Source organism: Heterocephalus glaber, unplaced genomic scaffold, assembly GCF_053883595.1.
Source record: "Heterocephalus glaber isolate CG9 unplaced genomic scaffold, H.glaber_assembly_v1.0 deba00001662, whole genome shotgun sequence".
Classification (NCBI taxonomy): domain Eukaryota; kingdom Metazoa; phylum Chordata; class Mammalia; order Rodentia; family Bathyergidae; genus Heterocephalus; species Heterocephalus glaber.
This window is the reverse complement of record NW_028258403.1, coordinates 17,073,288-17,361,645: the sequence shown is the minus strand read 5'-3', so window position 1 is coordinate 17,361,645 and position 288,358 is coordinate 17,073,288. Positions and strand designations below refer to the sequence as shown.

The window sequence follows — 288,358 nt, the reverse complement described above, 5'->3', positions numbered from 1 at the left end:
GGCCTTCCCTAGCAGGAAACCTCTAGGCTCCCTAGTTCTGCCAATAGGGAGAACAGAACTCCTACAACTGGAAGAAGCCAAGGTTAATGCTGGGACCAGCAGAAGTCAATCTGCTTGGGCACAGAACAGGGCTCTAGGCGTGGCTGGGTGGATAGAAGCAGGTGCACAGGAATGTGGCACCCTAGTGCCACAGAAAGTCAGAGCAGGCTCCCAGGGCAGAAAGTTTGAGTCACCTAACGGCTTCACCAAGACCATGGTGACTACATATCTGTTTCTAGAAGTTACCGTTGATTTGTACTTAGCCTTCCACACACTTCGGATACACGGGATCAGAACCGCTAGCCCATGTCTTCAGATGCAGTTCCATGAAAGAGACAAAGCTTCAGCCCACCTTCCCTGGGGAGCCTTCTGCCCTGCTTGCCAATGAGTTATGGGACCCCCCATTAGGACTCAAAGAGTCTCTGCAAGAGCATCTTAATTCATGTATTTATAGCTTGATGTAACTTGATTATCTACTTTTCATTTGTTTCCTTAGCCTCCCTCATTTTCCATTTCTTCCTTTCAATGCCTGTGTTTTATTTGCTTTCTTGTCTAATTCCACCCATGTAGCTGTAGTCTCACAGCCTCACTTTGTAGGCAATTTGGTATCATTTTCCTAATGTCAGAACTAAAAGGAAAAGCAGATAAAGTGAATAGCTAAGCTATAAATAATGAAAGCCAGCAAGGTCCATATGGAAGGCCAGTTGGGGAATAAGAAAATCAAAGAATGGCCAAGGTCAGCCTATCAGAGGGCCAGCAAGAAAAATGATAGAAGCAAAGAGAAGCCTCAGTCTGGAGAAATTCAATTAATGTCGGTGTATGAGGAGGAAGGAGGGCAGCCCTCGCGTAAGGCATACACCTAGGATGGACAAGCAGGGAGTGTTATGAAGAGGAAGCAGATACGTGTCTACAGTGTGTATGTAGTAGTCCCTTTCGGAGCTGAAGGGCAAACCCTGCCTTCCCTCTGCCAGACCTTAAGAATAGGGACTATTTTGCCAGAGCAAATTAAACCGCTGTGGAGCTGAGGGTTTTGGGGGCTGAAGTTCATCTCCCCTGATCCACCCTGCTCCTTCAGCTTGGACCCTGGGAACTTATAATTTCAAGGGGGCCTGGAGGTCAAGGACACAGTCACAGGAAGAAAAAAAAATAGTACCTGGAAACTTTCCTAGAAACAGACAAAATTTCTTTCGGACACATGTCCCTGCAGTCGGGAGAAAGGCGTTTAGGGAAAGCTTTCTAGTTTTCCGGACCCTGGCCGTGGGACAGCGCCCCCTTTAGACCCTGCGAGCACTGCCTGGAAGCAGGCGTCACTGTAGGGCTCCCCAGCTGCTTGGGAACACAGTGGGGTGACTCCGCTGCGACTAGGAACAGACCCCAGGCCCGGCCCTCACTTTAGAGCTCTAAGTAACTTTCCGGTGTGGAAAGCGGGTCCCTAGAGGGCGAACCTCTAACCGGGACCGGGCTGGGCCGTATGTGTTTCTGCAGGTGCCCCCCTGCCCCGACCTTGTCTGCAGCCTCGGAGCCCCGCTACTGCGGAGCAGGAGGAGGCCGGGGCTCGCGGGGTTGCTGGGGGCTCCGCGCTCCGTAGAGGAAGGAGGCCCCCCTCATCCCGGAGCCTGGCGTCCCGAGCCTGTCCTTTTTAAGGGCTCGCACACGCTGTAATGTATTTTAGCTGCATCACCACCCTTGTACTCCAGCATGACACTGCCTGCCTCGGGTTGGTGCCGCCGCAGAGCTCGTTTGCGAAGCTTCCCGGGCTGCGAGGCCGAGGCTCGGTCTGCACTTGGCCAGGGCAGGCGCGGGAGGTCGCGGAGGGGCCGCGGTTCGGCCCGTTCCTGGCTAGGAGCGGCGACGCCCCACTCGGCCGTCGGCGCCCTGCGCTCGGCCCCAGCGGCGGCGAGGGAGTCCCGAGTCCCGTCCGGCGGCGGCTTTGCAGCCCGGGCTCTGCCCTCGGACAATGAGGCGCCCGGCACTGAGCGCCCTGCGCGCTCCCTTCCCTTCGTAATTCTCTGATAATTTAGGAGGCAAAGATTTCCATCTTGGGGGCGGGGGTTGTTTTATCTCGCCTAAATTCAAAAACGGAGTCTTCACAAGTCTTCATGGGTGTGTTTATTATTTTTTATTCTAGCATTCAAATGAATGCGAAACCACGGATCGAATCCCGTCACTCACTTGGGGTTAGCTTCTCCCGATATTTCACACGGAAAACAAAACTGGGTCCCTCTTATTTGTACTTGTCCTTAACCTTTGCAGCAACTGCTGTAGATGCGGCTCTGTCCCTTCTCTAATAGATTTTACCAGGGGCTGGTGACAGAGAACTGATTTCTTTTCTATTAGGGTTTAGCACATCTTTGTTGAAGGTCTGTAGAATGACCAGGGATTAGATTTGCATCTCTTAGACGCCGTGTGTGGTCTTTGTGCGAAGCTTGTAACTGTTAGAAATGACTTGTTAGGAAGCGTGTGGGCTCTCATCGCTCTCCTTTTGACAGAATGATTGTGAAATTCAGATTGGCCCTGTAGGATTTAGCCCGAGATTCCACCTGAACCCTAAGCAATTAGACCCTAATCTCACTGCAATCATATTTGAGTTAGGATTTGTTGCACTTTGTTTACTTCAATTAAAAGCAGTGGAATAATTTTTTCAGCTTTTAAAATGAAATCTCCAGGCATAAAACCTCAGGACTTCTTAGAAACGGTTTTGGTAGTGATGGGGATTTCTTTTCTTGTGTGGTTTCCTGCTAGTCCTCAGGCCCATCCCCCTCCCCCATTCAAATAACTCTTCTTTCTTCCCCTGTTGCTCGCTAATGCCCCGTCATCTTCGCAGGGGTTGAATTCGGGTAGCCAGAGACGAACTGCGTGGAGATGACTCTCAGCTGCCAGGGGTGCCCCCAGTCCCGGAGCTCCCCCCAAGTCGCCAACAGGGCGGCTGCGTCCGGCACGCGGACGAGCTAGTCCACTCCGGCGCGCCCCAGGCAGATCCCTGCGTGGGCTCGGGGCCGCGGGCATCTGTCCGGCTCTGTCTTCCTGCACCCGAGTGGCTGCCTGTAAGGCACCTGGCGCCAGTCCCGCTGCACAGCGATTGCACAGGTGAAGTGGTCAGCCTGACCTTCTCAAGCGCCCCAGGAGGCCCCCGCCGGCCTAGCAGAGCTGCCCCCAGAGTTCCCCAGTGGCCTCGACTTGGACTTAGCTTTGTGTCAGAGGCCCTGCCTCGCAATGCGGGCACCCAGAGGTGGAGGGAGAGAGTGCTGAGCTCCGCGGAGTCTTCCTCTGCACCAGTGCAGACCTGGCGGGCGTCTGGGCTCCGGGGTCTTGGAGTCGCCGCCGATCCTCCAGGGCTGGAGCCCCTCCACCAGGCTCAGAGGCCCAAAGCCCAGGCCTCTAGGTCCTGCCTCCTGTCAGACTGAGAAGGGCCAGTTACCCACGTCTTTAGGGTCTTGGCCATTTAACCCCATGCAGTTCCCGAGGGTCGCCTGCATTTACCGTCAAGTTAAATCACCTTGGTATTTCTTGATTGGTGCAAGTTTACTGCCTCCGTTAATGTGGCGTGACTTGGCCACCTTTATTTACCTTGCTCAGGGCATCTCTTCGTCCGGAGACAATGACTGAGTTAGGGTTTTTTCCATTTTGATTCATGGCCATTTCTTTGCTCCCACTGAGTTGCATTCGGTTCCCTAAATCAAGACTTCGTCACTCTCAGTTATGCTGAAGGGCCTGCCAACGTAGAATGTAAACAAGAGGAAATTTCTGACACGGAGGACTTCGCTGTCATTTATTTTGGGGGAGATAAGAGGGAAATACTACCTTTTAAACTAACCGATAAACTTTTAAAGAGTACTCTCATCATGGTCACTTGTTCCAAGAGGATGTTTTTTAATTTTTTCTTTGTATTTGATTCCATTTGAAGTGAGAAAGCCAGCCTGCACCCAAGTTCTGTTTGTGTTTGTAACTAAAAAGATTTTAAGAGGGAATATTTTGCTGATGCTAAGTACTATATAAATGAGGAACAACACTAATATAGTAAAGCTCTCGTCCAATATTGTCTGAGGCAAAGTCTACGTAAAATAGGCCAACCTCGTTGGATAATTCTTATCCCTAGTTATTATTAACAATAACTTTTAAAGATTCAAAGAAATGAAAGTTTCTGTCTTGTGTTTGGATGGGGGAGGTGGAATACAGTTCGTGGGGAAGGGAGGGAGGGGAGCAAGGCTGTGGTAATAATCTCTTTGAGATCTACCAGGAGAAACCTTGATCTACTGATTGAGGATCTCTGCTTTCAACTGATTCTGTGTGTGGTTTAGTGCGGTTTTTCATTTGTGAATAGGAACTGTATCAAAACCCTAGTGTGACCATGACAATTGGGTAATCACACACAAGGCATCTTTGCTAATGGAGAGATTCTGTAAATATGTTTCTAGTGAATACACAGATAGCAGTCACAGAGGAAGGGTCAGGTGCCACAAATCATAGATTACTCTGCCAAGGGTTGCCAGCCATCTGAGGCTTGGAAGGACATTAACTGCCTTTGCATTCTCAGAATACTCTCCTCAGTTCGTGATTTCACTTACTTGACCCTACTTCTGTTATTAAAAAGCTGGCAGGCACAATCAAGGGCAAGCAGGTTGGCTACCTACCCTTCTGGCAGCTCTCCAGTGTTCCCATTTAGCTGCCAGGAGACCAGGAGAGAAGTGAATCACTCTTGTAATCCTGGGTAGCATCTAGAAGGTACCAGGAAAACTTAAGTGGTGGAGGGCAGGTCCACCAATCAGCCCTGTTTCTACACCTTCCACCTTTCCTGTGGACTAAGTCACTGGGAATTCACTCCTGGAAGGATAAGGACAGAAATGATCAGAAGTGACTTAGGTACAGGAGTTCCTTGGTAAGCCAGTTGAGTGCCTTACTTGACTGTGTCTGTTCTGAAAACAATATAGATGGTAGCAGAATTCTCATTACTAATAGGGAACAAAAATCAGGACGTGTCCCTCATGGTATAGTGGTAGGGAAAAATGAAACTTGGAAGAGTATCACTTCTTGTGAGTGAACTCCTGGCTTTTAGTATTTGCTTTCATAGAGAAATTGTTTCCAAATCCATTATATTTAGCCACTCAGCTTTCAGAGAGATGTGAATTTGAGGTTATATAAAGATATTTCTTCCTACATCAGATTGAAACAGGTAGGCATTTGCCATACATAGACATTACAAAAACAAAATATATCTCTCTCAAATATGAGTGTTCTGATCTTAAGGCTGAAAATCTAGATGTAACATAAAAGAATCCTAAGGGTGAAGCAACACTTCCTGGGATCCCTTTGTTGGGAGGATAGGTCATTTTCTCTTATTTGTATGTTGGAAGTGGTTTGGGCATCTAAAGTGAGCTGTCACCACTGAAGGTGAAGCCATAACTTTTACTACTAGGTTCTGTGAAAAAGTACACACACTTCATCAGTGAAGTTTCTCCAGTGACTTGCTTGAGTGAGAGGACTTACAGCACTTTTTGAACAGAAAAGTACAATTCACCAAAGTGTGAGTATTCAGGAAGGCTAGTAAAATGTATTTTTGAAGTCTATAATATCTTCAAATGTTCTAAGGAGTCTCTAGATGTGAGACATAAAAAAACTAATTTAATTTTTTCCCAAAATTATATTATCACATTAGTGTATTCTTAAAGAATGGAGATAGACATTAGTCATCTACATTACCAAAGAAGAAAAATATTTTAAAACCAGATGACAGATTTATAATTTAAATAATACTGAATGGTGAACAATCTTCCAAGTTCATCTAGGCAGAAATGAGAGAGAATGTCTGTAAAAGTGAATAAAAAAGACCTTATTGTACAAATATGCCTACTCCCCCATCTCATTAGTTTATAATGCAAATCATTACTTGTTCTTGCTCCTGTCATTTTAATGTAATGGAGTCATTTCATACTCTTAAAAAAACCAAAGCCCATGTCTTTTCATAAGTTTACAAAGAACTTTCAAATGGCCTCAACCAAGTTGAAGACATTGATGTATTTTTTTCTTGCTTGTTAAATTAGAAGTTGTCAGGAAGGTTTCTTCTTTCAAGAGAACAGTCAGCAAGCGGACAAAAGGAAATTCCAAGTCAATATGATTTGATAGGTGGCCACATTTCATATTCTTAAATTTAGATCTGTAAATAACCATATTCTTTCTCTCTTTTTTCTCCTCCGTATATCTGCTGTTAGTACCTCATATAATGCCTGGCACATAATATGTGCTCAATAAATATTTTCTGATTCATTTTGTGAAACATTTTCATTATTTCCCTATGATCTTTTCTGATATGCAAAATGTGAAGTAAAGAAGTATTATTGGTATTTTTCTTCTTTTTATGTCAACAAAAAATTTTAAAATTCTAGATATATTTGATTCAAAAAAGAAATGTCCTCATTCCTTGCTAATTAGCAAGAAAAGAGTTTCTTTCATTTCCTTGTCTATTCAAATTAAAACTGTGAGGTGACATTGTAATGTTTAAAGCAAACAAAATCCCAGATCCAATATAAAATTATTTTAAAGAATCAATAACTTGGAAAAGCCTTCGAGTTGATCTCATATTACATTCTAGATTTAAACCTTCTATAGGATACCTACCATTCAAGATCTTTATCATCCTACATGGTGACCATTTTCTGAAGTGATGAGGACTCTAAATTAAGATCTAAATCCATTACTCTTTAAGGGAAGAGGTGAGGACTGACCAGTATGGCCTCATCAAGCAGAAAAGGATTTAAAAGTGAATGTTAATTGTTAATGACAATTCTACATAGGGCTGCTCTGTGGAGGGTGGTCCAATGACCAAAGGGAATCCATTACACAGGCAAAAGTCTACTATTACTGTGCTCTTAACTCCTATTCTTAGTGAGGCTTTCTCACATTTAAGTAGGGTCTGTGCCCAGGGCACAATGGAGCCATTGGTATAAAGTCAAGGTGGGGATTCATATTAGAAGTGACCTCAGGCTTGGGATAGCTTGTGCCTTCTATTAGTCTAGACAGCTACTAGAACATTTCTTCACCCATCTGGGAGCCTGGCACAAGATTATTTACATGTCAAGGGAAGAATATACTAGCAAATTTGCATTGTTGAATGTGGATCCTTTTATCAATGAATACAAGGGTATCATTTCAAGTAGAAAATGTGTGAGCTGATGAACCTAGACACCCTGGTTTCAGTTGAGCAGGGTTCTGAGAAGACATTTGCATCTGGGAAGTTTTTGCTCAGCAAGATGAGGAAGATGGGAAGGAATCACATGGCAGTAGAACCTAATACAAGCTAAACTTTAACTCTAGATTTCATTTGTTTAAAATGGAAAATTCTCCTTTAAAGCACTTATTTGGTATGAAGATACTGATGGCATTTTCTGTTTACATCCAAATATATATTTCCAGTCTACATGGATTGCACCTTCACTGATATGTTTATTTAAATGAAGATAGGACTTTGTATTTCACTGCCAACTTTGCTATCAAAGTCAATTCACTATCATGAGAAAATGATTTAAAAAGTTGTTGGTGGAATTAAAAAAAACATGTTGTTGGAGGGGGTGAAGGGAGCACAGGGAATGGGGAAAAAGTAAGAACCAAGATACATCATGTACAGGTACAAGTACCCAATGATAAATGTAAATGTATTGTATACCTAAGATGTACCAATAAAAGAATTTAAACAACAAAAAAAACAGGTTGTCACAGATATTCTGTTGTCAATGTAAAAATCCAGCTTAGACATTATTGAGAAGAGCTAGAGGATATCATTCCAAGACTCAAAGATTTTTTTTTAAGGTAGATCAACTTTTATTTGTTTTATTTTATTTTATTTTGGGTAGCAGGGATCAAACTTGGGTCCTTGCACTTGCGAGGCAGGCAGCGGAACCACTGAGCTAAATCCAGGGCCATAAAGATTTTTTTTTTGTACCGGGGATCGAACTTGGGACCTTTCACTTGCAAGGTAGGCGCCAGAACCACTGAGCTAAATCCCCGGCCCCAAGATTTTTTTGCTAAGAAAAACTATGTTCTATTTATTGATTCATTTATTCAGTCAGCAAACATTCACTAAATGCTTGCCCCAGACAAAGTACTAAGCATGAAGAGAAAGATGGGTCACTGACCTTAAGGGCAATATATGAGGGAAGAGAAGCATATAGATGGACAATTCCACCTCACTTCAGCACAATGCATGGAGTGATGTGAAGTCTATGCAAGAGACAGGGAAATCCCAAAGGAAGAAATTTGGCAGGAGGAGAAAAGGTGATGCTTGATCTCACTCATGAAGGAGGAGCAGGCTTCCATCAGGCATTCCAGGTAGGGGAAGCATCAGGAACAAGGGCCCAGAGGCAATGGTAAGCTTATCATGTTGGAATCAGGCCTAGTTTGCATTGCTAGAGCACCTGTGGAGAGTGTTAGAAGTAAAACTGCAGGGGCAAAAAACTTCAAACATAATCAGACCTGCATTTTAGAAAAGTGATGCTGTCAGCAAAGTGGAGAAAGGATTGCAAGTGGGAGCAAACTAGTCACAGTGAGTCAATATAGTGGTTGTTTTCACCTACCTGCTTGGGGTACGAGTGTTTAAAAAGAAATACTCTGAGGTTACAAATCCTCAGAGCCTGCCAAGGATGAAGGCATAAAGATATTTCCCAGAGAAGTATCTTTTTAAGGAAAATGACTGTTCACACTGTGTAAAGATGGCTGATTAATTTGACATATTCTGCACATACCTTCGACACACTACACATTATTTTACTTCATTGTATGATTGGCGCACACCTTTCTGTTACTGTGTTGATAGATTGTAGAGCTGCAGAAGAGTGCTGCCAGGAGCCAAGGGTCTTGCCCATAGTTTGGCTTTACGTCTTAGTCTTTGAAAGACTTTGAGAAAGTCAGTTTGTCTCTTTGAGCCCCAGTTTCCTCCATAGTAAAATGAGGGGCACAGTATAAGTGATTTGTAATTCCACTTTATTTTTATCTTTCTGTGATTTTCAACTTTGCATTTAATAATGTCTCCTAATGTTTATTTTTACTCTATCTTAATGGTTTTACACAATTTTAAAAAGAACTGAAATATCTGGAAGATAACCCTTAAATGTGTTTTATAGGGTAAAATTCTGCTTTGATTGACCCATACTTACTACATTTAGCTTTATTTGTAGCAAAGGTATGAATGTTGGTGGTCATTTTGAAACCACGGACTTTCTGCTCACACAAGTCACATTTTATCCTCATCTGAACAAAAAGAGGGCTATATAATTACTATCAAAGTCTGCTAGACTAAACGGGTGATTTAGCCCTAATTTTGGGGTTATAGATTTTCTTGTCCAAAATTATTTCTATTTCTCAGACCAAATAATTGCATTATCTCAGAAGGCTAGTGTGTGGATAAAACTGTGGCCCTTAAAATTATAGAAAGTGTGCTGCTTCTAATAATAGCTTCTTTATTTTTAAATTGTGTATTTCTTTGGAAACTTCCTGTTATTTAATTCTTTTTCCCCCACTCTAAAGGCCTGTTTACATTAGTAATATATCTTCTAGAGCTCTGGGAGTTTATAGGGTTTGTACCTACAACATAACACAGCTCTGCTACTGTGCTTCAGAGACATGCAGGGGTCCCAGGGCAAATCAAAATGTTTTTAAATGTATGACATGTGTCAAGTTAATGAAAATTCATGACTCTTCTCTGTCAGGACTTCTTGAGTTTAAATCATCACAGAAGGTGAGTGCAAAGAATCTTATTTAATGGTTTTAAATATGGAGTCCTTCCCATCCCTTGTGCTTTATCCCATGTTTTGGAGTTCTGTTCAATTTAGCATTCTGATTATAAATATAAAAATAAGTAAAAATTAGTAGCACGCTCTAGATTGCTTTTCAGAATTTCCTGCTTAAACCATTATCCAGACATATAACTTTAAAAAAGAAATGGAAATGTGGTTAGAAAATGTGGTTATGTATTATAAAACATGCAAAATACATGTAAGGGATCACAGAAATGCTGTTAATTTAATTGACTATACTTGATGGTTTAGAAATATTTTCAAATTTATCTTTTAAAATTGAAAAGAAAATATTGCAGGAAAATTTCAGGAAAAATTTAAAAAGCCAAAATGCTATTGAGATCAACTGTTTTTAAGTAAAAATCCATTCAAAGCCAAATAAAAGGCATTGTGTAGTGTGTGCTGGCTAAAACCAAGAACACAAGAGCATTGTAGTTAATTAGAGCAAATCAACAGGATGCTCTGCAATATTTCTCACATCAGTGCAACATCTGATCTTCATAATACAAACTTCCCACAGTCTTCATGCAATATAAGGGCTGGAAAGAAATATTTGAATCGTTAAAATAGATGGTGCATTTTAAATGCTCTCTTTTAATTATTTTAAGTCATTGTTATGAAAATAAGATCTTGAAAATCTCCAAATGTCATTCTATTTGTGATTTGGGATCATCTGAGTTATAATTTTTGTTTTAGTTTTATACGTATTTGAACATAGGGAAAAATATTGATTTTAAAAATAAAATTAAGAACATACAAATGAGTTATATACTTGAGGTATGAGTATTATACTTTTCGTGGGCTATGGAACCCAGGAATATTATGAATGATTAATTAATATACTACAATGACATGCTACATTATAGATATTCTCATATATTAGCACAATACTATATACTAAGTGAACTACAGCAACACTCACATAATATATGTCTTAAAAGAATATGCAGTGCTTAACACTTCTGTTTTTACAATTCATTCAATGCCTGATTCTAGTCAGAAAAGTTTATCTCTGGTTTTATTATATTCAAGAATTATTCTACATTGTTCTAAAGTTGCTTTTGTCATAGTTTCATGAAGTTCAAAGTCTGTTCAATGTAAGCAACACTTTTTTCCTTTCCTGGGTCTTACTTTTTTTAAAAAATGGGTTCCTTGTTACCTTGTCCTCTCTCACATTAAAGGTAGAGCTCCCTCTGGGCCACGAAGATGCCTCAAAATATTTGCAGGCTGGTTAGTTATTGGTTTGTTTAACTTGAATCAGAAATACTTACATTTTGACAGTACTTAATTGTCAAGTTTTGCTCCCTCATAAAATCAAATTTGTGGATGACTAGCAGATATTCTCCTGCAGAAAAAATTGGCACTAATAATGAGAGAGCTGTCTTCCAAATGAGCTGATGATCCAGTCTCCAGTATTTATAAAGTACAACTCGTCAACAGGAAGAATTTGTTCTCCAGACTCTGCCATCATCTGTTGGTGAAAGGAAATATGCTTTAGAAGAAAACAAAAAATAGTCTGGTTTTGACTGTTTTCCTTTTGGTCATTTATTTTGATCTGCTCTGTATTTTTTCTCCTCCCACGTCACACAAGACTTTTTGTTTTTTTATTCCTACACCCTTTAAAAAAATCTTATTGCTAAATATTTTCTTTCTTGATATTCATGTTTCTGTAGAAAGAAAAATTAGTTTCAAGGAACTATCTCATCTGTGGAACTAAACTTTTTCTTTGGCCTGTTCTTCACATAGATTTGAACTAATTTATTGCAGATAGTATCTTTTAGCTATGTTCTCTCTAGAAAATTTACATTTCTTACTGCTTTACCAAGACAAACAGCTTTGATGACAAAAACTTTATTTAGAACATTCTTTTTTTTTTCAAATCCAAAAAAGGTATGCTAGGATGTAGAGTATTTTCTTCTAAAGATCCTACTAATGACACTATCATACTTGTGTTTAAAATTTTAATATCAGATATATTTGCATGTCAGGACTGCAGCATTAGCTATATATGTTAATTGCTCTCATGAAAAGCAGTTTCAAGAAATAGTACCCTGAAATTGGCTCTGTTGCATGCAGTTTAATTTATAGAAATTGAAATAATAATGGTCTAAAATGTATGTTACAATGACTCTGCTTTTCTCTAAAATCAGTGTTTCTTAAAGCAAACAATTTAATTAGAAAAGTCATTTGATAGAAATAATTAGTACAGGCAAAATAGAACTAACATTCTTCTGCCAGATAATGATTCAGCGTCTACTCTAATTCCAGTGGTACTTCATTAGATGCAGTTCTCATTCATCTTAAAGTCTTAAGGAAAAAAAAAACCCCACATTGGCTATTTTTAGAAGTTATTTTTAAAGATATAGACAAATGTGGGGAGGAATGGAATAAAACTCTATCAGATTTACTTGTTATTCAGTTCCTTAAAAATTTTTCTTAGGGGATAGGAATGTCATATGTTTAGTTGCAGGACAAAGGCACCTTTTAAAATGAAGAGCTTAAAGAAAATCCATAAAGAAGTTTGCTTAACAAAAGTTAGGCTAAGCTCTTGGTTGTAAAAAAAAATTTAGATTACAGCATTTGGACAGAAACTAAAATTTCATTAACTTTAGAACTAATGGAAAACTAGTCTTTAATAAGCAGCATTTAAAAAACAAAAGTAATTATAAGCAACTTCTGGATTCACTTTGCGTAACATGTGTGGGGCATGTTGTTTTACTGTTTTTCTTGTATTTTCTTAACTTGGGAGATAAAGAAAATTATGTAAGTTTAGAATTTTTCAGGCAGTAGTCTTAAGCTGGATGGTATGTAATTAAACAAAAGATTATAATAAAAAATTAACCAATTTAGCAATTATACATTGTTATTACTACTATTACTATTTGGCATGGTAAATGACCAAACTATACATTTTGGTTATGAAGACAATTCAGGTTCTTAGCTATATCATTAAATGTTCTTTTAATGGTTTAGTGATTAATTAAGAACTCCTTGAATGTGATTCTTTAATATTCAGTTTTGCATCTTGAGACTTATAGGCATTTAAATTTTATAGATCAAATGCTTTTGGCTGAATAGTGTGTTAAAGTAAAAAAATAGATTATAAGTTGTTTGTGTTAATTTCAGAGTTTTTACATTTAATGCTACTTTTCAATAGCTAGAAATAAAGTTGCTAAATTCAATGCAAGACTTGTTAAATTTCTAAGATTGCAAACATTTTGCTAAAATGTTTTATTTGGCATTGAAAACAATTTCATAGATACTAATAAATCTTTACTTTCTTGAGTATTTTCTTTCCTATACAATTTTTAAGTTCTTTAAAAATATAGCTATGTTGTTTATTTTTAAAGAAATGAGTAAATACACTTAGAATTTAAGTTCCCTGTAATGAAAGAGAGTTTAAAATCTTCAGCAAGACAATGAACTATTTACTTGGCTTTGATTTATCTATCCAGTGCATAAAGTGATTTGACAGAACTAACTAGTGAAAACTAACCAAAACTAAAAATCAACTGAGAGAATAGCCAAGAAGGAAAAAGGAAGAGATTCAGGAAATGATATTTTCCCATCAGTGGATAGGCATGCATATATTAAAGGCATAAAAGGCAGCAGGGGGGGAAACAAAAGCTGTAAGCTAAGGATCCTGCTAGTCTGAATTAACTAAATGGGGAAAAAAATGAAATCATTCTGCTTAAACTTGTTCACTAATAAAAGGAGAATCCCTTTTGTTAAATATGCTTAGTGTGATTATCAAGCAAAATTTTTTTTCTCCCAGACATCTATGAATAAAACATGCATTTGAGCATTAGGTAAACAAACAATAAATGGATGAGTTTAGTTGCAACATAATAACATTTTATTTAGAAAACATATATAATCATATTTGTATTGGCAATCCAAATTTAATGACTTCTTTCAGCAAAATCAAAGTGCCTCACAAATAACATCTAATGCATTAAGGATTGCTTATTCTTTGCCCATTTTTTTCCTGTTTTCTCAAAGAAACAGATTTTAAAGGTCTACTGAGCCATACATAAACTAGATGAAGTGTGATTTTTTTCAGAAAATGCATTTCTTTTAAATCATCTTAGTTTTTTGGTTACACATGATAAAACAAAAAATGAACTGAAGAAATGCATTTCTGCAACTGTGAGGGGAGAAATGTGTCCAGCTTAACTAGCTTGGGCTGATTTAAACAAGACTCTGTGAACAGCTGAACCACAGTCTTTGCCTTATTAGCCATTTCATTAACTCAACATCTTCTGTAAAATATGAATGAGAAGAAACCATTTACGATAAGGAAAGCAAACAACAGAATGAATTTCCTCTGTTGGTGTTTTATAAGACTGTTAAACAGAAAATGGAGGGAAGAACTCTCTTTAGACGATATCACTTAATTAAGTAAAGCATCCTAATCAGAGTCCCCTCCAATTGTAATGACTGTAGGGAGTCAAGTACATTTCTGTCTATATTAGAGTATCTAACTGCAATGATTTATTGATATTTATTTTAGGAGTGCAACACAAAAGCAATAAAACAGTAGAAGCAGGGAGAGAGAGAACATGCCATTGCCTACAGCAGGTATAGCCAGAACACTTCAACGAAATTCCTGCTTTTCTTATGGGAGGTTCTGCTTTCTAAAATTAGAGCACACCTTTAAAGGAGAATGTTCCTTTCCCGCATTTGATTTTTCCCAGTGTTCGCTGTGACGTTTCTTTGTCCATTGGGTGAATCATTGATTCACTTTCTTCACTGCCAGAATCACTGCAAATGAGTGGATGAGCACCTGCTGTTTTCTGCAGTGACATTACTGGATTGCATTCTACACTGATTTTAGTTTTAAAATACAGTTTCTGTGTATGGGAGAGAGATTTGAGGAAGGAGAGTAAATATACTGTTTAGGCAGACAGACATTGGCTGCTCTCCAAGCTGTACACAGCATAAACCTGTTTATCTGCACAAATCTCAAAAACATGTGAATAATCAGGCGAGCAACAGGATAAGTGATTCGCATTAGGGAGCCTAACCAATATTCTGATGAGAGGGTACTCTGATGCTAAGACATTGGCACAACTAGACTTGCATTGTGGAACTGGCACATAATAAAGTTGATCAGTGACTTGAAGGAGAAAACAGTTTGTAGTAAAATATATTTGAAGAGATATCTCCATCCTGTAGACTTCAGTATATTAATGTGTAAGTTATCTGGAGAGTAGAATTTTAAAAATGTACTTTCATCAACACCATTCAAATAATTGGGGTCAAAGTACATTTGGACTTCAAAGTAGTTGTCAAAATAATTTATTTTTAAGAATGAAAATCTAAATATTAGGATCAGTGTTTTAAAACCCCAAATCACACCAACGTATACATTTGAAATTAAATTACCAAACATGTTTACAATCTATTTATTTTGAAGAAGGAACTTTTCTTAGAAAGCTATATTCATTTTTATGTTTGTGAAAGATGAACATTGGGGTAATAAGTAAACTGGGGAAACCAGGGTCTCATTATTGCTATATTACAGCTTTATTTTTCACTTAATTTCTGTTGTTTCCCCTTTATTTGCTGATCTTTTAATTCCCCCTTTGCCTTACTTGAGGGATTACTGTGCATTAGCGTTGAGCTATAAAGTAGAAACTCTCAAAGCTTTCTGGGCTAACCTCAAAAGTATGCGTTGGTCCTGAAAATTTTGTAAGATTATTTATAAATTTCAGGTTTGGCTCACTTCCATAAACTAGACCAGTTATAATTACAGTAAGATAAATTATCTACTTGCTTGATATGTCTATCAATTGGCTTAGACAATGGACCTGTCACCTTACTATCCCCCCCCCAAATATAGGCTTCTTTACATTTGCAAACACAGAGTACTCTCCCACAGAGGATAGGAAAAATGCAATAAGGCAATTAAATAAATGTGTACATTCCACAGCTTTTTTTTCCTGCATTGCAGAAAGACAAATTGCTAACACTTTTGGACATCAGAAAATTTTGCTAAATCAGTCACCAAAGACATCATCATCTTAGCAACAGGCAGTCTTGGAAAAGGTAGGTGACCTGGAAATTGATGTTCTAAATGATATTCTGCTGCATTTGAGCTTCTTGATTAAAGCCTTGCCACAAGAGAATGTACCTTGAGGCTATCGCCAACTGTACCTGCCAAGTGTTTCTCTTGCCTTGACATATTCTCATCTTCTTGCTTCTTGTCTCAGGTTCTCATTCTTCAAGATCAGGCACAGAGACTGACTGAATGGCTCCAATTATCAGAATGTGAAAATCTAAATCAGAATCTGCCACTTTGTGTAAGTCTGTACCAAGCAGTCTCTTCTTTAGCAACAGGACACTTGCATGACATGAGATCATCTTTTCTTCTTCACTTCTCCCTGACCTTGTAAAATATGATAAGACTTTTTTTTTTTTTTTTTGGTACCAGGGGTCGAACTCGGGTCCTTGCACTTGTGAGGCAAGCGGTGGAACCACTGAGCTAAATCCCTGGCCCAAGACTTTTTTTTTCATGATTTCTAAGTCCATAGCATAGGAGATCTAGCAGGAAACACAACATAAAACTAAAAAGTATTCCTTAAAAGATGTGTTCAGGAAAGTGACAAATGGAAGTTTGTGGGACTCAAAGGTGATAGTAAAATTATTAACAATATCGTCAACAGTCTGAGAGCTCAACACATTGATTTTGTAATCACCGAAAATTTTACTGAGTTTTCTGCATGAATTCGATTTTGAATATATGCCTCAAAGCTGAAATCGGTTTGGTGAGCCTCAAAAAAGGTCAGCCATAGCTGTTTATTGAGTCATAAAGAACACACTTTTAAGAGTTTTAAAGTGATGGTTATTCTGAGTTAAAAATGATCACCGAATTCTATATAACCTATTTAGCACAGAAACAGAAGAAATAGTAGTCTGGTAGGAGCTCCAGTGGCGCAATTGGTTAGTGCGCGGTACTTATACAGAAATAATAGCCTGGTTACAAGTGAACTTGTAGTTATAAAAGCAACACAAGAAAGCACATAGAGTTTTTAAAAAGTCTTTTCCCTTTCCCTTGTCCTTTCAATCCTGTCTACAATAGTGACCATTACTAGTAGCTCTTTTTTTTTTTTTTTTTTTTTGGTACGGGGGTCAAACTCGGGTCCTTGCGCTTTCGAGGCAGGCGGCGGAACCACTGAGCTAAATCCCCGGCCCCCTAGTAGTCATATTTTTAACAGATTTTTTTATTCATATAAAAGCATATCTGCTTTTAAATCACAAATAAAATTATATAATATGTTTACTATTTTAAGCTTGCTTTTATTCAGTCTGTGTTGGCTCTTTCTACCTGCTCTATACATGGGTTTGTTTCATTCTCCCAGCAGCTTCAAGGAGTATTGCATAATGGATGTTATGGATAAAGCCATTACCACGCTGATGAATATTTAAGTTATTTTTATTTAATCTTTGCTTTTCAAAATAATGTTTCAGCAAACATGCATACCTTTATGTACTTTTATAAGTGCAGTTGAAGAATTAATTCCTTGAAGTGGAATTTCTACATAAAAACACATTTACAGTTTTGAGATAATATTGCTACATTATTGATAGAACCAAAGATGTACCAATTTACTTTTCCATAATAATTTTGGGAGGCAAGGATTTTGACAAGGGCTACCATGAGTTCTGTGTGTGACCCATCGACTTACCATTCATCTCTCCACACTTGGCTGAACATAGTCCAGTGGCAGCTGCCACTGTTAGTGGTGGCACGGAGGAGGGAGAGAATACTCCTGTGCCTACCTGCCAGGGTAGATCCGTGCTGGAGGCCACGCTGGGATGGGGAGGGAAATAGCTGGGGAAGTATGGCTGTCACCAACTTAAGACCAGGTCTGAGTTTCCTCTAGGCCCTTTGCTAGTGGCTCTCCTAAAGGGTGTGAAGGCTGCAGAGTAAAACCAGGAGCCTTTCACACAGGCTCTTGTTACAAAGAAGAAGCTTGTTACCTAGAACCATTCACTCTCCCCTCCTTCCTCCCTCTCTCTCTCTCTCTCTCTCTCACACACACACACACACACACACACACACACACACACACACACAATCTCTATCTCTGCATTGATTTGGCTCTGAAAATACAGAGACTTTTTTTTTAACCTATCTTTTCCTGGGTTCTTGGGAAGCGCTATTCTCAGAAACCACAGCTGATCTTCATGGGTAGGAGTTCTCTCGAAGCTTCCTCTCCATTCTGCCATCTCACCTCTCTATTGGGATTAACCAGGAAATTTATCTGACATTGACCCAGTCCCTGGCTTTGAAGAGACAGCCTCATCCTTGAAACCTCTACTCTTCATTCAATACTTTTAGTTTTATGAGTCCCCTTTTCATCCTGAAATAGAAACTTGGGAATGTCTCAATCTACACCTACATCTCAGCCTTTAAATTAAGAGGTTTCTTTAACATTCTCAAGGTTATAGTTACACTAGGAAGTTTAGTTTGTATTCAGCATTAAAATGCTAGGCCCCATAGTAGGGCTATAAAAGCAAAGATAAATGAAACACATTTTGTACCTTCCAAAAGCTCATAAAATAGTGAGAAAACAGTGAGATAACACTAACCATCTACAGGCCACTCTTTGATATGTGTTAAATCAGAGATATTTAATCAAAATTCTGTGAAATCCCAGTTCTAGAAATTTACCCTACAGATACATCTGTGCATATACAAAAGGATTTATAGGCAAGTTCACCACAGCCTTGTATGTGATGATGAGGATTAAGAAAGGATGCTCTATGTCATTTAATAAGTGTTCTCTGTGTACTAACATGAGTGATCTCCAGGATATATTTTATAAGAAAACCACAAGCTACAGAATGTGCATAGTATATATTGTCTTTTGTGTAACAAATCTAGGAACTAAGAATATATATTAATCTTTATTTGTATATACAGTCATGTGCAGAATAATGATGATTCAGTCAATGAGGGATCACATAGACAATGGTGGTGTCAAAGATTACAATGGAGTTGAAAAATTCCTAATGCCCAGTGACATCATGGCCATTGCAACATTGGAGCATCAACACACTGCTCACACATTTAAGGTTATGCTTTGTCAACAACCCCACTGTGCTGCTAGTCCAATGATAGCACAGGACATGCAGCTATACAAAAAGTGCAGTAATTGATAATGATGATAAATGACTGTTACTGGCTCATGTATTTACTCTACTATATTTTTGTAGTTATTCCAGAGTGTACTATTATGTTTAAAAAAAGAGCTTACTGTAAGACACTGTGCCATGTGGCACCAGCAGCTGCATATGCCTCCTCTAGGCAGCTCTTGATTGCATCAAGGGGTCATGTCGAGTCATTAGCCTATGTGCCATCTAAGTCTGTGTAAGCATCCTTTATGTTCCCACACTGACAAAATCGCCTAATGACACATTTCTCAGAATGTGTCCTTGTTGTTAAGTGATGTACCTAAAGACACTGGAAGACAGTGAAAGAGACCAATGCAAGCACTAACCTGTAGGGGGCATCAGGGATTGGGGGAATGAATAAAAAAAAAGGGGTAAAATACAATTTTACTTTTTGAGTCATGTGAATGATTATTTAAAAACTTACCACATAATTTTAAATTTCTGGGCGATTTTTTGCTTTTGTTTTTTGCAATACTGGGAGTTGAATCCTGGGCTTCCCACATGGTAGGCAAGCACTCTACCACTGAACTACATCCCATCCCTTTTTATTTTATTTTGAGACAGGATCTCATAAGTTGCACAGGGTGACCTCAAATTTGTGATCTTCCTCCCTCAGCCTCCCAAGTAGCTGGGATTATAGGTGTGTCTGGTTTAAATTTTAAAGTAAACTTCTTCCTCCCCAAACTTTGCATTTTCTGAGGTGTTCAGAAGTGCTTCACTACATTTACTTAGGATAAAGAAAATCACCTAGGGCTAGACAAGGGTGCTCTGAACAGGAAAAGGAAACCTCTGTGACCACTAGATTTTGGTACCACATGCATAGACCACTGTCTCATGGAAATGGTTTTGACCAGGACTTAGGTGGAGCACTACAAAGTTCTCAGAAATGGAAATTCTTGTAAAAAGGACGTATGTAAGGCATGGGAACAAGCCAGGCATGGTAGTGCACACCTGTAATCTCAGCATTCAGGGAGGCTGAAACGGGAAGTTCACAAGTTCCAGCCAGGGCAATTTAGTGAGATCCTGTCTCAAAATACAAAAAAGACTGGGAATGTAACTCAGCACAAACCCTGGTACTTAAAAATAAGACATGAGAATGATTTTAGGAGTATATTTTATTCTTTAAACTTCCTATTGGCAAGGTTGTTCAGAGTGACCACCTCAGATTTTCCATGGTGACTTGGTAGTAAATCCATGATTTGTCCACACCATGAGTTGACCTGCTGAAGTCATGAAGATGAACAATGCAAAATTTTACTTTATGCTTTAAATAAAGATCTTTTGCTGAGTTATAAATAATAGAAATTAGCTGCCTTGTTGTAAAAAATGCTACTTTTCTTTAACAAGGATGTGCTCCATAAATTCTGCAGAACATCATATTAAGGTCACTTGGGGAAAGGTATTGGATAGAATTAGATCTTGAGAATTCTCTGGTCACTTCCATGAACTGAAATTAGGACATTTTGCAAGAAGGTAGTAGAGGATTAATAAGTTATGAGGAAAAGGTTGATATTTCATGATTATAAATGACAGTGTTAGGAGGTTGTTGAAGAGTGATAATCATCACACAAGTCACACAAGGACAGAAAAGGCTGCTGATGGATGAAGGGTGCTTTACTCCCCTGGATACCTCTGCAGGGATCTCCTCACTGCTAGTATGACTGCGCTGCCTTTCAGCTCCTCTTAGTCATTTATGTCCATGAGGCTCTGGCTGGGAGATAAGCCCTGCTTACTCTGGAAGCTGGGAGCATGGAGGTAGGTGAAGATGAAGGTAAGTGGCACCAAGTTTTTTTAAAACCACTCCCTCTACCAGCACCCACCAATGTCATTTAAATCCCTCAGCTGGTCTCAAATCAGTCCTGTGGAAAGGGCCTGAGAAAAACCTGATTTTGAAATGAAACTTTCAAATGTAACAAAGTGACCGTGCAACTTATCTAGCCTTTATTCAGTGTCAGTTTCTTTTTGGAAGTACATGTGAATCATTATTTTATTTTTATGAGATTACCACCCAAATGTGAACCTGTTAAGTGAGTTTTTGCCAGCAATCAGGGCCATTTGTTACATAACATCAGCAAAAGGGACTCAGGTGAGAAACAACTCTGATTATAGGTATTTAGCCCAAATGTACATCAGTTGTAACTCCTTAAGTGTATTTCTTTTAGTAGCTAATTGAAATACTTTATCAGTGAAAAGTCTTGACACAACAGTTATACCCACACGCATATGAGAACACAGGGAAATTAAATAAGACTTATAATATACACCTTAACAAAATGATGGCTTAATTTGTACTCCCTTTGTAATTTTAACTAAATATTGTGGTGAGTAGTTCTCACTTTAAATACTAAGTATATGGGCATTTATTACACACAATATGAAAATACTTCAGGAGGTTTGTGATTAACACCATGGTATTCAGGCATAGTTTATAGAGACTTTTAATCAAAGACAAAGGCCCAAGCAATGATGAAATACATGAAAAAGATGCATGTATACAACTTAATTCAGACTTGCTTATATTAGCTCAGTGCTAGTTTTGGGCTTGTCATCATGTTCCCAAACAAGTATCCTCTGAACCTGGCTCAGGGCTTCCCTGGAGATTAGCCTCCAGGGCAGATGGCAGCCAGATAAAATACAGGGTGCCAAGTTAAATCTAATTTCAGATAAACAATACTTTTTTTTAGTATAAAAATGTACCAAATATTGCATGCTTCATACTGTACTACAAAATAGTTGTTCATTAGCAATTCAAATATCAAGTATCTTATTTGTTTATTTATTTTATTGCAGTGCTGTGTGTGAATTGAAGCCAGGGCCCTCATGCTGAGCTACATCTCCAGCCCTTATTTTTTAATTTTTAGATAAGGTCTCACTGATAGGCTAAGTTGCCCATGCTAGGCTTGTTCTTTTTTTTTTTTTTTGTACCAGGGATGAACTTGGGACCTTGAACTTGCGAGGCAGGCAGCAGCGGAACCACTGAGCTAAATCCCTGCTAGGCTTGAACTTGAACTAGACTACCTCACCATCTCAGAGTGCTGGGATTACAGGTGTGTGCCACCACACCCACTTGTACTTTTAAATTTTCTAAATCTAACAGCCCTGCCCCAGGGGTACTGAAAAATACCCACATACCTCCTTTTCCTGCCCTCTGTGACTGAACTTGGGATCTTTTAACCATGCAGATATTTGCCCCCTGCTTATGTGCTTACTGTCTGAAACACAATACCTTATAGGTTTAAAACCCCAGAATGCAGAATTTGAATCCAGCTCGGTGTTCTGAGTTTTTTATTAGATACTTCCTGCTTTGAGTTGGATGCACTTTGTTTCCCAAGAACTCATGTTGGAGGCCTGTTCCTCAGTGTGGTAGAGTAGAGGGGGTCGGATCTTGAAGGAGTGGGACCCAGCGGGAGGTCATTAGGTCATTGAAGGCACCACCATTGGATGGGATTAAGGTAATTCTCACGGACCCTGAGTTCTAGAGAGAGCAAGTTGTTATAAGAGCAAGCCCAGCCTCAAACCCCTAAATTGCTCTCTGGCTTCTTGTGTCAGGATATGATCTCTTCTTCCCAAAAGTGCTCCCACTGTTGTAGAGCCATCCACCATGAGCTGAGCAGATACCAGTGTTAAGCCCTTGAACCTTCACAACTGTGAGCTAAATAAGCTTCTTTTCTTTATAAAGTTACCAGTCTTGGGTATTTTGTTATAGTAACAGAAATGGAGTAACATCCAGGCTTGCCCTCTGTTACTTAGGCTTGTTTTCTCCCAACTGAGGATGTTGTTCATATTTTCAAAGAATTTTTAAACATTTAGTGATCAGAAAGAGACATTGGCTTCCATGTCACTAATTGTAATACAGAGGAAATCCTAAGATCTATATTCTCCCTGTCTCTGTCTCCTTGAACTTGAATGCCAATTTTGATTTTTCGAAAGGATGTTCTTAAGGTTCAGTGACCAACTTTAAAAAGGCATACAACTGGGAAATGAGATTGGAGAGTGCCCTAGCTGAGTTTGCACCCCCAGCTTGATCTGTTGAAGCTTTGGGAAACTCAATAGTTTAGTTTCAAATTAAACCTGGATTTTCTAAGTCAAGCCAAAAGTCACTACTTCCAAAGCCCAGCAACAAAAGAAACAGAACAGCACTTATGTTGGAAGAGACAATAAACAATGCAGAGTTGGCAGATTTGAGATTGAGCCCTGGCTCTATATCTGAACTGGCAGCAAGATCCTAGGCAAATTGTTTAGTCTTCATGACCCTCAGTTTTCTTCTCAACAAAATGGCATAGTAAGGCAACTATGAAGAAAGATACTACATTTAGAAATAATTTGTAAACTTTAAGTCCAGTTCAGACATTTGTAGTGATGGTGATAATGATGATCACAGCCAAGACATAAACATTACAAGAAATCACTTATTAAAGATATATTTTAACCTAGACTTTAAAATCCTTCCTACCTACTTGGTTCATATGAACTATATACATGAGAATACTGTTATTATATGGGTTGAGAAAAGAAAGGCACTGAAAACAAACCTAATTCTGTATGTATGTATTTGTTTTTTTTAAAAGACCCTAGCCTGCTAAAAGATCTTGTGTTTAAAAATGAAATGTTTGGAGTAGAATATTTTATTTATTTAGGATGGCATTGAAAAACGGACAGCAGAGAGGGACATTGAGAAACATTTCATTTGAAAGCCTTTTATTTTTGAATCAATATTCACTCAACATCCAGCCTGTAGAATATTAGCAAAGTCTTCTCAATACATTTATCATTATCATTATTATTATTATTAACATAACAGTTTGGAGCTTTCATGCATAGAAAGGCTTTGATGAGATCTTTTGTGTATCCCTTTGCTCACTAATAAAACAGAGGGAGAGCAAAGAAAGAGGTTGGGCCAGATTTCCTCTGGTTCCTTTTTAGTACTTGTGTCCTATGCTAATGGAGAAGGGCACAGGTAGCTCCTGGGCCAGCTCTGATGAAAGCTTGCAGAAGGGCTGCTGGGTGCCAACTCTGACTGAAAAGTATCCATGTCCAATTATACTTTGTTTATTTTTGTAGTGCTGAGGATTGAACCCAGGGCTTCAAACATGGTAGGGAAACACTCTACACTAAGTTATATTTCCAGCCCTCTTTCTTTTTTTTGAGACAGGGTCTTATTAATTTTCCCAGGCTGGGCTCAAGCTTGGTGATCCTCAGCCTCCTGAGTACCTGGGATCATAGGCATATGCCACTGAGGTGTGCTAATTTTACTTCAATTTTTCACTATACAAGGTGGTGATTGAAAAATATTATGAATATTTAAAAATTTATTTTGGTGAAAGACACATTGCTATTACTCCCTCTTAAAATACTTCCCCTTGGGCTGGGGATTTAGCTCAGTGGTTTTGCCGCCTGCTGTGCAAGCGCAAGGACCCGAGTTCGATCACTGGTACCCCCCTTGCCCGAAAAAAACTTCCCCTTGTTTTGAACATTCTTGCCATCATTCTTGCCTTTTTTTTGGTCTTTTTATTAGTACATATTTGCAGTTCAAGCAGTTTACTATCATCTTGGGAAGTGGTTGCACATTACAGTTTGTTTCTTTTTTTAAAAATCCCTTTCCCCCCCCCCCCGGTTCTCCTACCCTCTTTTTCATACTTGTTAATATTATTTGTCTTAGCTCATGTTATGATATACAGTATTTACATTAATTGAGGTTATTAGGTTATTGTAATGGCATATCTTTATTCATCTCATTTCCCTTTCCCTTCCTCTTCACCCCTCACCCTTGTTCCCTTGGACCACTTCCCTATTGCAAGAGATCTGTCCCCTTTCTGTCCCATCCTTTATCATTTTTTCTTTGTTTGTACTCTGGCACACTCAAATGAGAGATACCATATGGTATTTAGGCTTGTATGTCTAGTTTATTTCACTCAACATTATATTTTCCAGGGGGCTGGGGATTTAGCTCAGTGGTTCCACCGCCTGCCTTGCAAGCACAAGGTCCTGAGTTCAATCCCTGGTACAAAAAAAAAATTATATTTTCCAGGTGCATTCATATTCCTAAAAATGCCTCAATTATGTCATTCTTTATAGCTGAGTAGTATTCTATTATATATAAATACCACATTTTCTTTATCCAGTTGTCTGTTGATGGGTATACAAGCTGCTTCCAGAGTTTAGCTATTACAAATTTTGCTGCTATTAACATTGGTATAAATATGTGTCACTGTAGCATGATGACTTAGCTCTTTGGGGAAGATACTTCTGGGGGATAGCTGGGTTGTATGGTATTTCTAATTTCAGTTCTTTGAGAAATCTCCATAGTGATTTCTATAATGGCTGTACTAGTTTGGATTCCCACTAACAATCCAGGAGGGTTCCTCTTTCACTACAACCGTGCCAGCATTTGTTATTGTTTGATTTCCTAATGATTGCCATTCTTTCCAGAGTACAAGGGAATCTTTGTATTGTTTTAATTTGCTTTTCTCTAATGGCCAGAGGTGGTAAACATTTTTTTCATATATTTGTTGACCATTTGTATTTCTTCTTCCATGAAGTATTGTTCATTTCTATTGCCCATTTCTTAACTGGGTCTTTCATTTTAAGGGGTTTAATTTTTTTTGAGTTCTTTGACTAGTCTAGATATTAGTTCTCTGTCTGAGGAGTAGCTGGCAAAATTTTTTGCCCATTTTGTAGGTTGTCTCTTCACTCTACTGATTGATCTTTTTGCTGTACAGAAGCTTTTCAGTCTAATATAACACCATTTGTTGATTCTTTTTTATTTTTATTTTTAAAATTAATTTTATTGGTATATTTTAGGTATACAATATAATGACATTCATCATTGGAAATTTGCTCCTTTACATAATCTATCTTGGTTCTTATTTTTTCCCCCCATTCCCCTGCCCTCCCTTCAACCCCTCCATCACTCCCTATTTTACAAAGACTTTGTTTCCATTTTTCATTTTCTCATGTTAATTCCATTCCCTTCTTTCCTTTCCCCTACCCCTCCCACTTCCCCTTCCCCTTTGCCCCTTTTCTTCCTTTTCACATTATCTATTATACCTTTTAGCCCTTATTTACACTTTCAGTTTCAGGTTTTGTTGTTGTTGTTGTTGTTTTGGTATGGGGGATCGAACTTGGGTCCTTGTGCTTGCGCAGCAGGCGACGAAACCACTGAGCTAAATCCCTGGCCCTACTTTCAGTTTCTTACACTAGAGAAACTAATCGGTATTTACACATGTGTCCTATTTATTTCACTTAAGAGTATGGCCTCAATGTCCTTGCTGCTATTTCTTGTGTGATTGAAATTCTATTTAGAAAATCATTTAAAGGGGGCTGAGCATTTAGCTCAGTGGTGCCACTCCTGCCTTGCAAGTGCAAGGTTCTGAGTTTGATCCCTGGTACTCCAAAAAAAAAAAAAAAAAAAAAAAAATCATTTGCTACACTTACATCTTCCACTGTTTTACTTTATTTTATCTTCCAGTAGGTTTAATGTTTCTGTTTTAATGTTTATATCTTTGATCCATTTTTAAAAATTAATTTTATAGTACATTTTAGATATACATAATAACATTCATCATATGGAATTTGTACCTATACAGGATATATCTTGATTCTTCTTTTTTTCCCCTTTCCCTTCCTCTTCTCCCTTCAACTCCTCTTCCCCTCCTTATTTACAAAAGCTTTGTTTCCATTTTTCTTCTATTCTCTTTTTTCCTTTTCCCTTCCTTCCTTTCCTTACCTTGTTCCCTATCTCCCCTTCCCATTTGAATATTTTCTTCCTATTTCACAATATCTATTATACATTTTAGTCCTTATTTACACTTTTAGTTTCTCACACCAGAGAAACCATGCAATATTTGAACATATGTGTCTGATGTATTGCACTTACTAGTATGGTCTCAGAGTATATCTATTATCCTAGAAATGTCTCAAGTTTATCCTTCTTTATGGCTGAGCAGTACTCTACTGTATAAAAAAACTACATCTTTTTTATCCATTCATTGGTTGATGGGCATTTGGGCTGTTTCCAAGTTTTAGCTATTACAAACTGTGTTGCTATGAATATGGGTGTGCATACATTGCTGTGATATGACACTTTTAATTCATTTGGGAAGATACAAAGAAGAGGAATATCTGGGTCAAATCAAACCTCTAGTTTAATTCTTTGAGGAATTTCCACTCTAATTTCCACAGTGGTTCTACCAGTCTACATTCACACCAACAGTGGATAAAGATTCCTTTTTCCCACAGCCCCTCCAGTATTTGTTACTGGTTGATTTCTTGATGATAGCCATGTTCAGGAGTGAGATGGAATCTTAGTGTTGTTTTAATTTGCATCTCTCAAATGACCAATGATGTTGAATATTTTTTCATATATTTATCTGAGAAGTGTCTATTTCAGATGCCCATTTTTGGATTGGGTCTTTAAATTTGAGGGGTTTGATTTTTTTGAGTACTTTATATATTCTAGATACTAATCCTTTGAGGAACAGTTGGCAAAAAATTTTCCCCACTCTGTGAGGTGTCTCTTCACTCTGTTGGTGGTTACATCTACTATGCAAAAGCTTTTTTTTTTTTTCTTTTTTTGGTACTGGGGATTGAACTCGGGACCTTGCACTTGCAAGGCAGGCAGTGGAACCACTGAGCTAAATCCCCAGCCCACGCAAAAGCTTTTTAATAAAAATGAGATCACAGTTGTTGATTCTTTGTGATATTTCTCATGTGCCTGGGGTTTTGTTCATAAAGACTTTGCCTACAAGAGTTCTACCTATTCTGTCTTCAGCAAATTTAGTGTTTCTGTATTAATATTTAGATCTTTGATCCATTTTGATTTCAGTTTAATGCATGGTGAGAGATACGGATCTAGTATTAGTCTTTCGACTAGTGGAAAGCCAGTTTTTCCAGAACCATATATTAGAGTCTATCTTTCTTCCAGTGAAGGTGTTTGGCCCCTTTTTCAAAGATAAGGTAGCTGAGAGTTTGGAGTTGTCTCTGTATCTTCTAGTCTGTTCCATTGATCCTCCAGTCTGTTATTTTTGCAAGTACCATGCTGTTTTTATCACTGTAGCTTCATAGTATAATTTCAAGTCAAGTATGTGATGCCCTCTGCTTTGCTTTTGTTGCTCAGAATTGCTTTTGCTATTCTAGGTCTCTTCTGGTTCCAAATGAATTTTAGGATTGTTTTCTCTTATTCTGTGAGGTATGCTGTTGGTATTTTGATCAGGATTGCATTAAAACAAACAAAATTGTAAAATAATTTTGAGAATGTGGCAATTTTCACTATACTCATTCATCATACCCAAGAACAAGGGATGTATTTCCATTTTCTGATATCCTCTTTGATCTTCTTTTTCAGAGCACTGTACCATTCAATGTAAAAGTCTTTTACTTCCTTCATCAGATTGATTTCTAAGTACTTCATTTTTGGGGATGCTATTGTGAAAGGTATGGTTTCTCTAGTTTCTCTCTCAGTGAGTTTGTTTGTGTTGAATGCTATTGATTTTTGAGTGTTGAATTTGTATCCAGCTACACTACTGAATTTGGTTAGTAAATCTAGAAGTCTTTTGGTGAAGTTTTTGGAGTCTTCTATGTAGAGTATCATGTCATCTGCAAATAATAATTTAATTTCTTCCTTTCCTTTTATTTCTTTCTCTTGTCTAACATAGCTCCGGATAATGTTTCCAGAACTATATTGGATAAGAGTGGTAACAGTGGACATCCATGTTTTATTCCTGATTTTAGAGTGAAAGCTTTCACTTTTTGACCATTTAATATGATGTTGGCTGTTGGTTTGTCATGGATGGCTTTTATCAGATTGAAATAAAGACCATCTATTTCAATTTTCTGTAGGGTTTTCTTTTTTATCATGAATGGGTGTTGAACTTTTTTCTTTCCTTTTGAGTTAAATGTGTTTCTTGTATGCAACCTATTGTCAGATCTTGTTTCTTGATGCATTCTGCCAGTCTTTTCCTTTTGATTGGTGAATTGAGAATTTACACTGATGGTTATAATTGATATTTATTGACTTATCCTAATCATGTTGTTTTCCTGTTGTTGGTTCCCTTTCTTCCTCCTTTGTTTAATTATTTGCCTTGTCTGGTGGGTTCATTTTGTTGGGGTTCATGGAGTTGTAATCTTTATTATCTCTTTCTAGAATGTCCTTCAGAATATTTTGGAGTACTGGTTTGGTGGTCATGAATTTCTCCAGGTGTTCTTTGTCATGGAAGTATCTTACTTCTCCATCAATTTTGAAAGATAGTTTTACAGGGTACATCAATCTGTGTTGGAGGGGGGTTTTTTGGGTACTAGGGATCTAACTTGGGTCCTTGGGCTTGTGAGGCAGGCGGCAGAACCACTGAGCTAAATCCCTGGAGGTTTCCAGGGCTTTCCTTGACTTAAGGATTTGTGTTGAGAAGTCTGCTATAATTCCGATGGGCTTTCCTTTATAAGTGATTTGTTTCTTTTCTCTAACAGCTTTTTTTTTTTTTTTTGGTACCAGGGATCGAACTCAGGTCCTTGTGCTTGCAAGTCAGGGGGTGGAACCACTGAGCTAAATCCCTGGCCCTCTAACAGCTTTTAATATTCTGTTTTTATGTTGAATTTCTGGAATCCTGACTATTATATATGCCTTGGGGTAGATTGTTTTTTTGACCCTGGCTAATTGGAGATCTATATACCTCACTTATCTATATGTCAAATTCTTCCATGCTTGGAATGTTTTCTGTCATTACTTCTGTGAACAGTTTTTTATGTTGTTTGTGCTATCTCCTGCTTTTTCATTGACTCCAATTAATCTTATGTTTTCCTTCTTTGCATCATTTAGCAGCTGTTGGATTGATTTTTTTGTGGTCCCTTGTTATTTTTAAGAAATCTTTCTTTTCATGATTTCTATCTGCCATTCTGTATTCTAGATCTGATATTCTGTCCTCACACTGGTTCATTCTGCCATAATTTCAAAAGAATTTTTAATCTCTTAGATATCTGATTGAATCTGTTTCAGGGATTCCATTTCTTTCCTATGTAGGGTATTCATGGTTTCCATCATTTTACTAAGCTCTTCTATTTTTTAATCTGTATCTTCTCTAGATTCACTAATCATGCCCTTCATTATGGCCATTATCTCTGAAGTTATCCAAGAAATTATTTCTGATTTGATTTTTTCTAGAGCCTCACTCATCTGCTTTCTTATTTCCACTGTTACCACTTCAGAGAGTCCAGTTGAGTGGCTTTCAAATTGTTCTACCTCATTGCCCCCGTGTTTGCCTTTGGTGAGCTGGAAGTCTGGGGTTGTATCTTGCTTCCATATCTTCTCATTTCTATTTTGTTTTTTTGTTTTTTGGTACCGGGACCTTGCACTTGCAAGACAGGTCACTCATTTCTATTTGTGTTTTTAGTTTAATTCTTGTGTTGATGCTTGTAAATTGTTGTGGTAGGTATCTTTATAGCTAGTATCAAGAACCCTTAGGAAATGACTACTTATCAGAGATGCCTTCCAGGTATAGTTGGGTTTTGAGTTTTGAGTCTGTTGCAAGTTCCTACCTCTTCAATTTATTGGGCATGAGAAATTGATTTCTATTTGGCCCAACCTCTGGTTTTTTGGCACTGGTCTATAATATTGTTTATGACCCTCAGGCAATCTCAGTTTTGGCATACAAGGAAGAACAACTGATTAGAACAATTATGTCACCTTGACTAAAGTTGCACAATTGGAAATAACAATAACATCAAATACACCCTAGAAAATGACAAACTGTGGTGACTATTAATTTGCCATCTTTAACCTATGAACAAGATTTGATTTGTAGCTTTATAACCAAAATTTTTTTTATAACCAAATTTAAAACAAATCAGAAAATTGTGTACAGTAAATATCCCCTTATTATGGCAATTTTACCCTCAGGAGAGAAAATTTAAAAGGGAAAACATGGAGAAATAAAACAAGAGAAAGGGATTAGAAGTAAGGCTTGAGGGAAAAATGGAGAGTAGGGAAAAAATGGAGAAATAAAACAAGAGAAAGGGATTAGAAGTAAGGCTTGAGGACAAACTTGGGAACTGGTAAAGAAGACAGGAGGAAAAGAAAGAAGGAAGAAACAGAAATAAGAACCAAACAAATAAAAAATCTAGATACAATGTTCTCGCTCATAGAAACAAGAATAATGAAATAGAAAAAAATAGAAAATTTAAAAATTAAACAAATTTAAATACATAAAATAGCAAAGAAAAGAAGAGAAGCAGAGAAAAAAATGTCTACTTCAGGGTGTGTCTCTGCTATCACAGGTAGACAGAGGCAGCAGACAGAGTCCAGATCCATGTTGATTGATTCCAGCAAGCCAGCAGTAGAATTATGATGGTGGATTATCCCAGCAAACCTGGCCCTTCAGTTCCACTGAATTTCAGGCTTCTTCTGATCGTGAGACTGTGAGGCTTGGACCTGAGATTTTTCAGCCCACAACACTCCAAATGTCTCCTGCCAATTTGAACTTGGCTCACTGCTGGTTTGAACTTGGCTCCCTGACCTCCTGCTGGCTTGAACTCAGTTATGCTTCATCCTGACACTTTGAGCCACTAGATGGAGCCAACCTGGAGCTGCTCTGAGTTCTGATTTCTGTTGGCCCCTTTCCAAAATTCCTACAGGCCAATCACCTCTCCTGGAAGGTGTCTGAACCTGAATAACTCACTAGCCACTGCAGTCCACAGCATCCACTGCTCTGTTCTACTGGTGTGTGTCTCCATGGAGGCCTCTGGGTCACTAGTAGTCATCATACCTCTGCAGGTTTGAGCTACCACTTTCATGCCATGAGCCAGGGCTCAGGGAGAAAGCATCACTTGCCACCTCTCTCCTCCATGTTTTGGTCCCTCTCTTTGCTCTCCTGATCAGCTCTAATTTTCACTTCAGATCCTTGCTTGGTCTTGGAGACACGCTTCCCTCCTCTTTTTCTTCCTCAAATTGCTATATTCCAGCAACTGGATTCCAAATATCAGAGAGGCTGTTCCTCTGCTGCTCGCCATTCCATCACTTCCTGAAAGTCTCTTTGATCCATTTTGATTTTAATTTAGTATATGGTGAGAGATAAGGGTCCAGTTTCATTCTTCTACAAACAAATAACCAGTTTTCCCAATACCACTTGTTGAATAAGCTACTTTTCTTCCAAATGTGCTTTTGGACCATTTATCAACGATGAAATAGTTGAATTTGTCTAAGGAGGATTCTATATCCTCAAGTTTGTTCCATTGACCCATGCCTTTTTTGTTGCTGTTCCAGTACCCCACCATTTTATTGCTATTGCTTTGTAGTATACCTTGAAGTCAGGTATTGCTATGGCATCTCCTTTGCTCGTATTGCCCAAAACTACTTTTGCTATTCTGGGTCTCTTCTGGTTCCATATGAATTTTATGATTGTTTTCTCTAGAACTGTAAAGTATAGTGCTGCTATTTTGATTGGGATTGCACTGAATCTGTATAACGGTTTTAGAAGTATGCCCATTTTGACAATATTGGTTCTGCCTATCCAGGAGCAAGGAACATCTTTCCATTTTCCATAGTACTCTTCAATCTCCTTCATTAGAATACTGTATATTTTTTTTGTAGATGTCTTTTCTTTTCTTGGGTAGGTAAATTCCTATTTATTTCATTTTTATTGAAGCAACTGTGAATGGTGTTTTCATAATTTCCTTCTCATCCCATTCATTGTCAGTGTACACTAGTGCTAATGAATTTTGTGTGTTGATCTTTTGTCCTGCTACTTTGGTGAAGTTGGTTATTAATTCTAAGAATTTTTGGTAGAGTTCTTTGGGTCTTCTATGTAGAGTATCATGTCATCTGCAAATAATGATAATTTGAGTTCTTCCTTTCCTATATGTATCCTTTTTATTTCTTTCTCTTGCCTAATTGCTCCAGCTAATGTTTCAAGTACTATGTTGAGTAGAAGAGGTGATAGTGGACATCCTTGTCTTTTTCCTAATTTTAAGGTGAATGCTTCTAGTTGTTCTCCATTTAGTATAATGCTGGCTATTGGTTTCTGATACATAGCCTTTATCATACTCAGGTATGGTCTTTCTATACCTGTTTTCTTTGGGGTTTTTAATCATGAAGGGGTGTTGGATTTTATTGAAAGCCTTTTCTGCATCTATTGATATAATCATGTAGGTTTTTTTTTACCTTGCTCTTGTTTAAGCGATGTATTATATTTATTGACTTACATATGTTGAACCACCCTTCATCTCTGAGATGAAACTTACTTGATCATGATGTGTCATCTTTTCTTTTTTTCTTTTGTACCAGGGATCAAACTCAGGACCTTGCACTTGCCAGGCAGGCACTGTGCCACTGAGCTACGTCCCTGGCCTATGTCATCTTCTTAATAATGTACTGCATTCTACTTGCCAAAATTTTGTTGAGGATTTTTACTTCTATGTTCATTAAAGAGACTGACCCAGACAGGCTGAATCACCCCGCTGCAGACAGGCAGCCACCTGATTCCACACTACAAAGACGCAGAGGACACCAGACCACCAGACCAAGGTACTGAGTCCCACTGTTCCCGGCCCAGAGGTAGGGGCTTCTGAGCCATCGTCCCACTGCTCCTGGCCCAGAGGAAGGGGCTTCCGGGCCACCATCCCTCCCACCACTCCCGGCCCAGAGGGAGGGGCTTCTGAGCCACCATCCCACTGCTCCTGGTCCAGAGGAAGGGATTTCCTGGCCACCATCCCTCCGGCTGCTTCCAGCCCACAGGAAAGGGCTTTTGGGTCACCATCTCTACCACTGCTCGCAGCCCCTGGCCCACCTCACCCAGCTCAGAGGAGGTAATCCGTGCAGGCGCTAACAGCCCCCCACCCCAGTTGAAATGAGAAAACACGTAAATAAGTCTCAAAACCAGACTTCCAGGTCACCTACAGCAACCCCAAAAGGAAATGAGATGGAACACTCTGATACTCAACCACCTAGACCCACTGAACTGGCAGAAAAAGGGGATCTGGAAAAAATGAAATCAGAAATAATTTCTCAGATAACAGGAGAAATTGTGCCCCTAGTGCAAGACATGATTAATAAATCTAGAGACTAGCTCAGGAAAATGATGGGATCTCAACATAAGAAACAAATGGAATCCATAAAACAGATGCAAATAGATTTCCAGGAGATGAAAAACTCCATTGAAAGTCTACACAGCAGAATGAGCCAATGTGAGGACAGAATTTCAGATATAGAAGATAAGATTGCAATTAGTGACCAGGAAAAGAAAAATTGCTTCAAAATTATAAGGGAACCTGAGAAATCAATCCAGCAGCTGCTAGATGATGCAAAGAAGAATAACATAAGACTGATTGGGCTCAATGAAGAAACAGGAGAGAGTGGAGATGACATAAAAAAATCTCTTCACAGAAATAATGGCAGAAAACTTCCCAAGCAGGGGAAAAGAGCTTGACATATGGATAAGTGAGGCATATAGGACTTCAAATAGCCTTGATCAAAAAAAACCTACACATAGGCACATAATTGTTAAGATTCCAGAAACACAACAGAAGAACAAAGTTCTCCAAGCAGTCAGAGAAAAGAAACAAATCACATACAAAGGAAAGCCCATCAGAATCACAGCAGACTTCTCAACACAAACCATCAAGGCAAGAAGAGCTTGGACTGATATATTCCAAGCCCTAAAAGAAAACAGCCTCCAACCCAGATTGATGTACCCTGCAAAACTATCTTTCAAAATGGATGGAGAAATAAGATACTTTCATGACAAAGAGCACCTTAGGAACTTCGTGAATACCAAACCAGCACTCCAAACAATTTTACACAATATCCTAGGAACAGACATTGAGGATCACAACCCCAGGAAGCAAAGCAGAATGAACCCATCTGGCATGACAAGAAATTAAATGTAAAGGGGGAGAATGCAACAAAAAGAAAAAGTCATGGCAATGACAAGTCAATACGTTTCAGTTATAACCATCAAGGTTAATGGTCTCAATTCACCAATCAAAAGAAATAGACTGGCAGAATGTGTCAAGAAGCAAAATCCAACAATATGCTGCATATAAGAAACACACTTCATTCAAAAGGAAACTCATAGACTGAAAGTTAAAGGGTGAAAAACAATACTCCATGGGACAGGAACCCGAAAAAAAGCAGGAGTAGCTCTCCTCTTTGCAGATCAAGTAGATTTCAAACCAACGCTGATTAAGAGAGATGAAGAAGGACACTACATCCTTGTAAAGGGAACAATCCAAGAGGAAGAGATGACAATCATAAATATCTATGCACCAAACACTAGTGCACCCAACTATATAAAACAAATAATAACGGACATGAAAAGTCATATATGCATTAATACAATTGTAGTGGGGGACCTCAACACCTCACTGTCACAAATAGATAGATCAACTAGACAAAAAATAAGTAATGAAATACTAGAACTCAATCTCACTCTTGAACAAATAAATTTAACAGATGTTTACAGAGTCTTCCACCCCACAAAATCAGAATACACATTCTTCTCAGCTGCACATGGGTCATTCTCAAAAATAGACCACATACTCACACATAGAACATGTTGAAGTAAGTGCAAAGGAATTGAAGTTATCCCCTGTATATTATCAGACCATAGTGCAATGAAATTGGAGATCCATAGCAAAAGAAACTCAAAAAATTTCATAAACATGTGGAAATTGAACAACACACTTCTGAATAACCCATGGGTCACACAGGAAATTAAAGAAGAAATCAGACAGTTCCTTCAATTAAATGACAATGACAATACAACATATCAGAATCTATGGGACACAATGAAAGCAGTCTTATGAGGGAAATTCAAAACAGTGAATACTCATATTAGGAAAACAGAATAAGACCAATTAACCAACCTGATGCTGAACCTCAAGCTTCTAGAAAAAGAAGAGCAGGACAACCCCAAAGCTCATACAAGGGAGGAAATTATAAAGATCAGAGGAGAAATCAATGCAATGGAGACGAACAGAATGATACAAAAAAATCAATGAAGCCAAGAGTTGGTTCTTCGAAAAAATCAACAAAATTGACAAACCTTTAGCCAACCTTGTCAGAAAAAGGAAAGAAAAGGCCTAAATCCATGCAATTAGGAAGGAAAAAGGTGAAATTACAACAGACCCAGCCGAAATCCAGATGATCATCAATACCTACTTCCAGAACCTATATGCCAATAAGATGGACAACACAGAAGAAATGGACAGATTCCTAGATACATATGAATTACCAAAGTTGAACGAAGAAGACCTAAAAATTCTGAACAACTCAATATCAACCAATGAAATTGAAAATGTAATTAAAAACTTATCAACTAAGAAAAGCCTGGGCCCTGATGGCTTCACTGCTGAATTCTACAAGACATTTAGAGAGGAACTGCTGCCACTACTGTTTAAACTCTTCAGTGAAATTGAAAGGGAAGCAATCCTCCCAAATTCATTCCTGGAAGCAAGCATCACCTTGATCCCCAAAGCAGAGAAAGACCCAACTGAAAAAGAGAACTATAGGCCAATCTCACTAATGAACATAGATGCAAAAATCCTTAATAAGATACTGGCAAACAGAATGCAGAAGATTATCAAGAAGATCATACACCCTGATCAAGTGGGATTCATCCCAGGGATGCAGGGATGGTTCAATATACAAAAATCAATTAATGTAATACACTATATCAATAGAGCCAAGGACAAAAACCATATGATTATCTCCATAGGTGCAGAAAAAGCATTTGACATAATCTAACATGCATTTATGATAAAAACCCTATAAAAAATTGGAATAGATGGTCTCTACCTCAAACTGATAGAAGCCATCTATGAAAGACCAACAGCCAATATCATACTACATGCTCAAAAACTGAAATCCTTCCCACTAAAATCAGGAACAAGACAAGGATGTCCACTATCACCACTCTTGTTCAATATAGTTCTGGAAACATTAGCCATGGCAATTAGACAAGAGAAAGGAATAAAAGGAATAAAGATAGGTAATGAAGAAGTCAAATTGTCATTATTTGCAGATGACATGATACTCTATATGGAAGACCCCAAGAACTCGACCAAAAGTCTTCTAGACTTAATAACCAAATTCAGTCAAGTAGCTGGTTACAAAGTCAACACACAAAAATCAATAGCTTTCCTCTACACCAATGACACACTCACTGAGAGAGAAATAGGGCAAATAATTCCTTTCACAATAGCATCCAAAAAACTGAAATACCTAGGAATCAACCTAACGAAAGGAATCAAAGACTTCTTCTCTGAAAACTATGGCACTGTGAAAAGAGAGATTGAAGATGATATCAGAAAATGGACAGACATCCCCTGCTCCTGGGTAGGAAGGATTAATATAGTGAAAATGGCCATACTTCCAAAACTGCTATATAGATTTAATGCAATTCCAATTGAGATCCCAGCAGCATACTTCATAGACCTTGAGAAAACAATCCAAAAATTCATTTGGAACAAGAAGAGACCCAGAATAGCAAAAGCAATTCTAGGTAACAGAGACATGGCAGGGGGTCTCACAATCCCCAACCTGCAACTCTACTACAAAGCTACTGTGATAAAAACAGCATGGTACTGGCAAAGAAACAGATTTGAGGACCACTGGAACAGATTAGAAGATGCAGAAACAACGCCAGACACACTCAGCCATCTCATCTTCGATAAAGGAGCCAAACACCCTCACTGGAGGAAAGATAGCCTCTTTAATAAATGGTGCTGGAAAAATTGGGCTTCAACTTGCCAAAGGTTAAAACTAGACCTATATCTCTCACCATGCACTAAACTAAAATCAAAATGGATTAAAGATCTAAATATTAAAATAGAAACTCTGAACCAGTTGGAACAGAGGTTAGGTAGAACCCTTGAAGACATCAGTGTAGGAAAAGATTTTATAAACAAAACCTCAGTTTCCCATGAACTAGCACAAACAATCAACAAATGGGATCTCTTCTTATTAAAAAGCTTCTGCACAGCAAGAGAAACCACCAGCAGTGTGAAGAGACAACCCACAATGTGGGAAAAAATCTTCACCTGCTCTTCCTCAGACAAAGGTCTACTATCTCGAATCTATAAAGAACTTAAAAAGATCAGACCTCCCAAATTTAAAGACCCAATCCAAAAATGGGCATCTGAAATGAACAGACATTTCTCAGACAAAGAAGTAGAAATAGCAAATAAATACATGAAAAAGTGTTCAACATCACTGGTCATTCGAGAGATGCAAATGAAAACAACGCTGAGATTCAACTTCACTCCAGAAAGAATGGCTGCTATCATGAAATCAACCAATAACCAATGCTGGCGGGGCTGTGGGGAAAGAGGAACCCTGCTGAACTGCTGGTGGGAGTGTAGACTGGTGCAACCACTGTGGAAATCAGTATGGAGATACCTCAAAGAACTAGGACTGAAAGTCCCATTTGACCCCACTATTCCACTGCTGGGGATCTTCCCCAAAGAATTGAAAGAATCATGCCACAGTGATATATGTGCACCCATGTTCATAGAAGTGCAGTTTGTAATAGCTAAAACTTGGAAACAGCCCAAATGCCCATCAACTGGAGACTGGATAAAGAAAATGTGGTTTTTTTATAAAATGAAGTACTACTGAGCCATAAAGAATGAGAAATTAGAGACATTTATAGCTAAGTGGATGCACATTGAGGCGATACTCTTAAGTGAAATAAATAGGACACACGTGTAAATACCGAATAGTTTCCCTGGTGTGAGAAACTGAAAGTGTAAATAAGGACTAAATGTATAATAGATAATGTGAAATAGGAAGAAAAGGGGCAAAGGGGAAGGAAGTGGGAGGACTAGGGGAAAGGATAGAAGGGAGTGGGATTAATATGAGAAAATGGAAAAATAGGAACAAAATCTTTGTAAATAGGGAAGGGTGGAGGGGTTGAAGGGAGGGCTGGGCAAGGGTGAAAAATAAGAACCAAGGGAGACTATGAAAAGGTGCAAATTTCCAATGATGAATGTCATTATATTGTATACCTAAAATGTACCATTGATTAGAATGAATGATCAATAATGTAAAATAGGAAGAAAAGGTCCAAAGGGGTAGGGGTAGTGGGAGGGGCAGGGGAAAGGAAAGAAGGGAAAGGAAAAATGATGAGAAATGGAAAAAATGGAAATAAAGTCTTTGTAAATAGGGAAGGGTGGAGGGCGTGAAGGGAGGGCTAGGAATGGGGAAAAAATAAGAACCAAGATGCATTATGTAAAGGTACAATTCCCAATGAGAAATGTAATTGTGTTGTATACCTACAATGTACCAATAAAAGAATTTAATACAAAAAAAAAAAAAGAGAGAGACTGACCCATGGTTCTCTTTTTTAGTTGAGTCTTTATCCGGTTTGGGGATCAGGGTCATACTAGCTTCCATAAAGGAATTTGGGAGCACTTTATCCCTTTCAATTTCTTTGAAGAGCTTAAGGAGTATTGGTGGTATAACATCTTTAAGTGTTTTGTAGAACTCAGCAGTGAATGCATCAGGTCCTGGGCTTTTTTCAGTTGGTAGATTCTTTATTACTGAGTCAATTTTTTTGGTTGTTAGTGGGTTGTTAAGCATATTTATGTCTTCTTGGGTTGGTTTTGGTAGTTTGTATGTGTCTAGGAATCTGCCCATTTCTTCAAAATTTGCTAATTTTTTGGAATATAATTTTTTGAGGTAGTTACTATCTTCTGGATTTCAACATTGTTGTGATTTCACCTTTTTCATTTCTAATTGCACTGATACAAGTCTTTTGTCTCTTTGTCTTGAAGAGTCTTGCTAAGGGCTTACCTATTTTATTTGTTTGTTTGAGGAGCCAGTTCTTTGATTCATTGATTTTTTAAAAAAGGTTTTTTAGTCTCAATTTCATTGATTTCTGCTCTCATCTTTACAATTTCCCTCCTGAATTTTGGTTTGGGGCTGGTTTGTTCTTGTTTCTCAAATATCTTAAGATTTTTCAGAAGATTATTTATTTGTGTTTGCTCTGTTTTCCTAATTTGAGCATTGATAGGGTGATGAATTTTCCTGAGAACTGCTTTCATGGTGTCCCAGAGGTTTCAGTGCGTTGTACTGTTATTGTCATTAACTTCCAGAAATTTCTTCTTTGATTGTTTAGAAGTATGTTGTTAATTTTCCAGGAGATTTTGCCTTTCCCAAAATTTCTTCTGTTGTTGATTTCTATTTTCATTGCACAGTGGTCTAATAGTATGCATGGGGTGATTTCAATTCTTTTATATTTACCTAAGCAGGCCTTGTGGACTAGTATGTGATTAATTTTGGAAAAACTACCATGTGCTGATAAAAAGAATGTATACTCTGTTGTGGAGGGATGTATATACCCATTTAGTCCATATGTTTAAGGGTGTGGTTCACCTCTGAAAATTTTTATTGGTTTTTTGTTTATTTGATCTGTTGCTTTGTGAAAGTAGGGTGTTAAAATCCCCTGCTATGATTATGTTAGTGTTTATTTAATCTTTTAATTTTAGCAATTTGTTTTATGAAGATAGGTGCTCCAGTATTCAGTGCATATATGTTTATCAATGTTATCTCTTCGTGTTGGATTGTTCCTTTAACTAGTGTGTAGTGACCTTCTTTGTTTCCTTCTACTCAGTTTTAATTTGAATTTTACCATGTCCAATATTAGAATTGCTACCCCTGCTTGTTTGCAGGGTTCTGGTGTATGAAATGTTTTCTATCCTTTAATATTTAGGCTATGAATATCTTTTGGGATTAGATGAGTTTCTTTAATGCAGTAGATTGTTCGATTCTGTTTTTTGATCTGGTCTGCAAGTCTGTGTCTTTTGATTGGATAGTTGAGGCTATTAACACTGAGAGATATTACTGAGATGTGTTGGTTATCTATTGTCATTGCCTTCTTTTTTAGTTGGTGTATTGTTTGTTTTTCTTTTCCTGATGTTTTTTGTTGCTGTTTATCCATTGACCTCACTAGTTTCCTCTGTGTTTTTAGTTGTGTCCAATTCACTGCTTCTGTCAAGAATATTCTTGAGTATTTTCACTACAGCTAGTTTAGCATTCATATATCTTCTGAGCTGGTCTTTTTCATGGAGATACCTTATTTCTCTGTCTATTTTGGGTATGTTAATCTGGGTTGGAAGTTATTTGCTCTTAGGGCTTGAAATCCTTCATTCCAAGCTCTTCTGGCCTTGATGGTTTGTGCTGAGAAGTCTGCTGTGATTCTAATTAGTTTATCTTTTCTTTTTTTTTTTCGGTACCAGAGATTGAACTCAGGACCTTGCGCTTGCGAGGCAGGTGGCAGAACCACTGAGCTAAATCCCTGGCCCCTTGGTTTATTTTTATACATGAATTTTTTTTTTCTGCCTGCCTTTAAAATTTTATTTTTTGCTGGATATCTGTGGATTTAATGAAAATATGCCTTGGAGAATTTCTCCTTTCATCACAATTACTTAGTGTTCTATAAGCATCACTTATTTGTATTTTAAACTCTTATATTTGGGAAATTGTCTTCCATAATTTCTATGAGTATGTTAGTGAATCCATCTGAGCTATCTTCTAGATTTTCTCTAACTCTGAGTAACCTTAGGTTGGTCTCCTTGTTGTCATCTAGTAGCTGCTGGATAGTCCTCTCTCTCTCTCTCTCTCTCTCTCTCTCTCTCTCTCTCTCTTTTCTGGTACTGAGGCTCGAACTCAGGACCTTGTGATTGTGAGGCAGGTGTGGTGCCACTGAGCTAAATCCCCTGCCCTTGGATACTCTTCTCTTGTTCTCTTATTATCTTTTTGGTTACTTTGAGCTCTTCATTATAATTCACTATTTTGCCCTCAATATCAGACACTGTCTTCACATTGGTCATTTCTGGGCTGTATGAATTCTATACTGTTTTTTATTTCAGATATTTCTGTTTGACATCTTTTTGAGGATTCCGTATCCTTGTTGAATCTGTCGTTCAAATTTTGCACTGTTTTGGTTAGCTCGTCCAATTTTGTCACCTATTTTCCTGAAATTCACCGTGAGAATATTGAGTGTAATTTCTGTAAACTTTTGGTTCATTTCCTCTTTGAGTTCATCTATTTTTTTCATCCCTTCTAAGAGCTTTTCATGGATTTCTGCTACCTGGTTTGTTTTCTTTTCCCTTTGTGACCCATTGCTCTGCCTCGGGGAAGTTGGGGCAGTTCAGAGATCTTCTGTTTCATTCTCTCACTTGTATCTGTGTTTATATACATATATATGGTTATTGCAGGTTGGGGGCTAGAGAAGTTAGGAGAGTTTGTGGCTTATATAGAGATGTTTTAGTAGAATGTTGCCTCCTATGAAATAATTTTCAGCTTTGTATGTCCTGTGATAGTATTTACTCCTTCTGTTATTTACTTTAAGTGATTTTTGACTCTGTCCCTATATTTTGCTGAAAGAATTCCTTCTATTTATAACAGTATCTACAGATTCAATCTTACAACACTTGTATGTGATAGTCCTTGCAGTTTCTCTTCCCCACTTTGTCTATTCTCTGTGCACACTATGACTGTTATTTGTGGTTGCTCTGCAGTGAGGTAGGTGAGATGGGGTGAGGAGAATGGGGGTGTTTGGATGAATAGTGTTAGGCACTAAGGAAGAGGATTGAAAGGGAGACTAGTGGTAGATTAGAAGAAAAGATTGATGTGGAGTCTGATTTTACTGGAGTACTTTTAGTTGAGTTGAAGTTTTAGTATTGAGAGTTTTCAGAGGATGGTTTGCCGGGCCAAGGGCAAAATGTAGGAGAAAGGGAGTTCACTTTGTGATTGAGGAAAGCTATGCAGTTATCAGAATTTTCTTATGGGGAGAACAACTAGCTAGTCAGAATATGAAAGACAAAGGCTTAGAATGGGGAGGATCAAAGAATTTTACTAGTGAAGAAGACAGGAGTGATTGTGAGAGGCCTAAGTATAGTGAATTTAAAAACCTGGGAGAAGCAGTTTACTTGGGAAAAGAATAAAGATATATGTTAATAGTATTGTCTCAGGGGTTTGAGGGGAAGAAACTAGATAAAGAGCTGAGACGACAGAGAGAACCTAGACACCTGTTAAATCAGAGTCAATGAAAGAACAAATGTATGTGTAACCACCTAATATACACAAGAATCCATAAAAGAAAATAACATAACTCTATGTTACTAAATAACTCAAGAAACATACAAAAACTTGAACCAATAAGATATTCACTGGTAACACAGATAAGATATTCCAATGAGACATTGCATATGTGATTCCCAAGTAGTGTCTTTGCCAGAGAGTCTGAGTGCTCCCATACCATAAGACCGTTTTGGGTCTGCAGTGAGAACATGGTGCCAATGCGAGCTTCCAGCCCTGTGTAACTGAGGCTGAAACTGGCATTGACTGCAAGAACTGGGTCTGTGATCACCAGTCCCTGCCTCTTAACGTGACTTCTCCAAATCTGCTCTCCAACTGCTGGCTGTCTCCCATGATTGTCCTTCCCTCATCCAATCAGGGAAGTTGGCAGTGTGAAGCAGCCAAAGGGCTGTTCTGGGACTCATGTTCAAACACATTCCAGCCAGCTCATGCTCCGTGGGGTACCACAGTCACTCACCAATTGTTGCCTCTCAGGAAGCAGTGTCTGGCGTTCTCCTGGTTCTGATGCAGTTCTCCATGAGCAGAGAAGTTATTAGTTTCACTTTGCCTTCTGGCTCAAGGTTTCTCCTCTGCGGCATGGGCCACCTCTTCTGTATCACTTAATTCTATTTTCTTCTCCTCTCTCAGTTCCCTCATGGTCCCCGTGTGCCCTCCCCTCACTTCAGTTCCTCTTCAAGCCACTGTCTCCAGACTCCAGACACTCGGTCCTCCAGAAGCCAAGCTGCTGGTGCTCACTGCTCTGCCATCTGATCTCTCCTTGCCATTTTTGGAAGCAGTTCTGAAAGTCCTCTTTCATGAGTATCTGTATTGTTGTGGTTGTGATGTTCTGAATTGATTAAAAACTTTAGCTGTCATGGTCATTTTGACTTTGGGAAAGAGCCAGAAGTCCCATAGTGCCAGATCTGGTGAATGACAACACATTGCTATGTTTTTACAAGCAAGCCTGCCTTTCCATTGGATGACTCTTGTCAGCAGTACTCATCATATCTTTGATCACACCTCATAAAGAAACGAAAGAAGACTTCCAGAACTGCTTCAGTAAGTGGCAAGAATGATGGGATAAGAAGTGAGGGGGAGTATTTGGAGGGAGATTAATGGATTAATGGTAATGTGTCTTTTACTCTAATAATTTTTTTTTTTTTTTTTTTGGTACCGGGGATCAAACTTGGGACCTCGTGCTTGTGAGGCGGGCGGCAGCACCACTGAGCTAAATCCCCGGCCCTACTCTAATAATTTTAAAAATTTAAACATTCATTGTATGTTTTGATCACACCTCATAAAACTAATATTGCTTTGGCAACATCTGATGAAGACAGCGAGTGGAAAGAGGCATTCTCCCCCACTCTCAAAAAGCCCTGAGCAGTGTTGGGTGTCTGTGCTCCAGGCTTTCAGTGGCTGTGCCCAGCTGAGAGGCAGATGCCTGGTGCCTGTGCAGCAGTTCCCAAGAGCCACAGGTCTGGTGGAGTCCTGAAGTGCAGGAGAACCTGGCAGTGTCCCAGTTTATAACAGATATGGTTATATTTGCAGGACACAACTGTATTCAACAGAGCCAAGAAGCATAAAAATGGCATCTTTCATGATTATAACCAAGTACTTGTGACATATAACTTTCGGGAAGTGTGTGTATGTGTGTGTGTGTGTGTGTGTGTGTGTGTGTGTGTGGAGGGCAAACTCTAGAGAGGGACTTCATTTCAGATATCTCACCTCCCTCCCTCTTTTCTAAAACTATTCTTAAAACTTGTTACTAAAGTGATAAAAATATGGTCCTTTCTAATCTATTTGACTGAATGACTCCTGACCAACTTTTCTCTTATTTCCCATAATACTTGTATTAGACTTAGGCATCTCTACCTCCCACCCCAGAGTTTCTGGGCTACTAATAATTTTTATTTTGTAAAGACATTAGGAGGATTAAACAATGTAATACTAGTTAAGAGCTTAGAACAATGTTGAGCACACAACAAGCTCTCTCCTGTATTTCTATATTAACTCTAATATGATTTATGTTAAATTCACCTCTCAAATGGGCCTCATTTGCTGCTTCATGTGCCATGAGAGAGATTTAGGCTTCAGTTGTGACTCACCATTTATTAGCTGCACGTCCTTGGACAAATTACTTAACTTCTTGGTAATTTGAGTTAATCACACAAATATGGAGCACACTATGTGCCAGGCATTGTGACAGGTGCTGCAGGCCCAGGGATGAGCAGCTAAAATGTGGCCCTGCCTGTAAAACACTTAACATCTGGGAGGTGAGGGACGGGCAACTAAATAAGTGACTGAAGAACAGAGCTGTAAGGATATGAGATGCTCACTTGTCCAACTTGAGTTGGGCCAATTGTTAATACATTAATCAAGAGTCAGTAAAGTGGGGAATAATAAAACATTGTCTATATGCCTTCAATGGTCGGTTTCAATTTAAAGCACATTAGGGGTTACCAGGAAACAGGGAAAAGGAATGAGGAATGATTACACAGGAGTGAACATCTTCTGGGGTGAAGAAATTTGAAACTGGAGAGAGCTGATAGTTGTGTAATATTGTAAGTGTACTGAATAACATTGGATTGCATTCCTTCAAATGGTTAATTGTGTGTTATGTGAGTTTTACCTCAGTAAAAAGTATAAATATGCATTATTTTGCCAGTCTTTTGATGTAGGGCTAAAGACTTTTTCTTTAGGTTTATATCTAATAGTTGAAGTCCCAGGTTATCTTCCTGGTACCAAATCTATAATATATATTTTACTTCTCATTTTCTTTAAATGAACCAAGAATTTATTACCTGCAAATCTCAGTACAGAATCGGCTAAGGTTTTTAAAGATTTTTCCATGTACAGCTATATACCTATAATACAAGAGATATTTTTAGCATTTCCCATTTATGTTTTTTTACATTACTGAAATACAGAACATGGGACAAGAGTATGTTTGGTGGGAAGATGAATTCAGCTTGAAACACGTGCAGGGTTTTTGTTGTTGTTGTTTTTTGGTTTTTTTGGTACCGGGGATCGAACTTGGGACCTTGCACTTGCGAGGCAGGCAGCAGACTACTGAGCTAAATCCCCGGCCCTACATACAATTTGATTTTAAAGAAGCAATGGGATGGTCTTTAAGTGGCTAGACATGTAACTCTAAAACTCAGTCTTAGCGGCTAAAGAGCTCTGTCCTCAGGAGGACTGGTGGCAGCAGTTTTAGGACAGAGCTCAGTGGGAGGCAGGGGTTGAAGAGAGTATGGCAGGAAATACTCCTGTGCGGGGACTCAGAGAACTGGGAGGAAAGGGGGCACAGACTGGGGAATGTGGTAGCTGGAAAGAGAGGAAGGGCTAAAGAACATTTAATGTTGCTGAGAAGCATCAATAGAAAGCTCAAATTTGCAAATGCACACAAGAGAAGTATTAAGTCCGATGTTAGATGGACACCCACACTTGTTATGGGCTGCTGGTGTGATGGGCACATGAGTAAGGTCACACATGGCACCAAACACCAGGCATGAACGTGGCCTCCTTCCATTCACCAGGCACTGTCCATCCTCTACTTTGTCTCATTTTGCTCTTACCTACCAGCTGAGATGAGTGCGTTTGGTGTGTACTTTCTTGGCTAAATGCCTGTAGTTTTAAACGTTATCTATGTAACTCCAGATGAGTATTTAGGTCTAGAAACTAGGAGAGATTGGCTCATCTCCTCTTCTGAAATAACTCCACAATGCCACTGGGTCCCATTTCACAAATCCTTACTTTCTTCTTCAGGCATATCCAGCTATGCAGCACCAGTGACAGGCTCCCAAATACACCTGAGTCATCTCATGTGCTCACGCATCTTCGTCAAATATCTTTCTTAGCTTTCGTTTCCTTCACTAAGCCAAGATGGCAAATTGCTGCTCATAGTAGAGGCTTTCTTTCCATAGGCTTGTTCCAATAATTATCTATAATTCTTAAAAACAATTATTAATGGGGTCAGATACTATGCCCAATGCTTGCACACAGCAGTGCATTCACAAAACAATAATTTCCTTTAGTTTCATTAACATCCGGTTTCTTCATTGCTCTTCTCTAAGTCATTTCTCTGCCAGCATTTAAGATACCCTCTACCATCTGCATTTGGCATTTTATTGTATTTCTTTTTCCTCCTCCTCCTCCTCCTCCTCTTCTTCCTTTTTTTTTTTTTTTGCTTAAATTCTTTTATTGGTACATTTTAGGTATACCATACATTTACATTTATCATTGGGTGCTTGTACCTGTACATGATGTATCTTGGTTCTTATTTTTTCCCCATAACCTGTGCGCCCTCCACCACCTTCACCCCCTTCACCCTTCGCTATTTACATAGACTTTGTTTCCATTTTTTTCTATTCTCATAATTTTTCCTTTCCCTTCTTTCCTTTTCCCTTCCCCTCCCACTTTCCCTACCCCTTTGGACCTTTTCTTCCTATTTCTTACTATTTATTTCTATGCTCTAGAAAAATATATTTGAAAATATACTATGGGTTCTTTTTTCAATTGCTATTTTAATGTAAGCAGTTTCATTAAAGTTATTGACTGTGATTTTTGATAAATGCTAGGAGTCCATCTCTCAGAGGTTTTCAAGTCTCACTTGGCCATTTTCCCACAGTTAGACACGTAGGTGCTCATCAGTTTACACATAAGTCTTTGTTCACATGTCTGATTGTTTTCTGTCCCTAGGCTTTCAGAAGCAGAATTGCAGAGGAAAACATTTTAAAAGGAACAAGAAAGCCACTTCACATTAAGAATTGAAAGTGATATTATTTTTTTCCCAACAGGGTACTAACTTTTTAAGTCCTGTTGATATGACAAAAAAGAATGGGTTTATGAGTCTCATTCTGGTTTTATATTTTGTGAGTAGTATTGTCTCCTTCATCTTAAAAGTTAACCCTCTAATTGTTTACAGTGTTTGTTATGCACTGCTCAAAGAGAACTACATAGATTTCATCTCTGCAGTCTAAAAGTTCACAGTCCAAGGAAGACACAATGATGCGGGCACGCATGCTGAAGATTCACCAAGTGCAGACAAGAATTATTAAAATTACTTCAATTGTGAAGAACAAATGTGTTTGCTGCTTGTTCTCCATGAGGATCTCTGTTGTAATCTATTTCCTCCCCTGTTCCAGAGCATAATAACCAGTAACAGCTCTCAGAAAGACACTGTTACCATCAGTTGCTTGCCTCTCTAACTTCCTTTCCCATTTCCCTCTTGACTCACCTTTGCCATATCATCTTGCTACTCTTTCCCAGCACTGCTGCAGGTTCCAGACTAATCCTGCCCATAATCAGCAAGGGTGATGGGTGACACTGGTTTGAAGAGCTTACTGGATCTCTTGTAGCTGATCAGCCTGGAGATGTGTTTGGAAACTACAGGCCCTGCCCATGGCTATGTCAGAGCCCAGGACACCATCTGCTGTCTGTCTGTCATTGCCATCTTCAGATACTGCACCCCTCTGGCTGGGTCTCCTCCTGTCACCCCATGCTGCAGCTGTCTCGTGAGTGCCTGCTCTCCTTGGCTCTGAAAAACAGCCCAACTAGAGTCCAGTAACAAACTCACCCTTGTGTGCTTCATTCCCGATAAAGATAAAGGTAACATTAATGACAACAAACACCGAGTTTACTATTATTCATGTAATTGTTGGCCTTTACTTTTTAAGCCACGACACAAGACATGCTCAGTTTACTTCTTGAAGAGATTTGATGGCTCATGTAGACAAACAAATTGGGCTATGTTATCATCTGCATAAAAACGAATATCCAGTCTATTCCACACAACCTACAGGAGAGGGCAGAATCTCCTCCTGTGGAGTATCCCACCCATTTGTCTAGTTTTTTTGTTCTCCCCAAGTTTGTTCTTAGACTGTTTTACTATGGAACAATAGCCACTGGAAAAGTAGAAGTAAATTTGAAAGATTCTAAATAGCTTTTTCTCCCATATGTTAGCTTCATAGCTTAATATGAACGTATGATCTGGAAAGAAGTTTTTTGATTATTTTCAGACTGCAGTCATTCATTCTACCTCTTACTGCAGACTACCTGAGAGTTAATTATCATCAAATATCCATCTGCCCTGGGCAAATTACAAGTTATGCCAGGTGTTTGGTGAATAATACTAATGCAATGTATTTCACTCTTTCATTTTAAGGTAATCAGCTAGTAAAATAAAAATTATGGATTGGTACTTACATTTTTTGTTTCTAAGGCTGCTGTACTATTTATATTAGATTTAAACTTTAAAAAATTATTTTCCCACTCATCTTTCCTGTGTGTGAATCACATAATAATTTTCTTTGCCCATTTATCCATTGGGGTTATATACATATTTCACTACATTTTCATAGGCTTAGTGATAACTCTATTTTCCACTTACAGTGATTTTTTTCATTTTTATTGTTAGTTATTTTTAACTGCTTAGAACTTAAAAGTTTGCTTAACTATTTTGAATTTATCCTATGGCTCCAACTGTAGGAAAATCACCACTTTAAAGTGGGATTAAAAAGCCTATTCATCCTTTAGCATTCCATTCCCCACCACCCCTGAGAACTTACTCTGTTACTCTCTGAATGCCAAAGCCCAGAGCCCATAGCTCTTCAACGCATTATTTTTACAGTGATTTCTGTGTTTGCGCTGCACAGCGTAAGACTGGTTTGCTAGCAGACTCACCCTAGAGAGCCCTTGTTGCCTTGAAGTAAATGGTCCTGTTGTGGAAGCCTACATCATGAAGACTCTCCAGCTGGCTTCAGCCAGTATCCAGGAGAAGCCTGGGTCTTCATCCTTACAGCCACAGGAAATGGATTTTGCTGAGAACTTGAGTGAGCTTGGAGAGATTCCTTCCCCAGTCAAACCTCCAGGTAAAAACACAGGGCACGTAAAAAACACCTTGACTGCAGCCTTGTGATACAGAGGACACATCTAAGATGTGCCCTGACCTACAGGAAGTGTGAGACAATAAGTGATTGTTGTTTAAGCCTCTAAGTATGTGGTAATTTGTTCTGCAGAAATGAAAAACAAATATACTGTCCTATACTAGATTTTGCACACACATTGTAATTGTGTTTGCAGTAACTCCTTTAACCTGATACTATCTCCGTCTTACAGATAAAGAAACTGAGGCTCAGGAATTGATCTCCAGAACATTCTGCTTTTTACCACTGCCCTATCATAACGTGTTTTATTTTAATGAATTTCATTATTTTATCGTTTCAAGTGGTTTAAAATAAATCTCTTATAGCAAATACACACAAGGGTCATTATTTTCATAAATTCAACATTATGAAGAACTTTCCTATAACAGTTTCTCATAATTTTTATACTATATTTTTTACTATATATCTCTTAGAAATAATATTGGACACATACATAGAATATTTCTCTTTTGTGTTAAAAGTGATAGATGTGAACTGTTCAGAAGGGAGTATAATCACGAAAGCCATGGGCCCCACATGCTTGGGAAGTTATCTGGAATTAAAACCTTCAGGTAAATACTAAAATGTGCAGGCACTTGGATTCTGTCTTTAACTTTAGTCCTGTAAGACTAAAAGATTTTATCAATGTTTTAACTCCCTTACTTCTGATTAGGCACGGAGAAGAACTACAAAGCAAAGAGATTTAGAAACATTTTCTTCATTTTTACAAGAAAAACGTCCTATTTGGTACAGTGTTCTGAGAGGCTGAGATGGGATTGTGACCCCACTGTCTTCTAATGAGAGTGTTTTCTATTCTGCATTTATCAAATGTTAATTATTCATACTGAATGATTGAGGATTTTGGAGTCAGAGACTCACCTGCAATATTTGGAATACCAGTGGAGGTCTACATCAACACAGAATTTATACAGCAGCTGGTGCTAGTCAAAGCTAATGATGGAATTTCAGTTTAATAAAAAGACCCCCAACTGAGCACACCATCTTGAAAAAAGTACACTTATCAAACAGCTTTCAATCAGTTCAAGAGAGACACCTTAATTGGGAAGAGGAAGAATTGCAGAGCAGCTTTTCATCATGCCAATTTCAGATCAATAACTGCATGTCTGCTCTTTGGTAGACATAGCTTTTGCTTTATATTAAGTAACTACATCTACGTACTCTCCATTTGGAGGAGATCTTTGTTTCATATGATGGTGTGTAATGATATCCTCTTTTATTCACTTCTGTGTCTTCACATCAAACATGAAATTTGAGATGTAATTATAAAGGTCAATATTATCTGTATTCTTTAATTGAATTATCTGTTTCTTTTAACTGGAGAATAGTGCTTGTGCAATTTTTACATGTTCAAAAATCATTTTGTTGAAATAAAACTATATGAGAAAAATTAAATTATGGTCATTTCACTAAGAGAAGAATTCTGAACAATGATAAGATGATTTATATTAGATTATTTTGGGAGAAGGCTTTACAGAATAATCTGCTAACAAGAAATGAAGAGATTTACTTTTGGTAGAAAGGATTTGGAATACAAAAGCAGAATACGACACAATTTCCAAGTCCCTGTTTCTCTGTCTGTTGGAAGGAGATCATCATTCAACCCCTTCACAGACTGCTACTGGTCTCAGTGCTTGAGGGGGGCAGGGGGGCACAATAAGCTGGGTGGGCAGGGGCATAGTGGAGCCAGGGCTCAGCACAGAGAGGTTAAGGTGAAGCCTAACAGGGAGGGCTCTCTAGTTCCTTTTCTCACTTATGCAGGGCAAATCTTATTTCTTCCTTCTTTCCTTCATTCTTCCTTTCATTTGTTCATTCCTTCCTTCCATCTACATCTGTGTCTAGTTATATAGATATAAACTTAGGCATGGAAATATTGAGCTTCTATATAAGATTTATCTTGAAAATAAGTAGACTAGACAATTCCAAGTCCTTTTCCCTCCATATTTCAATTACTGTTTGAACTTCAAGATCCGAGTGAAAATAGGAAGATAGTGGCATATACATCAAATATCTACCTTGTATACACTATAGTTCTGCTGAGAGGCAAAGCTATAGATGAAATGACATTTAGCAGACCTCTTTGGATATACGGGACTGTGATTAATAGGTCTAATTTCTTTTCACCATAACTCTAGAACACAGCTGCCCTCATTCAGGCACTTAATCTACTAGATATATTTGGGCAAAGAGATAGAACTATAGCCTAATTTAAAAAATCAAAACCTTCATTCATTTAGAGAATCATATACTGTTAAAGAATCTGGATGTGCCCAGTCCCCATGCTAGATGTTAGGTCTACAGTATATTGCCTCTGTCCACACAGAGATTATAATTTTGTGGAAGAGTTAGATAATTAGAAAAATAACTGTACACATCAGCTTACAGTTACAGGTCTTGTCCTACTAAGCAAAAAGAACATGTTCTCTGAGATCATGTGTTAGAGGATATACATGTGCACATGGGGCCCCTCAAGTGGAAGTGACTTGCCTGGAGTCATTGGGCATGCACGGTGGGACTGGCCATAGACTCAGTCAAATGTTTTCTCAATCTTAGCAGCTGGGCTGGAGAAGTCTAGGTCATAGTAAGGACTAAGTGATGAGGATCTAAAATCTACAAAGCTCCTCTTCTTGATTACAATGTGGTTAACTAAAGGATGAAATGGTTTTTCAGGTAACAAAGTGCATGATTAAAGAAAAGCAGTTCCTCAGTCGCTACAGGAAGATTACTCATTGTTGAAAACTTTCTGGTTGCAACCAAGTTCAGTAACTTCTTTGGGTCTGGTTTGGTGTGAAAGAGGCCCAAATGTACATTAATTTTAATTACAAATCTTTTCACAGATTTGCCAGTCCTACCAATTAGGGAGAAAATCCCAGGTTAAACCATCATTAATAGAATTATTACTTAACAGCAATTATAATGAAGCCATTCTCCTATTTGAATGCTCAGCCAATGAGGAGAGCTCCAATACGTGTGGAGAACAGGAAGTTTGAAGTTATTTTCTCCAACAAGAGCCTGAAGAGTAGGAATAGAGTGAGTCTGGTTGATGGCAGATCTGTATACTTTGGAGTTCCAACAGACATGCAACCAAATTCGTATCTTCTCACAAACACTGAGAAGCTTTGCCTCATGGATGCCATCCTCTGGGAAGCACCTGCCAGCAGGTGGTGAAAGTTTAAGTCCTCTCTGGTGTTTGATGGGATTAAGTGATGGGCCTCTTTCAATCTAAAGCCTAAATCATAGTCAAGAGGTATAGTTTTGAATGTGCCCTTTGTTTTATATGCTCAAGTTTGCATTTTCATTATAGTTAGAGATTACTTATACATATACTCTCTTTGTACATCTTTGCATTGATGAATAGATGGATTTACAGCACACATGCTGGTTTTTTGTGTGACTATTTTTTCTTTTAAGCCTCCTCCCATCCCATCTCCTTTCCTTCTCCCTCCACCCCATCCTAATGCATGCTATCAAATTGGCATGTATCGCTCTCTCTCTCTCTCTCTCTCTCTCTCTCTCTCTCTCTCTATATATATATATATATATATATATATATATTCTATCCATGGTGGGTAGTCCTAGACATAGGGCTTCTGAGCCATATTCATGAAAAACAGAATCATATTATATAACCTTTCTCCCCGATTTTCCTCATCACTAGGAAATACCTCAGGAAAATCCCTTCAATTGGAATGAAATAGTTCTTCATTTGCTGCTTTTTCTATGGTGTGGATATACCATGATTCGCTATGTTTTCAGTTTTCTGATATATTGGGCAATGCTGTGACTAACCTTAGACATGTGTCCTTGTGTGTACTGGGTGTTTATTTTTATAAGTACATTTCTTAAAATATGAATTTTAAGTCAAAGAGATATGAATATTTAATTTTAATAACTGTTTTAGGTAGTCTTCCAAAACACATTCAATTCTCATTTCCACCAGCAATAGTGATGGCACCATTTTTCCCTGGATCCATACCAAAATGAACAATATTACTCTTTTATTCTTGCCAGACTGAAGGGCTTAAACTTCATTCTTACTGTAGTTTCCATTTTCCTAACTACTAGTGAATTAAAAAATTTTTTGTAAATTTATAGGCCATTTTGTTTTGTTCCTCAGCAAGTTGATTATTTTCCCTTTCAGTTGTATGTTGGAAGAATTTATAAATTAATTCTGTATTTTAATTTTGTATTAAAATAGTTTTTGTAAAATCTCTCATTTTTGTTATTATTTGAAATACATATATTGTAACGTAGCTAAATATACAGTGGTACCTCGGTTCATGAGTGCTTTTGTTTGTGAAAAGTTTGGAAAAATTTTGTTTTTGTTGGCAAACACTGCATCGGGTGATGAACACAACTGTGGCTATCTTTCCTGCATGAACATTAACATGTCTATCTTTTCCAGAATCATGGAATGAATTAAGTTTATGAACAGAAGTACTACTGTCCATCATTTTTTTCTACACCAGGGATTCAACGCAGGGGTGCTTTATCACTGAGCTACATTCTGAGCTCATTTTTATTTATGGAGACAGGGTCTCACTAAGTTGCCTAGGTGGGCCTGGAAGTTGTGATCCTTTTACCTCAGTCTCCTAAAGTACTGGGATATAGACATGTGCCACTGTAGCTGGCGCATCTTTTCTTTTAGTTTCTAGATTTACTGTCTCAATTATAGAGATTTCCCCATATGTTCCCATTCTTGAAGAATGTCTTTGTTTTCTTCTTTTTTGGTCCAGAGGATTGAACCCAGGGCGTTATATGTGCTAAGCACATGCTCTGCCACTGAGCTATACCTTCAGCCCAATTATTTTATTTTTATGATTTTTGTTTGTTTGTTTGTTTTGGTACCAGGGATCAAACTCAGGACTTTGCGCTTGCACAGCAGGCAGTGAAACCACTGAGCTAAATCCTCGTGCCCCCCCCAGCCATACTTTTATAAGTTTTTAATCCTCCTGAATTTATTTTTGTATTATTTTTGGATGTTTGTCTCATTTTTGCATTTTGTAATTTAACTTGATTTTTCTATACTATTTAAAAACAATTGATACTTCCCACTGAATTTGATTATCATCTATTCAATTCTCATTTATATCCGGACCTATTTCTGGGTTTTACATCCTGATCCATTGATTTTTCTATTCCTTTGCCAATACCCGATTTCCTTTTAGAATTCTTATGGTGTCTTCTGATATATGATAAAACATGTTCTTAATCCTTATTTCCCCCTTCTATATAAAAGTTAATTTCAAGCATTTCTTTAAGTAAACTCTGAGGTCAACAAGTGTAAACAGAAGTTACATGTATCTCTCCTGGACAGGAGTCTTAGAACCCAGTATGTGATCTGCCTTATTCTCTTCTCCTACTGTGGCGATGGCAGAAGCACTTAGTGAACACTTCTTTTGGCTTAGATTTATAAGTGACAATGATGGGCAAAGCCACCCTGGGTACCCATGTTAGACTCACAGAACAAGTGAGAAATAAACTTGGGTTGTCTGAGTCACAGAGGCTGTGGGGTGATTGTAACAGCAGTATCACCTGATGTGTTCCCTCTGGTAACACTGTTGCAGCTTAAGTTACCTAATACATAGAAACACACATCACAAGTCAGGAACCAAGTTATAGACTAATATGTACTAGTCAAGACATCAAGCTAGTTAGTGAATCACAATAGTGAAGAGACAGGTGGTACCTTCTGGTCATATGGTTTAATTTCAGATGGTTAAGAAAATACAGGATCTGAAAGAAATATCTCCCTTGTTTCCTTACCATTGTCCCATTCAGTAGTTGAAAATTAGTGTTCATGCCTGTAAAAATGCAAACTATTTCACATTGATGAGAATCCATTAATATAAAGAAGAAAAAGCACATTTGAAGAAGGTGATTTTTATCAAAGTTTGTAAACTGGTACCCCATGGATCAAACTTGAAAAATAGATGTGTTTTATTTTAATCACAGTGTTTAAAAAATCAGAGGATCAAAAAAAAATTTTTTTTAATCAGAGAGTCACACACACACACACACACACACACACATTTCTGCCTTCTCTTTAAAAAGCTAGAAGTTCTTAGAACTTCCAAAGCTTCTCTGGAACCAAGAAACTGCATAAGCCAGTTCACCACCCATCCATCCCCAACCCTTGGGATTTACAACCTGTCTACTGACCCCTTTCCATTTCCTACTGCTCCACACCTGCATAGGAACATATGACTCCTGGGTATTTATAGTGAAGGGAAGGAAAATTTGATTATTTCTTCAGCAGTAGGGTGATCTCTGTGTACAAAAAAAAAGATAAAACAGTATAATGGAGGGAAAACTGAGATGCTGATACCAACACTGATGTAGAAAGAGACATTTCTCTCCCGCAGAAAAGGATAAAAATAGATCTTTGATACCTAAGGTGCAATTTTCATCATCAAATCAGTTATAGACCACACAGACTAATTAATTCTCACAGCCCTCTCATAGGATGAGAATTCCAGAAATGCCATTAGTTAGAAAAATGAATTTAAGGAAACATTTGCAAAATCTCTTGTTATCTAGGAAGAATCTTAATACAACAAGCTTCTGAACTGTCATTAAAATCTGCAAATGGAATCTCTCCCATCTTGTTCATTTAGGAAAGGGGATTATAACAGAACAAAAATTGGATAGAAAGGTCTAGAATCTAGATTGCTCAGTGTATAATTCCTATGCAATTGCTTGAGCATTATCTAAAACCCTTCACATTCATATCCCTTGAAATCCCTCTTACGTTAATCACATTCATCATTTTGGCTCCATTTTCATTAAAAGAGAAAACATCTTCACACCACTACCACCTTAGGGTCTGTTAATTGACCCAGATTTCAAGGCACAATCTCCCATTACAAATATGCCTCTTGTTACACATTCAACCAGGGAAACAAAAACAGCCTTTATAGTTTAGTGTGACCTTACTCCAGATTTCCATGGTACTTGATCACTATTTCATTAAAGTTCTCATTTAATTCAAGGCTTGGGAACCATGAGTGAGTATCAGATTCTGCTCCAAAGTGAAAAGGATATCTTCAGAATTATCTGGCACTGATAGGTTGTAGAGTGGGGCATCCCAGGGTCTGCAGTGAGCTGCTGTTGTTTTGTTTGTGTGTTTCTTTCTTTTTTGTTGTTGTTGCTGATGGCTCCAAGATCATGAAGAGCTGGCTGAGAAAGAAGGAAATGAGAGACCTCTTCAGATCAGAAATAGGGACTTTCCACCTGAATTTTTTAATCCCCTTAGTGACATTGTCATGGATAAATTACTAAAATAACTTATTCTTTTTCAAATATAACAAAGATCATTTTCATAGATCTGTTGTTTAACATCAAATGGAATAAATACAGTAGATAAATGAGTTTCCTTTTATTTTCATTCTAGTTATAGGGAAGGCATTATTTTTGGATTCTGGGTTAGTTTCTTTTAAAAAATACACTGGAAACCCTCTATAGATGAAAGGAATGTGTATAGTATGCAAATTCAAAGTGTGCTGTCCTCATTTACCCAGTGGAATTCAAAATAAGCCCCAACTTGTGAACATATTAAAGCAGATTGAAATGGATATTAGTGGGATTTGTAAGAAGCACTCCAGTCAGTCAAACACGCTATGCACGAGAACTTTGATAATGTTGTTTTACTAATAATTACCTGCCGGCTGTCACCTCAAAGTGGGATTTCATGCAGGTTCCAGTATTTAAATATTGCATTCAGAGCCAAGTCTGCAAAGACACTTCTACCAATCTGGCCAGGTTCATTTTATTCCACAATTATCTGTGTCTTTCTGTGTGAGAAGCAATGCAGTTAACTCCCCTTTAATTGTGTTTGAACTGTGTGTGCAAGAGAACATCCAATACCATGAGCAGGTTCTGCTACTCCCTCTTCCCTGTCAGATGCCAGCAGACACAGGAATTACTAGAAAGCACCAGTGTGGATATTCATCTGACCTCACAAACTAGTTGCTGGGAAAAGCAAACACCCACACTTACCTCACCTCACAGCAGTTTAAGGAAGGACCACCTTATGTGGTCCTCCCGGGTTGCCAGTGCCTGCTGTTCTTCCAGCCCTGCCAAGAACTTCCTTTTCTCTGCCACCGCCCCCCACTCACCTACTTTTTTTCTCATACTGAACTCCTAATTAAATTTAACAGTTTCAAGAGTTTAAACTGCATACCTTTTTAATTGTGTCCTACTTTGTATTGGCTGATGCACAAGTCTGAAAATGGATATTACAGCTTTTTATGATATAATATCACTCTAATTGGTCCTTCATGGGCAGTGGCTGAATTCTTTTCAATTAAGCTCTAACGTACAGTAACTGTTTCTCTCTGCAAATGCTGGAAAGCCATTCACAAGAGATGACTGGTACTGCACAATTCCGAAGTACCTTAATGTGTCAAAAATGTTTTGTGAAGAAAGCTACACTGTAAATGCAATCACCTACATTGGTGTTCCCATTGTTAACTGGGAGTGAAAGTATTGCTAATTGTCCTGCGTTTTAGCTGGGTTTTTAAAGCATTATGTAGTAAGTACACCGGAGGGTCAATTTGTGAAGTGAAATACTTAGCATGCAAAGCGTAATACAAGATGCTGTGTAATACTTGACCTCTCAGCATAATAAATGTAGCAGTGAAACGCTGTGCATTCAGTATTCACTGAATAGAGCCTTCGTGGTGGAACAAAACCAGAAAATGTTCTCTTCATTCCTTTTTTTTTTCCACTAAGCGAAAATTATTCTTTATAATGGCTATTGCAGCAATTAGCTGGCATTTGGTAGAATAAATGTGCAGAAATAGCAATTTCTTATTTTAAATGAGATTTTGTATGGAGCCTGCAAATTACTTGAGGTATATGAATAATTGTGCCTTAGCTTTATGCTACAGAATAGGGTGTGGGTGGGTATAAAGATTTCCTATTTGCAGTTAAATGTTTAGACATTTTATTATTTTAATTTCACTCACAGTCTGCCTGGACTGACCCTGCCTTCCCATTGATCATTTCATGTACGCCTGGAAGCAAGTGTGCAGATGGCGGGAGACTCCCAATTAGTGCACCATGTTTTTTTATGAATGTGACATGTAAGTGCAATCAGGTCCCCTGTGGAGGCAATGGCAGTGTGTAGAGCCTGGGATCCTAAATCGATACAATTTAATCATCTGTGTGAATGCTTATCAATATTCTCTGCGATCAAATGCAATGGGGAACTTCATTAAATTTTATCCAAAGTTTTTTACCTTATTGAAATGCATTCTTCCAGGCATTCATGATTCATCTAATTAGCCATAAGTAGGGTATTTTTTCTATCTCTCTCTCTTTCTCAAAGTGATTCAGTTAATTATGTCCATATATTCGTAATTATAAGGTGGGTGAGTTGGATAAAACTGAAATTATGAAATCTGCAGAGATATTCTGTGAGGTTTAGAATGTGGAATATAAAAAAGGAATGAGTAAAAAAGTCAAAGTGGAGAAATATTTTCATTCCTCTCACCCAGCTCACCTCAACTGCTTTCTCACAGGGGTTTTGATATTTATTTATTCAATGATTTGTAAACCAACAACTTCCAAAACTTTATTTGAGACAAATACATGGTGAATGAGCTAAAAAAGCAAACACTACAAATACTAAGAATATTTGATTAATACCTTCACATATTATTTTTAAATTTTAAAATATTTCAAGATAATATATAGTCAATTAAAAGTTAACTATTCAAACAACTAAAAAGAAAAGGTTCTTTCACTCACTGACCACTAGTAACAAGTTCTTCTACCAGATGTACCCACTTTAGCTAGTTCCTTTTTCTTTTTCCACCTTTTAAGTCCTTTCTTCTTATTCTAGTCCTCTGCAAATTTTACTCACATACATCCTATATAATATCCAAAGCTGCAAGAGATTAGAAAGTTTTTCCTTATGCAACTTTTCCAGCCCAAGAATAAATGAATATATATCCCCACCCCCACCCTGGTACTGGGGATTGTACTCAGAACCTTGTGCTTACCAGGCAGGTAGGGCACCGCTGAGCTACATCCCCAGTCCTCAAGAATATATTTTTATCTTTAAATTTATGCTTTTTGAATTATTTTTTCACACAATTAAAGAGTAGTCAGCTCTAGTTTTCATTTTACCTAAGATCTATGCACATACTACTTCTTTGTTTGTAGTGTTATGAGACAGAGACTGGCTATGTAGTCCAGATTGGCCTTGAATTCAAAATGATGCTACTGCTTCAGCCTCCCAAGTACTGTACTGAGATTACAGGTGTGCACCACCATGCCCTGCTCACTTTACAACTTTCTACTGAAACTAGTTTTCTTTCTATCATTGAATGATGCCCAAAATTCTGCCAAATGCTATGACAGCACCAATTATCAGATGATACAGCTCGCCTATTACATCCAACCTACGTTACCATAAAATCGGGACTATTCCCAATTAGTTACTGTTAATCTAATTTCAATAAAGTGATGTTCTCACATAACAATCCTCATCACTCTAAAAACAATGATTGTCAGCCATAGCCCTTCACTACAAGCCCCTGGGTCGGTGCAGGGTTCCTGCATTACTATTTTTCCCTGAGGAAAAAGAGATCCTCCTCAAGGTCTCCAACAAATTGCAGAGCCACTAACTAGCCAGAAAGGACCTCACATGATCTGTGTCCCACTTTAATTCCTCATGATTGTTTTCCAGTGGGGCAAGTAATAAAGCATAATCATGGTCCAATATTTGAAATGGTTTAGCGTAGACCCAGATAGCTGACCTTAAGAATAAACATTAAGCTTTTAAATTACATATATGAAATGAAAGAATGCAAGTTATAACATTTTTCTAATTGTTCTTTTTTAAAATATTTCTTTTGAAGCTTTTGGAAGGAGAAGAATGTGGTGAATGAAGGGCAAAATTTCCTTCACATTTGTAGGACACACATAGTTTCTATATAAGTAGCTGCACAAATGAAGATATTGGTATGTTAAAACACACAGAAATGTCTGTGTTTTCATTTTGTTACTAAGCATAATGCCCCAGGCAGGGCATTATGGGGCATTGTAATTATCTAAAAAATCGCCTCATCCCTGAGAAGCAAAGAAGTAGCATTAAGGATGGTTCATAAAAGAAAAGAGGACATGGGGTCAGAAGTGTGATGGAGCACTTGCCTAGCATGGGAGAGGCTCTGGGTTCTATCCACAGTGCCACCAAAAAGAAAAAAGACACAAATAATGAAAATCTGTTGTGTGCTAAACTGTTCATCTCAGTATCATCGGAAGTTCTATATCATTGCCATAGTATTCTCCAATATTCTCAACTGAAATATTTACCAGGGTATAACCTTCTTCTTTCAAACACTGAGCATAAATCCTAGATAGAGGATGTGTCCAGTGTTGTGTGTGCATTTCAGAAGAAAACCTTTCTTCTTCTGTCCCAAGGAAACTCCAGGTGAAGGCTTCACTGTGGTTCACCCACACAAGCTGCCTTAGCCCTCTCCAGTGCCCTTGCTGCCTGCGCTGTGTTTACAGGATAGGCCTCCTTTCTGGGAGTCTCCTCCACACTTCCACTTGGTGTGCCCCATTTCTTCACCTCTTTCAAGACCTACATCCCTCTCCATGAAGTTTCCCTGCTGTCCTAGTTGGAAGGCATCCCTCCCTCTTCTAAACCCCACGAGTGATTTACTTTGTAAAGTTGGTATTAGAGATTGAACCCAAGGCCCTTGCACTGAGCTACATCCCTATCCCTTTTTATATTTTTAATTTTGAGACAGGATCTCATTAAGTCATTAAGTTGGTCAGGCTGGGCTTGAGTTTGCAATCATCCTGCCTCCGCCCCCCGGAATACTGAAATTACAGGTATGGGTCACTACGCCTGGCTCCCACTTCTTGTAATTGTGTATATTTTACCATCCCTGCTTGACTGTAGGTTTCCTGTGAGAGGGATCTATGTCTGAGCAAATTCCAATGCCTTATATATTGTGAGCATATAATAAATACTTTTTGAACAAATATTTTATCCATTTATTGAATGAGTAAATTGGTAAAAGTTATTTGTGAAAAAACCTTTTCTCTAGTGATTATTACATACAGTGAGGCGTTCCACACAGCCATGAAATACAAACATTTGAGGAATGCCTCTACTTCAAAGAACACAGAGTTTTAAAAATTTTTCCCCAGTGTTAGCGATTTAACCCAGGGCCTCATACACGTGAAGCAAGCGAGCCATATCCCCACTCCCAGTGTTGACCTTTTCTGATGTTTTCACTTTCCAGATAGTAGGCAATTTCCAGCACTGTGGATTTGTCCAGATCAAAGATGAACTAGCTGGCACCTCAGCTGGGATCTTTTGTTCCCACCAGGGCTACTGTGCTACACAATTAAAAATATAAATCAGTAACAAAACCATCTTTCAACACACAGTCCGTGGTTGGGCTTTTGTGACCTTGAACAAGCTGTGTGATCTTACTGAGCCTTGTTTTTCCCATCTGTAAATTGAGGACAATGATGCCTGTCTCACGTGGTTGTTTTAAGGGTGAGAGATGAAAGTGCCTACATGCGTAGGAAAATGTTGCTATCGCAAGCAGGGCTGACAAGACATATTTCTAACATGCTTATTAAAAAAGACGCCCCTTTCCCGTCTGTCAGGAGAGGACCCTAATAAATAGGCAAATCTATAAAGAGAATGGTGTACCCTTAGAAAGTGATAGCCTTTCATCCTCCACAACTGTGCAGGATGGCTCAGGATCTCGGTGGTAATTACTATGAAAGTAGAACCTTCTTATCTTCAGCTGTCTGAGAAGGTTCTGGCACTATTCCTGTGGCCTAAGTTCTGAGGAATTAGCCTACTTTTGTCAACTCATATCTCATTGTATTCTAATGATCTGAAAACACTTCTGGCTTTATTACTAGCCTTTGTACAGCAGGAGAGTAGAGACCAAGATCCAATCTCTCTGTATCCCCATGCTTATTGAGAGTATGGCATATAGTAAGTGCTCAATAAAAGCTGGCTTAGTAAATGAAGAGTTAAGTATTCATCTTCACCACACTTTAGCTACTTGTTTCTTCTCAACACACCCAAGAAGTAGCAAATTGACATGTAGTGTTGGGGGAAAAAAACACACCCACATAAAGTGAGAGCTCATTCACATATAATCGTGAAATCAATTACTGTTTTAACCTCAGATTATTGAAAGATGGCATGATTGATGAAACTCAATCTTCTCTTTCCCAGGGTAGACATCAGTGTGATTGAAGAATTATTTTTAAACAGTGCTTGTCAAACAACTACAGGTTGCTACCAAGGACTGTGAATCTCTAAGATAAAAAAGGAAATTCTGCATGGTGTCCCAAATGGTGGATGCTTGCTATCTCCTTGTCCTAGAGAGACAATGATAATTATCTCTCTTTTGGCTTTCTGGCCACTTCCTTGGAGTGAGATTCCTGAAAAGAGATCAGAGCAGGACTTTGGCACAAGAATGAAGGTTGTGGAGGTATGTAGAGCCAAAACACCAAATGGTCTCCTCATTTGGACCAGTTTTCCAAGCTTTAAACTTGCTTCTGAACAGCTTTCTATATTTGATTTTTCCTTTCCTCAACATATTTTTTTACTTTTTTTTATTAGTACATGATTGAAGGACATAATGATTACATTCCTCACAGGGAGTTGGTACATTACATAGTACATTTAATTCTTTTTATTTTCCCTTCCTCTACCCTCCTATTAAAAATTTCCTTCATATATCAAAGAATCACCATATAAATTTGAACATCTGGAGGATTCATTCCTTCTGTTTATACTCTCTTGAACATGCATCTTGACATTGTTTCAAGTTTGAAAGCTTCAAGGTGCACAGAAAGTCCCCAGTGCTTCTGTCGTCCCTCTTTCCCTGAGGAAGGGCCAGGTTCCAGCAGTACCCTCCTCCTATGGTGTCCGATATAGTGTGACATCACAGGGTTTCTCACTGAATCTTCATGTCTTGTTGAAGGCACATAAGCCTTAACCCTACCCAGCCTCTTCCAAGGATGCTTACTTGCCATTCTGATCATCTGGCAGAAAAAGTGAATTTGTTATTAAAAAATAGTAAAAGCTAACTAATATTTTTTGAGGGTTTTGTGGCAGGGACTGGCCTGAGGACTTTGGGCTTCTTTGGGCTTCACAACAGTCTCACAAAGGAGAGATGATTATTATCCCTGTGTGACCTGGTGAGGAAGCTGAGCTCATAGCTTGGACAGCTTTCCCAAGTTACAGTACAATTCTAAGAACAGAATCAGAGTTCTCACTCCTTACTCTTCCTTCTCCCCAGCTCCGTAGTTCCCTTACCCTTTCTCCTCAGTAAACTTTCTACAAAATAATTCAACCTGGGATGGAGGGGATATATTTGCACCTTTATGGAAATCTCTTATGGGGAGAAATCGGGCTCAATGGGGCTGTGGGGTGACCAGGAAAACATACTATTTTCAACCAAAAATAACTGCAATTTCATCTTTACTTAATTCTGTGAAGTGTGTGGGAGGGGCAGTTTGAGAAGAAAAGAAAGCTGAGGTGAGGAGGGAGGTGATGGTTCAGTGTCCTACAAGCAGGGGTGGCATGAGGATGTCTCTTTTTGCCTGAAGGAGGACACACTCACACAGATGAGCAAGAAACGGGCTTTCAGCTGAGAAGTGCACCCAGGTGTGAACAAATGAGATGGCGCCTGAACCCCCCTGGGACCTGCAGCTCTAGATCTGTGAGGCCCAGGAAACCCCAAGACTTGGCATCTCTAAAGTGAGTTCAAGCTAACCCACAGAGTCTGGTATGTGGCTCCTGGAGTGGATTTCTCCGTGGCGGTAATAGGACATAAGGAAGGGAGGAGACAGCAATATCCCTAGTCCCAACACAAAATTCCCAGCGTGAAGGAGAGAGTAAGACTAAACAACTCACTCAAAGAAACAGGTCAGATCCTACCTGGTAAAACCTGCCATACTATTCCTTTCAAGTTTTATTTGCTTAGTATTTATACTAGTGGTTCTCAACATTTAGGGTGCAAAATAACCTGAGGAGGTTATTAAAATGCATGTACCTAGATTCTGTACTCTACAATCACATTGTTGTGGGTTTAGGGTGGGTTCCTAGATTCCATATTTTACATAGCACTCAAAAAAGATTCTCATGTCCCTCATCAGAGAATTCAAGTCTATGAAAATAACCCTAGGCTGAAGCAAATGCATGAAGACCTGATATTCTGTGGGATTATTTAGGGTAAAGCCTAGTAATATTATTCTTTAGGAATGCTCATTTTCGGACAGTTGGTGACAGTTGGCAATGGCAATGCCTGTGGCTATGTACTCTGTTTACATGTATGTGTAAGAAAACTGTGAGGCAGGACTGCTGGTGAATGAGATGGCAGTGCAGTGTGTCCCCTAATGATCTTAGCTGGGCAGACCTTCCTGGATACCCTCTACTTACCTCTCAACTTGAAGGATGACTGTCTTGGACAAAATGCACCGAGTGGCCTCAGTCTCTAACAACGAATCATTCATTAATTCTACAGTTATAGAGGATGCCTTAGGTACGCACTGTGTTTTCGGCTTTGCTCATGCTTCTCTCTTCTTGGGAGGCCCCTCTGCCCTGCATTGCTTAGTTAACTGTGCTCTCCCAGACCTGGGATCCCTAATGAGGCCTGCTCACCTCGGGTATCCCCTCCTGGAATCATGGCGCTCACAGATGTGAGTCCTGGATTACTGCCTGTCACCCCATGTGTAAGCTCCTTAGCAGCAGGAGTTTTGTGGTTTTGATATGGCTTTTTTGTTTGGTTGGTTGGTTTTTAGCCCTAAAGATCTTAAAACTAATTTTCTGAAATTGCACATTTGCCACATTTAACAAGTTTTCTAGAGAGGATTATTTTTCTGTTTATACAGTAAGTTGTACTGGATAAAATATTTTAACAGGTTTTGGTGGTTTCTGGGAAGTTCAGCTGATTCGTTTATTTTGTCTTCATAATGCCAGTTTAACAATGTTTGGTTGTTAAAAGCTAAGGGTCATAGGATGGTTTTACATTTTAGAGTCTATATTAACAATTCAGGAAAGGGTATCTAAAAGTCAGTAACCAAGTAACCCTAACGAAGGATGTGGCTTGGTGATAAAGAACTTGCCTAGCACATGCAAGGTCCTGGGTTCCAGCCCCAGTACCACAAAAACAAACAAATCTTTACTTAAGATTAGTATTCCAATTCTGACATTTATTCCCTTAAGTATGAAATTGCTAAAGAAGGATTCAGGGCAACTAAATCAACATGAATTGCAGAGATATTTGGATATTAATTACTAGTCATATAAAATGACAGTTGATGTGCCATTGGAGGTATCAGTGAAGGAATGCAAAAATGCTTAAAGATGAAAGAAATTCTTTCTTTTTTTTTTGGTACCAGGGATCAAACTCAGGACCTTGCGCTTACGAGGCAAGTGCAGGAACCACTGGGCTAAATCCCCGGCCCATGATGAAAGAAATTCTAAATGATATTCAGAAAGATGGGGAAAAACTCTAAGTCAATTGGAAGAATCTCATCTTATGTATAATGTTGAAATTTAAAATTTTAATTGCTAGGGCCAGGGATTTAGCTCAGTGGTTCTGCCACCTGCCTCACAAACACAAGGTCCTGAGTTTGATCCCTGGTATCAAAAAAAAAAGAAATTTTTAATTGCTAGAGACAAAAATTATGTCCACCATGCCACTGAGTAATTATAAGAAGAATATAATTGGGAAAAATTAGACAATGACTGAAGTTAGAAGTAGTTGAATATAAAATGGCCAAATTTTCCAACAAGGAGAAATCGTGGTAGCTTTCCCTAGCTGTAGTGCATCAAAAGATCTGAAATGAAAGGGGAAACATTCAAAGATGCAGAAAAGAAATGACAAGAATCAGAGGGACTGGCATGATGAAGTGAATAATACAACTTCAATTTTGATTTTTATATTACCATAACTCTAAACTTGCAAAAAAAAAGAAAAGGATTTAAAAGGTTGATCAAAAATCTTAAAAATGCTAAAAGTCAGGCAGACTAGGAAATAAACTAGGAGATAGTAAAGCAACAACATCACAAGCTAACTTGGCCAAGAGTCCTCACAGAAATTAAAATTTTAATTAAAGTTAGTAAAAACAATCCTATAAGTGCTAAGTAGCTGACAAAGTTGTAAATGACTTTAAAAAGAAATCTGTGTAAGGCTAAATATTTTTATGAAAAACAATTAATTTTGGACAAAAATGAAATAATTTATGAATATAAAATTTATTCAGCTTCTAGAAGCAGAGAAGAAAATGATGGTTATCAGAGACTCGAGGCAGTAGAGGGAGAAATGGGGAAAGAATAGATGTTGATCAAAGGGTAGAAAGTTTCAACTGGAAGAGGGAATAAGTGTTAGTGATCAATTGCATAGCATGGTGATTTAATAAATTATGCATTGTATATTTCAAGATTGATTAAAGATTAGATTTTAAGAGTTCCTACCACAAAAAGTAAGTATGTGAGGTGATGGATGTGTTATTTATTCTAAAACATAAAATATATCAAAACATTACATTGTACCACAAATATATATAAATATTATTTGTCAATTAACAATAAAAGAAAATTTATTCATAAGAAGAGGAAACAATGCTTTAAAGCATTAACTTTTCCTCAAAATGCTGCTATAAATAACAAAAGAAAACTGGTCAACCAAAGAAAATCCCATAGAAATAATTATAAGTTTATAAGAAGTTAGAAGAACCATATTTTTGTAAGTCATAGCATTTGATAAATTTGACAGATCTGTGATTCAGTAAATTGATTATTTGATGAATTGATTTTATGACATTGACATATAGCCAACCGGATAATTTCTTTTATTTGGAAAGACCACTAAATTCACCATTATATGTCCAAAGTCTACTGCAGTGCCTGGTGCAGTAGGTACTCAGGAAATGGATGGATGGATGGATAAATTGTTCTGGCTGAGGGCATTACAAGAAGAAACAAGACTGCCAGACTTCATGGCTTCGTGGAGCCCATATTCTAGTGTAGGTGAGTTATATAGCCCAACTATTTTCTGTTCCTAATTATATAACCATAATGCAACTTCTCATTCTTGTACTCATTCTTGTACTCATTCTTAGATTCATGGGAACAGGTGAACTTTACTGTTACACCATATTTGGGAGCCATTTAGGTGAAAATCTTACTTCATTCTACAGAGAGATAAAAACACTTTTTCAAGTAGGCCAGAGTGAGGCCATACTACACAGGGTTGTTTGACAGTCACATTTCTAATAAAATGCTTGAAACTCTGAAGATAAATTCTAGTGTATGTGACATTCCCATTGCACTCTGTGTTGAAGTGATTGTCAAACAGACTTGAGAGAAAGAAGCAAGCAGAGCAGAAGGAAGAGCCTGGCAGCCCACTCGACCCCGTGAATCAGGAAGGAAGTGCTCAGGCAAAGATCACCCCAGGAAGCCACAGCAGGCTGAAGGCCTTTTTCTTTTCTTTTTTTCTTCTGCCTCTTCAATTCACCTCCTTGTGGATGATCAGAAATAAAAGGAAATGAGGTGGAGGTGAGTCCATCTAAGCCAAAGTGGACAGAAGGCAGGCAGGGTATGGGAGGTGAGAGCTGGCACCTTGGGCACGGCTCACGTTCTCATGAGCTCTGTGGAACCCTTACAGTAAGCACAAGAGGCTTTTCCTGTGCAGTGAGTTGGAATTAAACATGTTAATTTGAGGTCTCTTTCAAGTATTTTGTTTAACTCTACTGGCCTTTAATTCCTTTATATTGCATCATTTAATGTAATGTTATTTATATATGAAGCATGTTATGCTTATTAACCAATGTGCAAAAATCTAAAGTACAGATTTTCTGTAATGGGCTAATTACAGGACTTTAAAGCCACCTACTGAGTTTTGCTGAGCTTCACAACAGGTTCACTGAACTGGATAAATTTATTCAAACGTGTGGAAATGAACCCCATTCTATGTGCAATGGTACTGGGAAAACACACAAATTATACCTCAATACCAGTTTAATGGGTCAAACAGTGAACCTGAATACTGAACTTATCTACATCTTGAAATAGCCTGGAAGCCTGTGGCAAGAAGGCAAAATGCCCTTTCCGAGGGAGTTTCTCCTTGTTTGTAAACAGTGGCAATAAAACAATAAGCCCGGCAATTAGGAGTGAATTCTTCAAGCTCAGGAAACAGAGGTGGTTGCCTTTGGGTGACCTTTGAAAATACACAACTTTCATAACCAGATCCAAGAGTGGAAGGGAGTGACAAACGCTCTGCAAACACGAGTTTCAAGCACAGCCTTTCATCTTCCTCGTGGAGAACAAGAGCGTATTTTCTTGTGTCATGGTTTGGGAGGAATTCAGCACAGAGCGTTCAGTTAGAAATATAAACAAGGTATAAATATGGGTGGAATTAAACATTCGCTTCAGACCAGTTTTTTCCCCCCAAGTACCATCAAAATAATGGTGATCTTTCAATCACACTAGAATTATTTCTTCATTAATTCATTCTCAGATTTTTTTTTAATTTGAGAGTTCCAGAGGACTTTAGAGTTGAGCTCCATAGCACTGCATATAGAGCTATTATTCCATTATAAAAATATAAACGGGAGGGGAAGAAAATGGAGGCAGAGGGAGGTATAAGAACTAGGTCAGCAACAGAAAAAACAAAAACAAAATCCTATTTCCTATGTTGCATGTTTTCCAGGGAGATAACATTCATCACACACACACACACACACACACACACACACACACACACACACTCATATTCATATGCTTGAGATGAAGATAGACATTGCTTTTATTCTTTGATAGGCTCCTGTGGCAGTGATCTATTAATTTGGTCATGAAACAGGAAAGAATATAATTTCCAAGCCTGCAAGAATTCTAGTCTTACACTCAGGGCACCTTACTTGCAATGTAGAGTGTGCCTCCGGGGTGGGGGGCTGACAGTTGGGTGTTGAGAACCTAATTCATGCTTCTCTCCTCAGGGAGACAGAAGCAGAGCAGGCTGTTCTGGAAGCAGAGCAGGCTGGGTTTTTGGTGCACTCCCTGCCAGCACCACGTATACCAATAAAAAGAGAGTTGTGCAGGAAATGAGGTTATGACGCAGGCCAGCTTACCAAGACTCTCGGACCAAGAAATAAGAATTTAAATATGAAATACTAAAATTTAACACATGACTGAAACAAAATAAATGGTCTACCATTGAAAGCATTTGAGGTAATTAATCAATGCTGTGTTTGTACATATCATTAAATATATTATACTCCGTTTAGATTTGATTTCTATGCTCCTTTTATAAAGAGTTAAAAGAAAATACATTTGAATTCACGCTGATACTGAAAACATGCTCCTAGCTTCTAGTTTTTTGGATTTCAAATCATTTCCATTAACAAACAGCTATTTGCCCTCTAATAAAATATGTCATTATGCTTTATTCACATTGCACAAAAGAATCACTGAAAAATCGCCCCAATGATGGCCAATAATTACACATTTTGCTCCTGTGCTAGCGATGAAGAAATCTGTTCATTGGAGAAAGCAGGTGCTGGGGCATCAAGCTAATAGTCAATGTGTGCCGTGGTAATTAGCCGCTGCGATTGCTAAAATTAACAATTAGCTAACATGCAATTCTCTTTTTTGCGGGCTGCAGTTTACTTTGTATAATCCTTGCATGTTCTTAGTAATTACTCTGACAGCTTATTATTTTTATTTTTTCTGGTTTGAACACAGCTTTAACATTTGCATTGGGCGACCCAAATGTTCAACAGGCAGAAGTGAAACAACTGCTTGACTAGGCATATTTCAGAGGCGCACATTTGGTTGTTTTCTGAACTTTTCATTGTTGGGGAGGGGAGTGGTCAGGGTGAGATCTAAGATTCTTTGACAGCTATTGTCTTTGCCCTGGAGCCTTCCCCTCAGGGCAGCTCGTACAGGCATCCTGAAGCTTTTAGAAGGCAAACTGCCAGGTCAGCGGCAATTTAGACTCTAGGGAACAACTCCAGGGATGAAGTGCCACAGTCAAGCTGGTCAAAACATCTTCTTTTCATTCATCTTCCCTGGAGTGTGTCTTTGGTTAATGCATTCACTGGCCCCGCACAAGGCCCCTCCACCCCACTTACTCAGGGAGAAAATGTAGCATCCTTTATGGATTGTTCTTGTCAGGGCTATAGGCTGAGATAATATTGCTATAGTATTTTAGTGAAGGGAATAAGGCCTCAGCTTATACATGAAAGAAATAAAGAAATTAAAAAGCAAGGGAGTAATTTGTATCCAGAAAACCCACAGAAGAAAAAAACGTTAATGAAAGCTCTCAAAGCATTCAAGGAAGATAAACGGCCACAACAAATTTAGCCAACTGCGACTCTAAATTGTATTAGTTTCCTATAGCAGCCAACAAATTAGCACAGATTTCATGTCATAAACAATGCAAATTTATTATCTTAGCGTTCTGGGGGTCAGAAGTCCAAAATGGTTTTCCCAGGGCTAAAATCAAGATGTCCCCAGGGCTGCATTCCTTCCTGGAGGCTGTAGGGGAGAAGCTAGCTCTTTGCCTTTTCTACCCTCTGGAGGCCACCCACACTCCTTCGCTTGTGGCCCCTCTTCTGAAGCCAGCAATGTTGCACGCCCCCTGCCCCATGTTCCTGTAGTCAGGTTTCCTCTGACCAAGCTGGGAAACACTCTTCAATCCTAAGGGCCTGTGTGTTTACACTGAAGGCACCTGAACAACCCAGGTGCAACATCCTTCATTGAATCCTATCTACAATGTCTCTTTGACCATGTAAAATAACATATTCATAGGCTACAGGGATTAGGACATGGACATTTTTGGAAAGCAATTATTCTATCACACAAACCAGAAAAAAATATACATATGGTAATCCTGAGCTTCTCTACAGTTGTGAATCATTGCACATTTGATGTCAGAGAATTAGATGACTTGGGAGTGGTGAGAGTGGAGTTAGGGCTGGGACGGTAGTTTCCATGTTTCCATAGACAAGAATTCTTATGGCCCTTCTATGCCAGGTCCCTTCACTAATGCTTGGAGCCACAGCTGACCATGCTTTGTCATGTGCCTCCCAGGCTCCTGAGTCTGGAGAATCTTTCACCCTCTTGATGAGAATGTCACCTTTCAGAGTGTGGGCATGGCCTGGCTAAGGGCTAGCCTGTGAACTGTGCTGCACAGCAGTGTGGGCTGCAGTATGCTCTCTGACTGTGCGAATGAGTAGCCACTGTCCACAAGAACTCAGAACAACTTGATGAAACACAGCCTGCTGCAGCTCTGACTTCTAAAAAGCAATGATAGAGAGGCAAAGGACTGGATGTCTGGGGAATGCTGTGACCCTGTCTATGTCTCAGTGTGAGCTGACTTCCAGTAAGGCCAAGGTAGATATTAGGATAAGCCTGGAGAATTTGGGCCTCAGGACCAGCTGCAGGCTGCAGAGGCTGAGCAGGGCCTGGCTTAGAAGGAGGCCAGGGAAGTGAACTATGACAGAGGTTGGGACCAGGCTCATAGTGATAGAACATAGCAACATGCTCTATTTGCTTAAGTGGGAGGAAACTGGAATGAGCAGAGGCTGCCCAGAAGAGTCAAGTAGGCAGGAGCCAAACATCCTGAGAGCTGGGTACTGCTGAGTGTAAATAAGGTGAAACCACGCGGTCTCAGATGTTCCTTGCCAAACGGCAAGAAGGAAGGGGGTTTGTGGTATGTCAGGTTTTAAGAAATAGAAATGTGTTAGATTCCTGCTTTATAAAATAAACCATCAAATAAAGTGTTGATATGGTGAGTTCCTGTTATACATTTAAAATAAAATTCTATCCACCAAAAATGTTTTGTCCAGCCAGGTATACTGGTACATGCCTGTAATCCCAGCACTCTGGAAGGCTGAAGTAGGAGGATAGCAATTTTGAGCCCACCCTGGGCAACTTAGTGACTTAGCAAAACCCTGTCTCAAAATGAAAAATAAAAGAGACTGGAGATGCTGCTCAGTGCGAAGACCCTAGGTTAAATACCCAGTACTCCTCCCACAACAGTACCACCCACCCCCAAAACACAACTGCTCTGTAAAGTAAGCCAGCCACATAACCTAAGGTTCCTGAAAAACAGTGGACTGAGAACTTTTGGGAAGAATGGTGCTACATCTTAAAAATACTTTGCTAAAATCTCAAGGTGTGTGCTTCAACTCAAGAGGCTGGCTAAGATGTTGGTACTCAAGCTGGGCAACATGCCGAAGGGAAACTCTATTCTGATATAAAGATGTCTTGCCAGAGGGTTTTGATTGTCTCACATAACAACTATGGCGTACACTGAGGAACTACTTTGGCTTAGAGCATACATGTAGCCATTTTTATTCTGCAGACCCAGCAGTGTCTTCACTGGGGACATCTCACCAGTACTCTAGGTTATTGTTTTGATTGACAGATGGAGACACCAAGGCACACTAGATTATAGGATACTTTAGGTTCCCAGAGGCAGGCCTGGTACAGTTGGGAATAGAACCTAAAATTCCAAAATTGTACTCTGAAAGTGGTCTCTCTGGGTTACATGGTCACAATATGCGGGTGCAGGGAGGGAAAATGTTGGTAGAAGTATGGGCATAAAAAGTAGGGGAGTGAGAGCTGAGATAGAGGGGCTGGCATAATTTGGGAAACAGTTTTCTATGTGTGCTCCTTGTGTAGTAAGAAGCAACACCACCTCAGGTCTTGGGCATCATAGATTCTTAAAAACCAGGCTCTGTGAGATGAAAATGATTAAACCATCCACTAAATGCCATCTCGTGGTCAGGAGTGGCTGAGGGGAGAGAAATTGCCAAAAGTTATTATACAGTTGTATGTCATTAATATATCAAATTGTTATTTATCAATATTAATTAAAAATTTTATAGAGGGGTCTATTCAGAAGGGATGGGGGAAGGAAACAGAAGAATTAGGACACTATACTTATTCTAGTTAGTTTTTGTTTTAAAAAAAAAAGAACAATAAAAAGAGTCAAATTTATCAATGTTTAACTTGCCTTAATTACTAAAGTTTCCAAGGTTAAAAATTTTGTACATGGCCAAGAGTAATTTGTTGGGCAATGCCCTGCCCCAGAACCACTCCCACCTCTGGCCCATCTCCAAGCTGCTCTACCATTATCCCTCAGCCTCATTCTGTCACCCCCATGTGAGAAGCTGGTTTACCCTAGAATGCATGGTGTGGTACTGGACAGGTCACTCGTGGGAAAGATGGCAGTAAATGCATTGCGATCCATTTCAGATCAGTAGTATCCAGTCCAGGGTAAAATGTCAAATCAAGAGAATAAGAATATGGGTGTGTGTGTGTGCATTTTCAGAGCCCTCCAAAATGCTTGCTCTCTTGTTTCTTGTTCATTTGGTGTTAATCTCAGTTTTTATTGCAGCTCAGTTTCCTCTGCTTTCATCTAGCACCTAGATTGGTAAGGCTGCATTTGTTCCTTGGATTAAACCAGAATGACAGATCAAAGTTTGTCCATGTATTCCACTTTTCCAAGACACGCTGCTGTTTTTCTCCATTCCTCCCAAATATTGCTGTCAGAATAAGATATCCAGCACTGTGCCATACCGTTAGGAAGGTCCTCTGAATCTTTTCCCCCAATAACAAATATTTTTGATGTTCTTCTTAGATGAACATTTATTTCTAAAAAGTGGAAGTGAATAAGTGTGTTTGAAGAGAAGAGAGGGCTGCAGAAGCATGGAGATGCTAGTGCTGAGAGCCAGAGCACCACTGCTACTCTGAGCCACGTAGCTCACTTCATTTTTGGCTTCTTCAACACCCCCTTCTGGAAAGCCTGTAACCAAAAGAAATTTGTGAGAAACCAAATGCAATAATTACAGTATAAACTAATTCTTTAAATGTTTGAACATATCGGATCATTGCTCAAAAGAGTATATAAAAATAACCTCTATTTTCAAAACTCGTAAGATATTTTTATTCTAATAATTATCACACTCTGTTTGCATCTTGAGGTCATGTGGGTGAAAGGCAGGGTTAGTGAGGTCACTGGGTTCTTCTCCGCCTCATGGTTTGTCAGTCTGTGCCTGGTGAGCCTTTTCTAGTATAGAGACTACCCAGGTAGCGTAAAGAGTCCTGGGTTTGAATGAGGACACTTTCACTTTGCAAGGAGCCGTACTGGAAGAGGCACTATGGTGAAATTTGGCTGGTGTGGAAACAGGAAATACTATGATGGTAGTAGCTCAGGAATAGAACTTGACATTAGAAATTTAATCATAGATGAACTAATTCTATATGCTTTCTTTCCAAGTGTTGATCACAGGATATTTTAATCATTTGTCATATGGCTCAGCGAAAAGCTCCGAGTCCTGCCAGACAACAAAATGCTACTGGTTTTACATCTCTCTTTTAAAGCTTTAGGAAGTCAGTGTGTTTTATTGAGACTTCTAAACATAGAAATCTAATTTTAAATCTTTCCATTAAATGTCTTCATACTAGTGTTTTGAAAGATTAAATGAGTGGTACTGTTCATAGGACACAAGGTTATAATCTGAATTTATGAACTATAAAGGAAGTACCAGTATGCTGACTAACTAATGAGCTTTTTAATGATGAGAAATAGATAAAGCTTTAAAAGGCAGAATGCTTATCAAGGACCTCAGACAATAGCAAAGTAGAGCAATTTAGAAGTACTTACCAGTGCTACTGCTGTGACAGCAAGAAGTGAACTATTTTCTTTCATTTTAAAGCACTGTTTTTCATACATGGGAGTAATTTCTATATTTTCTTAACTAAAATTAAATGCCCTAGTATAATCCTCTTTTCAATGGAGTTCAAAATATAAATAGCCTATTGATACCCCTTGTGATAAAGCAAGAGAAAATGCCTCTTCAGCAATGTGGGGGGCTATCTGAATATCAATATGGGGTGATGGGATCCAGGGCTCTGATGAGGCCTGATGGCTGGGACTTCACCAGGAAGCTTTCCTGGGATGGGCCTTCCACACAGGTGTGCTACTTGTGAGAGGCTGGCTGGGCTGATGCAGCAGCAGCATCTCAGGTGTGCCACAGAGCACCCTAAGTTTGCTTATGGTTGCCTTTGCTCCTGTGCTCTGGGGCACAGATAGCAATAACAACAACAACAACAATAACAACAACAACAAAAACACTTTCCTTTGCTCTAAGGGACCTTCATCTTGCCTGCTACAATGTGGTGCTCTGGACATCTCTGCAGGGGGACAAGCAGTGTGGAAGACACAAGCTACTTCAGGGTACGTAGGCTTGTAGCCGCTATTGAGATCTGAGCTGCCCCCCTGCATTTTAAGAATCCAAGACTGAATTCACCTCCAAGACCAAGCCACCTGAGAAGCTGGGATATACAGACATGGTGTGGCTTGCATTTGTTGTTCTTCTTCTTAATGAAGAACTAGAGTGAACCTGTCTTTTCCTAGCCAGGAAGTAAGTTTTCCAGCTGGTGAATTTAATTGCTCTATCTTGGATAATGGAAAGGTGTCCAGAGAGTGTGACAGCCATAGTTTTTGATACACATAGCTCAGACCTACTGGACCTGACAGTTTCAATCCTCTAGGATTAACAGAAGAAGAAGCAACAGAAGTGGCAGGGAGAGTAGACGCTGGGGCATCAATTGCTGCAGAGAGGAAGGTGTGGTGGCAAACATGTTTGCTCTGGGTTTAAATCCCAGCCCTGCAACTTTCCACTGGGCAACTTCAGGCAAATTGTTTAATCTCCCTGAGCCTTGATTCCTTTATCTCTTGTGAGGATCAAGCAGAAGCCCAAGCAAGCGCATAGCTTCATCTATCTCAAAAGAAGCAAGCAGAGAGGCTAAGAGAGAAGTCAGTGAGTATGGTCCTACCAGACACAGACTGCGATGGCTGCTCAGTTCGGACCTTTGTGTGCTTCTTTCCAGCTCTCCTCCTTCCTGCCTTTGACTACTTCCTTCCTCCTCATCGTCTCTTAACTCCCTCTTATCTCATAGCTCCCTTTCAATCTTCAAGTCCTCCCCACTCTTAAAACAAATTACCTTTGTTTTAACATGCACAGTTTTGATTTTTTTTTAATTTTTTTGTATATCCTTTTATTGGTACATTTTAGGTGTATAATATAGTGACATTCATCATTGGAGATATGCACCTTTACATACTTTTTGGTTCTTATTTTTCCCCATTCCCCTGCCCTCCCTTCAACCCCTTCATTCCTCCCTATTTACAAAGACTTTGTTTCCAGTTTTTCATTTTCTCATATTAATCCCATTCCCTTCTTTCCTTTCCCCTACTCCTCCCACTTCCCCCCCCCCTTTGCCCCTTTTCTTCCTAGTTCACATTATCTATTATACTTTTTAGTCCTTATTTACACTTTCAGTTTCTCACACTAGAGAAACTATTCAGTATTTACACATGTGTGTCCTGTTTATTTCACTTAAGAGTATCTCCTCAATGTGCATCCATTTAGCTATAAATGTCTCTAATTTCTCATTTTTGATGGCTGAGTACTACTCCATTTTATTAAAAAAACACATTTTCTTTATCCAGTGTCCAGTTGATGGGCATTTGGGCTGCTTCCAAGTTTTAGCTGTTACAAATTGTGCTGCTATGAACATGGGTGCACATATGCACAGTTTTTACTTGCTATTTCTGAGTTTAGTTCAAACTACTTGACCAGTAAAAAAAGTTCTCTCATGTTACTTAATTATAATTTAATTGTAATTTATACTTGGATTTGCTTTATAGGCTTTCCAGATAAAATACAGAGCAACTAGTTAAATCTAGATTTTAATGTTTTTTTGTTTTGTTTTTATTTTTTTATTAATTATATTGGTACATTTAAGGTATAAAGTATGACATTCATCATTGGAAATTTTCACCTTTACATAATCTCTCTTGGTTCTTATTTTTCCCCATTCCCCTGCCCTCCCTTCAACCCCTCCATCCCTCCCTATCTACAAAGACTTTGTTTCCATTTTTTCTTTTTCTCATATTAATTCCATTCCCTTCTTTCATTTCCCCTACCCCTCCCATTTCCCCTTCCCCTTTACACCTTTTCTTCCTATTTCACATTATAGATTTTAATGTTTAATACAAGTATTGCCATGCAACTTTTGTGTTCTGATTTTCTAAATCTGGCAACTCTAGTTAACTAAATATGAACTAAATTCTCTTTACTTTGTCATTTTCACATTTTTATCAGTCCCCAGAAAAATTTTATTTATTCAATTGTATGTCTTCTTATAAATTTGTGTGATTCTAGTAATCAGACTCCTATATGCAAAGAAGCATAATTTATTGCTTGTTCCATTTTGCTTTTGCCATGGTCTCCTTTCTCCATGTGTCATGGTATATGGCCTTGACTTATATTTTCAGGAGTCTTCTAGAAGAGGAGACAGTCTTGAAAAGGTTTATAGGATTTCCATACTCTGAAATCGTGGATAATTATGTACAGTGAAGCCAGATCCAGAACACCACCAACTGGGCACTTTCCATGCTCATTTCTCCTCTCTTTCTCTTTCCTAGGGCTATGATGACAGGCTGTTGGTCAACTGATGAATTATTGGAAGTCTATTACTGCAGGAACCAGGGGCCTATTGTTTTATGGATACAATTCAGGGGACCCATGTATTTGGATGCAGAAAATCATCATTTTATTTTCATAACCTCCTTCATTTATGGATGCAGGAATCAAAAACATTTGTTATCAATACTTATGACTATGCTACTCAGAGAAATCAGAGATTTTTAAAATTACATATTAAAGTTATATATATCCAAAATTTAGTTGCTTGTTATTAATCAAAAATTTTAGGAGCTGCTACACCCATCCATAGATTATTTAAGCAGTAAATTAACAATAGTAAAGAACTTGCTAAATATAAATTTGTTTTTATAACTTTATTTTAATATCAGGTTTTTTTGTAATATTGCTTATTTTATTTTCTGCACTTAATAATATTATTCTGAGGGCTCATAATGAGCTTAATGGTAGAGCAATGTATTTAGCATGCAAGAGACCTGGGTTCAATCCGCAGCACACACCCCTCACACACACACACAAACACACACACACACAAAGTTAAGAACTTGCACCAAAAACAACTTGAGTTCATGTATACATAATTTACTTTCCCAAACCAACTATTTCCAGAACAAAATGGGCATAAACTATCTTCCTTTCCTAAGTGGATACTTAAAACTGCAGGCTGTACTGTTATGATTTCTATGTTGTCTTTAATATTCCTCTTAACTTAAGTTTTACCTGCTTAGAAATTTTTTGAGGGGGAGTGGATTTCTAGAGGAGAAGTACAGAGGCTTTGGAAAGACCCACAGGAGTAAAATTGATAAAAGAAAAAGGACTAAAACCAGTCCAAGTTTACTTTCACTGCTAGCTCTGTTTTCCAACCCCTGGCAATCAGTGTCACTATAAAATCCAACATAACACAAAAGCCACTCTAAAGACTAGTATTAAATGTGTAAATAATTTGGGTAATATAGCAAAGTTGTGGGGCTTTTGAAGCAACCACTGAGTACTTGCTACTTTGGAACTTAGCAGGAAAAAGCTCCCTTCTACAGCCCTTTAGGTGAGGTTGGGAGCTCAGGAAAAGATAACCCCAGTTTAGGAAGGAGGTAACTGATGCAGAGAAAGAGAATCTTTTACTGCCCACACCTCTTTGTTATGTGTGAGCTTCCAAGGCCCCGGGGAAGGTCGTGGGGAGGCTAGGGGCCTAGAGATGGGGGGTTTCCGTGCTGGAAAATGGGTCACTTGCTGGGTGGGAAGTGGGGGTGCCTGATCTTGGCTTGGGAAGGTGTGTGTGGGGGGGTGCTTGAATGAATGCCTAAGGGTTGGACCAGCAGAATAAAAGCCACGAAGGGACCGGTCTCATTAAAGAATCCATTTCCCATTTTCAGCAGTTTGCTACATTAACAAGCTGAGCTGTGAAAGGATTAGATCCGCTAAGTGAGTGCCTGTTCTGTGCACCATTGCAAAACACATTTCAGAAAGCAGTGGATTCGCCTTAAATGAGTATCTGCTGGAGGGGCAAAGCCCTAGGAAAACAAAGGGGCACGCCAGGGTAAGCTAATAATTCCTGCTGTGCTTTGAGGGCAATGAAATGACTGCAGCCCTGAGAACTTTTTCTCCCTCCCCTGCAGTTGGTATAAACATAAGAGCCATTTTGATGATCATATCGACACCTCAGCAACAAGTGCTTCCCAGGTGCCAACAAAATGTCACTTCCCAAAGGGTTAAATGAACCAAAAGGCCTCCACCTCAAATATTCTTTTTCTGCACACATTTAGTATGCATACCTATTAAACAAAACAATGGGCATAGATTCATATCCTGTCTACAAATAATCAAATGATACAAGAACAAATCTACCACCAGCTGCTTCATCCCAGGCTTTGCTTTGACTGGGAGGGAAAGCCAAGTTTCGAGCTGGGTCTAGCCTGACTCAGGCCTTAACTTGCGAGTCCTGCTATTCTAACCCTTTCTCTTGATCTGCTTTTCAGCCTGTCTCAGAGAACACAGCTCAGAGCAGCAGGGAAGTTGCTTAGCAAAGGGCCACCCACTTGCCTATTATTCCTTCCTCGCCTGTGACATGACACAAGAACAAAGTAGACATTAACCGCTACATTAAACCCAGAAAGAAAGTAATCAGTAACCTGTTATTCCCTTAATAAAGGGAAACACATGCAGTGTGAAATCCAGAAGACTAATCAATAGCCACAGACAATGCAATGTGCCAAACAAATTGCAAATCAATTAGAATCCTTGTTTTCTTTGAAATGGTTCACTATATCTAAAGCAATTACTCCTTCATTAGACCTAATTTAACAGCATGACTGCCCTGGCTACAACTGGCAGCGTCTGGCTATCAAATGGAAGAATGGCAGCTTATTTCTGTCTGTCTGTGAGTCTAGGACCAATCAAAAAAAATTGAATTCCTTTATATGAGAGAAACTTTTAATGAATGGGTGGATATTTGTTTTAATCAAAATATCAATACAGGAGTGAGGGTTTCCTGTCTCCCTAGTCAGGAAATTAAAAGAAAAAAGAACTAAAGATTTACTGAATAAAAATCAGTAATTAAATTTTTTTTTTCTTTCTATGCTTCAAATAGATAAAAATGGCATTTAAATATGTAAAGTCCCTTCGGCTCTTCAAAACACACTTCGTGGGAATAGTTTTAGGACTTTTAAAAAGAGAATCTTCCTGGCTTTTATAAGAACTTGGAATATTTATTTGATCAACGAAAGAATGTACTAATTCACTTTATTATTAAAGCTATTTAAAGATCATTTGATTGAAGTATGATTTATGCAGTGTTAAATTCACCCATTTTAAATGGACATTTGGTGAATTTTGGCAAATCACCCCCAGTAAGGTCCCGGGTCCCCCATGAAGCCCCCTCACAGTCTGCCCAGCCCCTGGCCCCACACAGCTAGAGATCTGCTCTGTCAGCCCACTTTACTTTTAAGAACACTTTCCTGTGGAAGTGTAGGACTGGAAACATAATTGAAATAAGGTTTTGGCGTCAGATTGGGGAAAATGGGTTTGTCCTTGTTTGAGGAGGCAAACAAAGAACTGAAGGAAACTTTTTGAAAGTAGATAATGCTTCAAGAGGTTAAACCATTTCCAGAAGCTGGAGTAAATATTCCTAAATGAACTGAGAAAAAAATGTTAATAGCACAACTTGTTTTATATCACTAAATCTCATTGTGTGTTACTCTTTGAGGATCTTCACAGCTCCAAGGGTTTCTTGAAATTTAATTTTTTGAGTTATTTTTTTGACTATAAAAGCAACACATTTTGATTATATGAAACACCAATATAATAGAATTATAAAGTATAGTAAGAAAGTTCTTTACAGTTCCACTCCTGCAGTAATATTCAAAAGTACTAAAAGATACATGTGTAAGGATATTCTTTATAACATTTTAGTAATAGCAAAAAAAAAAAAAGAAATGGGAGCGCTAGGAGTTTGAGCCTTAAATTAAACCACATATGTGCTTGCTTCCCTTCCGTCTTTGCTTCCCTCCTAACCACTTTTTCTCCCCTTCCCCTCCCCCTAATCCTCCCTCTTCACCTCACATCAAATAGCTTTTCATTCTCTGTATCCTTTGCCTTTCTTCTTTTTTTCTTTAGAGCTCAGTGCAGAAAAATTCTTGCACTGAGGGTACCCATATCTTTTGCAGGCCAATCAACCCATTTCCCATATCCTCCTTCTCAAAAGAAAATATTACTCCAAAGCTCTTCAAATAAATTTTCACCACCTCACACTACACCCCATCCTGTTCTCTTTAACCTTTCACTGTTCACACTGTCACTCCATCGAATTATTTTCTTGTTTCCATTAGTCTGACTAACACTCATGTTTTGCTCTGCTCAGTCAGTGAACATTCCTTGAGGGCCTGCTTCCCCCTCATGGGCTGGTTCTGGGAGTTGATTTTTAGCTATAATGAGCAGCATTTGTGATGATGGGGGGGGCGAGGAAGGCGGGAAGTTTAAGCACTTTTTGAAGATGATTTGGTTTGCAGCTTAGATTAAGCAGAAGCTGAGATGAAGGTAAGAAGGAAAGAATGCAGCCCTCCTTTCCACTCTTAGTTGAGAGAGTAGAACGTAGCTTTGTCATGGAAGCTGCTATTCTAGGACTTGGTCAAAAAACAGAAAGGCCTTGGGAAGAGTCTATAACTATCTAAAGACTTTAATAGCTAGATAACATTCTTTCTTAGCCTATTGCTGTGTATGCTCTTCAGATTTCTATGAGTAGGCATTTGTTTAAAGACCTGATAGTCCCATCTGTTCTGTTCACCTCCTCCCATTGCTTTGTCACATCTACAAGATAATTATCAGCTAACTGCTAGGGGAACTTGTAGGCCAGACGTGGAGAAGCTCACAACATGATAGTTAAGAAGAGATAAGGGTTGATCTCCTGTGGACAACATGTTGATCACCAGATAGTTAAAGACTGAATAAAACAATGTGAGCTCTTCGAAGAAGAGGCATGGCAAATTCCAAACTCTTTGAGGCAAGGGGACAAGGATCTTTGGTTTGCAAGATAAATAAAGAAAGATAAATATATCGACTTTATAAAGTTTCCACTGGGGAGTCTTGACAAAGAACCTCTTCACTCAAAATTTTCTATCCTGCTATATTCACTAGTCAGGTCACCACTGGCAAATTTAGAATTGTAAGTAGTCACTTCAACGTTTTGTGTGGAGCTGTGTCCTACCAAAAGGAGCTGTCTGATGGCTCTGGTTCATATACTTCCCATCCCTCTTTACATGATGTGGAGATCTGATTCTTGCTAATGCACAGATAAAAGCCATAACAAAATGGTGACAGAACAAATGAAGCCTGTTCTTCAAAGTAAGCACTGCCCTTTTGTTTGTTCTACTATAGAAAAATGTGAATAGGCGGGTCTTTTGCAAACTTTCAGGGTACCAACTTTCATATCCTACCCCCACCCCCGGGAATAATCATTTTGGTTGTTGGATTTTTTTTTTCTCTTTCATCTTTTATTGACTATTAGTATGAGTATTTTATCCACCATGGGTGAATACTTAACTAATACAGTTCTTCATACAAATGCAAACTTCCTATTTACCAGCCTCTGGTGACTCCGCTTCTTGCACCAGAGTGGTATCATTCAGTTTCAGTTGCTAAGCATTTTCAAGAACCTCTCTGTTCTTGTCATAAATTATCTTTAAGTGAAAAAAGCTCAAAGGAGGTCTGCAGCAAACTGTATCAAATAATGAATTTCTAAGCGGTGGAAGAAAACACTTATCTTACTTATGCTCTTCTCCCATCGATTGTTCTGTGACCCTTCTTTGGGATACAGATGAGCATAACCCTGAAAAATGTTTGTGTTGTCTTTCTTTAACTGGCAGCCTGCAGGCTGCATGATCTAATAAATATTGGCAGGGCCAAATGAAATAATATAGAAGAGCTTCTCTTCTTTAAAGTCCACAGACCAAGAGACTCTTGTCACTTGTTAATATCTCCATCAAACACTGAAGTGTTAACATATGTGATACGACCACGCAATCAAGTAAGGACCGATTTGTTGACTAATTAAACCAACACAACAAGCTCTTTAGCACCTACAAGTGACAAGTTTAGAGCAGGCAAGTGGAAACTCTCAATTGAGCCCCCTTTTATGAGACTATCATGCCAAATTCAATTCTGACTGAGTAGTATTTGAATGTACTTGACTTCCACCATGTGCTGACATGCTTACAATAATTCATCATGGGTGACAATAGCCCAATATTAGAGATTTATGATATATACAAAACAGTTACAAATGAAATGTAGTCCTTACATGGGTCTGCTTTCCTTACCCACTGCCTATTGATATTATAATTAATGGTCAATTACTTAGGGAAAAGAAAATGGAAAATAGTCATTACTGGTTTCAGTCATCATTGGATTTTTTTTTTTTTTTTTGGCAAATTCTGGGGGTAAATGAAACCATTTTCACAGTGTTTGGCAATTGCTTCAAAATAATAAATGGACAGGGGCCGGGGATTTAGCTCAGTGGTTCCGCTGCCTGCCTCGAAAACACAAGGACCCAAGTTCGATCCCTGTACCCCCCCAAAAAAAAAAAATTAATAAATGGACAGAGAAGCCTGGTGCTCATGACTCATTTTAGTAATGAGAATGAGTTTACGATGTTTTAAAGGAAATTGAGTATAAATTAAGTTGACTGATTCATGGGAAAGCATTCTGAGATGTATCTTTGTGTGAGTAGATAACATACAAATGTCACATCTGTGTGCACACAGCTAACTTCTCCCACAGACTAAACTAATGTTTTAGATTCAGTTTCCCTGTTCATAAAATGAAACAGCTCCCAGGGTTCATGATTAACAACTTCCTAATACTCAAACTTTGAAGGTTTCTGATCTGTTATTTCCATATCCAGGTTAATGGAAAGGGAAGTAGAACCCTTTCTGTTGTTTTTGTTGTGAGAGAAAGTACAGCCTGTCCTTTAAGCCCAGAGTGAGGCCTTTAGAATCTATCTGCTGCCCCGGGGCTCCTGGCTTTCCAGACCATCCTTGCTGTCCAAGACGAATCCTTTAAGACACACCAGGTCTTCAGAGAGGTTGCTGCAGGACAGGAAGGTGTGAAGGTGCTCCAGAGGCATGAGTTGGCACCGAGTCGAGGTCTTTAAGGTAATCTGCCATTTGGAAAATTCCTCTAGTAATTAAAACCTGTCTTTCCAAAGATTATTTTCCCACCTCAATAAATTTCACTGCGTTCTGGGCAGGGCTCACTCAGTCCTAAGTTTTCTCTATCCAGGCTGGGCTGGCTTTGAGCCATCTGGGGCTTTCACCTCTCCACACCTGCCCCCACTCTAGGTCATTTTGTAAATGATATTTACTGCTTGTTTAGATTTCTTCTTCTGATTTTTTTTCTTTCTTTTTTTTTTTCTGGTAATGGGGATCGAACTTGTGTCCTTGCACTTGTGAGGCAGGCGAGGGAACCACTGAGCTAAATCCCCGGCATTTATTTATTTAGAGTTCACATAATATTTTTTCAGAAATTAAGAAATGAAAGGTTCTGAGTTTGATCCCTGGTACCAAAAAAAAAAATTAAGAAATACTATTGTTTTTAAAAAAAGAAATATTATGGTTTAGAGCTATTTTAACTTTATATAAAAATAAGTGGAAAGTACAGAGTTTCCATTTCCTCATTGGTATTTTTGATTTACTTATTCTGTTATAAAGAGTCTGGTCAAGTCATGTGACTTGATCTTTTTATTCATTCAAACTGAATTGAATTGAATTGGTACATTTTAGGTATGCAATACAGTTACATTCATCATTGTGATCTTGTACCTTTACATGATGTATCTTGGTCCTTATTTTTTCCCCATTCCTCTGACTTGATTTTTAAAATGTAATAATATTCTATCACATTTAAGTACAACCCTTTAAACAATCTCCTATAGTCCAGATTGATTATCTTCACATTCTTTATGTTCATTATTATTTCAACAATACTGCAATCAACATATTTGTAAATTAATATTTGCCCAGATCCCTGATTAGTTCCTAGAATAAAGTCTTACAAGGGGAACTGTTAGGTCAAAAGACACGTGCATTTTTATGTTTTTTAATACAGTACATATTGCTGAGTTGGTTTAGATCTATGTTAAAAGAAATACAAGTAGTTACAGAAGCCTCAAAAAGCCAGGAAGATTTATATTAGATTTATATTAGACCTAAGATCACTCTGAGGAAGATACTTGCTCAAGGGACTGGAAAGCCTTATCCTGAGCAGGGAGACAATGCAGATGGGGTGAGCTGCTGGTGGTGTGCAGACACAAGCCTGGCAATGCCAGGAAATAGTCTTTGATTCCCAGATCTCAGTCTGGGGCTTTAGCCCAGGAGGATGCAGACAAATGGCAACCACTCTGTCCTACAGAGGAAGATGTGGGGCAGGGCTTCCCCACACATGTCACCTGCAAGCAAGGAGACTCATTTGACCCTTAAAAAGGCAAGGAGATACAGAAATACCTTGTTAATGCCAGTGTTTCCCAAACTAGGGTATGTGTACCGCTGGTTTTTGAGTGCACATGCACAAAAAAATATTTATTTTAATGGTTAGAACTTTGTTTTATTTTGTAGCAGAAAAATTAATGATTGACATAGCACATTATTTCTTAGGATAAGCCTGACTCAAAAACAATTTCAAAAGTGACTTGGTTTAAAGTGGTTTTTTTTACAGAAAATCATAATGTAAATAATGAACAACCGATGTGCAGATATGGCAATAACGTGGTATGCAAAAAGCATGTTTGAGAAATGTTGCTCTACACAATATATGTATTTCTAAGAAATACAAAACATTGTCAAGGTAAATTGCCTTAAAACTTTTGAAACAGGCAACTAATTTTAAAATCTCTGTGATGGACCTTCTCACTGAATCTTCACAATAGTATAGTCACTCTTTATAGAAAATTTCATGTTTTGGCTTCAAGTTGTTTCAAGAGAAGGCCATATGCATTCCAGTTTGGAACCCTATATAGAGTTGATGAGGAGTTCTTTCATATTGTAAGTGTGAAAGGCACATTATAATTCCTTTTGTAAAGTATGTACTTCATATTTGTAAAAAGTTCGTGCAGTTCACAGAACTTTTGGTTTATGGGCTAGTGAAGTATTTCAAAGATAATTTTAGTATGTTCAAAAGTATGGCAATTGTCTTTATAAAGAAAGAAATAAAAAAGTTTAGCACAATGAAAGAGTGGAGTACTAGGTTTTTTGTATGTACAGACACGCACATTTTCACTTTTGTTTTTAGATGCAAATTACTGGAAGGAGGGATCTTGTTCATGCTTGAGAAACTCAGAGCTAAGATTTTTTCAAAAATCCATTAATTTTAGTTTCCTTCAAGGTCCAGAGGATTTTTTTCAGACTGCTGTTGAGATCAGATGGTCTCTAAAGAAATCAATCCAATTTCAATAGAAGAGCTATGCTGTGTTGGGATTTTTCATATAATCCAGTTGCTAAATGATACCACGGCTACTTTGATTTAAAAGAAGAAACACAGGCACCATTTTTCTCAAACCTCTCCATTCTCACTAGATCAGCTAACCAAAAAAATCTTTCCCTAAAGAGAAAGAATGCATTTTTCATGATCAAGGAATAGCAACATTAATAAAATAATACCTGTACTGGCATAGAATGCTATTTATTTGCTGTTATCAAGCATAGAGCTAATGCCTTAAGTGCAAGCCATGAGAGAAAGGTTGAAGCTTAGGAAACTCATTTCTGAGTTGTTCCTGAATTGTCACTCAACTCCTGAGACCTACAGGTGCTCTTCAGCCTCTTCACACAGAGGGACCCATAACTATACTCTCTAAATTTGTCAGAGAGCAAGAGAATATGGTCATGAATAAAGAGTACCATCATTAAATCTGAAAATGTGTTTCTATTGCAAAGGGAAGGGGAAGTTAATTCTTATTATTATACTCCCTTCTAAATAATAGGAGGTTTTGGGTTTTTTTTTTTTTTTTTTTTTTTGGTACCAGGGATCTAACTCAGGACCTTGCACTTGTGAGGCAGGCGGTGGAACCACTGATTTAAATCCCCAGCCCAAAGGTTTTAATGGTTTGATCTACAGATACAATGAAATCTCTTTTATTGATGTGTTGCTGCACTGGTTTATAAAGATACAAAATTAAGGGCCAGGGATTTAGCTCAGTGGTTCTGACGTCTGCCTTGCAAGCATAAGGTCCTGAGTTTGATCACCGGTACCAAAAACAAACAAACAAACAAAGAGATACAAAATTAAAAAGAAGGGATTCTACTTCTAGGGTTGTTCGATTACAATTTACATCAACGATTTTTTGCCTTCTGTCCATCGTTCCCTCCCTACTACAATGGACTTAATCAGTCTTGTGAGAAAGTACTTTCCAGAAGGCTCTTGTAGTTGTGATTTATAATTTTGTCTAGATCAGGTTTTACAGATCAGATTGCTTGGAACCTCAGTCCTTGATAATGTTAAAAGTGTTCCCTGAAAAAGTGTTCATTGTGATACCCGAGATGACCAAGGCACTGCTCAGAACCATCAGACACATAGTTGAAGAACTCACCCGGGATGGACTCAGGCTGCCTTTTGCTTAAACCTATGTTGCCTTGTGAATCAAAGTTACAATGTCTGATATAAAAAGTAACTGTACTATATCTTCTTTAATTCATGTTAAGTAGTAAACATTATACAAGCAGCACATTCTCATTATACAAAAATAATGTAAAATATAGACACACATTTAACATAAAGTCTCTTATGTCATCACCTTGAAATAACTATTGTTAAAATTTTTGTCTGTTCTCTAGTTTTTTTCCTGAGCATCTATGTGCATAATCTCTCTCTCCCTTGCTCTCTTCTCTTTCTCTGTCTCTCATACACACACTTTAAAAACTGTTATATCATGTCTGTAGTTTTGCTGTTCAAAATTATTTTCTTAATGAACATTTACATTAGTTTATTTGATATATAGCATTGCAGTTATACATATTCCATAATACATCAATTAATCTTTTATGACCTTTGAAAAATAATTCCATCGGGTAATGACTCTAAGAAATACTGTAAAAAATTTAAATTAAAAGCAGGAAAACCATTTTCTCCTTCTTTTCTATCCTAAGATACTCAAAACAATACAGGAAAGAAAATCAGATAGGGAAGGGTGGAGGGGGTAAAGGATGCACAGGTAATGGGGAAAAAAATAAGAGCCAAGATGCATCATGTACAGGTACAAGCACCCAATGATAAATGTAAACATATTGTATAGCTAAAATGCACCAATAAAAGAATTTAAGAAAAAAAAAAGAAAATCAGGAATATTAAACAATGCTATTTATAATTCATTCCCTATCCAGATCGAAAAAGAATTATAGAAAGTCTTTATTTTTCATTATGACTTTTCAGCCAAAAGTAACCCAAGTTTAAAGTTTTCTTCATGAAAGGGCATATACTAGTGTCATTTAATCTTTTTCCACTAAGGACCTCTTTACAGAGAGTCCCTCACTAACTTACACACTGCTTATGGACATCTGTTTTGAAAGCTTCTAGGTACCAAAATAAATAGCATTTAGTAAGCATTGGCACAATTTTCACTTCAATACAGAGCTAAGTCTTCATCAATAATTAATAGTTATCGAGGCTGCACAAGGATATTATAAGCAGTGAAGTGAATGCTTATGAAAGGCTGTGTAGTGACAGCCTGGCCTGTAGTATCCCAATCCCATCCCAGAAATGCCTGTATGGCAACAACAGTTAAGCCACATTCCTTTTCAATATGATCTTACTAGTTTCACTAAGGAAAAGGCCATGTGTAACTCTAACCCAAAGCAAAAGACTTTAATGTTTTAAACTTTCTGGAATAGTAAATACAGGCCACAGACTGAAACTTGTCCCCACTTCCTGTCCTCTTTTGCTTCCTCTGTAGAATCTTAGGTCCCAGGAACCCACTGACTATGCAAAACCACTTCTTGGCATCCTAGATCTGCAAACTGACTGGCTCTCTACTACCATTTGAGCTCATTTCTTCACTCTTTTCCTTCAATGTACTTTCTGTGCCAGCCAAATCAAGCTGCCTGGAATGCCTGCATCTACACCTACCCAAAGCCATTGACATGTATCCCTACTTGCATCTTTTTTTTTTTTTTTTTTTTGTACTGGGGATCGAACTCAGGACTTTCTGCTTGCAAGGCAGGCGGCGGAACCACTGAGCTAAATCCCTGGCCCCCCTACTTGCATCCTTTTATTCATGGGTTTCATTAATCCAGAATGCTTCATTCCCCATCTGCATTCTGCAACTGTATCCCAATTCCACTAGTTTTTAAAAACCCTCCACCATTCCCATAAGTTTAAGGTAAGTAACCATCAAGGGTAAGTATTTTAAGTGTTGTATATTTAGATAACCAAATAATAGTACTTAGTACCTACCATTATGCGGCTCACAAGTGCTTTGGCATAGAAAGAATTAGCACTAGGTGCTAATGCCAAATATTTTTGGATAAAGATAACATTTTCTTCTAACTTTTATAGAAGCACCTTTTCTATACTTCTCTTTTCTATTGTATCATCAAAATGTATCTGAACATTGTGTATCTCTAATATATTGTGAACTCTAGTATGTATGTTTTTGATTCATCTTTGGGGCACTAGAGAAACTTGAGATTTTTATGGGCTGGGTAAGTATTTGATATATTGTGATATTATTAATTATTATATCTCTGAAAAACCCTTCAAGGTGTCACATATACTGGTGTGTTTAGGTAATGGGGTGGTGGTAATGACTGGCATCAAGAAGTGCTGAGTTGATAATCTTGGTGTTGCGAGAAATATGAAATATGAAATATTACATCTCCCATCCTGTTAACTATAGATACGCCGAGTTCTTGTTCTCTAGAAATTGGAGAATAAGTCCTAGGAACAGCGGAGGTTAAGAGTAGGAAGATATTTATTGATAGGAAAGCTCCTGAGGGGCAGGAGGGGGCCCAAGTGGGTAGCCCAAGGACCCTACTTTACAGAGGAGTTTTATAGGGTGAAAACCACGTGGGTACAACGTGGGCCACAGCTATGAACATCCAATAAGGTTACAAGTATAGTCACTTCGGTAATGGTGGTCCACTTGGGAAGCGAGTCACATAGCAAGTGTGGATGGAAAAACAAGGATTCTCCTAGGGGGTGGTGGGTCCAGAGGTCTCTGGTCACCTCCAGGGTGGTCGATGCCTATCTATACTTCACTAAGCCCAGTTCGTTGAAGAAGTATGTGGGTCTGGTCATCTTGTCTCCATCTTGAGGCCTGGTTTTCAGCTGATGTACAGCTGTGGTGTGTTTCACATTTGTCCTGGCCCTCTCGAGGACTTAGCCCTATCTGACTGCCTATAATACTTCTACCTAGCTCATCTATTATATTGATTCTGGGTAGTCCTGGTGCTGGGTAACCAGAGGAAAATCTATTCACCACTTTATTCCTCAAATTTAGGGTGCTTATACAGATACAATCGAGATAACACATCAATGTCCCAGCTTACTTCAGCCTCCACCTGAGATTATTTCCTATTTCCTGAATGAATTCCTCTTCCTGAATTCTTTGTATTTGTGGTACTGATATCCACTGAAGCTCTCTTCTTCAGTCCCTCCTCCATTGATCATTTGGCCCTATTAATTTTGCACCCTAAATATTTTTTGGATCTTTCCCTTCTTTCCTGTTCCCTATATTACCCCCCCACACACACACACACATACATACACACTTATTAGGGCCAGTGCAGCAGCCCTATTCACTTTTCTATTTCATATCTATGGTCACTGTCCCCTGATTCAACCATCACAACGATCTTTCCCAAGTACAAATCTTGCTATTTTATTGCTTTCCTTTCAACCTTCAGTGTTTCCTTATCACCTCCAGAATAAAAGCCAAGGTCTTCCCAAGGCATAGAAGAAAGTAATTCATAATGAACTTCCTGCTCTTGCTACTAGTTGTCTCAAACTTTGTGGTTCAGCTGAATTTAGCTATCAATTCCTAACCCCATCAGGTTATTTTTTTGCCACTGGGCTTTTGATTGAATTGTCTCCATTGTTTGGAATGTCCTCTTCCTTGGCCAATTTCCTTTCATCCTTTCTCAGTCTAGACACTGAAATTCTTGGAAAACTTCCTCAACAGGCTTCACAAGGTGTCCTTCATATTTCTACCACTGCTGTAATAATTTTCAGATGGTATCATCATCTATCTAACCCTGTCTTTAATAAAATATGAACTCTCTAGATGAGTGTATTAGTCAACTTCCCTGTCACTGAGACACAATACATGACAGCAACAATTTAAAGAAAGAGAGTTTTAGTTTGGGCTTATGGTTTCAGGGTATTCAGTTTATGGTCAGCTGGCACTAAGGCAAAAACATCAAAGCAGAAGGGCATGGTAGAGCAAAGCAGCACAGTTCATAGTGGGGAGAAGCAGAGCAAAGGAAGAGTGCCAAAGAGGAAGGGGTGAAAGTTCAGATAGAGAACCCAACGTCACAATTCCTGACCCACCAGACACACTCAGAAGTGTGCTTTCATCTCCTGGGTGGCTCCCAAGCTAATCAAATCAACACAAGACTTACTGTCACAATGAGGTACTGCTTTATTAACTTCCATATCCACAGTACCACAGTTCCACCAAGACTCTGGCACAGAATAAGCATTCAAAAACTACAGACCACATTACCAAATCGTTACCATAGGGTTTGTTTTCTGTAATACAATGCTTTACTTGTTTCTCCTTTCCAAAATAAGGTTAGTTCTGAAATACATCAACAAAAAGACTTTAAATTTAAATACATATATATATATATATACACACATATATAAATATATATATATATATATATATAATTTTTGAAAGCTTCTGAGACTTACCTGGAATGTATAATAGCTGCATATTCCCTTCAGTAAAACACGAGTCACAAGCTCTACTGTGTTTATGGAACTATAATGAAAAAACAAAAACAAATTATATTTGCCTAGATCGTTATACTTTTCAAAGTTACTTTACTGAACACTCACAACAATCTTAGAAAAGGACACAGCTTACTTGACCTTGCAACTTGTGCAGCTAACAGACATCTCAATATAATGTGTGTGAAACGAAGTTCCTGCTCTTCTCTCCCAAACCTGCTCCTTCTTTATCTTCACCACTGAAATGAACAATAATTTTATTCTTTGTGTTTGCACTACAAGCCTTAGATTCATTCTCAACTTTGTCTTTCACAGTCCTTATCAGTTAATTCTATTAATTCTATGGGCAGATATACATCCACAGTCAAACCACTTCTTATCATCTCTACCTAGGTCAAGCCACCATCTTCTTTCCTTTTCCCCATCCCAGTGATAGTCTCTTAACTTATCCCCTTCTGCTCTTGACCCAGTCAGTCTATTCAGACAGCAGTGTGAGTGATCCTTTTCTAGTATGAAGGTAAAATTATGTTGTTCCTTTGCTCAACCTCCACCTCACCCGTCCTCACCATCCCTGCCCATGGGTTCCTCCTTTGGCTCAAAGTAAGCGGCCTTAAACCCCTCCACAAGGCCCAGCTCCCCTTTAGAGTAGGAATTCATCCCTCCTACTCTCCACTTTGCTCTTCCCACCAGCCACACTAGAGTCCTTCCTTTGCTTCCTGCAATTCCTCCTGTTTCCACTTCAGGATGTTCGTGCTTATTTCCTCAGCTTGGAATGTTCTTCCAGATACAAGCATGGCTCAGGTCTTTACACAAATTTTATCTTTTGAACAAGCCCCTCTCTAGCCATTCTACCTATGGTACATTGAAAAAAAGTGGCCATGATATTTTGCAGTTCTTCTCATGCACAGAAGGAGTCTTTTTCTCTTCTCACGGAATTGGACAGAGAATGTGATGGAAGCGACGATTGTGGGTTTCAGAGCCTAGGGCTCATGAGATTTTGTAGCCTCTACCTTACTCTTTTGGGATGTTCCTTGGCAGCGTAAAGAAGCCTGCAACAGATGGTGAAGGATGGGTGAGAGCCCACATCAAGGGAGAGGCCTGGCAGACTGTCTGCATCAAGACCTCAAACATGTCTATCTGAGGGGCTCCAGGCAAGATCAACAAAAGAGCCTCCTGATGATCTCAGTCCTAATTATTGACCCACAGAATTGTGAAAAATAGCTGATGCTTTTTGTTTTATGCCACTACATTTAAGGAGGCTTGTTATATAGTATCAGATAATAGAAGCACTGAACATTTCAACCCTTCCCAGATACTCCTTTAATTATTTATATCCAACTAATTAGAAAATAAGCTCTATAAGGACAGGACTTTTTTTCCTATTTTGTTCACTTTATTGCCTCCAGTACCTATTATAGAGCTAGTCAATAGGTGCTCAATAAATATTTGTTAAACTGGTGAATGAATTACTGTAGAATTGGGAGGGCTTTGCAGACCAACCAGTATTGTCCCCCTCCTTTTTTAAAAAAGAAAACAGATACCTAGTAAGGTTGTGCAGCAATGTCAGAACTGGAGAACAGAACTTCTTGTTTCTTGTAAAAGAGAAAGGTCAATTTTCCACATTTATACAATTTTGCATATTGAGGTCTTTTGTATATGAAATACTTTTAGTATTTCAAGTGACAGAAATCCAGCTTGATCTACCTTAATTTTTAAAAAGGGCCATAAAGAATCTGTTCATGAAGCCAGAAGGTCTAGAGGTCCAGGGACTCAAATGATGCTGTTGAAGCTCTGTCACTCTTGGATAGATTCTATCCATTGTCAGATGAATAACCCCAGAGAACAAAGCTGATAACAGTGTCAGGCAATACCCGGGGGCCTGTCCAGTGCCCATTCCTGAACCAATCACTGTAGCCAAAAGCATGGATACCCTCTTACTGGCCAGGCTTGGTTTATTCCTTTGGATGGAGCTAGGGAACTGTACCAACTTTATCTTCTTCATATTGAATGGACTTCCTTGGGAAAGGATGTTCTGTAAGAAGACAGTAGAGGTAAGGAGTACAAGACACTAAAACTCCATACGTCTGCTCACATTCTATTAGCTACATTATGCAACTGTCTGTAGTTAAAACCTCTCTGATAAGAGAAAATAAATAGATATCATTGATTTTCCCCTATGAAGAAGGACTAGCAACAAAGCAGGAGACATTTCACTTTGAATGGAAAAGCAGACGGAAGTGATTGCCAAGCTTGCTGAGATTCTCTTGCTTAGCTCCGACCAGTACTCTATATGGCAGATTCAGAATTTAAAGATGGGGTGAGGGGTGGGAAGGAGTCTACTTGGTTAAGAATCCACATCAAACAAGTATCTGCAGCAATATCCACACCTGGAATAAAGTTGAAGTTATTTCACAGAAGCCTGCCTTGAGGAGAGACACTGGGGAGGGGGTAAAGGGGAAGGCACTGGATTTTATCAGAAAAAATCACCATGTTTAACAAAGATTTTGAGAACAAGCTGAAATGAGAATCTACACTGTCCATTACAGGGCAGCACTGAGGTGAGAGAACAGAATCAATATGCCTCAGCAATACTTAAGAGATGTTTTTCATCTGGAAAATGATCTTAGGACCACTTTTGCTATTTTGAAATCCAGCCCAAGCACTTGTGAAAAGATGACCTTTTATATATTACATTTTGCAGAGAACTATATATAGTTGGATACAATATCTTGATCTAACAGGGGAAAATGAAATAGAAAGAAAAATGGTATTTCTGGGTTTTCAACCAAAAAAGTAGTGCATGGTAGGAGAGAATGGAGGGTGTAAACTTGGCCCAGTAGAGCATGCTGGCTGAAATGTCATTATCTGAAGGATTCTAGACATCTGCATTATTTTGCATGAGCTACCATCAGCAAGTGACTTAGGCAGAGTGTGGAAATATTGTTTTTGCATTTCTTAAAACCATCTTGTTCTGATCCTTGGCTTCCCACGCTTTGACGGGGAGGGGTGCTCAGAAGAAAAGGTTACTGATTCCCGAAAGGTTATAAGTCTTTTTTTTCCTTTTAAAGAACAACATTTCAGCTTGATATTATTTTAGTATTTACCACTATGTATTGTCTTAGACCTCATCTTGGCAAAGGGCTCCTAAACAACTGCCACTTTTAGCATTGCTGCCAAAAGGCGCCCTTTCACAATAAAGCATGCTGTGCTTTGGCAGGAAATCAATAAAGTGAAAATCTGTTCTCATCATCCATACATTTACCATCACAATCAACAATCAAAGGCGAGACCTGGGTTCTTTATCCACAGGCTCCAGCCTCCCAATTTTCTGCTATGAAAGGCAGCATAAATTAGAACCCTTGGTTCCTGTTAGCCGGGCTTAATGGGTATGATTTATGAACCATTAAATGAGGTTATGTAAATTGATCCTTAGCAGAATGCTAGCGCCCAGGTGACAGGTGCAGCATGCTCGTCCATAAGGGTTCTGCACAAATCAGATTTCAGTGACATTCAGTTTGTGGAAAGAGAAATATGTTGTCAACAAGGAAGTGATTTAAATAGTGCCCTGGGTTTGTCAGCAATTATGCCTTTCTTCTTAATTGCTTCAAACTATATAAATTCTAATAGGAAATAAATTAGTAATTTACCAGTTAATGACAAGGGGTATAAAAGAGAAGGGCTTAAATATTTTAAAAGCCATATTACCAGTGAGGCCATACACTGGGGTGATTTCACTGATGCTGTTAAAGTTGAAGAGATACTTTAAAACAGGAGTATAAACTTTGACACACAACTAAAATTACATGCATTGCAGCTGAAAACAGGATTCAATAGGAAATGCCCTTGCAGAATTGCTTTGTGTGTTCCACAGAAATGGAGATGACCCTGGGGTTTCTATTTTTCATCATTAACATTTTAAGTTTAAAACAATGGTCTTTTTAACCAGGTGGGAAAAAAAACTTACTTTATACTTAAAAACTTATTGTAAGCCTGGCCTCTGATCAATCAAGTAAGAACCATGTAACTGTAACTGTGTTATGAGAATGAAGGTGAGCAATGTAGCTGATGTTTCAAAGCTGTTAGTTTTGCCTGCCTTGCTTAGACAATAGAGAACAATAATCACATACTTCTTGCTATCATCTTGGTTGTAATATGAGCAGGTTTTGTGGGTGATAATAAACCCCTCATTTTAAACTTCCAAAGTAAAGGCTCAATTTAAAAAAAAAATCACGAGGGAGCATATACAAATTAATTTCATCAGCTTTGAAAATGGAAAATAGAAAACCTCAAACTTGTTCCTCCTTTGGGGCTCACTGGCCTAATCAAGAATGTGATGGCCTTCTGAGAAAGGCTTCTCCTGGGAAAGTCCGTTCAATATCACCCTGGCTTTTGTCTGAAGCTATTATTGTGCCTGTTTCCATGAGGCTGACCCCAGTAAGAGGACACACACAGATGTGGTAGTGATGTTCCCTGGTCCCTGGCTGAGCCTATTAGAGGCCCCCACGGGAGGCCCCCACCACTCTTTTTACCAGTCATTTCTACTTCACAAGTGCAGTTGTTTATGACCAGGGGAGATGATTTGACCCACTGTGGTGCTCCAGGAAAGAGTGAAAAGAGTGACGACAGAGCAGGGGTCAGATGTTTAAAGAGACTTGTGACTATGGTCCACTCGGAGAGGCTCTCCCCAGCAAAGGAAAACACTAAAACATCATTTGTGAACTTAGAGAAGGGGCCTGAGAGGTCACAAGTGAAGAATTATGTAACCATTGGGATCTACTAATGATTTTAGTGCTAGTAGGTAAAGATAATTCAGAAGTAAAGAAGTGTTATGAAAAGGAGTTTTGTGACTACTCTAGGAAAGAATACCCAGAAATCCATATGCAGCCATAAAGATTCACCAGCTATTTCAAATTTGAGCATCACCATTCAGTGTGCGGCTGGGATAAGTCAATTTACCTTAGGTTCTGAATAACAGCCCTATTTCATGTGATTCTGTTGTGACTATTAAAGATGTAATACATAAAGGTACTGACATACAGCAAGCACTCAATTTTTTGGTAGTCTGAGACACACATTTATACAGACAATATTTAAGATATTGAAATACATACATATATATATATACGTTTGTATTTCAGAGAGAAAGAGAATTTCAGTTTTCTCTGAATTAAAAATAAAATTGAGATTTAAAAATACCTAGTACCTACTGCATGGAGTTATTCTCAAGATTAAATGAGTTACCACGTGAAGTGTCAGGAATAGAACCCCCTTTGTATAAAAATACAATAACAGGTCTATCTGCATGTTCCTCTCACCCAAATCAAACAAGCACCACCCTGATCTCCCCCTAACTTTGCCCCTTCTATTATAGGCAGGTAAATTAGATAGATATTAATATACAGTCAGCGAGGGACCAGGTCTTCAAGGAAGTCAGCTCTAAATACAAACATACATACATACATACATACATACATCAGAATTGTGGCTGGAGGCACATCTGAAGAAGGCCTCAAAATAAAGATACAATGGCCAGGCCTACATGCCTCCCTAAGGGATAAACGACTTGAGATTATATTGTAACTAGGACTATCTGGTTCAGTAAGTCCAGATAGGTATCAGTAACCCAGGTGGGTGACCAGAGCATCTGGACCCATCCCTTCCCCAAAATGCCTTTGTTCTTTCCATGTTCCCCTGCAACGTGACTCATTTCCCTATTGGATCAATATTAGCTAAGCAGCTAGACTTGTAATGCTATAGGTTGATTGCAGTTTGATCCACGTCGTAACCACATTGTGACTTTGCTGTATAAATTACTCCTGACAAAGTGTCTTGGGGACAACCCTCTTGGGACCCCTCCTGGATATCCAGGAGCTGTTCTCTCCTTCATTCCAATAAAACTCTCCTAACTTCTTCCTTTTCTTCAAGACTTCATTCCTCGATGTTGTGTGACTTCATTCCACAAACTTAGTACATTTGACATCTAACAGGTCAGGAGTTATATTTCTCCTTTATCACTTCCTTGTCTCCTCTCTGTACCTTTTCAGGAAAGGTATGTTGATAAAGAGCATAATTCTGAGCCACATCTTCAGGATTTACATTTCAACTTCTCTACTTGTTAGCTCTGCAACCTTAGGCAATTTACTTCATCAGTCTGTGCTTCAGAGTTAGGGGATTTAAAAATAAATACCTAGTACCTACTGCATGGAGTTGTTCTGAAGATTAAATGGGTTAACACTTGAAGTGTCAAGAATAGAACCTAGTGCAGAGTAAGCACCATGTCCCATACTGTCATTATGACAGTGCTTCTGTCTCTTTTTTCTCCACATTCAAATATTCACTTATGTCCCTGGAAGAGGGCACTAACATATGCAGAGCCCCAAAACACATGCCATGTACTGCTCACACATCAAGACTGAGAATGAGAATACTATACCCACTCAATAAATGAAGTGGAGGCTCTTTGAGATTAAATACTTCATCCAAATTACAAAGTCTTCGTTATACAAGAGGAATACATTCCAGATATTGGCTAGTGCCTTTAGTTAACAATATGGTATTGTGTACATTAAACAATGTTAGGACTGATCTCATTTTAAGTGTTCTTAACAAACATATACAAGCCACACACACACACACACATGTGCACATGCACACACGAACACAAAGACAATTTTGGAGGTGACGGATAAGTGTATACCTTGGTTGTGGTGAAGGTACCATGGATATATGCATATATCAAATATATATGGCCAATTTTTGTCTATCAATTATATCTCAATAAAAATTTTAAAAGACAGAAAAAATTGCTATCAAATAAAAACAAGTAAATCCATAAATAACTTCAGAATACAGGACAAATAAATACAAAGCCAGCATTCAGACCCAGGTTTGACTGAACCCCAAGCCCATGGCACCCTGCTGCCTCCCAAGTCCATGGGGAAAAATGGACAGGAATTCCTCTTGTAGGACCTCACATTCATATGCTGGAAAGAGTGCTTGGTTTGACTTCTGCACCCTTTGAATTTTAATTATTTCATCTATAAAAACAGGTACTAGACTAGAGCTTTCCAAACCATGTTCTCCCAAGCCCTTGGGTTTCTTCAAGATTGCTCAGGAGCCACTGCAGAGGAAAAACCCTGCAAGCAGAACCTGAATCCTGGTAAGATGTCCACCCCATCTGAATAAAGTGAGCACTGGGCCCTTGGAGATGTTTGACAACAGCAAGATCCTTTTCAGCGCTAACATTTTGAGAATCTATATCAAATTATAAAATGACATGACATGGCCCAGTTATTATACTGTAATAATTTTCCATTCAAAAAATATTTCTTGGCTTCCATTACATGCAAGACACTAAGTTGGGCACTGTCTAACCACCACCACCACCACCACCACCACCCCACCCCACCCCGCCCCCGGCAAACATTGTCTTGTAAGAACTCCTTGCTCTTCCCTGAGTACCCTCTCAAGATGCATTTCTTTCAGGAATTGTGTTTTCAATTCACTTAAAAGCCAGAATGTGAAATGTTCCCCTAAAGCTCTTAACCTTTGTACTGCAGGCCCCTATTTTCCCAAAGAATATTTTTATCTCTCTATGTCTTATCTGTGTACTTTATCTTGTGAACACAGCTCTATGTCCCAAAGAGCTTAATGCATTGGAAATTTTTCAATAAAGAATATTAAAGTGAATACCCACTGCACCATTGGTGGTAGGCTCCAAGCTTTTCTAGTATTTTCTCTGTATGCAGTGAGGCACCAGTCATCCTCTCTCCTCCCCCAGCTAACTAGCCCAAGAAGTTTATTCTAGGAGACTGGCATCACTTGCTAATTGAATTAGCCTCCCTAATTGTGTTTTGATTCAATGGAGATTACCTCTGGGAATTCAGCAGCTCCTCTGTGACTTTGTTCCTACCCCACTAGAGACTATTCCCCTCCCCCTCTTCTTATTTCTTGGAAGAGGGATCAACAAGGAATGTGGATTCCAGAGAATACTGCTGGGTGGAGGATGGAATGTAAATGAAGGGCTGTCTTTAAAATAAAGAGAATGAGGAAAAGAGCTTCCAGTTATCCTATTGGGCTGAGAGTAAGAACTCATCTGTGCTTTGGAAAATGGTTTTTAAGAGTGGCATGATATTTGGGGAAAGTACTTTACTGCAATAATGCTCAGGATTAAGAAACTGTGGGGGGCTAGTTTTATTGTGGGTTAAAGAATTTAGAGGTTCTGCAATCATGATATTCCCAGAATATTAGCGAGCACTTTTTAATAGTAAGGAAAAAATGGGTAGGCTTGCCTGGCTATCTCAGGAATGTATATGTTTATGGATGCATGTGCACTTTTGAGAGCATGCCATCTTCACCATCTGTCTTAGTTACTTTTTTCGTTGCTGAGACAAAATACCCAACACCCAAAGTCAAAGGAAGAAAGGTTTATTTAGTCTATCATTTGCAGAGGTTTCAGTTCATAGTTGGCTGACTCCAAGGCAGGGTGGCATGGCAGAGGGGCATCGCAGAGGAGAAATAGTCCAGGGCAAGCAGGCAGGCAAGAGCACATTAGTCCTCTTTCTGTCCTTTATATTTTATGCAGGCTACCTGTCCTAGAGCAAGTGTAGCATTCATACCCTGAATCCTAGTCAGAATTATGCCAAACCATTCAGTGTGTGATTTAGTAATCACACACCCTTAGTCCTAACACCACACTCTCTAGATGCAGCCACCTCTGAAAAGTGCCCCCCCCATGACTGCATGAGGCTTTGAGGGGACATCTAGACATAAGCCATAACATCATCTAAACCATCAGCTCACAACTCGAATTGTGTGCCTGAGTCATCTGGGAGACCTAAAAAGATGACACAAACAGAGACAAAATTAGGTTCCACCTTTGGAGATTCAGATTTTTGGTAAAGTCTCATATTCCCTATCTTTGAAAAGCTCCCCAGGAAAATAGGATGCCCAACCTAAGCAAAGGATCACTAGGGCAAGGAATAACAGGGAGTGGAGGCCCTCATTATAACATCACTGGCTCCACTTGCGGTTTTGTGCCCTGCTGAGTGTCAATCAGCCACATGCCACAGTGTAGTGACAAGAGGACAGACCGGTTGATTGCACATATGGAATATAGTCATCACTTTCTTGGGTCTGTAAACTCACTGTTTGGGGCTTATTTCTAAAATAATGCTACTTTTGCCCAAAATACAACTAACTCCGGCAGAAGTAGAACTATCTTAATTCATTGACCTTTTTGTGAAGTCATTTTACCTTCTCTGGATAAATGTCTTGCTTTTGCAGGGTTACAGAGTACTAGCAGTCATGCTTAGCAAACTAAGGCCCTGTAAAAACATTTTATTTGATGTAATAGATGACAATGAGTAGTCACAATTCCAGTTTCTTTAAACTGGCTACAACTTCTTGAGTCAAGAGATAACAGACTGCATCATTTTTTTAAACTTGAAAACTTGATGCCTACTGCAATAGACTAGGAAGTTTACTCGTGAGGTTTTGTCTCAAATCATTAAACACTTAAAGGTCAGGCAAATAGACAATAGTGCTTTTAAGTTACAGAGATGCCTCCTGAACTTGTCTCTACCTCCAACCCTCATATACATATAGTCTTTTTTCTCTTCAACCTATTGGACACAGTTATTGGAATAGACTTCTTTAAAATCCTTTGCACGATATCATTTCTCTCTCAAGAACTTCTACGGGCTTCCTAGTATCAGTCATTTCAAACCTAATCTCATCTAGCCAGACCAGCTTTCTAACCCCAAGTTTGCCATTTTTATTCCTCCTCAGTGTAGACTTCTCCCTTACCCCAACCAGGACAGCAATATTCATAATTAAGACTGGACCATGCCTACCTTGCTTAGACTTTGATCCCCTTCCCACTTTTGCCTTGAAATTGAGTGGCTGAGGCCTGCAGAGATGGAGCTGTAGTTCCAGAGCCCATCCAAAAAACAGTAGCTCTGTCCCACAGCAAGATGGGCCCCCACCCTGGGCTTCCCTCTCTTTGACCTTGGAAATGTCCATCTTGCCCTTAGTAAATCTCCTACTTTGATCTGAGTCCTCCATGACTCAAAAGTCAAACCTTCAAGGAAATCTTGCTATGATTAGTTTCATTTCCCATTGAAAGTATGGACAAGCCTGTCTACATTGTCTTTATTAACTCATGTGGCTCCAGATTGCCATCTGTGCCAGATTTCACATGGCCAACTGGACTGTGACTTCCACAGGGCAAATATTTTGTGTTATGCTACTTTTGTATCCTTCTAAATTTTGTTTTTGTTTTTGTTTTTTAAAGGCCAAAATAGCTGATGCTTTATGAGGGAAGTAGCCTGCAGCCCAGATTGGGATGAAGAGCAGCCAGCTTTTAGATGCGCCTGGGGGCTGTGAGACTGTAAGGACCCTCAACTCTGCTCTGAAGTGAAGCAGAGTCAGACAGGGCACAGCAGCACACCTCTAGCTCCGTGCCTCCACCTGCCTCACTTCTGAGGAAGCTCCCACCCACTGGCTTCCTTCACCTACTCGTTCGCAGCCCCTTGTTACTTAGCCAAATTTGCTTATAATAGTTGAAAGGAGAAAGAAAAGGAGATTGCTTTTTGTTTGCCATAGGGACATGCAATAAAGTGGGCCACAGACCTGCATCCAAGCTCATTTGACTTGACACATTGAGTTTGAAGCTGAAGGATTCAAGCCTCTCTGCTTCAGCAAGGGTTTGGCAATGGCTTTTGCTTTATTAGACTTCCTGATAAATCCTAGCTCCAAATCATTCTGGTGGGCTTGGGTAACCAGGATAACCAGGGTAGCCAGGTCACATCAGTTAATTTTTCATCTTAAGCCATTTCAGATCAAGTCAAATGGGTAAATTGGGAGGCTGTGGATTTTTAAGAAATTTATCAATGGCTTTCAACAGTTTGCAGAAATCTTTGATCTGAACATGTCTCAACCTTGACATCCTCCCTCTACCACTCTCCACTAATGTTTCTTCTCATTGTTTTTGTAAATGTACAGGCTGACCACTACTAATACACAAAGTAAGGATAGAGGGCAGAACTTGGCTTTTAAAAATGCCCATATTCTGAGCCAGTTAGACAAAGTTTCTCTAGACTAAGAATTAAATCCTGCATATGAAGTTCCCAGAACCTTTTAAGGCCCCCTTAGCTCACCGAACCAAACCATGCACTCCAAGGCAGCTACCCTTATACCTAAACGCTTCTGACACAGGCAGGGAAGGAAAACATCTTTCTTTCCTCTTTGCTTGTACTTAAGAGAACTGCTTTTATCATTTCCCCTTGTTTTGTTTTCATATTTCTATTTAAAACTATTCACATCAGTCAGGGTTCTGAATACACTTTTAATACTCTTAAGCAATCTTCCATTGCTTCCAGAGGCACCAGGTTCCATGCTCATGACGATTCCACATCCCTGATTCGTGTGTAACCTGACTGGTGGTCTTTAACCCAACAGACCATGCTGAACATAGCTCAGGACATGAGAAGTAGAGTTCAATAATTATCACTTTTCATTTCAAATATTCTTCCTCTTTCAGTGTAATTGGTGAGAAGGTGCCAATGTACTCCTTATAAAGGAAGAATCTCACTGTAATAGAATAGAGGCATCTGGAAAATGCAAGGACAAAAAAGTCAGAACAAATCATTTAAATTCTTGTAAGCAGGAGGAAATGGTTTTGGTCAAGAGAACAAAAGTCTTTGAACAAGAAGAAAAAAAATCTTTTCAACCTAGTTGCTTTCTAGGAAATTGCCATTAGGGTGTCTTTAAACCTAATCATAAGTTTGAGCTTTTGCTTGTTGGGAAATATAGCACTGATACAACTCCAAAAGTGTTTGTTCTGCAGGGGGCTGATGCCTTCCTGTTAGGAATTGTGAGCTTTACAATTAAGATTTTGTATGGAGAATCAAACTATTTGACTAACAGAGTCACATTTCTTTTACCCTTAACAAGAATGGCATCTAAGTGATCAAGTATGCCATCTGAATATTATCAAAGTTAAATTCATTAAGTATATTTATTAAATATGGAAGAATTTAAAAGATTTTACTTTAAATGAATCAAATGCTGATAATAGATTCAGCTAGTGTCATTTTGAGTTAGTGACAAACACAATTAGGGAAAGGATTCTGATAAATTCTAGAAGACTTTTTATAATTTGTGTTTTGTTAAAGGGTGTCCATTGTGTGGAAATAATAAATCTCTCTAACACACATAAAAACTAATTTTCCAAAACATGGTGATACGTCACTCCCAGTTGCATCTTATTTTTCTACCTGTTTTTAGCACCTTACCTCTACTATTTTATATTATTTTTTAATCTTGTTGCATATACACATATATATCATCTCAAATTCTTTCTTATAAAAGATAAGGTGCACATAAAATAAATAGGATTCCCACTATTGGTTACTTTGGAACCAGTGTAAGAAGCTTGACACTTCAGTTTGAAAATCTCCTTTGAAAGCATCTCTGGAACTTAACATTAATGTGGTTTCCTACCTGAGTGGAGGGAAGTAAGCTTCTCAAATCAGATAAATAACCCGAGACAGCTGCAACATACTTTTGTTTCTTCTGTATATAGAGAGAACAAAGTGTCAGGCATGAGGTATTTATTGACTAATAAGTCATTAAGTGGCATTTGCATCACTTCATGGCATTTCTGCTCACAACCATTAACACTGCTAGTACTTTAATGTTTCTCCCAAGCAGTCTGAAGCCATGTAAGTTAAAATAAAAAGATGCAGGCATATGGATATATTGTCATATTTTTGAGAATAATTTGTTTTTATGATGGGTTGGTTATATACAAATTTTACTGAAAGGAAATTAATATAAAGCATTATTTCACTGTGGTAGGATTTTAAACATCTTAAATCCATCTTCCCAGCTTTTGGATTCTATATATGGAATGTTGTTAACAAAGGTGAAGCCAAGGGCTAGGGGTGTAGCTTAGTGGTGTAGTGAATCCTTGGCATGCTTGAGGCCCTGGATTCAATCCCCAGCACTATCGCCCAAATGTGAATGTCAGGCTTCTTTTCTCCTGTACTTATCTTGGGAATGTGATCTAAGAAAGTGGATTTACTTCTCTTCCTTCTGTTTCTTGTGACCTCCAAACAGACTTTGCTAATGTTACAGTACTCTAGCCAAACCATTACTCTGTCATGGGGTCTAGGTAAGGAAGCTGTTCTTCTGGTACAACTTTAACCACTTATGATTAAGAGACTGTCGAGTTGCTGTTCTGAATGTGGAAGTGTCAAGGTACAGCGTACTTCGTCTGTTACAGAGCCATTTGAGATAGCAGGCCAAAGTATTGTTGGTACACATGTGGACCACACCAGGAGTAGCCATAATAAGGCACCATGAATTTCCTTTCTAGAAATCTGAAGTGAATGCATAACTGGAATTAGATACACAGTAGCTCAGGGTCTGTGTGAATGATATGAGAGTCCCTAGACACATGGTTTTAAGGCTTTTTCCGAAGTGATGCTTGAGTCTTTAACATGAGGGAGGATCAATCAAGCAAAAGCGAGGAAAAGGGTGTTCGAGTCAGCAGGAAGAAGAGAGAAGTCTTGGACAAGAAAGTGTGGTACATTCAAGGAATGAAAAGAAAGCCTATGCGAAATGAAGAGAGTAAGAACAGGTAAGGCTGAGGGAGTGAGTGAGAGCTTGAGTGTGAGGGTTCTTCTAAATTAAATTAAAATATTTGAACATTTAAGGGGAAATCACGAAGCTCTTTAAGTGATTTAATCACATTTATACTGTACAAAAAGCATTCATCCTCCTAGATAGGGTATCTGATTCCTTTTCTTTTTTTGCTTTTGTTGTGCTGGGGATTGAACCCCAAGCCTCACACATGCTAGGCAAGCACTCTACCACTGAGCGACACACCCAGCCCCTTTATTCTCATCTCCATATATTTGTTATATGTGCTGAGGGGAGGGAGTATGCTAAACCTACCCACAGACATGGAGAATGACTCAACTATATTGATATGCTCTTAGATTAGCAAAAATGCCCCTTTCCCCCTGGGTCCTTTGCATGTTCTTAGAGGGCTCTTTCTCTTCTCTTGGCTGACTCATTCTTTTCCTTCCAGTCTCAGTTTTAAAGTCCCATCCTCAGAGAGGTCCTCTCTGATCACCTCATGATTAAAACATGTCTTGTCCACCTGTATTTTCTTATATAGCATTTATTACAATTTGAAAATTGAGGACTTCTTGATGAGTCTTTTAAATATCTTTCTTCCAATTGTGTAAAAAAAAAAAAAAAAAAAAGCTCTGTGGTACTGGAAGCCCATACATTCCCTGATGTGGGTACAGCACCTTCATGAGAGACTGAGCACAGGGAGCCATCCGGATGGTGCCAGCGTTCACGGAGGGATGCTGGTGGCCTGGGCTAGGATAACAAGAGTGAACTACTTCTAGAGATAAGATAAGATAGGCAAAACAAGTCTCAATCACTGATTGGGTGGTGGGAGAGAGGCCAAGTCCCCAAGTTTTAGGGACTCTCAGAGTTCTAAATGTCCAAAGGGATTTGAAAAAAAATACTAATAGTTTCTAATGAAAATCATATAACGGTCTTAGAAAAATTGTTCCACAGCCATATAAGGGTTTTAAAGGTATTGTTAATAGTTAAACAGTGTTTAGTAGAAAAAACAAAAACTCCACTGACTCATATCTGCAAGCAAGTGATGAATAGTTTTTAGAAGTATAGCAATCCCTTAAGTGATTGATATTACTAAAAGAATTCCTCAGTTTCCAAATAGTGTAAAAGGTAGTTTAAATAATACAAAATAGAATTGAGTAGCCCTTATATAATAGATATGCAGTAACTGTCACTAATAAGTTTACAAAGCATTTCCTAAATATATTACATATTTTGATTTTTGTGTCCTCTTTGTTCAGTGGATTTGATTAAATTTTAAAACTGTAGGAACTGGAGCCTGCACCAAGCACACTGGTGGGGTGCTGGAGAGAGAGGTACCAAGTCACTGGAAGCCCCGCCCCATCCAGCCCACACCAGCACATCGGCAGGGACCAGCCAGAAGGTGAGGACCCCTCGCCACTGGCCACGCCCACGGCAGCAATCCACTTAGGAAAACACCCCACCCCCACCCCCACCACCCCCTGCTCCTCTGGCCTCTTGACTGTACCGCTACTTGGTTCCACACTACAGAGACACAGGGGACACCAGATCACCTTACTGGGTAAGTTGGAGAGATCATCACCTCCCATCGGAACCTGGACTGTCTTCAGGGGAAGGGCAGCTGGAACCTGCAGTTCAACCTTACAGAGTTCAACCCTGCAGGAGGACAGGGAGCTCAACTTGGGACTTACAGCCAGAAATCTGCCTGAATCTCACGGGTCTGCAACTGGCTTGCTGAGACTCACTGACTTTTATCTGCACACTGCTGGCCACGTTGTCTATTGTGACAGGAGAGACATACCCTGAAGGAGGCCCTTCATTTTCATTTTTATTTTTTACTTCCAAAATTATTATTATTGGGGGTTTTTTGCTCTTATTTTAAATTTTTTTCCTACTCTTTTCAAATTTTTCTTTTCTCTTCTTTTTTTCTTTCTTTTCTCTTTCCTTTCTCTCTCACACACTCACTCTCTTGCTGTCCCACAATTGTTCTTCATCTCCCTTTTTGTTCCTGTTCTGGCCCTAATTTGGATTTCTTCTTTTATTTTTCTTTTATTCTCTTTTTCATTCTCTCAGCTGGGTCCTCTGGCCCCACTGCTAACCTTCCCCTATCCACCTACCTATCTGTCCTTCCCTCCCCAACTCCTTCTAACTCCCCATCCTGAAGGGAAAAGTTGCTATATTGAAGAGTTTATTCACTATAAACATATGTTGGGTAGGTCCTCGATTTTGATTTAAGTCACACAGTTAAAGGTGATAGATTAATAACTTTCACAAATTGTCATTTTTTAAGATGTACTTGATGCTATAGTGTTGCTGATTGTATCACTTGGGCTAAGGTGTTGTGATTGATCTAGTCAGTGGTCCTTGTTGATATAATGAAAATGAGTTAGTCTCAGAGTCATTAAAGTCTCAAAACTTAAAGACCACCTATATCTGGAAGACACCTCTGAGAAGCAATCATTCCATAAGGGTTCTAAATAGCAGCAAAGATACTTACAATAAGTAATTTTGAAGTATCAACCCAGGAATTAAACCAAAGACAGTACCAAAAACAAAACTGAGAAGACATTTAAGCAAGGCACAAATTCAGACTTCCACCCCACCAAGGGTAAATTCTGGGGGAAATGAGGTGGAAAAGTCTGATAATCAACCACCTGAACACCCTGAACTGATAGCACAGGAAGTAATAAAACAGATGAATGAGGCTCTAGAAAAAGTCAAAGCAGAAAGAATCTCCCAGATAACTACAGAGATGGTAAGCAGCATGAAAGACATGATTAGAGACTCTAGAACAGAAACAGATAAAAAAAAAAAAAAAAAGATAAACACAGAAACATGCTAGAAGCCATGAATGCCCAGCATAAGAAAGAAATGGAAACCATGATCGCACAACATAAGAAAGAAATGGAATCCATGAAACAGATTCAAGCAGATATTCAGGAGATTAAAAACTCAACTGAAAGTATGCACAGCAGATTAAGGGAATCTGAAGATAGAATATCAAATATAGAAGACAGGATTGCAATTAAGGTCCATGAAAACAGAGATTTCTTAAAAATAGTAAAGGACCATGAGAAATCAATCCAGCAGCTGCTAGATGATGCAAAGAAGAATAACATAAGGGCAGAGGAGGCTTCTGGGCCACCATACCACTGCTCCCAATACAGAGGAGACTTCTGGACCACCGTACCACCACTCCCAGTGCAGAGGAGGTGAGCTGCATGGGTACCAGCAGCACACACACACACACACACACACACACACACCTGTAGAAATGACAAGACACATAAACAAGTCACAAAACCAGACTTCCAGATCACCTACAGCAACCCCAAAGGGAAAAGAGATGGAACACTCTGATCCCCAACCACCTGGACTCCCTGAAATGGCAACAAAAGAGAATCTCGAAAAAATGAAATCAGAAATAATTTCTCAAATATTAGCAGAGATTGTGCTCACAGTGAAAGACATAATTAATAAATCTAGGGAGGAGCTCAGGAACATGATGGAATCCCAACATAGGAAACAAACGGAGTCCATAAAACACATGCAAACAGATTTCCAGGAGACTAAAAACTCCACTGAAAGTCTACACAGCAGAATGACCCAATGTGAGGACAGAATTTCAGATATAGAAGATAAGATTGCAATTAGTGACCAGGAAAAGAAAAATTGCTTTAAAATTGTAAGGGACCACAAGAAAACAATCCAGCAGCTGCTAGACGATGCAAAGAAGAATAACATAAGACTGATTGGAGTCAATGAAGAAAAAGGAGAGAGTGCAGATGACATCAGAAAACTGTTCACAGAAGTGATGGCAGAAAACTTCTCAAGGAGGGGAAAAGAACTTGACGTACAGATAAGTGAGATATATAGGACTCCAACTAGACTTGATAAAAAAAATCTACACAAAGGCATATAATTGTTGAGATTCCACAAACACAACAGAAGAACAAAGTTCTACAAGCAGTTAGAGAAAAGAAACAAATCACATATAAAGGAAAGACCATAAGAATCACAGCAGACTTCTCAACATAAACCCTCAAGGCAAGAAGAACTTGGAGTGATGTATTGCAAGTCCTAAAGGAAAACAGCCTCCAACCCAGATTGATGTACCCTGCAAAACTATCTTTCAAAATTGATGGAGAAATAAGATACTTTCATGACAAAGAGCACCTTAGAAACTTCATGAATACCAAAACAGCACTCCAAAAAGTTTTAGACAATATCCTAGGAAAAGACAATGAGGATCAAAATCCCAGGAAGCACAGCAGCAAGAATCCATCAGGTACAAAAAGAAATTAAATGCAAAGGGGGAGAATTCAACAAAAATAAAAAGTCATGACAATGATAAGTCAATATGTATCAGTTATAGCCATCAATGTTAATGGTCTCAATTCACCAATCAATAGAAATGGACTGGCAGAATGGGTCAAGAAGCAAGATCCAACAATATGCTGCATTCAAGAAACACAACTCAAAAAGAACCTCATAGACTGAAAGTTAAAGGGTGGAAAACAATATTCCATGTGACAGGAACCTGAAAAAAAGCAGGAGTCACTGTCCTCTTTGCAGATCAAGTGGATTTCAAACCAACGCTGATTAAGAGAGACAAAGAAGGACACTACATCCTTGTAAAGACAACAACAGGAAGAGATGATGATCATAAATATCTATGCACCAAATGCTAAGGCACCCAACTATATAAAACAATTACTAATGGACATGAAAAGTCATATATGCACTAATACAATAGTAGTGGGGGACCTTAATACCCCACTGTCACAAATAGATCAGCTAGACAAAAAATAAGTAATGAAATACTAGAATTCAATCAAACTCTTGAACAAATGAACTTAACAGATGTTTACAGAGTGTTCTACCCCAAAATATCAGAATACACATTCTTTTAAGCTGCACATGGCTCATTCTCCAAAATAGACCACATACTCACTCATAGAACATGTTTAAGTAAGTACAAAGGAACTGAAGTTATCCCCTGTATATTATCAGACCATAGTGTGATGAAATTGGAGATCAATAACAAAAGGAAATGCAAAAATTTCATAAACACATGGAAATTAAAGACCAAACTTCTGAATAACCAATGGGTCACAAAGGAAATTAAAGAAGAAATCAGACAGTTCCTTCAATTAAATGACAATGACAATACAAAATATAGGAATCTATGGGACACAATGAAAGTGGTCTTATGAGGGAAATTCATAGCAGTGAATACTCACATTAGGAAAACAGAGCGAGCCCAATTAAACAACCTGATCCTGAACCTTAAGCTTCTAGAAAAAGAAGAGCAGGATAACCCCAAAGCTCATACAAGGGAGGAAATTATAAAGATCAGGGCAGAAATCAGTGCAGTGGAGAGTAAGAAATGATAAAAAACATCAATGAAGCCAAGAGTTGGTTTTTTGAAAGAATAAACAAAGTTGACAAACCCTTAGCCAACCTTATCAGAAAAAGGAAAGAAAAGGCTCAAATCCATGCAATTAGGAATGAAAAGGGTGAAATTACAACAGACCCAGCAGAAATACAGAGGATCATCAATACCTAATTCAAGAACCTATACACCAATAAGATGGAAAACACAGAAGAAATGGACAGATTCCTAGACAAGTATGAATTACCAAAGTTGAATGAAGAAGACCTAAAAATTCTAAACAACCTTATATCAATCAATGAAATTGAAAACATAATTAAAAACTTACCAACTAAGAAAAGCCCAGGTCCTGAAGCCTTCACTGCTGAATTCTATAAGACACTTAGAGAGGAAATACTGCCACCACTGCTTAAATTGTTCAATGAGATTGAAAGGGAAGCAATACTCCTGAATTCATTCCTGGAAGCAAGCATTACCTTGATCACCAAAGCAGAGAAAGAGCCAACCAAAAAAGAGAACTATAGGCCAATCTCACTAATGAACAGAGATGCAAAAATCCTTAATCAGATACTGGCAAATAGAGTGCAGAAGATCATCAAGAAGATCATACATGCTGACCAAGTGGGATTCATCCCAGGGATGCAGGGATGGTTCAACATACACAAATTAATAAATTTAATACACTATATCAATAGAGCCAAGGACAAAAACCATATGATTATCTCAATAGATGCAGAAAAAGCATTTGACAAAATCTAACATGCATTTATGATAAAAACCCTACAAAAAATTGGAATAGATGGTCTCTACCTCAAACGGATAAAAGCCATCTATGAAAAACCAACAGCCAATATCATACTAAATCGTCAAAAACTGAAATCCTTCCCACTAAAATCAGGAACAAGACAAGGATGTCCACTATCACCACTCCTGTTCAATATAGTTTTGGAAACATTAGCCACAGCAATTAGACAAGAGAAAGAAGTAAAAGAAATAAAGATAGGAAATGAAGAAGTCAAATTGCCATTATTTGCAGATGACATGATACTCTATGAAGAAGACCCCAAGGACTCCACCAAAAGTCTTCTAGACTTAGTAACAAAATTTAGTAGAGTAGCTGTACACAAAGTGAACACACAAAAATCAATACCTTTCCTTTACACAAACAATAGCCTCACTGAGACAGAAATAGGGCAAACAATTCTTTTCACAATAGCATCCAAAAAACTGAAATACCTAGGAATCAACCTAACAAAATAAATCAAAGACTTCTTCTCTGAAAACTATAGCACTCTGAAAAGAGAGATTGAAGATGATATCAGAAAATGGAAAGACATCCCCTGCTCCTGGGTAGGAAGGATCAACATAGTGAAAATGGCCATACTTCCAAAACTGCTATATAGATTCAATGCAATCCCAGTTGAAATCCCAGTAGCATACTTCATGGACCTTGAGAAAACAATCCAAAAATTCATTTGGAAGAAGAAGAGACCCAGAATAGCAAAAGCAATTCTAGGTAACAGAGACAGGGCAGGGGGTATCACAATCCCCAACTTGAAACTATATTACAAAGCTACTGTGATAAAAACAGCATGGTACTGACAAAGAAACAGACCTGAGGACCAGTGGAACACATTAGAAGATGCAGAAACAACTCCAGACACACTCAGACACCTCATCTTCGACAAAGGAGCCAAACACCCTTGCTGAAGGAAAGACAGCCTCTTTAATAAATGATGCTAGAGAAATTGGGTTTCAACTTGGCAAAGATTAAAACTAGATCTATATCTCTCGCCATGCACTAAACTAAAATCAAAATGGATTAAAGATCTAAATATTAAAATAGAAACACTGAACCGGCTGGAACAGAGGTTAGGTAGAACTCTTGAAGACATTGGTGTAGGAAAAGATTTTATGAACAAAACTTCATTTGGCTGTAACTAGCACAAACAATCAACAAGTGGGATCTCTTCTTATTAAAAGGCTTCTGCACAGCAAGAGAAACCACCAGCAGTGTGAAGAGACAACCCACAATGTGGGAAAAAATTCGCACCAGTGGCCCCTCAGACAAATGTCTACTATCTAGGATCTATAAAGAACTTAAAAAAATCAGACCTCCCAAATTTAAAGACCCAATCCAAAAATAGGCATCTGAAATGAACAGACATTTCTCACACAATGAAGTAGAAATGGGAAATAAACATAGGAAAAAATGTTCAACATCACTGGTCATTTGAGAGATTCAAATGAAAACAATGCTGAGATTCCACCTCATCCCAGAAAGAATGGCTGCTATCATGAAATCAACCAATAACAAATGCTGGCGGGGCTGTGGGGAAAGAGGAACCCTGCTCCACTGCTGGTGGGAGTGTAGACTGGTGCAACCACTGTGGAAATCAGGATGGAGATACCTCAAAGAACTAGGCCTGGAAGTCCCATTTGACCCAGCTATTCCCCTGCTGAGGATCTTCCCCAAAGAATTAAAAGAATTATACCACAGTGATATATGTGCACCCATGTTCATAACAATACAGTTTGTAATAGCTAAAACTTGGAAACAGCCCAAATCCCCATCAACTGGAGACTGGATAAAGAAAATGTGGTTCTTTTATAAAATAGAGTACTACTCAGCCATCAAAAATGAGAAATTGGAGACATTTATTGCTAAATGTTTGCATATTGAGGCGATACTCTTAAGTAAAATAAATAGGGCACACATGTAAATACTGAATAGTTTCTGTAGTGTGAGAAACTGAAAGTGTAAATAAGGACTAAAATGTATAATAGGTAATGTGAAATAGGAAGAAAAGGGGCAAAGGGGAAGGAGAAGTGGGAGGGGTAGGGGAAAGTAAAGAAGGGAATGGAATTAATATGAGAAAATGGAAAAATAGGAACAAAATCTTTGTAAATAGGGAGGAATGGAGGGGTTGAAGGGAGGGCGGGGGGGGGGAAATAAGAACCAAGGGAGATTATATAAAGGTGCAAATTTCTAATGATGAATGTCATATCGTATATTTAAAATGTACCAATAAAATAAAGTGTTCTTAAAAATGAGAAACTAGAGTCATTTATAGCTAAATGGATGCATATTGAGGCCATACTCTTAAGTGAAATAAATAGGACACACATGTGTAAATACCAAATAGTTTCTCTAGTGTTAGAAACTGAAAGTGTAAATAAGGGTTAAAATGATTAAAATGAATAATTGTTAATTTGAAATAGGAAGAAAAGGTGCAAAGGGGTAGGGGTGGTGGAAGAGGAAGAGGAAAGGAAAGAAGGGAATGGAAAAATTATGAGAAAAGAAAAAAATGGAAACAAAGTCTATGTAAATAGGGAAGGGTGGAGGGGTGAAGGGCACACAGGTAATGGAGAAAAAAATAAGAACCAAGATACATCATCTACTGGTACAAGTACCCAATGATAAATATAAATTTTTTGTATACCTAAAATATACCAACAAAAGAATTTAAGAAAAAAAAAACTGTAGGAACCGGCAAAGTGGCTTATCTAATGTCATACAGTGAATCACTGAGCAAGACTTCAGGCAGGAAAGATATTAAACCCTTGCTATAGATTGGATCTGGAATCCCGCCCCCCCCCCCCCGCGACAGCCCATGTATTCATTATGGGCTTGGTCCCAACTTGGTGCACTTAGGATGTGTGAGAACTCTGAGAGTTCAAGTAAAGGGAAGTGTGTCATTGAAGGAGATAGTAGGACCCCAGCTGCCCATTTCATCTTCTTTTTCATATCCTGGCCGTGAGGTGAGTAGTTTTGCTCCACCACATGCTCCCTGACATGATGTACTGCCTCACCATACACCCAAAAGCAACATGGCAGTCCATCACAGCTGGAACTTCCAAAACTGTGAGCCCAAATAAACCTTTTCTCTGTATCTAATCTCAGGTACTTGTTATGGAAAGCTGACGAAGACAAAGCTCCACTATATAGATAAGAAAAAGTACTCAAAAACTTGTGCTTAAAGCTACGGGGATTGTAATCAGAGGGGGTAGAGCTAGGAAATAACTTTCTTCTTCAGTCTGTTCTTCTGTGGGTCATTATAATTTAAGAAAAAAGCTGTATATTTGGTCTTGGGAGTCTCTTCAGAGGCAGATCAGAAATGAGTACTGCACCCATGGGTGTTATTCTGCTGTTTAATTCTCCCGGTACCCTGCTTTCTCTCTATTCTTCTCCTTGCAGTACTCAGGACTGCTATCGATATTACTGGGGACTGGTGGGAAAATAGTGGAGAGGAGTCCAGACCACGTGCTATCTGTGTGACTACTGGCCTCTCCACCTCTCATGGCCCATGTAGAGTCTGAATCAGTATCTTTTCCTCCACTCCTTGACCCTTCAACACTAACAATTCTTAATAGCTCATTCCATTAGTGTTTCTTACCAAAATGAGAGAATCTGCTGGGCCTAGTTTTTCTTTGAAAGCTGAGGACACATCATAGATCATTGGTTTATAGTTGGGCTACTCTTGCTATAGGCTCCACTCCTTGTATATCAATTGTGAGCTGGTCTTAGCATCTTCAAAGATCATTTTTCATTTCCTGGTTGTCATGGTGATGAGAGACCATTAGTGGCATTTTGTGGGTGGGATTAGAAATGAGGATATTCCTGCACAGAACAAAATTCTGCCCCCATTGCCCATAAGGCCTTCATTGGGAAACCCTGAGATAGACTGTGAATGTCTTTCAATATCATTCCAAAGAATTTGGATTTTAGTCCCAAGAGAGGTAGAAAGTGAGAATGAGGAGTCTAGAATAGCTCCCAGATTTTGGTGTGGGGAGTTAGCTAGGAGATGGATCCAATCATTGAGGTTGAGATCATGGAGAGAGGGGAACAGAGGTAAAAAATGGCTAGAAAGATAATGAGTTCACACTGCACACATCAACATATAGGTGAAGTTGCTTGGCACTCCATGTCTCCAGAGATGGGTTGGAGGTGAGATGTTCATTTGGACATTAGCACATCAGGGGTAGGTGAAATATTAGGTATACATGAGACCATTCAGGGGTGAGTCTGAATTTTGGATTACCCAAAGTCAATTTTTAACCTCAGGCAGGCATTTCTGCTTCCTACTCAGTGCATTCACAGGAAATATCAATTAAAATTAATTTCAACATTAGTAAAACATCATTAGCAAGATAAATTTGCTGCCAAAAATATAATGAACTCCAAAATGAAAGTAAAATGTTTTAGCTGATTTATCTGACATTTTTATATGCTGCTTTATCTTTGTTGATTCTATAAGGCGTAGTAAGACCGAAAAGTATTTTAGAGATTTCGTGAAGATTATTAACAAAAAAGAGAAATAAAAGTTGCAGATTTCTCTTCTTTCATAAGGGCTTTCTCCAATTTCATTCAGATTATTTAAACTGTGTGTGTCTCTAGTTCCTCATTTGGGTGATTGTTTTCTGACATACTACAGGGGAAAGCCTTCCAATGATTAGTAATAGGAATATCCAGGACATAAACTTCATTTCTCCTTCCCTTTATCATGGAAATTATATTTTCATATGCTTGCCCAGATAGGAGGGGCAATTCATAGTATGATTTTTTATTATCTAGTGATTTAAATCTTCAGTTTTAGTGGAGAAAACCAAGCAGCTTGAATTAATGACACATTAACCTACAAAGAATAGTCATTGGTTAAGATAATCAATTGTTACTTTCAATAACAATAGCATATACCATATTTCAATAACAGTAACAATAGTATTTCTGACCACATCCAGAGGGGCTAGTATGCACTATTTTAGTCCATCTGGTGTTGCTATAACAGAATGTTTAACACTGGGTATGTATAAAGAAAAGAGGTTTATTTGGCTCACAATAGTGAGGTCTAGGAGCGTGGTATCAGCACCAGCTTCTGGTGAGGGCCTCATGGTGGATATTATCACACGTCAGGAGTACATGCAAGAGTGGTAGGAGCATGGGCAGAAGAGAGAAAGCAAGAGACTGGGGAGGGACCAGGCACACTCTTTCAAAATAACCCACTCTTGCAGGAAATAATCCAGTCCCACAAGAGTTGACCTACTCCTGAAAGACAGGATTAATCCATTCATGAGGGTGGAGCTCCTATGACCTAATCTCCTTCTACCTCATTCATCTCTTAGCATCTATCACCTCAATACCACCATACTAGGTGCCAAGCTTCTAGTACATGAATCTTTGGGGGACCAACCATCTCTATACAATTCCTTGAAATGTAAACAGGTATTATTTGATAAGGGATAGTTTCTTTACTGAAGGACTTCTTAAAACATTTAGTATGTGTTAATGTAAATATAAAAATTCCAAAACAGAAGATTCTAAGGATGTGATATTTCTCAAATGTTCTTGACCACAAAACTCTGCTTTAGATCGTAATATATGGCATACTCATATGTCTTAGGATGAACCTTGTTCTAGATATTCTAAATTTTATATTTGGAACAAGCCATGTGTTCAGAATTCTAAGGAGTTGGTTACATTACTTTGGTCTCCTTGACATAGAATTACTTTATGGTAAATATTTTTATTATTAGTTTTGTCAAAAAATTTGTGTATACAGGTGATTTCTGATGCACAATTTTATTAAAGTCAGAGATGATTACATCTCCTAGAAACACAAATCTTTGAGGCTAGAATGGAAGATGATATTTCACTTTATAATTTACCTTTATCAAATTATCTGATTACACATCAATTCCTTTATGAGTATTACTTTGACATTACATAATAAGTCATTAAAAAAAAAAGACTCTCAAGCCAAAAGCCTGATATTTTCCAATCTTTAATTCAATCATTGTCTTTTCTTAGATTTTAAAATTTATTTTATTTCTATTTTTTTGTGGTGCTCGAGGTTGAACCCAGGGGTTCATGCACGCTAGGCAAGTGCTCTACCACTGAGCTATACCCTCAAGCCCCAACTTTTCTTAGAATTTGAAGGTATGAAAACAAAAATTTCAAGCAACAGTGCTCAAACACACATTTGTAGTGGATGCAACAGTCAACCTTATGCCTCATATTTTCCAGGTGGACATCATCAAAAATAAGTTCTATAGCATTTACTATTGTATCTAGTTATAAGGGTAGCTTGGTAGATATTGTGTCCCATCCAGTAACTCTTTGTGAGGATCCACAGAGACATTGAAGTCAATAATATGATGATAGCTGTGCTTCATCTGAGCACTTATTTTTCTTAATTCCTACAGACATAAATTTTGTCATTGGTTTTTTTCTTTGCTTTGACTGGTAGGCATTTCAGAATAAAAACTGCAGTCCATCTCTAACAATACTACATGATGATATGGTATAAAGTTTGTACAAATTTTATCTTAGCTTATGTATGATTTCTTTCCCATCCTTTTCACTTACTTGATTTTCAAATTTTAAAATCCCGTTGATTTACTTTTTCAATGAATATTTATTTAGCACCTTCTAGGGGACAAGCATTGGGGTACATGTTGGAAATATGATGATAAAAAAAGATATAAAGTATCATTGTTCTCTGAATCTTATACTCTAGAGGTGGATATGGTCTAGTAAGTATACAATATACTATATTCAGTGTGATAAGGAACTTGATGGAAAAGTACAAGAGGGAAATTTACCCCTTGCCTAGAGATTGAGGGATTTTGTTAAAGGTACTATGTGCAACCATCAGAAATAATCTTCAAGCACACTGGTTTACCGACTATTTTGATCTCCTCTTTTATCCCATGAGCAAGAACCTTGGTGCCCATCCTCTGCCCTAAACTGCATGCAGCATAGCATCCCAGTGTTGCATTGCTATGTTGGTTTCTTCTGCTTTGGTGCTTGGGCCAATGCCTGCTCTCATTTCCTGATAGGAAATTACACAAAGATGAATGGCTAAATATTTCTGGCCTTGGATATTCTGTATTTCCACCAGCTCCCTGTCTGGGGGCTCCTCTATATCCAATAAGCCAGGTAACTTGGTAAGAAGGTAGAAAATGGGAGAACATGTGGACATACCTTCATGTAGGGGGAAAGAGGACGAACAGCCAAAAAGGATCTAGAAGAGGAGCTGTCATAGTACACGAAGCCCATGGTGGGTGGGGGCCATTGAAGCCTTGAGCAGAGAGAAGTTTTACAGACATCTGATGTTACAGAGAAGTCAGGAAGATTAAAGATTGTTAGGCAGCCACCGGATTTGTGATGTGATAGGTAATGATAACCTCTGAAGAGCAATTTTAGTTGGGTGAGGATGACGCAGAGTTAAGGTTTATACAGTTGAATGGGATTGTGGATAGTAAGGCAGTAAGAACAGCAAGTATGGACTAGCTTCTTGACAATTTGGGGAGTAGAAGGACAGCATTAGTTAGGGTGGTACCTGAAGGGAATGGCAGGGTCAGGGGAAGGTTGGTGCTATTTTTAATGACCAAATGCCTTTACCTACATGCATCTCTCATCACAAAAGACTGATTAAATGTAGCTATGCCATGGTTGCTGGGCACTGGGATAATGCATACAGTCAACATTCTGAAATGCTTCTTAAAAGAGCACTTGAATCATAACCTAAATTTTTAGGAGGGGCAGGATTTCTTATCCACCATATCTTGATCAAACTTCAGATAGCCTTAACCTAATATTTGAAAAGTGAATAGTTTAAACTCATTTGTTGAGTTATTCCTTTGCAGTGGGGTAATAGCCAAACAGTGACAACCAAACAGAATTTTGCAAACAAGAATACCTCTGCTGGCAGCAGCAGTTCAGGGTGGCAGTTGCTGTGGATGAAAGTCATGGGCTTCACTCTTGGAGTGGAGGGAAAGCTCAAAGGGTGAAGACAGTTCCCAAAGTCTTCTTAAACTGCAAATAGAGGAAATAGGACAGTACTTTAAGTAACAGAGCAATAGGGCAAAGAACTTCCTGGTGACTTTTGAACACACACACATACACACAAACACACACCCTTGTACTATTGGTCTACCTCCTTGTGTGCCTGCCGAGGCTCAAGCTTGCTTATACACTGAGGTCATTCTGCTCTCAGTGAGAAAGCAGATAAGCAGTCCTAATAACTTCCCCAAATTCTTTCCTTGGCTACTTCCAGGAATCCACTGTCCACATGGTCTGTAATCCCCGCTGCCCTCTCCTCTACTTCTCCACTGCTGAGACCAGGCTTTGTTTCATCCCCACTGTAGATGTGATCCCACCAGAGCTTGTTTCCTTCACTGCTCATCTACCTTGTCAACCTTACACTACCTATCTCTCCAAGAAACAGTATTAACTCATTAGGCCAGGGAAAATCTGGTGCTAATGCCACCTAACTTTAGTGAGTGCATACTATGTTCCAGGTACTGTTCTAACTGCTTAATGTGAGTTTTTATCATCTCAACAACTCTTTGAGGCAATGGGTTTACAGAGGAGGAAATAGGACAAACAAGTGAATTGTATAAGACCACATGTCCAGGAATTTTCAGAGCAAAGAGTCTGGCTGCAGAACCTACGGTTTTAGTGTTACATTATACTGCTTCATGTATAAATGTAGGTGTAATAGACGAGGGGCACAGATAATTCATCTATACCACTGGGAATCAGAAGTCCAGGTAGATGCTGGGTATTAGAGGACTCAGAGCCCAGGTCTAGAAACTGGGCAATAGGTCCAAGGGCTTAGAAGACATAAGTAAGCTTCCTTGCATTTAAACCAACATGGGGCTTCCTTTGGGAAAGCTCATCCGTAGGATAGCAGGACAGGGCAAGAGAATGAGTAAGCACCTGGCAGGGTAAGAAAGGAGAGAGACTAAAGTTTTACCTGCCCAATCCAATGACCTTTATTAGGTTTTATTTTTATATCCTTTTTTGTTTGTTTGTTTGTTTGTTTTGTAGAACTGGGGACCAAACTCAGGACCTTGCACTTGCCAGGCTGGTGTGGCACCACTGAGCTAAATCCCCAGCCTCAGTTTTGTTTGTTTTGTTTTGTTTAACCCACGTTAGAAGCTCTGTCATGGCTTGAATTATGTGCCCCGACAAAGATGTTAAATTCTAGCTCCCAGTGCGTGTGAATGTAACCTTATCTGTAATAGGGTCTTTGCATATGATCAAGTTCAAATGAAGTAACTGAAGTGGGCCTAATCCAATATGACTATGTCATTATAAAAAAGAGAATTTGGACATAGAGATAGGTACACACAGGGAGAAGGCCATGTGAAGAGTTAGGCAGAAATTGAGATCATTTATGTAGAGGACAACGACAAAAATTGCCAGCAAACTACCAGAAGCTAGGAGAGAGGTAAGGAATAATTTCTCTCACACAGCTTTCAGAAGAACTAACGCTAAGGAACCTTGATTTTGGACCTTTAGCCACCCTACTCCCCAGAACTGTGAAACAATACGTTTCTTGTTTTTAGCCACCCCATTAGTGGTTCTTGTGACAGCAGCCACGGCAAACTATTGCAAGTTTAAGATCTCAACTCCATGCCAGTCAGGTATGGCTGAAAGATCCTAGAATGTAGTTCATACCCACAAGTCATAAAGCTCTTGCAGAGATTCCTTTTTCTTTTGGTAGAAATCCTGAAACAAGCAAGAAGGGAAAGGAGAGAAAGAGAATTTGTAAAGCCCATCAGAAGATAGATGGGCATTAAGGCAATATTTGTGGGCTTAATATGAACTCCACTGGTATTGCTCTAGCCACCAGCTGGTAGGTGTGCAAAAACTTACCCCGACAACTCAAATACGCAACAATCTCATTTTTAAAAGTAAATAAATTTTTACAAATCAGCATGGATCAGCATCCCGAGTTGCAGAGCAGGTGGGCTAGCTGGAGTAGATTTCTTGTCATTCTGCAGGAGATGCTTGGTCCCATGGCCACCTCTACCTCCCAAACTGGGTTTTGCAAGACATGTGGAGAACTGGGAATTTAGCATTTATAGAAAAGCCCTATAAAATAAAATAAATGTATTCTTAAGGTTGGTGTCTTAAAGGTCTCTATAGCACTTGCAAGGTTATACTTTAAAGAGGGGTGCAAAGAGGCACAATTCTGTAGCCCCAGCTACTTGGGAGGCTGAGGTGGGAAAGTCATTTGACTCCCAAAATGTAAGACCAGCCTGGTCAACACAGTGAGACCCTGCCTCAAAAATAAATAAAACTAACTAACTAACTAAATAAATAAATAAATAAAACTAAAAAAGATGGGCTCTTTTTCATACAAGGCACTTGCATGCTAACCTTTCTAGTTTTCTTTTCTACTATTTTAGGGCATTGGAGTATGTAGAGCCAGACCTGTAGGGTTAAGCATAGCAGAATATAGTAACAGTGGTATGGTAGTTTCTTGTCGGAAGAATGTACCCAAGTCATCAGTTGTGACTATCTGCCACTATGTAGGACTTTGAACAAAATGAGACACTAAAGTCTATAAATATATTGGTATCTATTAGGAGTTTCAGAAGTCTCATCAGGTGCTATTGTCATAACAATCCACTAAGGTCTCCAAGAATCCTGAGCACAGGAAGGTGAATGCCAGAAATGCTGAAACTCCAAGCCTATGTGATCACATGTCAACAATCTTCATTAAAGTCAAGGTTAAGCCATGAGTTGTGCCTAAGGATCAAAACAAGTTGGGGTTTACAACGTCTCAAATCTTGTTTTCTCTAGAATATAAGAAATAATCCCAAACTGGTCATGGTGCTACACAGCTATAATCCCAGTACTCTATGAGGCTGAGGCAGGAGGATTGCAAGTTCCAATCCAGCTTTAGCAAATTTATAAGACCTTTCTCTCAGAAAGAGATGGAGAGAGAGAGAGCAAGAGAGAGAGAAGGCATGGAGGAAAGAAAGGAAGGAAGAAGCGAGATATAGTTCAGTATATGAAACCCTGTGTTCAATCCAGAAAGAAAGCCAAAACTACTTTAGTCAAAAGTATTGAGGCATTCCTTTTCTTTTATCCAATAAAAAATTTTCAGTAACATACACATAATATTATTAAACAGACCATAGAGTGGGCCTCAAGTTACAACCAGCCTGGCATATGAACAACTTGGGTTTTGACCAGAATTTTAGTTTTAACTTATGACCAAAGTCTTGAGTTATGTCCTGGATTCTGGCCACTTGTGCTTCCAGACGATCTCAGATACAGATTTAACCCTTAAAGAGTTCTGGAAAGAACATTACAACATCCTTTCCTGTGTGGGGTTAATTGAGAAATCCTAGGCCAATGTCTCTCTAAGGACACTGAGATCTGCCTGTGTACAGGACAGAGACTTTGAAGGCTGTGTAGAGGAGTCTGAGCCTTCAATTGATCAACTTCAGTTACAACCAGCCCTTGGAAATGAATTGAGATGGTAAGACAAGGGTCCATTGTATTTCTTCTAGTTGAAAGAAGACTGCTGAGAACTAGGAAGCCTATATCATTGTCCTGAATGTAGGGCCTTGGGCAATTCAACCTCTTTTTCTTTAGTTGTAAAAGATTGATGACCCAGTAAACTTAAAGGTAATTTCTGATTCTGTAAGTTCATAATTTTGTTTTTAATCCCAAAATATTTATATGATTGAAAATGTGCTTCCCCCCCCCAGCATGTTCTCAAGCTATCGTTTGATAAACAAACAAACAAAGTAAAAATAAAATCAATGTTGTCATGGTGGAAATTCATTTCACTTTTTTCAATTATCACTTTGTGACCCAATTTTAACATCTTACAATAAATTTTCTACTTAACTATCACATGGTTTCTCTTACATGAGAAATTCAAAATATAAAGAACAAAATAAAAGATAGATGATAAGAAGTAGGAAGATAGATCTTTCCCATAGAGGAAAGGGATCAAAAGATGGAGGCGGGGGGAAGAGAAAGGGAAGGGATACAAAGGAATTGAGAGGTGTTGTGTACATGTATCAATTCCCCACAAGGAATGTAATCATTATGTACTGCAAACAGGTACTAACAAAAAATAAAAGCTTTGAGGGCTGGGGATTTAGCTCAGTGGTTCTGCCACCTGCCTCGCAAGCATGAGATCCTGGGTTCGATCCCCTGGTACCCAAAAAACAAAAAACAAAAAACTGAAAAAAATCTGCTTATTAATATTAAATAAATGTTTTAATAATAGTAATGCAATATTGTTCAATACCCTTGATAATTGAATAAACATCAGCTAGGCAGTTATTTTTAGATGTAAATTGGGAATAAGGTGAGAAGTGAGGGCATAATTACTCAGGTTGGGGCCAGTCCTTTTTTTCAATTGTTTTAACTGCAGCTCCTATGGTGTTTTTGCAACATTCCTCCCCAGAACCTTTGTGTAATTTTCTTGGGTATTTTCAAAATGGGTGCCTTGCTATATTCCCAAAGAGAAAATGTTTCACCAAAGGTCAAATCCTTCATTTTTTCTCTAGGAAGTCCATGGCAGCATCTTCTTTATTGTTATTGTTAATATTAAATATTAAAAGGTATAATAGTAAATATTTTCAGAGGTGGAAGCTATAGAACTTCTGCCTTTTTATAAAGATGAGTCCTGGGTAGGAAAATGGATGCACCTTGAGACCATCATGTTAAGTGAAATCAATCAGACTCACAAGCTTAAATATCATGTGGTTTCTCTTATATAAAAAAATCCAGATTACAAATAAAGAGCAAAATAAAAATAGATAATAAGAAATAGATAGATCCTTCTCAAATGGGAAGGTGATCAAGGGATGGATGGAGGGGGAGGGACAGGAGGGGAAGGGGATGAAAAAAGGAATTAAGATGGGTTGAGTAGATGTGCCAACTCCACACAAGGAATGTAAACATTATATGCTGCAGACATGTGCTACTAAAAAGAAGATGGACACATAATACGGCTGTGATTACCTGCCAATTGTGTGGCACAGGCAGGGCTTTCCACGAACGGACCTTGTGCTGATGAGCTCTTAAAAGGTTGTATGATTGGCCCTTGGCCCTTGAACGTGGCAAACGTTTGCCATGGAAAGCAGCCTTGAAAACCCCACAATCATAACAAAAGGAGAATTTTCCTCCTCTTATAGGGTCAAACATATGCTGCATACTCCCTTGTCAGCTCTGACCACAGGCAAGTTCCTTTCACATAGTGCAGAATACATAATGCCTGTAATTATCAGCCACAGGTAGTGGCCACCTGCTCATGAAATACATAAAAATGGAAAAAATATGAAAGAATCTGTAGGAAGAATACTCCTTTTGAATTGGCCCTGAGAGGCCCTGTCTCTGAGAGTTTTAGAATAGATAGATGGGACTTTTAATCAACCTCCTTTCACTTTCTGAACTGACAATTTCAGAGTCAGAAGTAATCATACACAGACAGTTATGGTTTCATGAACTTTCCAAATGTATTCATCCAGGGCATGGCGCTGTTGAATTTCTCTGGGCTAGCTGTATGCTGCTTTAAGAACTGGGATGCCTTTGATACCCATTTTGGTGTTTGGTGCAGTAGGTGCTGTTGTGAACTATCCAGATTTCCTTTGAGGACCAAGGAACTTACCCAACTGTCAGGAGTGTAGCCCTCTAAAGATCTCTAGGTGAGCTCCTCTCCAGGAATTTTGTTCATCCTACATGAGCTCCTTACATAAGCTCATACCCCACTTCCTGCAGTGGCCCCCGTTTTAGAGCCTCTCAGGGAATCAACTGAAATCTCTCTTGTGACTGAATTATGATTCAGTTTCTCCTTTTATCAAATCCTGCCTCCTTTACTACCTTATTATTACTGACAGCATTTCCCCAATAAACTATCAGCATGCAACCTAATATAGATGCAGAAGAATTATTTTATATCTAAAGTCTTCTTTTTAAAAAAAAAACATTAAAATTCAGATTGTGATCAGATTTCAATGACTGTCTCAGATCTAGTTTCCTAGAGTGAGAGAATCCAGCTATCTATCCATTGCTAGGTTCCCATGTGATTCTAGTCTACAATGACTTGGGACTCACAAAATTCATTAGACTTTGTCTAAAACTCTTAGGATTAGGGAAAGCTGAAAGTCAACTCCCTATTCCCATTGCTCTTGTTGTTCTTAGTCACTTCCATATATTTATTTATTTATTTATTTATTTATTTTTGGTATGGGGGATCGAACTAACTCAGGACCTTGTGCTTGCCAGGCAGGCACTGTTCCACTGAACTACATCTCCAGCCCCCCATATTTCTAAAATAAGACTTGAAATGCTATCTTCCAAACAACTCCTATTGATGTTGGTCAAGTTATATATATAATTTCAGTTAAATTAAAGCAATAAATTCAAGAGATCTGATATATAACATGGTAACTACAGTTAATAATAATGTATTATATTCTTGAAAATTTCCAAGAATAGATTTGTGAGGCACTGTATATGCTAATTTTGCTTGATCTAGTCATTCCAGAATTTGTATATATTTCAACACATGTTGTATATGATAACTATATGCAACTTCTGTCAATTAAATACATTTTTAGAAAAGATAAAAAAGGCTAAAGTTTCCTTTTGTTTTTCCGGTTTTATATAAATTGTACTTATGATATGCAAATAAGAGAAATAGGGATTTTTCCCCTTTGCCCTAAGCTTAGCAAAAAAATAGTATCTGGAGGAAATTCCATCTGCCCCAAGAGTTCAGAAGTGGGCTGTGAATCGTCCTGTACCAGGATGCCAGGGAGATGGATCTACTTGGAGTTGTATTCAATCCATTGCAATCTCAGGTTGGGAGTCAACCCATGGCCATCTTAAGATAAAGAAAACTAAGGACAGAGATTTATTCTATACACGGATAAAGTCAAGTGTTTTCAAACATAATAAATTAAAACTAGTAAAATTCTCAATTTCCTGAGAACTGATCTTAACTTCCTTAAGTCACTTGTGTCAAGAGCTATGTGGAACTGGGATTGAACAGGGTTATCCATTCTCCAAGACTAGGGTTAGGAATGAATGAGGGCATAGTTGCGTAGTTGACTGCCTTCTATTTTATGTGATTAAGTACAGACTGAGTTGATATCAACTTGACTATGCCCCAAAAGGTTCTATTGTGTTTTTTATGGGATGCAACAAATCACACTGAAATGGCTTCTTGTTCCTCTTAGTGTTGAAGCCATTCCATATGGCAATCTTCCCCTATTATTACCAAACATTTATTGAGTTCTAGCTGTATGAAAGAGAAAACTCCTGACCCCTGCATCTGTACAGTGTAAGAAATGAGACTCATATAGATGTATCAGTACTTTCTCACACCAGTGGATTGCTTTAGGACCATTGCTCAAATTGCCCATAATGCTGGGTATTGGATTAGCAGATATATGTGAAATACTCACTGACCTGGACATTCTGGAACAAGTTCTTTATCTTTGTGTTCCTTCTCAAAACTATTTATTTAGGGCTGGGCATATAGTTCAGTGGAAGATCACTTGCCTAGCATGTGTAATGCCCCAGGTTTAATCTTCAGGGCTGCAGAAAGTATTTACTTATGCATTGTTTTTATTATTATTTACATGCTATCTGTAGCAAAATGTTCTCTATCCGTATCAGGAAAGTTATTTAGGATTTTTTCCATTTTTTGTTTTTAATTTTTATTAGTATATGTTTACAGTACAGTACCTAATGATTACATTCATTGCAGGGAATTGGTAAACAAACAAAGCTTAGCTCAATTCTTTTTTATTCCCCTTACCTCCACCCTCCCCTTATATTTTTGCACCATCAGATTCATTTATCTTTTAAGTCCTTATAAAGTTACTTTCATATATACAGATTAACAATCATGCTAATAGGCAAAAAAACATATAAAACACATAAGACAATTATACTGAATCAAGACACACTTTTAGATACACTGTCTATGCTGGATTATAATAGCTATGTGTCTGTGTGTGTTTTTAAGGCGGGAAACCCCTTGCCTATTTTTTAAATTGGCAATATATTCGTAAAATTTAAAGATGAAAAATTATGAAGTGTAATCTCCCTCCTGCCCAATTCTCCTCTTCCCAGTAAAAATCATTGTCTCACCCCAAAACTACCAAAACCTGGTCATTTTTCTACCCTTTTCACATATTTGGTAACATGTTGCATTCATTTCTGATTTTCCCTTTTTTGCCCAATTTTTAATATATCTTAAGAGATCTTTTCTTAGTTTAAGTTTTAATAAAAATCATTCTTAAGAATTATTACAAGAACTGAGAAACCTCTAAGAACTGCTGAGAACTTTCCAAGATGGTACAATAAAGGAAAACTAATTGGTTTCTTATGGTTGGAGCAGATATGAATGGAGCTAGAAAACTTTGTTCATGGGGATTCGGTAACTGGTAGACATACTGAAGATAAGGAAAAAGGATGAGAGCAACTCAGTTAAAGCTAAGTGTTTAACAAAAGGAGCAGAGTTGAGAGCTGGCAGTGGCTAAGGCGAAAGCCACACCCTGGTGTGAGACCCAGAATGAGTTAAGAGTGAGATAGTTGATGAGGAGATCAGTGGTCACAGGCAAAGAAAAGATTATGGTCTCTCAGTATGCAGGAGCCTTAGATCAACAAAGACAGCAAAGTGGAAGGGAACCTTCATATACCAGTAAAAATGATGTAATTCTGCATTTATATTCAGAAGAGAAGGATCAAAGCACACACAGACTTTGAATTTTCCCACCCTAAGTTTTTTTAAAAGTCTATGAAATGGGAATAATAACCATCAATAGATTGCTCTAGAATTTAAATGAAGTAATATATAAAAAGTGCTAGGTACAGTGCCTAAGATAAAGTAGTAGATCAATGCATTTGGATTATAATTATTAAGTTAATAAGAAAGAAGATTTCCTGGAGGCCAGAAAGGGGGACACCAGCTCTAAGGTGAGACAAGTCTGCCTTGCCTGGAATGGTGAACTAGGGCCTTGGGTGAGGAAGCTGTCTTCCCCAGGACTTGGGGCCACGAAGCACCAAGAAACAATGGAGGTGAGCTCTGCCCAAGGACCAGGCAGGAAGGACCTTACTTGACACATGAGATGGAAGTCACTAGCAAGAATGACAGGTTCCCTCCTTGGACTGGAGTCACTCTTAGAGGGTGACTTTAAAAATGGCATGTCTGGAAGAGGGATGCTTGTCTTATACTAGATTGCTGAAAGCTATTTGGAAAGTCTCATAACTGCAAATTCTGCTGTTCATCTGCTACTTCTAAACTCTTGTGTCTACTGTATGCTCTGATAGTTGTAGGCATGCGAGTTTGAAGAAAGAGACTGAGAAAGGGTTAATTACTATGTACTAAGTAGTAGAGGGAGGAAGCATGTGAGGTTAATGCACAATGGGGGAAAAGGAACTCAGGGAACAAATGTCTGCTCAGGCCTTACAGTAGTTCATTGTCCTCTAATTCCCTATCATGTTGTACATATACATTTATCCCTAAGTTAGGCTACTTCCCGAATCTGGTTTTTTAAGTGAATTTGCATTGGGTAGGAGGTTAAGAGGAAGAAATGCTCTAAAGGCTATTCCTTCAAGCAAAATATAAAATGAGTGAAGCAGGGATCCAGTGATATCAGGGACATGCTGTATGTTGTCTAGAAACTCTTAGTCCAATGAGGAAGATGGAAGAAAAACTGTGATAAGAGATGTTCTGGAGACATGGAAAAAGTGCTATGAGAACACATAAGATTCCAGGGAACACCTAAAACAAAAGAGAAACACCATGTTGATAAGCATATTATGATCAAACATTTCATTGAAAAACATTAGTATATATTACCTTGTGAGTTGATCATGTAAGATGCAAAAATTAAGATACAACCATCCTGAGAAGTAGAAGTATTTGAACATTGTTCTTATGGCTTCCTGATTTTGTCTTGTCTTTTTTCTCTTCTTTTCTTCCCATCTCATCTCATGGTAAATGTATAGGTATTTTGTTTCCAGAGGAGTCTGCCCTCAGTGAGTAACCCTGAAAATTACTAAAGAACTAGTGGATTTTCAAAAGGAGGCGAAATGGAAAGAAATAATTAATTATTAAGCAAATAATAAGCAAAGAAGACTTACTTGTTTTAATCATTTTAATCCTTATTTACACTTTCATTTTCTCACACTAGAGAAACTATTTGGTATTTATATGTGTGTCCTGTTTATTTCACTTAAGAGTATGGCCTCAATATGCATTGAAATAGGAAGAAAAGTTCCAGAGGGGTAGGGGAGGTGGGAGGGGGAGGGGAAAGGAAAGAAGGGAAAGGAAAAATCGTGAGAAAAGAAAAAAATGGAAATGAAGTCTATGTAAATATGGAAGGCTGGAGGGGATGAAGGGCACACAAGTAATGGGGAAAAATAAGAACCAAGATGCATCATGAACAGGGACAAGCACCCAATGATAAATGTAAACATATTGTATACCTAAAATGTACCAATAAAAGAATTTAAGCAAAAAAACAAAAAAAGACTTAGATAACAGGTTAGCTCTATCCAAATACAGAGTAGCATGTAGACAAATTGGCTTCATAACGAACTGCTTCTTTACTATACATTTTAATAGAATTATATAAACCCAGAGCAGAATTTCAGAATAAAGAAATGTATGTTTTGGGGTGTAGTACTTTTATATACAGCATTGTTATTCAGTATGAACAAAGGGATGAAGTATTTAATGAGACATTTTATAATAAGCAGTATAATTTATATAGTTCATGTGAATGTCTTCGATATGTAAGTTCAAGATGATATAAATTTATTTGAGCATTTTGAAAATGAATCAAAACAAAAACTTCTGAAGTTTTCTTTATAGACAGTTGGAAAACCAGGAAACCAGTAGCATTATATTATATATTGACAGGCATACAGTATGGTAGAAACAACCAGATAATCCTACCTTCCAATTTTGGCTTTGCCATTTGCTACCTGTGTAACCTTGGAAAGCCTTATTTTTGTGCCTCAATTTCTTCATCTCTAAAATGGGAATGATGTCAAAATTTTCAGAATTTCCAGGAGTAATGAGATAATGCAAATGTCTAGCACTATGACTGGTAAATCATAGCTGCTCAGTAAATCTCTTTCCTCTCCATTTATTTTCACCAAAAGTACTTTTTTTTTGGTACCGGGGATCGAACTTGGGTCCTTGTGCTTGTGAGGCAGGCGGCAGAACCACTGAGCTAAATCTCCAGCCCCACCAAAAGTACTTTTAACTTATTTTAAGTGTTAAAGCTTTGCCCCATTGATTCTGTTAACAATTCAACTTCTAGAAATTCATTTTCTAGAAATACTCAAACCAATGTACCAATGAGTAGGTAGAAGGATATTAATCTTAACATTATTCATAAGACTAAAAAATTATAGAAACAATTGAGCAAGGATTCTAAAGATGCTATGTCTTTATGAACACAGAAAGATAGTCTATCTGAAGGAGCTATTCTAAGGAAGTTGTAAGACACTATGGATAATATATAAACACATACATTTTTAAAGCCCTGAAAGGATATACCCTGTACTGCTAACAGTGTTTTGGGAGGTGATAACTGTACAGATTTAAAATTGTATATTTGTATAACAATGAATTGTTTACAATAGGTACACATTCTATTTTTGCATTTAGAAAACAAGAGAAAAAGAAAGGAAAGACTATGCTTAAATTCTGAACAAAGTACCAAGAAAAGAGAATTATAAAATATATTAACTGATATTCAGAAGTACTTGTTCTACATTGTAGGCTAAAACTCATGTGGAGAATGTATGTTTCCTAGTATATAAGGAAAGAAGCCAGGACTCTTAGTTTATAAATGCTGTACATAAAGTTACAACTACTACACATACTCCAGTTTTGCACTGTGTAACTCTACAAACAGTTCATAAATACTGTATACATACCATAGTTACACCTCCCAGGCAAAGTCCTGTCAGTGCTGTGTGATTAGAGATCCTTGGGGAGGACTTCCTGCCTATAGCTCTCTTACTAGCTTATTGAGACACCTGAAATTCCATCATTAAGGAGTTTAATTTTTTCAGGTTAAGGGACTATTCAATATTTAAATACTGCATTGAAGGCTGCTCTTCTGTGTTCCCAGAACATGATGAATACACTGTCAGAGGGGTTTATATGAATTTCATTGTTTTCTATTTTCATAGGACTCAGCTCCTCCTAAGAGGAATTATGTCTTGGCGCCCTGTTCTCTGGTGCATTTCTCAGGCCCAGAACACAGAAGGCTGTTAGTATAAGTTTGTCAATTAAATGAACACTTCTAGGAGAAACATCACTTAAAGACTGGACCTACTGTTTCTACTCTGATTACTGAGAAGTTGAATTGAGGAAATATATATGGACGCATTTTTTAAAACTATGAACCCTTCTAAAAACTCATCTTATTATCATTGGGCTGCAAAGTTGTTTTTTTTTTTTCATATAATTTCCAAGGAGTAAGTTTTGATGGGTGGAGGTGTGCTGTTCTGGATCTTCTCTACCTAATAATGGCAAAAATTTCAGACTGTCCTTTAGCTGCTTGCATTCTAAATGCAATGAAGTCCAACTTCTTGCAGGAAGAAAGACTGCTATGAAAAGAAACTAAAGGAGAATTGTTTCACTTCTATAAAAAATGCTAGGCATGAGTGAATGAGCAAGAATTATATGGGAAGAAGGTATGGGAAAATACATTAAACATGTCCTGAAAGCCATCTCTCCCACAGTCTTTGGTCAGTGACACTTCTTTATATCAGATGAAGTTCTTTGGCACAGGGCTTTTGTCCTTGTGAAAGGCATGGCTTCACTCTCTAGGTTGCAAAGAAAATGTTTTAAAACTGAAATTTTTGAAATTAGTTTCCCAGGACACCATTTTGGTTCTGATGCTAATTTGTGTACCTGACTTGTTTTCATTGAAAATGGTGCCTGTTGTTCTAGGGAATGAGAAGCATGACAGCCTGCTTTGGGTTACTGCCCACCAAGAGGGTGCCAGGCTGGGAGCGCCAAGTTAACTCTCAGTTCCACCCTCTGCTCAGTGCCAGTTGGCACCAGGCTTCTCGATTGAGGTCACCCAAGTTTGGGACTGGGAGATGGAGAATCACTTTCTTTTTTTAGTTCTGAGCCCAGCAGAGCAGAGGTTGGGCCCAGCAAACACTCATTGCTGTCTGAGTTAGATGGAGCCAGCAGACAAGTCTGAGCAAGACAAACAGCTCACATCTTGGAATGGTTCTAAATTTCCTGCTTAAGAAAGTTCTTTTTTATCTCCTCCCTCAAATGGAATGATGTCCTTAGAGGGTGTGGATACCTGGAGCTCGCCCCTACCAAGGCATCTACACATGAACATATTTACATTTCTGTGGCTTTTTCTGTGGGTGAGTAAAACTTCAGTGATGATGGTATTGGAAGGTGTGGCTTTGCACACCTAAGAATGTAGCCTTCCTACTTACTGCCTTTAATCTTCCCTAGAGAGGTAGCTTATTTGTGGATCTCTGCTCCAAAGGCCTGGCTGAGCAGTTGGCTTGTTAGCTGTTGACAGTCCTGTTGCTTTCTGTTGCCCATTCACAGCTCACACACAGGATGCTCATGGTCAAACCAGCACTGACCTTTCTGTGCAGTCCAAAAAGGAGACCAAGGCTTACACAGTCTTGATAAAATATCATTAAAGTGCCATGTAATGACTATGTATGAACCATGATCTAGACTCTTGCCTCCTTCATAGGAAAAAGTTCTCACATCCTCTCTAGTCTAGAACACACTGCCCAGTATGGTACCACTACCCACATGTGACTACTGAGCACTGGAGATGTGCCATATAACTCTTCAGTTTAAAACACATAATGGAAAATAGACGATTAGATAAAGAAAACATGGTATCTATATACAATGGAATACCACTTGGCTATAAAGAATGACAAATTTGACACATCTATAGGAAAATGGATGCTCCTGGGAAATATAATCTTGAGTGAAATAAACCAGACACACAAGCTTAAATATCATATAGTATCTCTCATTTGAGTGAGGCAAAGTACAAATAAAGAAAATGATAAAAGATGGATAGAAAGGGACAATGGCATGGATCTCTTGCAATAGGGAAGTGGTCCAAGGGAAGAAGGATGAGGGATGAGGAGGAGGCGAAGGGGAAATAAGAAGAATAAAAATATGCCATATATAGGAACCTAGTAACCACAATTAATCTGAACATTATAGGCCATAACATGAGGTAAGACAAATAATATCAACAAGAATGAAAAATGTGATAGGGGAACTAGAGGAGGAGGGAAGGGGAAGACGATTTAAAAAAAAAAAAGAAACATTCTGTAATTATGTATATGTAACCAACCATTCCCCAAGAGGATTGTAAACTCTATGAACAGCAAAAAATGTACAAATAAGAAAAAAATAAAATACATGATGGCATTCTAAAGACTTCATGAAAAAATAATGTAAAATTTAATTATCAATACTTATTTGTGAGGATTACATATTGAACTGATAATATTTTTGATAGATTGGGTTATAGATACAATGAAGATGAATTTCACTTGTTCCTTTTTACTATTTTTAACATGGCTATTAGAAAATTGAAAATTGTGCACAGTGGCTCACATTATACTTTGATTGGATAGTGCTGGTCTCAAGTGGGCATCATATGCTCATTTATTCCCTCAGCTGATGCCTAATGAGTGCTCAATGTGGTGGAATAAATACCACCCCACCTGTGCTGAGACAGCTCCCAATCTATAGTTCCAGAGCAGTTCCCTGAGTACTGCTGAGAATTCTGAATGCTGGCAGAGAATAGCACACAGAGTACCAGGGTGAGCGTTGAGGGAGAACCGAGGAAAGAAAGATAGTGGTAGAGGGCGGTGAGGGTGTGCTTCCAGGAGGTGAGTTTTAGGACACATGGAGGTTTTAGCAGTAAGAAGAAAAAGGGACACAGATGTGGAGCTATGCCTACCTGCCCACGTTTCAGCAAAACACAAGTCATTCAGCTGGCTACAGTTCTTAGTTCAAATGGGGGAACTAGTGGTGGAAATGAAGCTGAGAAGACAGGCCAAGTTTCCAGAATCTGAGAGGACTTTTATGCCATGGGAAGGAGTTTGCACTTAGACTGGATCATGGGCTGTCTAACGGAAATGTGTAGAAGAATTAGTTGGGGATTTTTTAAATATCATACATCCAGAGACTTTGATGCTGGTGAGATAAACGTAAAATCAGCAGTTTAATCAGAGTCCTAGCTGCAGATTCCACTTCAGAGAACAATGCTACAGGCAAGGAATGTTTAGTTAAGGCATGGTATGATCATGCTCACATTTAAAGAAGATACAGTATTCTGGAAATATGGGGAGATGAGTTCAATGTGGTCTCTTGAGATTACTTGAGGATGTCAGCTATTTCACTTTGGTTACCAAAGTGAAAGGGCTGTCTTAGTTTGTCTTAATCTATATTATAGCCTGAGTGGTTAAACAAGAGCAATTTATCACAGTTCTGACAGCTGAGAAGCCCAAGATCAAGGTGACAGGTAATTTGCTCACTCACTGGGACTTCCCTGACTTTCAGAGGGTCCTTTCTTACTGTTTCTTCACATGGAGGGAGGAGATCATATTGCTCATCCTTCTGCTTATAAGGGCGCTAATCCATTCTTATGGGCTTCACCCTCATTACCTGATTACTTCCAAATTCCAAATACCATGACTTCTAAGGTTAGGACTTTGACATGTGAATTTAGGGAGGAGAGGAGGACATAGCCTTCAGTCAACAGCAGGGTTTGAGGGAGGGTAATGGAATTTCAAAGGGAAAGAAGGGGTAAATATCAAGGATGTTTAGTAAAAATTGTCTGCCCTTGTTGACCGACTTGATCTTTGTTCTTGAACTCTTTCTTCTTGCTCCTATATCACACCTAGGTCCTGGCTGTGTTGTTCATCTTTCCCCAAACACTGTAGAGCACAAAAGTCTTCATGAGATAAAGAGCCACAACATCATTTAGCTTTTCAAAGCATGTTTTCTTCCTATCAAAGACATTTAGTATTTTAACTGGAAAATTGAATCCTCAGTAACTCTACCATGAATTGTAGTTTTGTATTTTATGGTTTTTGTTCCCTGCAAAAAAAAAAAATAAATAATTACATTCCAAGCCAAAAAAGCATGCCTTGCTTGAGGGAAATTGTCAAAATAAATGTGGGGTGGAAGTGATTATTCTTTTTGTGACATGTGGTATGTTGAAACCAAACCTTTGTGTTTGTTATTTGCCTCAGTGGTGTATCTTGAGCCCAGGTGATGTGGGACCTAATATATGTATGTTGATAAATAAAACACACGTTTGGGTTCTGTTGCACAAAACTGTGTTAGTATGCATGTTATTGTGTAACTTTTATTTATTTCTCCAAAGTGTCTTGTTATATTTGTCTCACAATTTGTAAATAAGAGAGTACCTTTAATGCAGAAGTATTAGCTCGCTCCTTGCCTCTGGATTGTCAGCACACCAAATTGACAGGGCGATCACCTATGCACCTTTGGCAGACAAACTGATCATTTTAAACTAAGTGTGGACAAACGCTTTGCCAAATTAGAGATTTATAGGTCTGGATAGCAATATTGTGTAGAGAAAAGCTACCTAAAACTCCTTTAGCTGTCATGCTGGGAGATCATGATTATTTATCCACAATTTGATCTTATGAAGGTGTTGTCAAATTTAGGATGTATTTTCAGTAAAGACAAAAATATTTAATGTTTTTAACTTAGACTTAATTTGATATATTTACTTAATTTGACATAATTATATATATTTACATGTTCCTATAGCAGTAACTTACCGCGTTTTTTTCCTCTGAAAACTTTCAAAATCACAATTATGCTACACTCTTTTTTTATGTATCCTGAGACATTTGATAATATTTTAAATTGATTATAGAACATAATGTCAGATAAGGAGGCATTTTTCACTGTTAACTTTAAGCCCTGTGTTTTCCACTTGCTGCTTTATACAATCTATGTGACATTTGATTATTTAATACTAGATGTTATTTGCATAAATCTAAGTCACATAGCTCCCCCGCTGAATATAAAATTGAGGTTAAAGATAAAGATTTATTTTTATATTTGTACACTGGTTGGCTTCATAGTGATGGTTTTTGTGAGATTTTATTGTATATGTGTATAAGAAATTTCATATGTATATATTAAGTAGGCCTCTGAGAATTGAATAATTGTTTTATGATTTTGATTTATATGCTTTACATTTTCATAGTTTGGGCCATATTTGTTTATACTGTTTATTTCTCTTCAAACCATTAGTAATTATATCACATAGTGTAATTTTTATGGCAATGACAAATATTTTGTGCTTTGTCAATTCAATAAAACATGTTTCTTTTGGCTTTTTGCTCTTTCAAAAAAAGAAAAAAAAGCCTTTGTGAGATCTCCCAAAGCAAAGTTGATAAAGAGTTTAGTTCCTAAGAGAATCCTTCCTATTACAAAAGTAATATTAGGGATCTTAAGTAAACCTTGCTTTCTGACATTTTCTCTGAATTCCCTTTTATCTTCCTGATCTTAGCTGTCTAAAACAGAGAGAGCCAAACTAGAGGCATCCTCACCTTTTTGGAGCCTCTTGTCTGCCCTGACTCTTCACCATACAAACATCATTTCCTGACAGCTCACAGATTAAGACATGACATTTTTAAGAAAAAATACAAGATGCCATATCTCAGATCTAAATCAAGATAAAGGTGTTTCAAACTGTGACCTCCTATATAATCCTGGACAGTCCTCTCAGTAGTTTCAGATCAATTTATCTCTTCCCTCTAAACTTCTACCTAATACATATGCACACATACACATGTATGTAAATGTGTACACAAACACACTTTTCTCTTTTTTCATACAAAGTCTAGTTTTGCTATATTCCTGAGAGGGTTGTCTTCATCCTCAATTTCTAAGATCCTTCTTTTCTAAGCAATGGGCTAAAACTAAGGAGGAGAGCTGGAATTTTGAGGCTTACAGTTGTTTGGGGAGTTACACTACATGTAACTGCTGCAAATGACACAATGATAAATGCATCTGGGTCTTTCTCCTACAATCTCTTGGTCCTTTCTCAGGCCCAGGCACCCAGTTTAGTTATAAAAGAGTATTCTTGCAATTTGGCTCCTTTTCTTCATCTTCAGCTGCTGCCATTGCTGTCGTTTTCTCTTGAGTTCCTTTGTCCTTAAACATGGCTGTGGTTGCACACTGGGTTTCTCTATCCTTTCCAAGTGCATGCTGTTGCTAGTGTTCAGGTCGGAGTATTTATGCTTTCACAGTTAAGGATTTATATCTGATAGCTATTTGAGGAAAACGAAAAGGGAATTACTTTTCCAAGGTACTGCTCTCTATCCTTCCTCCTCAGATGAATAGCTTTCTACCAATCACTTTTTAAATTAAGAATTTATAAATTATTTCAATGGAAAAAGATGAATTCAATATTTATTCTTAGACCCCTAATAAACAGGAAAGAAAAGAAAATGTTAATAAAAATGGTAAAGAGAATTTATCAGAAAGAAAACACAGACATCAAACTTAACTGTAAAAAGCATTAGCATGTTAGGGCCAGGGATGTAGCTCAGCAGCACAGCACCTGCCTGGCAAGTGGTCCTGAGTTTTATCCCCAGTACCAGAAAAAAAAAAAAAAAAATCATTAACATGTTAAAGTGAGGATGAAAACAAGGCTTTCACTTCTGAAGAGAAGGTTCTAGGCAATGCATAAGAAACATGTTTGGAAATGGAAAGACAACAATATATTTAGTATAAAAGAACGGTCTAAAAGAAATTAAATAATATTCAGTAAGAGAAACAAAGGATAAAAACAAAATTAACATTTTTTGAAATGTTAGCTAAAAAATACAAGAAAAAAACTCATGCACAGTAGCAACAAAAAAGTCCATCATCTGTATTGAAAAACAGTATAAAACTTTACTAAGTTACAAAAAAGAAAAATTGAGTAAGTATAAAGAAGTACCAAATTTCTAGATGGAAAAACTCTATATTGTAAAGAAATTAGAAACTCTGAACTAGTCCATAAATCCAATGCAATTCTAATGAAAACACAAGTCATAATTTTTTAAAGATTATGAAATTTATTAATTGATTTAAAAGTTGTTGTTGTTGTTTATGATTATTATGGTGGTAGTGATATAGGGGAAAGAGATGTAACTCCCAAATCTACTAGATATCCAAAACCTGAGTTCGTGTTCTCTGAAATTGAAGAATGAATTCTAGGAACAATGGAGGTTAAGAGTAGGAAAAAATTATTGGGAGAAAGAAAGCTTCTGTCTAAGCGAGACAGAAGGGGGACGGGAAAGTGGGTTGTTGCCCGCTCACCCCACTTTTCAAAGGTGTTTTATACAGCAAGGCCATGTGGTGAGGTAGGTACGTGGGACAAAACTATAAGATCCAATGGAAATTTACAAGGTGGGCATGAGGTGGGACAAAACCATGACCAACCAATAAGATTACAAGTACAGTCACCCAGGTAATACTGATTAAATGGGGGTCAAACGGGGCAGCAAGTCAGGTAGCAAGCATGCAAGGATTTTCAGTAAAGGTGGGCCAGGAATATTTCCTGGAAAGGCTGGGTTAAGACCTTGCCCCACCCCCAGGTGATTGATACCTATTTAGAATATCAACTACTGTTATTCACTCTACATGGGTGTGGTAGTTTCTCTTCTTTTACAATTTTGGCTTCAGTGCATGTATCTTCAGTGTCCTCCATGTTGGCTCCCCCTGGGCTGGCCCTAACTGCCTACAAGATATCTAATTAACTTACCTATCTGCAATGGTAGTAGGTACTTTGTGGGGGTTTGGTTTTGTTTTGGTTTTTTGGTTTGTTTTTGAGGCAAAGTCTTGCTATGTTGCCCAAGCTGGCTTCAAGCTCCTGGGCTCAAGTGATCCTCTTGGCAAACTACCATCCCCAGCCCAGTGTTAAGTTTTAACTAGAAGGATAAATGGCTGATAACAGTCAAGAGATTCCAAAGAAGAGCAATACTTACATTGAGAGAGGGAAATAATTTCATAATTTCAAAAGAGCAGATACCAATAATAAAATAGATAGGTGGACCTTTAGAGCTCAGGGGGAAGTTCAAAATTAGCTTCATATGTATACTGGAAATTGCAGTATGCTAAAAAGTTATTGGAAAAGAAATGATGGTCCATTCAATTAAAAGTATTAGACAACTGGGCTGGGGATTTAGCTCAGTGGTTTCACCGCCTGCTGTGCAAGTGCAAGGACCCAAGTTCGATCCCCGGTACCAAAAACAAAACAAAACAAAAAGTATTAGACAACTGTCATTTTTTAAAATGATGAACTACTTTAATTCACATTGCACCCAAAATGAATTTCAAATGAATTAAAGCTTTAAATATTAAAGTTTAAAGCTGCACATATTTGACTAGATTTCCTCTCTCTCTCCTCTCTCTCTCTCTCCTCTCTCTCTCTCTCTCTCTCTAGGTAATGGAGGCTGTGTTTTACTGCCCACACATTCCTCCTTTAGGACCAGGCACTGTTCCTCCAGCTTCCTGAGGTATTAACTAATGGCTCACAGCTGCATTTCTTTTTGTGCCATGCCCTCAGCTCAAATGGCTCTCAGCTGGGGGCAATTATGCCCCCAGGAGACATCTGGGAATATCTGAAGACATTTTGATTGTCACAAGGACTATAATGCCACTGGGGAATTTAGTAGGTACAGGTCACTGATAATGCCAAATATCCTAGAATGAACAGGGCAGCCTCCCCTCCCCTAACAAGGAATTATGTGGTTCAAAATGTCAATGATATTATGGAGTAATTCTAATTTAGTGAAAGGAAGCTGGCTTGCCCAATTTAAACCCCCTTCCCAGAGTTAGTCCACATCTAGTACAATTATACAAAAGCCTGCCCTCCTTGCCTCAAATGGGGATAACTGAGAAGGGCCATCCCAGCACCAGCACTTCTTAAGGGATTGGTAAAGTCTCCATTGCAACTACTTTGCCATTCAACTTTTCCTTTTGCCCAATCTTACTGCTCTCACTTTCTCACAGGTGTTGTTTCAGTAAAACTCGCAATACATATGATGCAAGCAATTCTATCTCAGAGTCTGTTTCCTGGAAAACAGACCTAAGACAGTGGGCACCAGGAACAGTCCTACATAGACACTTGTAAAATAGGATTCTGAGGTTGGCTTATGTACTGTCCAACTGGCAATTAAAATGCCATAACTAGTGGTAAGTAAAGAACTGATAGACCCTGATATCATTCCAATTTATAGGGAATAAACTGGATGAGATGCCTGTGGAAGAGAAAGGTACTGACTGGGTGAAATTTCAGGTGTTTACTTATAAAGACTACAGAATTGATAGGCTATTGTTGGCTTATTATCAGTATATTTAAGAAAGACAATGAAAGCCAGAGGAATAATTAACCATCAAATAAAGACAAAGTGTGAAAGCCAGAGGGCCTCCTTGGCCATGGATGGTTTCTCATTTTGTACACCTGAATAGTAGATGTCTTAGTTACTTTGCTCATTGCTGAAACAAAATACCTGACACCTACAAGTAAAAGGAGAAAAGCTTTATTTCAGCTCACAGTTTGTAGAGGTTTCAGTCCAAAGTTGGCTGGCTCCAAGACAGGGAGGCATGGTGGAGGGCAACACAGAGGAGAAACAGTCCATAAGCAGGCAGAAGGCAGCAAGCAGAGCAATGATGCCGGCCTTCTCTCTCTCCGTTTATTTTCCATCCAGGATATAAACCTATTGATTGAGGCCACCACATCAAGGATGAGGCTTCTATTATCCACAGCCAGCACTATGCTAAACCCATTTAGTTACCATACACCCTTAATCCCAGTATCACACATGCTAGATCCAGCCACTTCCAAAAAGCCCCAACTATAAGCACATGAGGCTTTGGGGGGACATCTAGATACAAGGGATAACAATAGAAAATACTGAGGATCAGGATGAAGACTCAGTTTCATGGGTGGAAGAGTCCCAGAGAAGACTGACTGCTCAACCTCAACAAGACTCCTATACTGAGATCAGGGCCTTGATTGAGAAGTAGCATATTGGGATCTGGGAACACCTACATAATTTTTCTCAAGAACGTTGAAGATACAGATCAGTCTGAATTGACTAGGCCTAGAAAAGGAGACCACTCCTTTTTCTACTATTTGCTAGTGTCTCTCACCCCTCACTGAAGATTATGTGGCCTCACAAGTCCTGCTAAGGATCTACCCCACCTTCCCTCCTGGCCATGGGGCCAATAACTAGGATAAAGTCACAGCATAAACCAACCAGGTCAGTGCTAGGCCTATAAGAGAGGAAACAGAGTATATCCTAAAAGTCTTTGGGACCTAGCGAAAATGTTTTGTCAGAAACTAGGATAGTTTTATGGGTTGGATCATGAAGAATCTGGATAAAGTGGGAAGGAATGAAAGGTGGATAAAGGAGAGTTTTTCAGTATAGGAGCACTGACCTGGGACACAGGATTTATTTCCTAGGAAAGGCCTCAGAAGACAGTGCTAGCATGCTGCAGGATGGCTGGCAGAAGCAAAAAGCCACACTAAATGAGAAGTCCATGACAGATGGTAGAGAAGAGATTTAAAAAGCACAGGGAAAAAGGCATATCAGCAAAGATATACTACATAAGACCAAAATAAGTATCAAATGACAATGTGTTCCAGGAGGACCTGCAGGGCATTTGATTTATCAAAGTGACAAGAAATGTGGTAGGTAGGGGCCAGTAGTGTAGCTGAGAAGCTCAGTGATGGCTGTCTTCAGTAGGCCATGACTCATGATGGGAATGAGGCTGATAATATCCTGAAAATGTGGAAGGTAATGTTATGATTTATAACAAGATGACCTCCCCAAAGCCTCCTGCACTCATAAGTGGGGTTTTGAGGGGAGTGATACTCATCAGTGGATTAGTGCACTGATGAGTTAAGAGCTAAATTGATGATGGGAGGTGAAGACTGGGGTGTGGCCTGGAAGGGTATACCCACCCTCGCCTTTGACTCTGTCTCTCTCTCTCTCTCTCTCTCTCTTTGCTTCCCACCACCAAGCCATAATCTGTTTCTCTTCTGTGATGCCCTCTGCCATGCCATCCTGCCTTAGAGCCAGCCAACTATTGACCAAAACCTCTACAAAGTGTGAGCCAAAATAAACCTTTCCTCCCTTAGATTGTGGGTGTTGGGAATTGTGCCTCTATAATGAGAAATTGACTCAGACAGCTTGGCTGTAGCACCTAACTGTCAAAAGCAAGATAAACCCAGTTCTTGTAATGGGTAGTTACATTGGTGTTATAGCCAGAATGGGCTAACATTCAGACAGCTATAGAGACAGTTAACAGAACATAGTGTTCCCAGGGGTCAGGATAGATTAGCAGCTACAAAGGTATTATTTAATTTATACTAAGAAAAAAATCAAGAAGCTGAGGGAAGCCATAGCAATACAAAACCATGATGCCCTGCCTAGTTTCTGGATGCGAGCCAGTTCTCAGTTCTGAGTCTGTTTGTTAAATGAGAGCCTTTGATCCTGTAATATCATAGCTTGTTTATAGTGATTCCGCCAATCTTTCTCCAAAGGGACCTATGACCGCACAAATATACTAAAGTAACTGTAGAGTGGATAATGAAAATATGCAAAGATTTTGATGACAGTTGTATAGAGGGTTTGAGCTGACACTCAGACCTGGAGACCTGCAGTGTTACATGGTCCTCTTGTTCATTGGAAATATGCTGGGGCCAGATAAGCAATAAAGTCCTGACCAGCTCACTTTGGGAACACTGAGACTGAGACCCAGCCAGTGCTCGTTTTTCCAGTCTCTGAATGTTTATTTGTAGTGAACATATTTGGTAGACAGAAGAATCCTTACTTTGGTTCATTTTTCTGTGAAGTAAGAGCTATCATAATTGTGAAGACCAAGAGGGACCTTTTGAACTGTTTCCTCATCCTCCAAGTTACTAATCAACAGCATTATCCTATCTTGAGGAAAATGAAAAAGATTAGTGTCATCCTTAAAGTCATGAAAGATGACTTGTACTCTCCTTATACAAGAGATTCTTGTACTCTACTGCCCCATTTTTGACAACAAAAGGACGTATGGAGTAAGTATGGCGTGAGAAGTGAATGGTGATCAGGGATTTATACCCCTCAGAGATGTGAATCTAGATTATGCCTTCCACTAGCTACCTAGATCAAAAGAAATGCTAGCCAAAGGTGAAGGGATTTAAAATGGGTAATAAAGGAATAAGACATTGAGTATCAAGTTTGATCACAGAGACCGCTTGCTGCATGAGGAACAGTCATTTATTTCTACTTAGCTTTCCTCTTCTTTTTTCCTTTGCAGTACTAGGGATTGAACCCAGGGCCTTTGCTCTAAACTATATCCCCAGGCATCCTTTTTAATTTTTAATTTTTGAGACAAGGTATCACTAACTTGTTAACTGGAGTTACAGGCCCATGGCACCATGCCTGGCTTTACCTTCCTCTTTTAAGTGTACCCAAGAAGCAACACCAACCAGAGTCCTGGAGAAACTGTTTCTACATGGAGTGAATTTACTATAAGCAAGTACACCCATGAAACACACAGGCTGATCAGTGGTGGACGCTATGGCAGCACACCACTCAGATACTTCCCTTCAGGACCAAGACACTCATTCCTTCCAGCTCCTGGAAATATTACCTGCTGAAGGCTCAATACTAGAAATCTCCCCAGGCCAAAGAGAAATGTCTCTCACCCAATTTTATGATTCCTCCTTGGGGCAGTCTGCATCCAGTGACCACTAAAGGAAGGGATACAAAATCCAGGCCCTCTTACCTCAATTTGGGACAACTCTGAAAGGCCATCCTTTTAGCCCAGAGCTCACCATTGGAAGCCAAGATTTCCACTGCAACTGCATCATAGTTCAACTCTCTCTGCCGAGTCTTGTTTCTTTCACTCCCCAATATACCTCCTGCATGCAATCTCTGATCCAGGGTCTGTTGCCAGATAAACTGACTTTATGTAGTATGCAATGATAATTTAATAGGGTGTGTGCTTTCTAATAGAATCAGACCTGCTAAACTGCATATTCCAAGAAGGCAGTGTCTTATTTTGTATTTCTTTATTCATGCCTTATATCACCTACCTTATCATATTGCATTTAATAGGTACTACATAGATAATTGATAGTGAGCTAGCCAACTCTGCATTTGGTTCTCAATGGGATGCTCACTGTCCCTGATATTTCTTGACATTGCCATTCTCTTCAAATAACTCTAAAAGCTTCAGCTTCACAGAAGCTTTAGAAGTCAAATATAAAGCATTGCTAACATGTAGGAAAGAAGAGCATACTTCTTTTCTTCCCTTCTGCCTGGTAACCACTAAGAAGAAGGCTATAAATATATAGGAAGTCATAATAAATAAACAAATAAATAAACAGTAAATCTCCTAACTAAAAAGATAATCTTGAACTGTGGATTAGCATATATGTTATCTGGAACAGGAGGACTGAAAGACACAGAAAGACAATATATGCATTTTATGATCTTTCTTGCTTCCTTCATTAAGCTATTGACATTACTGAGATTCTCTCAGATTTATCAGACATATCCCTCCAAACTTATTTTGATTCACCACTGAAACTGACATAAGTCCCCTCCTGGGCATGGTACGGCTTTGAGAGTTGGTACTGAACAAGTTAAGCGAGAGTCAATGTAGCTACAATGAGAACCCAATGGAGACAATGCAGTCGATGAAAATATGTGCTCTTTCCTATTTGTGCAACTAGACCTGGCTCCAGGCTCATGTCCAGACTGATATTGATATTAACCCTGTCAGGCATCAGCAGTTGGCTCCACTACCACCCTCACCAAGTCTACAGATATGTGAGAGGTGATCTCCACAGGCTTTTAACAGGCTCTCAGGTCACAAACAGTACTCTGCTAGGAAAAACTCACTTATGTATCTCACCACTGATCAAATTCAAGTACTTCATATTTACAGTTTAAAAGCCCAAAATGGGTTCGTTTATCATAGCCCAGCATCATGACACTGATGCATGTGCTTGTACCGAGTGGCTATGAGCTCCATGCTCTTTGATTTAAGTGCAGGAAGCTTTTATTTTTGAATTTCTACCTACTCATGGCAATACATCAAACAATCAGTTTTAATATCTTTAGGGTTAAGTGCACTCATGTAATTTAGAATTAAATGATTTTTATTAAGCACTTTTACAGACTATCTACATGCTATACAACTCTACTGATTAAGGATCATGGTGACTGGTAAAATAGCAGCCCCATGAATTAGAGAAACATTAGTGAAATGCATTTTCTGAATATATCACAGAATGCATTCAGTACTAAGTAACTCAAATGTCACACGAGTTCAAATGAAAATCCACATTCTTCCCATCCCAAAAAGGCAAATACACGGAATCCTGTGAGCTATATTAGATTCTACTAGTGACATATCCTTGACTTGTGGTCAGTCTGCTGCTTCTGGTCTATATTCTCTCCAACTCTATTGTCACCTTAGCCCCATCCAGAACTCAACTTCTAAACGCAAGGGATTATTTCTCTTTGAGGTTGTAGGAAGTAGGGCTAGGAATGGGGAAGTAGTCAACCTACCCAGTCCGGTTCCCCTTGTAAGAATTTGCAGTATAGCTACTTACCAGCAGAGGGCAGCATAAATCTGTTGCCTTGCACATGCTCAGAGAGGCTTTGTGCTTTTCTGTTTAAAAGCAGACTGGAGAGTGGGGTTGTATCTGGAAAGTGCCACTGGAATGCCACGTGATTGTGCAGGATGCTGAACCAGATCATGTCTCAATTCCAAGGCTACCTAATTACAACTGGCGAAGCCTTCTCTTTTCAGTTAAGCGTGTTGCAGAAGCCTAGACTTCCTCAGAGCTTTATTTTTGCCCAAGAGGTCTTGTTTTGTTTTGGGAGGGGGATGATGTTTGGTTTTTGGCTTTCCGCTCCAATCCCACTCCCCCAAAAGGGTAAACAGCCTGAATACTTGGAATTATTCAATTCATGGCTGCATGAACTGGCAAACCTTTCTCTTCACTCCATCAAGAAGATATCTAGACTCAAAAAGATCTTTTGGAGCCACCGTAGGTCAACTAGCAACCTCCTTCAACTAGCTCAAGTGGTTGCTTTAGTAGAAGCTGCCAGTCCTCAGTTGTAAGAGGTAGATACTTCTCAACATAATGATGGTGGGGTTGATGGTAATAGTCCCTAAAGATCAAGGCCTAAAGCAGGCCAACAGACATGTTCTTTCCTTTGTTTAATTAGGTGAATGCCTGGTATTACAGATTGCACAACACCTATCTCACCACCAAGGAGATTCTACTGTCATTAAATATGTTTTTCAGGAAATGGAAGCTGTTCTCTGAAAGCTACAGTCAACCTGAAATCCTGAAATGCTGCTTGAGTTTGCAGATATAAGAAGCCAGAGGAAGAAGCTGCCTATTAACGGGAGAGGTAAGGTTGTTTCCAAAGAGAACAGTGGGTCATCTAAGAGGGGAACCTGAAGAAAGGTTGGTGGGGGCTGAGATGGGGATACCAGAGGGAGGAGAGCGAGCTGAGTTCAGGAAGCACCCCTGGCAGAAGTGGACAGGCTGGAGGGCCAGGGAGGCATAGCCTTTGGACTCCTCATTCTGGAAGACTCTGTCCCTTGCTTAGTACAAAGGAACATCTAAATTCAACATTTTGTATCTTTTTGCCACACCATTTAGAGATCTGCCTGATAATTTTATTTTTGGCTGGGTATGGCGGCACAGGCCTGTAATCCCAGCTCTCTGGGAGACTGAGGCAGGAGGATCACAAGTTCAAGCTCAAGCTCAAGCTCAAGAAACCTGGCAAATTAGCGAGACCTGTCCAAAAAATAGAAAGAAAAAAAAGAAAAGAAAAGAAAAGAGCTGGGGATGTAGCTCATTGCAAAGTCCCTGGGATCAATTCCCAGTATGGGGGAGGGGGTGGAATGTATTTTCCTATGATATAGTCACATTGGGTTTCTTAGAGTGGCAGAAGAGATTCTCTCTCGAGAACTTTCAGGGCAAGACGCAGGTGGAGACTGGCTCTTTTCTGTGGGTTTCCTTTAGATAATCGGAAGCTTAGACACCAATGACTCAAAATAGTCATAGGCATGAGAGGTGCCAAGACCAATCTTACAAAATTCTGTGCTGCTCCCTGCTTGCTGCTTATTTGGGGTCAGTTTTCTGAAGAAAAAAAATCTGATATTTTGACTTTCTTTCCAACCCAACTGCTTCCTCCCGAAGGTTTGCCTTGTTTCAGGTAGGTGCCATTCCTTTGTACTTCCACACCCTGTGCTCACTCTTGCCATTGAATTTATCAACAGTATTGACATTTTCTTTCTAGACTGTGAGCTTCACGAAGGCAGAGGGACAGTTAACTTTCCCGTGGTCCTAGTCCTAGTTCCTGTCAGAATGCCTGTACAGAACAGATGATTGAGAAATGTAAGTTGGATAAATGTGTGAATAGATGTACTTGCCTTATATTTGATCCTTCAGTTTTTATCTCCAAGAAAACTAAAACTTAAGCAATTACATACACTTTTTAAGATTACATAACTGGTATATAATTCAGGAGGAGGTAGTGTGTGAATTGAGCCTAGAAGGAAAAGAATGTCAAAAGCAAAAGATGGAAAAGAAAACTTTCAATTGGAAACAAGCATGTGAATACAAACATAGAACCAGCAAAGCATACAGCATATTTAGGATCTGGCTGTTGTTCACTTTCATGTTTCAAAAAGGACTGTGCACTGGTATAGTGGAAGACAGTCTGAAATAGAGGTTAAAATAATAGTGATAAGTAACATTCATTGAGCATTTAATAATACCAACAGGATTCTAAACACTTAAGTGTAAAAAACCAAAGCCATTTATAAGTGGCTAATACAATCCCATGATTTAATAAAAGGACCAGAAGCATATATAATGGAAAATTAGACTCCCTGTCATGCTTCTTTCTCTACCTCATTTCCCTTTTCTTGAGGGAACCACTACTGTATTTTTTGTAAATCCTTCTAGAGATACATATTCTCTGTGCATGCAACCATGTGTGTATATATTTTTAAACAAATGGCCATATACTAATGTACTGATATATTTCTTGATTTTTTTTCATTTTCAGTATATTAGAGATTTGCTTATACAGTGTGTTGATATTATGGGACAGTCTCATTTTTAAAAACTGCTTCTTAGTATTCCATGATATGAATGTGCTACAATCTATTTAAGTAATTCCTTTCTAGTAAATAGACATTTCAGATAATATTGCAAATCTTTTTCTATGAAAATCAGCTATATTAAATATCCTCTGTAAGTATATGTGAAGGTTAATTCCTAGAAGTGGAATTAATGAGCTAAAAGGAATATATTTTTTATCTTTTTACACTTTTTGTGAATTTGTTCCCCATTGAAGTTATACTACTTTCTTCTCTTACCCACCATATATTATCAAACATTCTGATCTTTGCCAATTTGATCAGTAAAAACTAGACTTTCACTGTTGTTTTAATCTTTATTTCTCCAGTTACTAATAAAATGAACATTGCTTGATGTATAAATACAATGGAGGTTTAGTTCATAAACACATAAATACAAATTCATAATCAATACATCTATTCAAATTAATTAAAATAAGTAAAATTTAAAATATATATTTTATAAAAATAAATTAAGAATTACTTAATATAGTTTTCTTTTTATAAATTGTGTTCATTTCCTATTTTTAAAATGTTTCTTTGTTGATGTTTTCTAATTGATTTATTATGGCTTCTTTATATATTAGGAAATGAGCCTCTTAAGTGTTATGTAACTTAAAATTTTTTTCTTGATTTGTCATTATTCTTCTGATATTATCTAAAGCATTTTAATGTTTTTTAGTTTTCAGAAAATTTCAAACATATAAAAACAGAATCAATTACTGTGTCTAAATACCTAACATTATGAATATTTACACAACTTAGTTTATTAGTACCCATCCCTACACCACTTTTCTCTCTCTACCCTGATGGATTATTTATAAAATAAATATACCACTTTATGGCATTTTTCTATGATCACAATAGTCCTGCAGTGATTTCAGTTTTTGTGTAATCAGATTTATTAGTCTTTCATTTTATGGATGCTGGTATGTAGATAACCCTATAAATATATATAAATACAACATAGTTTTAAGTTGAGTAATATTGTAAGAGGAAAGCTGAGCCACAGGGAAGTTAGGATACCTTGCCTAAGGTGGCACAGCTTAAAGGACCAGGGCATAGGACCAAACCTGGCTACTTAATGCAGGGCTCCCACTCCTGACAATCAACCACGCCTCTGCCCAGTGAGATTTTAATAGCCAAGCTGAGCAAGATCAAGACCTCACATTGGCACTCATGTTCATTCATGGCTGCTGAACAGTGAAATCATGCATAAGCAGCCTGTTCCACAGAGGTTGCTTTTATGAACCTTTGAAGGCAGTGCACTTTGGAGAGGAGCAGGTCAGTCACAGATCTCCTTGTGAATCTCACGAAAGCTGCTGGACTCGGTCCACAGGAAGTATGCTTATTTACACTCAGACACACACTGACGTGCACATGAATGTGCACATGCACACAATCACACACCAGCTTCAAGAATAGCCTCCAGGGACTTATCTTCATTCTGTCATCTCCATGTTACACCAGTAAACATGCTCCGGTTACTGTGAACCGGAATTGGATGCTTACCATGTTTGTTGCCATTCAGTTCCTTAGAGAACAGTGCAGTTTGATTATATTTGTATGTGTAGGCAGGTGAAGATGACCTATTAATCAATACATGTAAAGGCTAAGAGGTAAGCTATATTATTCAGGTTCTATAACAAAGTTTATGCTAATTTAGCCTGACCTGTAACATGTGAGGTTAATATGATTTAGATTACATATATCATTTTTAGAAATTAAGGTTTTTTGTTGTTGGTTTCTTCTGACATTTCTGAACTACAATATGGAATGCAATACTTCTCCAACAAAGAAAGTAATTCTCACTAGTGAGGGTAATTAATGGTTATTTGATCATATTACAGCATAGAAATGATGTTTTTGCCACACAATAGGTTTCCTAATTGGTGATCCAAGGATGACCATGTTCATTTTCTGCCCACAGAGGTTCCCCACTGTGCATGGCATTATCTCTTAATACTGTGATAGCAGCAAATGATGGTCATAGCCAGTAAGAAAATTAATTTACAGTGCTTCAACAATCATTATAAAAGACCTACTAATGCTAATTTAGGTGTAGGACAAGTCATCTAATTAGTTAATTAAATAGGACCTTGCTGCTAGTCTCCTACAATGGCACACACTGTGTTGTAGGTGTTTGGTGGAGATGAGCGATGCTCAGGGAAAGTAAATGAATACATATGGACCCCCACAAAAGCATTCGATGTTTAAAGTTTTAAAAGCACAGCAAAAGCAATTGCTCTACTTGAAATCAGAGCCAAACAGCCAATTTTAAATACTTACTATTTTGTTCCTACCTTATGAAAAAAAGATTTTGCTCGTCTATTTGCTGGTTTTACAACTCTTCAAAATGTCTTTAATTCCTGTTTGATTTCTGAAGTCCAAAATGCTCTCACAAACTTACTACTCCTTGGTTTTTCTTAAAAGAAAGTAATAAAACCATTGCCATCTGGTTGAAAACTACCAATATTTCCATCTATTTAACTTGTTAGTTCCAGTACTTATATCTAACTTAGAAAATTTGCATGTACATGTAGGCCATAAAAAAATGGTAGTTGCTTTTTTAAATTAGTTTGTCTAGCTAGTGGTCCCAAATAACTGGGGATTCAGAGACCTAGTTATATCTTGCCTTTCAGCTTTTGTTATTTCACACTAATAGGTTTTTATATTTTTAGTCTGTCTTCGTGTGAGAAGTACCCTGTCACTTCAGTGAGTTGAGCTACTTCTCCCTAGGCCCTGCCAGATGTCCTGATTCTTTTTTGAAAAGTGGTGGGAACAGGGTGTGGGAGAGGACTTGGACAACTGGAATATCACATATTTCTTATTTAAATGTAGAATAATTATTTAGAAAGAACAACTTTTCCAATAGGGTGAAATATTCTTATTCTAACTGCCAGCTTGGAATAACTAATTTAAAATGTTTTGTGTTATAAAGTAGGGAATGATTTCTTTTCTTAAAAAAAAAAAAGGTATTGAACACGATTACAATAAAAGCTACCTGATGATTAAATGAAAGTTCAGCATTTTCTTACAGAGTTTACAAAATCACAATAGATTTTCTCTCTGTCAATTCAAATATTCATAGGTCATCTATTCTGGCCTTCTGCCACAGTGCACCTATAATTCCTTATTTTAAAATACTAATTAACTTTTAAATAAAAGTCCTTTACCTCTGGATACAGCACTGCCTATATGAGAGAAATAACATGACTGAGGTGAAGAATGGTGTTTCTTGGAATAGGTATTGTTTGCCAAGCTGTATCCAAGAGCACTACAGAAAGTAGAAAAAGACATTATAGAAGAGTGAGCAGACATTTTTACAAGGTCATTTCATTCAGGCTGGAAAGTGGCCAGCACAATGTCATTATTTACAACAGGATCTGGGAACACTTGAGGAAATTACAGACCATTTAGTTTTGATTCCATTGCAGGGGGCAAAGTCTTAGGAAGTATTTTAGGAGATTAAATGGGGAACACTGAAAAAAGCACAGCTTGATTAAGGATAGCCAATGCAGTCTCTGGAATGAAAAAGTCATGCTTCGATCATTTTTTGACTTCTTCAAGGAAGTAAATGCCAAGAAAAGCAAATGAATACCTCAAAATTCTCTATTCTAAATTTCCAGAAGATGTTTGTTAAAGTTTTGCTTGACAAATTAGCACACATGAAGAAGTGGTTCTTAAAAATTGAAGAAATGCAGAGGACAAAGACTAACTATACATCAACTTGTTTTTAAAAAGAGAAAGAATCAGGGAAATACATCTTAGGGCCAGACGAATTTTAGCAAGACAAAGACAGTACAGTAGTTGAGTCAATTCCATTGTAATTTCCACCAGCATCAACACTATATTTTTGTGCATTTATGATATAGCTGGACAAAATTTTTCTATGCAGGAATGGAAAAAATGTATATCCCTGACTTTCAAGAACATATAATCTAATAAAAATAACACTGATTCAGATACATCTAAGTAGACGAAGAACTAAACAAACTTAGAACAAAAACTTAATAAGGTTGACTCTTAGACTGCTAGTGGTGAGGAAAACATGAAAACATGTGGGTTTTTAAAATTCAGGACTGGTAATCGTAGAACTTCTCATTGGACATAAAATATGTGGTGGAGGGGCAAACCCTAAATGCATCAGAGGAATATCAGGCCAGGGCATTTTCAGGGCATGGAAAGGATCTACCTGAGAGGTCATCCAGGTTTCCAGCCTAAGTGGTATAAGGGAGATGATCCTACGAGGGTTATTTGTACCCCTGAATAGCGAGTTAACCGAAAATGAATGAGGAATACAACAAAAAATGAGTGGATGATAGGGTACTGTGGATTACAAGGCCTCTAACTTTCCTATTGTAAAATACTACAGTCTCCTATGGAATTTTCCCAGAATGTTTTCTAGTTAGACAAGAAAGATTTCCTAGTAGAGTAACCAGGGGAAGCACAACATCCTCTAGATACCTTCACACATCAATCAATTCAACAAACATTTTTGAGCACCCTACTATGTGTCAGGCACTAGGACTGTGATCTATGTGGAATACAAAGATAAATACAACAGTGTCTATCTTAAATAAACTTATCTTCTAATAAATGAGATAAACGTACACAGATGACTCTAATACAAGCTCTAAATATCATGAAAGAGTATAACTAAGTATTCAGAGAATTAAGATTACTTATAGACTCTGAAAATTCCTTAGGGAAGAAATGACATTCGAGATAAGACTGGAAAGATGTGCAGGATTTGGCAAAGAGAGCTTACAAAATTCTCATTTTGAAACTATGTTCTTATCTGTAAAATAAGAATAATAATAGTTCTCACTGGCTACTCCACAGTAATGTTCACAAGGTCAATCCAGCTTCATGGATTGTTTAACAATGGTAATAGTTATTTCTCAAGAGATGTATATAATTGATAATACCTATTATTAATTCATTTTTAAAGTATTTCTAGTGTCATATTTCAAAGGACTTCAGAATGATAAAGCTTAAATTTTCTTATACAAAACCCCACAAAAGTATACCATAAATACAAATGTACTGTGTAGCTGTGTATGAATGCCTGGTTATTGGCACACTAGTTGCTGTGTTGAGGTGAACCAGGTAGGTTGTTTTCTGAGAACAAGGTGAAGAGCATACCATCATCCTCTTCACTTATTCAGGTGAAATGCCTCTCATATCTGTCTTGACTTTTCTGGTATTACTCCCCTAGTTTGGCCCATATCACTTCACCTCTAGAGTACTGCACATTTCTTACAACTGATCTCTTGATGTTTAAGTGATCTCTCTGCTGTTCTTTTATACAAACCATCATCTGACTAATTTTCCTAAAGCAGTATTCTGTTCATGCTTCTGGCTATAATCAGAAATAGTAAGTGAGAGGACACAACACAAGAGACCAGAGGCTCCTCTTATATAGCAGAATTTAACCTGAAGAATATTTAAATCTCCAGCGGCCCCCTGGGGAGTTAATTCTTTGGATCATAACTCGCTGACAGTATCCTAAATAAATCTCTCAGAGGCTAATTCTGACTCTTTTCCATTTAAAAAGTATAACCAGTACAGCCTATATCAAGATAATCCAATCCTAAATTTACCAGTTTGGATATCTCAAGTGCATTAGATTTTATGATAAGTGCCTGATGATACTATTGAAAGATGATAGGTAAAATATATAAATTTGTGAATAAGTTAACCAAGGTTTAAGTAAAATTGACAAAATTTCAAGCAGCACTGTTTTTTTCTTGTGACTCTTAATTTGGGTTTAGTTGTTGTCTTGTAGTAATACAAAGGACAAATTTTAGAATCAGACAGACCAGTTAACAAGCTATGATTTTGAAACACTGCATAGATCAGTTATTGCTGCAAAAATGCTGTATAACAAATGGCTCCAAAATTTCAATGACTTAGAATAAGCATATATCTCTCATACACCAAGTCTTTGGGTAGAATGTGATAGGGCTTAGCTAGGAATAGAGTCAACTGCCTTCAGGCTATGAATTAGGTATAGGCTACTCCATGTTTCTCTTTTTTCTTCAGAATAGTGGCTATTCTAGTAATTTTTTTAAATGGCAAACAGTAGAAGCACATGAAAAAAGCCAATTCACATGAGTGCACAAAATTCTTTGTTCACATCACTTCTGCTCATGTACCTTTGGGCAAAGTAAGGTGCATGACCAATCTTAGCATCAACAGGATGAAGAAAACATTCTGCCTCCTCTTGCAGGAAGCACTGAAAAGTCACATGACAGAGGAAGACAGTGAAGAATTGAAAATGATAATCCAATCCACTTGATTTATAAGGTGGAGAGAGTGATACTGCATATACTTGAGCATGTGTTCCAAAGTGGCTAAAACAGCTGTAGCACATAGTAACTGATCACCAAATGTTAAGTCCTTCTATATTATCTGCCTTCCCTAATCTGAGGAGAGAAACACAGGGAACCAATGCTTAATTACCTGTGTCTACATGACACCAAAATATTTCTTTAATTAATTAGAAAAATGGCCAATCATGTAAGAAAAAAAACCACTTTCACTATTTTTTTTCATTTTTGAATACCTTAAGTATTAAGGTATTTTACCGTATTTACCATTACTATCATATTTTCCCCCTACATAAAAGAAAATATCCATTAAAATCAGGAAAAGAGCATTGATATACTGCTGCCATCTAATTCTCAGGCCCCATTCAAGTTTCCCAAGCTGTCCCAAGGACACAGTTCAGTACCCTACAATTCATTTGTTTGTCATTATTTTATTTTAATCTAGAACAGTTTATCAGTCTTCCATTGACTTTCATAACTATATTGCTCTTCTATACTGCATAATAATAAATTGCCACATACTTAACAGCTTAAAACAATACACATTTATTATCTCAAAGTTTCTGTGGGTCAAGAGTCCAGGCATAGCTTAACTAAGTGTTAGGCTTCAGGGTCTCACCAGGCTGGAATCTATGTGTCAGCCAGTACTGCAGTCTCATCAGAGCCTTGACTGGGGAAAGACCCACTCCTGAAGTCCCTCAGGTTGTTGGCAGACTTCATTTCCTTGCTGGGTTAGGACTAAGGCTTTAGCTTTTTTCTGGAAGCTACCCTTAGCTCCTAGGACTTAGCTCACAGTTCTTTGTGGTTTAAGCTTCTATAGCAAGGCCAATTGCTTCACAACAGCTTCTTCAAAGACAGAAAAAATCATCGGTCTAGAATTTCTGATCAGATAAAGTCCATATATATGTGATATTTTAAACATATTACATGACTCTACCAATCTGTTAAACTCTACTAATTGCTGGCTGATTGCTCTATTATTTCACCCATACGCTGGGGCAAATTCTCCTCAAATGAATACAAATTGTGCCTCCTTTGAATAAATAGTTTCTAACATCAGAGTTTGATATTTGTTCTGAGCCTAAACAGGCTTCTTCTAGCTGTCTTATTCCCCTTTTTGTGGAACTAGCCATTCTACAGTTTTGCTGCATCTTCATTAGATTCACAAATTTCCTCCCAGTTGCCTTTGCTTTTCTACTCTTCTTGAAATCACTTTTTTTTTTACTTTTATTAAGACATGTTTTCAGTACATTATGACTATATTCACTGTATGGGATTGATACATGTATATAACACATTTCGGTTTCCTTCTTTCTCTCTCCTCCCTTCACCCCTATTATTATTCCAGCATCAGATTCACTAATTTATCTTTTAAAACCTTACAATTATAAAGTTAACTATCATATACACAGATTGAAAACCTAATAGGCCAAAGAACATATAAAACATGTAAGACAATTGTACTAAGTCACTAAACCAAGGTATACTTTTACATACATTGTCTTCACTGAATTACAATACCTTTTTTTCCTTTCTCTTTTTTCCTATTATCTTTTATTTTGTAATACATATTTTAAATTATTTTTTCATATAAGAGAAACCGTGCAATATTTAATCTTGCATGTCTGAGTTACTTTACTTAATATTATGGTTTCAAGGTGTATCCATTTTCCTACAAATGACTCAAGTTTATCCTTTTTCATTGCAGAGTAGTATATCTTTGTATTTGTTGATGGACATATAGGCTATTAAAAATCACTTTTAAGCTTAAACTTTTCCATATTCTCTGGCAAATGAGGTCAGTTCCTTTGGGAAGAGATTAGGAACTATGTAGTTTATGACCTGACTCTCCTCTCTTAAATTCTGAAAGCAGAGTTGTTATTTTCTCATGATAGATTATTTCCATCCATTTTGAATGGATGTATTTTTTTAAAAAATTCTGGCCAATTGCACTAAAGAATGGGTCAGGAAAACTCTTCGGACCATCACGTCAGAAGTTGGTCTCATTAAAGTTTTAACTTCTTAACTAGCTGGATTGTTCTGAGCAGGGATGGCCCATAGTCCGTACACATTTCAGAATTTCTGCCTGTCAGAGTTCTTTTGCTTGTAAATAATTGCACCTCTTTCTAAGGTCTTTCACTACTTGTTCTTGCCTGGCACTCCCTTTCCCCATGCATTTGCATGGCTTACTCTCTCTCTCTCTCTCCCTTCACATAATTGTTCAAGAATCATCTTTTTAGCAAGGCTTTTTGTTACCACTCTTTTTTTTTTTTTTTTTTTTGGTACTGGGGATTGAACTCGGGTCCTTGTGCTTGCGAGGCAGGCGGCGGAACGACTGAGCTAAATCCCTGGCCTCTGTTACCACTCTTAACAATGAACTCTCCCTTTTCAAACTGGTATCCTTATCCTCATTTTGTTTATTTTGTCTCCCTCTACAACACTCATTAGCCCATGGTACTATTTTACTTATTTGATTATTGGTCAGAGACTTTAAAAAAAAAATTTCTGTTCACTACTAAAGCTTTTAATAACTTAAAGGGTGGGCACATATTAGCACTAAAATTCATTTTGATAATATTCTTGGCTTTTAACATATATTCACGCATTTAAAACTAATATAAGATCATTAACAGTAAAAATGAATAAAAATAATAATTAATAACAATGTTCCTACTCTCCAAACATGGAAACTGAGATAAGAAAGAAGTCAAATACATCCAGCCCATGGTAGAGGCAGAATTTGAACCCACGCGACTTGACTATTATATTAAAACTTCCATTCATTGTCTTTCTTCTCATCTTTAGAAACTTGTTTCTTTTCAGAGCACTAACTCAATTCCAATTAATATGTTAAAGTACACTGATTAATACCAGTTAGGGTTATTAAGATTCTAGAATATTCACATTTTAACAGTGCAGTCTTAAAACTCAAATGCTTTCAAATATCAGGCATGTGAGATTTCTTTTAGGGTCATATTTCAGATTTTTCTGAAAAAAAAAAAAAAGGAATTTGAGTGATGCATCTCAAATAAGCAGTGGCCTATGTACTCTGCTTATAGGTATCCAGCAGTATGCACTGAAGTAAATGAGGGGTAATAGCTGTGAAATGTACAATTAGTGCACACATTTAGTTTCTAGGAATTATGTTAACACAGCTGGATGTTGCATCAACTAATCTCAATGCAAATAATCAATAAACCCAATAATATAGTGAAATGCACATCTTTCAATCTAAATTGCAACAAATTAAAATTGACATTCTCATAGAGAAGTAATAATAGAATTTGTTGTATTAGTATCCTACTTAATTTAAATTAAAATTCTAAGATTATACCAGGAATTGAATGATAAATATTATCAACGGATATATTTAGATGGTGGAATTAGAAATGATTTAAACACTTATCTGTATTCTTATATACTTTAAATAAATGTATGCCTTTTAGAATCAGAAAATAAAAGTGGTAGCCCAGCTCAGATTCTAACCCTTAAGTCCTTCCGTGACCAGCTGTGGACAGTGAACAAGGTACTCAGTCTGTGTCTTGTTCTCCTCATCTATAAAATGGAGAGAATTAAAGGGAGTAAAGCATTCAGCTTTTAGAACAATCCCCTGATGTGTAAGCATTTGCTGTCATGATAGAGGAGCTATTTTATTCACTCTTTTACATTACTTACTACCATTCCTTGCATATAGAAAACACCAGTGAATGATTATAGGATGAATAATGAGATAGATTAATCTGAGAGTAAGATTAAAGTGAGATTTACATAATCACTGAAACAAAAATTAGAATATTTCTTAAGACTGGCATATGTGAACTCTATCAGTGTTTCTTTTTGGCTTTCAACTAAGAGCTCTGGGAAGAGGAATCCATTTCTCCTTTTTCACTGCAGAGATTTTGCTGAGGATAGACAAATAAGAAACTTAGAATATTTATTAGCCAAAACCTCTGTATGAATATAAGAAACTGGCCTTTGGGATAACTAGAATCAGATGGGTCTGTCTGTCTGCTCAGCTGTTTCTTGCATGCACTCTCTTCCTTGGTCTTGCTCCTCACACTACCTCTTGTTCTAGTTCTCTCTTGTATGTTGCCCATGTTCTTTTCCACTGGTGGGAGTGGAGTGAGAGGTTAGGGACAGAACACATGGCTGCCAGAAGCCCTTAAATTCACATCCTCAGATATTCCCAGAAAGAGAGAAGGGAAATTTAAATTCTACCCAACATATTCCACCATTTTCATTTCAAGATTTTCATGGGCCCTGCTTGGGTATTTTGCCCATCCTTGGAACAAACATATGAAAGGGAGAAGGATCACATAAGACATATATTATGGGGCTTACTATTATTTGCTTTTCTGTTGGGACTGGCTAACCTATTTTAGTGAATTTCATCCCCTTTTTCCCCCTAACAGTTGATGTTGTTCCCAGGAAATATACCTCAGCATATGCTTACAGTTACTTTTTCTGTGACCACCCTTGGGTATTAAAACTGCACTAATGTCTAGTGTGTATGAGGGGGTGCCTCAAAAGCAGGAAGACAGGCAGCCCAGACAAGCTGCTGCAGAAATGACAAGTGTCAGGCTACCCTCTCAGTTTGTGTCTACTGTATAAAATAACTGAAGAGATTTAGGGAAAGAAGTTATATTAAACTATGCAATGTGTAACTAGGGTAGAACATAGATGCTTAACTAGAAGTATTCCAAAGTAGGACTATCTCAGCTCTTTGGGAAGGTTAGATACAAGATTAATATGATCAGATAACCTCTCCCACTTCAAGTTTAATGATTATAGTTATAATACTCTACTTGGAAAGGAGTTAAAGCCCAACAATCTCTCCAACATCACTTACCATACCTAATTTTCTATTAAACCAAAATATTTCTGTTTTGCAATCAATGAAAAACATAGAAATTAATGCCTTTTGTCCCCCTCTTGTTCTGAAGAGTCTTCTTGCATTAGCTTGGGGGAAATGAAGAAGGTTTGGATTAATTATTGTATGAAGCATGGTAAGAATTGATGTACTGAAGGATTTCTAAGTCACAGCAAAGGCCAATTGAAATTGGATGGCTTAAATTTGAAACAATCCAAGATTAATGGCTTTTTCATTCTTTAAATTCATGTATTAAAGGTACAGTTAAATAATATATACATAATACTTAAATGTACACCAGAACTCTTTAAATATTTAATATTTAAATATATACCAGAACTCTTTCCACATAAGGGTCTAAATAACAGTCCCACTACTGTGAATATTCATACAGTCCTGCCAGGCAATGCATATTTGGAATTCAGTATATAGATCCTGTTTATGCTGAAAATCTCATGGCTACAGAAGCCACCTATTTACTAATCAGTTCATAACAGATCAATTTTCTAGTTAAACTGAAAGGTCTTGTCTATTCACAATTTAGTTTTATAAACTAAACTCTTGACTTTAAAGTCTATCAAAACCCAAAATCTCACATCTAAATGGAAAGAATAAAGATTTTTTTCTTCTTCATGAAAAATGTCTTAAAAATCCGTAGCTTTAATAAAGTTACACATGTCCTTTGATGTAGCATTTTCTTACCAGGTATAAGCAAATGATTGTGGAGTTAGGGAAATATTTACCACATACATATGCATTACAGTTAGACTTACAGAAGCAAAAAGTTGAAAATGAGCTACATGCATAATAGTACAGAATTATAAAATGTGGCATAAATAAACTATAGTGTATCCATACATTATAGTACTACATAATCACTGAAAATGATGTTGAGGAAGAATACTTTTTTAGAAGTAAAGATATTCTTAACATAAGTTCTCCTTCAAAAAATAAAAATTTAAAAAATAGTATATAATTCTTATACTTAAAATGTACATATATATTTTATATGCAGTAATGGATAAAGAATAAACATGATATATCTGAACTTAGGTAGTAGAAATATGGATTCTTTTCTTTTTGTATTTTTTATGTTCCTCAACTTTTTCATAAAAAACAAATATTTATGTAAGAAAAAGAAATAAAAATTATTCACAGTTGTGGATTTAGGTATTTGAAACAGATATCACTGAGAGAGTACTATAAGGAAAAATTGCTATTTGTCAATTACCTGAGCTCCTTTGTGGTGATCTCTATGTGACTTTTTTCAATATTTTATAATTTAATCTTGAGTTTATCAAAATCTGTGAATATATCCTATCTAAAAAAATCTTCAAAAAGGCTAGCAGGGATAATTCTTTTGTGACTAGATAGTCAGCACTTTGGGGACAGGCACTGTGCCCTTTTGTCATCTTAGATTTCACTTCTGGGCTTAACAGTGCTTTGTGCCTACCAGTGCTGTCACTGAATCAATGCTGAATGAATGTTAAAGTCCTCCATGTCAGCGCTAATTGCTGACAGCACCCTGTAGGGTCTGTTATGAGATATATATAAATTGTAATCTGCCAAAATAAGAATTCAAAGCTGTTTGGGGGGATCAAAAGGACACTGCCTTTGCATTGCTAACTATGAACTAGATTTTAAAAAGAAAAAAACACAACCAAACAAATGAAAATCCATAGTTGATCCAAGAGTGGAATGTGTATAAAAAATTCCTTTGTCGTATCTTAGTTGGAATTTTGTAACATGATTTTTAATAGTTCTTCCCTTTTTCCCATCTGCTATGATCCAATGGGACTACAATAGATTGCATAAGCAGTCACTGTCCTGGAAGAATGGAGTAGTGCAGGACAATCATGATTTTAAAGTGACATCCTTTATGTCTAGCCCATTGTTCAGTAGTGTTTCAACTCCTGAAATATTTTCTAAGTTAAATTTATTTTTTAATGAGACAGGAGTCCTTATGTTTAGGCATACTTTTGCACTGGCTATCATTTCAGTAACTTGAATAACCCACACAAGTTCAAGGAAAGCCCAGTGAATATAGCAAGTCCTTATCCAAGTCCAGGGTATTTTGTTCACCTAGTTTACTGCTTTACCATCTGCCCTTCACTTCTGGAGGACTTTCAATAAAGCAGGAGCCAAAGTAAATGCAGATACCCCACTGCTATCTATTTAACTTTCATTAAGTGAGTTGGTGCAGTGCTCAGGCGCCTTCTTAAAACCAGCCCATCATCTAAGAGTATTTACATAAGACTCTTTGCATTATATTCCAACCTCTGCAACACTAGTATTAACTACTGACATCTGCCAAGTCTGACTGGTAAGTGCTTTACAGTATCAATTCATCCCAAGCAAAAAGCATTTCTGAGTGCTGCAGTGCTCTTGTTAATGCCAATAAGAAGTATCAAGGCTCATATGACACCTAGCAGAAATTAGTACCCACATTCAAAGAAAAGTCTTTGTTATTTCCCAGAGTATTATGTGGACTTTATTGAGATGACTGCATCTGACACCTGCTGTAATATAAAATGCAGCTATAATTAGCCAACTGATGCTCACTGCAGTTTAGGTCGAATCCCTTCTGTGGGAATTATGCTTTAAAATATTCAGAACTCCAAGTGGCTCTCATTACATTTAATTTTAACTTAGAATTAGGTGGTCTAGAAAAAAAATTTAGGATTGTAATAGCCCCCTGCTGAATGCCACACAGCAACGTGAAAACCCATAGGGTTTTTTTCCCCCTCTAAAAAAAAATGAGAACAGCAGACTACACTACAGCCTTCAATTGAAGTCTGGCTTTGCTTAATTGTACTTTTTGCACTCATCAGTCTCTCCTCTTCAGAGCAAGCTACAAAAATTGCCTGAATAGCCAAAGAAAAGTTTCCCACAGTCACTGGCCACAGAAAAACACTATTGTCCTTCCTCACAGTTTGATGGACAACATTTCTATAAATGGGTAGCCAGGCTGTCAATGGTACCCTTGCTGAAAAGGCAAAAGAAGAGAACAGATTCTGCCAATATCTGACAAAGCATGTTAACACATAATCAGGCATTCACTAGTCAGGCAGCTGCCCCTGGGACCTTCATCACACAGGTGCCTTTAAGCCATTTCCTATTCACAGATAAAGGAAAGAAGCAGGAGATACCTGGGAAAGGAGCAGTCTATTATGGCTTGCCAAATGTCCATCTTCTGGGCTGTGTAGAAAAGTGGAAAAAGGAAACTGTAATTTCAACTAAGAAAATCATAAAACAGCAAAACACAAAACCTGTAAATTTAGCTGTGGGTCTTTTTTCTTTCCCTTTTCTGTTTTTCCCCCAGGGAGTGAATTTGTTGTTTGTATGGTATAGCTTCAGTTCTAAATAATAACAAAGGTCATATTTTCCTCAGTGTCTTAACAAATGGATTTGCCCAAAAGCCCATTCATACTAAAGCTGAAATTAGCTAGTCCTGAGGCACAAAGAGATTATTTTCTCACTTTATGAAATTTTTTCTACACATATGTGTGCACATGTGTGCATGCATGCACCCTCCATTTCAAAATCAGTGATTGGTAAAACCAAAGTCGTGATGGAGTAGTAAAGCAGAAACCATGGACCATCTTTTGAGAAGCTATCAAAAAATACTTGAGGGAAATTATTATCACTTTTCATTTTTTAATTGGTGTTCAGACTAAACATTTTTTCCACTGTGGACACTTACCTAGTCAGGGAAGTGTAAGACCTTAATAATCCATTAAGTTAATCACCCCATTCCCTTATATATCAATACTGACACACACACACACACGGTATTAAAATGTGTCGTAGTTTATGCCTGTTCTTAGGACATTTTCTATTTAAAATTTAATTTTAATTAAATTTAAATTTAATTTGGGGTTAAGTAAACATTTCTATTTTTGTTTCTTCGTTTTCATTTCACTTATTACCATACTGTCAGATCTACATTCAAGGTGTACAGCTGATATGGGGAAAGAACCAAAAATGCAATTTTGCGAAGTGATAAAATCCTCAAGGACCTTAGATTGGCTAAACTATGGTCCTGGGAGTACAAGTTAAAGATAAACACACTCAAAATCATAACCTTTAATCTAAAGGACAAGCTACTATTAAAATTACTGGTGAACAACAAAATCAACAGTAACTTTAACCAGTGTCATGAGTTAGAATACTGCTTTTCACCCATCTTTGTAAAATACATAATACTTATTCTGTACAGCATACTCATCTGTAAAACAAGAGTGTAATCCTCATCATAAACAATTTTGGGAAGTAGTCTTTGTTGAAACTTTCTGCTCTCAGGGAACATCTGGTACGTGGAATAAAACCAATAAAGGATCATAAACACTTTAGAAATAGAACACTGTATTCTCTAACTTGAACTTTATTTGCTTCTTTACTTTTCCTTTTAGTTGTTTCTTCAATAAAATAAAAATAAAATTATGAGGGTGATCTTAGTAAATAAATAGGTAATAAAGTAGGATTTAATAATTTTATAATGCTTATAAATAGAAAAATAAGAACCTTTTTCTTAAACTTGATTAGTATTTAGTAATTGCCTATACATAATCATTGCTGTCACTGCTTCTATGCCTGTTATATGCTGGGTACTTCAAAAATGTTTATCATTTAGTCCTCGTAATAACTCTCTGAAGCAGACACAATTATTATCAAATTTTACAGATAGGAAATAGAGATTCTTGAATATAGAGTGATTTAACCTCTGTTTTTCTATTTAGTTGCAGAACTTGAATCTGAACCCGACTCTTTGTCTCCTTTTAAAGACCATCCTTTTGTTATAAAACTACAGTAGAGTTCATGTTTATTTAATCAACAATGCAAACTAAATTTTATTTATTCGTGATTTGAAAGCATGCTGATTGGGTAGCATGTGTACATCTTATATTTTATGATGCATGTATATATTTTTTATCATTATAAGTTAAACCAAACTCTTGTTTCCAGGTAGAATGAGCAAACATTTTCATGTAGTTGAAATGGTTTTGTTTTTAACTATTTTTTGGAAAGTTTATATCAGTGACCAAATTTATACTGAAAAATTTCACTCAAAGACTACTATAACCACAAAGGTGTGGTCTATCTACCCAACCAGATTGAACTTTCTTGAAATCTAAAGGAACTCTATCTTCAGCTTTCTTAAAGATTTTTGTGTGTGTGATAAAACGTGACCTTTTGGAAATTTCTTCTATTGGCATATCCTATAAAACGTATACAATTTAAAGCATTCTTTTATTCAGGATTTGGTTGAATCTAGTTTTTTATTGTTGCCCACCACATCTAATACTTTCTAAAAATTAAACTTTTTCTTTCCTTGTTCAGGTTCATAAAAAGAGTTGATCTGAACTGATGTGCCACTTCGACTATGTTCTCACCTTTTGCCCCAACTGAGCAAATCTCATCTGGGCTTCTTCCTTACCCATTCTCATTTCTGGGCTCTTAGTTGCTGTGTTTATTACTAGAAATAGCCTCTTTCCTTCTTTTTATCAATGTAAGCCTAATATTTTATGTCCATCTAATATCTTCTCCAATAAAATCTGAAAAATATTTCCCCACTGCATTCAATACTGATCTTTCACTTAATTTCATCTGTCACTATTTATTCATTGTGTGGTCTATTACCATCTACCTGATTGGTGTAATGGCTGGCTTCATATTATAATTGTTTCATGGAGGCTAGACCTATGTTTTTCACCAAATTATAGACTTTTTGGGTGGGAGGCAAAAGAAAGACCATACCCATAAACAAATGGATGAATAGTAAAAGAGTTGATATGATCCTCCATTTAATGATCTCTCACTTTTAGCCCTTGAAGAAAGTTATTACCCATTGATATTCTTCTAGTTATACAACTAGAATGGAAAGAAATCACCACCATTCAATTGTATGAATGAAGAACAAGTTAGAGGAGTTGTCAATCTTTTCTAGGAGGCTGTGGAAATGATCAGTGTACTAAATATTTCTGGCCTTTCTCCTACATACATGAGATTACCCTTCTGACCCCATTTGAAGTTAGCATGGCCATGCAATTTGAATTAGACAATAATGTAATCAAAAATGACAATCACTCCTAAGGAAAAGCTTTAATAGTTTGGGTGCTATCTGTCATTCTGCAATAACTGCAGAAGAATGTAGGTAGAGAGAGCGCTCTTCTCAGTTAGGGTCCTTAAATGAGGAAAATGTAAAGCAAGTCTTCAACTAACTCATGATGGACATAGGATAAAGAATCAGTCTTGTCTTGTTTTAAGTTACTAAGTTTTATTACTGTAGCAAATTCTATCCTCCCTGACATAGTAACTTACTAATGTTAAGATGGGATTCAGTGTGTCAAGATGCGAGAGAACTGAAAACAGAAATGACTGGCTAAATTGAAGCATTTTAAAATATGATCTAGAAATAGATTAGGCATTTTGTTTCTTAGACTGGTGCATAAAGACTCAGGTTTGATAGATCCTTCAAACATCTTGCTGAGTTGTTCACAAATTCATTTTTTCCTCCTTTTGGCATTCATTGTTCCTTCAAACTTTACATAATTATTATTATTATATACATATTTTTAAGACAGGGTGTCACTGTGTAGCCAGTCTTGATATCACTGCCCCAGCCTCCTGAGTGCTACAGATGCAAGTGTGCACCACCACGGCTGTCTACACATTAATTTAAATTTTTATACTGATCATAGACTCCACTAAAATCTTCACCACCCAAAAGTCTATTGATGTATTTCCATAACTTCTATATATAATATTGCAGGTTGAATATTAAAATATCATGTGTACCCTCATAGGTATAGTTGCAAATTTATACATATATTTTGCTGTTGATATATCCAGATCGCCAGGTGAGAAACCATAGATCTGGTTTTATCGATCTATTGATAAAGTTCCTTTTACCTAGTTCTAATATAAATATACTTTGTTTTCTTGTGTTTGCTTCACAAAACATATATATAAAGTTTCAAATATGAAATACAATAATCTACAGTGTATTCTCACTGATTTTACTTTTATTCTTTTTTATACGTCAGTATGCTGACAGATACATTCCCCTATGACTACATTCTTCAATGGGTAAGTACTATATATGCAGCTATGAATGATGAAGTGATTAAAAACACAATGAAAGAATGGTACAACTTTTTTTTATGTCTCACACTTGAGAACTCATTGCAATATTTTCTGCTCCATATTAAGTTTGAGAGCTTCTGAGAAGTATTCTTACAATTCCAATCTTTTGGAAGGAATAATGATTCAATTAGAGTTTTTAAAAATTATGATGATTACTTTATGATAATAATTTTAAATGGCTGAGATGTTGCACTTACATTGCACTTAGATGCAACACTTCTGTTTAGCAAATTCCAAGATCTATGACTTCATATTATACCTGATTATTACAAGTTCTTTATCCAAAAATCTCTTCACTCTTAGTTGAAATGGGGAAACTATTTCAGAGAAAATAGTTATACTAGTACCAGCTGAAAAACACAACAAAATGAACAATATCAGAACAATCAGGAAGCAAACCAGAAATACTCGTTTGTAGGCTTAAGTAACCTGTCTTGGAATTGGTTAGAAAACTAGTCATTCAGAGATCCCTTATAATTCCTTTGACATTTCATTTGAGAAATTGAGTCTTTAGTAATACATATAATCAAGAAATTAATTTCCTCTCATAGTAGAAAGAGGGAATGGAGGCAATATCACCATCAACATTTCTAATGTTTTGCTAAAAATGGTGAAAACATTATAGTGTGTCCTAATCCACTTTATTCACTGGATCTAGCACCATGTGACTTCTGGCTCCTCCCCAAAGTCAAATGACCATGAAAGGTATATCAAGGTTTATTAGAAGGAAAAAAAAAAACTTCCAGAATTGCTTCAGAAAGTGCCAATAATGATGGAATAAGTATGTTTAGAGTGAGGGGGAATATTAGGAGGGAGATTAATGGCAATGTGTCTTTTATTGTAATAATGTTTTTAAATTTAAAAACATTCTATCTTTTTATCATACCTCATATATGCATGTAGGAAAGAACATCTGAGCTGGTCACAATATCTATCATGCAATATCTGTCTTACTTTCCCTCTCCTCTACTTGAAGCATCTCATGCTCTAGACCTATCTTTTCATTAATACATACCTTTTGTGTTTCAGTCTGGGGAACTGAACTCAGAACCTTGCATATATAAGCATCGCACATTCACTTTAACATTTATTGAGTACCTACTATGTATAAGGAACTATGTTGGGTTTAATGGGTACAAAGATCAATCCACTGTACCACTTTTGGCATACCATTGGCTAGCATAGTGCCTGTTTCATGACTGATAATCAAAAAAGTTTACTGCTTTGTCATAGAGATAAGGGAGAATGAGAAAGCACAGACTGGCTATCCGTGAGTTTCTCAGTAAAGCAAGACAGTTATTATCTGGTGAGAATGGAAAAGGCAAGTAGTGAATTAGATGTGTGAACAGAGACAGATCTGAAGCACCTGCTAAAGGAAGTATGCTAGGAAATAAATGGGAGATCAATATCAAGATTGTCAAGCAGCAATGAGAACCCAGTTGGAGTAGGATAGACTGATTTTGTAGTAGGGCAGGGGTACATACAGTGGTATGAATTTTTCAAGAATATTGTTTTAACAAAACTCACTGTAGCACAGAAAAAGAATAAGGGGAAACACATAGAGGTAAGGTGGTGATTGAAAGTGAGAACTGACTTGGAGGAAGGACAGGGGTTTGACAGATATAAAGTGGAATTTCACATTTTACTAAAGACAAGTTGACTCTCCTCCAAATAACTTGGTATTACATGATATTTGTTTCATACTCTTAATCAGTAAAATATGAATTATTCTAAACTGTTCTATTCTAAAATCACACTCTGACATGACTTCTGAAAAGATTATATCTTCAATAAACCTGTTTTAGAACTGCTTTATTTGTATCATGTCCACAGAGGTGTCTTCTTTTTGACAAACTCCTAAAATTTTTATAAAATTATAGAAATGTTAAGATATCAAAATGCAAGATATCAAAAAATTAACATTAAAGTAAAAAAGTAATATATACTTTCTAACATTAGAATTTGGGAATTTCATGCTATAAACCACATAAATTCTTTTTTTTGAATGAGACCCTTTCAGAGGACATTAAATGTGCACAAATTAAAGAATAGCCTCCACCAATGTAGCTATCATTTGTTTATGCTACTTGTCATCTAGCCAGAATTTACATACTCCATATATCTGCTTATGTGAATTGATAAGAATTTATGGCAAAATGGCATCTTAAAAAGATATGATTGTACAGCACAATTCTAAAACTCTTTGTGGCAGCATTTGTATCTTTTATTTTAAACAATTTATCTGATAGTTGGATTATCCCTAATTGAGATGGATTCCTAGTTTAAGATGGAAAGAAGCCTACTTACTGGTTGTTCTCAATTCCTCTGTCCTGGAAAGCTAAGAAGGTAAGCAAAATCAGTTCTTAGATAGTCATCCGGAAAGTAACATTCAAGAGAGTAAGAAAAGCACTTCAAACAGATGAACTATTTTTTTCCTTTGGGAACTACCGTGGTTTGGGTGGGGTTTGAGTGTCCCCTAGGGGTCCATTTAGATAGGAGGCTTGGTGCCCAGGGTAAGGTTAGTGGCCTTAGTGGTAGGCCTTCAGATCACTGGGAATGTTGATCTTGGAGAGAATGTGGGACCCCAGGTTCTCTCTCTTTGACTTCCTGTTTGGTCATGTAATCTCTTACATATACATGCATCTCTGCCACAATGTGACATAGCCAAGAGAGAGAGCCCTCAGTGGAATTGAGCTGGTGCCAATACCATGCCTGTAAACCTCCAGAACTGTGAGTTAAATAAACCTTTTTTATGTGTATCCTGTGTCAGGTATTTTCTTATAGTGATAAAAAACTAATACAGGAACCTTAAAATTCCAAGGACAAGATTGAGCCCATCCAGATGCTCAAATACTAGTGTGATCTACTCTACAACCCAAGGGCGGATCTATATCTGACTTGTTAATGGCTGAATTTCCATAGCTTATCAGAGCATCAGACTTATAATTGATGCTGAAGAAGGACACTAGACAAGTCAAGAGAGTTAGCTTCAATTCTAAATAACAACATTCTCCTAAGCAGTATGTTGAAAGGGTCAGGCACTGAACAAAACATCTGCAATTTAACAACTGTCTTAATAATACCACATGTTATTAAACACCAAAGAACTTTTGGAACTACTCACATTAAAAAAATTTAGAAAATTGCATTCAAATTATAGGTAATTTACATATGAAATCACTTGCAGTTAATGTGTTGCTTAATAGGTATACATTTGTTCATGTAAATTTTGGTATAGTATTTTTTTTGCCTATCATTTAACAGACTCATTTGATAGAGAAAGTTGCTGTAAGCATATGTTAAACTTTTAAATTTCCATTTTTCTTTTCCTTTTTCTTTGTCATTTTTCATTTCTCTCTTTAGAGGGAGATGCTGGTGTTGCCTGGGTTTAAGATAGGAAGTAAGACCAGTTTAAAAGGTTTTGTTTATTATCATCATTGAACAGTTCAAAACAATAACAAAGCAGATAACACAATTTATTATCTTCATGGAAATTTTCCAAGTGTTTTGGAAACCCATTTGTATTGACAAAAATAAATTGCATAAAATTGACTAAAAGAGCTCTCCAAGTGAGAGTTCAAAATATGAATTATGTTATCTTTCAGTTATTGATAATAGCAATAATTTACCTTACTATTTCAGTTTATAGTTTACAACACACTTTTTCACACTCTGTTTCAACGGATTTGAACAACTTGTAAGGTAAGCAGTTTATACTAGACCATTGATTATTTTTCTATTTCCTTCATTATTCAAACAGTTCATAGTTGTAGAAAATTAAAATACAGGAAAAGATCATTCTAAACCAATCACAGTTAATATTTTGGTAAATCTTCTAGTCTTTTTTCTATGCACTATTCCTATACTTAACAGGATATGTAGTTTATCTTTTTTTTTTTTTTGTACTGGGAATTGTGCCTAGGACCTTCACACTGAGCTATACCCCAGTTGTTTGTATTATTATTTTTGTTTGTTTTGAGACAGGGTGGGTGTCACTAAGTTGCCCAGGATAAGCTTGAACTTGCAATCCTCCTGGTTCAGATTTTTACCCTTTAATTTTCACCTATTATTTTTGACATAAGTTATTTCCTCTTTTGTTTGAGTCCTTAAATGTCATTTGAATAACTACATAAGAAATTTCTAGTTTTTAAACATACATAATTGGATATTTTAGATATCTTTATGCTTAAATCTTTAGTTTTTCTTTTTTTTTTTTTTTTTTGGTACCGGGGATCGAACTCAGGACCTTGCACTCGCAAGGCAGGCACCAGAACCACTGAGCTAAATCCCCAGCCCATTAAATCTTTAATTTTTCAGTGTTGGAGATGAAACTCAGGGCCTTGAGCACGCTAGGTAAGCACTTTTAACATTAAGCTACATCCTCAGCCCCCCCAAAACTTTCTGTATGTGTTTCTTTTTTATTTTAACTGGAGAACTCTGTATTCTTTCTTTTTCTACATGTGTTTTTGAATATTTCTGAGACAAATTACAAGACTACATTTGGAAAATATTTGAGTCAATTACAGGATCAGAAGAGATTTGCCTCTATGCAGTAAATCTTACTGTTTTTAAAAATAATCCTTTTTTCACCTCCTTTAAGAATGGAAGAAAAATTTCCTTCCATCACTCTTAAATATCAAGGACAGAAGCCCTCAAATCACAGTTTGTATTTTTCTCATTATGATCTCAAATAAAGGAAGAAAACATCTATTTGCTATGTTGTTATACAAAGATATTTAAATAAGATCATGAATTTGTATTATCATTGTTTTTTCAAAATAATTCTACTTACTTATTTCTCCATATTTTCCATTGTTTTTGTGGCTTTTCTTGACACTCTTCTGCATCATTTATGACATAATAAAAACACAATACTTGAACTATAATAAATATTTTATATTTTTAAAATAAACATTTTATTATTTTTTTAATTTATATCTTTATTGGTACATTTTAGGTATACAATACATTTACATTTATCATTGGGTGCTTGTACTTGAACATGATGTATCTTGGTTCTTATTTTTTCCTCATTACCTGTGCGCCCTTCACCCCTCCACCCTTCCCTATTTACATAGACTTCGTTTCCATTTTTTTTCTTGTCTCATAATTTTTCCTTTCCCTTCTTTCCTTTCCCCTTCCCCTCTGACCACCCCTACACCTTTGGACCTTTTCTTATTTCAAATTATCAATTATTCATTTTAATCATTTTCATCCTTATTTACACTCTCAGTTTCTCACACTAGAGAAACTATTCGGTATTTACACACGTGTGTCCTATTTATTTCACTTAAGAGTATGGCCTCAATATGCATCCATTTAGCTATAAATGTCTCTAGTTTCTCGTTCTTTATGGCTGAGTAGTACTCCATTTTATAAAAACCACATCTTCTTTATCCAGTTTCCAGTTGATGGGTACTTGGGCTGTTTCCAAGCTTTAGCTATTACAAACTGTGCCACTATAAACATAGGTGCACATATATCACTGTGGTATGATTCTTTTAATTCTCTGGGGAAGATACCCAGCAGGGGAATAGCTGAGTCAAATGGGACCTGTAGTCCTAGTTCTTTGAGGTATCTCCATACTGATTTCCACAGTGGTTGCACCAGTCTGCACTCCCACCAACAATGGAGAAGGGTTCCTTTCTCACCACACCCCCACCAGGATGTTATTGGTTGATTTCTTGATAGCAGCCATTCTTTGTGGGGTGAGGTGGAATCTCAGTGTTGTTTTCATCTGCATCTCTCGAATAACCAGTGATGGTGAACATTTTTTCATACATTTATTTGCTGCTTTTACTTCTTTGTCTGAGAAATGTCTGTTCATTTTAGATGCCCATTTTTGAACTGGGTCTTTGAATTTGAGGGATCTCATTTTGTTCAGTTCTTTATATATTCTCGATAGTAGACCTTTGTCTGAGGTACAGCTGCTAAAAATTTCTTCCCACATTGTAGGTTGTCTCTTAGCTCTGTTGGTAGTTTCTCTTGCAGTGCAGAAGCTTTTTAGTATGATGAGATCCCAGTTGTTGATTCTTTGTGCTAGCTCCCATGCTACTGAAGATTTGTTCATAAAGTCTTTTCCTATGCCAATGTCATTAAGAGTTCTACCTAACTTATCTTCCAGCAAGTTTAGTGTTTCTGTCTTAATATTTAGATCTTTAATCCACTTCGATCTTAGTTTAGTGCATGGTGATAGGTATGTGTCTAGTTTTAATCTTTGGCAGATTGAAATACAGTTTTTCCAAAATGAAGGTCACAACTCCGTGAGGCCCAACAGAGACAAGATACCACACAAGGTAAGGCACTAAAGGGAAAGGGGGGAAAATAAGAAATAAAAGAGCCAACAACAGTAAAACATCATGACAAGGATGAGTCAATATCTCTCAATTATAACTATCAATGTTAATGGCCTCAATTCAGCAATCAAAAGAAATAGACTGACAGAATAGATTAAGAAGCAAAACCCAGCAATATGCTGTATACAAGAAACACACCTAACTCAAAAGGAAATCCATAGACTGAAAGTAAAAGGATGGAAAACAGTTCTTCACGCGACAGGAACCCAGAATAAAGCAGGCATAGCAATCTTATTTGCAGACAAAGTAGATTTCAAACCAAAACTAATTAAGAGAGACAAAGATGGTCACTACATCCTTGTGAAGGGAACAATCCAAGAGGAAGAGATGACAATCCTAAATATATATGCACCAAATACGAATGCCCCCAACTATACAAAACAAGTATTAATGGACATGAAAATAAACACTGTAAATAATAAATTATATATTGAAGAATTTTTAAAAACAGAATCCGAACATTAGAACTATAGCTGAAGATGACAATAAGAATGATAGTATCCAGTTTTACTGTGAACTTGTTATGTGCACAGTGTGCTAATATTTATATGCATTAGTAAAGTTCATAATTGAGAAAAGAGATAAACACTAATTACCTCAACAACTAGGAGTAGTGAGTAAACTTAACACAGGAAGTAGGTTAAGCTTTCCCCTTAAATTTAAAATAGCAAGAAAAACTTCTGCTAGACAACCAGGAGATATACCAAAGATACTTTCTGACCTTGAGGAATTTTGCAGAATTTATACTTAAAGACCATTAAAGATGGGAGAGGAAAATAATTGGGAGAGGAAACAAGAGTATCAAGTACATTTTTGCTTGCTTACTTTTTAAAGTAATAGATAGCTAAAAATAAAAAAGGTAAGGATTGAAATATGAATGAGGATCAAAGAAAGGAAACAGTCAAGTAACAAGAAAAGTGACCCAAAAAGAAGGCTTGTATGTGTTAATCACTGTTCAGGTAAATTTTTTTACATTATCGAATTTCATGTTTACAGTAACTTTAGGTAATAGTAGAATGACTCCCACAACACTGGGGAAAAACTGACCAGCAAATGTATCACGGGATACAAAAGTTTGACTTTGGGATGAGAAGGAGAAAAGATTGCTAGAAAAAAGTGAGATAAACAAATTTATAATATCTGGATTAAAAGCAATCAAGTGGAAAGACAGGAGAGCCCTAAAAAGATGAATTAAGCAATCAGAAATAAAATCTCTTCCAACACTTAATATACAGCTATGAAAATTGTTTGATCTTATTCAATAACTTCATTGAGCAAATATTTTAAAATCTAACATGGGGGTAGTTACCATGGGAAAATAATTTTTAAAAAGACATGACCTCTGATCTTATAAGCCCACAATCTTTTAAAGAAATAATAATAAATAATATTTATTTATTTTCTCATTGACTGCCACTGTGCTGAGTATTATGCATACATCCCATTGGATCCTTAAAACATTCACATGAGCCAAGTCTTACTGCACTAACCAACAAATGGAGGACATTGTCATTTAAAAGGGCTAAGTAAAATTTCCAAAGTCACATATAAATATTTGTATAAAATGCTTATATAAAATAAAAATACAAATAAGGTATTTGGTAAATTAATTTTGTCTTTGTTTTTTATTTTTTTGAGACAGGGTCTCACACTATGCAAGTCAGGCTGGTCTTGAACTCACTATGTGGCCCAGGATGGCCTCGAACTCATAGTGATCCTCCTGCCTTAGCCTCCCAAGTGCTGGGATTACAGGCTTGTGCCACCACACCTGCCAGAATCTGGTAAATTGGGAAGGCGTGTAAGAATAAGTATTTTTGTCATTTACAGACCTTGAGCTAACCTATAAAAGGACTGCAAATCTTGCGTGGCTAAAGAAAAGTGGGAGAACAATTAAGACTTAAGGACACAGCAAGAAAGCTTGCCTCACAGACAGTTAAAAGTTAAGAGACCACAGAAAGTTAAGTAAGACTGGACTTGCAAATATATTTTGAGATAATATATGCATAAGAGGGTGTTTGATGTCAAAAATGCTAGAAACTACACTTGTCTAAGTTGAGAAATTATATTTATGACATCCATAGTTTGTTAATGGCATTACCAGTCTACAGCAGCTGATATATTTTAATCACAAAAAATCCTTTGAGACCAAGATCATAGATTACTTTAGCCAGTGTACTTGAAAATAAATATTTCAGAATGTCATTTCATCACAAGGTTTTCCCAAGTTTCTCTTTTAAAACATAGATTTATTTTCATGTCCCAAAAAGATTTGCATAAAAATGTGAAGATTAAAATGTATATATTTAAATAGTCTGTAGATTCAAATACACAAAGGTAAATCAAAGATAACCTACACATTTAAAGAAAAGTCAGCCTACAATGTCTTAATTGAATTGCTAGTCAGAGCCTCAGTGCCAATGCTCTGCTCAAACTGATGTGCACCATTAGGAGTTGCAGGAGTGGGGTCTATAGGTGAAAGATAAAGTATGCTGAGTTTCTAGGCTACATTTAAGAAAAAAAGGAAAAAAATCTTTCCAGTAGGAGTAAGATATCCACGACATGCTATGTTGGTTATAGTAAGGTATGTGGCAATGGGTACTGTCTTAAGGTAACATTTACCCATAGGAGACATCTAAGGAAGAGAAGTACTAGGCCTGAAACTGAGCTGGTAAAGAGGTTACTTCCAGGGTCACATGTGAACATGGGTAAAGTACTGTTGGCAATGTTAGATTCTCACATAAAGCTGTGTCACTCAAGAGCCTTCTATGTAATCTTCTGTATATAGTTAACACCTTAGCCAATGGCTTCAAGAGAGATATACAAGGCAGAGCGAACATCATTTTTGCTACATGATACCCAGATTCTTCCTCCATATAGTCATTTCCAAGGATTGATCAAAATGTGTTTAAATGTATTACAGTAAAAGACACAATGCCATTAATCCCCTTCAAAATACTCCCTCCTGTTTTGAACATTTATCTCATTGTTCTTGCCATTTTCTATGGCAGTTGGTGAGTGTGATCAAAAATACAGGTGTGAGTTCCTGGCCTTTTACCCCTGTAGCACTGCTGGGCCTGCAGATCTGTGCAGAGCAGATGCAGGTCTCTATTCCACAGGATGGGGTTTGTTAAAGTTGTCAAGAATAAGGCCTACTTTAAGAGATACCAAGTGAAGTTTAGAAGAAGAGAGCAAAACTGATCACTATGCTCAAAACTCCTGGTGATCCAGGACAAAAATAAGTACAACACCCCTAAATATAAGATGATAGCTCATGTAACTAACAGAGATATCATTTGTCAGATTGCACATACCCATATTGAAGGGGATATGATAGTCTGCACAGCATATGCACCTGAAGTACCAAAATACGAAGTGAAAGTTGACCTGACAAATTATGCTGCAGCATATTGTATTGGCCTCCTGCTGGCCCACAGGCTTCTCAATAGGTTTGGCATAGATAAGATCTATGAAGGCCAGGTGGAGGTAAATGGAGATTCTTACAGTGTGGAAAGCATTGATGGTCAACCTGGTCCCTTCACCTGCTATATGGATGCAGGCCTTGCCAGAACTACAACTGGCAATAAGGCTTTTGGAACCCTAAAGGATGGTGTGGATGAAGGCTTGTCTATCCCTCACAGTGCCAAACAATTCTGTGGTTATGATTCTGAAAGCAAGGAGTTCAATACAAAATATACCAGAAGCACATCATAGGTTAGAACATTGCAGATGATATGCGTTACCTAATGGAAGAACATGAAGATGCTTACAAGAAACAATTCTCTCAGTATATAAAGAACAATGTAACTTTAAGATGTATAAGAAAGCTCATGCTGAAAACAATCCAAAAATTCACCGGAACAAGAGGACACCTAGAATAGCAAAAGCAATTCTAGGCAAAAAAGAAAAGGTAGGAAGTATCACAATCCCCAACTTGAAACTATACTGCAAAGCTACTGTGATAAAAACAGCACAGTATTGGCAAAGAAATAGACCTGAGGATCAGTGGAACAGATTAGAAGATGCAGAAACAACTCCAGACACACTCAGCCACCTCATCTTTGACAAAGGAGCCAAATGCCCTCACTGGAGGAAAGATAGGCTCTTTAATAAATGGTGCTGGAACAACTGGGTTTCAACTTGCCAAAGATTAAAACTAGACCTATATCTCTCAGCATGCACTAAACTAAAATTGAAATGGATCAAATATCTAAATATTAAAACAGAAACACTAAACCAGCTGGAAGAGAGGTTAGGTAGAACTCTTGAAGACACTGGTGGAGGAAAAGATTTCATGAACAAATCTCAGTCTCATGTGAACTAGTACAAAGTATCAACAAGTGCTATCTCATTTTATTAAAAAGCTTCTGCACAGCAAGAGAAACCACCAATAGAGTGAAGAGACAACCCACAATGTGGGAAAAAAATTTTACCAGCTGCCCTCAGAAAAAGGTCTATATGGATATATATATAATTATATACCTAGAATGTATAAAGAACTTAAAAAATCAGACCTCCCAAATTTAAAGACCTAATCCAAAAATGGGCATCTGAAATGAACAGACATTTCTCAAAGAAGTAGAAACAGCAAATAAACATGAAAAAATGTTTTTAAAAAATCACTGGTCAGGCCAGGGATTTAGCTCAGTGGTTCCGCCACCTGTCTCGCAAGCACAAGGACCGGAGTTTGATCCCCAGCACCACAAAAAAAACAACAACAACAACAACAAAATCACTGGTCATTGGAGAGATGTAAATGAAAACAATACTGAGATTCCACCTCACCCCAGAAAGGATGGCTGCTATCAAGAAATCAATGAATAACGAATGCTGGCAGGGTTGTGAGGGAAAAGGAACCTTTCTCCACTGTTGGTGGGAGTGTAGACTGGTCAACCACTGTGGAAATCAGTATGGAGATACCTCAAAAAACTAGGATTAAAGGTCCCATTTGACCCAGCTATTCCCCTGCTGGGTATTTTCCCCAAAGAATTAAAAAGAATCATACCACAGCAATATATGTGCACCCATGTTTATAGCAGCACAGTTTGTAATAGCTAAAACTTGGAAACAGCCCAAATGCCCATCAACTCATGATTGGATAAAGAAAATGTGTTTTTTAAAATAAAATGGAATACTACTCAGCCATAAAGAATGAGAAACTAGAGACATTTATAGCTAAATGGATGCACACTGAGGCCATACTCTTTTTTTTTTTTGGTACTGGGGATTGAACATGGGTCCTTGTGCTTGCGAGGCAGGCAGCAGAACCACTGAGCTAAATCCCTGGCCCTGAGACCATACTCTTAAGTGAAATAGATAGGACACACGTGTAAATACCAAATAGTTTCTCTGGTATGAGACACTGAAAGTGTAAATAAGGATCAAAATGTATAATAGATAATGTGAAATAGAAAGAAAAGGGGCAAAGGGGAAGGGGAAGTGGGAAAGGTAGGGGAAAGAAGGGAAGGAATAAATATGAGAAAAAGGAAAAAATGGATACAAAGTCTTTGTAAATAGGGACGGGGGGAGGGGTTATAGGGAGGGCAGAGGAATGGGGAAAAAATAAGAACCAAGATATATTATGTAAAGGTACAAATTCCCAATGATGAATGCCATCATATTGTATACCTAAAGTGTACCAATAAAGTCACTCAATGAATAAAAAAATAAAAATAAAAAAAGAAAGCTCATGCTGCTATATGAGAGCATCCAGTCTATGAAAAGAAATCAAAGAGAGACATTAAAAAGAAGTGGAACCATGCCAAAATATCCCTAACCAAGAAGAAAGACTGGGTAGCACAAAAGAAGGAAAGGTTCCTCAGAGTTCAGGAGTTGGGTGCCAAGAGTTAAACCAAATCTTCTATGAGGATTTTTCAGATAAAGACCGATAAACGTATTCATAAAAAAAAATGCAGGTTTGATCAAATATACAGTGAATGCTGCTGCTGAATGACATCCAACAGAAAGGCAGGCTTGCAAAAAATACACTGTGTTCTCATTAACCTTACTCACCAGATCTGACACCAGGTGACTTCTAGATCTTCCCCAAGTCAAAATAACCATGAAAGTAAATGTTTTACATTGATTCAGGACATCCAGGCAGCCAAGGAACTAAAGATACTCAGAAAGAGTACTTCTGCAACTGCTTTAGAAAGTGCAAGAATAATGGGATAAATATGTTCAAAGTAAGAAGGAAGTATTTTAGGGGTATTATTTTAGTAATACACTTTTGGAAATGTAAATATTCATTGTATTTTTATCATACCTCAAATATATTAATATATTAAAAGATATACAGATAGAGTTAGGGATTAATAGCTATCACACAAAGGTCCATGTGTTAAAGGCTTGCTCCTCAGAGCAGTGCTATTGGGAGGCAGTAGAACTTTTAGAGGTGGGGCCCAGTGGGAGTTTCTTCAGGTCACTGGGAATATTCCTTCCAATGAGCAAGTGGGACCCTGACCCCTTCCTCTTCCTCTTTTTTTGTCTTGGCTGTAAGGTGAGTAGCTTTGCTCTCCTACATGCATCTGCCATGACGTGCTACCTCACCACAGGCCCAAAGCAAGAGTGCCATTTGATCATGGACTGAGACCTCTAACACTGTGAGCCAAGGTAACCCTTTTCTTTTTATAAATTGATAATCTTAGGTATTCATTACAATAATGGAAAGATGGCTAAAATAGTAGACTAAACACATGGTTATTCTCTCACATTTCTAAATTCTAATTTCAGATAAAGCTTGATAGGAATAAATATGTGATTTTCTTTGTTCCATAGTCAGGTTTATGGGCTCCTTGATTTCCATACATAAATTCTTTTGGGGGTCTGTGGATTTCAGAATAGGAACTCCTAATCTGGTAGCTCTGGCTTTCTTTATGCCTCAAAGCCCTGCCTTGAATTCTCCATATCTTGTCAGCAGACAAGGAAGAAAGAGAATACAGAGGACCCTGCAGGTTTTAGGGACATAACCTGGAAATAGTGCACATCAATTCTACTCACCGTCCATTGGTCAAAACTCAGTAATATGCCCCCATCTAACCATAAAAGCAGTTGAAATTAAATCATCAATACTGGCAGATATCCACATATCTAATGTCTAATAAAATGCCACCACCTTACCACCATGAAAAATATACCTAAATCCAAAGGGAGAAACCTGTGAGTTCTCATAATTCTTCGAAAACATCTAGTTCTATGTTGAATAACAGTGGTAAGATTGACACTCTTTTCTTCTACATCTTAGAAGAAATAGTTTTAACTTTTCCCCAGCCCGTATGATATTGGCTATGGGTTTGTGATATATAGCCTTTATTTTTGCTGGAGTACAATCCTTCCATACTTAATTTGTTCAGTTTTCATAATGAAGGGATGTTGAATTTTATCAAAAGTTTTTTCTGCATCTATTGAAATGATCATATGAGGTTTATCTTTCATTGGTTGCATGATGTATTGTTTATTGACTTGCATATACATATATGTAATAAATCATTTTTTCTTTTAAAAAGTCTTCATTTCTCCTTCACTTTTGAAGCAGAGATGGGGAACCTAATTTTCCTCTCCTTCAGTGAGATAGACATAGTAATTTGCTTTTTAATAAATACAATCAGATAGAAGTAATTATAGTAATTTGAAAGACTGAGTCCTAAAAGTATTATAGCTTATATCTTCCTGGGTTTTTTCAGAGTGAGTCAATCACCAAGCAAAGCCACTCCTGAATTTCTGACCCATAGAAACTGTGGCATAAGAAATGTTAGTTGGTTAGAAATGGTAGTGAACACCTACAATCCCAACACTGGAAGTCTGAGGAAGAAAGGTCACAAGTTCAAGCCTGTGTGGGCAACTCAGCAAATTAGACAAGACCCTGTCTCAAAATAAAAAATAAAAAGGTTTGGGAACCTATCTCATTTTAAAAAGGGGGTGGGTGAGGGATGTAGCTCAGAGTGAAGGCCCTGGATTTAATCTCAAAATTGCAAAAAGTGGAAGGAAAAAAGAGAGGCAGGGAGAGAGGGAGATTTTGTTATTTAAAGCCATTCAACTTGGGAATAATTTTTTACACAGCAATATACAAGGTTCTCCAACCTTGTATCTGTAGTTTGATATCCTTCATTGTTTTTGGAAATTCTTGTCATCATCTCATGAAATACTTCCTTGTCCCATTCTCCTTTTAGAGTTCAATTTCACATACAGGTATTTGTCCCTTAATGACACAGTTGCATTCTAAGAAATGTGTTGTTAGGTGATTACTGTATAAACATTATAGAGTCTATTTACTCAATACTACACATTTATACTATATCGTATAGCCTACTGCTCCTAGGCTACAAGCCTGTACAACATGCTACTGAATACTATAGATATTCATAACATACGATTATTTGTATATTGTGTTAATTTTATGTTCACTGTAATCAAATACTTGTGATAATTATAAAGATAAAAGGTTCATTTTGGCTGACAGTTTTGATGTTCCTGTCCATGATCTACTGACCTCATAGCTCTTGGGCCTGTGGTAAGGCAGCAAATCATTATTTTAATTATACCAACTTATTTAACAATGGAAACTTTTAACAAAGAACATCCTATAGGACTAGTATTTAGCAGAACAAACACCAACAAATGTTTGCTTAGCCATTTTTCACTATTGAACATGTCTTCCCTAAATACATCAAGCATATTAAAGTTGCTATTCATGTATTTTTTAAGTTAAGAATTTTCACTTATCATTTGCGAGTCATTCATACTACTTTAAAACAAGTTCATACTACTTTAAGTATTTATACTGTTTCTGACACTGAATCCAACCCTTTCCCCTAAAGGAACTAATTGGTTGTATTACCTTATACACACATACTTTTAAAATAGTCATTGTGTCACACTGTATGAAACAGGATGCAGAAAACATGTTGCGTGGCCATACAGAGGAGTTTTATGTCCAAGATGGCAGTGATGTGAGACTAGAAGACCCCTTGAAGTGGTGATACTTTGGCAACTGGTTTCTCTATAGCCAGTTGGTAGCTTTCCAAAATCCACAAAAAGCCATCCACAAAAATTGGCCCTTTTTGCCAGCACTTTGGGAGGCTGAGGTGAGTATCAAAGGTTCAAGCCTAGTCTAGGGAATTTAGCAACTTAGCAAGACCTTGTCTCAAGAAAAGAGGGAAGGCTGCCGGCCAGGGATGTAGCTCAGTGCAAAGGCCCTGGGTTTAATCTTCAGTACTGAAAAAAAAGTAGCAGAGGAAAAATGTACAAACACCAGCTTTATTGGATAGCTTTCTTGTGTAAGTGTCTTCATCTGGTTCATCTTTGTACCTCCAATGTCATCCAGAGTGCTTAGCATTTAGTAGGTACAATTAATTTCTATGAGTATCATTCATGAGAATGGTAATTGAGACTAGCAATATTTATACAACTTTAAAAATTGAGCACTATGAATTTGTTACCCCAAAGACAGTAATAGACACAATTCATTATTTTAAGGGAAATAGGTATAGTATTCCTACTGTCTATCACAATTTTTCCCCAACAGTACCAACTTGTTTCCTTTTTTTTTTTCTATTTAAAATTCTGCTCACTTTAGGCAAATAAATTGAGCTCAACAAGCAAAATAGTAGTCCTCTCTTGTCCATGGTTTTGCTTTCCACAGTTTCAGTTACCTCTGGTCAACCATGATCTGAAAGTATAAGTGGAAAATTCCAGAAATAAACACTTCATAGCTTTTAAATTGCATGCAGTTTTGAGTTGTGTAGTGAATCTTGTGTCATCCCACATCATCCTGTCTGGGACATGAATCATCCTTTGTTCAGCATATCCATGGTATCTATGATGCGTGCCCATTAGTCACTTGGTAGCCGTCTTAATTGTCAGAGTTGTCATGGTATCACAGCACATGTGTTAAAATATCCCTTATTTTAATTAATAGTGGTGCCAAAGTACAAGAGTAGTGATACTAGTTATTTGGATGTGATAAAGAAAAGATGTAAAGTACTTCCTTTAAGTGAAAGGATGAAAATTCTCAATAAAGAAAGAGGAAAAATCATATGCTAAGATCGCTAAAATCTGTAGTAAAACTGAACCACAGTGTATATGGGACTAGTATTTAGCAGAAAAAACTTCAAGAAACTTTCTGTCTCTTAGACAAGAGAAAGAAAGAAAAGGAATAAAGATAGGAAAGGAAAAAGTTAAACTGTTACTATTTGCTGATGATATGATACTCTACCATAGAAGACCCAAAAAACTCCGCCAAAAGACTTCTAGACTTAATTGACAGATTCAGTAGAGTAGCTGGATACAAGGTCAACACTCAAAAATCAATAGCCTTCTTGTACACAAATAACAGTCTCACTGAGAGAGAAATTAGGGAAACAATTCCCTTCACAATAGCATCCAAAAAAATGAAATATTTAGGAATCAATCTAATGAAGGAAGCAAATGACCTCTACACTGAAAACTACAGCACTCTAAAAAAAGACATTGAAAAGGATATAAGAAAATGGAAAGACATCCCCTGTTCCTGGTTAGGAAGAACCAATACAGTGAAAATAGCCATACTTCCAAAACTGCTATACAGATTCAATGCAATCCCAATTGAAATCCCAATAGTATATTTCACAGAACTAGAGAAAAAACTCCAAAAATTTATTTGGAACAAGAAGAGACCTAGAATAGCAAAAGCAATTCTAGGCAACAAAGACAAGGTAGGAGGTATCACAATCCCCAACTTGAAACTATACTACAAAGCCACTGTGATAAAAACAGCATGGTACTGGCAAAGAAACAGACCTGAGGATCAGTGGAATAGATTATAAGATGCAGAAACAACTCCATACATACTCAGCTACGTCATCTTTGACAAAGGAGCCAAACACCCTCACTGGAGAAAAGAGAGCCTCTTTCATAAATGGTGCTGGAAAAACTGGATTTCAACCTGCCAAAGATTAAAACTAGACCCCTATCTTTCACCATGCACTAAACTAAAGTCGAAGTGGATTAAAGATCTAAATATTAAAACAGAAACACTAAACTTGCTGGAAGATAAGTTAGGTAGAACTCTTGAAGACCTTGGCAAAGGAAAAGATTTTATGAACAAATCCTCAGTAGCACGGGAACTAGCACAAAGAATCAACAACTGGGATCTCATCATATTAAAAAGCTTCTGCACTGCAAGAGAAACTATCAACAGAGCTAAGAGACAACCTACAGTGTGGGAAAAAAATTTTACCAGCTGTTCCTCAGATAAAGGTCTATTATCTAAAATATATAAAGAACTCAAAAAAAAATCATATCCCCCAAATATAAAGACCCAATCCAAAAATGGGCATCTGAAATGAACAGATATTTCTCACACAAAGAAGTAGAAATAGCAAATAAACATATGAAAAAATGTTCAATGTTACTGGTCATTCAAGAGATGCAGATGAAAACAACACTGATATTCCACCTCACCCAGAAAGAATGGCTGCTATCAAGAAATCAACCAACAACAAATGCTGGCGGGGTTGTGGGGAGAAAGGAACCCTTTTCCATTGTTGGTGGGAGTGCAAACTGGTGTAACCACTGTGGAAATCGATATGGAGATACCTCAAAACCTACGATTAGGGCCAGGGATTTAGCTCAGTGGTGCTGCTGCCTGCCTCACAAGCACAAGGTCCCAAGTTTGAGCCCCTCCCTGGTACCAAAAACAACAACAACAAACTAGGATTAGAGGTCCCATTTGACCCAGCTATTCCTCTGCTGGGTATCTTCTCAAAAGAATTAAAAGCATCATACCACACTGATATACAGGCACCCATGTTTATAGTGGCACAGTTTGTAATAGCTAAAACTTGGAAACAGCCCAGTTGCCCGTCAAGGGGAGACTGGATAAAGAGGACGTGGGTTGTTTTGTTTTTTTTAATAAAATGGAGTACTACTCAGCCATAAAGAACGAGAAACTGGAGACATTTATAGCTAAATAAATGCACATTGAGGCCATACTCTTAAGTGAAATAAATAGGACAAATGTGTAAATACAGAATAGTTTCTCTAGTGTGAAAAACTAAAAGTGTAAATAAGGATCGAAATGTATAATTAATAGCTGAAATAGGAAGAAAAGGTCTAAAGGAGTAGGAGAAGTAGGAGGGGTAGGGGAAAGGAAAGAAGGGGAAAAAAAACATGAGAAAAGGAAAAAATGGTAACAAAGTCTTTGTATATAGGGAAGGGTGGAGGGGGTGAAGGGAGGGCAGGGGAATAGGGAAAAAATAAGAACCAAGATACATCATGTAAAGGTACAAGATCCCAATGATGAATGTAACTGTATTGTATACCTAAAATGTACTAATAAACTTAATTTAAAAAATGAAATGTTTGCTTAGCCATTTTTCACTATTGAACATATTTTTCCTAAAATCAAATGCTAAGGTTTCAGGCTTCCACTAGGGTGTTAGAATGTATCTGTCTTGGACAAAGGGGAACAACTGTACTGAACAATTAATCTATACCAGGAGTTACACTAAGCCTCAAGTACACCAATATGACACATATAAATACTCATAGGGAGACACACATTGAAATAAATTTGAACATATATATCAGTTAATTGTGTCTTAGGGCCACAGGGATCAAGTAACAAAAAGGAATTTCAAAATCAATGGCGGCAAAGAAAGGAATGAGCAGTACCTTAGTAATTTACTATATTTACAAATATTAAGTATGGTATACTTTAATGTAAAAAGCATTCCCCAATGTGTTGCAAACAAATGTCCTGCATATTTGAAAAAGTCCTTCACAGTTTGATGAAAAACAAATGATCTGAAGCTGGTGGCTAATTTAGTACAGAAACAAAACTTTTAGCTAACACGTTACAGTTATCCTCCAATAATAAGAGAACCAGAGGCAAAGAAAATATGCTAAAATTGCAAAGATTGTGAATGTATATTAATTAGGAGGATGAGTAGCTTGAATTAGATAGTTGCTCAATTTGGGATTGTATATTTTGAAGTATTCTATCTGTAGGCTGTACTTCCAGCCATGTACTTGAATCTTGCTGCTAACAAGGGAACAGACAAGATTTCTCAAGATCCTGTCAAGCCTGGTGATCCCTATGCCTTTGGAAATGAACAGCTAATTAAGAGGCTCTCTAGGGATAGGTCAAAGGAGTTTTTATCCTTATTGACCTTATCACAATTCCTTGATGCCTTATTCTTGGCGTTTCACTCAGGATGCTCTAAAACTAAATATACTTTGTGCAAGTTTCCACGTTTGCTTCCTCTACTGTAAATGTATTAGAATGAAGAGTTTTAAATCCCTTGTCCCTGACTTCTAAATTTATTTCAGTATTTCTGAAAAGCAATCAACACTAAAATGTGTTCTAAAACTTTTTTTCAGTTAACTGTTTTAATGTTTATGAATCTGACTAAAAGGTCACAAAGTACTTTAAATATGTTTATAGTAAAAGTTATCTTAAAGTCAAATTTTGGTTTTATGTCCTTTTAATTTCAAAGATTGTGGTAACATGAAATTACTCGGCTTAAATACCTGTTGGATTCACACAAACGTTGTTTCACTCTGAACCAATTCGGTGTCTCTAACCTTTTGAAACTTGAGATAAACTGTTTTGCAGACTCTTTAGTCATTATTGGCATTCCTTAATGAGGCATAACAGAGCACCTTTATTTTTCTTACATCCTCTCCATCCTGGCACGAAAAATTAGCATTGATGTGTGTCAAACAACCTTGTAGGGATGAAAAGGTTCTATCCAATTATGACAATTCTGTGTGAAAGAGTTTTCCAGTATTTAGGAAGGTATGGGCACTGCTCCTTCCTTGACCAGCAAGGCTGCCATGTTAAAATTTCAACTTTTAATTTGAATCTCAAAGCCTAGTACTTACTATAAGTTTTCTCTTACGAATACTCACAGTAACATCTAACAGTCAAGATAGGCTTCACGATGCTTGCTATCCCTCACCACACCAATACTGTTTAATCACCGGTATGACTAGAACGCCCAGCCTTCCGCTAGTCAAGATACACCCGTTTCCTCCGCGCCACGCTATTGCTGCACCTGGTTGGGGCTCGTGCTTGTCAGTCACATAGAGAAGGTGGGAATTTAAAGCCTTGTTCTAAAGGAGACGCTAGATTGTTACGTCATCCCGAAGCGACAAAAGTATGGTGGGGGTGGAGTTGTGATTGTACCTCGGTGGTGTTAGGGGCGGCTAGCGAAGGTGTCATGGCTGCTGCCACGGAGTTTAGTCGCCCAAGCAACAATGACAGGATCCTAGAGCGAAGCTGCAGTCCCAACCACTCCCGAGAGGTGCTGTGCGAAATCTTTCGCTCCCTGCACACCTTGGCTGGACAGGTGAGTGGGGTTTAGGGCGTAAGAGGCCCACCCAGCCCCTCTTCCCTTTATCGCTCCAATGGAGGGCGGGGAGGGGGCCACCTTGGCCAGCCGTGGAGGCTACCGCGTAGCTGAGGCCGGGGGAGGAGCCCAGGCCTGGTGGCCTCGGGTCGGAGTGAGGATGGTAGAACTGACTTAGTTCTGTACGGATTCCTGACTAGATTACTTTACAGCTCTCCTCTCTAGGAAGGTGGGGGGCCTAAGAGAAAACCGGCTCCGAGAGGAGCACGCTTGTAGGGAATGAGTGCCCAAAAGCGTCTCTGAGGGATTAGGAGGCTCCTTGGGATCAGGGTCTTTTTTCCTCCAGCGTATACATCATAGAAATTGTTTGGTCAGTATGGCCTGAGGTTTTTGGAAAAGCGCCTTCTTCGCCTTTTTGGGGTGACTTGCTCTTATGAGTCACTTGGTTTTGTTTATTTTCCTTTTGGCCGTTGTATCTCTAGTGTAAAATTGCACGAGTTATCCATGGCTGATTCTGATTGCATTAGAACTGTTGTTTATTAGCTAGTTTAACTGGCTGATAAATCGCTTTTGCAGAAATGTCGTGGAATTGGGTTTTTTAAACTGGTCTCGTTACGTTCTATTAGATGAAATCACTATTTCGTTTCATGATGTAATAATCAAAGCAGTTTTTAAATGAGAAACAAAAATGTTTGCCTGCTTTTAAAAATACTTTTTTTATATCTTACATGGACTATTTCCTAGTTTGTTCTGCAGCTGATACTAGTGCATGTAGTGGACCCTGCGAGCATTTATTTCAAAGATAAAGCTAAATTCCTGTGAAAATGGAACATATGTCTGATTGGTAACCGTTATTACTAAAAGCTTTAGGTGGATGGAGAATCAGTCTTTTTAACAGTTGTTTTAATTTTTTTCTTTTTTTGTTTGTTGTTTTTGTAGTGAAACATGTTAACAGAATCTCTTAAAAGACAACTTTCAAACTCAGCTGTTTGCCAAGGACTTAAAAAATTTTTTTTTGAGATGTGGGAACTTTTGATTGCTATTAACATTTCAGTCTTAAAATCCCAGACCTTTCGATGATGTGAAAGTTAAAGAATATTTTTATGACATGGACAATTGGAACTTTAAAGCTTACTCATATTCTAATGTTAGTATGAAAAATATTTATGCTCACTTGTTATTTACAGAAGTTTTAAAAATTAACATTGAGAAATGATTATGATTTAAATGTCTCTTTTAAAATATTTTGCATACTGAATTTAACTCACTTAAAAGATTTTAAACATTCTGGTATTTTAAAAGTACAACCGTAGAAGCGATTGAATTTTACATACGTCAACTGTCAAAAATGTTTAAATATCTATGGGTTTATACTGACACAATGAAGGGGCCATCTATAAAAGTGTCAAAAATAAGATTATTTCATCAAGTAAATGCTAACCATTTTGGTAATACTCTATATTTTGAGATGCACTGAAATGAAAGCCAGAATAAGTACTTACAAAATTGCCACCACAAAGTCAGTATTTTCTTTTGGAATATGTATAAAGGATTTTTAAAGTGCATGTTGTACAATAATTTGCCCTTGTTCATCCTAAGTATCATTGTATTATCCCTTCAATATTATCTCAATAGGAAGATACAGTGTATTAATTGCCTCAATAGGAGGCATAAAATCAAATGTTAAAAAGTATTTTCTACTCCAAATTGCAAAATTTACTAATTTTAACCTTTTACTTTCTTCTGGGTGGCTTATTTTACACAGCTAATTTATTGTTAGTGTGGATTTTGTATTAATAACTTTCTACTGAAAATTAATCTTTAAAAGACTAAGGATCCTTAATTACACTTGAAGGCTTACATAATTCTGCTGAATTGAAGTGAGAATATGATCCAAACATTAAGATTTATTATTTATAGGCTGTTTTCCCTAGAAAATAGGATACTTTTCATTGCTGGAGTATTTACTTGCTTTTTCCTCAAACTATATTCATAAATTTGCCATAATTGACTTTTGATTTCTTGGAGTACTGTAAAAGTATGGTAATGGGTTACTTTTATACATAATATATGATGTAGGCCTTAAAGTAATATCAATTGCATTAAATGCATTTATCTTAATGTAAAATCGTAATTAACCTAAACTTATGCAGCCTACCTAAAATTTCATATTTCTTTGTACTTATCTGACATGGACTTTAAATCCATCTGGTTTCATATTCTAAGGGCAGTAAATTTCTGACACATAGTGTTTATTCAGTATGCTGCCTGTTATAATCAGAGATCACTTAATTCCAAGTACACTGATTCATATTTTTGTTTTATTATAATTGTAACTCATAAGATCTGTATTTGAACTTATATAACATGTGTCTTTATTTTGTAGAATATGATTCATTTTTAGTAAATATTTCTGAAAAATAAAATGTAATTAACTTCATTCCATTATGGAATATTATCTTACGCTGTAACACATCTCCAGAAATGTTTATGGAGGTTCACTTTTACTCAGTGACTGCATATGGAGGCTCTCTAAACTTTTCACTGATTTTGATGTTAATTTTATATTCAGGTCCTTAGCTTTCTGTATATGTTTTTGTTCTGATCTTCAACTGATAAGAAATATACATGTAATGAGACCTCATAGCTTACTAGAAAATACTATTTAGCAAAAATACTGGACATTCCATCCTCTCTGCCAAATTTTTTAACTAGAATGGAGTTTTTTCTTTTTTTCAGTTTCAGACTTCCATAACTAAATAATAGTTTAATTTTTATTTGTAGATAAACATTTTGTCACTTGTCCCTAGATTTTATGAATAACCTGAATGTTGAATGAATAGCCTGGATGTTTAAATTATTTTTTTAAATGGTTAAAGTTGAAAACAATAAAAACATTATTCAGAAGATATCAGAATAATGATGTATAATGATATATTTCAGGTAGGTATTCGTGTACATATTTAACAAAGAAAAATGCACATATTAGAACTTTCGTACAACAGTCGTACCTTCTCTGTTTAATGCCTGAGCTGGAAGTGGTAGGACTCTGAATAGGGCATGCATATTTTGGACCTTATCCAAAGGTGTTTAGATGCTGAAGTGCCTTCATTTTTTTTATCTTTCTTAGATGGTTTCACCTGTAAGATGGTCCCATTACACAGACCTACGACTCCATTAAATTTGAGATGTCTTTTTATTTTTTATGAAGTGCTGCATCTTCTTGGCCTTTTAAAATGGTAACTAGGCAGAGCATTTTAATGTATCATTAAAAACTTGATGACTCTGATAGGCATTTGTTACTCCATAGAAATCTTATTTTTGTGACAATCCCAGATATACCGCTTAATCATGTAATTTTTGTGATGTTGCTGGTTTGCCCCTTTGAAGCTTAACCTCAAAGATGATGTGGTGAAAATTACAATCGATTGGAACAAGCTCCAGAGCCTCTCGGCATTCCAGCCTGCATTGCTCTTTAGAGCCCTTGAGCAACACATTTTATATTTACAGGTAAATTTCATGTCAGAAATTTAACTTGATATCACAGACAGAAATCAATTGTGGTTAAATTAGCTGTGTGTATATTTATCGGTTCTATCTTAACACTGTGTTAATAGTGTTATCAATAAAAGGTTACTTATATCCAGATTGAATCTAACTCTTTAATTTTAGTAGTGATCAGGACAGTTATGGCAATATAGCCAAATAAGCTGATGTGGGTATGAGATTGAATGAGTACAATTCTATTCAATTCTAGACTTGCACTGAAAATTCAATACAGTTCTATCTATGGTGGGTTATAATTAAGCAATAAGACACGGCAGGTGTGTGTCATGCTATGATAATGATTCCATGCCTTGGGTGAGTTTGGAGGCTCATGGAGTGCTTTCAGTGGTTCAAGAAGTGGCATTATCCCAGCATGACACATCCTGGAGTGTCTATTGCAATTAAACAGTTTCAGCATAGTTTTTAAAAAGAAAGTAATTTCTGTGACATTAATGTCTCATCTTAGTAAGTAGCCAGTCACTATTTTATCTTTTCTTAACAGTTTGAAATAATTCAGCTTTGGTATTAGAAGTCATTATTGAATTGTTATTTGTAATAGTATTGTTATATTTTTTATATTTCAGTTCAGTAACTGAACAGTATTATGACCTCACTAGTTTCTAATTGAACATCTCTGCAATTATAATTGATGTATGTTGCAGTTTATCTGTAATCAACATGTAAAATATGAAGTGTCAAAAAGATAAGAACTGTTTGGATTGGTCACTTTACTGTGATTAAGGTGTTAACAAGGTTTCAGAAGAGTAGTATTTGGTATATCAAACAATGGAAGCAAAATTGTAGCTATAAAAAAAGTAATTAGAATATTGGTTAAGTGTTGGTGTGTTTTGACTAATGAAATAGACATTAATTTTCAACCCTCTATTCAGTGACTTTGTGGGAAAATTTAACTCTGTCTCATGTTAAAAGTAATGGTTAACCCTGTTTTTAAAGGGCAGAGCAATGAGCTGTAGAACTCAAATGAGACCTAATTGTGGCAAGGGAACAGGGTGGGAGAAGTAAACGGGTAATATAATTTACATTATACAATAAGGCTTTCCCCCTCTAGTTTAGTGATGGACATCTGTTTTCAGCTATGGGTCTTAGTAGTTTTTTTCTTGTTCATTTTCTCTTGTACAATTTAATTTCATAACCCAAAAAGATACCTTGCCATGTTAGGAAAAGCCTGAGTGTTCACTGAACATAACACCTATAGATGTCATGTCCAGGCGCTCTCGCTCATTTTGGCCAACTGCAGTTTCAAGTGGAGAATCTCCAGTGCTGTAGTGATAATGCGGGGCTTTGCTGAGGGAGAAGCTGGCTCTCCTGTGAAGGAGGGAAAATGCTAAGCCTCAGGGTTCTGAGGAGGCATCTGAATGACATGTTAATTAGGTGACATTGGTGCCAGAGGCTGAAGGTTTTGATTTGGCACAAAATGAAAGACGAGTGATGGAATGATTTTCTCCAAGAAAATTTTATATTTCTTCAGGTTTTCTTTCTTTTCCTTTCTTTATCTTTTTCAAAAACATTTATAGCAAATGGTTAATGGTCATTGTAGCAGAAAACAGCAGACACTTGTATGTAGTCAGACCAATGTATCCTTGTATATCAACTTTTTATATTTAGTAATTAATATTAAATATTTCACTTAGACATTTATAGAAATAGATTAAATGTGTAATTAATTTTGGTTAGTTTGAACGCCAGCAGATGGAATTGTGTTCTCAGCCTTTTTTAGCAAAACTTCAGCCTGTGATTAAAGAGGAGAATTCAGCTGCTATTGAAGAGATAGGAAAAACAGAAACAAGGAACAAGAATGAACTAAATGCCAAATTTCCCCCTGGTGACCGACAAGAGGAAGAAAAGCACAAAGATTGTGATTTAGGAGATGTGAAAAAGATACAAGTTCATTTTGATTCAGAAGTAGTTCAAATAAAGGCTGGAAAAGCAGAAGTAAGTTTTGGGAGGGCAAAAGGAGAACAACATTACTTTTAAAAGTCTTACTCCATTTACATTGTTAAATTATACTTGTTTGTAGATTGACAGAAGAATATCTGCGTTTATTGAAAGAAAGCAAGCTGAAATCAATGAAAACAACGTCAGGGAATTTTGCAATGTTATTGATTGTAATCAAGGTAACTACCTAGATGTTAATTTTCACAGGATTTTAAGCACAATTTTATAATTGTACTTTTTCTTTTTTTTAAAAAAAAAGAATAACATTAAGAACAATTCAATTTATTTTACAGGTTTTTAGTAAGTAAGGCAGTAGAATTTCCTTCTACTGTATTCCAAAACAAATTTTTACTTTGGTTACATAAAAATCAAATGACATTATTAAAAGACTAATGTTTTACCACAGATATAAAACAGGTTATTTTAAAGTTCCTCTAGGAAATGAAAATGAAGTGTGTTGGGTGGCAGTTGTTCAGTCTCGCTATTATGAAGGAACTAAGCAATATGAATTTCAAGCTTGTAAATACACTTGTGAAATTATGTTAAGATAGAAAATGAACTTGGTAAAGTTAATAGTATTCCTCAAGAGGGAGCAGTTTTCTCACTACTCCAGAGTTGTATGAAATGTTTTATGTCACTATACAACTAATTTATCATGAAGACCATGGTGCCTTATGCTCTTTTCCTTTCTCTCATAGTGCATACATTTGCTGTTTTTCATCAGATTCTTCTTTCCCTCTTCACTTGATGCTATAATATGTTTACAGATCTGCAGGTATGCTGCAGAATACACAGCATTGCATAACACTGCCATAGATCATATTCAAGTATCCTAGTAATAATCAGAGCAAGTAGTTCTTAGGAAAAATTATGAAGAAGAGTTCATAATTAGAATGAACATTTTTCTTGTTGCCTCTAGTATCTCTTAGCTAATTATTATGAACAAGAATTGTCAGATGAACCTAAAAGTGACTCATATCATACATACACTGATTCTCTTAACGAAATAATATAGGCTCTGGTTGGGACCTAAATTCAACTTTTTCTGATATTAACATTTATATTTGTCTCTAAATTTGGCATATTTTCCTCTTAACTTTTCAGAACAGGTGAAACAGAGGCAAAATCTCAGGTAGCACAATCCAACTGCAAGCGACCCATGAAAAAGGGTCTGTTGAGGGAGCAAGCACATGTGTCACTAATGTTATTCCTCTGTTCTCCCTGCTAACTCTATTATTATAAACCACCAGGGATAGAAATTCACAAGAATTGAAATGCTCAGCAGGATTCCTTGGCCTATTCAATCCCTTGCTGGCTCAAAACAGTGCTGGCAAGAATTGATGTGGAGAGTGACTAGCACTCATACATTCACTGTCTTATACCATGCTGAATTTCTCACTGATGGGTCAGTTAATCTATATATTTGGAATATAGCTCTGAAATGGATGATAGTTTCTTTTTTTAACCCTTAGTTCCGTAAAATGGTAGAAAAAGATTGGAGAAGTAATCGCCCTTTAAGCATACTTTAAGGTGTCTCCCCCCGCAAAAAATGAGTAGTCTCATGTAAAAGATAAGTGGATTTGGAATTTTATTCACAAAATTCAACTTATCAGCAGAACTATTAATGAAACTTAAACTGAAAAAATACATTTTAATGTGTTCCTTTTAAGACCTCTCAATTTGACCTAAATAAATGATTAAGATTAAAAAAAAAAAATTCTACAGAGGAAAAAAAAAAAGAATTTTCTTTTAGTATTTCATTTATCATCCATTTTTTATGAAATATTTAAGGGAATCTTGCAGAAAATTTACTACCAATGCATGGTTTTACTTGTTATTTCAAACATTAGTATACATTTTTATTACATAGTGTCATATAATATGTTACACATGTTAATATGTAATGTAATATATAAAAATATTAATAGTATTAGATATTATGTTAACATTGTCCCAGTTTTCTCTTTATAATTTATTGACATGTCAATTGAAACAAATTTTCAAAACATAATCTGTTGTGTAATTGCAGTTTTTGAAAGTTGGAGAATAGGATGAAGTAGAAGACTGTGATGAGCAGTTTTTACATGTTCACAACAGGCTGTAATTCATGTTTTGCTGCGGGGCAGCTTGAGTACTAGTGGTATGTGCATGACTGTCCCATCAGGTGGCTTCTTATTAATTTTGTTAATAAAAACACCAATAAAAGTGATTGGATCTGTTTATACCACCAGTGGTATAAGCCACCTGATAAGACAGTCATGCATGTGGCACATGTGGTTCAGGCTGGTGGAAAGGTGTTAAGTGTGTATTGGAAATCTAGGTAGAGTGGGAAAGTATGTATTATACCTGAGGTTTCAAGATCTTTTATGTAGCGTTCTGAAATTAAAGGTTTTAAATAATATAATTAATTTCATTTTATTAGATGTTTGCTAATTTGGCCAGCAATATCAAAAATACTCGATTTTTTAAAAAAGAATATTTTCATAAAAAGGAATTCTATTTCTATGAAGGGGAATTAAAATATGGTATGCTATAATATATAAATTATCTTCTCCAAAGGCCCAAATAGTTTTTAGAAATATTGGTTTTCATTAAAAATTGTATTGTTATGATACTTCATGGCTTTTCTGTACATAAATCTGAACATTAGGTATAATATTAGGTGTTTTGATTCATTGTAGAGAATAAATATCACTCAATTCTATCCTATATGTGATGTTCATTTATTACTATTTAAAATTATATTCACATATAAGTAATGTGTTAATATAAATTACTGAAAGTTTATCAAAATCTTCTTGTTTGAAATTGATTATATTAAGACTTATATTCATCTGAATTATTAGAAAATAGTTGTGCAAGAACTGATGCCGTTTTTACACCTTACCCCGGATTTAAAAGTCACGTAAAGGGTAAGTAACTGCATATCATTGTTACTGATAGAAGCTTATTCTAGATTATTAACAAAATGAAATAGAAATAACTTACCTATCTAAATTTTGTTTTGTTTAGTTACTTTTTCTTGTTGCTTAGACAAAACACCCGACACCCAATGTTAAAGGAGGAAAGGTTTATTGTAGCTCAGTTTGTAGAGGTTTCAGTCCATCATCAGCTGGTTCCAGTGCAGCGTGGCATCACAGAGGAAAAACAATTCATGGCAGGCAAAAGGCAGCAGAAGTAGCAAAGGACAAGTGGTAACAGCAGGCCTCTTTCTGTCCCTTATATTTTATCTAGGCTACCCTCTCTTAGGGTGGGTAGCACACATACCCAGGGTGGGCCACCCATAATCCTAGCATCATATCATGAATCAATTCTAGCATTATATCCTTACTCCCAGCATCACACTCTAGATCCAGCTACCTCCAAAAAGCCCACCTATGACTGTGTGAGACTTTTGGGGGACATCTAGTTACAAGCCATAACAAAAGCAAAACAAAAATAACTGCCTTTCTCATCCTTGGATCGTGGTTAGATATCTTTATGGAAAGAATATAAAGTATTGTTAGGGAGAAAGAATTTCTATTTTTAAAAGTAAATTTACTTTGGTAAAAGTTTCTCAACTTAGTTTCTAGAGTTGTGAATACATATGGACCACAGACTAGACCTGAAGGAATTCAAGGGTCAGGTCATAAATCTAACAGCATGCTTCGAGACTGTGGTAATCAGGCTGTAGAAGAACGACTCCAAAATATTGAGGCTCACTTGCGATTGCAGTCAGGTAAGCAAAGTGTTAGCTGGTGCCCCATGGTGTACCTTTGCAAATGGTTAAAGAAATTTTAGTTCATATAGTTACCAAAGTTTTACTGAGTACTTGTCACGTATAGTTTTGTCTATTACAAAAATGGATAAAGCACTAACTACTGTCAAGAAATTTATAGTTTTTATTGTGTATGCTCTTCCTCTTTTTCACTTCTTGTTACTCTCTAAAATTGAGAAAGTGTAATAGATTGGAACAGGTTCCAAACAGACCATGATAGCCTTAGTTTATTAAAGTCACAGATGAAAAACTAATGTCTTTTCCTAAAACTAATTTCAGAACTCACATGAGTGTGCCTTAGTTTTCACCCACTGTGCTGGGTACAAAGTGTTGATAAATGTGGTTCAAGTCCTCTGGGACCTCTCAGTGAGGATAAGCATATAAATAATGCTATAGGGAAAGTGAACAAACATTCATCAAACATTACTGCCAGTCACTCTGAAAGTATGCATATGTCAACTTAGTACTTAACTATATTTTTGAGGTGTTGTTGCTGTTATTATTGTACAAATAAAGTTACTGAATTTCAGAGACCTCAAACAATGTGCCCAAAGTAGTAAGTGACAGCTGAAAAAATGGTGTTGTATCTACTCAGCTAAAAATTCTGTAATGGTTTTCTATAGGCCTTACATGCACACCAAACTTATTATTTAACCATTCATTCAACAAATAGCATTAAGCTCCTGTTTAAGCCACTATTCTAGATACTGAGGCTACATCTGAACAGGAATCCTATTTGTAGGAGACAGCTGGTATAAATAATAAATTTATATAGTATGCTCAAAGAGAATGGCTAATGATAAAAGCACCTTACCTTGACCAAGAGAAGGGAAAGGAGATTGGGGCTGAGGAGAATAATTTTAAAGAGAATAGTGCATGCATTAGTTCCAGCCATATATCTGGGCTTTTCATTTCCTACACATTTGGCTATTCTATGGCCTTTGTACCTGTACTCTGCTTCCTGATCCCAGATCAGTGCGGACTCCCTTTTTATATAGCTTCCTAGCACCTGGTTCTTCCTGCCATCCTTTAAAGCAGTCATTACAGTTGTGTTTGTTAAATGTTCATGTGTCCTGTTAGGTAGTAAGGTCTGTCAGAGTGGAACTATGTCATGTTCATCACCATTTATACCTAGTGTAACACCCAGCATAAAGCAGGTGCTCCAGTGTTTACTGAATGAACAGTTGCTCATTTCACCTTTTCAGATATGTGGATGTGCCATGGGACAGAGTTAAGTGCTAAGCTCTTTCAGGGGAGGTCAAGGTATGGCATCCCTGATGAAGTGACATTTGAGCCCTTGAAGGGAACAAAGCATCCCCCAAAGAGGAAACAGCAGGAGCAAAGCTTTCCAAAAAGAGGGAATGATGTCCACCAGAAAGGACAGAGTCACAAATTTCCAAACCCAGTCTAGCTGGGGTATTTGCTGGATGGAGGTAGAAAAGGGTAATAAGACATTAATATTAAGAGTAAATCCCCTCTTCCAGAAGTAGATGCATTTAAAATGCAATTGTATACAAGGATTGACTAATGAAATCTCTAACAGTATCAAGAGGTTAATTCTTTGGAAAATTTCTGTTGAATGCTCACTATGTGCCAAACACAATTTTTAAGAACAAGGAATACTGAGATAATGTAGTCAGAGGCCTCGGCTTCAAGGGTTTTATAATCTCGGTAAAAGAAATACTATACATAGTGAAGTAGAATTTTAAGGATGCAGTGAAGAAGGTTATAGTCGGGGGAGGGAACACAAGAAACCTCCCTTTGAAGAGGTTCAGACAACCTTCATGACCCAATGAACCTTGAACTGGCTCTTGAAAGGCACAGGAATAAGGAGATGTTTTAGGTAAAGAAAGAGCAAAGTCAAAAGAAAAAGTTATTTATTTTATCTTAACCAGAGTAAGAACAACTAAGGTCCTAAGATTAAAAACACAGCCTCCCCTAAAAAAAATTCTAGACTTTTTGTATTTAACAAGTTGGTACCTTTGACATAATACCTTTACCGGTATTCTTTAATTGAATAATGATTGTCTCATTGTGTTCATTCAATGAGTAAATATTGGGCACCTGTTCTGTGCCAAGCATTGTAAACTATGAATTGATGCTTCCTAGGTTTGTGCAGTGCACAAGCTGTAAACAAAGTACATAAATCTCAGTCCTCTTGGAGCTTACATCAGAGTGGGAGTCAAACAGAATGTAGTTAAGCAATAACTGTGTGAGGGAAATTAAGGTAAGGAGGATAGGGAGTGCTGGGTAGGAGGATGTGGTAGCACTAGTGTTTTTAAAAGAATGATCAGAGAAGCCCTTACTGATGTTCACTTTGAAGCTAAAACCTGACGTTGACAAGAGGGGATTTTGGAGGTAGAGGGAACCACAGTGGCTAAAGCTGTCAGGGTGTCTGGCCTACTTGAATAACAAAAAGGAATTGAAAAACTGAAACCATAGGTGTACAAGGGGAATGTAGGGCTATGTAGGCCATTGTGAGGCCTTCTATATCATTGTAAATGCTTTGGGTTGTAGTCTAAATGAAATGTTAAAGTACTTGAAGGTTTGAACAGAAAAGTGACATGATCTGACTTACATTTTAAAAGGATCAGTGGCCGAGGGGTTGAGAATATAATCTTTGAAAGCAAGGCAGAATTAGGGAGACCAGTTGGGAGGTTGTGATAATCCAGGAAGAGAAGGTAGTAGTCTAGACCAGAAGAGTTCCAGTGGATATGATAAGAATTAGATACATTCATAAGCTGAAACTTCCAATGGCCTTAATTTATTATCCCCCGTCCCCAAAATTTGTTTATAATTATTGCTAACACTTCTTTTTAGTATTATTCTAGGTCAGAGGAGAAAGTATAGCATGTAGGGAGAAATATAAATTGAAAATAATATGACATACTTCAATCAATGAATTAAATTATCCTTTATCCCTTCATTTTTACCCTCTCAAGAAACTTTCAACACCCATCAGAAATATAAGTTGTTCTACACTGAAACTAGTCAATATCTTATAAATTTAACATAAAACTCCTAGCAATAGTGGAAACATAAGGATTTGGACAGAGGAGGTATAATATAATTTGTCCCATAGTGTATAATATGAAAATATGAGCTAAGGATTTCATTCTATTTTACTTTATTTTCTTAAGTTTAAATATTTCTTCTTTCTTTACAAAGTATGTTTGCATGGTATTTTAAGAATAAAAATGATAAGAAACTATTCAGTAGTGCTTCACTTTTTAAAACATATTTAGGTGGTCCAGTTCCAAGAGACATTTATCAGAGAATTAAAAAACTTGAAGATAAAATCCTTGAATTGGAAGGCATCTCTCCTGAATATTTTCAATCTGTGGTAAGTATAAATATAGTTCAAAAATAAGGAAAGTATTATTTTAGGATTTTTCATTGTATAACAGTTCACTCATTGATATATGTGTAAAAAACTTTTTAATAATTCAAAGGTAAATGAGCAGAGTCTTATGTTAGGGAGTTATCTAGTTGTTTTAAAATTCTGACTTGACTCTTTCAAAAATTTAGAAGTTTTTCAAAAGGGATACTTCTATGATGCATTCTCCAAACTCCTTTAGGCCATTTTCATGGCATAAGAAACCAGCTCGGATGATGGTCAGTGTTGTAACTCTGAACTTGCTGTCCTGTAAGTGCTTCCTCTGGCCCCTTGCTCTGTCAGTTATCCTCTGTCTATGTAATTCTCCCTCAAATGATTTCCCTCAGCTCATAGACAGTTACCATTTGTCCATACTAAACAAGCATAAACCTCAAGATTTTTCTTAACTAACAGAATTTTAAAAAGACTTGTCTGGCCGGGGATTTAGCTCAGTGGTTCCACTGCCTGCCTTGCAAGCGGAAGGATCCGAGTTCGATCTCTGGTACCAAACAAAAAAAAAAAAGACTAGTCTGTATTTGTGTAATTCCTCAGTTCTGGCATTCATTCATTCTTTCGTCTCTTTTCCATGGACACTAAGAAAGTATATGGATTGATAAGTATCTTTGGCACATCAGCCTTTTTCCAACAATTCTGAGCTCATTGTTTTCCCTCTGTCTTCTGAGGTGATTATATATACCTTTTCTGAGATTTTTTTAAAAGCTGTACTGTATTAGAACTAAAATAATGTAAAGTAAGATTATACTATATATTTTTATGTAAAATAGCTCATATTAGCATGGATCATATAAATTACTGGTGAAATATATTTAAAATTCATTTTAGGTACAATAGCAATCTTTTGAATATATTTGAGTGAATTATAGAAGGAGAAGTATTTACAGAGGAAGAAGGCAGGTCACGTAATAAAAGAAGGAGGGCAGTAGGTCCTAAATGACAAAATTTGGAAAAAGAAGTTTAGAGATTTACTGCTCTCAAATGTAAAATGAGGTTTATAAAATTTTATATAATTCATAAAACTAAAGCAGGTTGTATGAAGTTCTTTTCATTTAATGAAATACATAAAATTCCAAACTAAGTTACAATGCATATAAAACAGGAATTATGAAAACAATGTTTGTTGCATCTTTTAATGTAATTGTGTTGAAGATCCTTACCCTTCATGTTAAAACATGGAAAAGTTTTAATGTGCTAATATTTTCAAATTTTAAGAGCATGAGTTAATAGGCTATTTAAAAGATAGAATCTCATGAGTATTTCAAAAGACTGACTTACTGATTTTAAATTATGATACTTGAAAACAGCAAGTAGAACATGCTTTACAAGTATATTTTCACAGCACTTTGTTCATTTTATAGCACTTATCACTTACAATTATGTGTTTATGTGTCTAGTCACACTATATTTTAAACCTTTCAAAACCAAGAACTGTGTCTTGTTTGTCTTTGAGCACGTGGAACCTAGTACCACTGAGTAAATGCATGAATGAATATATAGAACACGGCTAATAGTTAATTACTAGACTTCTGAAGGTATGTTAACTGCCACAAAGCAGTAACCAGACATAATTTTAGTCACTAATGTAAGAAAGTCCTGGTTCCAAAATGGGAGAGGTTATGCTGGGAGAGGAATGTGCTGAAGACCAAGTCAACATGGGCACAGATCGTGTATGCATGAAAGTTCATGGTGGCCCTGAAGTATGAGTGAACAGTTGTATCCAGCTGGAAAATTAGATTGTGTACACATTTTGGTAGGCCTTGACAGTTACACTATCCAGTTTGGACTTCCAATATAATCAGAGTACAGTTAAGTTTTTGAGAAAGAAAACAAGAAATGAACGTGTGGTTTAGGTTCCTATCTGGTAGCATTATGAAGTCTAAATGGTGTCACAGAAACTAATTTAGAAAGCAAGTCATGTCATCCAAATTAGAAAGAAATGAAAGTTTGAATCAAGACAGTAGAATTGGAGGGAAAAAACATTTAAGATACTCTATTTTTAGAAACAGTTATCCTTTACAACTGATTAAAAGAAAAGAAGGTGACTGGTTGAGAAGAGGCCTCTTTACCCTTCAGTTTCTTTAGAGCAGGCATTCCTTGGACATATGTATATAACATTTTCATTAGGCTATAGGCATTGTTGATGCCATGGTAGAATATTGGGAGGGAAGAGACAATGAAGAATTATCTCTGTACAGTTGTTTCTTTAGTATGCTATGCTCCCAGATATTTTCTCTTAAGTATCAAAACATGTTAAAATTGCCACCTTTTGGATTGAGCTGTACTTACATCTAAAACAAGTTTTTTTTGTATTGTTTTTTGTTTTGGTTCCGGGGATTGAACTCAGGACCTTGCGCTTGCAAGGTAGGTGCTGGAACCGCTGAGCTAAATCCCCAGCCCTCTAAAACAAGTTTTAAATCCTGTCTAAATGTGAAAATATTCTGCTCAGGCCTAAAATAAGCCCCACAGACTCATTTTCCTATGTTTTTAAGTCATTGATCCACTTATACCCTTATTCTCCTCATTCTGATATTTTTCATTTTGATATCATCATACAGAAATAATCTGATTGCTTAATGACATAGAACGTATTGATAGTCTACAGATTAAATTGTTATGACCACAAGATGAAGTGTATTTTCATCCAGTGTATAAAAGTTACCCCTTGGGAAAGTAGGAGACTGAGCAACAAAGGAATTAAGCATTAAGCTCTTACTTGCCTCAAGACCCCACCACAGGTATCTGGCTTATTTTGGTAAAGGAAGGAGCATATTTATCTGAGCTCTGTTATTCCATATTTATTAATTCTGACACTTAATGTTTTCCTGTTGTTATTACTGATAAGATGTATATCTAGATGTTCTTTGGATCAGCTTTTGGCACAAAGGAAAGAATATATATGTATAACCTGTAAATCTCAGTGGTCAGAAATATTAGTGAGAAAATTTTGCAACCTACATTCAGTTTCATGAAATAGACTCATTTGCTAATTTGACATTCAAAACTTTGTGATGTTGTAAAACTAAGAGCAAAGTATAGAAAGAATTCATTAGATAAAGGTTCGAAAGGCAGTGTATCAATGTGAATGTTGTCATCTTTACATAAAATTTGAACTCGAACTGGCTTAAACAGTATGGAAATATAAAATAGGACATCCAGTGGTAACACATTCATTGATTCAGTGGCTAAGTTATGACTGTCAAAGAACCGAGTTCTTTCTCCTCTCAGCTCTGCTTGGTGTTGGCTTCTTCCTTAGGCAGATGGTAGGACAGCTGTAGCACATTCCGGTTTCTTATCCAGATACTGCAGTGTCCATAGGAATTGGCTTTTGTGAGTGCTTTCTCTCAACAAAAGGGAGGAAGCTTTTTCTATAAGGTTGCCTCTTAATCCCCAGTAGACCTCTTACTCAAGAGCCAGAATTGGGTCCATACTCATTTTAGTCACTGATAGGACAGTGGATGGTTCAACATTCCCTTAGTCACATAGACAATCAGTGGATAAAGGGTTGCTTGCATAGACAGCCACAGTACCCATAATAGTCAGTGAAGTAAGGGGGGAGGGTTCGCTTCCTTTGGCCTAATATACCAAATTTCAATTTCCTCTATTGTTGCTTCACTTCACTTGTCCAATATCCTAGTATACAAAGGTTATAAAAAAGAAACTAAGTAGAAGAACTCTGAGAACACCTCCTTCTGCAGTGACAAAGGCTCATTAGAAGCTGGTAATTAGTGGGAAAGTATGTACTGCTAGAGAAAAGCATGTTGTTCACTGTTACCACATCCTATATACTTTAAATTGATAGTGGGTATCAATTACACAAAACACTTGATAAATTTGTAGGCTTTGTTTCTGTCAGAGCTCCCAAAGGCTGTCTATGTTTTATTCAGTATGCTATAAAGAAAATGATGCTTATATTTTTAAAATACTTATTTACCTTTTTTTTTTTTTTTACTTTTAAAACAAGAACTTTTCTGGAAAAAGAAGAAAAGTTCAGCCACCTCAAGTAAGTTACTGGATCTTCATTTTGGCTTCTGAAATAGATTGATTAGATTTATATCTTATTAATAAAAGTTCCTACTGTGCTTGCCTTTTGGTCATACCCTGGTAAGATTTAGGACTGAAGAAAAGGGCAGTATAAACTAATATAGTTAAATTGGAGCCATAATTGCAGTTCAAGGACATTGAATGACTAAGATGGGTTAAATATAAAAATCTTTATCCTGCTTAAAACAGCAGATGAATATATCAACTACAGAGTGCTTAAAAGTGCTGAAGTCTCCCATTACCCCTTTGTGAACACTACGGATTAGCAGAATCCAAAGCAAAGGGTATTTGTCAGAGGGTGACTTCACCCAACCTCTGTTGAAAGTACTACTATATTAATTAGTTGAATTTTAAATAGTAAGGTTTTTCTACCCTGAATGGTGATAATGTAAATTTAAAGTTGGGGAAAACATTAAAAAAATTTTTTTTCTTTTGCAATGCTAGTGATCAAACCCAGGGCCCTGCACATGCTTGGCTTATTTTTTAATATTTATTTGTCATACAATTCCGGGTATATATTTTGAGAATAGCCTTTTTTTTTTCCTGAAGTAGTCGAGCCCTCATAATTAAACTTCTAAGTATTTTAAGGTTAAACTAATCCTAAAGTTTAATGTCTTACTATTGATCATAAGAGTATATATTTTTTAAAGTTTTTCTAGCCTTTCAAAGTACAGAAGATTCAGGAGAGTTTTTCCTTAGGCAAAAGAAAGAAATATTTAAGTCTTGTTTTATACCTTTTGATTTATACTATAGTCACTATATATAGGTCAGTTTTTAAAATTATTCTCATGAGAAAAAATATTTCATCAAGCTGTTGAATATTTTAAATATTTATAGTTCATTTAGCACTTTATCTGCATTAAGATACTTCAGAGTCTTATTCAGCAATCTGTGTTATTGTTTATAGCAGAACTATTCCCTGGCTGAACTTGATGAGAAAATTAGTGCCCTCAAACAGGCCCTGCTCAGAAAATCAAGAGAAGCAGAATCCATGGCAACTCACCACCTTCCATGAAAAACTCCTCTCCTCATCATTTTACTTTTTTATGTACATGTGTAACTTACTCTGTAATTAATTAAATGGATATGTATATATAGATAGATAGATAGCTATCAATGTGAAGTCAAGGTAGCAAAAACTCTTCAAGTATTCCAGTGAGTTTTGAAATAATGTATTGAAAATAGCATTGTTGGAAACTATTCTGTTTTAAAGGAGGCATTTTGGAAATTTAAAAAAATGTACTTTATTTTGGTGGACCACAGAAAGAAAGATTATTGTGATACTGATATATAAAAGGACTTTATAAAATTGACTAACCAGTTTATTAGTTTAAATTAGTACTTTGTACTTACTGGGCATTCAACAAAAATTTATTGATTGAAATGAATTTTTAATGTGTATATAAACTTGTAGTTTTATTTTTCAGATGTCAGTGTTAATGTAAATAAATAATAAATCCAGCTTTATTCCTTTACTTAAGGTGATCTTGAACAAATTACTTCATCTTATTTTGTGCCCTAATTTCTTAATTGGTAAAAGGGGAATGATAATAATAGAACCTACTTCATTGGTTTTGAAGAATTGGTGAGATGGTTTTGAAATTGTCCCGAAGAAATTGCTCAGTAAATGTTACCTGTTATTAGTAAATGAAACCTGGCCTGTCTTTGGACATTAGTAAAGGTGTTACAAAGAATTATATTGTCATAGTTGGAAATTAAACATTTAAAAGATGCAACTAAAGTTATGTCCAGTGGTTAATGGAGCAGCTGTTTAGGTCAAGAATAGTTTGATTGTGAGAATCAGAAAAGTACCTAAAATTGCTTGTAAACTCGGAATTATTTTTTTTAAAAAAAGGAATTAGAAATCTAGAACTTAATTGAAGAAAGTATAGCTAAACATTGTAGAAGCTAGAACATCGCCATCAGTGACCCCTGTATACACTCTGACTGCTCCCTGGCAGTCTGTCTCTGTTACCTATTCACCCTGTTTGTTCTCTTTTTCCCTCTGTGTTTCTCCTTCCTTGTTCTTTTTCTGTTATTGGTAATCATCTATGCATACACTGAATTCTTTGAACTGGTTTCTGTCCATTTCCACTTCCCCACATAGGGTGATGTGTTACTCCTGTTTCCATCGCCCCAGTTCTGCCTTTGACCAGCTTTGGTGCAGACCAAAAACCAACTCTCTAGACTCTCGCAACCACAGTAACCGTTGCTTCCCTCCATCCTTGTATCTCTTCCTTCAAATTCTTCAGACATTAAATCTGAGTCTGATGAGGCATCTCAACTAGTGGGTAGGACACTGGGGCAGGACATCTTCATATGAACATGCACTGTACACAAAACCTTGTAGTCCAACTGTGGTAACTTTGAAAATATTGTCACCAGGTAAATGAATGGGAGTTTTAGAATCATTCCCAAGAAGTTTGTATAGGCTAGATTGATTTGACTATATTTCATCTCTGTAGAATAAACTCATCCTTTAAAATATTACCTAATATGATCCAACATATGTGCAGCTACAAATGCCAGCTCTCCAGTTTCCATGTGGTCCATTTGATCACCATCCTAACAGAATGACATCTTCCAAGTTTACTGGCACATTTCACTACCAACATAACCACCAAGATAGCAGGAAAGACAGTATTAAAAATTATCAATTAGAAAAGGAAGTTGTCTTGGAGGTAAGGAAGAAACCTAGAAAACAGGTTCATGTACAGATCACTGGTCCAGACCACTAAATGTCCTGAGTCAGTTTCTTGTCTCCTGTGGCAATATCAAAAATTCCTCAATCATGTCCGACAGTCCTAGGATCTGCTCATTAGATTTCCTTTTCCATTGTTTCAAGCCTGCTCTTCTAAGGAACAATGGGAAGGAGTCCTCTCCATTAAGAATTATCTGGTGCTAGCATCATTTTACCACTTGAGTCTGGAGTCTGCAGAGGAGGCCAGGACTCAATACTATGTTGATTTGAGTTGGTGCAGGTACTTGGTCAAGAGTAAGGTTCCACTGGTGATATCTACCCCAGAACTGTAGTGGGCTTTCAATCATTGTCTTTCTCAAGTGCAGGACTGATTGAAAGATAATGACAGGCATTTTTGTGGGATAAATTTGCTCCTTTAATCACCAGGCTTCCTAATGACTATTCCTTTAGGATTTTTGTTATTCAGCTCTTCTTATCCCCGTTATGTCTTCCTAATGGCCTTATCTTCAACAGAAAATAAGGACAAATGATGAAAAGAGGCTAAATTGTAGGGACAAGAAAGCACCTCTTCCCTAGACTGTCCCTGCAAACCCCTCACCTCCACAAGTTACATTCCAATCTGAAAGTTTCACAAGGGGTTGGGCATCAACATTTTATCCTGTGGAAAAGGTTGGACTTCCCAATCTATTCTGGCTTTTGCTGGATACTCTCAGTCACTAGGCACCTGAGGTTTTTCAAACTCATGAATAATATCTCAACCTGGACTTGAAGCAGTCTCAGCATAAAAGATTCTCTTTATGAATTATCTTTCCGGCTTCTGTGCAGTTTAGGCCTTCTCTAGACTTTGGGCTCTAGTTGCTAGTTCTAGTGTACCTCTTTGGCTCTAGTGTCCATTGTTTTTCTCATGATTTAAAATCTGGGGAATGGCCGGGGATTTAGCTCAGTGGTTGCGGTGCCTGCCTTGCAAGCGCAAGGTCCCGAGTTCGATCCCCAGTGCCAAAAAAAAAAAAAGAGGGAAAATAAAATCTGGGGAAAGAATTCATATTCTCAATCTGGGCCAACTGTCCATCCACCCTAGAACAGTTAGTTACCTCTGGCTTGACTGGTAAGGCATTCAAGAACAGAGATACCGGGCCAGGGATTTAGCTCAGTGGTTCCGCCGCCTGCCTCGCAAGTGCAAGGACCCGAGTTCGATCCCCGGTACCAAAAAAAAAAAACAGATACCCTATGTGCCTAGCCCTTTATTTTTTAAAGAACATGGGCTGGGAACCCTACCTCTGTGATTTAGATTGATTAACATACAGTTGGCCTTCATAAAATTTGTAATTCCCTAAAAAAATTTTTTTCAATGACATTAAAAATGTTTTATGATCCTAAGGATAGCATCCAAACCCATTGGAAATTTTATTTTTGAGTTTCTATTTGAGCAGTTCTAATATTTTATAACTTTTAGTCTTAGATATCTTTCAAAGGACAAAGAGAAAATTTACATTTTTTATTCCTAGTGCTAGGGAGATTGAATCCAAGGCCTAATTTCCCCTAGGCAAGTACCTAGGCAACTGTACTACTGAGCTACAGCCCCAGCCTAAAAATTTACATTTTAAAAAATGAATAAAACTTGTCATTTCTAATGGGTTCCTTGGACTCATAAATCTTATATTATGAAATCTTAGTGATTTATATTCTTTGAAACATCTTGTAATTATCCCAGGAATTAATTTATCATTACTAACCAGGTATTCCCAGATATGCAAAAGGAGGAGGGGAGGGGGAGGGGAGGGGAAGGAGGAAGAAGAGGAAGGAGACAATGACTCCTTTCCTAAGGAAATGAAACAATGATCAAATCTCTTAAAAGGATAATGCAATAAAATAAATTATCATTAGTATATCACCCTTTGGTTTTCATGTAGCCCAAAGTATTGTTGCATCATCTTTCAAGAAGGTGTCAATGTTTTGGACAAACAGTATCTTTAGTCTTTTTTTCCCCTTTAGCTTTCAAGGAATAATTGTTGACAGTTAAGAATTTTTTGGCTTTTGCTCTTAATGGAAGGTACAGAAGAAAGACAGGAACTTCTATAATTAAAGAAATCTAAAGGTGAATGCGAAGAGACAAAGAGCAGTACTCTACATCCTAATGATGAAACCTGGGAATTGATCTTGTAAGCAAGACTCATGGTCTCTGAACAAAACTCAGACGATGAGTCTTCAGATGCATATTCTGGATAAGTGTTCTCACACTTGGGAATGAATGAGTGGCTATATATTTCCAAAAACAACAAAGAAATATGGTATTTTCATCCAAGCACTCAACATGAAGGGCTTAACCCTGCCATATTATATGACAAGGATCTGGACTATCTAATTTTGCAAAATGATAGTTTTCTTTCAGCTTTTATGATGTCTCCCCAAATTTACTTGATACAGTCTCTAAGCTAAAATATGCTAAAGACAACCATGTACACAAAGGTGAATGAAAGGAATTAAATGATGTAGAAATGAAAAAAAATCAGTGGAACTATTGGTGACTAATTGGTGCTGATAAATCTAAAAATCAAAATGTATTGCAGGAATGACCATCCTTCAACAAAACCTTCCCATGAGAGTTTTTTAAAGTATTACATTTTGGCAATATGAATATAAGAACAAGAAGACATGATAAATTACAATCTAATAGAAATGTATTTGAAATCTGAAATCACTATTTACAAAATGGCTATATTCCAGGTTTATTAATAACAAGTTAGCAGATAGTTACATTCAACCAACATTGCCCATTGTGAATAAACATACTTTCAAAACCAAAAAAATATGAAATAAAAATTGTGTTCACTATTTTTAAATTCTTACTAAAATTTCTAATACTTTAAAAATTGTATACTTACGTCTATAAATTATTCATAACATGGCATAAGATACATATTTAATTTTAAGATTCATTAGAACTAGATGTAAATGGTGGTAACTTCTGGTATATTGACAGTTAAAATATATTTTTCAAATCTGAAGATCTATAAAAATCCATATATCTAACATTAAATTTCAAGTAGGACCACTTTCAAAAACAATCCAACCTTCTAGGATAAAAATGCTTCAAATGTTCTCACTTATTCTTAAAACTCACAGCTTTGGTAAGCACAGCACTGTCTGGAAAATTCAATTTATGAGAAGTACTGCTTTTTTGTCTTTAAATGGGCTTTCTAGGATGGTCTTTATCTATACCACTATAAATCACTAGAAAATAGAATGTTTCTCCATGTTATCTTAAAATTTAAAATTTGCATATTGATATGATTTTATGCTAATAAATAGGGCTAATAAATAAATAGGCCTAATAGATGTTTGCTATTTTATAATTATGAAATTGTGAGCCCATTTTTAAAATATGAACTATTTTAAATGTAGAGAAACATACAGACAATCATATCAAACTACCATGCCCCACTGCCAGATTTAACAGATGTTAACATTTGCCATATTTGGATCATTTTTAGCGTTAAATAACTAGGGCAAGTACTGAAAGATAAAATCTACAGGCACGACTGAATCAAAATCCTAAAATTCACGTGTCATTCTCATAATATTTTCAATATTATTTTGTTTTTAACATGTTATTTTAATTATATTTGAAACTTGCAACTTTTTACTGAACTTTTTTTATTTTTAACTGTTTTGATTTATGTAGATCTATTTTATCTATTTTAATTGTCATTTAATATTTCAAATTATTGATAAACCAGAGTTTATTACAAAGTTGTTCCCATTTGTACTCATATGTGGTAAACTCTGGAGTGTGTAGCTTTCCACTTATTCCAAGCACTTATATTCTAACATTGGTAAACAAGCTATCTAGAGATTTACTAGAATGTAATTTGAAAAGAGGGATTTGGATTAACAATTATTTATTAGAAATAAAACCAGACCTATTGAGTAATAGAAAAAAACATATAGACAAACATAAGATATATGTTCACTTTTTTAACTATTTCAATTCTGTTTCTTTGCTATATCGTCTCAGTTGATTTAATTATTTAGGTTTGGAAATGATACTTTGAAAGTTACCATGTTGCTAAAAAAAAAAAACCAACCTTCATGAAATGTACAATTAAATAGCAGCTATTCACTGCTTTTTTTCCCCCTTGCTCTCAGAATCCTGATCTAATTTTTCTGCCTCAATAGAAAGTTAAGCAGTAGATGAACTCTCATGCCAATTAACTAAATGTGATGAGAAAAATATGACAATATTTGAAAGGTCATGGCTTCTGACTTGTGTAAGTCAAAATCTGGGAAAAAGGAATTAAAAGAGCATTTTGTTAACCTTAGTTTCTTGCCTGAGGCTATAAGCCTCACGTACTATTATGATTTTTAAAAGGAGATTATGAAAATTTCATTTATTCATTCAACATATGTTGAATAATACAACAAGCACTATGCTGGGGCTAGGAATATAGTTATGCCCCTTATCCACAGGGTATAGTCCTAAGACCCCTAGTGGATGCCTAAAACTTTAGGTAGTACCAAACCCTATATACTGTTTTTCCCATACATACCTACCTATGATAAAATTTAATTTATAAATTAGACATAGCAAGAGATTAACAGTAATAAAAGAGAACTGTTACATTGTAATAAACGTGAATGTGGTCTCTCAAAATATCTCACTGTACTATACCCACTTTTCTTGTGTTGATGTACAGGATGATAGAAAGTGAAGTGAGTGACAGGTATTGTGACATAAAGTTAAGCTACCACGTAAGGGTGACTGGAACACAACAGTCAATTTGGAAAACAAGAGGCAGGCAGTACATACAATGTAGGTAATACACTGGACAAAGGAATGTTTCAAGTTCAGGATCAGACAGTTTGGTATTTTATAACCCTACTCAGAATGGAGTGTAACATAAAGCTTAGAATTATTTATTTGTGGAATTTTCCATTTAATAGTTTTGGGCTGGGATTATCTATGACTAACTGAAAGCACAGAAAGTGAAATCTCTGATAAAGTGACTACTGTATACTAATGCATAAAACATGAAACTTCTGCCCTTTTAAGCCTTACTAGTTTATGTATCCATCTTGGTACTGAAAACAGCCCCAGTTGCTTCTTTTAAAAAGAGCTAGAAGGATCTGCAAAGGCTCAAGGACCATAGTTTACATGTTCAAGAGAACACATAAATAAAATTAACCCAAAAAGCTAAACATTATAAGGGTTTTATATCTGGTATGAAGCTTTTGTATGCAAATTACAGAAAACTACTCAATTGACTTAAACAGTGAGAAGGTTTATTAATACACATAAAGAGAATTCCAAGTTGATCAATTCACTAACTCAGTAACATAGTCACTGAGAACCAAGATTCTTCCTATATTTCTGCTCTGTTAACTTCAGGCTACTTTATGGTAGCAAGATGGCTGTTATACTTCCATGTGTCACATACAAATAAAGGACTGTATGACAGCAAAAGAAGCAGTGTATCATTTCAGGTGTCTATTTATCAGACATCACTGGCCAGAACTGCATCACATGTAATTTTATAAACCAATCACTAGCAAGAGGAGTTAAAGTTCCATGATTGGTTTAGATTAATTTTGCTCAGTTAAAATTTCAAGCTCCTACATGCTGAATATTCCCTACTTATAACTGAAAAAAATAAATGCAAACAAATACAGCAAGGAAAGGACAAGCATTTTGTAAAGCTCAAGGCTACATAGACATTGATATGAATGGGAATTTTAAAGCTCTGTTAAATAATTTGATCATCTGATTTTGTATTTCATGTTTCCACCTGAATATACTAGTTTTATGTAATACATAAGAAAAATTAACATGGGGAGGTATACATTTCTTCATAAACCACAAATCTTTCTGAGAGGTTCTTGCTCTCACCAAAATAATTACAAAGCTGAAACTTGAAATGGTAAGTATAACAGAAATTAGGTATCAATAGCTAACCCTTATTTATCACAGAAACACCATTACTGAAAGAATAATCTTTTCCCTCAAGAAATGGGCCCTTTTCTTCTTTCATATTTTGCCAATGAATCTAATTTTATGTTTTATGTCAATCATTAGAGTAGAAGGAATTCTTGGATTAAATGAAACTACTGACAAGAGGAAAATAATCCCTTGAATTTGTAAAGTACTTTACATTTTTCAAAGTGCTTTCCCACCTAGTCTCATTCTTACTCTGGGAAGAGGTTTAAAGCTGCCTGGAATCCTCATTTTTTACATGTGAGAAATGAAATATGCCAAAAGTTAAAATATTTCCCCAAGGCTTCATAGGTATTTAATGAATCAGAATTCTTTTAAAAATTACTTCATCCTTAATCCAATGTTTAAGTAATCCAACTAGTTTACTCCTAATCCAATTTAACAAAATTTCACAAAATGTAAAAATTTTTTGACATTATAAAAGCCTATTGTTTAAAAACTAAAAATAGAATCTCACTCTTAGAGAAGTTTGAATATGATGTCTTCTTTTAGATTTTACCTTCTCAAAACTAGACCCACCATTTAGGTTTTTGAAATTTAGACTTTTTGAGTTTAAAACAGTCCCTTTTCTATTCCTTGTCCTATAGTTTTTCCTGTAACCTTCTTCTATTAGCAATTGGTAGTATATTCAGGTGAAAACATGAAAAACAAAATCAGTTGTTCAATTTATTTAACAAAGATTTTACTTTCCCATTCTGTCTACTCTCGAGTTTTACACAATGTTTGTCCTTTACTTTATTTATTCATATTTATTATTCAGTTATAAATAGAAAACATTTGGCATGTGGGAGCTTGAAATTTTAATTGAGCTATATTAGTCTAAACCAATCACGGAAATTTAATTCCCCATCTAAACTCAGCAGCCAACCCTGGCCTGGACACTTGTGTGACTTTAAATCTCATTTGAAGAGTAGATTCTGAAAGAGCTAAGAGTCAAAAAGAAGAAGATTAGCTAGAACTGGACCCCTAAAGACAAACTGGAGAAAAATCTCACTAGAAGGGGCCTCGTGTAAGAAAAAAAAATGACTCCATTTTCCTGGATTTCTGAAGGAAGAAAAGCAAAGAAATGTTTAAATCCATCGCACTTTACTCCTATTTTTCAGAAGTGACGATAGGTGGTTTAAGCAAAGCAACAGGCTGAAAGAAAGCACTATTTTCTACCCTAAAGTAGAAGTGAGCAGCAAAAATTTCCTTATAAGAATTGTGACCAGCTATTTCCTTTTGATAATATAGAGTTAAGTAGAGATTATAGAGAAAGAAAAATGTATATCTTCTGCTCAGACAAAACTATCCAGGAGCCCACCCCAAATCTTCCCTTAAATGTCTTGAGTCATATCGATCTCAGCACTTCCAAAACTAAATTTTTTATCTTTTCCTATGACCTGCTCTGGTCACCTTTCACATCTTAGTGACAGGCAATACCATTCCTTTCCAAAGCTCTTAGGTCAAAAAACCCTGGGACCATCTTTAACTCCTATCTTTTATACCCCACATTCAATGTTGTCAGAAAATGCTGTTGCCTCTGCTTTCAAAATATACTTGAAATCGAATCAGTTCTCATTGCTTTCATTCTAGTTTGAGCTGTGTCATACTAATCCTCTTGATAACTGCAAAAAATAAATAAATAAAAAACCTAGGGTCCCCCTCTTCTGCCCTTGCCATTTCACTCTACTTTGAACACAGAAGTCAGAGTGATTCTTTACAATCAGAAATCAGTTCACATCACTTCTTTGCTGAAAATCCTACAATGGATTCTCAGTTTACTCAAGAAAAAAATAAATAAATAAAGTCCTTCCAAAGGCTGATAGGGCCCTACATGATCTGCCTGTGCCCACGTCCCGTGACTTCTCTGACCCTCTCCCTCCACTCCCAGACCCGGCCATGCTGGCCTCACTCCCAGCATCCTTCCACCTCCTTGCCTAGATTACTGTTCCACCTCCCATTCATGTTTTGGCTCAAACTGTACTTTCAGTGGAGAGTTGCCAGATAAAATACTGGACACTAGGTATATGTGAATTTCAGATAAGCAACCAGTAGTGTTTTAGTGTTTGTTATTCATCTGAGAATCACATCTAACTGGGTGTCCTTTATTTGGGCTTTGCTTTTTCTAAATCTAGCAAACTTACAATGAGCTCTACACAGACCCAGATATATCCTGCCTTCTCTCCTCACTCCCAGGTTCCAGATTCCTCTCACCTGCTCTATTTACTTTTTCCTCCTAATATTCAGCTTCTTCTAACTACATACACATGAGGTTTACTGTCTATCTCCCTCCTCTGGAAAAGTATCTCCCTGGGAGTAGTTCCAGCAAAAAGCAGGATGTAATTTGTGGTTAAAGTTTATTTCACAGCATATTTCTTATACACTATTTTGAAGAGTTGGATGTTTTTTATGAAAATACTTGAGGAAATGTAGGCATTTTTACCTCTCTACTTTTTCTATTTTTACATATCAAATGCACGTAAGTTCATTGATTTTCACTCAAAGCTCAGCATATGCTATAAATTGTAGATGTGTGTCTTTCAAAAAGTACACCATACACATAGCCAACAAAATAGAGAATTCCAATGAGGGAGATAAAACTACATTTAAAAAAATCCAAACATGTTAATTGAATTTATCAAATTTTTATTAACAACCAAATACAGATATATATTAGATTTTAATATTAATAATTTTTTTCCTGCAGCAGCCAGAAGGCCACCTGCTTGAATTCTATAGTTTAGTAAAAGCTACAGAAAATGTAGCCATCTCATTATTCACTCAATGTATTGTCCTGGTTTAGCTACCATGTGTGGAGCACTGTGGCAACATCTCAGAGGGAAGAGTGTGAGACAAATCCTTGCGAGAGAGGAAGGATCTAGGTCCAAAGGGCTTTGCAAATCAGGTTAAGGGCTTAGTGTAAAGACAAGGGGGTGGCCCCATCCGATTTGCAATTACAAAAGTCACTGGTTTCTGGCTACAATCTGGAGAATAAATAGATTACTATGACTTGGTACATGTGTGAATAAGACATTATCACTACAAACATGGTCTTACCCTAAATCTCTGAGACTCAAAGCTAAAATTTCAGAAAGTGGGCCTTTCAATAAACCACAGTGGATCTGTTTTTAAATACTCTATTAATGTCTCTTTAAACATAACTATCTGTACAGCAAATATTTGCAATTTTATTCCTGTGACTTTATTAATGGGTAAGCAGGAGAAAATGGATGAAAGGAAGAAAAAGCCAGCTAGTACTAATAATTTGGAGTATCCACAACAAATTATGAAATATTTCTTATACATTATTTCATTTAATCCTTGCAATAAGGAAAGAGGTTATTGTATTGTTATCCCTTACAGATAAGTGACTTGAGATTCAAAAAGGTGAGGCATTCACCTTCAGTAAAAGACAGAGGTGGTTGGCCTGACTGCTCTTTCTGAAGTCCATATTCTTGCCTCTACAATAAATGGCAAATTCATTTGTAGTAGGGCTAAGTTAAGCAGCAGATGGACAGGGAAAAGGCTGAGGTGACCTTGCATAAATACAGAATAAAGTGACCAGTTAGACAAAAGGGAGAATTAATTGGTAAAATAAAATTATAAGGATTTACCCTCTCGAGAAGAGCAGAAACACAATTGACTTCTCCTCAAATGAAGAGATACAGAGATTGTCCACTCTGAATTTTTCAGCACATCACAACTACAACACAGTTTCTATTAAACCACAAAAACCAAAAGATGGACTTCTTGCTAAGCTACTAACATGAAAGATGAAATGCTACAGAAAAAAAGTTCACATATTAATTTATTTAACACACCCCTCTCACATACCTTGGTATTTGGCATTAGCTGGCAAGATTCCATCAGTCTGTACATCCTCTGAAAGCCAGCTCATCTGGCTGCCTGGAAAAGTAACATTTCTTGATACAGGGAACAGTATATTTCCACTCCCCCAAAGAAACTCTCATTCAGGTTTGCATCTCAATCTCCAGAATATAGGCTCTTTGGAGGGAGATCCAGTTACTCTGTCTCTGTGCCCTTCCTAAGATACAGATAATGGAGTAGTGAGGCAGTCAATGGTCACCCAAAGATGGAGATCTGCTGGTCACAGAAACATCTTTCTAAAGCCAGCCTCCCTCCCTCCTGATAGAGACCTTGTATTACTATGGATGGCTGAATCATTATTCCACTCACCATATGCATAGTTGAATAATTCGCTCCACTCGACTGGCCAATCAGCTACCCTAAACTCCAGGGAACAGTGAGCTGTGACAGGGAGGATTTGGGGATAATGCTGACCTAGGGTAACCTACCTCACCAAGAGGGCCAGCTAGACAAATAGACAAATAGACAAGTAGACAAATCCATTTAGGTAAAGAGGATGGGGCTACATTTCCATCATACTAATGTTGTGTGCATAGGCAATGTTAAATCAACGCTTCTTGTGTAATTGTTGAAGTGTCATGAGAAGTAGAAATTAGAAGTCAGCCCCCAAGCTGATATTATTTAACAAATTTGTTATTGGCAAAAAACTGCTTTATTGAGTGAAGTGGTCATAGAGTGAAGGTTATATATATCCTTTCCACAGGACATGATGTGTGCTCTGCGTGAGTTTTTTTCTTCTAAGTATGAATGGATTTGTGTGTGTGTGCACACACACACGCACACACATCTCTACTTAATACTTACAAGGAAACAAAGAAAAAGGTGGAACAGAAAGAGTGGGAGAGAGGCATGACCAAAACTTAGTAATTCTCTTAGCCCCTGTCTGGCTTCTTCACACAGCAACATCAGGGAGGCAGTTGAACTGTAAGTCAGTACATCTTTGTTCCTGGGGAGGCCTTTATGAAGAATGCACTTTTGTGAGGAGACTCAATATCTAACTGGCATTAGTTACCTGGAAATGAAAATTCCGGAATTCAAGAATGAAAATTCCAAACTTCTTTGAAAACTCCAATTCAACAAACTAGATTCCAGTACACCAAATGAAAACAGACAGGGGAAAAGAAATATTTCTCCTGTCAGAGCCTTTTGTAGATAATGAAAGCAATGACGTCGACTTGCAGAAGGGTGATTTCAGCATATCTGATGCAGGACTTGGCTAGAGCTCTCTCATTGTCTCTTTCATGCAGTTATGCTATTAGTGTTCAAAATATCTTATATGGGGGAAAACACTTTCTTTGAGCTATTCCATTTTTCAATTATCAAAGAGCTTTGAGTTTAAAGGTTCACAAAATCCCATCATGCTCCTATCATGGACATACCCCTTGTCTAACGGGAAGTGACAAGATCACCCTTTTAGACACTCAGTGCACATTACTTAAACACCCAGCTGCCCTATTCACACTTGGAATGTGCTGTGCAATAAACCTATTTGATCTTTTTTATTGTCAGCTCAGGAATGTATGCAGGATTTTCTTCTTTGCTATAGGAATAGATTTCTCCTTTGCAGTGTAGGAAGTGATTCACCTCTAGGAGGCTAATTTCTTATAGTTGAGTGCAGGATCTTAATAAATAAACCAAAAAGTGAAGTGCTATTTTGAACAGCCCTCACACCAGCAGGAAGAATCAGTGAATGAGGAACCATGGAAGACTGCTCACTACATACCCATTTATTCCAAAATATTATTTGGATCAGCATTGGATATTTTTAAATAAATTCTAAGTGATTCTTCTTTCTGTATTAATTAAGAACTTACACTACCCTTCAAGTGTTTTAACTCCCCCAGTGCCAAACTTAAGTCCTCTGGATTAATCCTAATGCATGAAGGGCTTTGAAAACACAACAATAGTATGCAATAACACTGAGTGATTAAGAGATCAAGATCTGTGCAGGTGCTGGTAGAATACACACACACGCGCGCGCACACATACACACACACACACACACACACACTGACAGATAGTGAATAGAAATTAGAAAGATTTCCTAGACAAACTGTCAGAACAAGATAAAAATTTAAGGCTTAGAATATGTAAATTTACATCACATCTCCACTTTAGAAGAAAGTATCGGAGGGAGAAAGGTGGGGAAGCTCTTAACAGAGGGCCTAGCATGGAGTGAGCAGTCAATAAAAGCATGAAACAAAGGAAAACAGTGACAAAACATAGAAGTGGAAATAAAATCACTTTTTGGTGTTTTTATATAGTAAGTTTGCAGAACAGGGGAGGAAGAGACTCAAAGAATCTTTTGTCCAGGCTGGGGATATCTGATGAGATATCTTAGGTGTGGTTATCAAGGTGCACAGCCTATTCCAGTTTAACCAGTCAAGTAATCAGTTCATTCTTCCTATGCCAATGCAACACTCTCTTGGTAAAGCCTGCTTCTTCACACATGGGCTCTCGTCAGTTTAGAAAACTGGTAGCCATTCTGAGAAGATGGCTACTGGGATTTTGAGCCCAGAGTCTGCAAATTGGAGGCTTCTTTGGTAAGGGAGGGAACAACTAATACACTGTGATACTAAAGGGTCTCAACAGAAACAGACAACTGGGATCAGAAACCTGTCCATCAGGGATTTTTAGCAATGATCTCCCAAACAGTCTCGTGATTAGAAGAGTAATCTCATTAAGTCTTATCTTCAGAGATGAAGAACACACTCTGAAAAAGCTACATATTTTAGACTTTGCTCACCTTTATCCCAACATGTAAGTTTTCTTCACTGATGACTTTTTGAAGGTGTAGTACAGAATTTGATATGACTTTCTTCAAAAAATGCCCAATGGAAAACTTAAAAGAGTTTCCTTTGGTTTCTTTCAAGGTAAATCCTTGCCTATAGCTTCAGTACTGATTTCTTAAAATTAAGTCTATATTCATTCCACTCCTATGATAGTGTTCACTTTTACCTAAACATAGCTGAGCAATTGGAATTTGCATTTAGAATTATAGAGTGGAAAGCAAATACTAATTTCATGAAATAATCTCCCTAGGAAAGAACAAACCGTATCAAAACAATACCCTTTGTAGACTTTCAATAAAGCTATTCTGTATCATTTACAGAATACTCATCAGAACCAGGATTGAAAGGCATTGTTTCAAAACTATTATGTGCAAATCATCTAATTTTTCATGGTTGATGAGTGTAATTTACCCATCTTTGGTTACTGAAGGGGTTATATATGATGAACAAAACTTGAGAGTTCATCCATTTCATTTTTGTTATTGGTTTGCCCACATTTGTTTGCCCTTTATGTCCATGTAATTGATTTGTATAATTCTGTCCAAAGCAGATGGGCAACTGCCCATGACCACTTTCAAACCATTTAGATTATTATTATACTGATGTTTATTCAAGGCCAAATGGAGAGAACATAAAAGGTATGATGTTCAACTTAGCATAACAATATCATGAAAAATCTATTTGATCTCAGCAGCAAAATAGATTCTCACTACCAATCTGTTTCATAAGTGCAGGTGAATTGCTTCTGTCCATGTGGCTGGACTAGCTGTCCAAATTAAGTATGGCATCATTTTCCAGTTCCACAATATAATACAAACTCTCCAAGAGTATAATACGAGTAGTCATCTCCAATGCTACTTGATATTAAAATTCATAATGAAGACATACCACTCTTCATACTTTTGAACAAGGTGATAAAAAATAATAAATATATACATTTGACAATCCATGGAGGCATAGTCTACTCAAGTAGGTCACTGACAACGTTAACATTGTCTCTGACCTTTATCAATGAACAGACTTTTTATTATTTTAGTAATATATTCTGTTGAACTTCATACCTCTGTAGTTTTACTTTAATTATAATTAGCATCACTGAAGGGGAAGGGGAAGTGGGAAGGGTAGGGAAAAGGAAAGAAGGGAAAGGAAAAAAATAAGAAAAGGAAAAAATTGAAACAAAATCTCTGTAAATAGGGAGGGGTGGAGGGGTTGAAGGGAGGGCAGGGGAATAGGGAAAAAAATAAGAACCAAGATATATCATGTAAAGATACAAATTTCTGATGATGAATGTCATCATATTGTATACCTAAAATGTACCAATAAACTTAATGAATACAAAAAGTAATATCATATATTATACTGTAATAAATCAAGAATTCCTTCAGTAATCTCTAGGATAACCACTTTAAAGCCAACTGTATTAGTAATTAGATAAAACAAAAATAAATTACATATTCAAAATATAATTAGCACCACTGAAATCCTATGGTATCTATGCAGAATCTCTCAGTTTTCTTTTCTGGGAATTTATTATAATAATTTAAATAATGTTCTAGTTTACATTTGACACTTAGATAGATCCAAACAAGTTTAAGGGCCATTGTTTATTAGATAAATGCAAGTACACAGCTTTCTTTATGCCGTCATAAGCTAATTAAAACTCCCTAAAATCCAGATCAGTTAAGATGCTTTGGAAAGACTAGAAAGTTATTTAATTTTTTCCCCAAGTGCTAGTGATCAATTCAGATAGGATGCAGACCAAAGATGTCACCAAGACACTTAAGGTGCACATACAAGCTGAGCATGAAGGTAAGAATGCCTATGTAATTGGGAAGAAAAGCAAATGACCTCTAATCATTTACTAACAATCATGTTGGCTGAGATTTGTTTGAAGCTTCCCAATACCATTTTCTTTCTTTGAGTATAAGGGGAGGCTACAATTCTCAGACCCTTTTATAGTCTAAGATCCTTGAAACTGAGTTCTGGCCAATAGAATATGGGTAGAAATGTTAAAAGACATGATATATGGCATTTCCTGGCCTGACAATAATTTCCTGATCTCTTCTTACCAGATTTTATTTGAGGCCTACCCAAATTTACATGGGGAAAACAGGTTTACTTCAAAAATCAAATAAAAGTTTTGATGATTAGGCTGAAACACTCTAAGCCAGAAAGCTTTGGAATTGTTGAAAAATGAAAGTTGTTTAGAACCGTCTAATAAAGGCTATAAGCATCACAGTAAACTATATTTTAAAAACTAAAGCCTATGTCTAATACACCCATTATGGAGTATGAAGGATTTAGATACAATAAAAAATAATGCAGGGTTTTTTTTAAACTACTATATATAATACAAACTTTTTTGATGACTGTGAAGACAATTCCCAGGGCCACAGGTTCCCCACGCTGAACACTGGTGTTCTTTGAGTAGCACTGTTGCACGTGGCAAGGGTAATATAGTGAATCTGGAGGGACTTGTGACATTCCCAAGTTGCATTTTTAAATAAAGCTCTTAAATGCAAGATATTTTTATTACTTCTCTCTTTCTACAATATCACCCTGACAAAAACTACTTCAGCTATTTTAACTTTCCTATTTATTTATTGAAAATGAATGGAAATTTATTATATATACATTACTTCAATTTATTCATACCATAAAATCTATACTTATGCCCTTCTCACAAACAGCTATTACTAGACTCTTTCCCTAAGTGAAGCATAATTTAGCTTTACAGAAATGTAAATGATGCCATGCCTTATACATATTAGTATTTTTAAAACTTCCAAATAAAAGGCTACACATTTTATAATGATGGATAGATAGTACACATAACAAGTTATTTTAAAGTATGCTTTAAGTTCTACATTTAAACATGAAAGTTATTTTCTTTATTTCCTTTTTTTATTAATTTGTCTATCTATAAATTCAAACCTCTTGAAGCATTTCCCTCTTATATTTAATGCAGTTTGATCTTTTGCTTAGAAAAATATGTTGCTACATTTTTTCAATTTTCTGATACATTCCTTAAATAACTTTATCTTATAAAATGCTAGCTACAGTAAAATGGTTATACTATAATGAAATTATATATATATATATATATACACATTTTTAACCCTTTTCTCTAAAGTGAATAATTATTGGTAAAAGAATAGTTTCTGCCCAAAGAAGGCTTTTGAATGGTATAGTCCCTAATGCCACACTGTAACCTCAGAGCGTGAATGAGCTTGTCACTAGGACATATAATCCTCTAGGCAAAAAAGAAGAAAATGTGTTAAGACATAATTAAATACTTACTTTTGGGGAAAATATAGGAAAAGAAACTTCATCTTTTGTCAAACACACTTTTGTTAACCCAGACTTTGCCAGATTTGCAGCAGGTCAAAACTGGTCTGTTCCTTAGCCATTTAAGTACCAAGAATGCATACTCATTGTTCATGACTAGTTTCCGCTTGCATGTGACAAAACAGCTAGTTGGAGAGTCAGCCTCGGTCAGTGTCTATTTAGGGCAAAATGTCAAAAAAGAATGTCTTGCATTTGGGGCTCAACAATAATGAACATGGCTAAATCTGAAAATTAACAAAAGAAAGTGAACAGCTTTTTAAATTCTGAAGAACATTAGATTCTGGTGTCCTTTTTGTTCTGATTGTTGTGGCTTAACACTCTGAAAAGACCACCTGTTGGGCAGCCATTTTGTGATTGTATTAAATGCAGGGATTGCATAAAAGAACACTTTCCAAAATAACCTGGCATTATTATTCACTTATTTTATAGTAAATCTGCATTCAAAACCTGCACTAAAACATGAGGCTTTTCTTCCAAGTGAAATTTAAAGCTATAAGTTTGATGTAAATGCATATTCAACTGCAAATGCATGATTTTATGGTCAAATCCATTATACTTAAAAAGGAGTTCAAGTAAACCTTTGATATGGCAATTAGAGAGCATGTTGAATAAAGTGAAACAGTTAAAAGTGGTGCATGGTAGACAGAGAATCCCAGAGGAAATGACATAAAACTGATAGCACATAATTATTATGCTGACACTGAGAGACATAATGTAGTTAGAGAAAATTACTGTTGTCTGTTAAAAGAATGTGATCTCCTCAGCAATCCCGAAAGCTGCTTTCACTGATACAATACCTCCACATTCATGAAAAAAATAAAAATTATGTTCATAATTTATGGGCTTTGTAATTCATTTATACTAAAGGTCTCTTTTAGAACACAATGAAAATGAAAATATTATTGTTCAAATTCAACCAGTGGAAATGAAAGTTTATGTACAAGGGACAAGTATGAAAATAAAGGAAGAGAATACTAAAATTGAAAAAGGAAACTTCCTAATACAAAGATAATTTACTACAGAAAAGATCATTTGCTGTAACCATCTTGCTAATAAATTTGTGAAGAACATACTTTTTTTACATTATGTATAATAAAAAGTTATCTGGATGCATGAGCAAATGTTTTGGATCTTTGGCTCTTTTTCTTTTTGTGGCTACTTTGAAAGAGTGTGAAAATCTGTTCTATATTCCATGATTTTCAGAGGGTGCACAACCTGTAGAGTTAATGCCTTTTCTGAATTTGGAAAACATAATAACTTTCAGAATATTTTTAAGATATTACTCTACCGTCTAAGGTTTCTTAGACATTTCTCATTTCAATTTAATCCTGATAATAGTATTTTTCTCGATGATTTATTTCATTTATTTTAAATTTGATCTACTTAATAGCCTTAAATAAGTTGGGGGGAATGAATAATTATATTGTTACCAAAAAAGCACTTTGTCACTCAGATATATCCAAAAAGTTTTCCCCTAAGTCTTAAGTTTTCATTTGCTCAAGGCTTTACTTCCATACATTTTTAAACAGTTTAGATTTATTCCTAGGTTGTATCAAAAATGAACTTTTTCTTAAAAGAGGAAAAAAAAAGAGCTTACCTTAAGCCTTATTTCCAAAGTGGTAAAAAGAAATTTCCAAGTTGTCAGGTTTGTGAAAGATTCCATTATTGATTCATGCAAAGTATCTTGCCATATTCATCAATTCTCCAATAAGTTTCTTAATGTACAGAGAGTATTGTAGTGTAAATTCTGAATGTTTAGTCAAATAGTGAGTTCTTAAAATCCCTTTCTGAGTAGATATAAAGAAAGACTTTTTTTCTGGTAAATAAGCACACTTGAATTTTATTTCTCTAACTTTTTTATTATTAATGAAATGCTTTACATCGCCATACCCAGAAGCAAGCATAATCCCTGGTTTTCAAGAACATTATTTTTCCCTTGTGTTTCAGAGCCTAATACAAAGAAATGTAGCATTAAAATATAAATATGCAGAACAATATACCAAAAAAGGAAACATTCAAGAATAAGGAGGCCATTATAAATGAGATAGCTCTCATCCATAAATTGGGAATTTTCATGGTGAAAAAATTATAAATGTACTCAAACATCATTATCATGTTTGGAAGCTTAAGATACAGAAATTATCTGGCAACTATAAATTCTAGTTCATCTCTCACATATTTGGCTCCCTATAGATCTGTTTTCATGCCATAAATGCCACTCAACAGAATATATAACACATTCTTCTTCCATAAGAAGAAATACTTGGAAAAAATGACAAAGGACATCATTCCATGTCCAAATCATGAACAAACAGTATTAGAGATCCTCAGAAATCAGTGATTTTTAAAGCCAATATAATATAAAGCTATTAGTGGTGTTATTCTATACTTGCACTGAAATATACAGTAATTTACTCTCTTAATGAAAATAGCATTTTACAAATACCCTCAAAACATAGGCAAAATCATGATATATAATAAATTAATGAGTTCCCTGTTTGCTAAAAGACTCATTCCACTGATTTAGTTAGACAAAATCATGGATAGAAACTTGAGATTACATAGAAATGTAGGTTAGACTTTTTTTAAAAAAGTAGACAGAAATGTATCTTTGTGAAATCACAACATACCTGGAACTGCAAGGGTTAATAAGAGGTAAAGAGGAGGTAAAGGAGAGAGAGTTGAAGGAAATGAGAGAAATGGAGCTGATGAAAGAAAGAATTGAATGGAAGGTATTATTGGTCACAGTTAGGTATCAGAAACAATACTAGAAAAATAGGAACCACTTTGATATTGGAAGGAAAATTTTCCAAAAAATATATACCACATAATAAAAAGGAAAAGGAAAGAAGAAATAATAAAAAGACTTTCAGGCTTTCCAACAAGCATATCTGTGGGGGGAAAATAAGCAAGCAAGAAAGAAAAGAAACAGTGAAATTGAAATTTTCTCCAAAGGTATCTCTTCTAGAAGGCTTCATTGTACCTTCCCTTTCATATCAAGGGTTTAATTTTGCATTCCCTTTGTCTGTCTTGAGGCATACTTTGAGTTTATTCCATGCATTTCTTTTTCTTTAAAAATTCTCCCTATAGGGTAAAAGAAAGGAATCAGATCTTTGCTTAGACTCTTTTGTTCCAAGTTTAGGAAAGATGAGACTATCTTATTTATCTACACTTGGGTATTTGCTCATTTTCTCTGCTACACCTATAACAGCCACTATTTTCATTGTCTTTCACTTTTCTTGTGAAACTACGGTAATACCAACAGACTCTATGTTATGAATTTATTATTAATCATCAAATCTCTATGTGTTCATGGGATAGAATAGAATAAGTTATAATAACTTAAATTGCATTTTAAATCCCAGGGTTGTGGTTCTAAATTGAGAAAAAGTTTAATTTCTGACCCAAAAATCTGTCCAGGTTGCTAGGGAGGTTGGAACCTCTACCAGGAGGGGCAGTTTATTTCTGGATACCAAGGCTATCCTAAGCCTTTGCTTGAATAAACTCACATTTAATTTTTGGCTCTAGAACCAGTCCTTTCCTGACTCTTATGTTGGTTTGGGCCCAAGGCAACCTAAGCTTATCCAATTCTGGTCAATATTTGTAGGTTGGGATTGATTCTGATTTGAGCAAACCCATAATATGGAAGGATAGCTGGCCATTCATTTTCCTACAATAGATCATATGGGAAAATGACAAGGACCTTGGCAACCACATGGGGTCACCAATTGATTCTCCAACACTGCTCATACGACCTGGGCAAGGAACTAGTCTTTCTCTATAAAATCTAAGGTATCATTTATTTCTCACTTCACAAGGATACATAAGTATGTAGACATATATAGACACATTCTCCTCCATTGATCAACACTGCAGAGCAATTGTTGAAACTCCATGGAAAGAAGACACCACGGTTCAGTTGATGACGCCAGGCCCTCCATATGCACCCTGCTTATGTTCATCCCCCTAACTAATGGAAGGGAGCAGCCCTTATAATGAGCGTCTCTCTGGTGCCCATGGTAACCCCATCTATCAATGCTGCAATGTTACCACGATGTTGTTTTTAGTTTGTATTATCTTTTGGTAACCTTTTTGAAATAAACTGTTGATGCTGCAGTTTTTGCACATCCCTCAACTTGTGCAGAATTCACAGCCGGAACTTGCAAGCCTGAATCCAATCAGGTTTGCTAATGTACACCATCTAAAAGCTGACTTCTGCATTCTTACTGATTAAACCTGCCATTTAACAAAAGCTTTTTGTATTTCAGAATTCATTTTCTGCCTTTCACTATTTTTTCCTTAATTGCTACACCAGCAAACTATTTTTAGGAGCAAACTCTTACAAAACCTTTACTTCAGATTTATGTGAACATACACTATAAAAGTGTGTGTGCACGGGACATTTGAATATGAATTTTAAACATGTGTGTTTGATATGTAGAAAGTTCTATGTAGCTTCCTTTTCAATTTATGACTTCTCTGGACCAGTATATAAAAAACAGATTGATACATACTTAGAAATATTTTGTATACCAATATACTTTAGAAATTATTATTTGCTCATTTGCACATTCTTTATAATCAATTTCGAGGAAAAAAATGACACACTCATCAGTTTCAGAGAAGAAATTTGTTGGGGTCCTAGTAGCATTTGCTAACATTTCCTGGTTTAACTTCTTTCCTTCTAGAATACATCCCTACAGTGCACCAATTTAGGGTACTTACACTTTCATTGAAATTGTTTATCCATTTTCGTTTTTCTGCTATGTAATATTCTTTTAGCTTTTTAAAAACTATTATAAAATTGTACTTATTTAATGTATCTGTTAGAGATGTAAAAAGCCTTCCCTGGTGTATCACCTGTTAAGAAAACATTTTGCAAACTTCAATAGAACACCAAATTAACTAGAAGAGTCAGAACTCTGTCCTGCAATCACCCACTTCAGAAATGCAGCCACTTCTTGGATAAAAAACAACAGCTATGTGAAAGCTACCAGCACTGCATACCTGGTTAAGGCAAAAAGGAAACAGTAAGACTTTGTCCACCTGAATTTGCAGGAGAGGAATTTTAAAAGATGGAATGGGATAACCCCATGTGAGAACTTGGTCCAAACATTCAGAGTTAAACCTTGCTTAATAAAAGATAGACAAGGCCATTATAATCGAAGAAAAGTATGTCCTTGGGGCAGAGAGAAAGGCTGTTTCCTATAGCATTATTGAGTGCGGCAGCCAAGGCTAATTTCATTCTTTTCTTGTGTCAACCCAAGTTGAAGCTACCAAGGACTTACGCAAAACCTGGTGGGCTGCAGCAATCATAGGGAAGCAGTTGCAGTCACTCAGTCCATACAAAGAGAAGCTTTGTGGCTGCTTTAAGGAAGGGCTGGCACAGGCGGAGAAATTATAGCTGCACATTTGTTACGCAAGAGCCAGGTAGTTACTATCAGAGATGGTCTTTTTCTGTGAAGTGTTCTATTAATTATCCATGTGGGCAGGAATTGTTTCTCTTGAGCAGTTACTGATACAGACATTCAAACAGTTAATGAAACTCCATCTGTATAGGGGCTTCCAAGTGGGACTGCAGGCTGAATTCATTAGTTTCAAATGTGAGGCTTTTTTTTTTTGAGCAAGGAGAAAACCCATGGTCCAAACAAATGGTACTTGTAAAGTTCTGAAAAGACACTGCTATTAGAAATGGGGAGGGAAAAAAGAGAATAAATGTTTTTTGAGGAAACCGTACTTTCTTTAAAATGAAAAATAACGGTAAAGGTTTCCATATGTAATTAAAATCTCATTTTGAAGTTACCACTGCCACTGGCTTCCAAAGGACTCAATTGACAGGAAACTGCAAAGAATAGGGTATTTTCTTGGAGATACTTTATGATATACTCCTAAGTAGACAATATGTTGGATAGTAGCTTTCACCTACAAAGGATAAGCACTTATGGTTCATTCTGGGGGTGGGGAACAGGGGTATGGGGTAAGACAAGCAAGTTTATAATATGGAAATTAGATTTTCTCTCCAGTGTGCATATTTATCATTAGATCTATACTGATCCAGGCTATACAAAATCTAACTTAAGAAAATTACCTTATTTCTTTAAAAATACACTATAAACGCTCTCCTCTCCCCTTACTTACAATATTTCACCTGAGAAAGAAGTGATTGCTCTAGGCCCACCCAGCTCAGGTCTCCTTTCCCAGATAGGCTCTCTGTTCTCACAGTTAAAGAGGAAACGCACAGTCCTGGGGCCACTTCATTCACCAGGACCTGGTAGTCCTGACACCATCAGATTTAAAGTTTCAGTATTGAACTGAGGCCTCTATAGGTGTGTGGAAATGATAGAAGAGATAACTTAGGTCACCCTGTGGATGCTACTGAAGTTGAAAACCAAGCCAGTCCCCAGCAAATGACGTGATTAAGCAATGCTTTGGGTGTTTGCCTCCTTGAGTTCTCTGAAAAATTGCACCCTATAAATTCTGTACCTGAAATAACCTACTGCATACTAGGAGCACTGACAAATTGAGTGGCCCAGCCTACCCTGAAGATAGTGACCACCAGGCACACTTCGGGAAGGGCTACAGCGGTGCCTCCTGTTAGAGCTAATGAGCAAACGTAGGGACACCTGGGATGGGAAAATATTAATTATACTGAAGACCAGCAAACTACCTGTTAGTTTATACCTGGGAGGATCTAAAACTAAACAGCTCCTTAATTTCTGTACTTTGCCTTTGAGCACAGAAGCAGACCCTGGGAATTTTCCGAATCCTTCTTTTCTTATAGGCTCCCCCCCCCACACACACACACTCCTCTTCCTGGTCCTTAATGGAGATCTTGAACTGCAGAGCCGCCGTGTCAGAACTCAGATGGTTAACATTCACTTCTTGCTGTTTTATTGCATATTACTGTGCGCGCCTGAGCAGCGGGAGCAGATTCGGGCAATTACAATCAAGTCAGGGCACACGCCGCGGCGGAGCAACACGAGCATGATGAGGATACTGATGAGGCACTTATCGAAAACCCCACATCATCCACACTCATCAGCCACAACATGTCACCCCAAATGAGGCATCAGCTGCCTTCAAAAGGCTCATTGCACAGTGTTTACCGCTTCCCTCGGACCCACTTTTGATTTTACGGTCAGAACTGGGTTCAAACAGCAGCTGTCTGGCAAGGGCAGATCAGCGGCTCCTCGCCGCTTCCAGGGAGTCCTGGGGCTTTGTCTGGGGCGCACTGGGGAGCAGGGGCTGACAGGGCGAAGGGAAGCAGGAAGGCAGAGAAGTGTCCAGTTCCGTTTCTCTCAAAGAGGAATCCCTTTCCCAGAAGGGGCCCTTGATTAATTTCAAGCACTAGCACACAGTGGTGGCATAATGGGGTTGGGGGCAGGGAAGCAAAATAAGGAGCCTTTCAGGGATCTCCTTAAAATAGTAACGGGGTGGGTGGGACCTCTCACGCAGACACAAGTCCTTAGAAAGGTCAATCCCTCTGGAAAAGATAGATCCAGCCAGGAGAGTTGTTCAAGTGGAAAAAAAATTTAATTCTTTCATCATCAACTCATTCTTGGGTGGTTGTGAGGAGCATTCATTAGCCACGTTTAGGATGCCTTTATTCCAAAAACCCTGTTTTTCTGCTATAGGAGGAAGAAGATAGATTCCTAGTAATACTCCTTAAAATTACTCCTTGTTGGTTTGGTTTAATGCAACTTGTAGCGGAACACATTTGTTGGGGGGAATCTAATTGTTTACACTGCAAAAAGAATGAAAAGGATTTTCCATCTACTGTATTTTTCAAAGGACAGGTATGTCTTTTCTGGCCAGGGGAGGGCATCTTGCTGGTACTTTTTTTGCATGTATTTTTTGTGGTTGTCATTTATTTTAATCAATGTCATTTATTTTAAAACTAAATGTTCCTGATTATGTAAAAACTCATCCTATGGTAAAACATTCTGTTAGATGTAGACCACCTGATCCCATACCAGTAAAAGCAACACAGACTTTGACTTTTTCACCCTTTGGGAGCTTCTTCAGACCCTTCCCTTCACTCTCTAATTAGTGCTGTCTCAACCGCGTTCGCTGGATGTGCAGCAGTGAGAATGAACAGCAGCACATAACATGGGGCCTGGCACCAAGCAGGGTTAGTGCCACGTGCAGAGTGTTGTTCAGCAAGGGGCAGGGGAAGAGTAGGTAGGTTCAGTGACACAATATAGCCAGGAGTAGGCCACCAGAAAGAACCATCTTAGAAACAACTCTCTCACTGGTCTGAAATGCTCCTGTAGGTACTGGGTGTCAGGAACTCTATTCTTTTTCAATTTACTCACAATCATTGCTCTCTCTCTCTCTCTGTCTCTCTCTCTCTCTATATATATATGTTGGCATTAAGCTTTTAATATCTAAAAAAAGGGAGAAACAGAATAGACCCCTTCATTTGAAGAAAGTTAATTTTGAAAAATTAATTTACTTTTATGGTAATTCACTCTACCACTCTTTAGAAGTTAGCCAGAAATTTCAGAAAAGGGCTCCTTGAAAGGCACAGCTTCTATTTTGTCTCAGGGGCTGTGTTCACTTTCTTTCCTCCCCAGCCCCTTTCTCTTTCTAAGACTCCTGTCAGGTTCTGGGCCTGATATTTTGTTTTAGCCTTTTCTACCCAAACTCTTCTACAGTTTTTGGGATCTTTCCCAAGTTTAAACCCACAGGTTTGTACTACACACTTGGGTTCAAGGGAAACCCCATGACGTGCTCGCAGTTGTGGCCACAAGCCTCAGTGGTGCTCAGTTCTGTTAACTGCAGAGCAGTCAAGGCAAAAGGCATAAATGTGCTTTTGTCATGTTGGACTCCTGAGGCCCCAAGGCTTGATGCCTTAAGACCCTGTTCTATTGGATGATGGTCAGTGAATACCCAAGGGAAGAGGAAATATGAATGCAGAAAAGAAAATGAGCCACCACCATGGGGAGGGGAGAATTTTAGAAGATTAGATTAGAAGTTAACTCAAAAGCCTCAAATTCAGGCCAGGGATTTAGCTCAGTGGTTTCACCACCTGCTGTGTAAGGGCAAGGACCGGAGTTTGATCCGAGGTACCAAAAAAAAAAAAGTCTCAAATTCACCTTGGTCCTTCCAAGTTTTGTCTATGACTCATTTTCACTAAGTGATATCTCATTAACCTTTAACTTAGCATTTTCTTTTTAGAGCCCATTCAGTAGGTGACATCTATGATATATAGAGAAAAGTAATATTTAGAGTTCATCAGATTATAGAGAAGATTCATGGAGCGATTAGATGCATTTACTGGACTTTAGCAAATTTTAAAATATCAATAATGTTTGCCTAAATAGTTAGCGCTAAGGGTCACAAACATTACTCATAATTCTTTAGGAAATTTTAGTATCATTATGTTGCATATATGTTGACTTTTTTATACCTTGGATACACTTCAATATTTTGCTACTGATGGGGGTGGGGACAGGGGGAACTCTGTAAATTAAATGCTGCATAATAAATTCTAGGCAATTTTCCAAGCCAAGTGAAAAGGAATTATTCCTGGAATATCAGAGGAACTCACTGGTCAGATGGCTATTGAGTAACCTAGTTCTCAACAACTGGTTTAGGGATCTAGAGAAAAACAATTTTGCAGATCCTTGCCTAGAGCTTCAAAGAAGATCCATCCAGGCAAGAAAGTTTGCGTGTGTGTATACACACATGCAGCATGCACGTCTGGAATGCGTGCGCGCGCGCGTGTGTGTGTGTGTGTGTGTGTGTGTGAGTGATCTCTTTGTGGGGTCATCATCTAATGCTCTTTGTGATGCACATTCTAAATTAGGCAAAAGGGATGCATCTTTCACATGCAGATCATGTTTGCATTAGAAGATCAATGAGAACACTTGTCAGTTTCAGAACATTTATGTGCTAGAAGTACTGTTAGCAGAAGAGCAGTTTAGATAAATTCAAGACTTTTTTGCTGATCACAAACATTAAGCTTCACACCTGAAGCCCTCAACCCCCTGCTGTGCTCTAATCCTAGCACCATTCACCCTTAGAGACTCAGAGTGCTGTGCCTCAGCTCTCAAACCTTTGATTGCCCTTAGTTTGAATGCCACCACCTGCAAAAATGCCTTTTTATTCCCTTTGAGCCTCTTGAGAAGGAAGTAAAAATGATAATTCATGACAAACATTAATTAATTGTTTACAAGATGATCTTTTCTTTTTCCAACTTCTTGTTCAGCAGGCACGTTGAACTGCAAGATCCCACTCGCGACGCCAGAATTTGTCAAGAGGCCCACATTGTTGTTTCTCACTGAGGCATAGGACCCACTACAGCCCATTGTTTCCTTAGCTCAAGTGGGCCTGTCTGGTTAGCATTGGAAGAATGGGGGTGACATGCGTGAGTTCCCAAGTATAAACGAACTACCAGTTCTAGGAAGGTCTGGGAGTTTAGCACTGATGCAAAGTAAATAAACATTTTTCACCACCTCTTGCTCCATGTGATTTTTTAAAGGTCAAGAGCTGCCATTACAGTATTTTAAAAGCTTCAAATTACATTTAAAGAAAGTATCACTAAACTCACAGAAACCTTATCAGAATTTAGGAACCTACTGTGACTGTTGGGTCCTTGAGTTTGTCATCACTGGAAGGTGAATTGTAAAAGGAATGCAGATGCCCTGTTGTTTGTGATATCCTGCAATTTCCTCAAGTGAATGCTGCTCAAGTTCTTCCAAATTGTCCTTCAAGTTATGGAAAATGTTGAGGTACTTCAATTTGAAAATTTCATAGAGTCCATATCACAGGTCAAACATTTAGGATAGACAAGAATAAGGCTCTGAGGGCCTTTCATGACAAACATGTTCAAAATACAGAATGGGTCATGATCCTGTGAAACCTCCAAAGTGTATTGTATGTATGTATGTTTGTGTGTGTGTGTGAGAGAGAGAGAACAAAGTAAAAGCCAGAGGGAGATTTCTTTTTTAAATTAAAGAATAAAAAGCTTACTCGAAGGAAATGTAGAGTAACAGTGGAAAGACTTCCTCAGCAACTGAGGTTTTCAGATTTCAAATTAGGAGCCCTTAGATCATGGCTGCTGAGCTAAAAATCAATTCTATATTTTCTGAGTTAATACTAAGGATTGCACTTAACAGACACAGAGACTAATAAGGTATGCAGAAGGAGTAAAGCAGCACGCACACACACACACACACAAATTCAGGCCTTAGTTTTGGCCATGATCCAGCACAATGATGTTTCAACCAGATTTGAAAAAAAATCAATAACATCTGTGGTATAATGGTTAATTAAAGCAGCTCTTCAGCAGAGCTCAGGAGGAGAGGCTCGGCCTGAAATTCAGACAGCTGAAGCTTGATTATCAGGAAAGAATGCTTTTTTAGCTATGAGTGGATAGGCCAAAAGCTGCAATGTGCCGAAATGGGGAGAAAAATTGCTTTTATTTTAACTTTCTTTAAGTAATCAATACATGCTTTTCACCTGCATTAGGACACTGCTCAGATCCAAAGCCTGTTACTCCACTTCAGCATAAATTCTAGCTACTGTCTTTTGAACCTTAGGTTTAAAAAGGAGCCCCCATCTCCTGCAAAGCAAAAGAAAAAGAAGCAAAGGAAAAGAATATGCAGGTTTGGGTGGGTGTTCTTGAGACCAGTTAAAGCTTAGGCTCTAGGATGATTTGAAGGGTTTAATTCACAAGCTACACGCAAAGCTGACCTGACCTTGGGGTATACAGAGGTCACAGCCAAAGTAGTAAAACTGCACAAGAAAGCTATTAAAAATTCTCAAGGAAACTGAAGAGCAAGGTCAAATTTCCCACTCCTTTTTGTCTTCCTATTGTTTAAGGTAGTGTGCTAGGATGTTTTCTTTACCTTTTAAAGGACACAGGTCAAAGAATCATCAATATCTTCTGGCTATAGATGGCAAAGTCATCAGGTGACTGATGACTAAGAATAAATAACTGGTAACAACCCATCTGACTTCTTTTGGCACTTTGTTTTGGCTTCCACTTCTAGTATTTTTCTTTGATAGCAGAATCTGTGTCTTCATCATCATCATGGTCCAATTTCAAGCAGCAAACCTGAATTGCCCTCTCTGAGTTAAACCAGTTCCCAGGAGAATAGTGTACACAGCTAATCAGTTGGTCCTTCATTTTTTTCATTCAGTAAGTTTTTCTTCAGTGCCAAGCATGTGCTGGTTACTGTGCTGGGTAGTTCCTGCCCTGGGAAGTTCATAGCCTGTTTGAGGGTCATGTGCTTGTGAACAAACAATTGCAAATACAGTGGGGAAATAGTTTGAACAGTAATATATAGGGTGGCTATGAATTTTGAAGCTTCCTCTAAGTCAATTGCAATGAGAAAGAGCAAAGTGAGGGTTAGAGATTCGAGGGAGAATGACATTGGAGTAGAATTTGCAGGGCGAGGAAGAGTTCCCAGGAAGACACAGAAGAGCAAGGCAGAGAGGGCATTCAGAATTTGTATAAATTTGTGTAAATTATAAAATTAATCAGAAGTATGTATACAGAAGTGATACCAATGGCTTTTAAAATCTTCAGAATTTATATTTTAAGTTGTCTATTTTTGTTTTAAGGACTATCAGGATCAGAAATTCCAACACATCTTCCTTTATAGCTATCACAATCAAGCAGTTCATTTTTTCATCTGACCACATTCATTGGAGGGTGAAACTGATTGGGATCTTCTCTAAATTTAATGCAGGCAGCAACTCTGGCTTTTTTCAGAGGTCCAATTTTCATTCTGTGACTTTTCTTTTCATCTTCTTCTGGGTCCCTTTTGATGCCTTTTTCCACAATTTCAAAATGTGAAGTAAATTTAGAGGAGCCAAGGGGCTGGTCTGCTAGTATGCTGTATTACACTTTAGAAAGGCTGATAATGTCTAACACTTTTCATCCTTGACTTTCAGGTAAAATCTTGCCCTCCATTTATTGTGTGGTCTTGGTCATGTAAAATTAGGGTTCAGTTTCTCCATCTGAAAAATAGGCATAATACAATAACAGCCTCATAAGGTTGTTATGTGGCTTCACTGAGCTGATTTTTGTGAAGTGTTTACAACAGTGTCTGGCACAGAAGAATTGCTAAGTCAGTGATCATTAAATAAAACATAGGTCCTAGCACTTATTTAACACATGATTCTCCAACATAGCTTTTGTCATAATTTTGATTGTTCACTGTATTGCTTCAAATATGATCCACTAGTTGTGTTTTCCCATTTTTGATATAGATCAATTTTCAACTATCACTTTGAATATAATTTTTGAGCTTTAATATATCAATAACTCATAGCCAATTATTTACTTCTAATTTTTAATTCATTATCCATATTATAAGGAATGTTTTAAATTATGTTGCTAGGTTTTCTTTCTTAGTAAAAGAGTGATATTTGCTTTTAAATTTCTCTGATTTTTAAATTTTAAGGACTGGCTCTCCTATTCTTATATTTGTTTTCCTGATTTGGCCTTTATACTCTTCTTTGGTGCATTGGTATATTTTCAAATTTTTCAGCTGTGCATTTACTAAGCACCCATCTTTAATTTTTTTTGGAATAAGACAAGTAGAAGTAATTAAATAAAATTTAAACTGCAAATATTTTAAGAAATTACCAGTTTTGGCACCATGCTATCTGCTGGGAATATAGAGATATGATGTGTATTGGTTAGGATTTGTTTCAGTTGCTATTAACAAAAACTTAACTCTAGGACTTAAACTCACTCAGTTTTTTTCACTTGTGTAAAATAAGACCAAAGGTTGGTACAAGAAATGGGAGCTTGAAAAAGTCATCAGGGACCCTAGAGTCCTTCCTTCTCTCCTAGTTTGATTTTTATTCTGAAGGTCATTTCATAGTCCAAGATTGTTGCTGAAACATCAGCTGCTATATCTTATCTCAGGCAGTAGGGTGAAAGATGGACGTAAAAACAAAAATATATATGTACCTCTTTCCCTTAAGGAGTGTTCCCAGAATTCTCACTTAACTGTCCTGCTCACATCTTATTTGCCAGATGTAACTATGTTCCTAGCCGCAAAAAAGGTCTAGGAGTTATAAAAATTTACTGATTCATTCATTCAGCTATAAAGGCAGGATTTGTGTGCTGAAAAAGAAGGGGAAGGGATGAATGAATTCTAATGTTCAACTAGCAATCTCTGCTACAAAATGACTTATGGTTTAGAGTTCAGTGGTAATGATAGGCAAATAACTAAAATAGAGTGAAATAATTGCTAGTCAGTTTTACATAAAGTTATGGTACCCTCTTTTTTTTTTTTGTACCGGGGATCAAACTCGGGTCCTTGCGCATGCGCAGCAGGCGGCGAAACCACTGAGCTAAATCCCCGGCCCTTGGTATCCTCTTTTTATTTCCATGTATTGATATTATCACTCTTCTATAAAGATTTTCTCACCTCTTCTTAACTTAACGCTTCTACTTTCCCTTGCCTAGTCTTTGCCATCTCCCAGCTGAAGGCACAGTAGAATATGGCTTGATCTGATTCCCCAACGGGCAATCTCCATTGATTTTCAGGGACTTATGTAAGTGCACATAGCACCTACAAGTCATAAAGCCACTTGAGAATAGGGAATAGGCCTTGGTTATCTTGAAAAAGAGACTGTGCTTGGCTTAGGGAGTGCTCCGTTGTTGCTGGTAGGATGACTTCCTGTTCTTGAAAGTGTTCTTAAAGGACCATTCAGCTCTTGCAGACCTGTCAATGAAGAATATCCACCTCAGGTCATTTCTACCAACATAGAATGACTTTCCCAATCCTGGTCCCATAGTTTCACCAAGTAGCATATAACTCTAAACATACCCTTCAACCTCTCCGGACTGCATTCTCCTTATGTTTATGGACAAAAATGAAAGAGACAGTAATATTAATTTAATCTTTCTCTGAAGATCTTAAAATTAGGAATTGATTGTAGGTTTTTCTTTTCCATTTGTTAAGGAAAAGTTAGATAAATATACAATACAGATTTTTTTTTTTGCAGTAATTATAAAACCCTAGTGAAACCAAATAAAATGACAGATGTGAAAAATGTTTTGGAAAAGTTATTACATGATATGTTTATGTGTGTTTTTGTTTACATATATTTATATAAACATATAGGGCTATATACTATTTATTATGTTAATATTTTTCACTAGACTTTCCAAACAAAATAAAAGGCAGTAGCTTTTCTTCCTGTAGTTAGGGAAAAGTTGCTCACAGGAAACTTCTAGAGAATATTTCACTGCAGAATATAATGATAAGCACAATAAAGGAACTATATTGACCAGAGAGGTAGGTTACAAATGTTGAGGAAGACTTCAGTTGAAAAGTCTACCACCACATATGCTGAAGAATAGTTCATTCATATAGCAATGGCTATTTGTAGGAAATAATGTGAAAATGGTAAGGAGTATTAACCTAGAGTGAATTGAATTATATACCAAAGGTAGTATCAACATGTCACAAACTCTTGCTGCTTGAATGTTCAAACCTGGCAAGTCAAATAAACTCTGTGACTAAATTTAGCTCATTTCTAAATGAAATTCATTTGACTTTTATTGTCTGGATTCATTCTACTGGAGAAAATACTGAAACAAACTTCTGGCCATTTAGCTAGCAACATCATCAGCTAAGATTTACAGAGAATCACAAAAAATTTCAACCTTTTATCAGAGTAGAACTAATTGTAATGCCTAGTATTTTTCTTCTCAAACAGACTTTTAGGTACATTAACAAATTCAAATAACATTCAGCAATTAAACAGTTCCCATTTTACAGATAAGGACATACGACAAGATTTCTTAAGACATTGTATCCATAAGATGAAATGAAAGAAACTCATAGATTCCCAAAATATGTGAACAGTATATCTTTTATTTCTGTAATACTCTTTTACGATTGGACTAGGTAGTGTCAGGTTCTATAAAAAGTTTACATCACTTTAGAATCATCTAAATGTTCTGTTGGTCAGTATTAATCTCTTAAAGTATATGTTAGTAACTAATTGCATAAAATCTATACTTTGCTAAAATAAATCTTTAGTGATTGAGTCCTTTTTCACACTATAGGCTCTAACTTTTCTGTTAAAGTAACACTTTAAATTTTTCAAAGTCATTCCTGGAGAACCGTGATACCATTCCTTGTTATGATGTGCTTGTGTGCAGTAAGTGTAGCATTTTCAGCTACTTACTTCCACATTCTTTGTATGTTTCAATTTCCCAATCACAATTATAAAAAGTAATTTGTGCAATTTGATATTCATAGAGTTGTGCCAACCATTAATGGAAATATATGTCAAACACATAGATGTTTATTGACATAAGACTGCCATCTTACACAAATATGTCCATGTGCTTCTTATCCTTGAAACTAATGGATGTCATTATTTTTATGGTATTAAAAATGTAGCTAGCTTATATATAACTTAAATCTGGTACTAGTTTATTAATGCCTGAAATTGAGTCTAGGATGCCCATCTCTCACCTTTTTAAGCAAGTGGAAGTTTGAGAGTTTCAGAATGTAAAATTTGTTTGTAAAATTCATTGTCAAAATAAAATATTCATACCGGAAAAAAGTAAAATTTATATTGTCTCAAAAAGTCAGAGTGGGCCAGCGATTTAGCTCAGTGGTACCACCTCCTGCCTCAAAAGCGCAAGGTCCTGAGTTCAATCCCTGGTATCAAAAAAAAAAAAAAAAAAAAAAGAATAATTTCCTACTTATATTCACATGAATACTTTCTTGCCTCACAAGGAATGAATTTGAAAACTCAAGTAACTCCATTTCAAATGTCTTCTACGTAGTATACTCTGATATATCCACTCCTAACAACCCTAAGGACAGAGAAAAGAAAAATTCACACTGATAAGATGAGCAATTCGTTCCCAGCATCTTGGAAGATTTATTTTTAAATTAACTACAAGACTGAGGAAGCTGCATGAAAAAAAATAATAATCAGCCTTTGAAATGTCTCAAAAGAGAGAATAGCCTCTTCTCACTTGTGGCTAACATTTCTGATTGGCTTATACAACAGCTATTCCTTCCCCTAAGTCCAAGAAAGACTTGTTTTCCAGACATACCAAGGTAGCTCCCTGCTCCTTTGTCCTGCCTAAACAAGGTGATGGTCCACTTGAGTAATACACAATGCAGAACCAAGTTGTCCTTCATATGTGAAGCTACTAGGAAGTCTTAGATCAAAAGTCTATTGCAGTGCTGCTCTAAATAAATCCAAAATTGCATAAGCATGCTATGCCTAGAATCATCTTTATCAATGAGAAATCCAGTATGAATTCCATCAATGACTTCTATTACCAAATAAAGATATTTTTTAGAGGTAAAAAAATTCTAATGTCAAAATTTCTATTGAAGAACCTAGTCAACATGATACCTAGGCTAAAAGCAGGAAATACGAATTCAGTTCACAGGTCTGAACCTCCCCTTAAATCAAAACTTCATGCAAGAGGTTTATGCGGAGTTCCCACGTTTTGGATCCACTTTGCTGAGCTGTCCCCTGGCTGGCAGGGCAGAGTGGGATACAGGGGGTCCCTCTCCACCAGAAGACCATATTTCAAGCTCCTCCTTACCAGCCGAATTAGCTGGTAAGCACAGTAGATACAGTGCATAAGGTCCATAATACTGTTGGAAATCACAAAATTGTTAATTTTAATTTCTTTTAAAAGTAGGGAAAATAATATACTAATGAGTCCATGCTGGTTTGTATTTATAGTAATGTCAATGTAGTCATAACAGTTTTAATTTTTGTGATTTTTTTAAGTGGAGGAAGATGCCCACAAAGGTGAAAGTGTCTAAGGCTCATGAAAGCCGTAATATGGGCCTGGCCTAGCAGGCTAAACAAGCCCTAGTCAGTTAGGCAAAAGTGCAGCTGGTCAAGTTTAGCCTGGTTTCCAAACTCACCAATCTTCTTCCTTCACTTAATAAGGCCCCTAGATGTATAGCTGGAGTTTCAGTCCTACTCTCACTCCAAACACCAGTTCCTCTTTCAGTCCCACAGAGGGCTGGACCCTGAATAATACAGCTCTGATGAGGAGAAATTGAAGGATACTAACAATTCAGTGCTCAACTACCCTTTGAAATGGTTTAGTACTACAATTTAATGCCAAATTCTTTCTATAGATGATGGCATTGTTATATAAGACTGGTATTGAGGACAAAGATTAGGTCTTGGGACATGTTAGAACTTTATATAGAACATACATGATAAACATTAGATGGCTGGCTGGCTTTTTACATGGATGGGTGGGTGGGTAGATGATGGATGGATGGATGGATGGATAGATGGATGGATGAACAGATACTAAAATCAGAAGCCATCTCAAGTTTCCTAAACCGTTAAAGATCTAAGGCAGTGTCAGCAAACTTTTTCTGAGCTACATAGTAAATATTTTGGATTTTCTGGGCTATATGATCACAGCTGCAACTATTCAATGTGGATGTTGTAGTGTGAAGAAACCATGGGCAATACATAAATGAATGAATGTTGCTGTGTTCCTACTGAAACTTGAATTTCATATAACTTTCATATGTTACAGAGTTTCATTTTTTGGATTTTTTTTGCCATTTAAAAATGAAAGAAACATTCTTAGCTAACAGGCTATATGAGAAAAGTTGGTGAATCAGAATTGGTCACAGGCTATAGTTTATAGTTTACTGACCTTTGACTTATTCTCTACAATGGGCCTCACAAATAGACTAGCTCCAAATGGAAAGGCTACTGTTGCTACTGAAGGAGAATCATTGGAGATGCTTTTTCATCACTTTAACAGATTTTCATATGTCAACCAAGGGTCCTCACTATTTGGACTGCTGAATCAAGCTCCAAAATTTCTTCATACCAAGGTCAAAACTTACTTCCTCCATAATTCTGAGAGTCTATCTCTTTTCACAAAGCTTTTAGCCTTTATCATTCCAAGAATCCTGATCTATCCAGGCCAAATAGATTTGACATTTTACTATCAGTATAAATTCAACCTATATAAAATGAAATTCTTTCCCTTTTCTTCAGTGTGGGCATCCCATATTTTCTAAGCTATGCAGGTTTAAAACTTCAGGCATCTTTGAATTTCCCTTCTCTACCACTTAGATTTGATTTTCCCTTCAAACTACAAATTTGGCACAGTCCAGAGTTCTAGGTTCAACTCTTGCCATAAGTAGGCCAGATGATCTCTGAGGAGACATTGAATTAAGACTCACTCTAAAGATACTTTATGAATTTGACAAAGGACTGAAGCTTGGTGAACTAAAAGTCTTCAGGAAACATGGCATATACTTACATAGACCTTAAGGAAATAAAAGAATCTAAATTGGTGGCTGCTGAATGACATACATACCTAGGATGGTCAGCCTGATTTCTTTTCTTTCTCTTCTCCAATGCCTTTTGTCATTCCAATTAGATCTTGTCATTATCTATGATGTTTAAGTAGAAAGCCACTTAAAAAAATGTAGCCATGACTTTTGGCACTAGTTATTCACTAAACACCAAGGTTTAAGAATTTCTCTTTTTCAGTGAAAAGCCACATACAGTTCTCTTGATTTGTGGCCTATCTAAAAAGAAAGAGAATGGTCTGACGGCAAAAGAAGGTAATTTAACCAGAATTCCTGCGCTCTGTACTTGAGCCATAAACAGTCTTCATAAGGGCCCTGTGCACTTTTAAACTTTAATAACTCAGGTTGTGCGTGTTAGAGAAACAATCTAAACGGCACTCAAAAGTAAATGTATTAAAGTTTAGGACAACTACATTACACAATTGCACACAATATATACTCATTTCAGATCCTGTGACAAATGAAATATGGCCAGTAGAATTGAAGTTCATGACAGCTCTAAGAAGAAAATTGAATTTGCCTTTAAATTCCATTTACAGTTTACTGTCATGTCTACCTCATATGCTTTTGAAGTTAAGTTTAAAAATGGCACAGAGACTTTATAAAGATCCTATACTTGAATTCAATGATAAGTATAGTTAGAGAGAACATCATACCATCTCTTAGCCAAGATAATATACCTGCTTACTTTGCTTTTAAAACAGCCTCAGAAATAGAAAGTATAGTGAGTCTTCATGGTTAGTACAACTCAGTAAACAAGAATAAAACTGAGTATCTAAAATACAAGTCTATTTCTGGGCTTTGCCAATAGCTCACTGAATGATTCAGGAAAATACAGTAGTTTTCTCCTGTACTTCAGAGTTTTTTATCCTGTGCTAAAATAGGGTTACCTGGGCCACACATGGTTTTTATGAAAGAAGAGAGAGAGAATGAGGAAAGATAGGACCTTCTGTATTTTCCCAGTTAAAAGTCTGTTCCAGTGTGTCTCAACCTAAGCGGGGGAAAAACCACATAAAACAAATGGAGTGTTAACTATTCTCTGCTTGTTTCCAAATAGGAGATTGCAAAATCAAAGTCCCCACATCTACTAAAAAGGAATCTGGGTGTATACATTTGAAAGGAAAGACAAGAAGGAGGTTTCTCTTGAAGTCGTGCTGAACACGGACAGCCAAGAACGGGGACAGGATTTCACAATTCACAGAGTGCTTTAGCTGGTCTTCATGTACTTTGCAAAGTGATTCATTTCCTGTGTTTGGTCAAGATAGGGAAACTTTGAGCACATACAAATTTGATGTGGCTTTTGATTAGAACACTTTATCAGATAAGATAAAGATATCATGATAGGGATGGAGAACATTTTAATGCTTAAAATCAAGGCAAGCTGGAGAAAATGGTATAATCCAAAGTTGTCCATATTCCTAACCTACCTTTTTTGGGAAGTCTTTTTTCTTCCTCATTACTTTCCTGATTTCCTGAAGAGGCACCAAGTGTTCTACTCTGCTACAGCCTTCTTCATATGGGAATCTGATAAGTATCTTCACACTGAATTGAGCATTACTATTAACTCCCCCAGTGGTACTGCATTTTAACAGAAGCAAGTCTCAAGAAGTAAACCTCTAATTGAATCATTTCAGACAACCCTAGAGTTAGGGAAGTATGTAGGGAAGCGAATGCGAAGGAGTCCGGAAGTGTCTGAAGTTCCTGAAATTCTAGAGTGGGGAGCCCTTTTCCTAGGAATCTCCACACCAGTAGCCAGGCTTTACTTGAAGTCTGCTTTCAGTTGCCTGTGGGGTTTTAGAGATGGTCTGGAAATGCAAATTTTGGGGCAATGAATGGGCTTTAATATTTGGAAAAATGAGATGATCTTACACTCATGAAAGTTTTTTTGTTTGTTTGTTTTTGTTTTTCTTTAAAGTACTCAGCTAAGACTGTAGCAACCTGAATAGTTCCAGAAATAGCTAACATTTAAATTGCTGTTGATTATAGAATAGGCAGTAGATTTGGCCTCTTAATTCCGAGGCTGAAACAGGAGGGGCCCTTGCCTTAGGAAAGACAGGAATTTTCTCCACTTAATAAAACTTAGTTAAACATTGAAATGTTTTTTATCATACTAGTGCTTTTGCATTCATGTGCTTTGCAAAGTGATTTGTTTCCTATATTTTTATAATTTTGAAGGCAAGAAATTTTAAAAGTCATCTAACTTGGTCCTACTTTTGAAAGATTTTGCTGAAGGTTCTCAAGCTTTGATATAGAATCTCAGTTCAAAGTAAAGACTTTGTACTATTGGAATATCTTGTTGCCTCCGTCATATTTTGGTTTTTCATTAGGAGCTTTCCAAAAATGCAGTGTGATCTGTTGTACTGATATTTGATTTGTGGTCATAGGTGTATACCATCATTTTAAAATCTATTGGTTGGTCCATTTTAGATGCACATTTTAGATGCAGCCCCTTTATGCACAAGACAAGTAGGCAGACTATCTCTGACAGAAGTCCCCGTCAAAATGGAGCATCAATCAAAAGTACCAAAGCCAGGATGTAAAGCGCTAAACCTGCCGTGGGAGCATGACAGGCCCTGCAGGTTCCCTTTCAAAGGATCTCTGAGCCCACGGATTAGACAAGATGAGCAAGGCTCACCCTCCCAAGCTGAAAAACTTCATGGACAAGAAATTATCATTGAAATTAAATGGTGGCAGACATGTCCAAGGAATATTGCGAGGGTTTGATCCCTTTATGAATCTTGTGATAGATGAATGTGTGGAGATGGCAACTCATGGGCAGCAGAACAATATTGGAATGGTGGTAATACGAGGAAATAGTATCACCATGTTGGAAGCCTTGGAACGAGTTTAAATAGCTGCTCAGCAGAGAAATGCATGCCCCTCTTCAAAGCGCTAGTTTCACTATGACCAAACATTGAGTCATACACATTTTCATATTAAGTTTTTTGTTTAAAAAAAAAAAAGTACCAAAGCCAGAACTCTTTCTGCAAGTTCTCTGAGGCTGTTTTGGAAACACCAAATGTATAATCTTCAGTGCATAAAGTCTTACCCTCAAACTGTTTTCAGAGTACCAAAGACAATATTTGCAGCATTCAGGATTTTCTATAACTTTGAATAATTCAAGGTGCCAATTAGCTTTTTGGTTTTTTAAAAAATATATTCCAACTGACAAGTTTAAGAGATTCTTTGGATTTGATTAAGAATAATTGGAGAAATAATCTAGAAAATTCTGCTCTTGTCTATGTTCCACCAAAATCACTGGTGTCACCCATTCTAGCCCTGGTTCTCTTACCCAGTTTATCTAAACTTTAGTTTCCTTCTCTACAATAAATACATGAAATTAAAACAACAACAGAGACAATAGTACTAATGTGTGTCATTGAAGATAAATTCTAATTGGCAGAAAAAACCCCTACCTGCAAATGCCCATACCCACCGAAACATAGCTGTGGATAGGAGAATCTTCCACAGAGCAAGGATGAAGGCAGCCCATCACAGTGCCTGCTACTGACACTCCTTCCAGATAGAAGGTTGAGAAGGAAACCAAAGCTGGAAAAACACACTTGAACTAATTTTATGCATATCTTTAAGGAAATATTTACAGACACCAGGCTCCTTGGTTCTCAAACTAATGCAGTACCACACGTGGGTGAAGAAAGCAGTCAGTTCCCAGGTGGCTCTGGACAATCTCACTACCTTTAATTTTGCAGCATCCAAGAAAGCCCCTGACATTCTCCCATGTCTCAGGGTCATCAGAGAATTGGAAGAGATAATGAATGTTGAAGTGCTGTACTACTAAAATATGTTAAAAATATGAGGGAGCATATATCACTCCATCATAAGTATAGCACAGTAAGATATTAAAACAACTCTGATTTGCTGTCAAGGATGGCTTTCCTATTACATATTGAATCAGGTTATGTATATGCAAGTATGGAAACTGTTGGGTTAATATATTTATTTTCATGGAGCAGTACAGAATTTGGAATAGATTTTAAAAACACAAGAAGTCTTTTCATTTCCATGACAATTTGTTTCACATACTGAGTCTTAGAATTTGAGACTGCTCTAAAATTCCCTATATTTTGTTTAAACTTTCTCTAAAATATTCTTACCTGTGGTCTTCTAACCTGTATAGGGGTGCTTGGAAAACCTACCTACCACTAGGAGGTCCATTCTACCTGTACCTAGTTCCAAGATCAGAAAGTGTTCCTCTGTGTTTCCTTGAAACTAGTTTTTAAATCTTTTTTTTTTTTTTTTTACAGTACTGGGGATCGAACTCAGGACCTTGCGCTTTCAAGGCAGGTGCAATGCCACTGAGCTAAATCCCTGGCCCTATTTTTTAAATCTTATAGGATAAAAATAAATGTTTTCTGGTAATAATAGTCTCACTTATTGTAGAAAATTTAGGAAACAAAGAAAAATATTTAAAAATTTAAAATATTATACATTATATAATAATGAAGATAGCCAATGGCATTTCTCTATTTTTGTCTTTCACACAATCTCCAAACTACACTATATATGCAACATTCTACCCTGTTTAATAAAAAGTCTGTCAAGAAATCTGAAGGTATTTCTTTGAAAACATGATTTTCCAAACACATTATTTTTAAAAAAATGAACCCTAGAGTAAAGTGAATTTTATGTTTAAAACTATATATATACCACCTAGATTCTACCATTAATACTTTACCTGTGTTTGCTTCATCAATATCTAGTCAGCTATCTACCCCCAGCCATCTATTAATCCATCAATCTTTTCATACATATCAAACATCGCATACATCAGTTTGTTTTCTTGTGAATATATCAGCATTCATATTTTTAACTCAAGTTCAAAATCAACACTCTTTAAGCAAAGTTTATATACAGTGTATTGCAAAAATCTTAAGGGTATATCCCCTAAGTTTTGATGTGATACTTATATAACTCAGCTTCTTATCAAGATATATAACATTACCATCAGGCACAGAAAGATGCTTATGTTCCTTACAATAGATTGAGCTTGCCTAGTCTTGAACTTCATATCACAGCGATCATTCCATATGTACTCCTCTGTGCACAGCTTCTTTCTTTCATCATATTTTTGATATTTATCCATTTAGCTTGTTGCACTGATTGCTTGTTTCTTTTTACTATAGTTAGTAATCCACTTTATGAATTTAGCAATTTATCCACTTTCCTACTGATGGACACCACTTTTTGCTATTTAAATGAAGCTGCTATGAATATTATTTTACAAGTCATCTTGTCAATATAAGTTCTTCAGGGTAAATCCCTCAAAATAGAATTACTAGGCTTAAGGTGGGTATGTGCTTAATTTTCGAGAAACTGCCAAACTTTATGTAAACTTGTGAACAAAGGTACATTAATGTAATGTATTACCTCAAAATGTAGCAACTTAGAAAAGCAAACATTTACTAACTGTTTCTGAAGCTCAGGACCTCAAGGACAGATTAGATAACTAGTTCTGATCCAGGTCTCTCATGAGGTTGATACCACTATGTCAGCTGCCTGGGGCTGTAAGTTTTCAGAGGCTTAAATGGCCTGGGGAATCTGATTCTAAATGAATTTCAAATAATTTGTGGTCATACTTAAAGCCAACCAAAATGGTTAATAGAGTTAATAGTAGGCATTCTTCTGCCTCCTTACCTTTGATAAAAATACTTCTAGAATTTTTTTATGACTTTGTTTGGGGAGATTTTTTTATCATATTAACTACAAAATCTGTAATTCCTAGATTCCTAATAATTTCCTTTCTGGATAAGTAGTTAATTTTGTCAGGATTCTTTTATTTTCTCCTCTAATCTGCTCATGTGATGAATACCATTGCTCAATTTCCTAATGTTATACCATTCTTATATTCTTAAACAGTACACAATTCAACCATTCTTAAATACATGGTTGGCTTTGACTTGGTGATGTTTTAGTCAGAGTTTTTGTTTTAATATTTATATGTGAATCCATTCTCTAATAGGTCTCCAATTTTGTTTTACACACATCTTTGAAGGAGTATATACATAGAACTTGGTAACTGACACACAGTATAATATGCTTTAACTATTAATATTTTCTGTGGTTTTCAGTCCATATTGATGTTACAAATTATTTAAAAAATATTTTTCTTTAAAAAAATTTTATAGTCTATTCACATTTTCATTTATCACTTAAACTTGACTCCATTGAAATGGTTCAGATGTTCAGTGTTAATTCTTTTATGCCATAGTTTCTCCAATTTTTTATTCACATTTTGTTAGTACACTTTGAGGTTAACTCTTCAAAAGGATGGTCTAGTTCTAGGTGATTTCACTTAACATAATAACAAGCAGCCTCTGATCACACAACTCTATGGCTCCATCTTATCAGTGGATAAAGACTATTAGGTGAGGTTTTGCAGGTTGTGCACTCCGGCAGATTTTATGTGATTAAACGTTTGCTCTTGTGGGGGGATGTCCTTAAAATAATTGGGTGTATGAAATTTTGAGTTTGATGTCAGGAGCTTTTGAACTAATGGTTCTCAGCCTGTAGTGAAGAGATAAACAACCTAGAGGCAAAGATACAAAGGCCGTCTTTAGCTCATTTATGTAACAATTTCAAGTGATTTTCCTGAACTAATTTTGCAAAGCTTCTGCTCTTTGTCACATGTGGCCCCTGAAATCTCTGCTTAATTAACTTAGTCTCTGCTTAATTAACTTAGGTAGTGAATGGACAGGTTTCCCTAAATGAACAAAGAAATATCACATTCTTTGCCTAGGCTCTTTTTGTTTGTGTTGAGGCCTGCCTTCAGTGTTCAGGCAGGGAGTTTACAACTCTGCCTTAGCCTTCACTTCTTACTTGTACAAGATCAGCATGTGCACAGTCCTGAATATACACATGGTCTTCTAGATTTCTAGAACTATGTCAGAGCTCTTCAAATATTTCTATGGGCATCTCATTCCTCAACTTTCCCTTTTGAGATATTTGGTCATCTTATTTGTTCCAACTTTTATTGCAACTGCTTTTATTCAAGCAGTAGGCAATGTAGAACAACTGTCATGAATTATTTCCACAAATGTCCCTAGGGATATGGCTGATTGCACTGAACAAGATTTAAGTCAAGTAAAATAAAGACAAGCCCTGTGAATGGGGATTTCCACAGATCTGCCAGACAGGTTACATAATGATAGTTCTCTGTTCTTTGGGAATGAAGTTCCAAACACGTTCTCTCCCCTTTAGTGGCTACTAGGCAGCTGTTCTTACCATGATTATATGGGTCTTAGTTTTCAAGCATACTATTAAATTGGGGAGAAGATTGGAATAGAGCAAGTTAAAATACCACAAAAGTCATTGTTCTTAGATTCATCATTTTACTTCAATAAATGCTCTTCAATTACTTCAAGCCTTTGGTTAATTTCCAGAGCTCTGAAAAACTTGATTTTGACAATGGTTTTCCCATTTTCTAATTGCTTCTGTGGAAGAACAAAATTTTAAATGTCCTTACCATTTACATTGATGTCACTCTCATTTATTCTTCAACCTACTACAAACAGGCTTTTGTTCTTATTGCTCTACCAACTGCATTTGCTAAGGTTGCCAATGGCTTCCAGGGAAATCCACTTCTTATTTTATTTGACCTACTAGTAATATGTCATAGTTTTTCCTTCTGGAAACACTATATTCACAGTCTCATGATCTATTTTTTTCTTTAATTATTGTATTTTTAAATTCTACTTCATTCTTATTCTCCTCCCCTCATCCTCCCCCATCTCCCCCTTCCCTCCCCCTCCTCTCCTTCTTTTCTTCTCTCTCTCTCTCTCTCTCTCTCTCTCTCTCTCTCTCTCTCTCTATCAAACCCACAGCCTTGAGTATGCTAAGCATGTATTCTCTCACTGAGGTAGTCCCCAAACCCTCTCTGTCTTTTTTGGTTATTGTTTTTCATTTCTTCAATTTCTAAGTACATGGGCTTAGTTTTGGAATTCTCTATCTACACTTACTTTCTCAGTACTCTCTAATTATATGGTTCCAAATATCATGTAGACATTGAAAACTTGCTGGACTCCTGTCCCAAGTTAGACACTTGTGTCCAACTTTATTCTTGACATGTCCACCTGGATATCTAATAAGCAAAACCCATATGTTCAAAAGAAAGCTCTTGGTCTCTTCCCTCAAACTCACAATATACATTCCTCCCATGATCTTCTCTATTTCAGTGATTAACAGCTCTATTCTCAAAGAATTTGAACTCATCCTTGGCTCCTCTCTTTCTCTTGTACCATATTCAATCTGTTAACAAATTACTTTGGCTTTACTTTCAAGATTTATTCAGATATCTGTCCTTTTCACCACCTCCTTTGCCATTTTCCTTGTCCAAACCACCATTATCTCTTGCCATAATTGTGGCAATAGCCTCCTAAATTATCTCCCTATCTCTGTCTTATGTTCTCCCTTCAAAAATCTATTGTCAATAAAGTATCAAACCTGTCCTTCAAAATTTAAGGAGAAATAAAGCCCTTCCAATATAAGCATAAACTAAAGAAATTCATGACCACTAAGCCAGCATTATAGACAATAAAGTAATCCTACAGAGAGAAGAGGAAAAATAGATGAGTTATTGAGAATTAGAAAAGAATAAAACATTAGAAAAAAACAACAAAATGACAGGAATTGGTACATACTTTTTTATAATAACTATGAATGTAAATGATCTTAATTCTCTGATTAAGAGACAAATACTGGCAGACTGGGTAAAAACCAAGACCCAACTATTTGCTGCTTTCAAGAAAATTACCTCACCAGCAAATACACAGACTGAGTGTATTTGCTGAGAGTGAAAAGATAGAAGACAATATTTCATGCAAATGAAACCTGCAGGAGTAGCTATCCATATATCTGACAAAGCAGACTACAAGAAAAAATTGGTCAGATGAGACAAAGAAGGCCACTACATACTGGTAAAGGGAACAATCAACCAAGAAGTTATAACAATTATAAGTGTATATGCACTTATTTCATAAAACAAACACTACTCAATATAGAGGGTGTATGAAAATTTCTCTCAAAAGCTTCATATATTTGGAAGGTGCTTTGACCATAGGGATAGTATAGCTTACTTGCTTTTAGGAGATGGGACATGGTTGGAGATGAGCCACTGGATTTGTGGCTTGGAAAGATACATTCTTGTTCCTGGCTCCTCTTCTCTTCCTATTTTCTCACCACCATGACATGAGAAGCTTTCTTCCACCAGACCTTTCTACCATGCTGTTCCTGCCTTGGAACCAGCTAACTATGGGCAAATATTCTAAAAAACATGAGCCAAAATAAACCTGTACTCCTTTAAGTTGTGGATGTTGGGTATTTTGTCCAGTGATGAGGACAGTGACTAAGAAATTGGTACCAGAAATGGGATTGTGGCTATGATTGTTATCTGACCATGTAGTTTAGAAGCCTTTGGAACTGGTTCATGGGAGGAATTAGGAATGGTTGAGAAATGCCCACTAGAAAAGCCCTAGAATGCTATAAGCCAAACTTGATGACAGATTCTAGTCAGAGCTCTGAAGACCAGAATGCTGAAAGAAAATCAGATAGTAAATACCTAAGTATTTATCTAACTAAGGAGGTCAAAGACATCTACAATGAAAATTTTAGAACACTGGAGAAAAAAATTGAAGAAGACACCAGAAGATAAAAAAGCTCCCATGTTCATGGATTAATGGAATAATATTGCCAAAATGGAAATATTACCAAAAACAATCTATACATTCAATGCCATCCCCATCAGAACACCAATGACAATTTTCATGGAACTAGAAAAAAAATCCTAAAATTTATATAGAAGCACAAAAGATCCAGAATAGCCAAAGCAATCCTAAACAAAAATGAACAAGGCTGGAGGCATCATAATACCTAATTTCAAATTATACTATAGAGCCATAATAATAAAAACAACATGGTACTGGCACAAAAATAGTCACGTAGAACAATGGAACAGAACAGAAGACACAGCAATGAACTGACACAGCTACAACTATCTGATTCTGGACAATGCTACCAAAAATATACATTGGAGAAAAGACAACCTCTTTAAAAAATGGTTATGGGAAAAATGGATGTAGGGGAAAAAGGAATCCTTCTACACTTCTTGTGGGAATATAAATTAGTATAACCTCTATAGAAATCTTATAAATGTTCCTCAAAAAACTAAAAATAGAGCTACCATTTGATCTAGCACTTGGTATATACCCACTCCTTGTTATATACCCAAAGCAATTAAAATCAGTGTACTATAGGGATACCTGCATACCCATGTTTATTGTGGCACAATTCACAATAGCTGAGATAAGGAACCAACCTAGTTGCCCACCAAAAGACAAATGGATTGAGTGAAATAAACCAAACTCAGAAAGACAAATATTGGCTTGGATATTCTCCATAAAATGTGGAATCTAAAAAACATGACAAGTAAGTAGAAGAAAGACAATTTTTAGGCATAAAGAAGGGAATAAGAAGAAGGAGAGGGGTGTAAGGGCAGGTAATTGGGAGAGGATGATATAAACAATGTGAAACTGATGTGGAGGGTAAGGCAAGGGGGTGACGGGAGATAAAATGATCAAAATAGATAATGTGTATATAAGGATTTACAAAAATGAAACCAAAGAATCTGTATAACCAAAAAATGGAAAAAGGCAAGCAGAGCTTTAAAAGTCACATCAGACACTCTTCTAATCCTACTTATCAATGGCTTTCCATCTGTCACAAAGTAAAAGCCAGGTTCTTTGAATGACCTAAAAAGTCTGCGTGGTCTGGCATCCATTATGCCACTAACCACATTTCCCAACTTTCTTCTCCCACACTCTGCTTCAGCCACACCTGCTTCCTTGCTGATACTGAGACATACCAGGCATGCTTCAGTTTTGTGGCTTTTGAACTTGCTGTTTCCTCTGCCTGGAACTCTTGCCCAAGATATCCTCGTGACTTTCAGATCTTGGCTTAATATAACCTTATCAGTGAGGCTTTCTAAGGCCACCCTTTAAGAAAGTAACTTTCCCCTCTCTTTTCCAGACATTCTTTATTATTCTTCTCTATTTTTAAATTGTTCTTGTCACTAATATACTGTAGTTTAATTTAGACACTTATTGGAAGCCTGGTCGAACTATGTCGAGCTCCAATTATTGTAAGACACTTTTGCTCAAATATGTCATGCATTGCCTATATGGACTGAAAACAATCTTCCTTGCCAATATAAATAAAACTATTCACGTATTATTATAATTGATAAAATATGAATTCATGTAAAAGCATCACTGAATTTTTATAAACATTGTCTTATAAGTCAGAAAAAAGATAGTACTATTTTTGTATATTTAGATGCATCTATACTATATTGATTACTTTGAGTTTATCGGTAGTAATTTCCTACTTTTTGAATAACACCTTGAAGTACGTGTGGGTCTTTAAAAAAGTTTATTTTATTTTATTTTTTGTGAGCAGTTGGAGCGCTGGGAATGAAATCTAGAGCTTCATACATGCCAGGGAATACTCTACCACTCAACTAGGCAATACTCTACCACATCACCAACCCAAAATACTTTAAGTAATAAACATTTATTTTAGAAAATATTGAAAATCAAAGAAAATATGAAATAAATAAAAATAAGTCTCCCTATTCATGTGAAACCACTGTTAGCATTTTATAATTCTTGATGTTCTTTTGTCTATTCAAAGGATCTATTTTTTTCACATAATTATAACTACCCTGATTCCTACATATTTCATTTAAAATATTATGGATGAAAGTTACATTGTTTAGGTACTTGGAAGTAGCCATATTGATTTTAAGGGACTTAAAGATGGATTGGGAAACCCAGCTAACCATTCTTTTTGAGGAAATATGGATTGAGCAATTGTTTTCCTGCAGGATATCTCTCCAGGACAGCTGCTTTAGTCAAAGATACTAATAATTACATTGAAACTTGTACTGTATGGTCTTATAAAATGGAATCTGGTTTGCTATTAATACTTATAATTACATTAATTTCATGCATCTGGGAGTTAGAGCCCGAGGGCTGACCTTTTTCTTTCCCTTACTCATCCCACCAAAGTGTGGCTTTCCTAGGATGGGGCCTGCCTCTTGGAGGTGAGTTAAGAGGAGAGGCTCTTGCTGTCCTAAGTGGAATTACCACTTTAATTTAATTACAAGTTGTCTTTAGTGGGCTAGATGTTGTTACAGTGATTTTGTCTGTGTCAGTTCATGTGAAAGTTTGCTATCTGTTTGGTTATTCTTTAGAATATTAATGGTCTCCTTCTCAATTCTAATTAAGTTACCAGTACCTAAGGAAAATAGCAATTAAGAGCTATGGAAATGTAATTGCTCCACCAACTGGTCAGCTATAATATTTTATTACAGCTATAAAAATGAAAACAGTATTGTTTACCTATAGGAAAATTTAGTTTTAAATGTAAACATAAAAATGGAAGTCAATTTTAAAAAATCATTTTTGGAACCTCACAACTGTGAAATCATTTGCTTTTTTTGTCTCACGCTGATGGATATTGTTGAGGGTTTTTTTTCCCAAATTGTATTCTAAATTCTTATGTGTTTATTAAATCCATGTTCTTGTTCCTTGGAAAGCTAATAGCTGAGATGGATTTAATGTAAGACCTTTCCAAAGGGTACTTAATAAAAGAGAGGTCTTAATTAACCCCAAACCATACCAAGTAAATGAATTTTAATCTAAAAAACACCACACAACTCCATGTATGTGTAGTCCCCGAAAATATTGCTCATGGCTATTGTCTTTGGCTCACAATTTAAAAGAAAGAATATTTCTGGTAATAGTCTTTATTGATTTCTTTTTTCCCTAACCATTTGAGTTATTAACCCCTCTTCTATGGAAAGGAAACAGTCTATGATGTATCTACTCTGAAATCTTCCCCAAACTGACTGCTCCCACGACTGTCTTCCCTATAATTGACAAACTGCTCAAAGATGGCTGGATGAGAGGCAGGAACTTGGGAGTCTAGTTTCTTCTTTTCCATTGGCCTCCTACATAGTTTTGAGAGCACATTTTTCATTTTTCTGGGCCTGAGTTTCCTTATCCATAACTTGAGATCCTATTCAAGGTCACCTTTCTGGGCCGGGGATTTAGCTCAGTGGTTCCGGCACCTGCCTTGCAAGCGCAAGGTCCCGAGTTCAATCCCCGGTACCAAAAAAAAACAAGATCACCTTTCTTCTAGCATTAAATAATCCACGACTTTAAATTGTTCATGAATTGCAATTACACTTATGATAAAGCACCCAATTCTTCATGAAACATGGATACTTTGGAGTTGTGTTTCTTGATTTTAAAAGAATTTACCTCAAATATCATAGTAATAGGAGAAACCAGTTTGTTGGGAGTGAGCAGGATACAGACATGCATTTACATATACCATCCTTCTCACCTTAACTCCCATGACATTAATGGCAGGCTACAGTTTCACTCTGTTGGAAGTCCTCTGAATGCATATCTCTAAACCTTCAAGGTCTAGCAAGTAAAGGGACTTTAGGAAGTTGTTTATCTCCATGCTTCTAGAAAGTGTGGGGCTTAAACCATCCTGCAAAGATTTGGGCCACAGAGTGATACTTTCTTCATTTATTCATTCAGGACATGTGTTTTGAGAATTTATTGAGTGTTGATCTCTGTACAAGGAACAATATCTTCAAAGAAGGAGGCGAATGAATGAGGAAGAAAAGAATTTCCTGGGACAGAACAACTAGGATAGGGCAAGTTATTTTGGGATTCATCCACTAAAACTCTTCTAAATGTGGGAGCTTTAAATTCTGATCCTTCAAAGAAAAAAATATTGAGGATTAGAATTCCTTTTATAAATTATTAATTGTAAGACAATATGGTAGTAAATGTAAGGAGGTGGTGCTATTTTAAGGTATCTAGGATGGCATAATATTTATATGGAAAATGGAAGGTGCTAAGTTGTCACTTAAATGAAAGGCACTGCATAAATTGCTGTGTCTGAAGAGTCAGATTGGAGGCAGTCAGTAAAGAAAAAGAATAAACTTGGATAAACTAAAAGTCAGAATAAATATAAGTACCAATACAATAAAACAAATAGTCTCTGAAACATTTTGTTTCATAACAATGGAGTGTCTTCGATAGCAGGAGAAAACTGATGAAGATTTAAGGCTCCTGTTTTCCTATTCTTTTGTTACCCAACTTGTTACAGAACATGAGTTCTGCCTATTCCCACCCACGCTATCTGATACTCTCTTATATTTTCAAGGTACTGGCCACGACTCATCAGACACCTCATTTTGCTTTCAAGTCTCCTTACACAATACACTAGGAGTTGTGCTTATGCTTCTAGGTATGACTATATTTTCCCCCAACTTTTGTCTTTCAAAGTAATCACTGCAGTAGATTTGCATGTATTCTGATAATATTAAAGATATACAGTAAAACCTTGGATTGCAAGTAACTTGTTCTTACAAAACAAGTAACCGTTCTAATAAATATTAATTTTATAAACAAGTGATGTCTTGGAATATGAGTAGTATGTGACACAGAACATCACATGATCACAAGTGAACCAATGGTTCTCTCTCCTCTCCCCTCTCCCTACTGTTCCCTCTCCTCCTCCTTCTCCTCCTTCTCCTCCTTCTCCTCCTCCTCCTTCTTCTCCTTCTCCTTCTCCTCCTCCTCCTTCTTCTTGTGTAAAATGTGGTAAAAACTGCAAAATTTTGTAGAAAATCACCACCTGCATGAGGTTATAGCTGTGCGAGCAATGAATCTAGTTAACAATGCAATGTCATGTTTCCACAAAGTCATCAAAAGTAGGCAAAAGCAAGTGTCATTGAATAGGTTCCTTGTTAAAGCTGTACAAAAAGAAAAAGATTCCACTGAGGCAATAGATAGCAGTAATTCCATTAGTGATGATGAAAGTTGTCCTACACAATAACCCTCCTCTCTCTTGCCTCCCTCACACCAGCCACAAAAGTTTTTCAAAGGTAAATTTGGGTTAATTTGTTTATTTTTATTTATATTTTCTTTATTATTTTGTATTATATTACAGTATTGTAATCATTTAATTTGAATATTTTCAGGTTGTGGAATGAATCATCCCAGTTTCCATTATTTCTTACGAGGAAATTCTCTTTGATATACAAGTGCTTTGAATTACGTTTGTTTCTGGAACAAATTAATCTTGCAAACCAAGGTTTTACTGTATTTGAAATTCCTCTTTTGGAATTTTGAGAACAAATTTATATAACATCAGGGTGAGTTTACATCTGAACTCTTTTCCAAAGCCAGTCCCACTCAATGAGGGTGGTCTCTATGAATTTCTTGTTTTAAATATCAAATCTATATTCTTTGACAATAGCAAACAGAAAGTGCTGTAGGCTTTAAATACCATTCCAAGAATGGGCATCCAAAATTTTGCTTAGAAATGTAACACCTAGGTCTACCAGAGACATCACTTTGATTTATTTGGATGGATTTATTTTAGAGGTTTAAGCAAACCACAATATTCAGTTTTGTGGCACAGTGTCTCATTCTCCCAAGAGGGCCACAAATCAGGGCATAACCTCCAAGTTCTCTCCCCACCTAAGAATTCCTTACACTGAAATTTGATCACCAACTAAACTAACAGTTTATTTCTAATCAACTTGGTTCCTTTCCAGTGAGTTTAAGAATTTGACCTTTGAGCTTTTGTACTGTGGACCAACATTCATCCAGCATTTACTCTGCTAGGCACTCTGAGCGATGAGATAAAACTAGACATTTTCCTCCTCTCTTTTTGATGCTTAGTGATCTTATTCTTCAAGGTCTATTCATTATCTTTGGCAATTTTTACATTATATAAATTTAAAAGTCACAGAAGTACAGTATTTGAAACAGATTAATTAATTTATGATTAATGTGGCAGGAATTACAGGACAATGTTGGTGCTATGGAAGAAGTTTAATGTTGCTTCTCTGTACCTCAAAACTAGTGTTCTTTACTAATATATGCTCAATGAAAGAAAAGCATCACTTCCATAAAAATTATTTTATACAGAAACCATACAAAGTTGGGTGATGTTTGTGAAATACAATAGCAAAAGCTACCATGAACTCTATGATAGTTTTGGTTTTATTCCATAGCCAGAATAACTGGGATATTCCAAAATGACAAAGATAGCTGGTAAATAGTGTAAAATTATTCAATGATGATTTTCTTCTACATTTTATTATTAAAAGTTTTAGAGCAAAGTTTAAAGGATTTTATAATAGACATCCCTTCATTCACAATTTACATTTAACCATTCACATAATTAATTTCTACACTTACCTTATTATCTACCAATTTATTACCCATTCTAATTACTTTACCTTTCAAAGCATTTCAAATAAACTGTAGGCATCAATACACTTTCTTTTAACCACTCAAGGATGCACATCATTAACTATATTTTAATTATTTGTTTTATTTTCTTTTGAAGTAATATTTATGTGCAGTAAAATGCATAAGTGTGCCAGCTTTGACAAATACAAACAGTTCTTCAACCCAAACCCTTATTAAGATATAGAACATTATCTTGGGTCTGAGGATGTAGCTCAGTGGCACTGCACCTACCTGGCAAGCGCAAGGTCCTGAGTTCGATCGCCATTACAAAAAAGAGAAAGAGAGAGAACATTATCTTTACTCCAGAAAGTTCCATCACTTTAGTTAATCTCTACCCTTAACCTCCATAGATTAGTTTTCAACAATGGCTTTAAAAGATTAATATAATTTTCATAATTTTATATATTTATCTCCTATTACTAATAAAGTAACTAAACTATTTGAAATATGATGTGACATGTTTAGAATTCTTTAAATTAGGAGATTAAATTTTGGTTTATTTGTTGTTTGATATGTGTTAAGGAAAGCAAAAGGTTAGCTTGATAGTTAATGACATATTCTTTCCAAGATTGTCAAATAAAATATATATAAAATCAACATCATTCTTGTATACCAAATCAATTCTTGTACACAAAAATCATTCTTGTATACAAAAATCAATATCATTATTGTATACCAATAATAACCCTACTGAGAAAGAAATTAGGAAAACAATTCCATTTGTTATAGTCCTAAAAAAAAAAAAAACCTAGGAATCAACCTAACCAAGGGAATGAAACACCTCAGTGATGAAAACTATAGAACTCCCGAGAAAGAAATTGCAGAGAACATTATAAAATGGAAATACAGCCTTTGTTCCTGGATAGGCAGAATTAATATCATAAAATGTTCATATTATCAAAAGGATTAATGCAATCTGTACTAAAATACCAATAACATCCTTCACAGAACGAGAAAAATCAATTCTAAAATTCATATGGAACCTGAAGAGACCTAGAATAGTCAAAGCAATCCTCAGCAAAAGAGCAAAGAGGGAGACATCACAATACAGCATTTCAACTTACACTACAAAGCTATAGCAACAAAACAATGTAGTACTAGCAAAGAAACAGACATGCAGACCAGCAGAATACAACAGAAGACATAGAAACAACCCCTACAGCCCACTGATTTTCGACAAAGGGGCCAAAATCATACAGATGCTCCTTGGAAAACTGGTTATTCACATGAAGAAGATTGAAACTAGGTCCATATCTATCTCTCACCCTGTAATAAAATCAAATCAAAATGGATCAAAGAACTATATATAAAAACAGAAACTTTGAAACTTCTGGAAGATAACATAGGAGAAATCCTTGAAACCATAGGCACAGGCAAAGACTTCTTGAATAAAACTCCAATAGCAACAGCAAATAATATCAAGAATCAACAAATATGACTACTGTACATCAAATTCTTCCTGAACACCAGGGAGAATAACTAACACAGTGAAGAGAAAGCCTACAGAATGAGACATAATCTTTTCCAGTTTCACTTGACAGAAGATTAATATCTAGAGCATATAAAGAACCCCAAAATTTCAACAGCCCAATCAATAAATGGATGGATGAATTGAACAAACTCAAAAGGGAAGTAGTACAATAAGTACATTAAAAATATTCATCATTTTTAGTCATGAGGGAAATGCAAATCCAAACAATTCTGCAATTCAATTTTACCCTAGTCAGAATGGCTATCATCAAGAACACAAAAACAACAAATGCTGGTCAGGATATTGGGAAAAGGAACACTTCCAGATTATTGGTGGGAATGTAAACTAATCAATGACCCTGGAAATCATTATGGAGATTCCTTAAAATACAAAAAATAGAAATTCCATTTAACCTCTCAAGTATATTCTTGAAAAAATTAAAGGTAGTGTAGTGACAAATCCATACCCATGTTTCTAGCTGCCCAATTCACAAATGCTAAAGTCCATAAACAACCCAAATGATCATCAACAGATGAATGGATAAAGAAAATGTGGCATATATATATATATATATATATACACACACAATGGAATATTATTCAGTCATTAGGAATGAAGTTGTATCATTTTCAGGTAAACAGATGAAATTTCAGACCATAACTAAGTGAAATAAGTCAGACAGAAAATATTAAATATCACACTGTTTCTCTGATATGAGAGACCTAAAACATAAATAAATTCATGAATAAAACAAGAGAAATGATAGGAAATGAGACAGACTTTTTGGAGGTGGGGGAGGGAATTGGGAATAGGAAGAGAAGAATACAGGGGTAAAAAATAAGTGAGATTTCTTACATACATGCATTTCTCATAATGAACATAACTATTATGTATTGCAAGTACACACTTGTAAAAATAAGAGTGTATATATGAAACATAAATGCCTCCATATTTCACTTTACTTATGCATTTGTTTGTAAAAATAATTTACCATGGCTCCTTTTAAAATAACAAATTTCATGCCTGGGGTTTAGCTCAGTGGCACCATGCCTGCCTCGCAAGCACACGGTCCTGAGTTCAATCCCCAGTACCAAAAAATATGAAATAAAATAAAACAACAAATTTCACCATCTGTATTTAAGGTACTGTATACAACAGTACCTTATACAACAGCACCTGAATGAGGTTATGAGATACATACAGATGGTAAAATGGGTACTATAATGAAGCACATTAACGTACCCATCATCTCTCCTATTAACCTATTTTGTGTATGTGTCAATCTACTTACTTGGCAAAAATCTTGACTACAATCCACTATTCTTAATTATAGTCCTCATATTGTATATTAGATCTTTGGACTTTCATATCAGCTACATTGTAGGCTACATCATCTACATCTGCTCCTTTGTAGGCTTTGACCTACATTTCCACATTTCCTCCCTCTATCCCATCCCGGTGACTGCACTATTTTATTCTCAATCTCTGTATATTTGATTTTATACAAATGGTACAGATCTTTTGGGAGACCTTATACTGCTGTTTCCCCATGGCTTGGTGGCTGTGAAGGGAAAGTGAGACAGTCCATACCCCTCAGCACATTCCTCCCTCAGATGGCTCATCCATCTCTGTCACTTCAGGCCTTTTGCTTTCTTCCCTCAGCGTTGACCACATAAGCCAAGGAAAACTGTCTTTCAGGTGGGTTATAAGAGGGTCCTCGTAATGAGAAGTGTTAATGATGAGAAAGCTCCTCTTCTGGAATGGAATGAGGACAGAGACATGAGTGTGTGCAAGTGTATGCATCGAAATGGTTTAGGAATAGTGAAACAAAAGTGAAGAAGGTAAAGTAGGCAAGGAGAAAGGAATACAAAGAAAAAGAGAAATTGGGCCAGGGATTTAGCTCAGTGGCACCGCACCTGCCTCACATGCGCAAGGTCCTGAGTTTGATCCCTGGTACCAGAAAAAGAAAAAAGAAAAAGATGAATACTGAGAAAATATTTAAGAGAGATTGCCTAGTTCTGTTTATAAAGTTCTCTTGCAGTAGCTAATTTTCTGCTCCTAAGGGCTAAGGACATCTTGGCTCTGAATCCTAAGAAATCCTGCTGTAACCTCTGTGCTTGCCTCCTTCATGCAGGACAAATTCACCAATGCCCAGGAACTCTGACCCACCTGCTGCTCTCAGGAGAAGGGTGAGCTGACTCTTCAGGCAGAAAGCAGGATAGGAAAACAAAGGAGCTGAAACTGTCTAGCATTGCTTAGCACTATAACACTGGTTTGCCTTTATAGTCACAGTAAACATTGCTTAGATTGAGCAAAAATGTAGAATCCAGCTACACTCCACTTTCTGTATCTTAGCTTATGCTAGTTTTAAGGTGTGTAACCAGTTTTTAATGGAGCTTTGAATTGTTTTGTAACCATTCTAATAGACAATATCATATAATGTGTCAATGTCTGTATATATGTTATTGTTGGTCAAGGGGCTTCTAATTTAATCAATTAACAGGCTCATTAATGTACTGATTCTAATAACTACTTTTTACAGGTGAAAGAGACTCAGGAATAATGATACTACTCAAAATCATCAAACTGCTAAGTTGGAAGAATTCAGACACTGTCTTTGATTTTGCTTACTCCTATATAGTCAGTCTGCTTATTACTCATGTAGTTTCTGCGTATTGAAAATACAATGATTCTTCCCTGACTTTAGACAAAACTGCTGAGAATGAACTCTTTCTTTCATTTAATATTTGCCTAGAGGATCCCTGGTAAAGAATGTTACAGAGTCTAATTCTATCTCCTGGAGAAACTTAGCCTTAACCTCACCCTCGGAATTCAGATAAAGTCAATTATGAAAGATTGCTAGGGGGAAATGTGTGCTGAATTGAGTTCGAAAGTAGAGAATTATAATAATTGGGAAAGGGAAAGGAAATGGAGAAAAAAACAGTTAAGACTCAGGAAGAGCAGATTTGCTCACTGGAGCAAATGTTTTATTAAGGAATAATGAAAAGTAAGAGCGGAAAAATAAAGAAAAGATACCTTGACAAATCTAGAATATGCTTCTGAAGTTGGGGAGAATCATGTGACTCTCTAAAGAAAGATTAATGTGCTATTTGCTTGGTTATTGAAGCAAGCTGGAAAACCAGCCCTTGGATAAAGTTAGTATCAGAGCTGATGTCTATAGAGGAGCAATGGAGATGAGCATACAATGGTAGAGTTTCCACGTCCAGCTTCTAGTTGCAGAATGTGAACAGCACAGGCCAAGTCTTATTTAAGCTAGACCTGAAAATTACATGTGAACACCAATTTCTGTTACATCAAAACTTCAGATTTCCAGGTATGACTTTGAGTTTTCCTCTCTGCTTATCAGATTGTCCCCAAAGAAAAGGATTTGATTTAACTGAGATCAGACCTTAACCAATCTGTTTTCATCTATGAGCAATAAATTGAGGTTTTTTTCTACAGTCAACTGTTCAAATGTCTTTTGAATTTCTCTATGTTTTTTGATCAAGATTTTCAAACTATCATCTTAATAAAATCTTTTAAGTCTTTCCATATTTTAATATACTGAAACTTAATGAAGTGGTCATTCAAAATATGAGTATATAATGGTTACTTGAAATAGACCAAGGTGACTGAGAATGTTTTGAGTTGTCTAAGGACTGGTTTATGCTGATGCTAAAGCAAGAATTTTAATTCTGGCTATGTTACCTAATGGTTACCTAATGGTTCAAATTCAGCTAACTTGAATTTGAATCCTGGCTATACCACTTACTTTCTATATCACTTAAATATTGAATGTTTACCTCATAGAGCAGCAATTCTTAACAATTTGTTCCCAAACCAGCAGCATCATATTTATCTTCTGGGAACTCGTTAGACTTGCAAATCCTCAGGCCCCACACCAAATTTATTGAGTTGGAAGTGGGTGAGAACTAGCAGTCTGTGTTTTAATAGTTGTCCAGGTGAATCTGTTGCTTGTTAAAGTGAGAACCACTGGCATAGGGTTAACGTTATAAGGATTGTAATAAGTCAAGGTGATAACACATATAAAGTGATTGGTGCAAGCCTGGCACAAATAAATACTCCAGAATTTCCAGCGACGGTGACAGAGGTGGTGATGGTGGTGACCACCTTCACAAAGTTGAATAAAAGATTCCATGATACTAGGCCACTGAATGGAACACGCTGTTTTCAGAAAAGTGAAAACTTACCTAAGGACTTCACAAATTTGTTTGTCTCCTAAAAATCCTCATACATGAGGACACATTCCCATTTGAGACACAATCATACCAACTTGTCAATGGTTTAACTTTTTCTAAAATTGCTCAAACATGAGGATATAATTCTCATTAGAGACACAGTGATGTTAATTTGTCAGTGGTTTAGCATCGATCCTTTGACCACGTGGTATTCCAGAAAACAAGACAAAAATAAACAAACTACCATAACTTTTATTCACCAATAAAATTTGAAGGCTACCATTCTATCCCCAAATTCTAACAGTTATTGTCAATGTGAAATGCATATTATTGCTAAGACTTTGAAAAACCATGATTTGTCCATTTGCATGATGATGGATAAAGGCTTATTTTCTCCTTTTTTTCAGTAAAATTTCCATTGGATCCTTATAGCCAGAATTCCTGCAGTAGAGGTGGGAGTTGACCCATTAAGTAGCCCAGAAGTAAGACTTTATGTGATTTCTAGATGAGAGACCAATACAACAAAGAATAGGCAAAGTAATAAAATATAGCTTCCATGGCTTTTCTGGCAATTTATTCAAAAAATAGTTTTGAGGTTCTGCACCTTCTGGGCCATCCAAACAGCCCATCATGGGAATGACAAGTAAGGGAGATAGATATTAACCAGACTGTCATATAACTGATTTTTTAAAATTGTGATTGTGATAAATATCAGGAAAAAGATTCGGACGGTATTATACGAGCCTGAAAAATGGGATTAGGCCTAATTGTTGTGTTGGGGAAATCTTCCTTGAGGAAGTAAGGTGAATTTGATAATAATGAGAGGCAGAATTTTCAGAGGCTCCACAATTGTTGCTTCTTCATTTTGTGCCAATGTCATTTCACCTTCAGGATGAGCAGAACCCATGATTTGCTTCTAACCAATAGAATACACGTGGTAAAAATGAGGAGAACTCACTCCCATGATCAGATTACAATATACACTAGACCAATAGAATACACGTGGTAAAGGTGAGGAGAACTCACTCCCATGATCAGATTACAATATACACTAGACCAAGAGGTTAGTCGTGGAAATGTAGACAAGCAAATGAATTTGAGAAAAATCTACAAGGTAAAATTCACAGGACTACATGATGGCTTAAAGATGACGGTGTGGGAGAGGATATATCAAAGATAATCTCCCTTGTCTCTGTCTTCATTGTTTTTAGGGATAGAATATTGAAGGTGATCAGATTGGAGGCAAGTGGTCAAAGATCATGAGGTTTATTTATCAGCTAGGTGTGAGGTGTCTCTAAGACATCCAAGCTTGTCCAGTAGTTGTAAGTAGCAGTTCAGAGTTCAGAGAAATGCTCTGGGTAGAAGATGAAAATTTTGAAACTTTGTTAGAAACAGAAGCATGGAATTTGTTGTCCAAGGAGAGAGATAAAAAGAGAAGGAAAGAAGAAAAGAATCTTGTGGGTCTGCTCCACTTAATGGCTGATACAGGAGGGAGAGCCCTGGGGAGGAGGTAGGGAACACCAGGAACTTTCAGAGAAGAGGAAAGCAGCAGGGAATAGTGGCATTTGCCTGGTTAGCTCTCCAAGCGTGTCTCTTGGATGGTGAAGGTATCTTTGTCACAAGCATTACTGGGTCATTGTCCTTCCTCAATTAGCCTAGAAGCACTTGAAGTTGTTCCTTATACTTTTTGCTCTAACCCACCCAACTTGAATAGTGTACAGAGCACATAGTAGGCACTGGCCAAATATTTCTGGAATTGAATCATTTCCTTGATGTTTAAGAAAGGGTGGAATGAATACATGTGGAGACCCAACACCTTCAAGCACATAAACAAATGAGCAGAGCACAGGACACTGTTTCATTAGGTAGAAGGTAAATATACAGCTGTGTGACTAAACTAGTTCAAAAGCCATTTCAGTAGTTTCTGTTGCTGAAATATGTTTAATCAAATGTTTGATCTCTCAGAGATTTGGAGAACTGATAACAAAACAGATTTTTTGGCTCTACCTTGCAATCAGAAGTTAATTATTGTTCACACCTTTGGTGTTCCTTCTCTCAAGTCATTGAAAAAGGTGAACGCCCAGTGAAAAGGGGAAAATTATTTATTCAGAAATTGCATAATGAATATATTGTATTCACAATCAGATTTTGACCAAAACCCACTAGCTGTGTACTAGGCTATAGGTCCTATGGTGGTAAGTATTAACATCCTTGATGCCTCATCAGGTGCTAGCAAATAATATAGCCCTGGCAAACTAGCCAAATCCAGACCTCTCAAAAAATGATGCTAGGAAACAATGCCTCACCTCCCAAAAATACTGTGACACCCTTTAGCACTATAAACATCAAAGAACATACTTGTATTTGTTTCCTAAAGGCATTGTAGAAAATAACCACAAACTATATGGCTTAACTCAACACAAACCTCTCACAGTTCTAGAGGGCAGAAGTCCAAACTCAGGGTATGAGCAGGGCTTTGACTGTCCAACGTTTCTAGGGGAAAACTTGACTCCCATTTTGCCCTGTCCAGCCTCTTGTGACAGTGTTCTTTGGCTTATGGTAGCATAAGTCCAAACTCTCCTCCCCTTCCCTTCTCCCCTTTCCTTCCTCTGTCTTCTTCATATGATGTTCTCCTCTGTATTTCCATCTTCTACTTTTTTTGTCTTTTATAAGGACTCTTGTCATTGATTGGGGGATAATAATCCAGGAGGAGATCCTCTCAGGATTCATATCTTAATTTGCAAAGGTCGCATTCTGAGGTTCTGGATGGACATATCTTTGGGGGTACTACCATTTAACCCATTAAAACCCTCTAACACTACATGATGAGAGAGAGGGAGGGAGGGAGGAGAGAGAGAGAGAGAGAGAGAGAGAGAGAGAGAGAGAGAGAGAGATCAAACCAGAATTTCTAGAATGTATTTAAAATTTGTCTAAAGTGATGAAGGGCTTGACTCAACTTTCTGAAAACTTGCCTGAAAAGATGATTTTTTGACATTAGGTAAGGAGCTATATTAGGCAGTTCCTTCTGGATGGAATATGACATTTCCTTCCTCAAAGTGGAAGACATCTTCAGGGTCCCAGGTTCTCACCTTTAGCTACATTCTTTGAGGGGCTTTTAGAAATAGACACATGCTAACTAAGAAAAAGCATGTGCCTGGGAAAGGTGAAGCATTAGTTAGCTAATGTATCAGTGGATATTAATTCATTTGATTGATTTATCTTCCCAAATCACCTAATTTGGTGCTAAATTATAAACTATATTTGGGGAAATCTAGTTTATGCTATCATTAATCATTTTTAAAAAGCTATATATAATCTAGTCAAGATTAACTCACCTTGCAAATTTCTCACACTGTATGACCCATTCACTTCCTCCTAATCCAAGGTGTTGTCTTCTCAATAATTAGTTCTTATCAGAGAAAAAGTCTTTTGGTGACTTGGAGGGGGTGGAAGGTGCTTGTAATGCCCAGGAAGTCTGTGATTGCCAGAAAGCCAAATAACCAACCAGCCAGCCATTGAACTTGCATTAGGACACATAGTTGTCTTCCTCTTCAAAGTCATATAAAAGCACTATGATTTATTATGCATTGTTTTCAAAATAAACTGTGGGGGTCTCAGAGGGAAGTATTTGCTGAACTTGTTTTTCAGTCCTCATCATTTTTATAACAATATCACAGAACCGTTAGAAGCAGTAGTTTGGAGACTTCAAATATTGCAAAAAGTATATACATCATTGTTGAAAGCAACCAGTTACTAGAATAGTTCCAAAAAAGAGAAAGGAGAAAGAATGAAACTTTCTCAAGGCAATAAAAATGATGTTGCTTGTAAAATAAACTTAATTAGGCGTCCTGGCTGATTGCTTATATCGGTGAGCATTTAGCATGGGGCTCGGAGGGAATAAGTTACTCTGAGCTAGGACATTTCATGCTAGCTTGTAGGAGAGCAGAATATAGAACCTTAAATTTGGATCAAAGGCATAATCTCTCTGATTTCCTGTCCACTAGGCTTGGTCATGCCAGTCCCCTAACTGGAAGGCTGTATTCAATCAAGGCCACAAAGTTCTCAGAGTCCCATGAAAGAATGATGTAATTTGAATAACAAAGGCATATTAACTATGGTCTTTTCAGTGACTTACAAGATAGGACAAGGACAGTGCTGCAAACCACCATCACATTGAATTTTCCAAAGCTGCAGCATGCATCATGTTGCTCCTTGACATAGAAATGCCAATGTCTTCTACCCAACAAATAAAATTCTTCTCTTGATAAAATCAATTTGTGTAATATTATCACCCCACAAAAGTCTAAAAACACACACAAAAAAATCACTTCCAAATTCCAGAACTCCAAAATAACCACTGCTCTACATTACATTTTGGCATATGGTGTTCTAGTCTTTTTGAAATATAGTGTAAGTTCTGAACCAACAAACAAGTAATGGAATTTGGGGCTCACTCTACATAAATTCACTCATTCCATAAAAGTTAACACACATTGTTATATGCCATTCATCATGACCAACACTACGGTGACATAGATGAGTAAGTCCATGTCATCTCCAGTCTAACGAGAAAGAATACTTACAGATGGAGCGTGATGTGTGAGCATCAGAAATCATAGGTGCTGAAATTTCCAAGTCCTTCCCTTGGGTCCACTTTTCTCAGTTCAGCCATCCCTACTGCTCTCTGTTATGGCAGGTGCAGACAATAGCCTCGGGGAAATGGCTTTAATATTTATAATTGCCTTCATACATTTTGTCATGTCTATTTTTTCATTCCAGAAAATGATGCTGCTTTCTGTATGTTAATATGCTTATTTAATGACTATTATATAAAGTCACATGTGTGCTCCTGAGCACAAGGACAATTCTCTGTTTCATTCTCAGAGACTCCTAGTATGAACAGAAAAATAATGACAAGTATAGCCTCAGGTCAGAGCAAAAACTCTGATAGGCCAAGGGGCAAAACAAGCCAGGAAAGAAGGCAGAGAGACTTCAATTCTAGGGGAAAGCAAACAGCCCAGAGGTCTTTCAGGGCAAAACAATAGCCATAGTGAAAAATATGATAATGCCCTTTACACTTACCAAGCACTTACTGTATGCTGGGCATGGTGCTATATGCTTTGAAAACACAATCTCGTTTAAGCTTCATGGCATAATTAGGAGATTGGTATTAGAATTCTCATTATATAGACAAAATTTTTGAGGCTAGAGAATTTAATTCTCCTAAGATTATCCAGCAAAATTATGGCAAACTGTGCCTTGAATCCCCAGGTAAGTGCCCTTAACTCCAGGAAACTCACAAAGCATAAGATGAACTCTCATCAACAGAGGCCGCACAACGTAAAGGAAGTTACATGAGCCTCCGAATTGTATGTACAAATGGATTCACATTCTGGTTTTATCTTTTTTTGGCCAGGCCTTATAACTTTTTTGCTGATTGGCTTTTCCTATTTCTGTGTAGGGACCCATAGCCTACTTGTTTGTCACTAGTACTCAACATCTTCAGTTGGCTCCCGGCCTAGAGCATAGGTCCTCCAATAATGTGTTCAAAAAATGCCAGCTTAACTTACATAAGATCAGGCAAGGTAAGAATACTTATTTTTGTGGGGCTAAAATACCTCCTAAGTGGCCGACCTCATTATCATACAAAGAAAGCGAGGGTGGGAGAAAGTGAACTATACCAATGGACATTTTCCCTTAATCTGAACTTTCAGTGAATCTCTCTCCTTCAGACATATTTCAGAATGTGTGAGGCCACTCAGGGAAATGAAAGAGGGAGAACTAGACTGACACAAACTCAGTGTGGGAACCTCACACAAAATTGTCATATTGTGATGAATTTCCTAGAATATAAAGGCTCTTGCCTTCATGCATGTGCACGGAGCCTCTGGCTCCCTAAAGCATTTTCAAGCTTAAGGCAATGCCAGGCTCAGTGTTTGCATGCCCCGTATTGTTCTCCTGAGGCAAAGCGAAAAGTCCTTTTTGATTCCTGCTTCATCCATAGGAAAAAAATACATACTAGAGAAGTCCTTAGTGGTAACAGCACTGTCACTGAGCATAATAGAAATATTTTAAAGATAAATTTATTCCAATTGCTGTGGCTTTTTATCTGGCAACTCAGAAAAGGGTGTTAAAACTGATAAGAAGATTTTTCTTTGCAGTCAAGTAAAATATCAGAGTCTGTATAGAAAGAATGGTCACACTTATATTGTCTAAAATATTATCTGGCTTTTGTAAAGTGTAGTTCTACTTAAGATATCACTGTTTATCTCCTACAAAGCTGATTTAGCTGTTTTCTCACCTTTTCACAATAATCTCATAGAAAAACCTTTTTTTCTCTTTGTATTTGACATGAAATCTGCGGCAACTCCTCTGGCTTTCTTCAGGGAGGAGACCCACTACACATGATGAGCCCCTTCCCCATACCCAACTACCAGCTGCTTTACCCTTAAATCAAGGAGGTCTTTGGTATAAACAAATACTTTGGCCAAATTCAAGCCTGCCTCTTAATGGTGATTTCCAAATAAGCTACTGTAACTCACTTTCCAAGACTGAGATTTCTTTTTTATGCCCAGGACAGCATGTCCTTTTCCCTTTCCTTTGCCCCTATCCTTCCTCTGATGGCAGAGAGGAAAAGGATGACTCCTCTGTAGCTGGCTCCGGATGCACATTTGCCAACATGAGGAGGACAGCTCTGCTTCCAGGCAGGTACGTCCCCAAAGGTGCTGAAAGCCACCTCCCTCATACCACTTCCCAGGGCAAGTTCCTCCGGAAGGAGTTGAGGGCCAGAAAAAGGTTGTTTCTCTTAAAAGAACCAACATGACTTTTGTGATTAGTCAAAAAGGGCCCTATAATCCATGAGGTTTCTCTCTGCACTGCTGGAAAGCTCCAAATCAGAAATTGTATTATTTTTGACAGAATTTCTTGATATGAATTTTTCTTCAACTGTCACTTCATGTCTATTGTCTTATGAGTCTGTTATATCAGAACTCCACTTCTTTTGTGACTTTCTTCAAACTTTTTAATTTTTTAATTTTGAAAAATTTAATTAATTTTATTGGTACTATTTATTTATTTATACCCCAGATCAAACTCAGGACTTTGTGCTTGCAAGGCAAGCGGCGGCACCACTGAGCTAAATCCCCAGCTGTACAATTTAAATACACATGACGATTACGTTCATCATACGGAATTTGTACCTGTACATGGTATATCTTGATTCCTCTTTTTCTCCCAATTGCCTCTCCTCGTTCAACCCCCCTCCTTCCTTATTTAATAGAAGCTTTGTTTCTATTTTTTCCTTCTTTTCTCATTTTTTTTCTTTTCTCTTCCTTCTTTTCCCCCTCCTCCCTTCCCAGTTCCCCTTTCCTTTTGAACAATTTCTTCCTATTTCACTTTATCTATTATACATGGCCTCAAAATTTTAAATAAGTAAATGAGCTATGAATAAACAGTTTAAAAGTGGCTCTCATTCTAACACGCTTTTTCTCTTACATGAGCAAAAGGAAAATCAACTCAGGAAAAACAACTTAGAGTCATTTTCCTAATGAGAGATCCCCAACTAGAAGCTCTTAGCCTTGCACTAAGATCAAAATAAAGAGAGTAATTCATTCATTCATTCATACAGAAAAGTCACCACCAATAAACATTTACTTATGGACTCAAATCAAGCTCATGTTGCTGTCTGAAAGCGACACATTTTGCTGCCCTGTCCTCATGTTTTTATAATATCATAAAGTTAAAAAGCATCCCATTTAATAGATAGCTAAACTGAGACACAGAAAGTCAAAATAAAAACCAAGTCACAGGAAGTCAAAAATAACTAGAATAATAAACTGGCTATACTAGTTTATAGAACAAATAACAAGTGAAAACAACTAAGACGGTAGCACTAGCTCAAAATCTGCAAATTGGAGCCTTATGACCCCACTCTAACTCAAATTATTTTAACTGGACAATTTAAAAGGTTAAGTCTCATTTCTCCTCACCTATAATTTCTCTATAGGAACCATGGTATTTCATATTTTTTACTTTTTCTTGAGGGGATATTATCAGTTGTTGTTTATGATTTAATAAAATAATTCTAATTAGAATTTTTCTGTTTAGGGGAGGGAAAGAAAACTCTGCCTTGGAAAAGCCTATTACTCCAAATCAGATCATGTGATTCACTAAACACATCCACCAAATTAATAAAGCATTACATATTAGAGAGTGAGAAAAATGTAATCAGAGAGATTCAGGTAGAGGTCAGTGTATATTAAACTTATTTGTGACTCAACTTCTTATGTCTGCAATCAAGAAGTAATGTCAATTATAAATCCCACTTAAAAGACGAATACGTATACATTGGACTAAACTCAAGAAAGGGGGACAAATTCTGAGGAAGGTAAATCAAGGCAGTTGTAGAGGCAGGAGATGGGGATAATGCCCCTCTACTCCTGTTATCTGACCACAGAACTGCGAAGCTTTCAGCCTAACTTTCTCCAGACATTAGAATTGCCCCTCCTAAGGTCATGGAAATCAATATACCCCAGAAACATGCTAACTGAAGTGAGCCATGTATATTCCTGGCATGAAGCTGTGTTTAAGATCATGTTGGTTACGAATCCAGCAGCAGTCTCACTTTATTTGTGCCTATATATTTGAAAAAGGGGGGGAGGGGTACATACCCAAGTTTACTTTTTTAAAACTAAATAACGTTGCCTTGTGGCACTCATATTGTATCTATTACACATTTCACTTCAAAACCTCATCTCCCCTAAACCCTCTTCAATGCGCTTGAAGTAGCACTGCCAAAGAAAAGGAATTTTCTATTTAACTAGAGCACTGACATTCTGTTACACAATTTGATCTTGTCTATTTACCTGCTCTCAAAAACACAAGATACTAAACACAAAATGCTGAATGTGTGGAGTCCGCGGTGCCATAGGTGTCTGAATGCATCTGTAGCTTCCCTCTCACTCATCAGTGTAATTGTTGCCATGTTATTCCATTTTTTGATTAGTCTAGTCCCTCAAGCTCAATGCTTTTTTCTGGCCCAACGTTCTTCTGCTGGTTGTCATGGTGACTGAATTGTTAGAGAGGAGAAAGGCTCTGTTGTCTGTCATTGTTCTGTTGTGGTTTAGGTAATGCAGGAGGCAACACAAGTGAAGTGGATGGACCTTTTTTGCTCTGCATCATTTCATAGTATTGAAAATTCTCTCATAAAAAAGGAGCAAATAGGCCCAACCAAAGAAATAACCAAGCTCTTTCTAAAGGAAAGTGCACATTATTATAAAGAGGCAAAATGGCACTAATGATGAACTGAGTAGTCTATGAAAAATGCTGCTGAATATTACATTTATTACTAGAACAATTGCTGCAACTTAAACATCACATACAATACCTACCATTTTGCAATTTGGAGTAAATATAGTTTTTAACTATACAATTGTGGCATCAACTCTTTGATTCTGTAGGCTGTGTTACTTTAACCTTATGTTCTGTTTAACCTAAAGATATAATGTTAGTTGTTGAGATTGAAGCAGAATTAAGAATTAGGCGAATTTTCTTTTGGTGGTAAGATAGTGTTAGGGTCAGTTTCCAATTTGGGAATGCACAAATAATTTTCTTCAAGATTGAAACTGACTACAATTATTTCAAATGGTAAAAAAAGGTTCTTGAAGCTAACTAAAAATAATTCTTTCTCTATTTTTCTATTTTTCAATTTTCTTGATTTTCTGGCTAGAAAGTAGAGGAATATAGCATAGATATATGATAAAGAAAGGTGAGCATCAGAGAAAAGGAAAAAATTAATAATTGTTCCTATGAAAACTGCTTTAAATCATCTTCCATCATTACCTTGGTAGATGTATACTTTTGTTGGTACTGGTGTAATTATTTTTTGCTACAAATTTTCTTTTTTTAAATTTTGGCATAATTTAATTTTTATGGAGCTGTTTTAATTATCTAAATGATACAAAGATTTATGTCGATGACATCTGATAAAATATGATTTGAGAATTTAAAAAGAATAAAGGTTCACTATGAAAAAGTTTCTCTTGCATGCCTGAAACCCATCTGTTTTAGTCCTCCCCACCGCTGCCCTAGTACTGAGGACTGAACCCAGGACACTCACACTGAGTTACATCCCCAGCCCTTTTTAATTTTTTATTTTGAAACAAGGACTTGCTAAATTTCCCAGGCTGGACTTGAACTTGTAATCCCCCTGCCTCAGCCTCCCAGGGTGCTGGAATTACAGCCATGTGCCACCACACCCAGCTGGTTTCAGTTCTCGCTTACTCCTGTACATATAACTATTACTGTTAGGATTTCATGTTGTTTTGTTTTTCAGAATTTCATACACAGATATTAGGAAATGCTAATAGAGATTCTTAGCTTTTCTATTGCATGCACAAATACCAGCATATTATTCACACCGTTCTGCACTTTACACTCTATCTGGATGCCTTTTCATATCAGGACATAGAGATCTTTCCCCTTTCTTCTTTATACAACAGCATAGTACTCCATTGTATAGGTACACTGTAATTCACAATTAATTCATATTGATGGACTTTGGTGCTCTTCTTGATATTCTGTTTTTATAAAATATAACCATATGCATTTGTCATTTCTTCTATATGCAAAAGTGAAAGATAAAATCCTAGAGGTGAAATTTCTAGGTTAGAGAATATATGTGCATTTCAATTTGAACAAAAAATGTAAAATTCACCCCCTGTAGAGGTTATTCCAATTTACACTGCCATCAATAGAATAAAAAAGTACCCATTTTGCCAAACTTTGCTGACAAATATTAAGCTATTGAAATTCTCCCAATCTAATTAGAAAAAATAAAATGATGCCATTATGTAGTTTTCTTTTACATTTCTGTTGCTAGTGATGTCAAATATCTTTTCCTATGTTATAGAACGAATTGTATTTCATGTTAATTCTCTGTTTAAATATTATGTCCATATTTATTTTGGGTTATTAATTTTTTTCTTTCTATATTTGGGATATGTACCTCTTTATTGTGCTATGAGTTTCAAATATTTTTCTCAATTTGTCATTTGACCTTTGATTTTACAAAGCTGCAGTTTTGTCCATGCAGAAGTTCTGATTTTTAGGTCATACCAGTTTTTTTATGGCTTCTGGTTTTTGTCTCCCTTCCTCATTCCAAGACTATAAAGATTTCTCCTGTGCATTTTTATAGCACTAGTGTTGTTTCTTTTTTGTTTTTCTTTTAAAATGTTAATACTACTATTTGGAGTTTATCCTTGAACAGGTATGAGATACAGATCCAGTTTTAGATTTTTCCAGACACCTAACCAGTCATTCCTTAACCAATTATGAAATAATATCTCTTTTACCACCACTGATTTTTGAGTCACCCTTTATCAGATACCTCAGTTTATGATGTTTATGGTTTATTTCTGGACTTCCTATTCTATTCCTTGTCTGTTCCTACAGGGAGTAATAGTACAGTTAACATAGTACAAACACTACGAACAAGAAACTGCAAGAACTGTACTTAGTTTATAAATGTTCTTGGTTATATTTGTATTTTCACACCACAAGTGTTTTGTCATATTTAGCCACTGCTAAATAGATGTATATCACATCATCATCATCATCATCCAAAACTGATTTCTGAGGAAGTATACTTATTATGTGGGACTAGACACTGATTGTCATTCAGTTTTTCATAAAATATGAATATATTTTCATAAAATATGGCTCAGACATCACCTATTTTTCAATTAAAACTATAATGTACATGGCAGAAGGCTGTGTTCTGTGTCAGATATGCCTTTAAGGGTCCAGAGCTGTGGGGTGTTCACAAGTCTCAGAGTGCATTCATTCAGCCCCTCATAGTGGTTTATAGCAACAGAAATCTGTGAAACACGCTGCTCTAGCTTTCTGAGGGTGCTCCACGATGACTTTAAAGCCTAGCCATTAAAGAGCATTTGAAAGGGCACTTACTATTTAGTACCCAGTAAACATATATTTTGATTTTCTTTCATACTGTTTAATGGCATAATATTCAGCAAGGATCTGTGGAAACCAGCTAGCAATCACAACAGACACTCTCCAAAGAGGAGTACCAGCACTTCCCCGATTGTGCTTCCTTCCTCCCCACAGCACAAGGGCTTCGGCCAATTTCATCATCACGCCAAATATTCACAAGCTTGTTGTCTGTTATTGGTTTAATGTAGTACATTCGTACAGATTGAAGTTGATTTTCAGTAAAGGCCTATAAATAATACTCTTTTGCTGTGATCTTGAGGCTTTTGAGATCATTTTTCCTGCTTCCACCCCTCCTTCTTATCAAGCATTTCAACACTGGGGAGAAGATTAATGTCCTCACAACAAAAGATGATTTTTGGAGCAGAATCTACCCAATAATCAGAAGTGGCAAGCAGAAGAGGGCAGGTGGTGACCTCTCTCTGTGACATGAACAAGAAGAAGCTGAAGGAGAATTCCTTTTTGCTTAGAAAGTGCCCAAACCACTCATTGCAGGAAGCGTTTGGCTACCGATCACTTCTCTGAGGCCCATTATAAAAGGTGAGCAAAACCGAAAGCTCTCCCCTTCCCTCCCCAATTAGTTCAGATTGCAGTCGACCTTCAAAGATATCCATTGCAGGGGTGTTTTTCTGGTGATGATGCTGTGAAAATAATTTTCTTTTTTGAAGAGCTTTCTTGCTATTCTCTCCCCATGGCAACTTTTGAAAATTTGTTAAAACGCACACACGCACACAAACCTCTCAGGCTATCCACAAGCTCTCTAGGTGAGTGGGAACAAATGGCAGCCTATCAAAGAAGTGCACCCAGGACAATTGCATGGTTGTGATCATTTGGGGATTTCACACAGTCTCTACTGCAGGCCCCCTCCACCACTGGGAGATTCTTTTTTTAAGTACACAATAAGACAAGGCAGGTTGGGACCAAGTGGGTGCGTAGATGTTTGTTTAATTAAGCAAAAAGGTAATTTGGTCCAACTGCTTTAAAACTGAGAAGAGAAATTTCATATTATGCCAATCTCTGAACAGAAAGGGTAGAAAGAGAGGTAATCTTTGGGACATCTGTGCACTCGTTACATGAGTGAATTCAGTGGCTGAGCCCAGAAACTGATGGGTGAGTGAGCTTGTGGAAATAGAAAGGGAATTTGTGGACTGGACTATGCCAAGGATCTGAGGGAATCATAGATGATTCTTGTCCATTGAGATGCCCTGCTTTTAGTGCCAGTGCTTAAGTCACGGTAAGACTCATCATCAGATCAGTAGAAACTTCCCTGAAACTGATGTATATCTGTTTGACATGTGATGAAGGAAATTACACCCCACAGTTTTGGTAAGCACTAGTCTCATTTCGACCATCATAACTTCCCATTGATGTTTCTTTTCTGGGGACCCTTATTTTTAAATGTTCTTTAAATTAGGTCAACAAAAGCAAAAGCTCTAGGGCACTTTCAGGTAGTACAACTTCTGGAAGAGAAAAAAATGGCTATTTTTGCCTCAACACAACAATATCATGCCAAGAATAATGTTGAGGGTATGAGTTAATGGCCACACTACGAATTAGAAGCAGCACCTGTGGACCAGAATTTAAATCCCACGGACAGTTTCTCTTGATGCTTGTATGGAACATGAATGAGGAGATAATTTAAAAATAAGCTCTGCATTCTACTTAAAAAGATAAGAAGGAGCTGGATGTGTGTAAATGTTTGGATTAAATATGGCCAAGGACTGTACTGTATTTAAATGGCTTGGCACTTTGAAAATGATGGAATCAGGGTTCATAATCATGCAAGCATGTACCTAATGGAACTAAATTTGAAATATAGGGGCAGAGTGGAAAAGAAGGGCAGACAAGTGGTGCTGAGCATCTGAGAGGGCATCAAAGAATGAAACTTATTGAGTTTAATGATTGATCTTATTGGGAGCCTTTCTGTTCTGACAATGAGCATATGAATTATCCTATTATTATAGGCAGATAGATCATCTTATTAATGCACTCTAGCCCTTCACATTTTTATTTAACTTTAAATTAAATTGAACAATTTTAGGAACATCCTCCCATCCCATAAAATACAGGCTGATACCCAGAAATGTTTTTTGGGTAGCTTTATATATATTTTTTTCTTTCCAGAAACACACTTTCACTTCTGCCACACTATAATGCTCTGGTTTTCATTTGGATATAGCTGATGTGTCTTGGAAGTTTCTCTGTAAATTCCTTCAAATCCAGAGAAGCTGAGGGAGATTCTAAGAGGCTCTGCTCCTCTTAATGACTCCACATGGAACAGCGTCTTTAGAATTCTGATTTGGAGACTGTCAGCCACTTGATACTCCTGTACAACTGACTTCATCCCATACAACTCTCCCCTTAACCCAAAATTAGGCAGTGAAGTAATATTTGTTTAGAAACACTTACCAAGCACCTGCTTAATGCCATAAATGCAATCCTGGCAAAGCCTTCTCACACAAAAAAATATTTCACTGGAAGGTCAATATCTGCAACTACTGAAAGAAATGGAGCTGTTTCAAACTCACCGACAAAGCTGCTGTCTCACCCCCATTCCACTCTTTTTTTTCTTTTTGGTTTTGTTTCCTTTCAGCATATTTTAGGAACTAATCAGCCTTATAAAAGGTACCACTGTTAATCTACTGTTTGTCTTGGTCTTCATTGCAGCTCCTTAAAAGATAGAGTGCAAACAAAGCAAGAATTAAGGTCATTCCATTTAAATCCTTCAGTGAGAAAGACAAGGGCTAAGTTATTGCTGAGGACTACAGAGAGCGGAGCTGAAGGAATTCAGGGTGAAAAAAAACCTCATTGTTTATTATTTGCCAGCCTCACAGCAGCCCCCATTCCCATATTTGTGGAAGGATCACCCTCCCATCTTCAGAGATTAATGGAAAGCCCAGACAATTCCCCGGCCCACATCCACCCTCCTCCAAAGAGCATTCTCCAGAAAGGTGGGCCTGGGAGCACACTTGCTTGGGGATGAAGAGCGTGGCACATTCACACCCCACAGTCTGATATGATGCATCCTCTGGCTGTTAGAGGTACACAAGAGAACATGACTACAAACATGCACGCACAGAAGCAAAATCACCTGCTAAGAAGTGGTTAGGCACATGAAAATCAGTATACATCAGATTTAAGCAAAAATAAAAATAATAATCCATGTGAAAAGATCACAGTAGCATAGAATTATGACCCCTTTCTTCTAAAATCCTGATCACAATCCAACTCCCCATATTTTATTTGAGACAGCAGTTAGTTGCCATAGCTGTTCATTAAGTATCACTAAAATATATTAAAAATGAAAATGTGGAGCAATGGGTTAATCTGCTTACGTGGATGATCCACTGTAAAGTTCTGCTTTTAAAGAAGTAAGGTCAAGAGTAGAAATCACCATCATTGGTCTCTAAGATATTTTCCATTTGTAGTACTCACCTGGTTTGGTGCACTATAAATGCTCAATAAATACATGTTTCATGAAGAAAAGTTTTGGTATTCTGACTGCTTTAATAATAACAATAATAATAATATTAATAATTTTTATGTTTATCAAGAACTTACAATGTGTCATTTGGCGGGCTAAGCACTTATGTTATCTATCTCACTTAATCCCAACTTTAATACCACAAAGTTATCATCCCCATTTTACAGATGAGGAAAAACCAAAGTTTACTGAAGTGAAGTCATTCATCCAAGGTCACATAAGTAGTCAGTATCAACATCAGCCTATAGGGTCATCTGGTCTTATTCCAGACCCTGTGTTCTTAATGCTATATTGTTACCCCTTCAGGTATAATTTCTTAGCTTAAGTTTAGGTCAAATGTCACTTTATTACATGGACCAATTATCCTCAGAGAGAATAAAGGTATTATCTTTAGCCAAGACAAGGAATAAGAAAAGGCTGCCTTCAGACCAGCTCCAATTTTTTTCCCCATAAATCCCAGAAGAATTTACCTACTCATAAAATACAATGACAACTCGGTAGTGCTATGTTGAAAATTGCATGACCAGATCTCCTGAAAGGAGATGTGCTTCCTCCTTGAGGGATATCTTACCTCTGCTGTTACCTGCCCTCCTCTCCACAGTGTCGAATTTTCCCAGGCAGGATGAGATCTGTTTGCGACACCCTTGGCATATGATGGGTCTGCCTGGCTTTCTGCACTGTTTGATTATGATTGGCCTAGTTAATTCATTTCATTGTATGTTCACCCATCCTTGGAAACCGAACAAGATTAAATTACACTTTTAAAGCTTTAACAAATCACTGTGTGATTTAAATCAGAATAAAGACAAACATTGAGATAGTTTTTTGTGGAAATTCTAACAACATTTCTAGCTCAGCAGGAGTGTTTGTCCAAAGATTTTTCCATTCTCTTGGCCTTAGGGATACCCAGTTGTATGCATATTGACTTCTCAGTAATAAATGTGAGATCCAAATCAAAGACTAAACTGTGAAAAACTATACATAAAACTCTTGTTTCCTTTTAAATAATCCTAAAATTCCATTTTAGCAAATAGTCCAATGTACTCATTCTATAAACTTTATTAGCTTACAAAGTAGGCCAGTGATGACTGGATTATACACATTTACCTAATAACTTCCTTTCTTTGGAAGCATATTATGGTAACCAAAAGAAAGAAGAGGAAAAACAGCTAGCATTAAAAATTTATAACTAAGATAACATATCTCTAAGTCAGTAAGCTGAAAGTTCCTAGAATAAAAGCAGTACTTACTATTTAATTATATTTTACTGAGCTATGGCATAATTTCTAGCATGACTGTTTACCCTGTCTTCTCTGTACCATAGGTTTTATACTACTGTACTTCCAAATAAAGAAAATAGATAAATGCAATAATTCCCATTTGTTGATTTTTTACAGTCCTATATAACCCTATTAGAAAAACTGAATTATAAGGGCCCCTTAACTTTATTAATTATAGTGTGTCATGGTTTAGAAATTCTCAATCTTCCCTTCATTTGGCACAAGTTCTATAGTATTTTAATAGAATCAGTATCAAACGTTTGAACATTAGAAACTAGAGCCCACAATCAAAACAGGAATGTTCCATTATCCACTTTCATTTCCAAAGACAACTGCAGATTCTGCTGTGAGCTTATGGTGACAACAACTGAGGTTGTACATCCCACAGTCAGCAAAGTCACTGCTAACTTTTTAGTGAAATTTATCAGTCTCATCATCGTGTGAGCTTTAGGGCTCTCCTGCTGGACAAGCAGGTGAATTGAATATAAAAAGAATTGTATTGTTACCTCAATATAATAGCTTTGTTTAATGGAAAATTTTATTTCTGAAGCAAGCAGGTTTTTCTACCCTCTTTCCTCATCCAAAAAGACAAGAAAAGAACAAAATACAGCAAATTGAACTTTTGTTAGAACATTAGCATCAATGTTATTTACACAAAATACTTAGAAAATGTCTTATTTTAAAAATACATTTTATTAGTGCCTATTAATTTTATAAAATATTGGATTTCGATGCATATATTTTGAGCCATTACCCCCTTTTACGCCCACTACCCCACATTCCCTTCCTCTCCTCTAATGATAGTCTACTTTCATGTCATCTCTTTTAGATGCCACACATTAAAGAAAACATGTGATAAGAAACTGCCTAAGTTTTAAAAGAAATTGTCCCCAAGGTAAGACAAGCATATAGACTATAGACAGAAAATCATTAAGTTGGTAGAAGTGGTGAGTATCCTATGAGACATGTTGAATCAGTACTTTAGGGAATCAACATTCATTTCTTTAAAATAAAGCATGCAAAGTACATTACAATAATCAAATAAACTGTTTGCATTATTAAAAGATTCCCAGAGTACAGGATGATTATTTACCAATTAATCACCACACAGCTGTATTTTGTTTGATTTATGAATGACAATCAACTAGCCACATGTAAATTATTTGTAAACCATTTTATAAGTGTCCCTCCGGAGAACTCAAAATCAAGATGGCAGACCAACACACGGATCTACTTCTGGCATCAACCCTTGAAAAGACAGATATTTTAAAAGACTAAGTTCATGAACACATTAAAAAATAAAACAAATCTTATCAGCAGACAAGAAATCCTAAAGAATCTTAGAAGATAGAGAATCAAAGGGGATAGTATTGACAGAAAACAAAGCCAAAGGGAAAGAGACACAGCCTGAGCTGGGAGCAGAAAAGAAACACAGATTCAAAGCAGTTCCACTCTTAAGAGTAGTCCCAGAGGGGCTTGTGGGTGGGAAGTAAGTGGAATAATTCACCAAAGAATTTTCACTGGAATAGCAAAGGCTGCCAGGTGTCTCCTTTCCCCTGGCTTATTTCGAGCTGCTGGTGGGGGTGTTTTGAACTCTTGGCTAACTCTCACAAAAGCTCTATCAGGAAATATCCTGCCTGTGAGTTTCTTGTGTGGGTAGAAGGCCCTGGAAGTGGAAGAAGACAGAACTTAAGTAAATTTTAAAACACATAGGGAACAAGGAAGGTATAGCAGGTAAGCATTTCAGCAGAGGAGGCTAATACACTGAGAAGCTTCAGTGGTAGCATCCTTATTAGATCAGTGGGGAGTTGTTGAGGCCTGTTTGTAGGGGAAACAGGTGAACATCACTCCAGAGAGGACATGTACAGTATTAACTGCTATATTACTGAAACTAGTCTTCCTATCATCATTTATATAAAATGAACAACCAAAAATGACCAAAGTTTGTGATCCTAAAGTAAAACTAACAATACTTAACATTAGCAACAATGACAAAAATACTTTAAGAAAATTGAAAAATCAATTTTGATTAACATTTTCAAAAGGACTTAAGAGTCCCTTGCATCCATCAGATAAAAGTTAGGATACCATCTAGTGTAACAAGGCCAAAAAAGATAAAAACACCATACTATATTGATGCATCCATACCTATGTTTATAACAACACAATTCATGATAGCTAAACTCTGAACAAAGCCTAGATGACGAACAAATGAATGGATAAAGAAAATATGTGTACAGTGGGTCCTTGACTTTACAAACTCAATTTGTTCATGAGGGCTGGTTGTAACTCAAGTTGGTAAATTGAAGGCTCAGACTCCTCTACACAGCCTTCAAATTCTCTCCTGTACACAGGCAGATCTCAGTAGCCTTAGAGAGACATTGCCCCAGGGTTTCTCAATTAGCCCCCTACAAGAAAGGATGTTGTAATATTTCTTCCAGAACTCTTTAAGGGTTAAATCTGTATCTGAGACCATCTGGAAGCACAAGCAGCCAGTATTCAGGTGGTAACTCAAGACTTTGTTTGTAAGTTAAATCTAAAATTCCGGTTGTAACCCAAATTGTTTGTAGTCGTAACTCGAGGGTTCACTGTATGTAATATTATGCAGTCATAAAGAAGAATGAAATCTTGTCATTTGCAGGGAAATGGATGGATATTTAAGGCCATAAGCAAAATAAGTCAGACAAAGAAAGTTAAATATCATGTAGTTTCTCTTATAAACCCAAAATAAAAGTGAATTAAAGAGTAAAATAAAGGAGAGATGGTAAGACAGAAGAGAGGAAGGAGACCAAGGAAAGGGGGTGCGGAGAGGAGAGGGAGGGGTTAAAGGGATAAAAATGATCAAGAAATTGTATATATTTAAATTTTATACATATATATCAATTCCTCAAAACAAAGATAACAATTATGTATTAAAAGCATACACTTCAAAACCTAGATAGCTTTAATATTCTGTTTTTCAAAAAGCACAAAACATTTATCATTTAAAACTCTTCAATTTCTGTGAATCTGTATTTCTTGGTACTAAGCAATCAAAATAAAACAAATTTGACTGCCTCAATCATCCATAATTTAAAGTTTGTTTTCAAAATACCTTTATTAGTCTCACTGTAAATGTTATAAATTAGAGCTTTAAATACACTGATTTTAAAAGATACATATAGAATATTCGTATTGTAGCTCAACACAGAATTTAATTTATAGAACAGTTCTTTTACCAAAATATTTTAAAGCCTTGGATTATGATTTACAGGGTTCCTTTTGTATTAGTATCTGTAACTAGTTTAATTTCGATGATACTATTATTGCTGTCTTTGGTTATTGATATTTTTTACAAAAAATCATTGTATTTGAGAAGAAAATAGTGGGAAAGCCTATGACAAAATAAGGAATAAGCAAGATCAAAAGAAAAATCACTTTATAGAAAAGGGAGAGAAAAACAAAGAAATGAGATGCATCCACCTGAAAGAGACAGACTGTCATTATCTATAGACATGCAATTGTCCATGAAGACAATGTAAAGGACTCAGCTGAAATGCTACTAAAATGAATTACAGTGGTTAGCAAAGCAGCTGATGTAAGATCAAGAAACACAAAGCAATAGTATTACTATATAACCCAGGTGGGAGACACTGGTTGACCTAATACCCATTCTTATGTCCCTTTCCTTTGTTGCCACCTGGAGGTGGCTATGTGCCACAGTTCAGGCTGGTGAGAAGTGGGTCAAATGTCCTGAGGAACCTTTGCATTTCTGATATAGACATCACACTGTTTCTTTCCCCTTCTCCTTCTTGTGAGAATGCTGACATGGGTATCGCATGCCACTGGAGGCAAAAACTATCCATTGCCATCATCAAGCTACTACACAACACTGGCACCTGCTTACCTTGAACATTTTGTTATGTAATATAACCTTCTGTTTCTTTAAGCTGTAATTTGGTTTTCAGTTGCTTGTGGACAATCACTTTCCAAACAGATACATATGTAAAAAATCAGTGCAATGGAAAAAGAATTTAATGAACAAAAGAAGCAAGAACTATAAAAGAAATAAATACAAGAAATGTGCAAGAACTTGATAGCTGACAGTTTAGTAGAACTTGATCAGCTGATTCTAAAATTAACCTGAAGAAGAAAATGGACAGGAAAAACCCTGCTGATTCTGTTTTGAGAAGAAGAAAATGAAGACATTAACTTTCAAGTAACAAATATATAATGAAGTGCTACTATATAAAACAGTATTTGCACAGTGCAGGAATAGGTAAATATACTTAGAGAACAAACATACTTAAAATATACTTAGAAATCTGAAAATAGACACTTGTTTATATCAAATTTGGTATATAATAGAAGTGGCATTTAAAATCATCAGGAGAAGGGAGTATTATTTAATACTTTATATTTAGAAAGGCAAGTAACAATTTAATAAGAATAGAGCTTATATATTGTATTATTTTACACACAAATACATTTCATTTGTATGTGATTTGTTTCTTTGACTGCTTGGAGAACTTTGTTCTTCTGTTGTGTTTCTGGAATCTTAACAATTATATGCCTATGTGTAGATTTTTTTTTTGATCAAGGCTATTTGGAGTCCTATATGCCTCACTTATCTGTATGTCAAGTTCTTTTCCCCTGCTTGGGAAGTTTTCTGCCATTATTTCTGTGAAGAGATTTTTTTATGTCATCTCCACTCTCTCCTGTTTCTTCATTGAGCCCAATCAGTCTTATGTTATTCTTCTTTGCATCATATAGCAGCTGCTGGATTGATTTCTCAGGTTCCCTTATAATTTTGAAGCATTTTTTCTTTTCTTGGTCACTAATTGCAATCTTATCTTCTATATCTGAAATTCTGTCCTCACACTGGCTCATTCTGCTGTGTAGACTTTCAATGGAGTTTTTCATGTCCTGGAAATCTATTTGCATCTGTTTTATGGATTCCATTTGTTTCTTATGTTGGGATTCCATCATGTTCCTCAGCTCCTCTCTAGATTTATTAATCATGTCTTGCACTAAGGGCACAATTTCTCCTGTTATCTGAGAAATTATTTCTGATTTCATTTTTTCCAGATCCCCTTTTGTTGCCAGTTCAGTGGGTCCAGGGAGTTGAGTATCAGAGTGTTCCATCTCATTTCCCTTTGGGGTTGCTGTAGGTGATCTGGAAGTCTGGTTTTGAGACTTATTTATGTGTTTTCTCATTTCGACTGGGGCGGGGGGCTGTTAGCGCCTGCACGGATTACCTCCTCTGAACTGGGTGAGGTGGCACAGGGGCCGGGAGCAGCGGTAGGGATGGTGACCCAAAAGCCCTTTCCTGTGGGCTGGGAGCAGCCGGAGGGATGGTGGCCGGGAAACCCCTTCCTCTGGGCCAGGAGCAGCAGGACAGAAGGTGGCCCAAAAGCCCTTTCCTCTGGGCTGGGAGCAGCGGGAGGGATGGTGACCGGGAAGCCCCCTCCTCTGGACCAGGAGCAGTAGGACGACAGCTCAGAAGCCCCTACCTCTGGGCCGGGAACAGTGGGACTCCGTACCTTGGTCTGGTGGTCTGGTGTCCTCTGCGCCTTGGTAATGTGGAATCAGGTGGCTGCCTGTCTGCAGTGGGGTGATTCGGTGTCTTCCGCGTGACTCAGGACCTCGGCAGGGCGTGCACAGACCTGCCCGTCCGCAGCGGGCTGACTCGGCGTGCGTTCCGCCTGACTGGGGGCACACAAATACATTTCAGATGGAATAAGTAGCCATGCCCTTTAAGAAGGAAAATCTTTAAATCATTAGAATAACATTAACAAAAACATTTAT

At 37.1% G+C, this 288,358-nt stretch overlaps 1 protein-coding gene, 3 long non-coding RNA genes and 2 pseudogenes across 37 annotated transcripts; 4 read left to right on the top strand and 2 right to left on the bottom strand.

Annotated features, from left to right (window-relative positions):
• Positions 1–48,681: 48,681 nt before the first annotated feature.
• Positions 48,682–54,166, top strand: LOC147822362 (uncharacterized). Its single transcript, XR_015445783.1, has 3 exons — positions 48,682–49,937; positions 50,474–50,563; positions 50,665–54,166. It is a non-coding gene; the product is annotated as an uncharacterized LOC147822362 (long non-coding RNA).
• Positions 54,167–70,224: 16,058 nt separating this feature from the next.
• LOC110346238 (uncharacterized) lies at positions 70,225–188,821 on the bottom strand. 17 transcript variants are annotated; one of them, XR_015445770.1, is made up of 12 exons: positions 188,621–188,785; positions 170,685–170,715; positions 168,575–168,727; positions 165,456–165,540; positions 164,381–164,429; positions 130,635–130,841; positions 122,468–122,884; positions 120,702–120,817; positions 105,462–105,533; positions 93,094–93,196; positions 92,919–92,988; positions 70,225–74,824 (listed from the first exon to the last, which is right to left on the bottom strand). It is a non-coding gene; the product is annotated as an uncharacterized LOC110346238 (long non-coding RNA). The 17 variants fall into 17 exon arrangements; XR_002390159.2 differs by lacking the exon at positions 170,685–170,715 and having other exon boundaries at positions 188,621–188,820; XR_002390158.2 differs by lacking the exon at positions 170,685–170,715 and having other exon boundaries at positions 93,099–93,196; positions 188,621–188,820.
• LOC101705270 (large ribosomal subunit protein uL18-like) lies at positions 176,988–180,892 on the top strand (annotated as a pseudogene).
• Positions 188,822–188,840: 19 nt separating the features above from the next.
• Mbip (MAP3K12 binding inhibitory protein 1) lies at positions 188,841–207,229 on the top strand. Of its 17 annotated transcripts, none has more exons than XM_087197131.1 (11): positions 188,862–189,060; positions 190,000–190,207; positions 192,191–192,299; positions 192,451–192,570; positions 194,335–194,559; positions 194,645–194,741; positions 197,409–197,474; positions 198,128–198,280; positions 201,565–201,662; positions 205,675–205,713; positions 206,665–207,229. In XM_087197131.1, exons 3-11 carry the CDS (start codon positions 192,297–192,299, stop codon positions 206,767–206,769), a joined length of 906 nt encoding a protein of 301 aa, XP_087053257.1. In that variant the 5' UTR covers positions 188,862–189,060; positions 190,000–190,207; positions 192,191–192,296; the 3' UTR covers positions 206,770–207,229. The 17 variants fall into 17 exon arrangements, 16 of the variants coding, with proteins under 16 accessions (XP_087053249.1, XP_087053250.1, XP_021102242.1 ...); XM_087197129.1 differs by having other exon boundaries at positions 188,887–189,060; positions 194,302–194,559; positions 197,385–197,474; positions 206,662–207,229; XR_015445769.1 differs by lacking the exons at positions 190,000–190,207; positions 192,191–192,299 and adding an exon at positions 204,269–204,448 and having other exon boundaries at positions 188,841–189,060; positions 194,302–194,559; positions 197,385–197,474; positions 206,662–207,229.
• A 17,001-nt stretch (positions 207,230–224,230) lies between these two features.
• LOC110346248 (uncharacterized) lies at positions 224,231–280,731 on the bottom strand. 2 transcript variants are annotated; one of them, XR_002390179.2, is made up of 4 exons: positions 280,336–280,708; positions 243,776–243,851; positions 238,851–239,147; positions 224,231–237,426 (listed from the first exon to the last, which is right to left on the bottom strand). It is a non-coding gene; the product is annotated as an uncharacterized LOC110346248 (long non-coding RNA). The 2 variants fall into 2 exon arrangements; XR_015445768.1 differs by having other exon boundaries at positions 224,231–239,147; positions 280,336–280,731.
• Positions 246,333–246,676, top strand: LOC110346247 (small nuclear ribonucleoprotein G pseudogene; annotated as a pseudogene).
• Positions 280,732–288,358: the final 7,627 nt, after the last annotated feature.

What these genes read in the sequence shown, in the direction of transcription:
- Mbip (XM_087197122.1), top strand. Translation starts at nt 188,932, where the DNA reads ATGGCTGCTGCCACGGAGTTTAGTCGCCCAAGCAACAATGACAGGATC. An exon ending in TGCACACCTTGGCTGGACAG is followed by an intron (nt 189,061 to 192,450) that starts GTGAGTGGGGTT and finishes GCCCCTTTGAAG; the next exon opens with CTTAACCTCAAAGATGATGT. An exon ending in CTGAATATTTTCAATCTGTG is followed by an intron (nt 201,663 to 205,674) that starts GTAAGTATAAAT and finishes TTTTAAAACAAG; the next exon opens with AACTTTTCTGGAAAAAGAAG.